Genomic DNA, 272,643 nt, shown 5'->3' with positions numbered 1-272,643 from the left:
GAATTCTGCTCACTACCAAGAAATCCTGGCAAAGAATGTTCGGCCATCAGTTCGAGACCTCAAGCTAAAGCGCACCTGGGTTCTGCAGCAAGACAACGATCCGAAGCACACCAGCAAGTCCACTTCTGAATGGCTAAAAAAGAACAAAATGAGGGTTTTGGAGTGGCCTAGTCAAAGTCCCGACCTGAACCCTATTGAGATGCTGTGGCATGACCTTAAAAAGGCTGTTCATGCCCGAAAACCATCCAATCTGGTTGATCTTAAACAATTTTGCACAGAAGAGTGGGCCAAAATCCCATCACAGCGATGTGAAAGACTCATCACTTCTTATCGCAAACGCTTGACTGCAGTTATTGCTGCAAAAGGCGGTTCAACCAGCTATTAGGTTTAGGGGGGCAATTACTTATTCTCATGGGCCTATGTAGGTTCAGATGTTTTTTTTCCCTTAATAAATGACATTGGCACTGAAAACTGCATTTTGTGTTTACTTGTGTTTTATCTTTGTATAATATTCAGGTTTGCTTGATCTGAAATGGATGAGCGTGACAAACGTGCAAGAAATGTCAGAAATTGGTCAGGGGGCAAATACTTTTGCACAGCACTGTAAATTATAAGCCTGTCATCTTAGCTTGTATCGCATGCAAAATACTGGAATCCATCATTAGGGATAATTTGGAATGGTGTTCTAAATGATAGCCAACACAGTTTTCACAGAGGGAGGTCATGCTTAACAAACCTCCTGGACTTCTTTGAGGAAGCTACAGCATGTCTGGACTCAAACCAAGCTTATGATATTATCTATTTGGACTTTCAAAAGGCATTTGACAAAGTTCCGCACGAGAGACTCATATTGAAAATGAAATCTGCGGGAATTACAGGAGCTATCACTGAGTGGGTTCGAAGTTGGTTGTCTAATAGAAAGTAGACTGTAACTGTGGGAGGAATTGTATCAGAGCAGGGTCCTGTACGAAGTGGAGTCCCGCAGGGATCGGTGTTGGGGCCTTTGCTATTTCTTACATACATAAATGATCTCGATGCAGAGGTTAGTAGTAAAATAGTAAAATTTGCAGATGACACAAAACTAGGGGGTCTAGCCAACAGTATAGAATCAACTAAGGTAATACAGGAAGACCTAAACAGCATCCAAAAGTGGCACATACCTGGCAGATGACAGTCAATTTAGATAAATGATCTAAATTGATCTAAAAAGTCTTGCATGTGGGAAATAAGAACCTTAGACAAGACTACTTCATGGGTGGAAAAAAACTAGAATGTGCTCAATTTGAAAAGGACTTGGGAGTAATGGTTGACCCAAGCTTAACAGGATCTAGGCAGTGTGCTGTAGCAGTAAAAAAGGCCAACAGGATGCTGGGATATATAGCCAAAAGTATTGAGTATAAATCTAAAGAGGTTATATTGAAATTATACAATGCCTTAGTCAGACCGCACCAGTTCTGGGCACCGCACTATAAAAAAGATATCGAAGCTCTAGAAAAGGTTCAAAGAAGGGCAACTAAATTAGTTCCTGGCATGAAATATAAAAGCTACGAGGAAAGACTCAAGTTACTTACCTATTTAGACTAAGCGAGAGGACGCTTAGGGGTGATTTAATTGAGGTATTTAAATTTATAAAAGGAATCAATAAGGTTAACTATAATAGATTCTTTAGGGTGAGTTCAGTCTGTAAAACAAGAGGACATAAATGGAAACTAGTTAAGAGTAAGTTCCGCACTGATATAAGGAAATATTATTTTACACAAAGAGTTATCAATACATGGAATAGGTTGCCAGGTCATGTAGTTGAGGCAGAGACCCTTGCTGTGTTCAAGTCTAGACTTGATGCAGTTTTGGATACTCTTTAATTAAGAAATGGCGAGCTTAGTTGGGCCGAATGGCCTGTTCTTGTCATCATATGTTCTTATGTTCTTATGTTCCATTATGAAGTAATATTGTGTTTAATGATGATTATGCTAAAAACTAGTGGAGAAAAATCAGTGATACTGCTTTTACAGATTCAAAAACGGGGGACAAATGAAGGCAGACATTTTTAGTAGTATCCTTCTTGTTCAAGAAGATATTGGGAACACTCAGAAATGATCTGCAAAATCTTAATGTTTCTGACCTCACTTTAATGATCATTTTCTACGTGTTTCTTCAGCACTTGTTGAAAAACTAGCAACGTGGCGTGTGGCGTCTTCAATTTGATTGTGGTACTTGTAAGCATTACCTTGCAATGTGGCTAATTTTTGGGTGTATTACTTTGAGTTACTTTGGACAAGATCATGTGCTCATTAGCATGAAACTAAAACTGAAAGTGTAATTATATACTTATGTGTGACAATATATAAAAAAACTTAAAATACAATATATAAAAATCCCAAATAGCCTCCAAATAAATACTTATCAACTACAAATACTGGTGCGCAAAACTGTTAGGGGAACAATTTTAACTTTGTTGCATTATGGAGTCAACCTATAGTGTAACAATAATATTGCAATAGTAATAATAATAATATGCAAGACATTTTATTGTAATAGTAACATTTAACAGAGAAGCATTTTTAAAGATGGACTGGATAACTAGTGATTGTAAATAATTTTAATGTAACATTATAAAAATGTCATAATGTTAATTGTTTTACTATTAATGTACTCTAACTATGATGTACCTAACTTAGCTAACTTAGCTAGCTAAATTAGGGTAATTGTCTTAGACACTGGAGGGAAAATAATAAAATCTCTCAAGGGTTCATCCTCAACTTCTGTCATCATCATCATGACCCCATGTTCTCGAGAAAATCCTAAACAGTGAATCTGTTGTCAACTTCACTGATTGTCAACTTCACTGATCCTCTGCTATAGTGCCAAACGTAAAGTTGGCACTATAGCAGAGGTCTCAACAGTTCATTGGATGAGCTGAGTTTTGCCATTAATTGGATGCATGAGTGAAGCTGGGATGGAGCTTGCAGGTGATCTAGCATGGACATCTTGAGAGCAACATTCAGGTCAGCACACTTTTTCATCTACCCAGCAGGTGTGGCATATCAACAATGGTAACTTCTGTGTCAGTGAAGTCCGATTATCTAACTTTGATTACAAACTTGTTCACACTCCCTGTGATGCATTCAGAAGCACTGGATCGGTACAAACCTGATGGGAGAGTTTCCACCATATTCCATACAACAGGCTAATGCTTTTAAATTAATGAGGGGTGGATAATGGGAGAAGGGAGGGCTCAGGTTGAAAAGCAAACCTGGAAGTGAGAGAGTGCTTACCTTTGAGGAATTTTACTAGTGGCTGGACAGAAAAACCAATAAGAAGATAAGCTAAATCAAACATATCATACTGTAGTAAGTAGGTATTTCTTCTAAAATTCATGAAAGGCTCAGAAGAGGCTCAATGAGGTGAGGGTGAAGGTAAAAGAATTATTTATTTAATGCTACTACTTGTTTCTTGCTTCCTTCTGAAGAAATGACTTAAAATTGGACAAGTAAAGAGGTGTGTCATTAGCCTGAGAAAGTACACACAGAGGCCTTTCCTGATGAGAGGGTTAAGGTAATATCAATGTCCCCGCTGACCCATAAAGACAATATATTCACAAAACACCTCATATACCTTGAGTTGTACAATTTTGTTGTAAAATCTGGCCATAATAGATTTCCCAGACAACATAGCAAATTCCCCCCCAGGAAACACCTAAAAAAAGAAGCATAACACCACAACACAAGAGATTCATTCTCAGAATCAGAATCGGAGGTTATTGGCCAAGCATGTTTCTACACATACAAGGTATTTGACTCCGGTTCAAGTGTCTTTCGTAGTGTTTTCACACACCATCAAAGTGACAACAATACCAAACAACAGTAGTGTATGTACACATACATGGAGTAGGATGGAATGAATGAGGTATAAAGGAGCTGCAACTGCACAATGAGCATGAAATGTGTAAGTGAATTGTGAAAAGTGAATGTAACTACATGAATGCAGGCCATGGATATGTACAGCTATTGGGTATACAACTACTGCATTATGGACACGCAGTAGCAAAGATATGGTTGTCTTCAACTGGTTTAACAGTTCAAGAGTGTGTGGTGTGTGGGAGGAAACTATTCCTGTTTCTGTCAGTACTTTGGCCCCCTAGCTGTTGTTTTTGTGTTCTCCCTGTCTGTCAGTGTTGTCTATCATTTTCTCCTATTTGGTATGAAATTTCATAAATTCTCCTGTACCCTGCATTATCTGATCCTCTATAATGTAAAATCCTTTACTTTTTTGCTCTCAAGATGATTACTTTATCAGAAATAATTTTACCATTTTCTTTGCTATAATTTGTAAGTTGGCCTAACAAAACATTATGCGATAGCTACAGCATGAGATGGTCACACTTTAAACGAAGTGTTGCTTATGAAGGCTTTATGAAGCATACGTAAAGCCTTCATAAACACGACATAATGCCTTCATAAGCCATACACTAGCAAATGTCATACATCATGAAGAGAGACATAACACTTTCTTATGCAACACATTATACCAAATGTGACATAACCAAGAATGTCACTTGGCTAAAGGCTAAATGTTGTAAAGGGTGACATAGAACATGCTTATTTATGATGCTAGGCTAACTGTGGCATAACACATGATCTCACTTCAAGGGAAATTGGTCCCTGTGACTCATGCTATTATGGTGATAAAGATCTCTCATATTAAAAATGTGCCATACAACTCTGATAGCTAAATAAATTAGTGATGCAAATGCACTTTAAATACTATCACTTACTCTTAGCTCTGCATCTTCTCACAATGTATCCTTTTGTTTAACATCTTATGGCTTTCTACTGCAAAACCAAAGTTATGACTGATTTTGAACTTCCCTTCAAAAAAACAAACCGTAAACAGTACATTAGTGACAGCAAACAGTACATTAATATGCTACTGCCTAATGTTTTAGGTATTACTTTACCTGCAAAGTGACATCCTTTTCAATGTCATTGTCCTAATGCTGAGGTATTGCTTTATAAATCAGTCATGGATGCTTCATGTTGGATTCTCCTGTATGTCCTTTAAAGTGAAACCTTTTTCAACATTTATAAAGCTATGGTGTTGCTTTATAATCCACACACAGATGCTTAATGTAGGATTCTACTGTATGTACTTTAAAGTGAAACCTTTTTCAGCATCTACAAAGCTAAGATCTTGCTTTACAAATCATTTATAAAAGCTTAATGAAATATTTTACTGCATGTCCTTTAAAGTGACACCCCTTTCAACATTCATAAAACAAAGGTATAGATTTGTAAAAGGTTGTCAGACACCTAGATACCACTGTCTTTACAACAACAAAACATCAATAATTGCTTCAGAAGCTACATCCCTGTCAACTTCGGCAACCCCTTGTCGCTCTCCAAGAAAAGCCACCTCATGTAAGAAGTAGTTTGACTGTACTCTCAGAGAAATAATGTTTCAAGTACAGATAAACCGCTCCTCTTCTCATATTGCTTTTAAGTGATTGTTGTAGCTAAGATAAATGTATAGAAAAACAGCCTAATTCTACATCAAACTGAACTCCAATCTAATTTTTTAGAGAACGTAGGGTTTGAAGAATAGTGGTGATTATTTAGTGCTCATTATATTGGTAGACTGATTAGTTTGGTAGAATTAGTATGCACAGTGTATAATGTGACTGTGTAGTTTTTAGGCCGCTCACGGAGTTGTGACCTGTGGCCTACTTTCCAAGAGATGCTGCTATGTTGAACTAATCATGCACACAAGGCACACTGAAAGTGTGTACGTGGCACAAGGCCGTCCCAACGGTGAGGCCTATGATTTCGAGCACTCATATAGCTGTAGAAATCACTCATGTAGCTGTAGTTCAGTATTAGGTTAGTCATGACATGTTTAACCATTTGGGATGATCAGCACAACCAAGGTACCTCAGTTCCTAGAAGCTTCTTTTATAATAAAGGTTTTGTTCTTAGGTGATATAGGGGTTCTCTACCCGGCTGAACTTTCTCCCACTCTGCCTCCCTTGTCAGTGTCTGTGACAAAGAGGAGTTGGGTCAGAGTGTACTCCTTATCAATCTAGAGATACCTTCAGAAGCAATGTTTTTCCAATTAGGCGCCAGACTCTAGGCGATGCAAGGACAGTTATAATCAACCACTCTGGACAGCTCAGGGATGGTATAAGATGTTCTTTGTTCTTTGTTTAGTACAGAAGCAACGCAACAACAACGTGGCACGGACCAGAGTCGTGTACATATATCTAGGTGTGGGTGCGAGAATTACCTAGCCGCACTAGAGACAGACTGAGCGTGAGGACGAGTGTGCAAGGCTTAAGACTCTAAGTGAGACTTAGTGCGTGTAGTACCTGAAGCCGACCTTCATGTATGAAGTCTTGCTGTATTGAAGACCATCAATAAAACCTGTTTCTACCTCATCTTCGACCACGCTCCAGACTGAAGTTCTTTGTGTAACAGTTTATTAGTTAGCCTGCGAGAACATCAATTCACCAAGAGCCAACAACTTGGTGCCGTGACTCGGATCCACGAGGAAAAGGAGAGATCCTGCCAGAAAGTGAAGAGAAGACACTTGCGCGCTTTCAACATCTGTTGATCTTCTCTAACAATTGGTGAGCCCCTTTCCTTACCTTGCTGGGTTCCAGAAAGAACCGAGACATTTACAGAGTACATGTAACACTATAAGTAAAGGCTAACAGTTAGACAAAGAACTGTGAAGATACGTGCCTACAATGAGAGAGCTGTAATCATTGTATGTTTGATGTGTACACGAGGGTGAAAGAAAATTTGCAAACTGCAAAGTGTGTGGTGCACCTTGACTGCAGAGAAAAAGAGTCTGTAGTGACCGGTTAAATGCATAGCTCCTTTGGGAGAGCGCTATAGCGGATATCCTACGAGTAAGGGTACACTGGTGGAAAATTGGCATTTGTATGTGTACGCTTGAATTCGTGGATGCACGTGCCTTGTCACGGAAGATCGCGATAGTCCTACAGTTTGAAATAGATCTGTAGAAGCCCGTCAGGGAACGGAAGAGCTGTCTAGACGTTGATGTGTTTTATTTGTTTTATGTGTTTTTGTACTGTCGACAGTGAGCGAGTGAGTGTGTGTGTATATATCTTGTGGTTTACGGTGTTTGGATAAAGAGCTCTATTCAAACAACCGACGGAGTGAAACTCTCCGGGAGGAGGAGAGTAGTGTGTAAAAGACATCTGAGTTTTCCTAGTGAGAGAACTAGCACTGGTGTGACAACAGCCTGAGATTAATGATAATGGCGGGTGCTCAGGGAAACTCTGAACCTGGTGCTGACAAAACGGAGCAGATTCCTACTACTGAGAAGGGTGGGAGAGCTGCGCCCGATGTTGATTTTGAGACAATGGTGGCAATGAGTACGGCGTATTTGCGGTCCACTTTTAAATTGGAACAAGTTGAAAAAGAGATTGAGCAAAAGTATGGGATTGAGCTTGAATCTGGTGGGGTGTGGCCAATTGATGATGTTAAGAAAGCTTGGGGAAAGTCGCAACGTGTGCCTGAAAAAGAAAGAGTGCCATTAACTTTGGTGGTGTTGGGTCAATTGCGGAAAAGATACGAAAAGCAAGTAATTTCGGAGTCTGAGAGGCAATTGAGTCACGAGAAAGAAAATGTCAGGGCGTTGGCTGAGGAGATAAGAGAAAAGAATGTGAAATGCAAGAGGCTAGAAGAGGAGCTGTCGGAGCTCAGAGGCAGACTGAGAGAAAATGGGAAGGAGCAGGAGCCCTACTGCAGGGGCGGAGCTACAGTTGAAAGGGGAGCTCACGCCTGCCCCACTGCTCCTCCCTACAGTGTCTACCCGTATGCGGAAATGGAGGAAGCAGTTCAGTTTGAAAGACGATATGCATTCAGAGCAATGGCAATGGGCGCCTCTAGTGATGATGACGAGGAAAGCACGGTTGTTGCAGATGATTCTGAGCCCAACAGTGAAAGGCGCTTAAGGCCCCTAGTGGTGAAAAGGCACGGGGATCAGATGATCTACGCTCACAAAGCATGCAAGCCAGAAGAAATTGATAAGTGGTCCAAAGGCCTGCAGCATCCACGCAAGGCAGGGATGGAGACTTGGACAACAATTGAGCGTTTGCGTCACATCTATCGCCTGCATCCCAGTGATGGCCTTCAGTTACTGTGTACAGTGCTTAACACTGCTGAAATCGCTAGAGTGACTCATGAAGTTGAAACAGCATTGGGAGATGATAGACAGAATTTGGGTAATGCCTGGGAAGCAATTCGTCTGTGGATCCAACGAGCTACAAGAGCAACAACAGATTGGGGAAAAATTGCTGCCTGCATCCAGAAAGCCGGAGAAGCAATTGATGACTACTCAGACCGGTTTTCCAAGCTGTTCCTGAGACATTCTGGAATAGAAGGCCTCAATGAACGGAACATCGGAGGGAATGCGAATGGCCCACTGAAGGCAACATTCATGCAAGGCCTGTTACCTGAAGTGCGGAAGGCGGTCAAGTTGAGCACGCCTGGATGGGAAGATAACCGCACAACATTTGAAGACCTGGTGACAGCAGCAAGAAGAGTGGAAACAGATCTTGAATGCAAGATCCGCAATGTGGCTGCACAGAAGCAGAAGAATCAGAAGGGCAAGACAGGAGCCTGCAGGAAGTGTGGGAAGTACGGACATTGGGCTAGAGAATGCCGCACGGGAAACCGAAAAGGCAACGGTCCACAACGTAAGGATGCTGAAGACAACTTGGTTCGGGAATTCAAGAACCTGAGTGAAGAGAAGCAGAGGGAACTCTTGGAGTTGTTTCTGGGACACGAGTAGTCCCCTCCATGCAACCCCTCGCAGCGGCAATTGAACAACGGAACGACGGACCTTACGTATGTGCGCCAATGAATTGACGAATTGGAATTGATTTCTTATTGCACTGAATTGACTGAAGCAGTTCGAACAGCTGCCCAGCAGGTGGTGGAGGCGTGGAAACAGCCACCTGACGGGGGACATTCTTTAGTACCTGGTCAATGGGTCATGGTTCACAAGCCCCAAAGGTTACCATTGGAAGCGAAATGGGAGGGACCCTATCAGGTGTTATTGGTGACAGATGCTGCAGTCAAGGTGCAGGGGAAGCAGAAATGGATTCATGCAAGTCATTGTAAATTAGCTGAGCCCCCAAAAGAATAGGGAGAGTACAACAGCAGCGCTATGGGAAGAGTCGGAGGGTAGAACTGGAGGCAGTATGTTCCAGGGGTTACCTAAAGACGAAGAAAACATGAAATGACATGTTTCATGCTGTTTCATGTTAATACTTCTCATTGTGTTACGACCCTGCTGGAGGGCCAGACGGGGGAAAGTAGTGGAATTACTGGAATTGACAGTTAGTTAGGACGCTTAAAATGTCATTACGGCTATGATGTGTTGGTCGTTTTCCTGTGTGTTTGTGTGTTTGTGTATCTTTCAGGGTTCTGAGTCCTGGGCAGTCAGAGGTTACAGGAGCTGGCCTGGATCAACCTGTGGATCGAGTGACCCTCCTCCTGAGCTGCGACATCGCCTCGTTTGTCATCGAGAGTGCCTGAGGGACGACGACAGAATCTTTGGGAACATCGTTCAAGATCATCTATGAACTGATATATTGACATTCTGTGTGATAACATCTATGATGAATATGTGGTTTGTTGTGGTGTTTGTGTTGTTTTTGAAAGTTCAAGCACATTATGACAGTCATCATGATACGCACAGGGATAACACATTTCTAGCCATGGCACACAGCTATGCTAGGGCAAAGGGACAAGATTCATGTTGGGTGTGTGGGTTATTGCCAACATCTTCTAACACATATCCATACGTATCAGTTCCATTCACATTAGCCGACTATGCTACAGCATATAATGACACACAAAGCCCCTTCTTTGAGGGAAACGTGACCTTCTATACACGACCAATTCCATCAAGCCCCCCAGAGCGAGTGAAATTGAGTTATGCGCCTGAGGGTATGTTATGTTGGGAAAACAATGGTACGGGTATGTTTTTGGGACGAAGTTCATGTAACTATAGTCTTTCTACTTTAAGACCATGGGAAGCGATGCATTGGCATGGACATTTTGCTGTAATATCCTTGTTCGTTTTAATGCCAAATTTAGGAGCTGAAGACAAAGCCGCTCCAAATGGGACAATGTATGTTTGTGGGAAGCATGCTTATTCATATTTGCCTGCTGAATGGTCAGGATCGTGCTATACGGCATATGTAGTACCAGCTATGCGTATGGTTAACATCAAGCATAGAGGTAAGAGGGACGTGTTCCACAGCACAGAAACTGTTGCTACCCCAACTCAACGTTTCTTTGCTTCATTAGTTCCAACTTATGGTATTACTGTCGCATTAGATGAGATTAGGCAGATGGCTTTTGCCTTAGACAAAATTGCTAATGATACAGCAGGAGCATTGACACTGATAAATCAGGAGCTACATTCAGTGCGTCAAATGACGTTGCAAAACCGCATAGCCTTAGACATTATTCTGGCAGATAAAGGCGGAACATGTGCAGTTTTGAAACAAGAATGTTGCACGTATGTACCAGATGCGTTTGTTAATGTCACCACATATGTACAAGACATTTACGAGCAAGTGGCCCACTTAAAAGCATCTCAGAAGTGGAGCTGGGAGACATGGTTAGGATCTTGGGCGGGAGAATTGTTACCCCAGATCATTCAGATTGTGACACCTTTTATTGTTTTGATTTTGGGCATATGTTTGTTTTTTAAGGGTGTAACCTGCTTGGTCAGCAGAGCTATGACACCTGCACGTGTGGCCCAGATGACAACGACGTTGAACTTGACTGAGACTTCGTTTTTCTATTAGCTTTCCTTTCCTTTTATTAATGCTAGAAACGCAAGATGCCTATGCTCTTGAGAGTATAAGATTCGCTTCGCTTATATATATAATCACTTTATCTATCACATATAATCACTTTCCTTTTTTGTGATCATTGATGAGTTTGGGAATGATCAGACGGGGGACTGAAGAATAGTGGTGATTATTTAGTGCTCATTATATTGGTAGACTGATTAGTTTGGTAGAATTAGTATGCACAGTGTATAATGTGACTGTGTAGTTTTTAGGCCGCTCACGGAGTTGTGACCTGTGGCCTACTTTCCAAGAGATGCTGCTATGTTGAACTAATCATGCACACAAGGCACACTGAAAGTGTGTACGTGGCACAAGGCCGTCCCAACGGTGAGGCCTATGATTTCGAGCACTCATATAGCTGTAGAAATCACTCATGTAGCTGTAGTTCAGTATTAGGTTAGTCATGACATGTTTAACCATTTGGGATGATCAGCACAACCAAGGTACCTCAGTTCCTAGAAGCTTCTTTTATAATAAAGGTTTTGTTCTTAGGTGATATAGGGGTTCTCTACCCGGCTGAACTTTCTCCCACTCTGCCTCCCTTGTCAGTGTCTGTGACAAAGAGGAGTTGGGTCAGAGTGTACTCCTTATCAATCTAGAGATACCTTCAGAAGCAATGTTTTTCCAATTAGGCGCCAGACTCTAGGCGATGCAAGGACAGTTATAATCAACCACTCTGGACAGCTCAGGGATGGTATAAGATGTTCTTTGTTCTTTGTTTAGTACAGAAGCAACGCAACAACAACGTGGCACGGACCAGAGTCGTGTACATATATCTAGGTGTGGGTGCGAGAATTACCTAGCCGCACTAGAGACAGACTGAGCGTGAGGACGAGTGTGCAAGGCTTAAGACTCTAAGTGAGACTTAGTGCGTGTAGTACCTGAAGCCGACCTTCATGTATGAAGTCTTGCTGTATTGAAGACCATCAATAAAACCTGTTTCTACCTCATCTTCGACCACGCTCCAGACTGAAGTTCTTTGTGTAACAGTTTATTAGTTAGCCTGCGAGAACATCAATTCACCAAGAGCCAACAGGTTAGAGGCAGATGCCAAAATGTGAAGGTAAAAAAGTGAACAGAGGAATGGAATTCTTGAAACATTTGAAGAAATGTTGTCTATTTAATAAATTGTTCTGCATTAAAGCACCCATTGCCTGTCTAGAAATACTTCAACTGAAAAACCAACTAAAGACTGAACAACTTAGAAATTCCATGTTGGAGCAGCGTGTCAAGGGTCTGCAGGTGATTTCCTGGTGATTAATGTACTGGAAAAGAAAGTTTACCTGAATACTTAGTAGTCTCAGAAATGAGACTGTCATACTATATCATGGCATAAGCATGCATATGTACATATGCAAATTCATACATGGTATGTGTGCAGTGAGCACTGTGACCACCCTTTAAGGCACAGTGGTGACAGGGAGAAACCTCAAAGTTAAACCCCCGCAACTTCCAAGACAAAAAGTTTGATGACGTTCCATTTTATGTCAATAATTGTGATTGCAAATATTTCTGTCAGTTATCAATAATCATTAAAAATGTCTAACTAAAAACAATTAACAGCTCATCACAATTTAGGGGTTGCATTTATGGTTGGAACAAAAACCAGCTTATACAGTGGGTCCTCAGGCCCAAGATTGAGCACTCTTGCTCTAGCCCAAGCCCATTTTATCTTTGACATGTTTAATGAATTGGGCATTGTCCTATTAGCCCAGCTTAATTTTGTTGACACATTTTAAGCAATTAAATATATAAAAAGTATATAAATTACAGTTGCTTTTTTACCTTTTAATTTCATTAGCCAGGATTCTTATTTGAAACTATTTAATTCTGTTTTCATAATGGTTTTATTTTGATTACAAATACTGATGACTGGTGTGTTTATTTATAATAAATATAACATGAGTAATGCTTTTGGAAATATTATGGAGAATGAATAGTATACTGATCTGGACTTTATGCATGCAATAGGCTGAATCTCACTGTAAGTGTTAAGTTTTGGGCAAAAGTTGTATATAGTTTTATGATTGATGATCAATATCAAAGTTATTTTTGATAAGCTGGGGCATTAAAATTTCCATGCTGCACATGCTCAAGTAGTGTTTGAACCTAAGATGTTTTCAGAATGGCTAAGGCTTAAATTTCAGACCTAATCAAAATACTAATTAGTTTGCCATATTCCTAATCAGAAAATCACACATCATGCTTCACCCAGAAGCATTTTCTCAAACAGAAACGTAACATCCACGTAACACCATGTTAGAATATAGTTAGACCCAGCAGCACTAGAGGTAGAACATTTCATTAATTCTTAGTCAGTGTATAACTACAATGCTAAACAACGCCATGTTAGAATATAGTTAGACCCAGCAGTACTGGAAGTAGAACTTTTCATTAATGCTTAGTCAGTGTATACCTACAATGCTAAAAATCTTACATTTATGTTTTTTAAGCACATCTGACAAACCATTTGGATGATGGGTCCTCCATGAGTGACTCTGTGGACAGCAACTCAAGCACATCCAGTGACTCCTCTGAAGAACATTCCAGAAAGAAGGGGAAGAAAAGTAAGACAAAGAAAAGAGGGAAGAAAAGGCATTTGTCTGACAGCCCCCAGTACAAAAGAGGTAAATATGTACAAAAAAAACTATAAAGAGGCTTTACTATAATTACATAGACATTAATATTGGCTTCTTCGTTGCCATATCATTTCATTTTTCCTGTAAAATAAATTTTTCAGCAGTTCCTTGCTTAATATTTTTAAAGTAAATCCTCTGTCTGAGTCTTCAGCCTTTTACACATACTGTTTTTTCTTTCATTGGGAACTATTCATACAGATGTACAGATGCCTAATATAAACCCCTTGATTCCAATGTTCTGATTTGAGTAAAGTTAAGAATGTGTATGTCAAGTAGGATTATTGGCCAGTACATTTATAGTATTCTTTACCTTTAATTTTATTAGCCTCTTTTGTATCTGTTTTTCTCTTCATTGTGTTATACTTTTTGGTGTGATTACAAAATATCTATTAGGTAATTTTTTTTCCCTAGTGACAACCATTGATGGGATTGTTGGATGCTACCAGAGAGCCCTGAAGATCTTCCAAAAAGGCGGCACAATGCACAGGACCTTCAAAAAAGTTGGTGTGGACCGTAATACAATAGCTCGCACAGCACCAATGGTGGAGCTTACGATAGCTGCTACACAGGTTTTTGCATCTGTTCCAACATGGCAGGAGGGGACAGAGAAGTTCTCAGATTTCATTAAAAGATGCAGGAGTGCAATAACTGAGGAGATAGCATCTCAAATCAAGGAGATGAAAAAGAGAGATAAACTTATTCCTATAGTTTACAAATAGGATACTTGTGTTTGTTCCAAAGAAACAGGTTAAAGTTATATGTTACAGGTATTAGTTCAGTTATTTGTTACAGAAAAAGTACAAATCTCTTAATTTGTGTTCTTTTAAAATTTTTATATCTCTGAAATGTTAAAAAAAATACTGGCATGTTTGGTCAGTCAAAAAGTATCATGAGGGTGTGATTGGGCGACTGATGCATGACTTAAAGAAATGTACTGCATAGAACAATATTAACAGTGAAGTTGTGTATTTTGTTATGCAAAGTATCCTCGACTTTGTTTTTCTCAGAAAAAGGACCTAAAGCACTTGATTTGTGTTCTTAAAGTTGTACTTTTAAAATCCCTTTATTTGTGAAATGTTAAAAGAAAATTCACCTGGAAAAAAATGGATTGAAATTGAAATAAAAGGACATTGTTAAAACATTTGACTTGATTTATTGAAGATATATGTAATACATAGTAACACAGACCATGAAGCAATTATTGATGTTTTGTTGTTGTAAAGACAGTGGTATTAGGTGTCTGACAACCTTTTACAAATCTATACCTTTGTTTTATGAATGTTGAAAGGGGTGTCACTTTAAAGGACATGCAGTAAAATATTTCATTAAGCTTTTATAAATGATTTGTAAAGCAAGATCTTAGCTTTGTAGATGCTGAAAAAGGTTTCACTTTAAAGTACATACAGTAAAATTCTACATTAAGCATCTATGGATGGATTATAAAGCAACACCTTAGCTTTATAAATGTTGAAAAAGGTTTCACTTTAAAGGACATACAGGAGAATCCAACATGAAGCATCCATGACTGATTTATAAAGCAATACCTCAGCATTAGGACAATGACATTGAAAAGGATGTCACTTTGCAGGTAAAGTAATACCTAAAACATTAGGCAGTAGCATATTAATGTACTGTTTGCTGTCACTAATGTACTGTTTACGGTTTGTTTTTTTGAAGGGAAGTTCAAAATCAGTCATAACTTTGGTTTTGCAGTAGAAAGCCATAAGATGTTAAACAAAAGGATACATTGTGAGAAGATGCAGAGCTAAGAGTAAGTGATAGTATTTAAAGTGCATTTGCATTGTTCCGCCTTTGGGAAGACCGTGGTCTCCCCTCTTTTCCCCTGTTACGGTCTGACCCTAGACCGGGCCGTAACAGATTTGGGGGCTCGTCCGCTTTTTTTTATTTTCCCGCGCTTGTTCTTGCGGTGGGGGGGGGGGGGGGGGGGGTGTAGGTGCTTGTATTTGTTGGACTGTGGCTTACAGTTGGCTTGTGGTGATGGCCTCAAGATTTAACTTTGAGCAGTTTGTTCTTTGCCCTTCCCTGGAACAATTCGAGCTGTGCTGAAAAGAGGATTTGCTCCTAGTAGCGGACTTCTTTGATGTTTCGGTGCCTCGTACTGCGAGGAAGCAGGAGATTAAGGCCGCGTTGTACGCGGAGCTGGTGTTGCAGCAGATCCTCCCTGAGGGAGATGAGGTCTCGGGTGTTGCTTCTCAGGCCCGGACGCTACAGGCTGCGGCAACAGCTGAAGCCGAAGCGCACGCCCGCATAGATCCCGATGATCCGCACTCGCCTCGGGGTGATCAAATGCTTGCGCTGCGCATGAAGGAACTCGAATTGGAGTTGTGTAGGCAGGAGTACCAGAACCGGCTTCTGCAACTTCGGGCATTTGAGCTTGAAACTGACCGGGAAATCAAGCTTAAAGAGCTAGAGTTAGCTATCGAGGACAGACCTCGTCCCGCTCCTACTCCTTTCAAAGACTGGCACATCCCCATCGGCGGCTGGCTCTGCAGTGTCTGCACCTTCTCCGATACTTACCTCTCCCGCTGCACCTGTGCCCATCCGCACCTCCTGTGCCTGTGTCCGGTGGTGCTTCTATTGACTCCCCTGATTTTGACGTGACTAAACACATTCGACTGGTACCTCTGTTCCGGGAAAGTGAGGTGGATACCTACTTTCTCGGTGTTTGAACGAATCGCCACAACTTTACGTTGGCCAAAGGATGTTTGGTCTTTACTCCTTCAGAGTAAACTCATTGGGAAAGCGCAGGAAGTGTGTTCCGCTTTGTCTCTGGAGCAAAGCTTAGAGTACAATGTTGTGAAAGCTACTGTATTACGAGCTTACGAACTAGTCCCAGAAGCGTATCGGCAAAAATTTAGGAACACTGCTAAGGCTGCTAATCAAACATTTGTTGAATTTGCTCGTGTGAAAACTACCTTGTTTGATAAGTGGTGCTCTGCCAGCAAAGTGTCAAATTTCGAGCAGTTGAAAGAATTATTGTTGTTAGAAGAGTTTAAAAGTTGCCTTCCCGAAAAGATCGTCCTCTACCTAAATGAGCAAAAGGTCTCTTCGCTATCTGAAGGAGCTGTAATGGCGGATGAGTTTGTGCTCACGCATAAGGGTACGTTCTCGTCTCTGAGGCGAGAGGCTATGGAACGTAATATCAGTTCAAAATCATCACCTAGCGTACCCAAGTCTTCCAAGTCCCCTGATCCCTCTGGGGAAACCCGTGAATGTTTTTATTGCCATGAAGTTGGACATCTCATTGCTGTTTGCCCAGCTTTGAAACGTAAAACTCAGCTACAGAAAGCACAAGGCCCTGCGAAGAGTGTAGGTCTTATTCACACTCTGTCTCTCCCTGTCAACAGCAGGTTAGTTATGTCATCTGTTGATCCCTCATTTGAACCGTTTCTTTTAGATGGGGTTGTTTCGCTTTCCGATACAGACACTGTACGTTGCCCTGTGCGCATCCTTAGAGATACTGGAGCAGCCCAGTCCCTCATTTTGGCAAGTGCTTTGCCATTTTCGGAGAGATCGTCCTGTGGATCGGACGTGCTCGTGCAAGGCATCGAGCTAGGGATTGTGAGGATCCCTTTGCACACTGTTTACCTACAGTCAGATGTCGTATCTGGGTTCGTGAAGGTCGCCGTGTGTCTAAAGTTGCCGGTTAAAGGAGTCGCCTTCATCCTTGGTAACGACTTAGCGAAACATGGGTCTAAATGTACTGTGGATCCTCCTGTAACTAACGGTGTGTCTGAGATGGAGTCACCTGTTACAGATGACACTGAACCTCTTCCGCCTTTGGGAAGAGCGCAACTCTCTGCTGCCCAGCGAGCCGACGCGTCTCTGTCCCACTGTTTCGCTGCGGTCGTAAGCAAGGCGGACTTGTCACTACATCCTGTAGCTTATTTCTTTGATGGTGAGGTACTCATGCGAAAATGGACACCGCCTGGGTCCGCACATGAGTGGACTTCTGTGTTTCAGGTAGTCGTTCCAAGGTCCTCCAGAAGTCACGTTCTGGCGGTAGCTCACGACCACGAACAGTCTGGACACCTTGGAGTGAAGAAAACATATCATCGTATTTTGAAACATTTCTTTTGGCCAGCTCTGAAATCTGACGTTACTAGTTATTGCTGTTCCTGCCACTCCTGTCAAATTTCGGGAAAGCCCAACCAGGTCATTCCCCCTGCTCCGCTAAGGCCAATTCCTGTGATGGGTGAACCGTTCGAGAGGATCATTATTGATTGTGTTGGACCGCTGCCCAGGACTAGGGCAGGAAATGTGTATCTTTTAACTTTGATGTGCGCGGCCACCAGGTATCCTGAGGCCATACCTCTGCGCACCCTTAAAGCAAAAACTGTAATTAAAGCCCTAGTGAAATTCTGTTCGACATTTGGATTGCCAAAATTTATTCAGACAGATCAGGGATCAAATTTCACTTCCAAACTCTTCGCCAATGTGATTAAACAATTACACATTAAACACCAGGTTTCTAGTGCTTACCACCCAGAATCCCAGGGCGCCTTGGAAAGGTTCCATCAAACCTTGAAGACAATGCTGCGTACATGCTGCCTCGCTGAGGGAAAAGAATGGGATGAAGCAGTTCCCCTTCTTCTGTTTGCCATTCGCGACACAGTGCAAGAATTCCTTGGATTTAGTCCAGCCGAATTAGTGTTCAGTCACACGGTTCGTGGTCCACTGAAGGTTCTGCAAGAGCAGTGGTTATCCTCTGATCAGGTGCAGTCTGGTCCTAGAAATGTGCTGGATTACGTATCCACCTTCCGTGAGCGGTTACACACAATGTGCGACTTAGCCAGACGCTCTCTAGCTTCCTCTCAGTTTCGTATGAAAACTCGCTTTGACCGAAAGTCGGTTCAGCGCTCATTCCAAGTTGGGGATGAGGTGTTGGTGTTGCTGCCCATACCAGGTTCTGCTCTCCAAGCAAAGTTTTCTGGCCCCTACGTAGTCGTGTCAAAAATCAGTGACACTGACTACGTGATTAAGACGCCTGACCGAAAGAGAAAGACTCGTGTGTGCCATGTAAACATGCTCAAGCCTTATGTGTCTCGTTCCAGGCTTGAGGTTTCTACCTCGCCCGCGCCTATTGTTACAGTTGCTGCTTTAACGGAGGTAGTGTCCCCATCAGAATATTCGCCCGAGACTGACGGACTCCTTCAAGGTAGCGCCAGCGTCCCGTGTGCAAGATTGCCAAACTCCGAAACCCTCCAAGCGCTTCCCTCGAAGATATCCCATTTGTCAGAGTCTGCGCAGGTGGATATCAGGCAGCTTGTTGAGAAGTACCCGTCGTTGTTCTCTGATACCCCTTCTCAAACCAATGTCCTGAAGCATGACATTGATGTTTGTAGTCATAGCCCTGTAAAGCAAAATGCATATCGCATTAATCTGGCTAAGCGGGCAATTATGAAGAGTGAAGCCGCTTACCTGCTTGACAACGGGTTGGCTGTCCCGAGCTCGAGTCCTTGGTGTTCCCCCTGTATACTTGTCCCTAAACCCGATGGAACGCACCGGTTTTGCACGGATTACCGAAAGGTAAATGCGTTAACCAAGCCAGACTCATTTCCTCTTCCGAGAATGGAAGACTGTATAGACCGCATAGGACATGCAAAATTTGTTACCAAGCTTGACCTATTGAAAGGCTACTGGCAAGTGCCTCTCACTGATCGTGCCTCCGAGATCTCAGCCTTTGCCACCCCAGACCATTTTCTGCAATATAAGGTCATGGCGTTCGGGTTGCGAAACGCACCTGCTACATTCCAGCGGCTAATGACCAAAGTTCTCGCCAATCTCGAAAACTGCGAAGCGTATCTCGATGACGTGGTTGTGTATTCCCCTGACTGGGATAGTCACCTCCACACCTTAGACTATGTGTTTTCCCGCCTCCAAGATGCTTCGCTTACCTTAAACTTGGCTAAATGCGACTTTGGGCATGCAACTGTTACGTATTTGGGTAAGCAGGTTGGCCAAGGTACAGTTCGCCCCTTGGATGCAAAAATCCAAGCTATTAGTTCCTTCCCAACCCCCAAGTGTAAACGGGAGCTCAGACACTTTCTGGGGATGACCGGCTACTACCGGAGTTTCTGTAGGAATTTCTCCAATGTAGTCTCACCCCTGACGAACCTGCTTCGAGACTCTCAGAGTTTTGTCTGGACCCCTAAGTGTCAGTGTGCTTTTGAGGCTGTAAAAAGTCTTCTGTGTAGTGCCCCGGTGTTGTCAGCCCCTAACTTTGTGAAGCCGTTCAAATTGGAAATCGATGCTAGCGCTATTGGAGCTGGTGCTGTGTTGCTCCAGGAGGATGGGCATGGTCACAAATAAGGTGCCGATAATGTGGTGGCCGACGCGCTCTCACGCTCTGTGTCCTAGATTACCGTCCAGACAGGAGTGCCGATGGTTTTTGTCTTAAGGGGTGGGGTGTTACGACCATGGTCGTTACTGTTTGTGTTTGTTCGTTTTCCCCGATATATGTGTTTTGCTCCGGCTGCGTGCGTGCGTCGTTTTACGTTTTCCCCAGGTCCGTCTCATCCCTTCCCCGAGGTGTGTCCTTCGCTGGGTGTCTCCTCCCCTCGCCCGTGATTGGAGCCTTCCATCATTTCCTGGCCGGCCCGCTCCCTTCAAAGAGGCTCAGTCTGCGCAAGGGAACAGACCACTTGTTTCTGCATTGTGTTATTATTGATTGTTCATCGTTGTGCGTATGTTTAGGTCCTTGTCCTTAGGTTTCTGTGAGTATTGTTTTTGGTCTTCGTGACACTGTGGTTGGGTGTGGGAAGTAGGGAGTCGATGCCATTTTCTTTTCCATCTCTTTTTCATGTTGGTTTCGTTAGGAAGGGAGATAGGGAAGTTTTACTGTATCTTTTGTTTTGAGATTTATTTTGTTAGGTCAGTTAGTTTCCCTCTCTCGTTAGTTAGATTGTGTTTTGTTTGTTATTTTGGCTTGTCGACTCCTGAGTTTGTGTTCCCGGTTACCCACTTGATTTATGTTACATGTTTTATCTGTCTTTAACTGTTAGTGTAATAAATTCTGTTACACTTTCCCCAGTGTTCGCGACCGTGGTCTCCCCTCTTTTCCCCTGTTATGGTCTGACCCTAGACCGGGCCGTAACAGCATCACTAATTTCTTTAGCTACCAGAGTTGCATGGCACATTTTTAATATGAGAGATCTTTATCACCATAATAGCATGAGTCACAGGGACCAATTTCCCTTGACACCAAGTGAGATCATGTGTTATGCCACAGTTAGCCTAGCATCATAAATAAGCATGTTCTATGTCACCCTTTACAACATTTAGCCTTTAGCCAAGTGACATTCTTGGTTATGTCACATTTGGTATAATGTGTTGCATAAGAAAGTGTTATGTCTCTCTTCATGATGTATGACATTTGCTTGTGTATGGTTTATGAAGGCATTATGTCGTGTTTATGAAGGCTTTACGTATGCTTCATAAAGCCTTCATAAGCAACACTTCGTTTAAAGTGTGACCCATGAGATTAATTAACAAGGATGGCAATATGAATAATTAAGTGGCAAATAATCCTAAAGCTTTCTCTTAAAAGTGTCACATTATAGCTTTCTTGTGTTACAAAATTCAAAATACAAAACGGAGCTAAATTTAGTTAAATCGATTTAAATTACTGAGAATAAACTTTTAGGTTAGGTTGAGTGCAATGAACAATAACGTTTATAACACAAACCTCACAAAAGCTGTGATGTGTCATGAGCAGGGGTGAGTCATCAGGGCCAGCATGGCCTTCTCTGCTGGCCCTATAAAAAATAAAATCAAGTGTGTGTAAAATGTCTTTCTTGAATATTTAGTTATCAGTTTCATTAGTGTAATGCCCACAAAATTGCTTCTGGTTAGTTTTGGTGAGGTTGAACTGGAATATCCTACATCAAAAAAGTCACAAACACTTCACAGTGATTTCAGCTCGCTGGGGCCAGAACTACAGATACTGCTAACCCTTTGTTGAAAGACCACACATCTGATTTATAACAAACATTAGTTACAGAATCATCAGCCAATCAAATTTTGATGTTCAATGACAGGACGCCCTCTGGGCCCAGCAACATGCCCAGTGCTACCCCCAATTTTCGACATGAATTTATATATTTTTTTATATATATATATTTTTTTATATTTTACATATTTGGATTTGTAGCCAATGGGCATATTCTTTCACATTTTCCCATGGCTCCAGGGTATTCTAGAAGACCCGCTCATTCGCTCAGACAAGAGACCTAGCTCAGTGCTAACTAGTGATTGATAGCCGACGTCAAAAAAGGCAACAGCAGGAGATGATATTGTTGCGGATTTTTTATCAGTACCCTTTTCAAGACTGTTCAATGAAAAGATGGACATTGTTTAAAAAGGCCGCCCAACCTACAAAAGCAGGCTATGTTCATCATTTTCAGGTTAGCGACTAGGAACAATACACTTGGCTTACAGGCTGCGTTTGACACAAGAGGCTCTACTGCTGGGAGTGCTTGTTGTTTGGAACCAGCAAGGGTGTGTGGAATTGGAAAGGCTACGGGAATCTTAGCTGTTTAACTGCTGCACAAAAACACCACAACACAGCAGGTCAGCTTAACCCTTTCGCACATGTCTACGTTACATGGTTCGTTATGTTTTCTTTAGCGTTATTAAGCTTCTTGTAGTTTTCACCGCCCCATTTGCTATATTTTTAATGTTAAATCACTGTTTCCTCAAAGCTAAAATTAGCTGGAATTTTTTCCAATCTCGTGTTCCAATCGCAAATTATATTTTGCCTAAAGCACAAAAATGGGCAGGGACGCCCCGTATTTTTCGTTAGTGTTTCTTTTTTTTTGTTGTTGCTTTTTTGGGAGGTACAGAAGGCCCGGTTCACCACTGGTCATGAGCATTTAATATAATTTAAATCGATAAATGTCATCCTTGTTAATTAAACAATCTCATGTTGTAGCTTTCGCAAGCACACAACCTACAGACAATCTGCGCTGTTTCGCAAGCATAATCATTTACTCCGTTTACGCGATTGGTGTCAATTATTTTGTGAATTATTCGTTTTGTTGTTAATCAAGGAGGATAAAGGAGAACAGGTTGAAAGTAACGATAGATTTAAAGGTAATGTTTCAGCCTCCCGTTTCCAGCTCACCATCTCCCACTGTACACTATATCAGAATATATCACTGATATTACCAAAAAAGTTCAAGACTTATTGTTTCCAATCAAAAAATGCATTCAAAACTACTTTCTGCACATTTCTGCTTCTTTGTTAAGCTATACAAGTGCTATCTCTTGCTAAAAAATTAATGTTTACACCTATGCAGTGTAGGGGGAAGTCTTCTTCACACAGGCAATGCCAATTATGTAGGGACAATGCCTACGATTAGAGGGGAGTACCGCTTACGTGTAAGGAATATCCTTACATGAGGTACCAATTATGTTGGTGATAATTAAATTAAACGCATGGAGGCGCCATACAGAATATTGTCAGGCTTTCAGGTAGAAGGACCCAGGCGCAGATCGGGATGACAAACCAGACGTTTATTGAGGAAAATCCAAAAAATCGTAGTATCAAAATCCAAAACACTAGGCAAGGGTCAAAATCCAACAAAACAGGCAGAAGTCAAAAAAACAGGGCGAGCTAAAGACAAACAGACGGGAACAAAACAGACTGGAACACTGTGACAAACTGGCTGAGAAACAGAGCAGATAGAGGGGTAAAAATACACAAACTGATGATGAGATGACAGGGAACAGGTGTGTGGGATGGGCTTCAGGTGGTGGGTGTGGCAGCAGGGCAGATAGACGGGACAGGAGGTGGGGCAATGGGCTGAAAACAAAACAAATGCACATGTGTGCAAAAAAACCCCCCAAACAAATGACACACCCACACTGACAGACAGGAAGACAAGAACAACACAAGCAGGACCTCACATGGAAGGATTGACAAATATGGCGTCTACCATAGTGGTTAAAATAAAATATCAATCTGTCTTGTATATCAGTCTCAAAAAATATACTAAACTATTAATTTGGAACTTCAATTAATAATTAAATTAATAATCATAATAGAAATTACCACATCAATAGTTAATCAAATCACAAGATTAGAGATGAAAGCATTTAGAATTATGATCAGCAGATGTTGGCGATATTTATTCCAAATGTAACATTACAACACACAACCTTGGAAAAATAAGGCATTTATTGAAATATGAAATCAAAGTAGTAATGCAGTACATTTATATACAATATGAGTGAGGCACTTGAATGTATTTACATTTGTATGTAGGTATGAGTGTATGTCTTGCGCAAGTGTGTGAGCGTGCACATGTGCTGCGCGTGCTTGCTGAACACACGTGTTCAAAGAGAACAAAGGAAAGTGCAGAAACATTAACTTAGCTAGACTGCTAGATATGCGCAGGATGTTAATACAACAATGAGATGATTATAGACTCAAGGATGACTAAATATCCACCGTCATACGATGCTAGCATGCTACAATACGCTGCTAGCATGCTATAATACACTAGCTGGCTAAGTCGCTAAGACAGTGATATTACGAATGAATTCCTGAGAACAATGTAATCGTTTCTAAAGTGCAGAACCATTAACCTAGCTAGCTTGTTAGATGCGCGCAGAATGTTAATACAACAATGAGATCATTGTAGAGACAAACATGACAACATATTCACCATCATACGCTGCTAGCATGCTACAATATGCTAGCTGGCTAAGTCGGTGATATAACGGAATTACAAGGTGTAATGAGAAAAAAAGTAATCGTGCGTAAAGTGCAGAAACATTAACTTAGCTCGCTTGCTAGATGCGCGCAGAATGTTAATACAACAATGAGCTGATTACAGACACAAGGATGACAACATATTCACCGTCATACGATGCTAGCATGCTACAATACGCAGCTAGCATGCTACAATACGCTAGCTGGCTACAACGTATAGCCGGTGATTTTACGAAATGCAAGGAGAATTGAGAACGATGTAATCGTTTCTAAAGTGCAGAATCATTAACTTAGCTAGCTTGTAACATGCGCGCAGAATGTTAATACAACAATGAGATGATTATGGATACAAGGGTGACACCATATTTACCATCCTACGATGCTAGAATGCTACAATAAGCTTGCTGGCTGAGTCGCTAAGACGGTGATGAAATAACGTTGCATCTGTAAATGAAAACGTAGTTGACCAGCAAGTTTGTAAGTAGTTAGCTAGCGTGTGTTAATATTTTTTAGAAGAATGATAATACAGTAATTGTTCATTTCAACTTTCTGTAAAGATAACAATAATAAGAAAAATGCAATCGTTTACACATTAGTTAGCTACAAGGCGGCGCAATGAGTCGCTAAGCCGGTGATATTACGAATTGCGAAGTGTATTGAGGACAGGAATGTAATCGTTTGTAAAGTACATTGGCGTTAACGTAAGTACTTAGCTCATTTGAAGACCAAACTTGAGATTGGTAGCATAAAAACCCTAAATTTTATAAGGTTCCTGTATGCCTGCTTGCACCGCCATCTTGTTGTTGCCAGTCTTGTATAAGTTTCATTACAAAACACCCATTGGCGCCTCTCATGGAAGACCGCAGTACTGCAAGTCCTGCCATAGACTCCCATTATATTTTGAGATCATATTTTATAGAATTTTTTATAGAGAGGGGCTTCGCCCCCCACATCTGCAAACTTTATGACAGAATTGCATGCACATATGCCACAAACCTACCAAGTTTGGTGTGAATAGCTGTTACCGATTAGGAGTTATAGGCGTGGGAAAAATGTGTTTTCATCGTTGTCAGGGTCAAGTAGGGTTTAGACCCAGGTAACGTCCAAATTATAGCAGATATCCACAAACCCCGTGCAATTTGATTAATAGACCCTTTGGGCTACATCCAGGACCAGTTTTCACATTCCCAAGACTTACGGCCTAGGAGGCTTATCGCTTAGAAAAACCCCCTAAAAAAAGGGTTTTTTTTGTAAATATCGGGGTGAGGGGGCCTTCGGCCCCCTCCAAAAGTTTCCATGCACAAGTTCATATAATAACAGACAAGACTACCAAATTTGTTGTAAATCATACTTTTATTTCAATACGTTTGGCCTGCCAGAAAAACAGGAAGAAAAAACAAAAAAAAAACTAAAAAAAAAAAAAAAAACAGAACGAAAACAATATGCTTCCCAGCCCTGTGGGCTTGGAAGCATAAAAAACAGAACGAAAACAATATGTTTCCCAGCCCTGTGGGCTTGGAAGCATAAAAAAAAAAAAAAAAAAACAGAACGAAAATAATATGCTTCCCAGCCCTGTGGGCTTGGAAGCATAAAAAAACAGAACGAAAACAATATGCTTCCCAGCCCACATAAAAAAAAACTAGAGGTCGCAAGCCACCTCAAATGCTTCCAAGCCCCAAAGCTGTAAAAAAGATATATAACAATTAATTCAATTCAATTCAATTAATTTTTATTTGTATCACACTTTTTACAACAGAAGTTGTCACAACGCAGATTTACATTGTTCCCAGGCCTGAGACCCCCTGAGAGAAAGCCTAAGGCAACAGTGGCAAGGAGAAACTCCCTATCAGGAAGAAACGTTGAGCAATTAAACTGACAAGAATTATCATCTTAATACTTAAACAGTCTCTTCATTGTGTACAGTGTTTTTTTCTACACAGCATGATTCCATAATTACATTAACACCTTCAGTGCTTTCAACACAAATTAAACAGCACAATTCAATGACATACAGTAGTTTAATCACAGCTATGTTCTGTTTTACACTTACACAAATTTAAACAATCTGTAATAATCTGTAATAATAATAATCTTATTGCAATAGCAAGTTACCTGCAGATTCTATATAAGGAGGACTGTTGTTACATGACACGCAGACTACTGTCTTCCAATACATTTTACCATATTAAATGAGGTACGCTTTGTTTTAAAGTTTGACAAGTAGAATCTATGTACACAAGTATTTAAAATATTAGCAAGCCAGCTATCAACCTAGCACCGCTTTCATATATTACAGTACACTACAGAACACATGCCGGTTCGACTGAATACTCAAACAAATGTAAATATTCTGCAATAATAATCACCTTGTTGCAATACCAAGTTAAGTTCAGATTCTACAAAAGGAAGACTGTTGTTACATGACACACAGACTACTTCCTTCCAATACATTTTACCATATTAAATAAGGTAAGCTTTGTTTTAAAGTTTGACAAGTAGAATCTATGTACACAAGTATTTAAAATATTAGCAAGCCAGCTAGCAACCTAGCACCGCTTTCATATATTAAACTACACTACAGAAGACATGCCGGTTAGACTGAATACTTACACAAATGTAAATATTCTGTAATAATAATCATCTTGTTGCAATAGCAAGTTACGTGCAGATTCTACATAAGGAGGACTGTTGTTACATGACACACAGACTACTTCCTTCCAAAACATTTTACCATGTTAAATGAGTTACGCTTTGTTTGACGTTTAAGAAACAGAATTTATGTACACAAGTATGTAAAAATATTAGCAAGCCACATAGCAACCTAGCACCGCTTTCATATATTAAACTACGCTACAAAAGGCAAGCCGGTTAGACTGAAAGCAAAAAGAATGGAACAAACTGCTTACCATATCACGAATATCAGGTTATACAGACTCTTAACTGCACAAGGCGCTGCTTTGGTAATGCATGCGCTCCTTTCTTTATATACGTTCTTCCATAACAAGCGTGCTTAGGTTTTAGAAAAGTAATTCACATTACAAGCAAACCAGGTAATGCATGCACTTCTTTCTTCAAATACGTTCTTACATAACAAGCGCGCATCAGTTTTACAAAACGAATTCAACAAAGTATTCACAACACTGGCAACGCAGCTATGAAACATTTTCATTTCAGTGAATAACATATCGCTTTTTCCAACGATAAACAGAGTTTAACACAAGATGTTTTGTATTAGATGAGAATGGAGAAAAGAACTGGTAGACAATGTTCTTCGGCTACAAAAGTTAAGGTGAAACGTGGTACAGAAAGAAACTTTTGTTTGATATGAGAATCAAGCATTTTGAGAATGGAGTAGGTGTGATTTTACTGATTGTAAAAAAAAAAAGTGTAAAAATAAACAATTTGTGTTGTGTATATTTTGCCTCAAAATATAGAATTGTGTACGGCGTGCATGCCTCAGGACATAAACGGAAAACTCAAAACATTTATAAATTGCAAAACAATATGGGTTGGATTCAGGAGTGTTCTCGATCTGATCCTGCTGTTGTGAGATATGCTAGGTTTTCACGTACACGGTCCCCAGAATTGTACTTTCAAAGCATATTACAGTCGTTTTTACCTCACAGATTTAGAGAACAGTTGAAACCTGCACCATTTGAATTCTATGAGAGTTTCTACATGTGTGGAATGGTCAAGTGTCCACATCTTAAGTATGTGAAAGATATTGTAGATGAGAACAGATTACTTTTTGAAAAAAATGCAGTGACAATTGAAAGAGCTGAGGAACTGTTACAGGACTATGGTGTCTTGGAGGATGCTTGGGCACAAATTTGCCCTGAAACAGAAAGGGAAAGATTGGAGTGTAAAGAAGAAAGACAAGCTTTATTTAATGATGATGTTCAGGACATCAATGATATTCCAGATTTACACAATGAGAGAGACAAAAAAATGGACATTGACTCAGGACAGATTAATGTCACTTCTACAGCAGAAAGTGTGGAAATGCTTCGCTTGCTAAACACACAGCAGTCTAGAATATTTTATAAAATTAGGAAGTGGTGTTTGGACAAAGTCCAAGGTAAAGAACCACAGCCCTTTCACGTGTTTGTTACCGGTGGTGCGGGTACTGGTAAGAGTCACCTTATCAAGTGTATATATTATGAGGCAAATAAAATATTGTCTCGATGTCAGCCCAATCCGGATGACATATCTGTATTATTAACAGCTCCAACAAAAGTAGCAGCTTTTAATATAGGTGCAGTTACTATTCACAGCACATTTTGTATCAACACAAATGTAAAATTGCCCTATCAACCTCTTGGCGAGGATAAAATTAATGAATTACAAGTCATGTTTGGCAATTTACATTTACTAATTATTCATGAAATTTCAATGATTGATAAAAAAATGTTCAGCTATATACACGGTAGACTTCGACAAATTAAACAAACAAAAGATTGCTCTCCGTTTGGGAATGTGTCAGTAATTGCTGTTGGTGATTTTTACCAGTTGCCACCTGTAAAAGGTCAAGCACTGTTTGTACCAGAAGGGTCAATAGATTTATGGAATGATTACTTTTCTGTTGTGTCGCTGGATGAAATTATGCGACAAAAAGAAGATAAATCATTTGCCGAACTTTTGAATAGGCTAAGAATAAGAAAAAAATCTGACATACTAAGTGAATGTGATCGCCATACATTGAGTACTTGTGAAACAGGTGATGATAATAATGGTATACATATATATGTGACTCAAGCTGAAGTTAATGAATTTAATTTAAGAAAACTTCATTCAGTCTGTGGCAATACTGTGACTATACTTGCTCAAGATTTTACAAAAGATGGAAGGACAGGCCAATTAATTAAACGTAAACAGCCTCATGTGCATGTCTATAATTCTGCTTTGCCTTCACAGCTAATATTAGGCATAGGAGCTAGAGTAATGCTCACCAAAAACCTTGATGTCACTGATGGTTTAGTAAATGGAGTATTTGGAATAGTAACACACATTGCAGCAGACAACGATAGTAATTTACCAAGTGTTATTTACATTTTGTTTGACAACAGAACAATTGGACAGAAATTACGCAGCAGTAAAAAATTACATGTAGCGTTACCAGAGTTTAGTACTCCAATTGAACCACAAGAAGACAGGGTTGCACTTAATAAAGGCATTAGGAGGCAGTTTCCATTACGATTAGCATGGGCATGCACAGTCCATAAAGTGCAAGGTGTTACCGTTGATGAAGCTTTAGTTTCATTAGCGAGAATATTTTCAGCAGGTCAAGCATATGTTGCTTTGAGTAGAGTCACATCATTAACAGGTTTGATAATTGAGGACTTTGATGAAAAGAAAATTTACTGTAATGTTAAAGTTCATAATGCTCTTTTAAAAATGCCAAAGTTCCTTCCAACAGACACGTGTCAATCACCAGTGAATGTAAGTATAGTTCTTCATAATATTCCAGGCATGAGATCACATTTTCTAGACATTTCATCTGATGATAGGTTGATGACTGCTGACATTATCTGTTTAACAGAAACTTGGCTTACTGGTAATGAACATAATGATGAATTTAAGATAATGATTTTTTCTGTCAAGTAAGCCAAGAACACACAGCTATACATCAGCCTCTCTGAAAAGCCAACAACATGGAGGAGTTTCAATGTACTGTAGAAACTCCATAGAATATACGCTTGTTGACTTAGGCATGTACAATCTGGAATACATTGCTGCTGACATCTCAAAAATTAATTTTATGCTTGTTGTTATTTACAGACCGTCATCTTACCCTTTAACATTGTTCAAAATACATCTACAAATTTTTTTAGATGATTTACAATCTCTTAAAAGTGATATCCTTGTGGTAGGTGATTTTAATGAAAATATTTTAGCCAGTGGTCATTCAATAAAAGACCTCATGGCAATAAATGGTTTCAAGCAGCATGTTCAAGAGCCAACAACAGATGCAGGAACTCTCACAGATCATGTTTATAGTAAAACACAAAAAGAAGTCAGTGTAACTGTTATGTCAACATATTTTAGCTTTCATGAGGCCATTTCCATCTTAATTTAACATTTTGTTTAAAATAAATTCTCATAATGAGCCATTCATTATAATGAATTGTTGATAATGAATTTAGGGCTGCAAATCTCCTTCATGCGAGTAACATGTGGGGTGTTTGTTTCCGAAAGGAACATTCAGGAACTAATACTCATATTTTTCCCAGTCAAAAGACCAGTACCTTGACGTGGTGAGTGGGCTTTCAACTAAATCTGGTCTTTAGTAATAGTGTAGACATTATGTAAATATATGTTTGCATGTATGCATGATAATACTGTATATCTAATGTCAGGGTTTCCTAGTCTGACACAGTTTTCCAGATTCTGCTACACGAACTATTCCTTGCATGTTATGTTTTGCAAGTAACAAAATAAGCACTAGTCATGAAAGTCTTCACATTGTGCTGTTACTTATGGAAATATTCTTAAACTACTTCTAATACCACTTCTTAGCATTCTGCTGTTCATACTTCCTAACATTACATGATAAAATTATGGTCATCAAAACCTAATGACTAATGCCTAATCAAATGTTGTGTTTGAATCAATTAACCTGTTTTTAACCATTTTTACATTTATTTCCAGAGCTTGCTAAACGTACAAACAGAATAGTCGATTGCCTACAGCCTCCACATCATTCCACTCATTATTAGTGTGATCCTGTTTTGGCTTGCAATAAATCACGTTGTTTAAAAAATGTTTGTACATTTTTGGGGAATTGTTAAATAGATGTATCCATGTTAAATGAGGTACACTTTGTTTTAAAGTTTAAGAAGTAGAGTCTATGTACACAAGTATTTAAAAATATTAGCAAGCCAGCTAGCAACCTGGCACCGCTTTCATATATTAAACTACACTACAGAAGACATGCCGGTTCGACTGAATACTTACACAAATGTAAATATTCTGTAATAATAATCATCTTGTTGCAATACCAAGTTAAGTTCAACAAAAGGAGGACTGTTGTTACATGACACAAAGATTACTTCCTTCCAATGCATTTTACCATATTAAATAAGGTAAGCTTTGTTTTAAAGTTTGACAAGTAGAATCTATGTACACAAGTATGTAAAATATTAGCAAGCCAGCTAGCAACCTAGCACCGCTTTCATATATTAAAAGTACACTACACAAGGCAAGCCGGTTAGACTGAATAAAGCAAAAAGAGTGCAACAACCTGCTTACCATATCATGAATATTAGGTTATGTAGACTCTAAACTCTGAACAAGTCGATGCTTTGATAATGCATATTACGAATTGCAACGTGTATTGAGGACAGGAATGTAATCGTTTGTAAAGTGCACTGACGTTAACTTCAGTACTTACCTCATTTGAAGACCAAATTTGAGATTCGTAGCATAGTAAGCCTAAATTGTATGAGATGCCTGTGTGGTTGCTTGCTCCGCCATCTTGTTCTTTCCAGTCTTGTACGAGTTTCTTCTCAAAACGCATATTGGCGCCTCTCCTGGAAGACTGCAGTACTGCAAGTCCTGCCATAGACTCCCATTATATTTCGAGATCATATTTTATAGAATTTTTTTATAGAGGAGGGCTTCGCCCCCCGTATCTGCAAACACATAGACAATACACATATGCCACAAACCTACCAAGTTTGGTGTGAATAGCTCTTACCGTTTTGGAGTTATAGCCATGGGAAAAATCTGTTTCATTATAGCAGATATCCATAATCCCTGTGCAATTTGATTAATAGACCCTTTGGGCTACATCCAGGACCAGATTGAAAAAAAAGTTGCAATTGACAAAAAAATATTGTCCAAGATTAGAAATGCTTAAACATTCAGTTGGCATGCATGTTAAGACATTTCACCTGTTCTTCTTGATTTATAGAGTCAGTGGTTTGGGTGTGTTTTGGGAGGAGGCAAACAAAGGATTCGGTGAAATACAGTGGGGATGGTAGATAGTACCATGATATGTTGCCCTTCTGCTTATTTACCTAAGTTCATGTCACGGACTTGCACTCCGTTACAGAGATATTTAGACTATAAGCCAAATTTTTAGAGATAAGAGCTGCGCCCTCCCTCGAGGGGTGTATGCCATCTCTTTTTAAAAGACCAGGCCTCCCCCAAAAGGTGTGCCAATTGTCTATAAAGCCTATGTTATTGAGGGACACCACTCAGACAGCCAACAATTTAGTGACGATAATCTGCTGTAGATCTCGTCACCGCGTTGCATAGGGATGGGACCGATTTAATTAACAACTTAGTTATTTATGATTGTCTCATACGGACATCGTTAGCGCCGACATGAATAATAATTTTCGAGAATTTACTTTTACCTTTACCTTTAGCCAGCACTTTCAGATTTGCTTTGATGTCGGATGCTCTGGCCCCGGGAATGCAATTAACTATGGTCGCTGGAGTCTCTACGTTCACGTTTCGCAAAATGCAATCACTAATTATCAGGGCTCTTTTAACAGGTTTCTTAGTTAGTGTGTTACTGAGGGGGGAGAACCTGTTTGAAACGTGAAATGTGAACCTTTTGTAAGAAAATCTGCTCTGTTCCTGCTTGTTACTGACTCTGCCTGTCCCCGATTACTCTTTTGCCTGCCGTTTTGGATGTTCTCTGTTTTCCACTGGATTTTTTGGCTTCTGACTCGGACTGTTTTTCTCACTTTTTGCTTGTGTTTTTTTTTTTTTTTGTACTACCTGTATTGTCTGCGCTTGGGTCCTTTTCCCACAAACCCTGACAGTATGAATGAAGTGTGACTTTGGTTTGTCAAATGTAGGAATAATAACTGATTTCTGACTCCTGTTTCTAAAATAAAATAATGTGGAACATAGAACAGCTACAGTGTTCCCTACAGCTTAAGAACAAGAAGCCAGGCAGACTGTATCATCATAAATGCCCTCCCTACCCTTTGAGTATCCAGGTTTTTAATTTTCTGGTATCCTTTTTACATAACTGAGCCTAACACTGAATTAAGGAAAAAAGACCATAACAAACACATACATCAGACAAAATGAAGAAGGGGAAGTAACTAAAAAGTATACTGATACAAGGAAGGGCATCACTTCATTTTAAAAATTAATGGAATTGTTGCACATTTCCTTTTTTATACATTTACTACTTTTTTTAAAGATCATACAACAGCAATGCTGTAACCTTGATTGATGCTGTCTGAATGTTTATGTGTAAATATGTGTGTGATTAAGACTGCTTTGTTGTTTATATACAGTACATCAGATCAAGATATAGACAACATTTTCTCTGGTGGAAATATTTTATCCTTCAACTTTTCATGTCATTTATACAATTACACTTCATCCATAAAATAAAGTCAGTGTTTTTAAACAGGTCATTGTTTCAGTTCAAACCATAATCCAACAATCATCACTGAGTAAAGAACAAAGCATAAAGAAATGGCCAGTTGAAAAATCTAAGATAATGCAAATTTATCTAATGAATATATCTGAGAAAAAAAGACAAACAGAACTTGATAATAAGAGGGGTTCTGTTTTACATGCTGTCCCATTATTCTGCAGTCATAGCGGTACTGTAGATATGTCTTCATCTTCCAAGAAATGTGATTACAGAGTTCAACTGTTTGATCAAATGAAAGTTAATATTTGACATGAAATAAATATCTCATGTATTGTGATTCTTGGAAGGGGTCAAATACAGTAATTAAGATGTGAGATTATAAATATAATGAAATGCACATAATATCTACAATGAATGTTGCCTAGTGATTTGGTATAACTTAGAACTGGGATTTGCACTCCTCTGGGCTCAAGTGTTCTTGAAATACAGTACTGTCCAGAAAGTTACAGTATGCAGTACAGACAAAATGCAATATAAATGGAACAGGACACCACAAAGTAATGTATAATGTAATGTAACAGAATAGAGCACAAGCTGTCAGCTCAACAGTATTAAATCATACAAATGTTTTTTTTTTTATTATTAAAGACAGAATTTGTTAAAAGTTAAAAATTTAGTAACAGATTAATAGACAACAGTCCAATTTCCAATGACAAGTTCAGAGTCCTTCTATTGACAATTCACTGAAAACATTATGAAGCGACAAATTTCTCTGTAGAAATGGTGAGACACTGTGCCTTCATTTCCATGTGTCTCTGCCTCCCTCTTCCCACCCCCATGTTTCCATCTCCCTCTCAGCCTCTTCTGATTTATTCGAACACCTCACCCCTTTGTGTCTCCATCACACTCCCTCAAATTCAATGTCTCTCTTTTGCTTCCTTCTCCAGCTTTTCACCACACACAGTTTTTAAATCATTTTAAGGGGTACTTCCAGTCATAAACCATGAACATTATTGTATCTAGCTATGTAACAGTTAATGGATAAATAATATTACAATAATCAGAAGAAAGGAAAGGAGGATTAAGTTAGGTAAAGATCTGGTTGTACCATTAGGTAAAACTGGTTATATTACATTACATTATATGCATTTAGTAGATGCTGTTATCCAGAGTGACTTCCAGCACAATAGAGCATAAGTGTATCCATTCAAGCTGAATGAGCAACAGTATCAGACCAGGCTGACAGCATACAAAGACCAATGAGTGTGAGCATAACACCATTCAAGCCCTATGTCAAGTTAACTTGACTAGGCAACAGAAGCCAAGTACAGTAAAACAGAATCCAAAATACATCACAATACTACATGTAAAATAAACACCAATCCTAGAGGTAGCAGTGTTAGGAGGTGGGGATTGAGGTGGAACTGAGATGCAGTCTGAAGAGGTGGGTCTTCAGGTTGTGATGGAAGATGGTTAGGGATTGGTCAACACAAACTGGGCAACAATAGTCACTGAAATACTCAATATTCCAGACTTCCCTGGATGACTTCAGTTGACAAACTCATGCAGTTCATGCTTGTATTTTACATCCAATCAAACATTTCTTAGTCTGTGACACTTTTCTGCAAGCACGGGAATACCCTGGTACTACCAGGGTATTTTGAGTCGGGAGAGAAACAGCAGAAGAAATGAATGGCAGTGCAATCATGAAAGAGTTCAACTGGGCTAGGACAGCGACAAGGAATTTCACAGGTTTACAGAGGGGGATTGTAAGGGGCTTGGTGATTTAAATGAAGAGGATGACATTGAATGGTCTGACAGGAGTCAGGAGTCCCACACACCAACCGACCCGTCTAGTTGGCAGGGGAAAAGGAGGCAGGTCACGAAGAGTGGCACAAAGTGATGTTGATTACCTCAGGAAAGAATCTTTGTTAACATTGAGAGTGGTGTTTTCAAATTACTAGTCAATTTGGAGCATTTTTGACCCCTTAGATTTTTTCATTTCATTGTTTTTCCCTGTCTTCCTTCATTTAATTGTCAAAGACACAAACTAATGTGCTATCACATCTTCTGCCATGTTCTCCTGTCTGAGTGATTGGAGACCCACAGGTTGGCAAGAAATATATATATTTCTTGGGCTTCAGATATCAATGGGCTTGGTAGACAAGCCAAAAATTCCAGATTACCACATCAGAAATGCTAACTCAGTTGGCTGGACCCCAAGATTCCCATAATAATGCATAGAAAGCTCTATGAAATGTTGAGCTTGTGCTTGCATTTCAGGGAAACCTAAGTATGTGGAGACGACTAATCCAGTCTAATGACGCTGTTCTTAAAAACTGTCCCCTGCTTGATAAAGTTCTCAAAGACCTGTAAACTGAGTACTATCCCCACTGTGGCCTCTCAGTTCTTGAGTCCATAATATCTTTACGTGGGTGAGTTTTTTGTTTAAGACAGTTTGTCTCCAATAAGAGAAACAAATTCAAAATAAAAAATCCCGTCCTTACAGATGCCTCTACCAACTACTCATACATGTGATATTGATACAAATAATATTAAACATTCTACCTGTAAAAGATTTATTTAATCTATTTGTCTCAGATGTATCACATACACACTCATACATCACATACACACTCACACTCATTACGAGGAAAGACTCAGGTTACTTAACCTATTTAGACTTAGCGAGAGGAGACTTAGGGGTGATCTAATAGAGGTTCTTAAATTTTTAAAAGGACTCAGTAAGGTTAACTATATTACATTTTTTAGGGTGAGTTCAGTCTGTAGAACAAGGGGACATAAATGGAAACTAGTGAAGAGTAAGTTCTGCACTGATATAAGGGAGAACTATTTTACACAAAGAGTTATCAATACATGGAATAGGTTGCCAGCTCACGTAGCTGAGGCAGAGACCCTTGCTGTGTTCAAGTCCAGACTAGATGCAGTTTTGGATTTTCTTTAATTGTAATGGTGAGCTTAGTTGGGCCGAATGGCCTGTTCTCATCAATTATTTAATTGAAACTGAGGATTGTCTCAATTTTTGGTCACACTCAGTCAATGAAGTCAACAAACTTGATGGCATCTTCAGCTTCGTCAGTCACTACAGCGAATTACATCCTCTGATGGTTCTTCGAAATCCGCTTCGTGATCACTTTCACAAACCATACTTTTGTCCAAGTCCGGAATGCTTTCTTCGTCATTGCTGTCCTCACCTTCCGAGTAAGACAGGACAAGGTGCATCTGATCCCCCTCAAGAACTAATGAATGCTCAGCATTGTGTTACGACACCACAAAAGAAGAAAGCAATCGAAACTCCCACAACAGAAGAAGAAAGTATCGAAACTCACACCACAGAAGAAGAAAGCTGTCAACATTCCCACCATAGAAGGCCATTCCTTCTGGTTTCAGTCATAAATCCAGTATTGTTTAAATTACATTTTTTTATCAAAATGGCTTTGTGTTGCAAATTGACACCACAGCGAATGTGAGAGGGTGATCTTGAACTGCATGACTGTATTAAAAGACGGAAGCATATGATATGCCAGCGCTTGTTTTAATAATGCAACATAATAGGAAATTGACGACGTTTTCTCCCCTGTCCATTCTCGGAGGACCAACTTGCCTTGATATTTATTGTTTTTTTCATATTTACAGATCACTTTCAGTTTCAAAAAGAAGGGGGATGATAGATAAGCACTTTAGGAATTTGAATCCACCACTATCTCATTTTTCACGAAAAAAGGTTTTTTGACCATTTTTGTGGTCTCCTGTAAAGTTGATGCGGCCGCGATGTGGAGGGTTTACTCGCGTCGGGTCACATATGTTCTTATGTTCATATTGCAAGATAATTAAATAGATCAACAGTGTAAAAGATTTATTCTTTTGATACAAACTCTTACATCTTTGAAGTTTTATGTCATCAGCACCAGGAGACTCCTGGTAAAATGCATTACTTAAGAGCAAGATGACAAATGTGTTTGGTACTACTACGGTTCAAAACTTTATTCCAAAATAATGGCAGTTTCCTCTTCTGTCCTCCCTTTCCTCCTCTCTTTCGCATGAATGACTTCGCTGGCTTGCTGCTGTATTTAGCACTATTTATTTGCTCTGTATCATGGATGGGTTTGAAATTCAGCAAGCAAATTTAGTGGTTTACTGTGGGTTAACTAGCTATACCTGCTTGCTGTCCATTTTGTGTTTAATAATCATCAGTTGTTTTAAACATAACAGACAATGACCCAAAATGTATCAAGTAGTACAGCAAAGAAATTATCTAGCCAAATAATGATTAGCTAGCCATTATATTATATGTGCAGTTGCCAAGCAAGCATAATCTGCTTTGCTAATTAGCTAGCAAACTTTCAAGTAATCAGCAGTATTAATAATAATAACTAGCTAGGCAGGGCCCAGCATTCACAGGGACTGTTTTTCTCTAGGTGCTATTCAAAACATTTTTAAATTATACTGCAAGCTAAATATAATGAAGTACCCACTATCTTCACCACCTGACACCAAAACAATTCATTCTGGGGGATTTACCAAGATTTATCTCCTTATCCACAATTTAAAAAAAAATCCCAGCATTTGTTGGGTGGCAGGTGTTAATTTCCCACCATGTTCGAGGTTACAGGAAGAAACTGTGGAGGTGAAGCTGAAATTTGAGAGACATATTGGTGACTGTTGTTTTTGTGCAACTGTTTGGAGCGTATAAATCTCTTTTCTTGTCAGAGACCAGTAGAGAGCCGTGTTAGGGCTTTTAGTGATTTTGGTCATTTTTTGGTCAAGTTTTTGCCAGGACTTCAGTAGATAGTGACTGTTTGAGCCCTGTGATGACCATAAGTGCCAGGTCTTTTAGTGTAGCTATTTATATTTGTTGGCACTCATGAGCCTGCTTTTTGGAGTCACGTTTCCTCCTTAGTACCTGAAGCCGAGAGTTGGACTATTGCTTCTGTGCCATCATTTTAATAAAATTTAGCTAAACTTCAAAACCACTGATGTGGCTTTTTTGGCTGCAGAGACCAGAAGACCAAGCTGACCCCAGAAGAAATCCCAAGAGTTGATGAGTAAATTCAGCTTGGCTCTCCTGGCTAGGAGGTCTGCGTCTGCCATATTTGGGTTTGTCTGTTTAATTTCATACACTCACACAAAACACAATTAGGTTCGGCTAGTTATTTCCCCTTTTACACCCATTTAGCATCATTTGTTTTTGAGCTGGGGTAGCTGGTCATAACAGGTTGCCTTCGGCTCTGAGTGACAAAAAACACATTCATTTCCCTTGCATAACAAAGATTTACTGCATATATCTCATACACATTCATTGGCAAATGCTTGTTGTTGATATATTGCATCTTTACAGTGCAGACTTTTAAATAGCAGGCTTTTGAAATCACACAACTATTGCTGGCTTGAAAAACAATGTACTCACATTGTTGTCATCAAAGCTGCCTTACTTGTGGGGGTCAGTATTGAAAGCTAAACTTTAGTCTTAACTAGTTAGCTTGATCGCATGCTATCCAGAATTTTAACGAATTACCTTTCTAGCTTTGTAGGATAACTTCTATCAAATTCAACACTTTTTTATGATCTACTATTTAAACATTGCTAGCTTGCCAGCTTGCTAATGTGTAATTAGCAATAAGTTAAAGTCATTAGCTACCTGACTAGTTAGCCAGCTACGGGGGCATCACTTACACAAATTGTAATTACAGTTAAAGGTGTCCTGCTGACCAACACAATATAATTCAGAAGATTAATATTATGCGATTAATATTGTGATGTCCAACTGTTAAATTCAGCAGGTTGTTCGTTAACTTGTAGTTTTTCATATAGAGCATTCCAGACCACAGGACATAAATTAGGCACAAGGATGCTATGAAAACTATGTCATTTACCACTGGAGGTACCCTTGAAGTACTTCACTTCTCTCCCTCAGCCCTCATCTTTGCCATGTGTTCCTCTCACCACAAAGTAATATGGGACAGTCTTGGTCCTCCTCTCTAGCCCACTGTGGCCCTCAGAATGAAGTGACACAGGTCATCTCATCTGCAAGCTCCTCCTCGTCACGACTCCTGATTGGCTCCTCATCGCTGTACAGGGGCCCCATGTCGGGATGGTTCAGGAAACTCCCCCCACCCCCTCCACGGTTCAGCAGGTCACTGGCCGCACTTTCCATCTCATCAATGGTCATGTGACAGGCATCAGCGATCTCTCTCTTGGCAAAGGCCACAAATTTGGGATCCTTAGCATAGAGCCCCAATCCCTCTGAAATCAGGACCTGTGGAGGGGGGGAGGAGACCATAGCATGAGTAATCTGCCACCTATGCCCCCCCCCCCCCACACACAATTATTGAAACTACCAGTACACAGAGTCTGTGTGACATGCAGCTTCACCATGTCATCAATATTTCCATAATGTATACAGTACAGCCTTGAAAACCCAAACATGTTGGGACCATGGTGGGTCTCTGGCATCTCTGAAATGTTCATAACTCTGAATGACACCAAAAACACATCCATTTCCCTTGCATAACAAAGATTTACTGTTTATAATCTCACACATGTGCAACAGCGAGTTTGCAGACCAGCTTACTTATAAAACAGCCACATGAAAACAGAACATTCAGTAATTTTAACAGCCTCAAAGAACATTTGAAATGCAAAATTCAGCCGATCGCTAAAACACAAAAAATAGGCTTCGAAAACCTTTGAAAACCCAACTCGCAAAAATGGGATGCCTGTGTATATGCGTCCAATTGTGGAACTGCAATAGACTGAAATACAGAACACCTGTTCAAAATTAAAACTTACTGCACAAACCAACAGTTGTCTGTCCCCATATCTTCATCCAAATGTAGCCTAACATCAGTAGACCTACTAAATTAGGCTAAAATTGTCTTTAACAGAGATGGTTTTTAAACCTTAGTAGCCACATAGTGCTAGCCTTAAAATCTCCCTGTGTCTGGGTTTGCTGTTGCATACAAAAGCTTTACCTGTACCATAACAACTGGGCTGATTATAAGGATAGCTACCCTTGGCTCTTACCTCCTACCTCAGCTTTTCACACAGTGCAAAAGATTTGAACTTGATTTTATCATTGTCCTTTTCAATATCAGAAATGGTAGCTTTCCCTGTGTTACACTCTACTACTATGGTGCTAAGTCATATCCCTCTCTCCAGTTTTGTTATCATTTCAAATTTTGTTTTCAATGACACTGTAACTTGTTTAAATTTAGTTATCACTTTGAATCATCGTTGATTGCATAATTCTGGTTTCATACCCGTTCGGTTGACTGAGGTGTTTGTAATTCTGTAGTTTGGAGATTTGAGTCTCTTCTGCATTACATTACTAATGTTCCCCTGTTGTGTGCTATGACAGTAATGTTTCCATGCCATGCATCTTTAAAAGCAGACTTTCTTACCGCCTCCACCAGGCTGTCGGCACTGCCCCTCTTGTCGCTGTAATGGGGGCGGAGCTGGGTGGGTACTCTTAGGGTGGTATATGCCCGATAGGGTTGGGGGGCATCAGTCCCTCCAGTTCCTGTGTACCAGCCTGGCTGGGAGGATGCTGAGAGGCTGCCACCACTCATCTTCTTCTCCCCCCAAATGCCCAAACCTCCACCCACTGTCCCCTCCTCCTCCACCAGAATGAGAGGGGCATAAAGCAAATGGCCACGTCGAGGACAAGGGTTTGCCCAGGAAGCACAGGAACTGCTGCTACTCCGCCGTGAGTCATAACTGCTATATGTCTGCAATACAGAGAAAGGAAGGGAGGGAGAGGGTTACAGTTACTTGATACACTACCATTTGTCATATGTGCAGGGTATTAACTTATCACTTGTAAAGTGTGCTGGCATGTTGTCTTAAATGCAGGGTATTAGTGTTTTATAACATGTGCAGTGTGTTGTCTACTGCAATGGTTCTTAAACTTCAGTGAATGCTTGCACTCCCCATAGCACCCCCTTCAACTTTGCAACTTTCTAACATAAGGTGAAATCTTGATATACACCATACATGCATAATCTTTGATCAAAAACAACCTGCATGGATTCAGTGAGGCCTTCAATGTAATAGGTACATTCCCGCCTGGAGAAATGGTCATTGCATATATTTTTATTTCCTGCCTATTGCGTTCCCAAACACAGATGGTTAATGAGCAAGGTAAAATATTTTTAAAAATACTGCTACACATCTCATCTCCACCACTGGTCTTGGAATGTTGCTAAAGTATAATATTTCTATATTGCATTTTTGTTTCACACATAGGTATAGCAAACACTATAAACACTTTTATAAATTTCTGAATAGGAGTAATTTCATTATAAAAATGTATAAACCAGAACACAAAAGATGCAATTTACTTTTTGAAATCCAAACAGGAAGATTCCAGGTGCAACAAGTAAAGGGTAGCAGCCAAAAGATGTATTAGCAAATGTACTCAACAACAGAAAAGCAACAATTGGAGGCATAAAGCAATTAGAAGGCATCCTCGTAACTGCCTTTCGGGTCCTGTTGCCTGCTGCTTTCCCGATCTTCCTCCAAAAGGGCCTTCTTCCTGTCTGTGCCTTAACTTATTTAGTTAACTGTTATCACTTGTGTGTATTTAGTCTAGTCATGTGTTTTGTGTTCTTTATAAGCCCTGCCTGTTCCTTTGTTCAGTGCTCAGTCTTGAGCTACCTTGCTGTATGTGCTTTTCTGTGCCCCAAGTTTGCTTGTTTCTAGTCACTAGTAAAGATTCTTTGTCTTTTAAAACCTGTGGTTTTTGCATCTCTGCAATGATCTTTTGGTCTCTGCATTTTGATTCCTCCTGCTTAACTGTTACATATGTTACTTGGAATAATCAATGATAAAGGTATGTGTAATTCTAAATCATTCTAGTAAAACATATTCCCTTTGTTAAACATGTTACACCTACATTTTACATGTAACAGGAAAGCCCATTTCTAAGAGCGCTCCACCAGTTTCCTTGTATTTGGTTGGGCTTCATATTCAAAAGTCAAACATCTCTGAGCATAAGACACTTTGCAGGTATTGTTTTTTTTACAAAGCAGGTTAAGCTGCATTAAATGTACTGAGCTTGATATTTATGCTGCTTGGATATCTGCTGCTACTAATCCTTACCATGGCATTCTTCTTAATATTTGGCAACTGATTTGATAGAAGCAGTGTCAATGTGGTCACAAGTTTTTTTCACTGTATTGGACTCTATCAGGTTCTTTGTAAAAAAGTCAATGATCTATCTTTTTAAGTAAAGGGCAACATTAGGCTAGTATCCTATGTTGACTGATCTTCTGCAATACTGATTATGCATTTCAAACAGCCATTGCTGCTGGCACCATTATTAGGCCAATCATAATCCAAAATGTTCATTTTTAAGATGTAGAACATGTGTAGAGAGTGTAGTACATTTTTATTACTTTCAGCTCTAGAGTCAGAAGAACACAACCCCACTGGAAAAACTGCGCTACTGTCTTATGCAACGCCCTCGTTTCTACATGTTTGGATGGATGCAGTACACAGTATATAGTGAGCAAGCAAGCTAGATACAGGAAGGGTAGTGCTTCTAGCATACTGGTAATCTACTGGTGGTTTGTGTTAGTTTGTAGAAGATATTACAAAGGTAGCTACCTAGATCATGACTCAACAAAGGAACCCCCCCCCCCCACCTCACTGGTCTATTATGCAGGGTGTTACCTGTGTGCGGGCTCGACATGGGGGCGAGTTCTGATGGTACGTGCCAGGAATGGGGAGGTCATCACTGCTGCCCTGACGTTGCAGACACTGAATATTAAAGGCAGGCTTACGCCCTGAAATAGTATGACCCACAGAGACACAAATGAGACTGATGCTCCACAGCTATGGAACTACTTGATCAGAGGCATTGTAAAATTTTACATGGGTAAATTTCATATCATTTATTCATATAGGTAGATTTACCATATAGGTAAATCATGCTTAACAAAGAATTCTAAGGGGCTCAGTGGTTAAAACCAACGGCTTGAGTGCATGTGGAGCTCGACAGCCCAGATTTGATATCAGCTGTAGCAACAGCTGATGTGGCTGGGAGTCCACAGCAGCGGAATAAGCTAGCCTTGTTCTACCAGGGAAAAGGGTGGGTAGGTCAGATAGTGTGTGGTCATCTCATTGCACCCACAAATTGCTTGGATGACGTCAGAAGAGTAGTGCCAATCCTCTTATGAGAGCCCACTCCACTGTAGTGCGCTATGTCACTCAACTATGTGTGAGTGTATTGGAGGATTGCATCTGTCTCACCTCAGTACTCCTGCCCAAATGAGATTGCTGTGTTGAAACAAGGCTAGTATACAATTGGCTGTTACAGAATATGGTTGCATGAAAGGGGAAAAAGTATAAAAAATAAAAGCATTCTTGCAGTAATCTCATGCAACTACAATTTGACTAAAGTCATGCAATATACAATTGAATACCTTAAGAACCTTAAGTAATCATTACATTACATGCTTTTAGCAAACCCTCTTATCCAGAGCGACTTCCAGCACAAAAGAACAGGGTGTTGCTCTATTCCACCATTGAAGGATCAGTACAGACAGGGAACGTGACTGAAAAGAGCAACCCTGTCAGGTCGGGACAGTCTGTTGCCCTATAGATGCAGATTGCAACGATCTTGAGGGAATGTAGGGTTTGAAGAGTGGTCATAGGTATGAGGGGGCTGTCCCATTCACTGTCCTGTATGCCAGCACCAAGGTTTTGAACTTGATGGGAGTGATAACAGGAAGCCAGTGAAGTGAGATGAGGAGGGGAGTAACTTGACTATGTTTAGGGAGATTATAGACAAGTCATGCAGCAGCAATACAGAATCCATATTCTGTGTTGAAATACACCCTCACAATCCAACAAACAGGACATTCACATGCATTCACACAAATCCAAAGGAGAAAAAGCTTCTGTGTTACCAGTGGGTGTAGCTGGAAGGAGGCGTCGCCGAGCCATCCGTCGACCTTCACCATAACCATTGCCATAGTGATTACCATAGAGAGAATGGCCAGGGGACTGTGACTGATACATGTTGTCACGGTGTCCATGGTACAATGGGGGGCTGTCTGGATACAAATGTCTGAGAAAGAGGGTGGGGGTGCAAGGGAGGGAAAAAGACAGAAATTCAAGATTTGTTCAAGATGTAGAAATTCTGCAGAAATGGTGTAGGGGGAAACGATCACATAATTAAGTTAAAACTGGTGTGCAATAAACTAGACAAAATAAATTTTTAAAAAGGTGCAAACAGAGCAGAATGAATGAATGTCTAATTCCAACATTGTTCAATATCTGTCTCTCAATGACAGAAATGCTTGTCCTTCACTACGCAGACCACCTGGTCCTGCTCACTCCCACTGGACAAGGGCTATGGTATAACCTGGCTCGAGAAATACTGCCAGCACGGTGCTGGTTTTGTCCTATATTCCTATGGAGGTGATTAAAACTTTCCTTCAAGCGAGGAGGGGAATCCACAATAAGTGGTAATGGACGATGGTCCCCAGTTTCTTTCAACTGCCATTGTAGAATAGGGCCACATGTTTCTGTCTTTGTCTGTGTCTTTGTCTTTGCGCACCACCCCCACCTCTCACAGGCACTTTGTTTACAACCCAGTTGAAACCTGCCCAAACCGGTCCTGCTGGTCCCCTTATCAGCAGGACCCCCACAGGTAACCCGAGGCACAGGCGCACCCCCTAGGACAGCCCCCAGGTCACCATTTGCCCTGTCCGTATCCTTTGGCCACCATTGAGAACCTCAACAGGGCCAAGGATACGGGACAATATAAAGTAGCGGTGACCTCCCTCACCTCAGTACCAGACCAATACCTGAGAGGTGAAGAACTGGGGAGACCAAGGCCTTGGGGACCAAGCATTGCATTGTTATTGTGTGCGTCTGTGCCAAAGTAAGTAGTATGCCTAAGTTCAACTGGTTGTAATACAATTGCCTGTAGAGAGAGAAGGGTGTGTGTGCATGTTAATTAAGATAGTGTTTGTCCTTGATGTATAAATGTTTCCATAGCCATACCCATTAATGCAGTCAAAGCCTGTAAGTCCCATACAATGTTATCATAGTGCAATGTACTTTGCAACACTGCTTGAATGCCTGTTTGTATAACGTGCATAAAGGTTAAATGTATGTTTATAATTGCTGTTATAGCACTATTATGTGGCATTGTATATTGCACATTCGCGATGTAACCATCAGTCCTGATTTATTCTTCCTGCTTATTCCTTGCAGGAAACCACACACACCCACATCCACCCATTCCAAAATCCCCAATAAACAACTGAACTCAGAACCTGACTCCTGTGTCCTGACCAACACCCCACTGTGACAGCAATTTAGCCTGAACCTAGTTACGGGTGAAACTGCCCCCTCAGTTTCAGCCATTGCCGAATTCCTCACAGAGAGTGGAATAAGGCATCTGCGTGTTTACTCTCCCCAGTGTAAGGGGTTGGTGGAACGCTGGAACAGTGCTTAAAGAGTATATTCTATATAACTGTGGAACACATTTGAAATGATAGAAACAGACAGTGACTGACTTTCTGCAGAACTATGACACAACAGGTGTTTCCCCATCTGAACTGCTGCACCATGGGAGAATGCAAACCAAAGTGGATATATTTTCCTTGTGGGAGCTCAAGTGACAAATGCCTTAATGTAAGAGAAACTGTGTAGCACAAACAAAATACGGCAAAATTTATGGAAGCAAAAGTTTTCATATTCAACACAGGAGACTGGGTCAGAGTCAAAAGACCTGATCATATTCAGAAACAGACTCCAAAATTCATTTCACCCATGTCCTTCCAAAAGAAAATTTGTATTTTGCTAATTTCAGTTAAACATTCTCATTGTGCTTGCACACATATGTGTATATCTTTGCCTTAACCTTATTGCAGTGTGGCTTGTGAAAACTTACTGCTGTGTCAAACTTACAGTATACTGCAGGTAGTGAAGGTTTCTGTGTTATAATTAAGTTTTCATTCCTGGTTACAGGTAATTCAATTTTCAGGTTGCGGAGAATGTTGTATTTGTGCCTCACCTGTCATGGATGGATACCAAATATATAAAGAGGCACTCTGGTGCCATTTTAGTTAAGTTTGAAGGAAGCAATTGCAGTTGTATAACTTCCATGTTCTCCTGATACATTGTGCCACTATTAAATGTTCCAATCCTACTTTATTTTCACCATAAGTACGAATACCGCACATACTTTACAGAGATGGATGGTAAAACACAGCTAATGTTAACTCTCTGTGTCTGATGATGACACATAAGACATGTAAGATATTTTCCCTTTTGATTTGAGTTGTGCAGTTGCTGAGACCTTTTCAATTGAGACACCATAGAAAAAGACAGGGCCAAACATGGTATGAATGAATCCATTTGAGAAAGGTCTCGTCCTCCTTGGAAAGATAACGACGCATGTAAAAATGAGTGAGATGACCCAGCGCTCTAAGAAACTGGTGCAGACTAAACAAAAGTATCAGATAACCTTATACTACACTGTGTCAGGGATATGGCTGCTCCTTCCCGGGATGGCTACAAGATGGCCTCATAACCTCCTAATGCCTTTCATCTGTGTTAATTAGTTATTGGTTTCACCTGTTTTCTGTTATTTAACTCCTGCCCTTTGCCCATATATTTGCTCTGTGTGTGTGTTTGCTTTGTGTGTGTGAACTCTTATATTTAGCCTGTTTTGTTTCTCCAGTGAAAAATAACTATTTTCTTTGACTCAAACCTCTGAGTGATGCTGACTGATGTCTGCATATGGATTCTGTCTTGCTCCTTAGCTAGCTTCCTAGCTAAGCTAACATGAATTACTCAGTAACAATTTGAAAAGCCTTATTCAGCAAGTTGGCCAACAGTTAGCATAACTATCAGTAATTAATTCTAGGATATAGCTAGCCATATGGTAGGCAGTTATGTTAGCCATTAAAGGATATGGCAGTTGTAAATTATAGCCTATCCATGTTCCTGGTCAACCAGCTAATATTAAGTTAAAGACAAAAAGTTACCTACATTAAATTAGCTACTTTTTATCAATGCTAACCAGTGTTTTATTAATGTTGGCTAATTACTACTTGGTTACTAGCTGACTAACTAATGTTACTTGATTAGCTAGCTAATGTCACTGAGAGCTGAACTTGAGGTGTGAAAAAAGATCCAATCTGGCTGTGACTGTGAGGCGTGGCACCTATGTACAGCGACAACATGTGAGAAGAGAGCACAGAGAAGGCCAGACAGTTTGCCTAATTTACTACAGATGTTGCTTATCTGAAGATAGTGTTAAACAGCTATGGGTAAAAGTAAAATCAATTATAATACTTTGCCAAGTGTGGTACCATGGCATTACTAGGATTCTCAGATATATGCATGGTTGGCACTAGGCCTAACATTAGTCTCTGAATGTAACATGTTAGCATATCAGGCAGCCAAGTTGTTACCAAATGTTAACTACAGTTACTATTTACAACTGTTAAAGCAAATGTTAGGGCGTTGGTGTTATTTGATGGCACTAGCTAACTTAGCTAGCTCATGTTACAAGTTACATTAGTCTTGTGGCTATAATGCCAACTTCTTTTTCTGTGTGAGGCCAACCAATCTCGCAGCAGATGTGATACGCAGAGAAAGTCAAGTGTGGGAGCAGCTAGATAGCTCAATGCATAATGACTTTGTTGTTGTGATATGACTTTAAAAAGTCTAAGGACAGTGTGTCAGGCGGTTGTTGTGACTATCAATCTTCACACACTGGAATGGGCATTTCAAACCCACTGGACCCATTCCTTCAAAGTGCTGAATACAGAGAATGAAGATGACAATGACTATCAGGGCATGACAGATGAAGTGATTTCTTGTATCTGCAGGGAGCATCCTGAAATTGCAGAGAAAACCAGTTTCCTGGGACCTCCAATTTGAGGAAAAAAACTTTCAGAAAGTACAATGAAAGTAGGCAGCATAAAGAGCGCACAGCACATGATCAAACTGCAGCCATGAAAACATGGCAATTTTGAGATATCCTCATAATGTCCCAAAATCAACAAAGATGCAATCCTTGTTTAGCATTGCCTATGCATGTGCAAAAAACCAAGCCTTTCCCTAATTATGAACTGTTATGCAGTGTTCAGGAAAAGAATGGACTTGATTTGGGAGCTATCTACTTGATTAGAATAGCAGGTACTTGGCTTTGTTGAATCATTGCTCAATTGCAATTGCAAATAGTCTTGAAAGAAGAGGTGAAACAGGCTAGATATGTTTGTGTTTTAGCTGACTCATCCACTGATAAGTCTGTTGTTGAGGAAGAATCAATTTTTAAGATTTGTTGTCAATAATATCCCTGTTACCAATCAGTCTGGAGGATCTTAAGAGTGCTGATGCTCTCTGTATCCTACAACTTATTAACTCTATCTTTGAAAGTGTCAACCTCCCCCTTGAAAAATTGTCAGACAGAAGCCAAGCACTATATCTGGTCAGCTGTAACTCCATGATAATGATGAGTTTAAAGGCTGGTGTAACCACAAGGATGAAAAAAAGCAATGCCATGAATCATACCTATTCATTATGTAAACCACAATTTAGAACTAGGCATTTTAGATACAGTGGAAGAGTGCAGGTAACTTATGGAGTTTGTACTATTTCTTACGAGTAGTGGGACCTTAAAAAGGAGACAGGGCTTAAAAAGTATGCTTCTTGACAGATTTAGGAAAGATGGGTTTGCTCCAAATTAAGAGCAATGGCAGCACTCAGAACTCATTTTTGACAACTCTTGTTCATTTGGAACATAGGAGTAACAGTACAAATGTGGAGGAAGCTGCCAGGGCAAAGACAAGTCCACAGCATAAACTAGATTTGTACATTTTCTTTGCATGTTATTTCGTAATTGAAATAACAAAGGGGTTGATAATACTTCATAAGCAAAATTACCTCCTACCAGAAATAATAGTAAATCCTCATCTCCTCAAGGAGTCTTTATTGTTTTGGCTGAGAATGATGGCATAGCCATTGACTCATTTAATGCATGTTTCAACAGAGAAATAAAGGTATACACTGATACCATGGCAACTGTGTGAAATTGCCAGTTTAGTATGCTAACTACACAGAAAATCTTCATTCTAACCTTTAAGAAACTTGTAAATTGTTCATGTGAGTAGCTTGAGGAAAGGTTTGATTGTTCTAACAATGCCCCTGTATCATATTTCCACATTTTAATTCAAAGAAATGGCCATATGAGATAGAAGTGCTAAGACGATATGGGAAAGAAGATATAGGACTCAATTGTGAGAGTGTAAACTTACGAAAAGCCATGTCAAAGACCATAGATTCTCTCCATTGATAATTTTATATACAGCGTTTCTTAAAAAAATACAGACAATGGCATACTCAAGATAACCAAGATCCTCCTCTGTCTAAGTTCAAGCAATGCTGAAAGGGGTGAAGGGGGTAAAAATAACTGAGAGAAGAAAATGTCAGTTGATTGAAATATGTACTGATGCTCCAGATTTGGAAGATTTTGATCCAGATCCCTACATTGACCACTGGCTCATATCAGCCAAGGGGTCAAGGCACCTGAAAACAGTGGCGGATTTAGGTGTGAGTGACATGGGCAGCCGCCCAGGGCGGCATCTTGCCGGGGGCGGCATGGGGCGCCCGCACAAAAAAAAGTCGGAATGGTGACATTTGCACGATCGGTTTTCTATCGCTCATTTACATGTCACGTCAATGATATCATGTCACCGTGTGGGTCAATTAACCTTTTCAGAGTGGGCTCCCTGATTCTAGTTTGTGAGCTAGGCAGGCTACTGGGGAGGGGGGCGGGGCAGAGCCAGCCCTGACCAGTTTTCAATTCAATTCAATTCATTTTTATTTGTATAGCGCTTTTTACAACACAAGTTGTCACAAAGCAGCTTTACATTGTTCCCAGGCCTGAGACCCCCTGAGAGCAAGCCTAAGGCAACAGTGGCAAGGAAAAACTGCCTATCAGGAAGAAACCTTGAGCAGAACCGGGCTCATAGGGGGGGCCCATCTGCTTCTGGCCAGCACTGGGCAGATAGAGTTACAGACAAGTTATGCAATGTACTTTAAGACATTTATGATTGACAGACAATAACAGCAGAGTTTTTATAAGAATGTCTCCTAGGATGTCCGGTTCTTGGAACGCAGTTGGCTTTGATGGGCAGGGCAGCGAGGTAGCAGGACTGGAAAACGGGATGAGACGCTTGGGCTGGGCTACAGCTCCGGACAGGAGCCCGGAGCAGGGATAGGAAGCAAACAGAAAACAGTGGTTAGTGGATGATAAGAATGTCAGGGATGTAGAACAGAGAGGCAGGAGAGGAGGGGCAGAGAAAAAGGTGTGCAATAAGGAAAGACCCCGGCAGGCTAACATTATGGCAGCATACCTAGGGGATGGGAGGCAAGGGACCGGCATAGTCATGAAGGCGACCCTAAGACAGTCAACACCAGATCACGGCAAAGGGTCCATGAAAGCAATGACCACTTAGTCCACCAGAGACTCTATGATCCACGCCAGCACCAGGCCATGTCCCTCAGCTGAAGGATTTACTATATAGGTATGTTTTGAGCCTAGACTTAAAGGTGGAGAGAGAGTCTGTTCCCCGAATCACGGAGAGTAAGCTGTTCCACAGGAGAGGGGCTTGATAGGAAAAGGCTCTACCGCCTACAGTAGTTTTGCCCACTCTTGGAATGGTGAGAAGCCCGGCATTTTGGGAGCGAAGGGCTCTCTGCGGAAGATATGGGTGAAGAAGGTCCTTAAGATAGGGGGGGGCAAGCGCATTTAAAGCCTTAAATGTGAGTAAGAGTATTTTAAAAATGATCCGGTATTTAATAGGTAGCCAATGGAGAGAAGCCAGAACTGGGTGATGTGCTCAAAGCGTTTAGTTTTACTTAAGATTCGAGCAGCTGCATTTTGCACCAGCTGAAGGGGTTTTAATGAGATGTTTGCACATCCTGACAAGAGGGCATTACAGTAGTCTAATCTGGATGTTACAAAGGCGTGGATTAGTTTTTCAGCGTCGTTAATTGATACGATTTTCCTGATTTTAGCAATATTTCTCAGATGGAAGAAGGCAGTCCTAGAGGTGTTAGTTATGTGAGTTTCAAAGGAGAGCTCGGGATCAATAACAACACCAAGGTCTTTGATGGCTGCACTTGGGGCAAGGGAGACACCATCAAGGTCCAGTGTAAAATGAGTGAGTTTGCTTCTGATTGAATTTTGGCCTATGACCAATATTTCGGTTTTGTCCGGGTTAAGGAGGAGAAAGTTTCGGGCCATCCAATTCTTTACATCTGTTAGGCAGGCCTCCATGTTTGAAATATTCAGAGGGACATCGGGTTTGACTGATATGTATAACTGAGTGTCATCCGCGTAACAGTGGAAAGTAATGTCATGTTTACGGATGATATCGCCAAGAGGTAACATGTATAATGAGAAGAGCAGAGGTCCAAGCACAGATCCTTGAGGTATACCATATCTTACTCTGGAACGAGCGGAGGATTCGTTGTTAATGGAGACAAACTGATATCGTTCTGATAGATAAGACCTAAACCAAGATAGGGCCTGTCCACTTATGCCAACCAGGTTTTCGAGGCGGTCAAGGAGGATACAATGATCGATGGTATCAAAGGCTGCACTTAGGTCTAGCAGCACAAGAAGAGAGAAACAGCCATTGTCACAGGAGAGTAGAAGGTCGTTGAGCACTTTCAGGAGAGCGGTTTCCGTACTGTGGTGAGGCCTAAATCCGGACTGGAAAACTTCCAAAATGTTGTTAGAGTGTAAAAAGGCACAGAGTTGCTTTTTCCAGAATTTTTGAGAGGAATGGAAGGCTCGAGATGGGCCTATAGTTTGACAGGTCATTGGGATCAAGATTAGGCTTTTTCAGAATAGGCTTGATAACTGCTACTTTGAAGGGCTGAGGTACGTGTCCAGACATAAGAGAGGCGTTGATAAGATTTAATAGCGGTGTGCCAATTGCAGGCAGTAGCTGTTTTAGGAAGCCAGTTGGTATGGGGTCAGGTTGGCTGGTAGAGTTATTAGATGAATTGATAAAAGAAGAAAAGTCGCTAAATTCAATGGGTATAAAAGAGTCAAAGCGCGAGGCGGGCCTAATAGACATGCCTACATAATCTGGAACGGGACTGGCCAGGGGGGAGCCAGAAGTTGATGAGAATTTTTGTATTGTGTCTCTCATCTTTAAGATTTTACTATCAAACAAGTTCATGAAGTCATTGCTACTATAAATTGCTGGTATGGTAGGGTTAACTGATGCAGGACTCTTGGTTAATGTGGCGATAGTGCTAAACAGGTACCTAGGATTGTCCTTGTTTCTCTCAATAAGAGTAGAGAAATATTTGGATCTGGTAGCTGTGAGGGCATGCTTGTAAGTTAGGAGACTTTCCTTCCACGCCAGGAGAAAAACCTGTAATTTGGTGGAGCACCATTTTCTTTCGAGTTTTTGCATAGCTTGTTTGAGAGCACAAGTATGGCCGTTATACCAAGGTGCTAGCTTCTTGTCTGTGATATTCTTCCTTTTGAGGGGAGCAACGGCATCCAGAGTTTTACGCAAAGTAGAGTCGATACTGTCCGCGAGTATATTAATTTTAGTTGAGCTAGGGTTTGAACATAAACTAGAGGAGATGTCGTTGTGCAGGTAGTATGATCTAGGGAACTCGTTGATAAAGGCATTTGCTGTAAGAGAGCAAAACGTGCGCCTGGAAGAAAATCTAGGCTCCGAGTATGTGAAGCACGTTAGTGGTAAATTGAAAGAGATGAGATAGTGGTCAGATAACACAGGATTGTGTGGCATAATTTCCACCTGGTTAATGTCTGCTCCATATGTGAGGACCAAATCAAGAGTATGGTTGCGGTAATGTGTGGGTTTGTCCACAGCTTGATAGAGTCCAATGGGTTCGATGATGGACAAAAATGCTGTTCTGAACGGGTCATGTTCATTATCCATATGCACATTAAAGTCGCCTACTATTACAGCTTTTTTCTGTATTGACAACCAGGTCAGATAAAAAATTGGCAAATTCCGATAAGAAAACACTGTAAGGGCCAGGTGGCCTGTAAACTATTACAAGGGTAAATAGCTGAAATGCAGTCTTGTCAGGATGTGCAAAGCTAAGTACTAATAGTTCAAATGAATGGAAGTTGTAGCCAGGTTTAAGGGTGGCCCAGAGTTTGGAGCTGTGTACAGCAGCAGCGCCGCCACCTCTACCAGTAGGTCGAGGGACCTGGTGATTACAGTAACTGGGAGGAGTTTATTCGTTGACAGCAACAAAGTCATTAGGTTTAAGCCATGTTTCAGTCAGGCATAAGATATCAAACTGGTGATCAGTAATCAATTCGTTTATTAATAAAGCTTTAGGTTGTAGCGATCTGATATTTATTAACCCAATCTTAAGGACCATTTGTCTACAGGTAGTACTTTCAGGTTTGTCAGACTCAATTTTTATCAAATTATCAGCACAAATACTGGATGTTTTTAAGAAGTTTGGGACGGAGGGTCGTGGAACAGACACTGTCTCTATGGGATTTTTAAGTGGTGGTTCCAGGGAAAAAGCAGACATCTGTGTAGGACAGAAAGTCTGCTGCCTGGCCTTGGCCCTGATAAGTCAAGGTTTAGAGGAATTCAGACTATGATCCATGTTTCTAGAGATGATAGCTGCACCCTCCCTCGAGGGGTGGATGCCATCTCGTTTTAAAAGACCAGGCCTCCCCCAAAACTTGTGCCAATTATCTATAAAACCCACGTTGTTAGAGGGGCACCACTCAGACAACCAACGATTAAGTGACGTTAATCTGCTAGAGATCTCGTCACCGCGCCGCATGGGGATGGGGCCAGAGAAAATTACTGAATCCGACATTTGTTTAGCGATCCTGCACACCGATTTAATAGTTAACTTTTGTTACTTCCGATTGTCTCATGCGAACATCGTTAGCGCCGACGTGAATAACAATTTTTGAGTATTTTGCTTTACTTTTACCTTTAGCTTTAGCCAGCACTTTCAAATTGGCTTCAATGTCGGAAGCTCTGGCTCCAGGAATGCAATTGACTATGGTCGTTGGTGTCTCCACGTTCACGTTTCTAAGAATAGAATCGCCAATAATCAGGGCTCTTTTAACAGGCTTCTCAGCAGGTGTGTTACTGAAGGGGGAGAACCTGTTGGTTGGTGGTGCACCGGGGGCTTGCGCTTGCGTCTATTTTCCCGAACCGTAACCCACTCGCCTTGCTGCAAAGGCTCTGCCGGGGTTGAACTAGGGGAAAGGCTAATTGACGCATCCGGTACTGAAAAGGATTCGATAAACTTTTTGCTTGCTTTAATCTCGTATAAGGTGCGGATGCGTGCTTCTAATTCTGCTACCTTCTCCGTCAACCCTAGGTGTGCCCTAGGCAAGATTTTAGCTGGTGCCCCTTGCATCACAGCCAATTCCACCACCACGGTTAATTGAGGTTTTAAACTATTCTTTATGGTCAGAACATGACAAACACTTGCCAAACAGCAGAACATTTCAGAACAAATCTGGGTTAGAACAATTATAATGATAAAATGTTTTTTCAACATCAAAATATGCATGAGTAAGATTAAGTAAGATCCTTTTTTAGTCCTTTTTCCTCAACAAAATCAATATCTTAATAGAAAAGTGCTGCGGTGTGATACAGCACACCTGTAAGATGGCACAGACTGCAAAGTTTAAAAGTGTTTTAAAGGATAATGTCAATAAATAGACAAAGAAATCTTAATTCTGGTCAGCATGCCAAACCCTTTGTACAGAGGGGCTGAAACATTTTTTAAGTGTTTTAGCTGACAATGTAAACAAAATAAACAGACAAAAGAAAAATCTCAACTGTGGTCAGTATCTTCTGTACAAGTTTTAAACAAGCAAAGCCATTACCCTACACGTTACGGGCAAGAAAGAGAAGTCTGTCTACAGTCTCAGGTTTTAAAGCTGCCCTCTGACAGCTCATAAGCTTCTTGAATCCCTCATTTTCGTTGACACAAAGACATTGCATTTGTGATGTCTTTGTGTCTTTTCGTTTTTTTGTCGTAAGGCACGTGCTGGAAAATGCTGATATGCTGCTCTTTTTTTGTCGAATTGTAAATAGCCAAAATATCTCCACACTACTGAAGCTGAGTGACCTTTCTTGTCGACAATGTCTTCGTCCTTCGAGCTGGTCGTGGGCACTGCTTTTTCTTCGGTGTTGCTCATTTTGCTTATTTTACTTATTTCGCTCCAACTACAAGCCTGTCAGCCACTGTGTCTGTAAACAATACTTTGTGCTGGCCTGAATACCTCTCACCTTGCAACCTAACCTGCGCAATGCATACCTCTATTCCTGCGACATGGTTGGCAGTTTGTGATTCATTTCTGTGCATGCTATCTAAGCATGCAAATCAATTATACCGAACATTTATCGAACATTTGTTAGATTTCTTTCGAGTAAAATTATATCACAATAATTATTATCATTTTATTGCCCAGCCCTACTTACAACTATTAATTACAAAAGGAGATGAAAAAGGAAAAGCATTTTAATTGACTATCACAAGCAGGGCTAACGTTGGCTAACTAGACTAAGATGTCAATAAAAATGTATGCCTGATTTCTTGAGGCAGACAGTAGATGGTTCATGCAGCACACTTAAAAGAAAAAGTGTATTTCTCAAAATTATGTCGTAGATTATTTCCCAAACACCTGAAGAGTCTTTCCAACTTTCCCTATTGAAGTTAAGGTGGAAGTAACTGACATTAACTCTAGCTATTTATTAAATTAGCGAACGTTACTATTGTCCAAAGTAAGCCAGCTACACTCTGCTCCAACGATAACTACTATACAATAGATAAACTATTCATTCATCACATTGCCTCTGTCTGCTTCCCGTTTTTCCTCTTCTTGTTTTATTTTTCTTCCCTGAGCACCAGAGGGCTTTGGTCTTTTTGACGTGATATATTTGAATTAGGCTACTGATGTTAATCCTACCACATTTCAAGGTCAGTGTCACTTCGTGATGAGCAGTTCGTGAACGAACGAATCCTTTTGAACAAATCTTTGAGGTGTACTGAATCCCTAGTCAAAAAGATTCGTTCCTTCCTCTTTGCAAACATGCGTGCTGACTAGCTGGCATATCAGCTATAACTCTCCCTCCAGTGGATATTAGATATGCGGTCTGTCCATGAAGCAGCCTATCACAAAACAGCAGTACGCTCATGACAACAACTAGCCAATGGCTGAAATGCTAAAACTCTTGAAGCACCTCCCACTGGCCATCTCGGCACAGCTGACGATGTGGGACAATGCAAAAGATCCGGTGACTACGAAGACTCTAAACTCCACCTACTGACCTGAGGAACTGTTGACAAGTTCCTCAGTTCACCTGTTCGTTCGGACTCCAAAGATTCACTGACTGTGAAAACCTGGTGACTATGTGTTGCCAGAATCGCTAGTTCTCAGTATAGCAGGCTTGGGCTGCATCCGCCATTGACTGTGATGATGCAAAAGGAATCAGAGCACTTCTGTGACATTATTATAGGAATTAAAAACAATATTAAATATTATTTTGCTCATCTATCTGCAATATTATTTTATATTTTTATTTTTAGCAGTAGCATATTTTAGGTGTGCACAATGTATCGCAGTTCTTGTTTATCACAACTGCAATTTTACGCAGGCTATGATGTATTTAATGTCGACATCACATTTCCTTTTAACGTGAATTATTAAAGTCCTTATTAATAAATACTGACAAATCAACATAATAGGCTACAAAAGCCTATGCATCACATTTGTAGCGTACTATGTCTACATTAACAACAAATAAAAATACGACATCACTGACTATGCCTACAAGTATATTAAAATGTTTGGGCTTGGTTAATTCAAAACTTGTAAAACAAAGTTTTTCTCTTCGGATATAAGCGTGGCTCTTTTTTCCTCAGTGCTTTTTTAGTTTTAGCAAATGACATGTACTTTGGCTATTTTACGCGTTAAAATGAGGGGTTCTATTAACTCCCTAAAGACGAAGTATACTTTGCGGTTGCATGATTGTTTGAATAGCATGGTGCAGTTTCACGTAATGAATATTACGATTTAATTATGATTAATTTCATTGACATTTGGTTTCACACGTGCTGTTTTGCTGCAGAGCAGGCTAATAATGGACATGATGTTTGGAACAATGTAGAGTAACTTTTAAAATGCAATAAAACTATTTACAGATTCATGTATGCCGCCCAATCGGATATGAAAATGAATGAATCAGTGAGTCAAAGATTCGAAACATTTTACTGAACTGAACGAAAGGAACCGAATCACTAAAAAGAATCGTTTTGAACACCAGTAGTGTCACTCATAGTTGCGATAACTCGCCCATCCCCCCGCAATCAGGTAAGTCTAAGGAGACCCACAAAATAGGCTATGTAGTTGTGTTGTTGTGGGCTTTTTTAGTAATATTTCAAAATAATAGTATTAAAATAGCATTAGTAAAAAATAGTAAAAGTTAAAATTTTAGATTTTTTTCTTCCCTCATTTGGGGCGCCCCTAGCATTCACCTATACCGCCTATGGCACGGGCCGGCTCTTGGGCGGGGGTAGGTTGACCTCAGGTCTTCCCACTGGAAGCCCGAGGTAGGGGGAGCGGGGGAATAGCACACCTCTAACTTTATACAGTACTATTGCAATTAGTAAAATTAGTCACGCTGCGAAATGCTACCAAATAAACCACAATTCATTCATAATACTGTGAATATATAGTTTCACAGACATATTATTGCATTTTTTTCTGGTTTGTGTGAAATCGTTACTGTAAGAATAATATAAAACCAGCCTGTACACCACCAAGGTGAATTGGTTTAGTCTTGACTCTTGGTTGACAGTTTTGGGGGATGGGTAATGTATTGATGCTCGAGTGCTAAATCAACACAAATGGATAAGAAAAGATCTAAGCCATCAGGTGCCCAGTTTAGGAAAAAGAGGAAAGAAGAAGAGGAGAAACGGGCAAAAGATAAAGGTATGTAGCTATGTCATCTCTTTATGAGTACAATATTACACATGTAATGAAATAGGCTAGTGTAACACTTATGTTTGTTAGCCTATGTTGCTATGTTGCTTGCTATACTGTTACACATAGGGTGACAATATTCTGTTTTCTGTCCAACTAGCTTACATAACATTGGATATAATTTCACACCGTTTCATCATGATAATGTGTGTAGCCTGCAGCAAAACGATTACAACCTAACTGGCACATTATTGATTTGGTTAACTTTCATTGAGATGACATCATAAAGGTTTTCTGTGATTGTATTGACTAGGTCCTGAGCTCAGTAAGGGGAATTTCCAATGCTGTAGGCTAACTTAAAAGACGTTTGTATTATGCTGATATTTTGTATCTTCTGTTGAGTCGTTTGGGGTGTCTTATGCCTAGAATTAGCTAAGGAGGATGTATGAAAGTTTGATAAATTGTGCATGTATATTTAGCAATAGGGTAATAGTGTAATAATTTGATTCTCTTTTTTATCTGTATTTATATATGTGGCGTAAAGCCTTAGGTAGCGGGTCACAGGTAGCCAAGCCGTTACGTCACTTCCTGAGATCTGGTTAACTAGTGTTGTTGCCGACAGGCTAGGGGCACTTTGCCTTTCGCTCAACTGGCAACGATGCTGGCCTTAAGGGGTTGGCAGTGAGCAGTGAGAACCCAGGTTCAAAACTTGCTCGTTCGCTGACTCACGTAACATCTATTTAAAACACACAACGCAGTCTAGACCCTTTACATATACTACAACTTGTTTCTACGCTATATGGACAAAAGTATTCAGAGGCCTGACTGTTACACCAACAGGGACTGTAATGACATTGTATTCAAATACATATACTTTAATATGGAGTTGGTCCCCCTTTTGCAGCTATAACAGCTTCCACTCGTCTTGGAAGGCCTCCGGACGGCGCTTCAGGTCAATCAAGTCCCACACCACCAGACTAACCAATAGCTTCTTCCCCTGGGCCATACGGACTGCTAACAAACACTGACACCCCCCCCCCCCAACCCTCTACCTCAATACAACTGTGCAATTCCACTGTGCACTTTAAGTAGTTTTTAAAAGGCCATATTATTGCACAAGTTTTTCTTTATTTCTTTTTATTTACAATGTGTCTTCTTTTTGAATTTGTATTTTATTGTATTTATTGTATATTTTGTATATTTTTTTCTATGTGGTGTGCCTTATTTGTATTGTGTTTATATAAATGTTCCACAGTGCGCTGTTGTTGCAGACCACCCACAATTTCGTTGTACCCCCACTGTGCAATGACAATAAAGTCTATTCTCATTCTGATTCTGAACCACCCAATAACGCTCTAGCAACCAAATCATATACCTTAGCAACCATCTAGCAACGCCCTTGTAACCATCCAGCCACAACCTAGAAACCGCTTAGCAACATCATAGCAACCACCTAGCAACCAACGAGCAGCACACTAGCAACCACTTAGCCACTTCCTAGCGATCGTCTCATGTACGTTACCATGTTTTCGCTGCCGGGTTGCAAGCCCACTCTGCATTTTCTTCAGGAACTGCACTTTTCTATTTGTGTTGTTCCAAATGCCTGAATAAAAATTAGTTAGTGCAGAATGGTGCTTTTTTTTGGTGGGGCGGGGGTGGCGCTGAAGGGGGGGGTTCGCCCAGGGCGCCATGCAAGCTAGAACTGCATGTACTTGACATGTATCTTCCCAAGCCAAGCCTGTGGCATTCAATCCAGATTTAATTGTCGAGTTTTTAGTAACTGACAGTGAAGAATTTTAGGATTTGAATAAATGCTATGTGGACTATTTGAAAACAAGTCATTAAAAGACTGGTGAAAGTGTGTTTTCTTTTGATTTCAGATTCATTCAGGGTACACCTCGACAGTCATTGTAGTTCATTTGAAATTGACTCATAATCATGAATTCACCTTGACTCGCATACATAAATGAGCTACCATATAAATCCAAGATTTGCCTACACCTACGAACAAACAGCCGGCTGCTGCTAACTTCTGCTATAAATATACTATCTAGCTAGCTAGAAGCATTGCTTAAATTGCGATTTTACCCATCATAAATTGCCTATGTTCACTGCCAAACTAGGATTACATGTTCCAATCCTAGCAACTTTTTTTCTTTTTGATAAGATCAGGGATTTCTGTTATGATGAAGCAAAAGACATTACATGCCCTGCACCATATCCTGTACCAAAAACAAAGCAGGCCCTCAAGCAAGGGTGTAGGTTTGGCTTGAAAGTTGGTAGGGACAACTGGGTGGGGTGGAATGTGTAGGAGGGAGGTAAACCAGAAGGTATAATATGGTTCATTTTGTAAACAAACTACAGTAGAGATCTGACGGGGACAACAATTAAAGCAATACATCATAGGGTCTTGGTTCTATTCTAAATGCTACTGAATATGTTATATTCTGAATGGTGTTATTACATAGGATCTAATCTATCAGATTTACTTACTTGGAGAGATCAATAATAGTGTAAAAGGAGGCATTAATGTTGGTGTGCTTCAAACATTTTCCTATCTTTGCAAGAACATTTTAAACAACTTTCTTTACTCATATCTTGAAAAAAAATATCACAGAATAAAATTTTGTAAATGTGTCGTGGAAAAAAATATTATATAAGCAACACCTTCCTGATAATGACTTCCGCTTGCTGTAAAATGCCATCATGTGTTCAAAGGTTACCTTATCTCTACCTTAATCAAAGGTAGATGGGATCAGGCATTTTAAGGGGGTGTTTAGGAAAGCACTCACAGAGGACAGAGTTGAGGGTGTCAAAAAGGATGGGTTTACTGAACAATATATGCATAAAAATATATACAAAAAAGGAAACCAGAGACTCTCTGTGCTGCTCTATGATGCTGCTGCCACCCTCAGTGGACTGTGTTTCTATGCTTGTGGCATAATGATAAAATTATATAAAGTCTTCATTGGCCCTTCATTAATTAGGCCATCTAAAGTATATTTTTATTAGCTAATCATGTTTAATAACATTACTATACAGCTGGGAATCTCCTACTCACAGACTGGCGTTTGGTGAAAAACCAATGTGAACCAACGAAAAATGTGATGTCCATTTTTCTTTTCATTTTTGTCGTATTTAGTCAAAGCTCAGACATGACTGATAAACACACATACACACGTGGACACAAAAAATTATTGTCAGGGAAGTACATTAACTTTACATTCCTGTTTTATCAAACAACCTTTACCTACTTTTTCATATTTGCTCACAAAAATAGGCTGGTGAATTAATGTTAGCTAGCTATCTTAACATTATCCTCTGCACATCCTGAACAGAACTTGACCAACAAAAACGTTTTCCATTTAGCTAGCGTTCACACGTAGCATCTTTTTTTGATGAAAAATGCTGGCCAGAGCATTTTTCAAGTAAAAAATAACACCGGCAGCGTTTTTTTCCAAAAAGCAGTTGAGTACAACAGTAGCATGTACAGTAGCATGTTGTTAGCGATCTAGCTGGCTATACATTGTTGCAGAGCTGATGTTAGGTAACAGGCTAGTTTTGCTAACAACAAGCAGTAAACACAAACACTTTACAGAAACTCCTATGATCCGTCCAATTTGACTCCAAACGGCATCTTTATGATGAATGTTATGATACTGTTTAACTGTCATGTTGTGCAGTTCACTGTGCTCAGAAACTAGCACAATTAACTTCTCCACCGCTACCTTCTGCATCTCCGCCTGTGATTGGTCAGCTGTCAAAAAAGCGCTTGACGTAGGGCGTTTTTTTCTGAGAAGTTGAACTTTTTTCAATTGAAAAATACCCTGAGCTGCAGAAAAAAACACCCTGAGCTGCAGAAAAAAATGCTGGCGACAGCGTTAAAAAAACGCTCAGGACATTTTTGAAAACACAGTCTACTCCATAGGATTATTATGTAAAATAGATGCTGACAGCTTCAAAAAAGACGCTACGTGTGAACACAGCCTAAGTCACTGTATAATATTATACGATACAAACAAGCATGAAATTGGTTTATTTAAGGGAGACCATCATACGAACTGGGATTAAAGTTTAAAAAAAAACACTAATGGAGTAGCTTGCTAAGTTAACTAGCTACCTAGATAGCAAGCTTATGCCCATATAGACATTCCTATAGCTTACTCATGATGAGAACGAAAGCAGTCTGTTATGTTTTTTTTCTAACCTTTTTACAGTCAGCGAGAAGACTTTCTCTTAGATTATAACCAAACTACGTACTCTTCATCCATCATCTGTCTCCCTCAACAGCTAGTACACTGACTGACGAGGTGTTGAGCCTACCATCCATACCAAAATCTATGCCTATGCCCTCAGGATGTAAACCCTACCTACACTAATGAGCCAAAACATTATGACCACTCACAGGTGAACTGAATAAAGTTGATCATCTCCAAAAAAGGGCACATGTCAAGGTCTGGGTAGATTAGATGGTAAGCAAACAATCAGTTCTCGTAGTCAATGTGTTGGATGCAGGAGAAATGGGCAGGAGTAAACCTGAGCAACCTTGACAAGGGCCAAATTGTTATGGCCAGATGACTGGGTCAGAGCATCTCTGAAACGGCAAGGCTTGTGAGGTACTCCCGGTCAGTAGTGGTGAGTACCTACCGACAGTGGTCTGAAGAGGGACAAACCACAAACCGGCGACAGGGTGTTGGGCACCCAAGGCTCATCGATGCGCGAGGGCAACAAGGGCTATCCCATCTGGTACGAACCGACAGAAGGTCTACTGTGGCACAAGTCACGGAAAATTTTAATGATGGTTATGGGAGGAATGTGTCACAACACACAGTGCATCACACCTCTCTGCGTATGGGGCTGCGTAGCCACAGACCGGTCGGAGTGCCCGTGATGACGCCTGTTCACTGTCGAACACTACCTACAATGGGCACGCGAGCATCGGAACTGGACCTTGGAGCAGTGGAAGAAGGTCGTCTGGTGCAATGAGTCCCATTTTCTTTTAGATCACGTGGAGTGGATGTCCATGTACATGTGCGCCATTTACCGGGGGAACTGATGGTACCAAGATGCACTGTGGGAAGACGACAGGCCAGTGGAGGGAGTGTGATGCTCTGGGCAATGTTCTGCTGGGAAACCCTGGGTCTAGCCATTCATGTGGACGTCAATTTGACACTCCACCTACCTAAACATTGTTGCAGACCAGGTACACCCCTTCATGGCAATGATATTCCCTGGTGGCAGTGGCCTCTTTCAGCAGGATAATGCGCCCTGCCACACTGCACATATTGTTCGGGAATGGTTTGAGGAACATGAAGTGTTCAATGTGATGCCCTGGCCTCCAAATTCTCCAGATCTCAATCCGAATGAGCATCTGTGGGATGTCCTGGACCGACAAGTCCAATCCACGGCGCAACTTACAGGACTTGAAGGATCTGCTGCTAATGTTTTGGTGCCAGATACCACAGGACACCTTCAGGGGTCTTGTGGAGTCCATGCCTCGGCGGGTTGGCACTGTTTTGGCGGAGGATCAACAGCATATTAGGCAGGTGGTTTTATTGTTTTGGCTCATCAGTGTATATCAGAGGTGTAATGATGTAGAAGACATGGCATGCCATGCATCAAAAACAACCCAGGATGGTTGGTTTACTAGTTTTAGTTTGGAATCAATCAAGTATATTCTCCTTAAAAGCCTTCATGTTTCAGCCCACAGCACAGATTTCTCTGTACAGTGCTTTAGGACTTAATGGGAGTGAACAAGGGCTAGTAGCAGCTGGGCTGTTGACAGTTTTTGAATGATTAAAACTTCTCATTGTTATGATACAGTATGGAATTAAATATTGTAAATGGTTGGAAATAAGTAGATAATAGCTTAGCTTAGCTTCTTAAGTTATTTTCAGAGAATGACCCAGATAGCTTTTGGGAATCTCAGAAAGCAAGCTGTACCTAAAACTCAGGATTTGAGCACAACTACTTTTCCACATCACATTATTAAAATGGATTTTAAACAGTTTAAACAGATACATTTAAAACTGCATTTGACATGGAAAAGGTAGTCCATTATGTCAGATTGCAGTTTGTGTACTTTGGTATAACTGCTATTCATCTTAATACACGGCTGCCAAGGGGTTTTGATGGTCAAGTGGTAAAAGTTGAAGGCCATTTTCTCAAAGCTTGTTTGAGAAGAGTTTGCATGTTTGGATGTAGGGATTAATGAAACTATTTGTCATTTGTCAATTATCATATTGATTTTACTGGATTTTTTTGTACTGAACTGAACAAAATGATTAGGTTCAGTAAAAAGAGTGAAAATGCCCATCGCTACACTTTTGAAGAAATTTAATCTAGATCCAAAAAAATCTTAGTAACTACAGACATGTAACAGCTCTCTTTCTTAGTAAAAAATCTGGAGAAATGGCTGAACAGCTTGCAAACTTTCTAAATTCCCGTATTATCTTGGAGTAGATGATTAGGTTCAGTAAAAAGAGTGAAAATGCCCATCGCTATACTTTTGAAGAAATTTAATCTAGATCCGAAAAAATCTTAGTAACTACAGACATGTAACAGCTCCCTTTCTTAGTAAAAAATCTGGAGAAACGGCTGAATAGCTTGCAAACTTTCTAAATTCCAGTATTATCTTGGAGTAGAAAAAAGTCAAAAGCTTGGATCTTTATCTAAAGACTTTAAATGCTCAAAATTTGTTTGTTAGACCAATGTAAATAGTGAAGTTGATGTTTATGTTTAAATGAAATAATTTATTTTTAAAGAGTATTTTTTGCCTGCTTTGAGGAATCGAAAATATAAAATAGTTTGTGATTATGTGTAACACTTTTTTGGTCACTGCATAATTCTGTTTGTGGTATTTCATAGTTTTGATTACTCTAAAATGTGGAAAATAGTAAAAATGAAGTATATATTTTTTTGTGTCAGCAGTCTCTGAACTGCCTTTTCCCATGGTTATGGAATAATTCATTTTCCCAATTTGCTTCCTAGTTTTTTTTTTTTGAGTTTAGAGGAAATGTACCATACTCAGCATATGTTCTGGAGTTTGTAACCTTTTCAATTACAAATATGTGTTATAACAAATAAACAAATTTCACTGATTGCTGATCTAAGTGGACATTCTAAGTCCTTACATGTTAACAGAGTTATGTTCATTAGGAGGACCAATGCTGAGTCTTGCCTTAGAAGTGAGCATTAAAATCTTAAACTCAATTCTGTAAGCAAAAGGTAGCTATTGCAAAGCCACCAAAATCCAGCTCCACTTCAAACTGTCCATGTCCTGACACATTTGAAACAGAAGGAATTAGAGTCAACCTTCATTAATGTCTTTTTTTAAGTGATCAGGTTATGACCTAATCCCTGCGGCCAGTAATGTATGTATGACCATTCACATATGGTCCTCTGTATTTTAGGTATAATATCATAGAATTTAAGTTGTATTTTGTGCAGTGAATAATCTACTTGAATCTTTCTACCAGTTTCTGTCTCTGTTTCTTCATCTGTACCCAGTTCTCTTTCTCTGCCCATGTCTTGCTGTCTGTAGTTGTTATTTTCTATCTCTCAATCTATGTACCTGTCACGTAACGCTGTGCCATCAGTCTCCTCCTCCCTGCTGTAGTAGCTGTCCTCTCCTCTGTCCATGCTGTCTTCTTGCTTGTGAGAAAGAGGGGGATAGCCTTCAATGGAGTCTCTCCTGAGGTGAGAAAACCAGCAGACGGACAGATAGACTAGATAAATAAGACAAATTAAGTAGAAAAGATGAGAAACAGAATAAGAGGGAACAAAATTAAGGACTGATGGAGAGGGCAAACATGTAGAGAGAAGTCTAATTAATGAGGAGGGTGAGAGATGTTGACCTGCATGCAGGTCTAACTGAGTAAAGGCTTACCTGAAGTATTTATCATAATAGCGGACTCTGCTGTAAAATACAGATGAAACAACTGCTCGCAAGTTATCAGCATAATGCATCCTGCTGCTTCTAGTTAGAATTTTAATAAGATAAATTATAACATTTGCATTTACGTTTATTCATTTGGCAGATGCTTCTACAATGACTTGTGACAAGTGAGGCAGAGTACAACACAAGAAAATTGCCATTTAAGGAGTTAACAATATTAGAAGCTCTGCATAACCAATATTCAATAGTTGGCCAGACAAGGTACAAGATAGCTAGTAGAGATACAAATGCATGAAACCATGGATTTGAAAGGTTTTTTTTTTTCTTTTAAAGGAAAACAAAGTTTAAGACATAAGAAATTGCTTTAGGGGGTAGTGTTTCAGGTGTTCAGGTGAGTTGTGTCTTGAAATATTTTAAATATTTGTAACAATAGATTTCAGCTAAATATATCTTAGGGATAAAGACTCTCTCACATTACATTGCATTACATCAAATGCATTTAGTAGATGCTCTTATCCAGAGTGGCTTCCACCACAAGAACATAAATGTATTCATTCAGATTTAAACAAGCAAGTGTCAGACCAGGCTAACAACATTCCCAGACCAGTGAATGTGAGCTTAACACTATTCAAGCCCTACCACAAGTTAACTTGTGCAATCTGACAGAAGCCAAGTATACTACAATACAACAGTCCCTACAACACAGAATCAAAATACATCACAATACTACACATAAAATGCTAGAGGTAGTAGGTGTTAGGGGGTGGGGACTGAAGTGGGATCGAGATGCAGTCTGAAGGGGTGGGTCTTCAGTCTGCATCTTACCCCAGCCTTTTATTTCTCATTGTACCACTGTGGAAGCTATATAGCAGAAAATTATACTTTATACATCTTTACACATGTGAAATAGCTTCATTCATTTGTATCAGTTTGATTACGCTGCCTCTTACCATAATATTTCACATGAAACAGATCTAACTGGATTTTGGTGTCTATTGTCATACCATTGTTCATTATTATGAGCAGTAATTAGGTAAAGAAAAGTAAAATTACATGTGTCTATGTAAATGTAGGCTGTGGGTTTGTCTGCTATATCCATAGCAGCTCCAGTATTTGTAATTATGTTTTCACTGCTTATTTATGTCCTGCTCTGACTTGCCTGTTAGAGACAGCCTGGGGTGGCAGGTCCTTAAATCCTTTCTTGTTTGGGGGATGACGATGGGGGGGGGTGATGGTGAGAGGAAAGCCTGTCTTCTTCAGGCCCTCCAGAGCCCTCAGGCTCCCTCACACCCCCTCCATTGGCTGTTTTGGGCAGGCTGACAGACTTGTGAGACACCCCCCCATTGGACAAGCCCTCCGCTGGAGCCAGCCCTGGAGTGCTGGGGGAGGATGGAACCACAGAGCCATGTCTCTCTTTAGAGATGATGTCATTGGGACTTGCAAACACACCATTTTTCTGTATAGAGAAAGAGATAGCAAGGGAAATAGTGCTCAGCTGTTCTATTATTGGAAATAATATAGGAGTCAGGATTCAGTGTTTCAGAATCCAGTTTTAGTGTTTTAATGAGGGTGAGTGCAAACACACACACACAACATGGGAACACTTGTTGATTGTAATACTCACAACGGTCAGGTGTGATGGTAAGGTAAGCGTTTTATCTTCAGACGATAACAAATAAAGGTCAGTGGAAATATGTAGGACACTAAGGTAGAGGAGTTCCATTCTTTTTTATTATGTCCCAGGCCTCTCTTCCTATTGTCCTTACAGGAAGTGGATGCTAAGAACGGACAGGGGCAAGTGGGCAAATGATGACTTGGGGGGCTGTGCTAGGGGGTGTTTCTTGATGTAAGTTACCTGGGCAGCAGGGTAAGACTGCAAATTTAGACCAGTTTGCAATCCTTGTGACTTCTTTTGGAAAGCAGCCCCAAAAGCATTGTTCAATTTTTACCCCCAAAAATTAAACAACTCAAAGGGGCTTACTGTACACGTTCTGTCCTACTGTTCTACTATACATGTAGTTTCTGGACTGTGTCATCAGGGATAGAAAGGATTCCCATCATTTCCTTGTTTGATATCGGCCAAAGCAATCCAAACCGATGTAATAAAAGGATATCTTGCATAGTCAAAGACAGGAAGGGGGTAGGTCTGCCATCTTTAGAAATGTTAACATCTTTCACATCTATACTGGTGTCACTGAACTAACTTCTATTGTATGCAGAATCCAATACTTCTGCCAGATCTCTTTCTAAGTGAAAGCCAATCATTCCACTGTGAATAATGGAGCTGCGAGAGAATGTAACTGTAGGCCCTGTTCACACCTGGCATTAACATGCGTCTTGGGTGATCTGATCACAAGTGAACAGCTCTAAGAACGTCTGTTCACACCTGGCATTAAAATGTGTCTCCCCATGCGTCTCGAGTGACCAACTTGTGATCAGATCTCGCTTCCCCGCTCTATATGCAAATAAACACGAACATCATTTCCGTTTGCAAATGTCAGTTTATGCATCATTTGAAGGTCTTTTTGAACGAATCTCGTTATGACCGTCACTATGAAATAATGTGTTGTATCTGTAAATGAAAACCTAGTTGACTAGCAAGCTAGATTCCATTCATCACTGAAATTAAATACCCTTAACTCAGCTACAGCTGATCTTTTGTTAATTTCTGTTTATTTTTGGAAAAAGCAGAAACGCTAGATTAGAACATTTTGAACTTCACCGTATTTGTCTGGCACCTTGCCAGTATGATTGAATTAATTTGGCTAAGCAAGATATTATGTTTCCAAAGTTTCTTATGTTATTCACTGCAATGAAAAAGTTTCATAATGTAGTTTAATATCAAACGGCTGGTTTGCTAGTATTGTGAATACATTTATGAATTACTTGTCTTAAACTGAAGCGCGCTTGTTATGGAAGAAGGGACATTCTAAAGTGCTTAACGTGAAAAGGCTTAATGTTCCAAAACAGCGATCACCAAATTTCTCTTGGACATCTCTTGTCATAAACAGTTCCAGCTGTCAAAAAATCAAAACCGAAAGCAAAAAAAAAAAAAACAAAACCCTATGAGTATGGACGTTATCTTACATTAAGCATTCTCCTCTTTTAAGCTCCATTGGCACCCATTATAGGAAGAAGCATAATGTGGCTTAATGTTCCAAAATAGCATCCAATGATCACTAAATTTCTCTCTGAGTTGTCAGCTTGAGGTAGCTTGCGAACTCTAGTTGCCTGTTGTCACACTTTAAAACCCTTTTGCACGTAACATTTTTCATGCTATGTAGCACGCATGTTAGGCTACGTTACATGGTTCGTTATGTTTTCATTAGCATTATTAAACTTCTCATAGTTTTCAGTTAGCATTAGCTATATTTTTTAACATTAAATCGCTGTTTCCTCAAAGCTAAAATTAGCTACGTATGCACCAGGTCTGCATTTTATGTATTTATATATTTATTGTGCATTTTATTGTGTATTGTACATTTTTATGTATTTATTGTGTATTTTATTGTGTACTTGTATTTTTATTATGTATTGTGTATGTATGTAGTAGCTCGGGGGGTCATTTCATCTTCTATGTTTTCTCTCTTTTATGTTGTATAATGCTCATGTAAAGCATTTTGTGACCTATGTCTGTGAAAAACGCTATACAAATAAATTTTACTTACTTACTTACTTTTACTAGAATTTTTCCAATCTCGTGTTCTAATCACACCAGTTTTAGCATATGCGCTAAACAGCTAATCACACCAGTGTGAAAGCCGTTGGTGTGCGAATGAGTACGTGCTTACTCTGAGGAAGCCAGTTTAGTAGGCAGACCTTCAATGTGGCCCAGGACACATTCGCATTCACACTGCTAAAAGAATGTGGCCATATGCAGCCCAGACCACCTCCAAATGTGGTCTGATCAATCGGATCTCAATGCGTCCTCAATGTACTTGGCGATGTCCACTTGTGATCGGATCACCCAAGGCGCATGTTAATGCCAGGTGTGAACAGGGCTGTAGTCACATAACAAAGGATAATGGATGCATAACAGTGATAAGCAGAGGGGACAGAAGTTGGCAATGTGAAATCAGGGAGTTACATAACACAGACCTTGAAATGAGCTATGTCTTCTTCTTGCTCCTCCTCCAGTAACTCCTCTTCCTCCTCCTCTTCTAGGTCACAGGACATGGCCAGTCTCATCTCTGGCCCCAGGTCCTGTAGGGTCCGCAGCCCTGCCTGACACAGATACACGCAAAGAGAAAGGGAGGCACAGTATATATGCTGCCTACTACACACATACAGTACATACACAGTCTATAGGGAGAGGTATAATTCATTGACCTTCAGATCTATAGCTCCATGTGGCAGTACAAACTCCACACCCTTTGGAAGAGGGAAAACAGGACAACTCACATTATTACAGCTCATTAACTCACAGAGCAAACCTCCTTTAAGCTCATTGTGTTACATCACTTTCTACATTTCCACAGCATACATAACTCTTATACAAAGTGCTATACAGAAGTTTACAAAGTTTCCTGGAAAGGACAGAATAAAAAAGGAATCATCAGTGTTTCGGCTGCTGCTTCCCACAATGAGCAACAGCAGGACTGAGCCAGAAATGGATTCAGCAGAGATAAACCAGTGGAGAGGCATGAACAATACTTGCAAGGGATCCTCAAAAATCTGCAGTCCCTCTCTTCGGCTCTTCAAATTTGTCAGGCACAGGTGGCTCCACCTGCTTCCCCACCTGAATTGCCACCTTTGGTTCAAAGTTCCACTGCTCCAGCCCAGCAGAAAACTATGTTTGACAACCCCAGAATGGCATGATGGCACTCCAGGCAAGTGTTGGGGTTTTTTAATCCAGTGCTCACTAGGCTTTGAACTGCAAGCCTCTCTGTTCCCGTCTGACTGCTCAAAGGTGGCATATATTATATCATTACTCCACGGTAAGGTTCCCACAGCCACAGCCATTTGGGGCAGAGGATGCATGCTTGTTCAGATATTCTGTTATTCACGGAGGAAATAAGGCGAGTTTTTGAAAACCCTGTTAGTGGTCATGAGCTCCGGATCTACCAGGGCTCCTCTAGTTTCACACGCTCACCACACAGAACCAGTGGAATCTGGAGGCCTTTTCACCACAGAGGAGATTAAAATTGAGCTGGCTTCCAGGGGGGTAAGCAAACAACCTGGAGTCGCTCATCAACATAACCATCCATGTGGATAATTTCCATCAGGAGAGAAGGAGAGAGTGACAAGGGTTATCATCCACCATCTCGGACCCAGATGTCAGCTCCAGTCACAGACTACCTGACTGCTCTTACCCGACCACTCTAAAGGGGTGCTGCCTTTACTGTGGGATTTCCGGACATTTCCACATTTCCTGCCCAGAGCTTCAGGGAAAAGCCAGGTCTCGTCCAGGGACGGAAGACCTGTGATGAGGCGAACCTTTTTTTCCCAAGCACGCTACTCCTGGGGTCCTGCTAGCCACACACATTTCATGGGGAAAAGGGGAGCACAGCCTGAATGCTTTCGTGGATTCCAGAGCAGCAGGTAATTTCTTGGACCTCATGGTTTCCAGATGTCTTAACATTCCCCTGGCTGACCTCAACAAATGGCTCCTTATAACCAGGGTTGGGAGGGATACTTTTAATATGTATTCCACTACAGATTTAAGAATACTTGCCCTAAAATGTAATTTGTAACATAATCTCTTAGATTACTCAAGGTAAGTAATGTAATCTAAATACTTTGGATCACTTTCTGAACACTAGCTACGTTTACATGCACACATTTTTTTTTCCATTCAGAATGAAATCATTCCACTTGATGAATCCGAACGTACTGTTTACATGAAAGCGATTGGATAGTTTGTGTGCTTACATTTCACAGTTTTACAATCGGAATAGATACTCTAGCTAGCCAACTAACGTTAGTTGTAGAGTGGACTGGTGGCTACACTATACCTACTACTTCGGCTTGCTTTATAGGATGTTGAATAGAAACAGCAACCTCCGACTGTAACCTGAAAAGTAGCCGGCAAATTGAACACAAAAATTTAGCCTACAACCGTAATCCAAATGTATGAGTACTGTGTGTGAGGTGGGAGGGACAGGCTACCAGGGATGTTTTCCTCGGAGACAGAAAAGGTTAGTAAATACGTTTACTAACTCGTGTTTTCGTGTTATGTACAGTTTTTGAATTAACATTTACAATTCTGAAGAAACTGCAATGAAATGCCCATAGACTTAACATGGGGGTGCCAAAATGTTAGCCTGCATCCCATCTCCTCGTAACCCCAGCCCTATATCTTCCCTGCGTGTCTCTGTCTTGTTGCTAGTTCGTTTCAGTGTTTTTCACCTGTCTCGTCCCCGTAAGTTTTCCTGATTGTTTGCGGCATTGCCGATCCTGCCTGTTTCCCGACCACGATTTCTGCCTGCCGTTTGGACCTGATCGCTACTACTCACCTGCCAGTTTCCTGACCCTGTCCGCCCCGACTCCCAATTCTGGATTTGCCACCGGACTGGTTCTCTGTGTTTCGAACCCTGCCTGTCTCTGGAATTACGAACTGCCTGTCGATTTCAATAAAACGCCTGGAACCGGAATATCCTGTGGTCCGCGTGTGTGTCCCGCTCACCGGCATAACATCTCGGCTCATTAATGTATCTCTACTTTTATAAAACAGCACACCAGAAGTACAAAGCCTCTTCGAGCAGTGTTTAATTTGAGCATTAGATTTGGTGCTTTCAGTGAACTGCATCGATTAGTACTAATCCAGGATCAATACTGTGGTAACAGAGACAATCCTTCTACCTGCAGAGCAGAAGAGTTGTTGACATCTGGCTCCCCCAGTCCACATTTCTCTTTTCTCTTGCGGAACTTCCTGAAATAGTCCTGGATCAGGAAGGTGGCGTAGAATTTACCTACAGTCACCTCCTCCTCTTTGAGAGGGGGAAGAAAATGAAAATGAACACAGAGATGAGACTCATATTAGAGAATTCTTCCTCATAATTTGTATTACAGCCACATTCTTTAATTGTAATTCTACTTTATTGCTGCCCTTTTCTTTTTTGTTTTCACATCAAATTATCAGTTGTTCTATCTTTAATTTCAATGTTGTAAGATTTGGCAGTAAACACAGAAATGTAGTACATACATGGCTCAACAGAAAAGGCACTAGCTTTGAATGCAGTCTGAGCCCAATCACTCTGTTCCACCCCTGCAGGATCCAGATCATTGCCATCAAATAACGCTAACAGATTGGAACCAAATTGTCTTTGTTCTGCAGGGGAAGGGGGTGGGAAGGTAAGCCAGTATGTCCTTGTCTCACTGCAATTTGACAGATGCCTGCAAGTTGATCAGATGACGTCAGTGGAGCAGCACCTGTCCTACAGTAAGTGGCCATTTTGGTGCTTGAAATTAAAGGTGTATGTGTACCTTTCAGGACAAGTGTGTACACGTACTTGAGGGAGTGTGTGTGTGTGTGTGTGTGTGTGTGGGTGTGTACACATTTCAGGAAGAGTGAGTGTACCCTTGAAATATGTATGGGTACGTCTGACGAAGAGAGAGTGTAGGTCTAACAGAACAAGACATGCTATTAGCTCCTTGAGCTCCTGGAAGACCAAGGTCTCCAGCCCAGGAAACTAATTATCTAGTGACCAGAACTGAACAGAACTTGTGTTCAAAATCCAAAAATGCAAAGTGCAATATATCCATCTATGCATCACTGGGGATTACATTTTGTCTCAGCTGACAACAGACTTATTCCTTTAAATAAAATCTGTCTAGTTGTTTAAATTAAAAAGATATTGCTGAAAATTTTGCACTTCATACATGTTTTGTACCCTTTTAACCCTTTTAAATAGATTGAATTCCCTTTCATCAAATTATTAATGGTCAGATATGGGGAAATAGAAGTGCATTTTTCCTCTAATTAGGATTTTAGGTGCCAGTACACATGGTAGAGATGCATGGAATGTTTTTCTAGCCACAAAACAAAAGTTAATGTGGTTGCTGAGATGGAGGACTGCGTTACCTTGCCAGAGTTACTCCAGTAAGAGGCATTCACTTTTTACTGAGGACCATTTTATTCAGTTCAGCACAAAGTGAGTCCGTCAAGTCCACACAACCACAAACTGAAAGAACTGATGAACTACTGAACAAATGAACTGCAGGTACCAAACAAATAAATATGCAATGTACTTATTTGTTTAGAGCTTGGTTCAGGTTCTATATATTCTATGATATGGTGCCTGTGTAGTAGCCTGCCCCAATGTAACTTTTACTGAAAGATTAATTCATTCATGAACTGCACACTATTTCATAAAGTTACACAGCTGCCTGACCAAAGGTTATGAAGCTTTTACATTAGCAACATATTTTAAATTCACTTGTTCACATGACAAAGTGTGTCGTGCATTTAATTAATAAAACATATACAGTATCTATATATATATATATATATATGGATAGATAGATAGAGTGACATGTGTATATGTGAGATGGTGAGAGATACAGTATGTGTGTGTGTGAGTGTGAACAAATGTGTGTGTGTGAACATTTCAGACAAAAGTGCTGTCCAGCCTACATGACCAACATTGACCCACAGCTGCACAGCTGAAAGCCTCACCCTCATGTGGTGGAATGACTTCATCCAGAATTTTGGGTTTCATGCGTTTCCAGATTTTCTTGATGATGACCCTAAGGTCCTCATTCTCCTGCTCTGGGTTTCCTGGGGGGGAACAGTGACAGGATGTGTTCTGTGTCATCTTAAGTGCATTTGAGGAGATTCAGGAGCTCTATCTTGACCCATCTGTGAAAGACCAATGGTCTCTGTAAAAGACCTACTGCGTTAGACAGAACAACTGAGTGACACCTACCATCTCTGAAAGACCAACCATCTGTGTGAGACTGACCTTCTGTTTTAATCTTCAGAGCAGTTCTAACCAGTGCAAACAGCGTGGCATTAAAGGTCACTGTGCCATCAGAGTTCAAAGGCATGTTCATTGCCACCAGCCTCTGTCATACATGGATTGATGAGGAAAAGGAAGACACAGCAAGCAGTCAGTACATTCACAGCAAGCAGTCAGTACGTTCAGGGTGAAAGTGACACTCCAGTGCAGTGAGCTACACAGTGATTATCCTGTATGATCATACCTTGCAAGCAACACGGTGAGGACACAGTTTGCCAAAACCCAATGGAGGCTGAATTCTGCGCAGCAATGCCACCACATCCAAGTGCTTAATGCGACCCCTAAAAGAAAACCACACAACCCTGAACACAATGATGCTGTACACACCGCTACACATGCAAGCCTAAAATTCAACTCTGCACACTGCTACACAACCACTCACATTATTAAGTAACTACACAACAATTACAACTCAACTAAAACTGCAAGTCATCCAAACATACTGCTATAAAAGCTCAAAAGCTCAAAAAAAAATTAAAAAACGTATCTCAAAATATGATTGATTAAATTACCATTAATACAGTATAAATACCGGGTATCTCTCGGTCTAGTTCAGTACATGCAACCACAATCATGAGGAAGACTGCTGACGTGACAGTTGTCCAGAAGACGATCATTGACACCCTCCACAAGGAGGGTAAGCGACAGAAGGTCATCGCTGAAAGGGCTGGCTGTTCGCAAAGTGCTGTATCGAAGCATAAGCATGGGAACTTGCAAGACCAAATCATAGTATCGCTGTTGTTACCGACAATGCACGCAACATAGAGGTGGCAGCAAGAGCCGGGCTATCACCATCAAGTGTTTTCCGTACAGACACACTGAATCTAGCCACCCAGATGGGATTAAAGATAACCTGCGTCAGTTGTTTGCTCGGGCGAATGAGACGGGTGGTGGCCTTCTTTCACCGAAGTGCCACAGCAACAACTGTGCTCACTAAGCAAAAGATGCTTGAGATTGCACAACATAAGGTAATTATGGACATTGCCACACGCTGGAATAGCTGTATGGAAATGCTTGAACGCTATCTCAAGCAACAAGCAGCTGTAACTGCTGCCCTGGTAAGCACAGAGATGCACAAAAATGCTCATCAGCTTGATACTTTGGATAGCTCTGACATCAGTGATGCCAAGGACATAGTGAAGCTTCTGAAACCTATAAAAACAGCTACCACTTTGCTGTCTGATGAAAAGAGTGCCACACTGTCACTTGCTGTACCCTTGAAATACATGATTGAGCAGAGCATAGTACCCAACCAAGATGACTCCAACACTGTGGCTGACATGAAGAGAGTCACACTCCAAAATCTCTCTCTGGCTGTCAGTATCTTAGCTCATTAACTTGTGTCTAAATTTGAGCATTGTGTGCTGAGGTGCAATTTTCATAATTTCATATTAATGTAATACAGTCAGACCCATTCAATTTAATATCATTTTATGTTTGAAGACTATTTTTTGTCTAGCTTTCAAAGAATTCCTCTTAGGTTCAAGGTGTCATCACATTAATGGAACAAAAAGACAACAATAGTTCAGCATTGTTAATGCATCAAAAATAAATCCATTGTTTTCATTCCAGTGTCAGTTCAATTGATTTTCTTAAAAATATTGTGGAGGAATCAAATTGAACCGTGAGCTGAGTGTACCGTTACATCCCTAACTGCTATATAACCACACAACCTTAAAACACAATGACATACACCTGTACAAATTGATATACCTCTCCATGTTATGCATCCTGGCAGAGAGACAGAAAAAGAGAAAGACAGCAGGAGACAGAGCCAGATACAGAGGCTAAAAGAGGGAGGGAGAGAGAAAGAGAGAAATGTCCTTACTTGGCCTCAGGATCATATTCAGACCAGATCCGTTTAAACTCATCCAGGTGATGGGGGCCAAGAATGGACCAATCCCGTGTCAGGTAGTCAAAATTGTCCATGATGACCGCAACAAACAAATTAATAATCTGAAAAAGACAATCAGGGTGTTAGAGGAACAGGGAAGTGGTCCCAAGATCATCCTCACAAAGATATGTGTACGATATGTAGAATGTGTGTACTGTGCTTACAGCAGCTATGTGTATGTATGTAGAACGTTTATATGTAATGAACGTAAGATGGGTATACAGTTTGGGTACTGTAGACATGTGTAAAGAAAATTGATATAGTGTTTATACAGATTGTGTAACATATATGTAGAATGTGAGTAGAGGGTAACAGGAATGTGGACGTGTGTGCAGTGTGCATACAATATGTGTCAGGCATGTGTACACTGTGCTTAGTGTGTGTAGAAGGTACCATGAAAAAGTAGTGTACTGAGAAGCTGAGGAGGTACTGTGTGTAATGTGTGTAGAGTAGGTGTACAACTTTTGTTCAGTGTGTGTTAGTAGTGTGTGCAGAGAATACCAGAAAAGCACAGAGCATGAAGAAACTGATGAAGTAAACGATGGCAAAGTTGCTCCCACATGAGTACTCCTCTCCTGGCTCATAGTCAGACTCCGGGTCACACAGTTTCCCTGGCAGGCTGGCCAGCATGATCTCCTGCCATGCCTCCCCTGTAGCACATCTGCACACAATCTTGTTACTTAGCAAGCGCTTTTTGTTTTTTTGCTTTTTTTGTTGTCCACTGGAAGATTGTGGGAGCTGTAATTTGTGGAGAGAATATTACCTGAACAACAGCAGTACCGCCTGTGGGAAGGTCTGAAAGTTGTTGTTTCTGTTGATTTGGGTGTGGTCCCGCATGGCTATTTTCCCAAAAGTCTACAGCAGGGTGTAAGAGAAATAATAATTAATACAGCTTCAAGCAGCAATTTTCTATACTTCAGGCACCACAGGTGCATATGCATTAGGGGTGAATTAGTATACTGTTATGAATTATATACCACAACATTAAATTATGAAATAGCAATATTATACATAAAATGTTATACTGTGATATACACTCAGTGACCACTTAATTAGGTACACCCCTCTAATAGTGGGTAGGAGCCCCTTTGCCCCCACAATGGCCTGAATTCTTCATGGCATGGAATCAACAAGGTGCTGGAAACATTCCTTAGAGATTCTGCTCCATGCTGACATGATAGCATCACGCAGTTGCTGCAGATTTGTCGGCTGCACATTCATGCTGCGAATGTCCCATTCCACCACATCCCAAAGGTGGATTGAGATCTGGTGACTGTGGAGGCCATGGGAGTACACTGAACTCATGGTCATGTTCCTGGAACCAGTTTAAAATGACGTGTGCTTTGTGGCATGGCACATTATCCTGGTGGAAGTAGCCATTAGAAGATGGGTAGACCGTGGTCATAAAAGGATGCACATGGTCAGCAACAATACTCAGGTAAGCTCTGGCATTTAAATGATGCTCAATTAGTATTAAGGTGCCTAATGTGTGCCAAGAAAATGTTCCCCACACCATTACACCACCACCTCCAGCCTGAACCGTTGACACAAGGCAGGATGAATCCATGGATTCATGTTGTTTATGCCAAATTCTGACCCTACCATGTTGCAGCAGAAATTGAGATTCGTGAGACCAGGCGATGTTTTTCCAATCGTCTACCATCCAGTTTTGGTGAGCCTGTGTCCACTGTAGCCTCAGTTTCCTGTTCTTAGCTGACAGGAGTGGTACCCGGAAGGGTCCTCTGTTGCTGTAGCCCATCCACCTCAATTTTTGATGTGTCGTATTTTCAGAAATGCTTTTCTGCATAGCACTGTTGTAACATGTGATTATTTGGGTTAGGGGTGGGCGGTATAAACGATATAGAAAGTACACTAGTATGAATTTGCACTACGGTATGAATTTTGACTATACTGTGCTAACCAGTAGAGCCCTCACAGATCTAGGTGTAACTTCATCAGAAAGGCACGATACTAAGCTTTATCTACATACACAAATCTTTGCTGACCTGACAGAGATTAATCTTTTCTGAAGCATTAAAATGTTGTCTGGGACACCATGAGCCCGGTGGCTGTATAGGCTACAGGACACCGTGAGCTTGCGCTACTGTCAGACGCGCACCCATTCTCTCTCGCTCACACACACACACATAATGCAATAGCCTAACCTCCCAAAATGTAGCCTACATACAACGACGTGACAAAACCCTTCAAAACCCCATGTCTCACTGTAATGGCTACCCACTAAAAGTCTATCTGCATGTTATTTTCTTTTAATAATAATGTGTTATTCTCTTTCCATTACTATTGAATTATGCTATACATTGTGTGTGCTATGAGCTGATTATTATGATATTGTGTAATGAAGATGGATAAGACATCCTCACAGGCCAAGTGCTAGGGATGAGGGGAAATTACTGTGAACATGCAGGTGAACACAGTGTTCGGGTTCACGATTCTTAGCAGCTGGAATAAACTTTCCTTGTGGATTATTCTCAGTCAGAAGATGTGAGTGGTTGCAAAAGGATTGCTTTTTTCTCGTTTGTCGAAATGGTGAGATTGCAGGTTGCTCCTTTTTGAACTGTGACTTCTCGCTCTGTCTTCGTCACAAACTTTGACTTTGATTGCAATCTTGATTAACTTGATTCGTATTTGAACTATTTCTATTGCTCGCTGGACATTAAGACTCTCGTACTTTGGGGGTTTGGGGGGTTTATAAATGTATATTTTGGTGTTAATCTAACGTTGGCTTGTGTGTAGACTAAAGTTGAATGTGCGCGCGTCCGCCGAGATGTGATTAATTGATTAGCCTACTTAAATACACCGTGGGGCTATATTATCATCTCAGATTGTTTCAATAGGCTATATATACACTATATGGACAAAAGTAATCAGACGCCTGACCATTACACCAACAGGGACTGTAATGACATTGCATTCAAATACATATTTAAGGTAATACAGGAAGACCTAAACAGCATCCAAAAGTGGGCAGATACTTGGCAGATGACTTTCAATTTACATAAATGTAAAGTCTTGCATGTAGGAAATAAGAACCTTAGACAAGACTACTTCATGGGTGGAAAAAAACTAGAATGTGCTCAATTTGAAAAGGACTTGGGAGTAATGGTTGACCCAAGCTTAACAGGATCTAGGCAGTGTGCTGTAGCAGTAAAAAAGGCCAACAGGATGCTGGGATATATAGCCAAAAGTATTGAGTATAAATCTAAAGAGGTTATATTGAAATTATACACTGCCTTAGTCAGACCGCACCTGGAATACTGTGTGCAGTTCTGGGCACCGCACTATAAAAAAGATACCGAAGCTCTAGAAAAGGTTCAAAGAAGGGCAACTAAATTAGTTCCTGGCATGAAATATAAATGCTATGAGGAAAGACTCAAGTCACTTAACCTATTTAGACTAAGCGAGAGGACGCTTAGAGGTGATTTAATTGAGGTATTTAAATTTATAAAAGGAATCAATAAGGTTAACTATAATAGATTCTTTAGGGTGAGTTCAGTCTGTAAAACAAGAGGACATAAATGCAAACTAGTTAAGAGTACGTTCCGCACTGATATAAGGAAATATTATTTTACACAAAGAGTTATCAATACATGGAATAGGTTGCCAGGTCATGTAGTTGAGGCAGAGACCCTTGCTGTGTTCAAGTCTAGACTTGATGCAGTTTTGGATACTCTTTAATTAAGAAATGGCGAGCTTAGTTGGGCCGAATGGCCTGTTCTCGTCATCATATGTTCTTATATACTTTAATATGGAGTTGGTCCCCCTTTTGCAGCTATAACAGCTTCCACTCTTCTTGGAAGGCTTTCCACAAGATTTTGGAGTGTTTCTGTGGGAATTTGTGCCCATTCATTCTGTAGAGCATTTATGAGGTCAGGCACTGATGTTGGACAAGAAGGACTGTCCTCAGGCAGGTAATGTTCTCCCAGCATCCGCCAAACCCAGACTCGCCCATCTGACTGCCAAACAGAGAAGCATGATTTGTTACTCCACAGAATACGTTCCACTCCAATACCACTCCATCTGACGCTTGGCATTGGACTTGGTGATGTGAGGCTTGCATGCAGCTGCTCGGCCATGGAAACCCATTCCATGAAGCTCCCACCACACAGTTTTTGTGCTTACATTAATGCAGTGGAAGTTCGGAACTCTTCAGCTATGGAATCAGCAGAGCGTTGGCGACTTTTACGCACCATGCGCCTTAGCAGTCGTTGACCCCGTTCTGTGATTTTACGTGGTCTTCCGCTTCGTGGCGGAGTTGCTGTTGTTCCTAAACGCTTCCACTTTCTAATAATATCACTTACAGTTGACCGTGGAATATCCAGCAGGGATGAAATTTCACAAATCGTCTTATTGCAAAGGTGGCATCCTATCAAAGTACCATGCTTGAAGTCACTGAGCTCTTCAGAATGACCCATTTTGTATCATGAATGTTTGCAAATGGAGACTGCATGGCTAGGTGCTTGATTTTATACACCTGTGGCAACAGGTCTGATTGAAACACCTGAATTCAATAATTAACAGGTGTGGCCAAATACTTTTGTCCATATAGTGTATGTAGTTTACACTAGGGGTGCCACCTGTCCCGGTTTTGCTGGGATTGTCCTTTTTTTTGAGCAACTGTCCCGGAAAATAAATAATCTTCAAATAAAATAAATCTTTCAAATAAAACCTCATTTGGTTTCCTTCTACTGCTATTCTGTTTTCTTCCTGGTTATGTTTATATATCCAATCCTGTGCCCGTAAAAGGGTGAAAACGGGTAAAACACAACGACAATTGGTCATATCTATACTTTTATTTGATTGGTAGCGGAAATGCGAAAGCTTACCTTATTGCCTAGCAACTGCCCGGGCTGTTGGTCTGCCGCGCGCATCCACATCCATGACCCCACCGTGAGTTCAGTTGCTAGCTGGAGGTAACGTTTTTTTTTTAAAACTTTCTATTTATTTTGTTGGTTTTGTGAAATGAGGGGAGAGACGGACGAGGAGGATAACAAAACAGCACCACCAACGAGCCACCAGCATAAAAGAAAAAACGATTTCCAACGTACAACTCAGACTGGTCGAAAAGAGAAAACTTTTCTGAATGGGTAAGGCCCACCCAAGGAGACCCGTTCTCCGCCACCTGTGTTTTGTGTCCAGCCAAAAATTCTAAATTTAAATCTAGTCATTTTAACTTTTATGACAAAAAAGGTTCCCCAGAGGAAGGCAGGATAGCAATAGCGGAGCTTAGCAGTGTATACCATGGAATGCTTCACAGCCACAGTTACTTATCTACGGATTGTAGCAATAAAGTAAGTGCGAAAAAGAGGTGAGAAATATCAGTGTTAGGTTGCCCAATTCATTAAGTTAAATAGTTGTTTCTATTATAATACATCTAATCATGTTTTCATTTCTAAAGGGAGTATACCTTTGTGCATATGATTAGATTTTATTGTAGATTATAATTAGACAGTATATATTTACATGTTAAAGTAAAAAATCTATTTAATGTAGAAAGGGACAGCAGCAAAGGAGTCCAGAGTGAGTGCAACTGCGTCAGGGAGTGCGTCTGCGTCAGGACAAATATAGGTAAGAGAGGCAACAGGGAGTCCTACAACTGTTAACATAAATGCACTCTGTCACTGGATTACAGACCAGGGAGATCATGTCAGTGAGCAGGTACAAAGCAGAGCTCTCTTCAGAGCAAGTGGACATGAGAACAGAAAACACTGGAACAGTATGGCCAGTGGTGTAACAACTTCACACCGGGCCCGGGTTCGACACTATGCCAACGGGCCCTATACCATCATCATTTACCGTGTCAATATCTCTCATCTGTTACTTTATGCACGTCCCAAATCTGTTGTTTTCGTTGCCATATTACTCTTCTGATGCGTGCTCCCCGCAGCCATAGTTAACACACACGTAATATAATGGAACTATTGTCTACACTGTTTTTAGGAAGCACAGGGATACTGACTAATACACGTGCAACACACCTTGAGGGTTATAACATCCTTAAATAAGCCTAACATAGTTTTTGATACAAGTGCAAATTACAGCAAATTATGATAGAACAAAAATGATAGCCTATTATTTCCAATAATAATATTAAAAAGAAGGCCCTGAAAACTAATCCAACAATAGCAGTTTAAAAGTAATTGGGTTAATTACAACAGCATGTGCAAACTCATTCAATTTTACTGCAATGAAATAAAAGGAGTATTTTAAATGCAATATAACCCATCCTATAACATGCCTGATTCACTATTTGAGTGGCTTTCTACGAGCCTTGTGTTGAGCAAAATCTTCAACAATTTCTGCAATGTCCAAATCCCTGGCTCTGACATTTTCGATGGACAGCCTCTCCTGCCCCATGTGTTACGCAGGTGACTGGGACACACACGCGGACCACAGGATTTTCCGGTTCCAGGCGTTTATTGAAATCGGTAGGCAATTCGTAAGACCAGAGACAGGCAGGGTTCGAAACACAGAGAAGCAGTCCGGGGGCAAATCCAGGATCGGGAGTTGGGGCAGACAGGGTCAGGAACCAGGCAGGTGAGTCGTAAGCGATCGAGTCCAAGCGGCAGGCAGAAATCGTAGTCAGGAATCAGGCAGGATCGGCAATGCAGCAAAGGAGGAAAACTACGGCAGGGACAAGACAGGTAGAAAACACTGAAACAAACTAGCAACAAGACAGGGACACACAGGGACGATATAGGGCTGGGGTGATGAGGAGATGGGATGCAGGTGAGCAGGCAGGCAGGTGAAGGCAATGAGGAAATCAGGTGGGCGGGGACCAGGCGGGGAGCGGGGCGGGGCTGGAACACAAAGAAAACAAAAGCCCTGACACCATGCTGCTCCTTAGGTAGGTCTTGATGAGTTTGAGTTTTGAAAAAGATTGCTCAGCTGTTGCCACGGTCACAAGTAGTGTGAGGAACAACAGAAGAGCAGTACACACCTCACCGAATGTGGATGTCACGCATTAATTAACCACAATCAGCATTTTGGCCAGTTCTAGAACTAATGACTGCTTAGAAATCTCTGTTTTAAAGCAAGACCTGAATGACAGGAGTTGTGCCGGAAATGTTGGTGCAATGTCCCTGCTATAGTGGTCAGACAGACATTTAGCCTTTTTAAAGAGCCCATCATCCCCTAGGAGTTGTAAGGTCTCAAACAGATGAGAGGTTGTCCGCATACTTGTAAATCTTTGGGAGAGCTGGCAGATTATGATATCAAGATTGGCATTGAAAATGTTCACTCTGAAATACGTTTCTGCATTGGATAAACAGACATCTTCCGATAGCTCGTCAAAGTGACACTTCACCCTCTTTACTCTCACATTTTCAAAACTGGTGTGAGGCCCCCATTTGTTTGCGAGCATCTACACTGTAGTCTTGGCCTGATCAAAAGCACCCCGGTAGTCAGACAAGATCTGTATAGTATTCTTCCTCAACCCATCAGCTCCATCGTGTTCATCCTTTTTGTCACTCGTCAGCACTATTTTTGTCAGTGCTTTCATTACATCCAGATACCTGTTATGTTTGGCACTGAGGGATTCATATCTGGAAGACCAGCAAGTACGGCATAATCGCTTCAGAGTCACGTCTGGGTGAGCGGAGCGGTCTGTCCTAATCATGTCAGTGAGCATGGCCCACCTTTTAATGCTGTGCCCAAAGAATGTATAGACGTGCTCTATGGTGTTATAAAAGCGTTCCATCTCTGGAATGTTTTTTACAGCATCGTTTAGCACCAAGTTCAAGTTGTGAACAGGCTCCTTCTCCCTAATCCTGGCCTGCACTCCCGAATAAATCCCACTCATGTTGGCCGCTCCGTCATAGCCCTGTCCACAACATTTCACCATGTTAAGGCAATTTCTGGTAATGCTGTCAAGAACTTTATTTGCCAATTCGCTTGCAGATGTATCTGCCATCTCCAAAAAACCCAAAAAAAGACTCAATTACCTTTATATCGATGGCTTTGTCCATTGCATCTCTTACTATTGTCACATATCTGTACACTTGGCTAAGTTGGTCATGCTTGGCCAGATCTTGTGTAGTGTCCATTATGACAGAAAAAACGGCGCTTCATTTATATCAGCTGTGATGTCCTGTTGAACTCGCTGCAACAAAATGTAAATTAGCTCGTTCTGGATGGCAGGGCTGAGGTATTTAACCGAGCCCTCAGGTCGTCTAATCAAATCTTGCAGCATTGGATCATAGCGTGCCAGCAGCTATGTAGCGAGAATGTAGCCAGTAGTGAGAATATATCTTTTTACAGAAGTGTCCAAGACATTTTCATCAAAATGCCCCCTGTCTGTGGGGTAAGACTGTCTTCCTGCTCCTGCCCTGTCCTGCTCCTGTTCTGTATCACTGGCTGTCTCCGTCACCTCATTCTGGTCCTGACCACTGTCTTCTTCGGTCTGGCCACCTGCACTGACTCCATCTGAACTGCCGGCTTCTGACTCTATTTCCGACTGATAGGGCCTGCAACCAACCAAGATTTTGGCCAGCTGATGATGAAAACCATTAGGCAAAACCATGACTGAAGTGTTCACTATTTGTAGGAATACTGGAGGGACATTGTTATACGATATAATCAATCACAATGTAAAGCGTAATTCAGTATTGATCTCACCGTGAAAGAAATACAAATTGTCAGAAAACGTGATTGTAACATGTGTCATGATTGTGGGCCCTCTTGGCACGGGCCCCTCATCCCCCCGCCCCGAGTGCGATTGCACTCTCTGCACTCCCTATAATTACGCCAGTGAGTATGGCCAGGACCTGGATTCATACTTAAAAAAATGATTCCTGCCATGTTAGTGCACAAATCAATTCCTATAAAATGAGGCTATCTAGCTAGCTAAGTTAGCTGTGGCCCTAGCTAAGTGCTATGAACAAATTAGGGGTTTCATTTGACCCAGCACCAAGTGCTGTAGACTAGCTAACACTGGTAGCCTGATGTTCACATTTTTATGTTTATCTTTAATAATCTTTAATTATTCACAATAGAACAGACATAGCTGAAGACAACACTTTAAAAAAGTTAAGTTTATCTCATTTTTATTTGCCAGGTGGTGATGTAATGTTAAAGTAATGAATCATTTAGCAGACTAATTTCCTTAGCATACTTTGTGAATACAGTTTATAGTGAATTCTGGCTGTCCTCTTTGATGAGACTGAATGAATGGTTGTTGGTTTGATTCCCCACTGGGGCACTGCTGCTGTAGCCTTGGGCCAGGTACTTAACCCAGAATTGTCTCAGTAAATATACAGCTGCTTAAATGGATAACATGCAAAAATTGTAACCTATGTAAAGTGCCCCGGGTAAGAGCATCTGCTAAATGCCAGTAATGTGATGAGGTTTTATTCATTTATTTATTTCTTTATTTCTTTTTGGCAAGACTATGAAGTGAATGGTGAGACTAGCAGGAAACTACAAAAGGTAAGACTCAACAAGGTTGGCATCCAGCTGCTAGAAGTTCCCTTGCTGGGAAAACAAACTTCTTTAAGGACTGCAGAATCTGAGAACAACATTAACTCAGTTTGTATAATCACATACAACATGACACGTCCAGAGTGAAGGACACTGAGAGCTTCATTGACTTTTATGACTGCCAGTCCATAATGGACATGGATAAACACCTACCTTAGTGTTTCCCAGTTCTTGTTCTGGGGGCCTCTTGTGTATGCTGGTTTTCATTCCAGTTGAACTCTCAATTAATTAGGTTTTATTGAGCTGTTAGTTGAAAACTGCCCCTTGCTTGGGAAAAGAGTTGTCCATGAAAAGCAGTTTGACTGAAAACCAGCATACACAGGGAGCCACAGGAGTAGGACTGGGAAACACTGACCAACCTGATGACAGTAGCAACGACCCAGCAAAGAGGAAAGAGAAAGACTATTCCACTGATATGGATAATCTCACAGTTACCATGTTGATGGTAGTATGGTGGTATCAATATATAAAATCCCGATGTCCTTGGTAAGCTACACCGATGGATAAAAGACTTGATCTAGTCTTGAATTTACCCACAGTCAGTATGATATGCTTTGAAAAGAACAAGAAACTCTCCAAACCTCAGTGAAAATGCAAACCACTACAGTGGGAAACCATACTGGACATTCAAATCAGAAGTGTGACTCATTGTCTCTGGCATTCCCTAAAGTGCATCCCATAACCCAGAAACCATGTTAAAAGACTTTATGAAGTCTACACTCAAACTAAAAAACAAACTGATGTTCATCAGGGTTCACTGTTTTGCACACAGAAGCATGGAATTTACCTGGCCTATCATAGAGAATTTCCAACATTACCAACATAAAGAACTGATTAAAAGCAAGGAGAGGGAACTAAGACACCAAGCTTGGTTTAAATGACCAGTTTCCCTGGGAAATAAGTGAGTGGTGCAGGGTTCTATACCCCATCTTAAAGCAGCAAAGGGAAGAGGCCAAGTGTGCTTCTCCTGTGGTGGATAATCTGCTCTTTTGAAACTTCCCACACTAAGGCCAGCAAATGGCAAAAGCAAATTTATACCTCTCTGCAAGGATGATAGCCGCTTAACCCTAAGTGCTCATTTGAGTGTGTTCTCACTCTCACAGACTCACACACACACATGCATACCTCTTTCCCATTTTTTCCTCTCTCTCTCTTTCTCTTTGCTTATACATGATTCTTTAGTTAGGTTCAGTGTTTCTATCGTCTATTATCTATCAGTCTATTGTCAAGTTTACTAACGATACAGTGGTTCTGGGCCTCCTCTCCAACAACGATGAGGCCGCCTATCTGGAGGAGGTGAAGAAGCTGGTAACCTGGTGTCAGGTGAACTGTCTCTATCTGAAGTTCAGCAAAACCAAAGAACTGGTTGTGGACTTCAGAAGGGGACAGCAGCAATCTTACACCCCACTGTCGATTGGCGGGACCCAAGTGGAGAGAGTGAGTAGCTTCAAGTACCTCGGGGCTCATACCACTGAGGACCTGACCTGGACTATTCACATCCAGGCTCAGGTAAAAAAAAAAAAAGGCAGACAAAGGAAATTCAGGGTCCCCCCAGCGATTCTAAAAACTTTCTATGCCAGAGCTATAGAAAGCTTACTGACGCAGGGCATCTGAGTGTGGTATGCAAACTGTTCTGCACAGGACCGCAAAGCCCTGCAGAGAGTGGTGCGCTTAGCTGAGCGCATTTCCGGGACTGCCCTCCCCTCCCTGCAGAACATCTACACCAGGCGATGCAGTACCAGAGCCGTCAAAATTATTATGGACTCCACCCATCCCAGTAACTGCCTGCTTAGCTTGCTAAAATCCGGCAAGCACTTCCGAAATCTGATGGCCAAAACTGAGAGGCTCAGAAGGAACTTCTTCCCCCAGGCCATCAGACTCCTCAACACAGACATGCCCGCCACACTAATCTTAAACTCACACTCTGGACTTTAACGATGGGATACTTTCTAGTTTTTATTTTTATTATTCTTACTGTACATATTTTTACTTCCTAGTTTTTATTCTGTCTGTACACATTTTTCTCCTTTGATCTACTTTTTATCTAATTTATTTTATCTCTGCTACTTTGCACAGTCAAGGGAGTTAGACCAATTGCACATTTCACTGCAAGTTGTATACTGTTTATAACTGTGCATATAACAAATAAAGTTCTTGAATCTTGTTTATCTATTTATGTTTGATGTTTCTGTGTGTGTGTACATGAACATTTATGTCAATATCAGGCAAGGGAAACTGTAATTTGGCTGTAATTTAACAACTCTGGATAACCTGGGAAATATTTGGGAAGTATTGTTTGGAACTCTCCTGTCATGGCTCCTATTGTGGTAGTTAAACAGTGATATTGGTGCTATCAACAATATCCATTTACATCTGTGATAAATATAGGCCCAGACTTTAAAGTTTGTTGGCTGCCAAAAAAACCCCCAATGTAGCAGGCAGTACCTGGTAGGGCACTAGGACCCAGCGGATACCACTTCCAGTGTCATGCTCCTTTTTGTTGAGTATTTTGCATGCCATAGTCATTGCATTCAAAAACAGTCAAAACAACTTTGGAGAGTGAAGCCGCGATTGTTCGTGTGTTGCTCATGTGCAAAGTGTCCAATGTGATATTTGGAAGTTTCAAACTGTTTCCAAGTTTGTGTACGACTCCTCTTGTGCCTCAACGTGCAGAATTCTAAACAACAGCCTTTTTTAAAGTTACATTGCTGGAGTGGCCTAAAGTCAACAGGGTGGTGACATTACACAAATTCCCACCTCTAGTTAAGGAGCCCGTGACCCAGCCACTGTTTTTCCCAGAGTAGTTTAATTATTGTTTTTCTTGTATTTCACTTTATTTTATTTGTATTCCTCTGTGATATTGTATACTGTGTATATGGTGTGTACTGTTGGGTGCTGTCAGGAGGGGCGATCTAATTTATTTTCCTGCCACCTCTTGTTTTGTGAAGTTTGTCTTCCTTTTCTTACATAATTCATACTGTGCAATAATAGGCCATGGGCATTGTGCAATAGGTGGTATCAAGGGAACTGTTTGCTGTGATTAGGGTGTAGTACTTGAATGTTATCCTTTTATCACAGTGTATTTATTGGTGTGGGGTTTATCTTGAAGTGTGCTATTAGCCTTAGTACGGACTATTGTCTAAATAGCCTTATAGCCTCCTTATAGTCTTTTTTTAACATCTGTTTATTGGTATTTTAGTTAACAAACAAACAATAAGCACAATATATAAATTATATAAAATATTACAAAAACAATACAGAATTTGCATACACAGACACACATAAAAACAACAGTGCAGCACAGAATGCAGTATAAATAGCAACTAAGGTACAAAGCTGCTTTAGATGGTGATTATTGATATCTTACATTAGGTATAGCCCATTTATAGTAGCAAAGAGTTAAGAGGATCTTTATTGCCTAGCCTCTACATAGTCAATGAAGGGTTGCCAAGTCTTATGGAATGTTTCAAAGGAACCAGGTAAGTTGAATCAGAGTTTTTCCCATTTAAGGTGCTGCATAACATCTTTGATGAACATAGTGTAAGTGGGAGGCTGTGCCTGTTTCCAGCTCAGTAGAATGAGCTGGAATGTGCTAAAAGGGTTATGAACCTTGCCACAGTGGAAGTGTGTCCCTAAGAGGACTGTCCTCTAAGAGGACTGTCCTCTCCCGGTACCCCAAATACAGCCAACACTGGGTCAGGTTCTACTATGTGTCCCAGGATATCAGACAGAGTTTTAAATATAGAGCTCCAAAAATTGGATAATTTTGGGCATAACCAGGGCATGTGCCCCAATGAGGCAGGAAATACCCCACAACGGTCACACAGAGGATCTATATTAGGATACATTTTAGAAAGCTTGACCTTTGAAAGATGAACACGACGCAACACCCTAAACTGTATAAGACCACGCCTGATACATATAGGGTGCACACCCTCCTGCGCCTCTAACCATTGCTCCTCCATTAAGCCAATGCCCAAGTCCTCCTCCCAAGCAGATTTCAGAAAATCTAGGGATATAGCTAATTGATTAAACATATGGTTATAGATATATGATATTACCCCTCTAGACAAAGGATCAACAGCAAACAAAGATTCCATCTGGGTGCTATTAGGTGCACTAGGAAAGGTAGTTGTATCTAAAATAGTTGTGAATTTGTAGAAATCGAAACAAATGGGTTTGAGGCAGATTGAATTTACTGCGCAACAATTCAAAAGAGGGACATGTGCCATTAATATAAAGATCCTTCATTTTTATAATGCCATTACGCGTCCATAATTGAAAGGAGCTATCTAATAGAGAGGTATGGAAATGGTGGTTTCCACACAGAGGGGCAAGGAGAGAATTCACATGCCATCCAAAATGCTGTCTTATTTTAGTCCAGATTCTAAGGGACTGTTTTACAACAGGAATAGTGTTAGCTAGGGGTGCAACGAATAATTGACATAGGTGACTAAAATCGATGACCAAATTAGTTGCCAACAAATTTAATTGTCGATTAGTTGGTGACGTCATCGCATGTTTTTCGTGCTGACTCGGAATGCTTAGACATGTAGCCTAAGCTACGTTGCTTTACTGGAGTGAACAATAGAGATGGCAACACCTTCATGACCAAAGACCTTAACCCTTTCGCACATAACATATTTTTTATGCTCTGTAGCGCGCATGTTATGTTACATAGTTGTTATGTTTTCATTAGCGTTATTAAGCTTCTCATAGATTCAACGGCCTGACCCCAGAAGGAGAGAGCTTGCACATTACAGGTCCAGTAATAATACTAAAAATTAGGCAGTCTCATACCTCTGATCTGTTTTGGCCTTTGTAAAAGGTCCTTTCTAATTCTAGGGGGTTTCTTGTTCCAAATAAAATGGGTGATTTCTCTGTCTAGTTGTCTAAAAATGACTTTTTTATATATTATATATTATATATTATATATTATACAATATATATTATATACACATGATGGTGGCACGTGCACAATGCAAGGCTCAGCGTCTCCCTAGAATCTGCAAATTAGCAGTAGTTTTCCTGCTCGTTTCAGGTCGGTTCGTACAGGACAGCCTTACTTTAACAGCGTACACCTGACAGGAACTTTTGGACATCGGCCTACGCCACACCAACAGCTGTATCACCAATCTTCGACTCATCCCCGAGATCTCCAAAACACTGGAGGCTACGCAATCTGCCCGGCCGGGCGAAAGTGCTTGCAGACGGTGATGAGACCGTAAACAAAGGCGAGGGAAGCGAGGAGGACTAAGGGCTAAGCTAAAGCTAACACCACACCGGCTCCCTTTACCCAGCATTTTCCTCACTAATGTGCGGTCACTGGTGAACAAGATGGTTACGACTCCGCATCAACAACAGTAAGAGACTTATGGATTGTAACATCATGATTCTTACAGAAACTTGGCTAAACAGCTGCATACCCGACAACGCTATTGAGCTAGCTGGATCCTATATCCTCCGGGCAGATAGAACGGCAGATGACTCTGGTAAAACCAGAGGCGGAGGACTGTGCATTTATGTAAACAACGCCTGGTGTACAAACTCTGTCATCACCAAGAGACACTGCTCGGCTAACCTGGAATTTTTTATGGTTAAGTGTAGACCTTTTTCTTTTTATCTGCCAAGGGAGTTTACTTCCACAATAATAATCGCTACTTATATCCCCCCGGGGCTTGCTATGAAAGAACTACATGCAGCTATTAGCAAACAACAGACTGTGCATCCGGAGGCTGCTTTTATTGTTGCAGGTGATTTTAATCACTCCAAATTGAAGGCAGTGCTGCCTAAATTCTACCAGCATGTTTACTGCCACACCAGAGGAAACAAAACTTTGGACCATGTTTACACAAACATAGCTGGAGCATACAAAGCTACCCCCTCCCCCACCTAGGACAGTCAGACCACCTTTCTTTGTTTATCACCCCCAAGTACTCACCACTCATCCAACGTGTGAAGCCATTAGTGAGGACCATCAAAGTGTGGCCTGAAGGGACAGACTCTGTACTACAGGAAAGGTTCTAACACATGGACTGGAGTATGTTTGCCTCCCAGGCTACCTGTGACTCTCACATGGACATTGACATCTACACCTCCTCTGTGCTGGATTATATTAATACCACCATTGACAGCGTCACTACCCAGAAACAGATCACCACATACCCAAATCAGAAGCCGTGGATGAACAAGGAGGTCCGGCTCCTGCTGAAGGCCCACAATGCCGTCTTCAGATCAGGCGATGCTCAAGCCTACAGTTTATCCAGGGCCAACCTGAGGAGGGGCATCAAGAAGGCCAAGCACTGCTACAAGGTAAGGGTCAAAGAACACCTCACCAACTCTGACCCCCAACGTATGTGGCAGGGCTTCCAGGCCATCAGTGACTACAAGCCCAGCAACGCCACCCCGACAACCACTGATGTCTCCTTCCTCAACGAGCTAAATGACTTCTATGCTCGCTTCGACTGGGATAACCAGGACACAGCTTCTAAGATCTCCCTGCAGACCACCAGCCCCTCACACTCACCACCACAGAAGTCTATGCAGCATTGAGCTGGATCAACGCATGCAAGGCTGCTGGACCTGACGGCATCCCTGGACGCGTGCTCAGGACATATGCTGGACAGCTGGCTGGGGTTTTTACGGACATTTTCAACCTGTCCCTCAACCAGGCAGCTGTGCCAACATGCTTCAAGGCCACCTCCATTGTGCCAGTGCCTAAACAGTCCACCCCAACGTGCCTGAATGCCTACCGCCCTGTAGCGCTCACGCCCATAGTTATGAAGTGCTTCGAGCGACTGTTCCTGGCACACCTAAAGACCTGTCTCCCATCCACACTGGACCCCCACCAATATGCCTACCACAAGAATCGGAGCACGGAGGATGCTGTCTCCACAGCATTGCACTCTGTCCTCACGCATCTGGAGAATAACAACTCATATGCAAGTATGCTGTTCGTGGACTTTAGCTCAGCATTCAACACCATCATCCCATCCAGGTTAACCACCAAACTTCAAGCTCTAGGCATGAATACATCTCTCTGCAACTGGATCTTGGACTTCCTGACCAATAGACCTCAGCATGTTAAGTCAGACAACACTTGCTCCTCCACCATCACACTGAACACCGGCGTACCACAGGGCTGTGTGCTGAGCCCGTTCCTCTACTCCCTCTTCACCCACGACTGCAAGCCTGTGCATGGTTCCAAGTCCATCATCAAGTTTGCAGAAGACACCACGGTGATCGGCATTATCAGTGACAACGATGAGACTGCCTACAGGGAGGAGGTAAAGCACCTGGCAGCATGGTGTGCTGACAATAACCTGCTCCTTAACACAAAAAAGACAAAGGAGCTCATTGTGGACTTCAGGAGGAAGAAAGGAGGCACGCTTGACCCCATCCACATTAACGGGATGGCTGTCGAACGTGTCTCTAGCTTCAAGTTCCTGGGGATCCACATTTCAGAGGACCTGTCTTGGACCACCAACAACTCCAGCCTGGTCAAGAAGGCTCACCAGTGCCTCTTCTTCCTGAGGACACTGAAGAAAAACCATCTCTCTTCAGCAGTTCTGGTGAACTTTTATCGCTGCGCCATTGAGAGCATCCTGACCAGCAGTATCACACTCTGGTATGGGAACTGTTTTGTTTCAGACCGCAAGGCTCTGCAGCTGGTGGTGAAGACTGCCCAACGCATCACAGGGTCTCCGCTTTCGGCCATTGAGGACGTACAGTGGATACGCTGTCTATGTCGAGCCCGAAGCATCATCAAGGACTCCTCTCACCCAGCTCATAAACTGTTTGTCCTCCTGCCTTCTGGGAGGCGCTTCAGGAGCCACCAGTCCAAGATCAGCAGGTTCAGGAACAGCTTTTTCCCCACAGCTATCTCCTTACTGAATTCTGCTGCCCGCTGACTTCCCTACACTACTATGCACATCTCATTGCCCCTCACATCCTTATCCCCCTGGCCAGGACTGATTGTAATACATTTACTACCTGCACTACTAGAAGGTTATCTGCACTTATAGTAATACTATAACTTGACACAGTGGCTTACTATAGCTTATACTGCACTATTCTTTGACCCATTCAGAGCTACTGCACATACCATCAGTCTGTTATTTGTAATCTGTAATCCAGAGCCATTTAATATATTATACAACTGTAAATATCATATCATATATTATATACACTGTATATATCACTGTATATATCTATCTGTAAATTTGTCCATAACTACTGACCTCAAAATGTACATATCACATTGCATATATCCATCTGCCTTGTAAACATGTGTAATGACAATAAAGTTGAATCTAATCTAATCTAATCTTATTAATAACAATGGGGATGCATTGAAAAAGAAATAAAAATTCAGAGAGAATATTCATTTTTACAGCATTAACTCTCCCTGCCAGGGATCAAGGGAGACGGGACCACAGACCAAAATCATGGTACATTCAAATAGAGGTTTGAGATTCAACCTAAACAAGTCATGGATAGACCTAGTCACGACCACGCCCAGGTATCTGAAGGACCTTGAATGGAAATTGGGAGTATGATAGACTCTGGGCAACTTTGTTGATGGGGAACAGTTCACTCTTAGATAAGTTAAACTTGTACCCAGAAATCCTTCCAAACATCCTCAGCACAGACATAATATTTGGAATTGATTCAACAGGATTCCTGACATGCAATGATTCAACAGGATTCCTGACATACAAAAGTAGGTCGTCTGCATATAAAGAGACCTTGTGTTCCTTCCCTCCTCTAAATACCCCCTGATAGTCACAGAGTGAGTGTAGGGAAATCGCTAAGGGCTCAATGAAAAGCGCAAATAGCAGAGGAGAGAGGGGACACCCTTGTCTTGTGCCCTGCTGTAGAGGGAAATATTTTGACCTAAAGGCATTAGTCGGAATGGAAGCCGAGGGCAAGACGTAAAGGAAACCGACCCATGAAATGAATTTCCCATCAAACCCAAACCTCTCCAAGGCAGAAAAAAGAAAATCCCACTCAACCCAGTCAAACGTTTTTTCAGCATCTAATGAAATGAGCACCTCTGGGCATCGGGGGTTTGGACTAGGAGAGTAAATAATATTGAAAAGTCCACAAAGGTTTGAAAATTAATCTATTCTTAATGAAGCCAGTTTGATCTTGCGAAATAATCGTGGGAAGGACATTTTCTAGACAGGTGGCTTATGTTTTAGCTAATGATTTTGCGTCTACATCCAAAAGGCTGAGGGGTCTAAAGGAGCCCGGGTCAAGTGGGTCCTTATCCCTCTTAAGCAAAAGTAAGATGCCAGCTCGGTAAAAAGATGGGGGAAGTGTATTGGCATTAAATGATTTGTTAAAAACATCAAGCAGTAGAGGGGAAATCAACACTGAAAAAGCTTTATAGAACTCCCAACTAAAACTGTTGGGTCCTTCTGGAGCTTTATAACTTTGTATGCTCTTTACACAATGGTTCAATTCCTCAACAGACAGGGGTTCTTCAAGTTGTGCTTTATCTTCTGCAGATATCATTGGGATATTCAATCCACTAAAAAAAGTCATCTGTTAAAGTGATGTCACCCTCTGACTAGTTGCTTCTGTGGCCAGACAGAAGCAACTTGAACTCCTTGAACGAGGGGTGGCTAGGGTCAGCCAGGATTGACTGGGCCTTCTTCAAAGTCCTGCCCTTGTACAGATTAGTCAACTCATTCAGGGTCTAGCAGCTGATTGTCTGATTTGTAAAGCCAAAAGCCTCCCAGCTTTCTCACCATGTTCATAAGACGGGCTTGTAATAACAGCCGTGTTGTTTCATTTGTCAATAAAAGGTCAAATTCTGTTTGAAGTGCTAGTGCTTTCTTTGTACAGGTCAGGACATACAGAATAACGATGGTCTAAGTCTAAGATCTGATCAGTACATAAGAACATAAGAACATGTTCTTGTGTACTGGTCCTTCCGGCCCAACTAAGCTTACCATTTATTAATTATCCAAAACTGCATCAAGTCTAGACTTGAACACAGCAAGGGTCTCTGCCTCAACTACATGACCTGGCAACCTATCCCATGTATTGATAACTCTTTGTGTAAAATAATATTTCCTTATATCAGTGCGGAACTTACTCTTAACTAGTTTCCATTTATGTCCCCTTGTTTTACAGACTGAATTCACCCTAAAAATCTATTACAGTTAACCTTATTGAGTCCTTTTATAAATTTAAAAACCTCAAGTAAATCACCTCTAAGCCTCCTCTCACTTAGTCTAAATAGGTTAAGTAACTTGAGTCTTTCCTCGTAGCTTTTATATTTCATTCCAGGAACTAATTTAGTTGCCCTTCTTTGAACCTTTTCAAGAACTTCGATATCTTTTTATAATGCGGTGCCCAGAACTGCACACAGTATTCCAAGTGAGGTCTGACTAAGGCATTGTATAATTTCAATATAACCTCTTTAGATTTATACTCAATACTTTTGGCTATATATCCCAGCATTCTGCTGGCCTTTTTTACTGCTACAGCACACCGCTTAGATCCTGTTAAGCTTGGGTCAACTATTACTCCCAAGTCTTTTTCAAATTGAGCACATTCTAGTTTTTTTCCACCCATGAAGTAGTCTTGTCTAAGGTTCTTATTTTGCACATGCAAGACTTTACATTTATCTAAATTGAATGTCATCTGCCAGGTATGTGCCCACTTTTGGATGCTGTTTAGGTCTTCCTGTATTACCTTAGTTGATTCTATACTGTTGGCTAGACCCCCTAGTTTTGTATCAAGTAATGCAGTCTAAAATCTACTCGCAGTCTATTAGCAGCAGCACTGTAGGAAATTATTTGGCCACCAAGGTAGGCTTTTAGAGCTTCCCACAAAGTGCTCTTTGATACTTCTCCTGTGTTATTTGTTGTCAGAAAGAATTCAATCTGGGATGTTATAAAGTCTGTGAAGGATTTGTCTGCCAATAAAAGATTATTAAAGCGCCATGTTCTAGGCATATTTTTGTTCGAAAATGCCAGCTGCATTAAGTGTGGAGTATGGTCTGAAATGAGTATGGCTTTGTAATCAAACTGCCTAAATGAAGGGAGAAGTTTACAGTCAATAAGAAAATAATCAATTCAACTATATGAATGCTGAACGGGGAGAAAAATGAATAACTACGCGATGATGGATATTTGAATAGTCAGGGGTCAATGATTTTATAGGTGTTAAGGACAGATGTAATTAGTTTAGCAGATTTTGTCAGTGATTGGGTTATATTAGATGACCTATCTAGTTTGGGGTCTAGGACACAGTTAAAGTCCCCACCCATAATTAGGTTATGAGTATTCAAATCAGGAAGGGATGCAAAAAATGTTGAAAAGAATCACTCATCATCAGTTAGGCACATTAGCTAAAGTTAGAGGAATGTTATGCCCAGTAACCACCACAAACCTACCAAGTGGATCAGAAGTAACGTGGGATTACGTGCGATAAAAGAAATGTTCTTATTTATTAAAATTGCAGTTCCCTGAGATTTAAAATGAAAATTTGAATGGAACAATTGGCCAACCCACCCCTTTCGTAACCGAAAATTATCTTGGCTTCTCAAGTGTGTCTCCTGTAGAAACGCAATTTCAGCATTGAGCTTTTTTAAATGAGTCAAGACTCTTCTCTGCTTCACAGCATTATTAAGGCCCTTCGTATTCCAGCTAATATATTGCACTAGGCTTTCCCCTTTAGCACAGAAAGATGCCATAGCTACCTAGTCCTGTTACTATCATATTAATTGTATTGACATCAAAAATGATTTTAACAAGCAGCTTTGTAAAGAAATGAATAACGCACAGATAACAAAACAGAACAAAAAATATCACCCCACCCTCCACTGCCTTTCCCCAACTGAAAAGCATGAAAATCCCACATTAGCGCAATTCCAAACATTGTGTAGTCACTACACCAGCTAAGCTACTTCTGAACTTCTGTATAGCTGCAGCTCCCTTTTAGAACTAAAAGAGTGAAACACATTTTAAATGCATGTATACATATCTGCACAAACATAACCTTTCAAACGTACTATAACATAACAGAGGAAGAAATTGGACTGAGATGCAAAAGCTTGGGTTTTCCTCGTTATCCTCAGGTATCAATAGTGGGCTTCATTAGATTGAAACAATAAACAGAAAAAAAAATAAAATAAAAATAATAAGTCCAAAAACACAGAAAGTAAATATTATATCAAATATCATAGATCAGGTCTATATCAAAAAGTTCTGTGATGAAGGTTTATATTTGAGGCATGAGCTAGAGCAGCGTTTCTCAAAGTATGGGCTGTGGACCATGACGAGTAAACTGCCGGTCTGCAGATCCCTGCTGTTGCGGCAGTCAAATTATGCTCGGTGCTTCTGTCACTCGCCAGTTCCCCGCCCCCTTGACTGAACTCCTTGCTTCGAAAATAGTAACATTTTATTCAAGATTCAAGAATGTTAAGCGTTCCCGCCTGTGAGAACTTGCACCCTTTGTTCTCTCACTTTGTTCTCTCTCAATCACACGCTTCTTGAGCTGTCATTTAGTCATGGCATGTTCCAAGCGAGCAAGTCTAGATTCCTGTTTTAGGAAACAACCAGCATCCAACGATGCTAATATAAACAAAGAACCAGAGACAAAACATCGCCCATTTACTCGTAATTACGACTCATAAATTTGGTTTCATTTCCAGCGATAGCTCCCCCCCAAAGCCAGTCATTTGCCAAACCATGCTAAGCAACGAGGCTATGAAACCATTGAAATTATGCTGGCATTTAGAGACAAAACATGCACATCTCAAAGACAAATCGGAGTATTTCTTTAAAAGGAAAAGGGATGAATTGGCTAATCAAACTAAAGTACTTAAAAACAATTTGCCGGAAAATGAGAAACTTGCAAAAGCGTCACACCACATTTCAAAATGCTAGGCTCCATTCATTATGTCCTCGCTAGTCAGTGCTTGCTCTGAGGTGTTGGGTCCAGCTGCTGCTGCAAAGGTGAGGGAAATCCCTCTGTCAAATAACAGTCTGCTGTAGGATTACGGACATAGCAGCTGACATTGAAATGCGAATCTTAGAGAGAGCAAAAACATCAAACTGGTTTGCTATCCAATTAGATGAGAGCACTGATATTTCCAATGCAGTATGCCTCTGGTGTGCATCAGATATACTTATGAAGTCCGGTTCCACGGGGATTTCTTGTGTTGCAAAGAGCTGCCTCTAAGCACAACTGCACAACTGATAACATGCTCTGAGTGGCCTTGTCATCATGTCTTCCTCGTTTCAGCACATTTTAAGCCCATTGTGGGTCCAGGTTTCTTGACTCAGTTTTCTTCATGTAGTCCCCCCTCTCTGATACTGTATGTGTTGGGAACGTTTATTTAAAAAAAAAAAGTTTATAGGTTATTGGGGCATTGTTAGTTTTGGCAGTGGTTTATGTTCAGCCAAAGCACTTCTGTTGTAGGTTTCTTGATAATATTGTTGTTAATAATGTTCTATGGGCACATAGGCCTCTAATAATTATCATGATAGACATAATAATAATATCTATATATCTATCTATCCTTACTGCACAGGGGCGTGGGGGGGAGCCGGCGTATGGGGCCTTGTAACCCCAAAGTCTGACATGACTGGGCCCCAGGACATAAAATGCTTCCAAAAAAGAATAAATAAAAGTCTGGTCGTAACTTAAAATGAATCATCAAAGAGAATGTCAACGGGGATGGATTAAAAACGTTAGCTTAGCCAACGTTAGCCATATTAGTTATACTGTATGTAACATTAGCAGGTAGTCTGATCATTAAACTAGCCATCTCAAATTGGACCAATATAATGTTATGTTACTCACACGACTATCAAACTATGGCTGTGGGGCAATCTTTGTGTGGTAAAACTCAGCAGCTGATTCTGGAGTGTTGAATTTGTGCCTGACGCCATTGAAGTTCACAGAGAGGACAGCAGGGAAGAATAGACTGTACTTCATCTTGGCCTCACGCAGTTTAGCTTTCACTGGATTGAAGGCAGCTCAAAGTTTGCCAACCTCGGCAGGGAGATCCAGGAAGATGTGAACGGGCAAGTCTCAGAGAGAGGGCTGTCCTTTGCCCTTGGATATACCCAAAATTCGCTCCTTTTTGGCACAGTAGTGTAGCCGTACTAAAATGGGATGAGGGTGCTCACCTTTCTTCGGTTTGGAGACCAGAGATCTATGGGCACGATCAATGATCACAGGAGATGTAAAGTTCTCAGGAACCAATACCTCCGGAAAGAACTCTGACAAAAAACAAGTGAGGTTAGCTCCTTCAGCTCTCTCCAGGACTCCGATGATTATTAAATTTTGTCGTCGACTCCTGGACTCGAGGTCAGTACATTTCTCTTGTAGTCGTTTTCGCGTGACTGTGATTTATTCTGGCGGTCCAGTTGTACAATCTGCTCAAGTGCATCGTTGAGGGTCTGTGCCATGGTAGTCTGCTCCTCAGTCACTTCTTTATGATCTTGGCGAAGTTTTCCAATTTTCTTCTCCAAATCATGGCGTAGCTTTTGAGTGTTGGATATTGTCTCCGTCTGTAGAGCTTCTATGTGTCTGCTCAAATCTTGATGGAGGGTGGTAATATCGGCTTTAAAATCTTCCAGGGAGGCTTTGCGGGATAGCTGTAGCTCCCATCTTAATATGTGTAGAGTGAGCGGTGTCTCCTCTGCCATCTTGTAACTTTTTGCCACTGAGTTATTCGCGCACTATTTTACTTTTCAATGTTCACTCTCTTATGGAATACGGCTCTATGCTGTGCTGTCTCATTCAATACTGAGTACAGTTTTGAAGTAGTTAATCAAATCAGGATTAAAAAACTATTAAGTGTTGATATTAAAGAAAAATATTCGGGAGCTGTGGGACTTTGGTCTACTCCACTGCAAGCTGCACCCAGAAGTCAGCCTCCTGTCATTTTAATACGACGATCAGCTTTTACTAATTTCTTGACTTGTCAGGGCTCCGCCCCCCTAGCTGTGGTGTTTTTGTTTCTCCCTGTCCATGTGCTTTTTGTTTTTCCTTGTGTTCCAGCCCCGCCCCGCTCCCCGCCTGGTCCCCGCCCACCTGATTGCCCCATTACCTTCACCTGCCCGCCTGCTCACCTGCATCCCATCTCCTCATCAGCCCAGCCCTATTTCTACCCTGCTTGTTCCTGTCTTGTTTGCCAGTTCGTTGCAGTGTGTTTCGTACCTGTTTCGTTCCCGCAGTTTTTTGAATGTCTGATTTCTCCGTGCTTGACTCTGCCTGCCCTTCGTCTTTGTTTTCTGCCTGCCGTTTTGTCCCGTTGCCTGATCGTTTGCCTGCCCGGTTCCTGACCCTGCCTGCTTCTGTTACCGACCCTGCTTTTGTCCACGGACTGCCTACCGGTTTTCGACCCTGCCTTCTTTTGTTGCGCAACTTGTCTACCGTCATTAATAAACCCGCCTGGAACCTGAAACTCTCTTGGTCTGCAACTGAGTCCTTGCCTGAGCCCTTACAGGACTCCCCTACCCCACAGCCCTCTAAATGTTAAAAACATGACATACAACCCAGGTTAATACTTGCTTTAATAAAGCCTTGTATGATTTTGTTCACCAGCAACCACCTGTATTCTTTCAGCTTGTGCGGGGCCAATTGCCATCAGGGTTCTTCCCTCCCTTCATTAGGGAAGTGGCGTAGTCCACTACTAGGAGATCTTTTGAAGTTAAGCATAGTGAGGGTGGCGCTCGCGCCTCCAGCAGGCCACACCAAAATACCTGATCACCTCAAAAGGATGAAGGCAGATATTTACTTATTACAAGAGACACATCTCAGTGACTCTTGAGTGCCTAAAATAGAAAAGCAAATGGATTAATCAAAATTTCCCTTCATGTTACAGCTATAAAAAGAGGAGTATCTATATGAATTAATAAAAACATTCCATATCATAATAAAATAACCATATCATATCTACAGGGATGCTATATCATCAGTGGAATGACTGGAAATGATAAACTAATCATAGCAAATATTTATGGACCAAATAATTTTCACCCCATTTTTCAAAACTAATGGACTTCACTGAATCTACCATCATCAGGTAACATCAACACAGCTATTATCCAAACCTTGACTGATGAAATACTGGAAATAATCACAGACACTGGCACTCTTAAGACATTTTGAAACAATTCATGATTGACCTAGATCTTGGCGATAGTTGGCGATTTAAAAAACCACAACAGTAGAGAATACTCATTAAACTCTACTCGTCACAGGTCCTTCTCTTGAATTGACTACTTTTTGGCAAGTAACTACATCATATACAAAATATTTGATCCAGAAATTCATCCTATAATGAAGTCAGCCCATGCCACATTACCTGCAACCTAACTAAATGATACTGAACCACTAGGTGGTGGTTCAAGTCATTACTCCTGAAAGATAAATAATTCAACACATTTTTCATCAGAGAGTGGGCATCCTTTATTTAACTGAATGACTCTCCAGAAATATATCCTACATTGCTCTGGGAAACAACAAGGGCTGAACTGAGAGGGAGAATTATCTCATACTCCTCTTGCAAGAAAAAGAAAGACTGTTCAACAGTAGTCTTGAATAAAAATACAGAGAGCGAAACATTCAGCTATACAACCCTCTGAGGAAATGAGATACATCACACAAAACATCAACTTGACAATCATATGTAAAAACCACAATTTCCTCACACAAAGAATTAGATATGATTGTATTTTGAATACAACGATAAAACTGGAAAATTTCTTGAAAATCAATTAAAAAGGAACAAGCCATCAAGGACTCACAGGGTAACATCGCAGCCATCAACATCAGCGGTTAAGGAGCGGGACTCATGACCAAAAGGTTGCTGGTTTGATTCCCTGCTGGGGCACTGCTGTTGTACCCTTGGGCAAAGTAATTAATCCCCAATTGCCTCAGTAAATATCCAGCTGTATAAATGGATAACATTGTAACTGATGTAAGTCGCTCTGAGTAAGAGCGTCTGCTAAATGCAAATAATGTAATGAATGTCTATCATATCCAAGAAGACTTGAGGCTGTAATTGCTGCCAAAGGTGCTTCAACTAAGTAACAAGTTAAGGGTCTGCATACTTATGTCAATGTGATATTTCAGTTTTTTATTTTTTAATAAATCTGCAAAAGTTTCTAGAATCCTGTTTTTTTTGTCTTTGTCATTATGGGGTATTGAGTCTAGATTGATGAGGGGAAAAATGAATTTAAATGATTTTAGAATAAGGCTGCAACATAACAAAACATGAAGGGGTCTGAATACTTTCTGAATGCACTGTTAATGCAATCACGGCATCACTATATGCCAAAAATAGCATCTAAAAAAGCCAACTGGAACTTTTTATTTGCTGCTTTGAAGAGGTTTGTTTTCAGAGAGTCACTCATTAGTAGGTTCAAATCCTGTACAACCCAACCCACAGCATCCATAATCACTAAGGGCCTTACTTCACAATGCTTTACATTGCACTGTGGCACAAGTCAACGATGTTCACTCTCTCCAGCATTATTCACAATATTCATAGAACCCACTGCTGCTGCCATCTGCCAAAACAAATAATATCAGCACAATACAGACCAAAGATGTATACCATAAAATAAGTGTATATGCAGATGTTATTCTCTGATATCTGCAAAACCCAATAACATCCTACTAGAAATTTTTTAACTAATAAACACATTCTCAAAACTGTCAGACTACGCAGTCAACTGGACTAAATCCAGTCTTAACACTCAGTGGGGAGGACTGGAGTACTGTGACTCAGAAACATTGAGTACCTAGGTATTTATATTTCCACTAATCCATCAGAGTCATTCCACCTTAACTTCACTCCTGAAAACTATTGAAGACAATCTCAAACATTGGCAAAACCCACCCATCTCTAATAACTCACTGGACAGCAACAGTCACAATCAGCATGCGAAATAGGGGGGGTCTCAGGGGGTCCAAGGCCCCTTGATTGACACCTGAGACCCCCTGAAAGTCTCAACAGCAAAATTTTGGGGAGTCTCTGGAAAAAATCTTTAAAAAAATTGTCAAATTTTGTCAAATGTCACTAAAAATGTCTTTTAACCCTTAAAGCCTGACAGACGCAGCCTGCGTCCAAATTCACAATCCCTCCTTCTCGGTTGAATTGCTCATGTGTTCATTGCTCAAGTATTCATCACTAACAGTGCTAGTTGCTTATCTATGCGACAAAGTGTTGGTGAGAAAAATAATTTTGAATTTACATCAAATTTAATCATAGTTACAATCTGCATACAGCTCTGCATTCTCCACGCCCATTACTCTTGTTTGAATTACTCATGAACTCATCATTGCATAGATATGGACATATCACAAGAAAGAGCGGAACTGGAGCTTTGTAATGATGCTAGTCACATATTTGTACATACTGAAGAAATCACTTTATGAAGACAAATCAAACTTCTGCAAAGTAATATCTTTACTAATTTCTTCACCCATTTTCACACTCCTGCTTCTCAGTTGAATAAGTCACGAAGTCCCTATCCCTTACCGCATATCAAAATAAACAGCACAACTTACCCTTTCCGATGATATTAGTTGTTTCTCTGTGTGACAAACAGTAAATTTCTGCATTGTCTCCAACATAGGGCTGACATTACATAGCATGGATCCATAAGTTTTGTATGTTTGTCTGACGTTACCCAAGTTGCAAGATGAAACACAATCTACACACACAATCCACACGCTACATACAATTATTACTTATTTATTTACTATCCACACCACCCCCCCCCCCCCCTGAAAAAACCTCCTGTATTTTGATACCTAAATGTTGGCAGGTATGGCAACATTTAGGTATCAAACCACCAGGTATTTCGCACACTGGTCACAATGAATATACTACCCAAGATAAGCAACATATTCTCAACGACCCCCTTCCAACCAACATCCAACTGTTCCAAAATTCTAATAGAAAACTAAAAACTGAACACAATTACACTGGCTACACTACAAAAAACAAAAAGATCTCGGAGGGCCTAGCAGCCACAAATTTTACATAATATTATATGGCAAACCACCTTCAGTGCATAGTACAATGGCTACTTGACAATCATCAACAAAACCCATGGCTATGACCCATGAGACAGAACAAACAGAATACAGTTGTATTCAACCTCAGGGAGGCTGGATTGTAACATTACTATTATTACATTAGTATTATTACCACTACTACTACCATTAAGACACAAATAGATCATTATAATATTTCCCATATACACAAACTGAGAACCAATGGCACAGTATGAGAGAAATACCCACCTGCATGCCAATGACAGCATAAATGAAGAAGATCATAGCAATGAGGAGGGCAACATATGGTAGGGCCTGAGACAGAAAGACAGGGGGAAACAGACAGAGAGGAGAAGATTTCTGTGATAAATAGACTGTCTCTCAGAACTGATCTTATGTATACAGCAGTATAGGGTCTGATGAACAGTTTTAAACTGTATGTTGCTGGGATATACAAAGGTCTTTCAGTCCAAAGACTGAAACAATCCTTTACACTCATTTAAACAATTCATCATACCAGACAGGTATCAACTTGTATTTATCAAGAATCTGACAATTATGCTGAAGAGTTGCTGCTAAAAGTTCTTTTAGAAGTAAAGAAGTCCTACCTCAGACTAAACAACAGGAGGGGGGTTTATTGAAGTTTATATATGAAGTTTCCTACTCCTACTCTCAGCCAGGAGTTAGACCATTTCCTATGAGAAAGTCTCAGTTGATTTTTACAACACGTGAAGTACCAGAAAGGAACAGTAATGATAACAACTGGTTGAGAAAATGCCCAATAAATGCAGTATTAAAAGAAGCAGTGTTGACATAACACTGCAATTTTTCAACATAATCAAACATTTCAAAAATGCCAGCAAATTAGCATGGATGGTTTCAATTCATAGTCAACTTGAGAGCAAAAAAAAAGAATTTTTTAAAATTGCTTTTGTTAATAACCACAATGACCAAATGTTTGTCAAGGCTATATTGTTTTATGTCTTCATGACAGTTAATATTGCCTTAATTACCAATTGCCTCCAAGGATAATGAGTTAGGAAATCCCACAAGGCCATGCTAATGCGAGTCACTAGGTTTCAGACATAGAGAAGTGGACAAGTTATTATGTAACTGCATTTTCAGGACTGTGGCCAGATTTATTCATGGAGAACATGAAATCTCCTCTTCCAGCTATGCAATTCCCATTTCCACAACCCTACACATGATCTTGTGTGTAGATGTCATAACAGATGTGAGATATTGTTATGAATTTCATGCACTGCCATATTGCTATAAGTATGGGGCTCTTAGGAGTGTTTCTCAGACACTTGATGGATTCAGGCCCTGGTATCATGAACACTGACCTGGAGAGATTTTACAAATGTCCATAGCAGCGTTCGAATGCCCTCCCCTTTGCTAAGCAACTTAACCAATCGCATCACTCGAAATAAGCGGAAGAAAGTGATGGATACTCGAGAACTGTCCTCAGAACTCTGCAAGAGAAGGTGCAAGACAGAGAGAGAGGGACGGAAAAATAGAAGAAGGGAAAAGCAAAAAATGGAAAAGTTGGACTAAATGTAAAAAAGAGTGTCTCCTTTATATAAACATGGTTAGTTGTGTTGTTGAAGGAATGGGATTAGAATCACAAATATACTTGTGGAATATCTGTGTTTACCTCTCATATGCAATCTAAAAGAGAATTCATATGATGAAGATAATGGTGAAGATGAGAAGGGGATGAAGCATGAGCAGATTAAAGGAGACAGAATATCCTCAAGTAGCTTTTATACACAAGTAAACACATAAGTATTGTTGCGTAAAATATGAAAATAACTCTGATAATTATTTGACAAAACATTCTGCATAGCAGTAATATTAAAAGCAGTTGATGAGGTATCACACTTACACTAAATTCTGTGACCACAATGTCCACCACACTGCCCACCACGATTAGAGCATCGAAGGAGTTCCAGGCATCAATAAAATAATGCTATGGTATGAGGTGCAAAGGATTTCATCACACAGAGGGAATAAATGAGAGCGAGAGAAGAGAAGTTTATATTATGTTAAAACAGTTGGATGGTGATAAAGTCAATAATAAATGTCATTTATATGAAAATATGTATAGTATGTATATGTCTTCTAAACAAGGAGAAAGGCAGGAAAAGATCAATATCTACAAAAATGAACTGAAAGCAGCCTGTGGTCTAACTTTAAACAATACTGATTTGATAAAATGAAAATTATGGTGTTCTAGAGGAAATCCCAGTGTCATTTAAATATGTACTGCGTACATGTACTGTGGGAGACACAGCAATGCACAATGACAGAATGACACCAGTATCAATCACTTGATTTTATCATCTCAACATCATCATCAGAAAAAGAGGGAAAGAGAAACAGAGAGGGTGTGGGGGTCAGATGGAACCTTACCCTGGGCCTGAGGGCCAGAATTTTTAGGATCATTTCAATGGTGAAAAGTCCTGTGAAGACCATGTTCAGGATATCCATGGTGTAGTTGAAAGGTTTGGACTGTTCATAGTGCTGAGACACAAAGAAACACTTATGTTCATATGACAGATACATATGTTTCCTCATCCTGACTCTAAAGCATAACTCAGTCTCTGTTTTCCACAGGGTATACATGTGGGGTGATACTGTAATTGTTTGCTCTCTGAATACCTGCACAGCAAGTGTCACGGTGTTCAGCAGGATCAGAACAAACATAATGTACTCAAAGGCTGTGGAGTTCACTATGGACCAGAACTTGTACTGGACTGGATTTTTAGGGATGTAAAGCTTCAGAGGCTGGGCTTTGAGGGCATACTCTACACACTGCCTCTGTGACAGAGAAGGAGAAGGAGAGAAAGAAATGGAGACATATGAATTAATACACTTGTAATACTTAATACTTCTTGTTTGCAAACAGCTACTATACCAGTCATGATCTGGCAAAAAAATATCCTGTTCCTATCCAATATAACATATATTCTTTCAAACAAACACCCACGAGTTCTGTTGATGTTCATTGTTTGGGTCATAAAATTTTTGATTAGCTTTCACATTGTTAAAAAACCGAATAAATCTTTCAATGTCAAGTAGGACAGAAAATAGTGATATTATGTGGACAGCAATACATTTTGCTCTGCTTCAGTCTCATAGCTTAGTTTTTAGGCTGTTCTTTACAGCAGTCTTGCACTCTGTCAGAACTTACCTGGTTCTTGTCCAGCTCACAGTTTTTGTATTCCTGCTCCCCTTGTTCACGGAAGGTGATGATGACAAATCCCACAAAGATGTTCATCATGAAGAAAGCAATGATGATGATGTAGACGATGAAGAAGATGGAGATCTCCACACGGTAATTATAGATGGGACCTTGGTTCTCACCATTAGCATCAATGGCCTTATACAGAAGTCTAAGAGAGTGACATAAGGAAAAAGAAGGTGAAAGAGAATGAGAGTCACTCAGAAACAAATCTTCATTATTTACATAAACAAACTGGCAACAGCGTAGGACTTGTTTGCTGCCCTTGGACTCCCTTTGTAAAGTACTACAATTAATCACAATTTTTACAATTATGATTTTACATGATAATTGCTATTATTATCATGTCTAAGTATTACTTACATTTGTGGTTTAATGTAATGAATACAACTTGTTAATTTCAGCTCACTTCTTACTTTATGTATCCAATTAGAGTTTAACCAATTATGGATCCATTTTATAAAGCAATATGGCACTCAAACATGTGATACATCATGAATATTGACACAGCTAGGGGCTTGATATCTTAAGAAAGGGAAGGAAAAAAAACTTGTTCAACCATGTTATATTTCTATTTTTTATAAACATTATTTCATTTCATTTTGTGGTAATCCATGTCAAAGTCTATTTCAAGAAATGTATCATATCCTGTTTCCCATTTGTGCCATCCAGCACAGACTCTTATTAAGAGTGACTCCCAAAGTTACAAAGTTGAGCACAAAGTACAATAAAATGACACAAAATGTTAAACAAATGAGCGCCAATGCCGAAACTAGAGGTGCTGGCCCAACATGCAACAGAATATACGTGACAAAAGGAGTGTTCTATTGCCAACACAATGCCAACATGTAACCTGAAATGAAATTTCCATGTGAAATAGATGGGGAAGATGCACATTGTTAATCAACTTACAGTAAATGCCCTGCCCGGTAAATGAGCAGATCAGAAAACAGCTGAAAGAGGGGAGGCATAAAATACTAGATTTTTAGCACTTAAATCCACTTCGCTAGTGTCAGGAGTTTCTTGTGCTGTACTCCCTGGGACAGCAAGGGGGCTTGGGCATGCGGCAGGGCTAATTCAATGGTTGAATTATGGGTTGTTTGATGGGGTTGTTCTGTGCCTGGTGCGTGCTCCGCACCTGTTGCCTATCTGGTTAAGGGATGCTAGGGCTATTTAGGTAGATGAGTGGTAGCAGCACAGCAGAGACGCTGATGGAGGGTGAGTACACAGGGATTTTAGAGTGGGAATTACGGTTTAATTTATTTTTCATTAAACGTGCTGGCACGGCAGAATTTAAGTTGGTTGTTTTCGGTTTATCTTTTTTGCATTTGGTTTGGGTGCCAAGAGTCACGACCCGGGGTGGATTTTGGAGTTTTATTTAATTTTTTTCCTTTTTCCTTTGGTGTGTGTGGACGAGATGTTGTCTGTGTACATTTTGGGCGGCTCTAGGAAAAGCGGCGACCAGAAAAGCTAACGCGGCGAGTCCCTGAGGGAGGAAGGAAACAACCAACAGTTTCAGGATGCAGCCGGGACTGAGAGCCCCCACCCTGTGAAAGTGCGTTCCGGGGAGGTGGATCCCCTGGTTGTGAGGAAGAGTGATCCTGCGGAGCCGGCGCAAGTTGCTAGCAGGGAGAAGATGTGGATCACCGCTGGAGCCGCCAGCCTGTCCATGAGAGCGACGTGGAGGACTTCATCTTGAGTTTTTTAAATTTTATTTTGGGATGTAGGTGAGGGCTGGCATGGTGGCACGGGCCGAGCTACGTCTCCCCTTATATTTCCGTTTTGTTCCGTGTGCCTCTTGTGTGGTGTGTGAATGTGGAGCCTCCCCCACGGTGGTGGGACTCCCCCTGGCAGAGAAAGGAGCGTTCCTCTCTCTCCCCATGCCCGGGCCGCAGGGGTGCCAGATCACGGAGTGTTTTGCAGTGGGGCATGAATGCAAAAGGATATTGTGGTGTGTGTGGGGTTGTGTACCTGCTCATCTGGGTCCTGGGAGGACGGGAGTGGGTAGCAGGCCAGGAATAGGAGATCAGCCGCGGGTGGGAAACGTCTCTATGTTATGAATTTGCGTGTAAATTTTTTTTCTTTAATTGGTGAAATAAAGAGTGTTGTGTTCCTACTCACCTTGTCCTGGGGTCCTGTGGATCCCTAGGAGGGAACAAACCGGTTGGGGCGGGGTTGGGCATTCTATCCACTCTCGACTGTTCATTAATATCTCTTTTTGCCCTTTAAGCCATTGAGGCCTGGACAAATGACCCACTGTCATTAAAATAAGTTAAAATTCCACCACAGATGTGCCATCTAAATTTTAAGTTTGGAAATGTTTCTACTGTCATGAAGGTCTGCAAAGTATATGTAATTCTAGGACCATACATCTGGGACCATCATAGGCATCTGCCACTCCCAAAAAATTTGCAAAGCAGCTCATCAGCAAAGAGCTAGTAAAATTAACAAGTGTGTTAGACTTCCTCAGAGAGGGCACCAATTATGTAGGGGACATCGCTATGCCCACAGGGGCACCCATCACTTGGCAAGGATACTTGACATTCCTCAATGAATATAAAATTTATAAAATGAGGTCTTTTAAGCCTGTTAGAGCAGTGTTTCTCAACCCTCTCCTGGAGGATCCGCTGCCCTACATGTTTTAAATCTCTCCCTGCTCCAACACAGCTGATTCAAATGATCAACTCGTTATGAACTCCTGAAGCTGCTTAATAACAAACCGATCATTTGAATCAGCTGTGTTGGAGCAGGGAGAGATCTAAAACATGCAGGGCAGGGGGTCCTCCAGGAGAGGGTTGAGAAACACTGTGTTAGAGCCCAGTTTGTCAATACAAAATACACAGGAGGCAACGATATAATTAATCAAACAAGTTTACTGCCACAATGCAGACAAACGCTGCCAAAATAAACTTGAATATCTAAACAAGTAGACAACGAGAAATTAATTAATAAATGAAGAAAAGGTAATTGCCAGACAAGACAACACAAAAAGGGTCATTTAAAGATAACTCTATGTGTATGCGTCAGATTGGGCTTTCAGCAGCTGAGTCGAACCACAGGAGATTATGAAGTGATAACTGTAGCTTGACGTGCTCTGGCAACACATTAATTAAAGGTTTGTCTAACCATACAAGTTACCTTATCTTGATAGGCTTAGCTTAACTATTTGTAAGTCAATCTACCCAATCTCATAATGGTAATTGCAACAGGGAAAAATTATCATTGTACAAATCATGGATGTGTGTAAACACATCTCGTAGAAGATCAAATCAGCTAAGCTACTCACGATGCCAGTATTAAAAAATAATACTTATCAAGTTATTGAGGACGGCCAGTCCATTAGACTTGAGGGAATAGAAGCTCATTTGCTGTAGGCCTATTGGGAAGGCCACTGGAGGCTTCTGGGTTTGTTGCCGAAGACAGAGATGCAAAGGGGAGATATGTTACCTGACCATTGCTGGGGAAACAAACACAGGTCCAGGTCCGTCAATGGAGGACCGCTTCTTCTGGCTTCCCTGCCAGACATACAGTTAGGTCCATAAGTATTTGTATGGTGACACAATTTTCACGATTTTGGCTCTGTACGCCACCACAATGGATTTGAAATGAACTAAAGTGAACTGAACTGAAGTCTGGAACTCATGGAAATCACCAAAATCTGGGTTTTCTCCTTAGTAATGCTTTGCCTTTTAATTGTGTCACCATCCAAATACTTATGGACCTAACTGTACATCATCAACGTGGGAGATGTTGAAGAGACGCAGTCATCTTTGCATCCCTAATAGCTGTCTTCGCTGACAGTCTCCAACTTCATGTTGGATGGCACTCACGCATAAGGAAAAGTGCTACATATTACCCGCAGCTAGGTCTTCTGGTGTCCTCGCCAGATACAAAAGTTGTTGATACGAGAATGATGAAGAGACACGTGAAAAAGACCTGAGAATCTCCAGTAAACTCATTATATTACATTACATTATTGGCATTTAGCAGACCAGAGTCCAGAGTTACAGTACAGTTACAGTGTTTTTTAATGTTATCCATTTATACAGCTGGATATTTACTGAGGCAATTGTGGGTTAAGTACATTGCCCAAGGGTACATTAGCAGTGCCCCAGCAGGGAATTGAACCAGGAACATTTTAGTTACAATTCTGGCTCCTTAACCTGTGTGCCTGGCGGCACCACCCCCCATGGAGGAAACTGTCCTGTCCTCCCTGAGCCTGCCTCCACCCCCCGGGGGCCAGAAGAACTGCTGCCCACTGACCAGGCCTGGGTAGAGAGCTGCGCAGACTTGGCTGAGCCCAGCACACAGGACATCATTGTGCCAACTCCTTCAGCTCCACAAACACCCGGAGAGGGAGATTTACAGACTGCAATACCTCACCCCACCTTCCGGCAGCTGTGCGAGAAACTCAAGAAAAAGTACAGAGACTTTGTCAGCCCTTTTGCCAGAATGAGAGCCTTTATGGACAGAAAGCAGGGCCACCACAAAAACCCCAGTGACTTCTTTGATGACCTAAAGAGCATGTACAAAGAAAAAAAGGAAATCCCCAAAGCACATGAAGTCCTGGTGGTTCAAGCCGGCAAAGAAAATCTGAACTCACAAGAGCTGCTGCCCACTGACCAGGCCAGGGTAGAGAGCTGCGTAGGCTTGGCTGAGCCTGGCACACAGGACATCATTGTCCCAACTCCGTCAGCTCCACAAGCACTAGGAGAGGGAGATTTACGGACTGTAGCACCTAACTTCAGTGTTACAGGGGAGTTGAAGAGAGGGGGTTCAGAGAAATTCAGGCTGGAAGGCTGCACAGGCCTAACGACTGAGAGGGACACAGTGTTATTTCCCAAAGGCACTACCCCCAACAGGGCCAATCTCTGGGAGCGGCGAAGCATGGCTAAAATAGAGAAGGGGCTCCTGAGAGAGCCTCATTCACCTCTCAGAGCAATAAATACCCCTTTTCCACCAACGCGAACTAGATGCTAGTACTGGGCTGGTGCTAGTGCCAGTTCGGAGTTGCTTCAACTTGCAAACCTTCTAAAAACACCATAGAACTACATCATTACATCACTGTATACGCTTCCTGCTAGCGACAAGCTAGCAGTGGTGGCTGGTGAGCTGGAAACAGGAGAAGCCCAAACACTGCCTTTAAATCTATCATTACTTTCAACCTGTTCCCCTTTATCCTCCTTGATTAACAATTAAAACAAATAATTCACAGAATAATCAACACCAATTGTTATGGGAGAGTAAATCATTATGCTTGCGAAACACCGCAGATTGTCTGTAGTTTGTATGCTTGCGAAAGCTTCAATGTGACATTGTTTAATTAATAAGGATGGCATTTATCGAGTTAAATTACGTTAAATGCTCATGACACATCACAGCTTTTGTGAGGTCTGTGTTCTAAACATTAGTGTTCATTGCACTCAACCTAACCTAAAGTTTATTCTCAGTAATTTAAATCGATTTAACTAGCTCCGTTAGCTCTGTTCTGTAATTTAAATTTAGACACAAGAAAGCTATAATGTGACACATTTAAGAGAAAGCTTTGGGATTAGTTGCCACTTAATTGTTCAAATTGTTAATCAAACAATCTCATGCTGTAGCTTTTGCAATAGCACACAAATTTCAGACAATCTGGGGTGTTTCCCAAGCATAGTGTTTCGCTAGCTTGCAGCCGCCACTGCAACCTTGCGGGAACAAACAACAACAACAAAAACAGTGCTTTAAAAAACAAACTTGTCCACTACACCTTTTACAATGTTTGCCTTTTGCGAAGCCAAATATAGTGACTGTTATGTTTGCCATTGCCATGGCAATGCAATGTTCTCTGGTTTACGTATGACGTTGCACGCAATGTCAGTCATGTTAGTTAGTTGTGTTAGTGATTAAATGGAGGACACTCCAACTTGAACTCTCTGTGCCTGAGTCGTTCTTAACATAACATTTGGCGACGAGGATGGCTGACTACTCTCTGCCACCACCTCCTCCTTTCCTTGCTCTACCTGGGGAACCACCCGTGCCGTGGTTGCAGTGGTTTGCTGCCTTCGAAACCTATCTTCTAGCTGCAGGCTTGGACAATGTTACGGACGGGAGAAAACGTGCGCTGCTGCTGCACTGTCTCGGAACAGAGGGTCAGCGAGTCTTCGGAACTTTCGCGAAATCCACCAAATACAACGAGGCTGTGAAACAGCTCAGAGACCACTTCGCGGCCCCGCAGAGTGCCCTTCTCCGTCACGTAATGTTCTGGCGCAGACACCAACGGTCTGGTGAGTCTGTCTCCCAATATGTGGCTGATCTACAAGGCTTAGCTAGTTTGTGCAAGTTTAAGTCACTGCAAGACGAAATGATACTTGACCAACTCATTTTACACACGAACTGTGATAAAATTAGAGACAAACTGCTTTTGGAGAATGACGACTTGACACTGGCTCAGGCGGTGAAAATAGCGATACAAGTTGAATCTGCTCTGTCCGCCCCATCACTGTCAGCAACAGCAGATGAATTACAGCCCCAAACTTCTTCTGCCAAGCAAACTGCCAGTTCAGATTGTGTGCAAGTAGCTTCACAACCACGCGAGCGCCCCAGACAGCCATGTGGTAACTGTGGTTCTCTCTCACACAATTCTAGAGCACAAGCTTGTCCTGCACGGGGGAAGACCTGCGCCAACTGTGGGAAGCTTAACCATTTTCACAAAGTTTGTAGATCTGCCCCAACCAGAGTCAATCAGCAACATCCACTTGCCCCCGCAACAATTATCCACAATGTCCGTTCAGGTGTTTCATTTAAAACCTGTTCACTTATGGTTGATGGTGTCACACTGCCCCTCCTTGACACAGGAGCCACTGTATCACTTTTGAACTGGTCAACCTGGAAAAGGTTCTTCTCTCATAAGCCATTGGATCCAGCCTCCACCACGCTGCATGGCTATGGGAATTCTAAAATCGACATTGTCGGTTCTGTCAGACTTCCAGTGTGCTATGGGGACAAGACCCTGCCACTATTCACATTCCACGTATCCCGCCATGGTGCCAACTTACTTGGTCTAGACCTTTTCAGTGGCCTCGGATTCACTCTGCTCGACACAACAGGCTCAGAGATTCACACTGTCGCCTCCACATGGCAGGAACAATGGCCTGGCCTGTTCGATGGGTTGGGCTGTCTCACTGCTTTTGCTCACCAACCCATGGTAGACCGTAACGTCACACCACTGATGCAGCCACTCCGTCGCTCCCCGCTAGCCCTACACGATGACATCACAGCTGAGCTGCAGCGTCTGCTAGATGAGGACATAATTGAGCAGGTGAATGCCTCACCATGGATATCTAATTTAGTCGTGGCAAAGAAAAAGAGTGGGGGCCTGCGCATCTGTGTAGACCTGAGGTCCGTGAACAGGGCCATAATACCCGACTGCTACCCCTTGCCAACAACTGAGGAGCTCACTGCCCAGTTTTATGGGTCTACAGTCTTTTCCAAACTGGACCTGCGCCAGGGCTACCTCCAGGTGCCTTTACACCCAGATAGCCGCAACCTGACTGCGTTCATTACGCATAAAGGGGTTTTTCGCTACAAACGCATGGCTTTTGGCCTTAGTTCAGCTCCAAGCTGTTTTCAGAAAATAATGGCCTCCATCCTGGCTGGGATTTCAGGCGTGGCTGTATTTTTGGATGACATAGTAGTCCATGGCTCCACCACCGCGGTGCATGATGAACGGCTCCAGAGAGTTTTCGCAGCATTATCTAAACACCACCTCACACTTAACGGAGAAAAGTGTGTCTTCGGGGCCTCGACTATCGAGTATGTGGGGTTCCACCTCTCTGCTGAGGGCATAAGCCCGCTCCTCTCTAACACAGAGGCCATCCAGCAAGTCCCAGAGCCCACGTCACCAGCTCAGATTGCTTCTTTCCTGGGAATGACGGCGTACTATCTCAGGTTTGTGCCGCAGTACTCCGAGACGACTGCACCGCTGCACAGACTATTGAAACACAATGAGCCCTGGGTCTGGACAACAGCTTGTTCTGATGCCGTGCAACGCCTGAAGATGCAGCTCACAACACCACCGGTCCTGGCACATTTCGACCTAGCCAGCCCCACTCTGGTCACATGCGACGCCTCAGCCATATCCATTGGTGCTGTGCTGTCCCAGGTCCAGGGAGGTACAGAAAGGCCTGTCGCTTTCGCCTCCCAAGCCCTCACCCCTACAGAACAACGCTACTCTGTGGGGGAATGAGAAGCGCTGGCGTGCCTCTGGGCCTGTGAGCGCTGGCACATGTATTTGTATGGCCGCAAATTCACACTGAGGACTGATCATCAGGCACTCACTGCCCTTCTGGCCACATCAGGCACTGGCCACAGGCCACTACAGTTGCACCGTTGGGCTGACCGCTTACTGCAATACAACTACCGCCTGCAGTTTACGCCCGGACGTGACAACGTGGTAGCAGACCTGCTGTCCCGGTCAGTCCCCGCTCCGCCCACATCTCAGGTCTTAATCCCTGGCTGCGAGCAAGCAGAAAATGACATCATACAGCTGCTCCATACACCACTCCAGGAAACTGTGTCGCTGCGTGAGCTGCAGGATGCCTCAGCAGCCGACCCTGTCCTTTCCTCAGTATCAACATACATCAGGCAAGGCTGGCCAAAAACGGTGCCGGATGAGCTAACACCCTACTTCAGGATCCGGGAGCAGCTTGCATGCTGGAATGACACCTGTGTTGCCAGGGGGCTCTGTACTGTGGTCCCAAGTTCCCTGCGTGCGCGTGTCCTTGCTATGGCGCACGAGGGCCACTTGGGCATAGTCAGGCTCAAACAACAATGTCGGGACACAGTGTGGTGGCCTGGGATCGACAGGGACATTGAGACCCTGGTCAAGGACTGCATCGCCTGTCCCCTCAGTGGCAAGACCAGGGCCCCAGCCCTGCCGCCACCCATGCAACCTTTGACCTGGCCGTCCAAACCCTGGGAGCATCTACAGCTCGATGTCTGTGGTGAGCTGCATGGCGTGCCACACCATCAGCGTTTTCTGGTTGTGATCTACGACCTTCACTCTAAGTGGCCAGAGGTGACACCAGCCGGCTCAGTGACAGCCAAAGTCCTGATTGACATTCTGGACTCTTTATTTGCCCATTGGGGTTTGCCCAAGAAAATCACCACTGATAATGGGCCTCAAATGGTTTCATGTGAACTGACCTCCTACCTGAAAGAGAAAGGGATTCACCATATCCGCACAGCTTTCTATAACCCCTCTGCCAACGGGGGGGTGGAACGGCTGAATCAGTCTCTGAAGAACGGAATCAGGGCTCACCTTGCTCAAGGGTGCACATTCAGCGCCAGCCTACTGCAGACATTTTTACATTATCGTGCCACCCCACACGCCACGACTGGAGTCTCTCCCGCTTCCCTCATGCTGGGACGAGAGCTCCAGTTGCCTCTGGATAGACTTCGCCCTGCCCTGGCCCAGACTCCAGCTCACCCGATCCAAGAAAAGGTGGATGCACGTCAGAACCAGATGAAGACTCGGTTTGACGGGAGATGGCGAGCTCGGTCTCCTACCATCGCAGTCCACGACTGGGTCAGGATTCGCCGACCACTACGCGAGAATAAATTGCAGTCTTTCTGGTCACATCCTGTCCAGGTCAGCCAACGACTCGGCTCGGCTACTTACAGGCTTACAGATGGCACCCGCTGGCATTCCAGCCGCCTGCGCAGGGTCCAGGCTCCTGTTGGGCTTAGTGAAAGTATGGCCCCTGTAACAGCCACATCAGCCCCAGAGGATGGCCCCTGGACAGATCCCAGCACAAACCCGGATGGCCCCACACCTCCAGTCCAGCCTGGAGCCATAGCCCCTGAACTCACGACCCCTGAGCCTGCCACTGAACCAGAGGGTCGTCCAGCTCGGGCGTATGCACGGCCTGGATGCTTCGATGACTTTGAGGCAGTCTTTCACACTTAGTTTCCTGTGAGGGGGGGGGGGGGGGGGGAACTGTTATGTTTGCCATTGCCATAGCAATGCAGTGTTCTCTGGTTTACGTGTGACGTTGCACGCAATGTCAGTCATGTTAGTTAGTTGTGTTAGTGATTAAATGGAGGACACTCCAACTTGAACTCTCTGTGCCCGAGTCGTTCTTAACATAACAGTGACATCGGTAGGTGAGTCAATGGCAATGTTAGAAAGTAACATTAGCTACTGTTACCAAGGTTACGGTAGCTGGTTAGCAAGCATAGCTACTAATTTCTCACATCAATGATATGAACGTCGAACGTAACATGTGTGAGAGATGTGAGAAATCAGTAGCTATGCTTGCTTGGGTAATGTTAGCTGACCAACAGCTAGCTAGCTATCAATGTTACGTTCATAACATTGATGTGAGAAATTAGTAGCTCGCTAAACAGCTAAGAAATACATAGCTGGCTGTCAACAAGGCGAAACATTTGAAAACATTCTTCTTTTTAGGCAGACTAGACACTACATTAGCTGTTTTTTTTAATGGCGGTCATTAAGTTTTAGTTGGACTTTAGTTGGTCACAATAATCCCGTCCCCAGCCCCTGACATAGCAGTTCTTTGTTCTAGACCAGCAAAGTGTTGATGCCACTCTCGAAACAGTTTTCCTGGCTGAGAGCTGGTTCTTTGGCTGTCGAAACGTGAAGAATTGGTTTGAGATTAGGCACCGGCTCCAAACCAGCCCTCAAACTGCCTTTGGGGAAAAGGGGCAAAAGGGATCCTGCTCCAAACAGCCATGGGAACAGACCCCCAGCTGTTTTACAATGCCTTCAGCTCCCCGCTCAGCAACCGGGCAAGGTAAACACTGCCCAGCTCCTATCACACTTCACTCCCCACCCCCCAATTCACACACCTGGAGATTGTTTGCACTCCTGTTATCTCCCAGGTCACGGGGACAATCTCAGTCATGACCCATGAAGTGGTGGGGCAGCATGACTGGAGCCATATAACGATGGGGATCATAAGTGTGTCTGGCCACGGAACAGGAAAATACACAACAGACTAAAATTGCCAACACTGGGACACTAAGCGCGTGGTTAATAGGGGTCAACATGCGGAAAAAGCCACAGGACAGGTTGCTGGCTGCCCCCCAGGTCTGTTGATGTCTGCTTCTGGACCTCCAAGGCCAAGGCCTGCCAGTGATCACACTGGGGCCTTGGAGGGCCATTCCTTCCCCCTGCTCCTCATCACCAAACACCTTTACCATTCTAGACTATGTCCTTTCAAATCCTCTGCCCTGAGTACAATCCCCCTCACAGACTGTTGCAGATACCATGGACATGTCTGCCCAAGGAATGTCGAAATTATTCCTGGACTGGCAACTTGGAACTGGGGGGCCAGTTCAGAAAGTTCCCCTTTCTGGAAATGATGACCCCAGGTACACGCAGTGTAATCCTTGAGGATTTTCCCCCAAGCAGGACGTGGTGTCCTGCGGAGTAGGGTGCATGACACCCCCTCCTCTGAAGTAAATATCTATCTACCAACAGTTCTCTCCTGCCATACCCTGACAGACACCCAAACAGCACAAGATCACTGGATCCAGGGCTCGCAACTGGGAGCAGCCATGCAGGACTTTAGAAGTCCCACTCGACTGAAGGAGCTGAAAGGGCCCACAACAGGAAATTCGGCGCTACCCACTCGGCGACTGAGATCATGACAGCAACTTGCCATGACCTGGTTGTCAACTTTTTCTGTCAGAGGAGACAGACGGTGTTTCTCAAAGTCAAGGAAGGATCCTTAACGACTGCATTTCAAGGATGCTACATTATCGAATCCCGCCGAAGGACTGTTACGATGTCGAGGATCCTTCGAATTCTACCAAGGACTGAGTCCTTTGTTCAGACAATTTTCAAGGATGCATAGCGTGTATCCTCAGTGTCCTTAAAGCACCCATAATCCTATGTGCACGTACAAGAGTCTGTGGCGTGGAATTGAAGGTGGGACCTTTTCAATTACGCACATCTGCACACTCGCTAGACTGTTCCTTTATCTGTTCTCCGAATGCTAGGAAGGAGTCTTGCCTAGCCTCTGAAGGATGTGACTTGTAAGGACCCGTCCTACCAAGGAAGTGTCCTTGACTTTGAGAAACAGCTAGAATCCCTGCACGCGGTGCAAACAGGGTGGGAACACTGTTGGGCATAGGTGGATGTTAGGCTGTTAAGTAACTGCAATGGAAATTGAAAAAATGCCAGTCCAGAGGAATTGACACTAGGAAGCATAGACTGTCATGTACCAGAACTGCAACAGTACAGAACCACAGAGGTGTCCTGGGGAGAATTTGTTTGGTTACATCTGCCAAGCAGCAGATGACATGCGTTGGACTTGAACAGACAGCATGGTCAGAATATGGTGTAAGAAGGAACACTTTATAACCTTTTTCTTGTTGATCTTGTTTCAATCCCACCTTCCTTAATGCTCTACATTTTGTGTATTTGTGCCTCCCCCATGAATGCATGTTCTGTTCTGAATTTTTTTGTGCGAGTGTTGCCCCCGGCAAGATGCTGCCCTGGGTGGCTGCCGATGTTGCCTATATATAAATCCGCCACTGAAAACAGACCTTATTTCAACACCCAAATAGGATATTTTAATAGAGACAAGAATACTAATGAGAGAATCACTCTTGTCACCTGAAAATTGAGTAACATTAGGAGAGATTTGGAATAATTGAATTTAAAGCCAGATATTAGCCCAAAATCTTCAACAATCTTAAAAGCAGTAGGTAAGGGGTATTCCATGCCAGACATATATAGAAGGGTATCATCAGCATATAGTGAGATTGAAAGGTAAAAGGAATCTGTTCTTATAGGAGAGACCAGTGAGCTTTGGCATACACATTGGCTAAAAGGCTCAAGTGTAAGTCAAAAATTAAAGGCAAAAGTGGGCATCCTTGCTTTACTCTCCATTCCATTTCATCCAGGTTTGAAAGAAATCTACCTGTGCATTCCCTGGTAGACAGGCCAGCCTATAAATCCTGGATCATTTTAATAAAATGCTCACCAAAGTTGAATTTTTTCAGGACTCACTACAAATACTGCCAATCCAAACAGTCAGACACTTTTAACAGTCAAGCCATGTCGACAAATTGCAGCCCATTTGGCGAGTTTAATTTTTTCCTTGTCTGCATTGATGTGTAAAACAAGACAACCCTTGATAAATCCTGCTTGATCCACATTGAGCAAATCCACAATCACAGTTTCTAGAAAAACAGTGATGACTTTTGCATATAGTTGTAGCCAGGTGGTAAATAAAATATGTTCCCCAAAGGATAGGCTACAAAGCAAGGGCTGTTTTAGTTTGGAAAACATGTTAAAAAGTTGTTAGAAAAGAATTTAAGTTCACTTATTCAAAGAAATGTTTTATTGTGAAAGCAGTGCACAAAGTAATGCTAGCGAGTTAATGGGAGAAGTCCAAAACTACCAGTTACAACTTTTGTCCACTAGATCAGGGGTTCTCAAACTTTTTGGGGCCAGGGACCCCTTACAGGGGAGAAAATTTTCCAAGCACCTCATCAAAATCGTGACACAGATCTTTCAACTCTTTTGTTTTGCCCTAATATTCCGGCTGCTTTGTAATCAGATGTCGCTTTAGCTTGGCTGGCTTCATGGCTTTGTTTGCTAGCACCTGAAGACGCATGATGCATTCTGGTCTCCCGTTACCGTTCTCAATAAAGCCAAACTCGATATAACTGTTGTCATATTTTTTCAGTTTTAGTTAGTCTGGGCTTAGCATCACTTGACGATGTCGACTGACTCAAATATTTGTCCATTAGTGATGCACGGGTCGGCCCATAACCAGCGGGTCCTGTGGGTTGACCCACAGGTCGGGCGGGTTCAGGTAAGCTTACTAGAAAATATAACGGGTTCTCTTTCTTTAGTAGCCTAGACCCAGACGCTATTAGGCTAAGATACAATAGGCTAGACTATTCCTTGCAATCAATGTATTATGCTAACATTTGGGCAAACAGCCCAAAAACAAAATAGTGTAACACTGCTCACTTTGCTATAGCCTATGGTGGCTTGTGAAAAACCTTGTTGTCTACATGAGAGTCTGTCCTTTTTGAAACATGCACTAAATAAGAAAACGTTATCTCTTAGGCCAGGGGCACACCAGTTGCGTCGCATGTGCATGACGGCTATGTTGCTGAACTGCTGCAGCTCACATTCGTGTGTTTGTCCACACTGCCAGCGTTGTTGCTGCGGCGCTGCTACTGCCAGCCCTATCTTTCTACATTGAGTTTGCCGTTGATAATGGCCATCATGTTTGATTTAATTTCATTATAAATTTGATTTCGACATTCGACAAGTTCGACATTTTTTTTCCACTTACAAATTGGAAAGTAGGCTCCTCTGTTATTTAATTGAAAAATATTTTGTAAAACAGCATGTTGATCATGAAGAAAATAGACTGCCTCAGACAACTTCTTATTATCTATTTATTTTTTATATGTCACTTGCCACTATATCTAGACCATATACCAGAGAACGAGGCAACTTGGAGCTTTTCACCATCTTCTTTGCTTGACTATATAGTACACATGTAGCCTCCACTTTCCCCTAGGCTACATGTGTACTATATAGTCAAGGAAAGAAGATGATCCATTTGCTCAGCGCTCATTCTGAAATACTTCAGGTGTTTGTCCTTATCAAGACGCAGTTCAGCAGCAAGATGGTGAAAAGTTCCAAGTTGCCTCCTTCTCTGGTTTATTGGGTGAACCCAAATTCTTCACCGGTTTCTCCTCTGGAACATTCGGAGCAAAAGATAAAGCGCAATGGCTTTCCTTCTGTCTATAACTCGCGCTAAAAACCAATGAAAAATTGAATTAACCACGTTAATATTATTTAGGAAATGCGAATAGACATATGCATATTCTAATTGTAGAGGAAGCCGGCAGCAAAATACATTATAGCACAGCACATAATATGATGGCACCTCTTTAAAATACATGTAGTATATACAAATTACTATTTAAATTTACATTTACATTTATTCATTTGGCAGACACTCTTATCCAAAACAACTTACAAGTGAGTTAGAATACAATGCAACTGATTTCATATCAATATAATTTTTATTGATTCGTTGTGAATGTACTTTGGAAAAGAGGATTTTAATATCTTTTTCTTCTGTCCAGATCTGATTATATATTACTTCTTCATTTTTGTTTTTTACATTACATGCATTTAGCAGACACTCTTCCAGAGTTACCTCCGGCATAAGAGAACAGAAGTGTGTCCATCCAAGTTATATTCTCAATGGTGTCAGACACTCTCAAACCAGCAGGTGCATGCACAACACCATTCAAATATCAAGTTAACTTGTGCTAACCTGAAACTAGACAGCCTAGAGCAGCGTTTCCCAAACCTCTCCTGGAGGACCCCTTTTCCTGCATGTTTTAGATCTCTCCCTGCTCCAACACAGCTGATTCAAATGATCAACTCATTATGAACTCCTGAAGCTGCTTTGTAACAAACTGATCATTTAAATGTGTTGGAGCAGGGAGAGATCTAAAACATGCAGAACAAGGGGTGCTCCAGGGGAGGTTTGGGAAACGCTGGCCTAGAGAACTATGTGAAGTTGTTAAGTAAATACACTATCATATATCACAATAAATCACAATTGTTTTATCACAGTATTATGTTGTGAATGTATGCATTTTTGTTGTACCTTTTTACTTGTTCTGTGTATAGGCTATCATGCTATACACTGTGTTAAAGAGGACACCAAAGGAGACCTCAAATGTATTTACAATAATGAGTAAATTCCATCACACAAGTAGGGTTGGTCTGATTCCTTGAATCCTTGATATTGGGGAGGGCGCTCACTCCCCATGAGAAACATATACATACACACATGATAGGAAAAAGCACCAACTCACGCAGGCCAGCCTTCAAATGTAGACACAGTGAAGAGTGCCATCATGCCCATCAGCACGTTGTCAAAGTTGAAGTCGCTGTTCTGCCAAATTCTCTCCCTCACCATAGGGTGGGTCACATCTCCGTCTTTGTAGACAACAAAAGTCCCCCTGTAACACACAAACATACATAGGCATCAGCAAGAGCACAGACCATACAGACTGAGATGTACCAACCGATCAAGAGAGGAGGATTCTGGTTCAAGATAATGTGGAAGAATAGAAAATATGCCACTTTCTTCTTGGTTTCACATTATACATGATCACAAGGGAATGAAATGACTCTTCAGAAGTAATGGAAACTTACTAAAGTGACATTAGTAACATTCCAGATAATTGTCTTTTTATCAGATCTTATATTTGCTCCCTAATTACAACAAATTTTGCTTTATGCAGCCTCTGAAATGCTTTTGAATCTGATTTTTACCCCATCCATCTAGACTTTTCAAAAGTAGTTTGTTTTAAAAACATAAAAAATCCAAAAATGTATGTACTAAAGCAGTGGTTCTGAAATTTTTCCATACAGTAGATCACTTAACTAGCAGAAAATATTTCTAACCCCCTGGTGAGAAGGTGAGAAGGACTGTGAGAGCAGTGATAGGAACTGAGAGCAGTGAACCCCAGGAAAGCTGCTGGACCTGACGGCATTCCCGGGGACTGTGGTCAAGGCATGCGCAGACCAGCTGGCAGGGATCCTCACCAAGCTATTCAACCTCTCCCTGACGCATGCCACCGTCCCTTCATGTCTGAAGGCCGCCACCATCATCCCCATTCCTAAAAAACCTGCCATAGACAGCCTCAGTGACTACAGACCCATAGCCCTCACGTCTGTAGTCATGAAGTGTTTTGTGCGGCTAGTCTCTCAGCACATCAGAGACTGCCTCCCTCCTTCCTTCGACCCCCACCAGTTTGCTTATAGAGCGAACCGATCTACGGAGGACGCCATCGCCATAACACTTCACAGAGCGCTGAGTCATCTGGAGCTGGAGGAGCTATGTGAGGATGCTCTTCGTGGACCACAGCTCAGAGTTTAACACAATCATCCCGGACATATTAGTTACCAAACTGTTCAAACTGCAGATCCCCCTCCCCACCTGCACCTGGATCAAACATTTTCTCACAAACCGCCCACAATCTGTCAGACTTGGCCCCCACCTCCTCCACGCTCACACTCAGCACTGGTTCTCCTCAGGGCTACGTGCTGAGCCCCCTACTGTACGCCCTGTACACTTATGACTGCACTCCGTCCCACCCAAGCAACACCATCATTAAGTTTGCGGACGACACCACCGTGGTTGGGCTCATCTCCGATGGGGATGAGATGGCATACAGGGCTGAGATAGAGAAACTGTCTGTGTGGTGCTCAGAAAATAACCTGTCACTGAATGTCCTTAAAACAAAACAACTTATCATGGACTTCAGGAAACACAGACAAGTCCACGCCCCTCTCCTCATAAACAGAGAACGTGTGGAAACTGTCACCACCTTCAGGTTTCTGGGCACCCACATCTCTGCAGATCTCTCCTGGACATCCAACACCAAGGCCTTAGTGAAGAAGGCTCAGCAGCGGCTGCACTTCCTGCGTGTCCTCAGGAAGAACAACCTGGACAAGAAGCTGCTGCTGGCCTTCTATCACTCCTCTGTGGAGAGCATATTATCATACTCTCTGGGGGTGTGGTACGCAGGCTCCACAGCTGAGGACAGGAAGGCTGTGTGGAGGGCCCAAAAAATTATCAGCTGCCCTCTGCCCTCCCTGGATGACATATCCAGATCCCGCTGCCTCAGTAAAATTAAGGCCATCACAGGAGACCCCTTACATCCCGCCTATCACCTGTTTGACCTGTTGCCCTCTGGACGGCGCTTCAGGTCAATCAAGTCCCACACCACCAGACTAACCAATAGCTTCTTCCCCTGGGCCATACGGACTGCTAACAAACACTGACACCCCCCCCCCAACCCTCTACCTCAATACAACTGTGCAATTCCACTGTGCACTTTAAGTAGTTTTTAAAAGGCCATATTAATGCACAAGTTTTTCTTTATATTTCTTTTTATTTACAATGTGTCTTCTTTTTAAATTTGTATTTTATTGTACATTTTGTATATATTTTTTTCTATGTGGTGTGCCTTATTTGTATTGTGTTTACATAAATGTTCCACAGTGCACTGTTGCAGACCACCCACAATTTCGTTGTACCCCCACCGTGCAATGACAATGTCTATTCTGATTCTGATTCTGATTCTTCTAAAACACTGGGGAATGAATGAAATGAATGAATAAATGAATAAATATACTTGCCTACTTCACAGTGCTTGGCAGACTCTACTTGAAATGATTAATGTTATGAAATTATTTACTTTAAAAAGCAGTTATACAATTCTCCCTGCACTCACCCCATCCTCTCCCAGTAACCATTCTTAATGGGTTGAATGGTGTTGCTTTTGATGATGCGTGAGTGAGCAGGTGCCAGGCTCCAAACTGAGGAGCATATCTCTCATACCTGCATTCACATTGAGCTCACTTTCTAAGGCATGAAGCTTGGCTGACATGCAATTCACGTTGGCCTTATCTAACAAATTTTATACAATATATCTCTGAGATTCTGGATATTGGAAAAATTTGCAGGTTTTTGTGAAGACTGATATTATAGATATCTATAATTCATTCATGAGTATAATACAAGTCAAAATTCTAAGTCAACATACTCATAATGGAATTTTCACTAGGCATTATTCCAATTTAAGATACCTATAATGAAATTATGACTAATAATAATACTTTGTAAGATACAGTATCTCTAATTCAGTTATGACCAGTCATATATTCAGATTAAGATCTCTAATTCTATTATAACTAGATATATTGGAGGAACTTTTATGATTTACTTCTATGAAACGTCTATGGAAGTTAAGATTTACTACAATTAATTCATGACTAATCATAATTTAAGGTCTAATTATTTTTAAATAATTTAAACGCAATTATAGGTATCTGAAATACAATGACTAGACCGAAATATATTATTGATATCTCAAAGCATAATTTCTACTATTCAGAATATCATATTGACAAGTCATGGGTGGAATTTTCACTTTTCATCATTAAATTTTTGATATCTCAAATGAAATTGTGACTGGCTCAATTATGATAAGTAAGAATGAAAGATTGATAGAGTACTGCCTCTGAGTCTAGGAGGACAATAAATATCAACAGTTTATGACGTCAATATAGACACAAACATCAAAGAGCAAGGGATACAGTCCTCTCCTGCTCCAGCACACTGGAGAGACAGGCCAGTGATGCAGCCCTACCCTGCCTACAGATAAGGACAAGCCCCATGCAACTTCCTGTTGTGTCCACCTGACGAGGGACCCTGACAAAGACTGAATTTAACAGTTAAATCTCAGAGATGCTCAACATCTTTAACAACTTTTCTTTATCTTTAACACCTATTCATCGGATCACATACACTATATTTTGAAAATATTGTGTTTGTTACTAAATATTTATTATGAAATGTGTTGTCTAATTACTCAATAAGTTAACTCTACAAATTTAATGTCCTCACCATTCAAATCAATTCCTCATTTTAATACATTTTTAAATTATTGGGAGAAATTCTTAAAATGGTGCCCTGATTATTCATAATTGAGTAGCCATACCCACTACACCACCTTTTTCCAAGTGAGAATGTAGGTAGGTAGCTAGGGAGGTAGGTGATGTAAACTAGCCAACATTAACTACCTTGAAGCAAAGTAGTTTACTGCCATGTGGCTACCCAGGGAGATAGGCACGTGTGCCAGCGACTGTAGATAGTTATTACTTTGATTTCATTGTTTCAGTTTGCCTAGTTGATGTCCCCTTGTGGATGGCTAATCATCAGCTGTGACTGCAACTCTGGCCAAGACTAAGCTTCTGTATATCACAGCTAAGTATTCTCCTTTCCAGGATCTGATCATTACCCTGGAAGATACCCACAGCTCCCCAGACTGCCAAGAGCCTTGGGGTGACACTTGACACTGGATTAATGTACATTAACCACATAACAACAGTAAATAGAACCTGCAGAATATTCCAATACAATATCAGAAGAATTTACTTACTTACCACCACCTCTGCCTAACTTTGCCTGTCTTGGAGTACTGTAACTCCCTGCTCACTGCCCTCCCTGTATGTGCAACCAAACCCCTGCAGCTCATTCACAATGCTGCTGCTTGGTTGGTCCACAATGTCCTCAAATTCTTCCAGGTTTCACCCATCCTTATCTCTTTTTACTGGCTACCAGTGAGGACTCAAAGCTAGTGTTTGTCTACCAGACAGTCCAAGGTTCAGCTCGCACCTTATGTTCAGTACATCATTAGACCCAGCTAGGCCACTGTGCTTGACCTCTTCAGGATGCCTGGTTTTCCCCACCTTTCACAGTTACACATCATGGTTGCATCCTTTCTCCATCTTGGCCCCTGTGTGGTGGCGTGAGCTTTCTGTTGCTGTCAGAACAGCTGAACCATTAGCCACACTCTCCATCTCTTCAAACTGTACTTCATTTTCCCTAAACATGATGTTGTTCTCCTTTTATGAATTTTTTTTGTATTGCAGTTTTGTTGTTTGTTGTTTTTGTACTTTTTCCTCATAGTAATGGAGATATTGTGTTTTGCTTGATGTGTTGAATCGTACATTTCATGCTGTTTTTTTAAATGCACTTTGGAAGTGCACATTGGAAATCACTCTGGATAAGAGCATCTGCTAAATGACAAAATGTAAATGAAAGTGTAAATGTTTCAGATAAACATACACTCAGTGGCCAGTTTATTAGATACACCAAACTTTTCATGAAAATGGATTCACTTCTCCATGGCTTGTTATATAAAGCAGGCAGTCAGGTACTGAGGGATCCAGTTACTGCTTGACTGAATGTTAGAATGGGCAAAATGAGTAACCTAAGCAACTCTGAGCCTGGTATGATTCTCAGGTGCACCGGTTCCAGGATCACAGAAATGGCTGCCTACCTGGGTTTTTCACTCACGGTAGTGTCTAGGGTTTACAGAGAATGGTGTTACAAATGAAAAACATCCAACCAGTGGCAGTCCTGTGGGTGATATCAGCTCGGTGATGAGAGGGGTCAAAGGAGAACTGCAAGAATCTTACGAGTTAAAGGCAAGCCACAAACACGTAAATAACACCACAGTACAACAGTGATGTGCAGAACAGTATCTCAGAATGCACAACCCGTTGGTACTTGTCACAGATGAGCTCCAACAACAGATAACCTCACTGGGTTCCACTCCTGTCAGTTGAAACCAAGAAGGTGCAGGTCCAGTGGGCGCAAGATCACTAAAACTAGACAATTGTGAAGTGGAAAAATATCACCTGGTCTGATGAAACCCGGTTCGTGGTTGCTTCATGTTGATGGCAGAGTCAAGATTTAAGTTCATGGACCCATCCTGCCTTCAACAGTGTCAATGATACAGGCTGGTGACAGTGGTCTAATGCTGTGGGGAATGTTTTCCTGGAATATGTTAGCCTCCTTCATACCAACTGAGCAATGTCTGAAGGCCACAACATATCTGAACATTATTGCTGACCTGCTGCATCCCTTCATGGCTACAGCTTACCCCCCACCACATGGATACTTCTAGTAGAATAATGTATCATGTCACAAAGCATGTATTGTCTCAGGATGGTTCCAAGAAGGTACAGTGAGTTCACTTTTCTTGAGTGGCCTGCACAGTGCCCAGATCTCAACCTAGACCTCTCATCTTTGAGATGAGATGTTATGGGATGGTCGCAGCATGAATGCACCATCCAATCTGCAGCAACTGCATCATGCCATGGCATCAACATGTACCTACATCCCTATGGAACATTTCCAACACATTGTGGAATCCATGCCCAAAGAATTCAGTCTGTTCTGGAGGCAAAAGGGGGTCCAACCTAGTATTAGATGGGTGTATCTAATAAACTGGCCACTGAGCGTATATTGCTGATGATTTCTGATGTGTAACTGATGCCCAATTGCTGTCATTAGTAGATTTAGAACAAATGTTATAGTGCCAGAGTTAATGTTACAGTGCTCTCCACAAGATTTGGGGCAGTCAAGATAAATGTATTTTTTTACTTCCTATAATATTACTTGTATGGTTTATTGAAATCATTTGAATTTGAATAACTCAAAAATGAATGTGAGGGACAGGTTAAAAAGTATTTTCTGCCATCAAAGCTTGGCAAAGCATCTCCAGTTAATGTAGGCTACAGAGTTGCAAAGCTGATGCTTTGTGTGTGCTGGCTTTACTTTTTCATCGTAACGGCAAGGTGGGGAGGTGGGGGAGGTGCAGAATGACTCACTTGCATTGCTCTGGGGTATGTTTTGCTTCATCAGTGCAGCGGTAAAATTTACCCTGAAACACAGACAAATTGCTCATGTACATGGCCAGTTTGATGATGACATTACTGTAGTAAATCTTTGCATGATATTTGCATGATCTGTACTTTGTTTATAGTCAGAGTAAAACTTTTACATTTACAATTTGACCATCAACAGAAGATATTTGCTACACTCACATACTTGCTGTCCCTATATGAATATGAACCATAAAGTTCATGCTTCAGAGTAGTAGAATGTAAGATCGAGGCATACATTAAAACACATGAATCATTAATATTCTACAGATCTCTACAGAATTCCTTTGCTGAGACTGTAATGAGTATGTAGTGCAATCTCTCTGTCTGGAATGTAATCAGCCTGTAATGTAATCAGACTTATGAAAAATAGTACCTTGAAGAGCTGCACTCCAATGCAGGCGAACATGAACTGCAGTAGCGTTGTGACAATCATGATGTTTCCAATGGTCCTGATGGCCACAAAGACACACTGCACCACGTGCTATAAACAGGCACACACAGATGTTTGACACTATTGTTACAATATGCAATAAACACAAGACTCACAAATGACCACACAGACAGTACCTTGAGGCCCTTGGCTCTGTTAATGGCTCGAAGAGGTCTGAGCACCCGCAGAACCCTGAGAATCTTCACTACAGAGATTGCACTTGAACTAAGAAAGCAGGAGAGAAAGGAAATGAGAGCAGGAGATACAGAGAGCAAGAGACGAAACAGAGAGGTAAAGAGCAAGATACAGAGGTAAAGAAAAACAAATATATTAATGGAGTGAGGGGAGAAAAAGCGGTAGTTAGATGTCAAAAGGAATGTTATTAGATTAGATTAGATTAGATTCAACTTTATTGTTACAGTATAAGATCACTGCTATGGACATTTTTTTGTACAGATGGCAGTGATCTTATACTGTACATACATATAACTGTAATATATCCTCTGCATTTGCTGCTTACTGCACTTCTGGTTAGATGCTAACTGCATTTCATTGCCTTGTACTTGTTACATGTGTAATGACAATAAATGTTATACGTCTAATTTTAATTTACCTGGTATTTTTATATAGCACTAAGAAATGAGTCATATCATTTAAACATATTAAGCACTTTATCTAGCTGATGGGGAGGATAAAGCAGGAATTTTTCTACCTTTAAACTGTCTTTTTATTGCTATTACTAATGCAACTGTTCCTATTAATGAAACACTCTGCAATACACAGCTATAGCCATATGGGCCCTATTTTTGCTGTTTGTTCAGATTATCTGTTACAGTGGTACTGGAGTTAAGGGTTCATGTGTGTTATATAGTGGTAATAGGATGTACTGCAAATGTTTTTGTCATTCAGCGATAGTGGACTCTACTGCTTATGTGACAGGATTGTTTAGGATAAAGTATAAATGTTACAGTAGTACTACAGTAGTAGTAGACCATATTTGTGTTCATCTGAAGTGGATATGATTTCACTCACTGCAGAAAGAAGGACACCAGTGACACACTAACAACCAACAAGTCCAAAAGGTTGAACCAGTTCCTGCAGAAAGAGCCCTTGTGTAAAAAAGCACCATGTACAGTCATCTAGGGGGGAAATAAAGAGAAGGAGAGGGTTTACACATGGACTGCTATACAATATCACAGATGTTGTCCATTTGTGCAAAATAACAGTTAATTCGAAAGTTTCATCTTATTAATGTTCTGATGTTTTTTGAAATGCCCCATATACTACCACAGCTGACTGAAATAGACCAAATGTCATGAACCTGTGTACCTTCAGTAAGATTTCCACGGTGAATATGGATGTAAAGGCATAGTCAGCATAGCCCAGGACCTGTGGGGAGAAAGCACTGAATATTATTCCATCTGTCTGTCCCTCAGGAGAAAAATCAGGATTGCTATAATTGCCACCTGTGATATTGTAATTTAACATTCTGGACAACATTAACTGTAGAGGACAATTCTATTTGTGGAGGAACACAAAACAGAACATTTCCTATGTCATGTAACAGCAATCTCACTTCCATACAAGAGGACATGCATTCTTAAAAAATGTACAGTACAGTGCTTCAGTTCTTTTCAAGTCCATTCTAAGAATAAGAAAAAACTTTCATTTAAAATTGGTGCCAATAATTCATGAAAGCTGTTACAATTTTATGATAAAAATGGAACAATTTACCTGCCACTTTTTTAGAATTTTTTAGAGCTGTATTGCGTTTAACATTGTTTTGCTTAGCACTGCAGCTAATTTTGTATTTGTTATGATTTATTTTTTGTTAAGCTGTAAATCAGATGTTTGTTTTACCTTGGTTAATTTCCAGGGTACATTTCACTGCTAATTAGCCAGTAGTTTTCTTTCCCCCTCTTGACTGGCCTCTTATCCTTCATTATCTGAGCAAGGTATATATTGAGTGGGTCTTAAGTTGTACAAGGACTTTTTGTACAAAGATAAGGGAGTCCATCTACAGAAGCCACCTGATAAGGATTTACCATTTGTTAGATTAACAACCATTACACTAACATGTAGCCTAGAAGGTCCTGTTGTATTGGAATAGTACACTCCTGTTGGGTATATTGTGTTGTTAAGTGTTGTGCCAGTTGTGCATGTGTGATCTCAGATTCCCATTGACTTGAGAATATGCCCAGAGAGTTTAGAGTTTGAAGAGAATGACTAACTGACTATGTCCATCTTGTAATTTTTGTCCAACACAGATAGTGTTCAAGGTCTTTGGAGGACAATGAATTAATAAGGGGACACAAGTTGGACTGGTCAGAAACAAACTGCCTGTCAATTACATCACTGATGCAAAGAAAAAATACCATTCCCTAATTAAAAGTGGTGAAAACACAGTGACATCAGCAACACACACTTGGCAAACATAGTTATTCTAATGTGGGTTCATTTTTATGCTGCCCATAGCCAAATATAAGTGGATTATTCATTTTTAACAGACACAATAAATATATATTTATGTAATCAAATCTGCAGGACACTCAGATGTTACATTTGCTCAGATTTGTTACACTTAAGTTGGTAACAATCTATATTGCTTTGTGTTTGCATATGCATCTACACATTTATTTTTCAGTAAATATCATAGAGACATTCATAAGTTTTCATGAACAAGACATGGCTTGCCAAGTGAAGCACACTTTGTTTTTTTAATCTGATCGTTTGTCCCAAAATCTTTCAAAATTCCAAAACAGATCCCTCACTGTCAGAGAACAGATATCTTACTACCACAGAACAGGACAAATCTATTGATCTGTATAAGAATCAGACTGCAATGAACATATATTACTCAATTTATGTATGCCAAAGTGCTCTTGATAAACCTCTGAAAACTTGTAAGATCTGGTGAGGATTTGATCTGCTGTTAATGGTCCCCTGATCCCCTGATCCCACTGGCTATTAATCAAGAAAAGGCTTAGGTTAGACTTACATTGTTCCTAAAGGAGTGTGCTCTGATTGGATCCTCTGCAGCTAATGAGATACTGCTGAGGATGATGAAGACCAAAATGAGGTTGGTGAAGATGTGGTGATGAATCAGGGTGTGGCACCCAACTCTGAACCTGAAAGAGAGAGAAACAGAGGGAGTGGAGAAAAGGGAGAGTGACAGAAAAAGTAAAAGAAAGGAAGGAGAGAAAGACATGGGGGATGTGAGTTCTGTAGTATGGTATGGTATATACTGAATTATAAATGTGTTGAAAGTACACAACATAGTACAAGGAATCATTTTACAGTGTGAGTGATAAAGAATTAAAGTGTTTGTATTGCTTTTATTACTTACGGGTTTGTCTTGCTGAGACAGAAGAAGGCACTACCCTCAGGAATAGGAACGACTTTTTCTTTGGGTGGGGCAAAGTCAGCTACATTAATATTCAGCTGGTTCCCCCCTTCCTCTGAGAAAGAGAGAGAGCCCAATAATAACACAGTCAGTCTTCCAATAACAGTCAGTTTTCCCCAAGGACCTTCCATAATCAAACCATAACAGTACCAGTACAAATAATGTCAATGGATATAGTTGTCTATGTAAAATTGGTGGTGACCCACAACATACGCATACACTCTCCCCATGAGCTCTCCTCTAAATAAAATCCCTCTCTCCCTCTGAGTTAGCCAACTGTCTAGTTAATATTTTCTGTTTACTATGTTCAGGACACTTCTGCCAGGACACGTTTAACTACAAAAATATAGCAGTGGTATGGACAAAGCTCAACAGTTTGTTATTGTTTGCCATAATAGGCATGAATTGTTTCCTAGGAGTGAAATCTCTTCCTGCCTGAATTATTCTGGAAAAGAGAGCTGGAGCTGTTCCGGAGGTTTCAGCAGAGCTTAATCAAGTACGCCACATGTAATCCACAATAATACATATATTTCACCCATGGCCTGTATTTATGGAATTAGTCAAACAAAACAATTACATCCTGTTGTAGAATTTAAGAGCTGTTACGTGGCACCAGCTGATATTACATGTTACATTACTATACTGGAATGGTCTTTTTAGCACTTTGATGATCTTGATTAAAAATGCACTATAACAAACTAAATTTGATTGATTTATGCACTGAAGGTTTGTTTGCACTATCATGTGTCACTGTTATGTATGCAATGATTTAATAAATCCAAGAAACTTGATGTGCTTCTAATAATTATTTTAGAATATACTGTGAAACCCAATTATTTAATGAAGCTCAATTATGTAATGGGGGTGGGGGGTGAGGGTATGGTGGAGTAGTGTCAGGGCTCCGCCCCCTTAAGCCGCGGTGTTTTTGTTTTCCCTGTCCGTGTGCTTTTGTTTCCCTTGTGTTCCTGCCCCGCCCGGCTCCCCGCCGGGTCCCCGCCCACCTTATTCCCTCATTGCCTGCACCTGCCTGCCTGCTCACCTGCTTCCCATCTCCTCGTTACCCCAGCCCTATATCTTCCCCTCGTTTCTCTGTCTCGTTGCTAGTTCGTTACAGTAAGTTTCTTCCTGTCTCGTCCCCGCTTTAGTAAACCTGCTCTCTGATTGCTGTTTGCCGAAACCTGCCTGTCTCCCGACTTCGTCCTTCGCCCGCCGACTTCATCCTGTTTGACTTTCTTCGCCCGCCTGGTTACCGACTCTGCCCGCCCCGACTTCCGATCCTGGATCTGCCCCCGGACTGCTTCCCTGTGCTTCTGAACCTTGCCTGTCCCTGTACGACGAACTGCCTGCTGATTGTAATTAAACGCTTGGCTACGTTCACCCGGTGGTCCGCGCTTGTGTCCCGATCCCCGTGCCTGACAGAACGAACTAGCCAGATGGACCCAGCGGACCTACCTCAGCTGAGGACGGCCCTGGAGCTCCAGGGTGCTCTACTGGGCGGACACCAGAACCAGCTGGATTCCATCGGCCGGTCCCTGGAGGGCTTCGCCACCAGCCTCGCTGAGGTCTCTGCGCGGCTGCAACAACTGCAGCTCGGCCAGGAGAGCCGACCTTTTCCGCCAGCGGCTGTCTACCCACCGGTTCCGCCAGCGCCTCCCGGCCGGGAGCCTCGGCTGCCACCCCCCGAGTCGTACGCGGGGGACCCGGGAACCTGTCGCTCATTTCTCTCACAGTGTTCCCTGATATTCGAGCTGCAACCCTCCACGTTCCCCACCGACCGGGCGAGGATCGCCTACGTCATTACCTTGCTGACCGGCCGAGCGAGGGAGTGGGGTACTGCTGTCTGGGACGCCGGCGCTCCCTTCTGCAACTCATATGCCGGATTCGCCGATGAGATGAGAAGGGTGTTTGACCGTTCCAGGCAGGGCCGCGAAGCAGCAAGAGAGATGCTGCAGATTCGCCAGGGTCGTCGCTCGGTGTCGGACTACGCGATCGACTTCCGCACCCTGGCCGCCACCAGCGGGTGGAACGCGGAAGCCCAGTTCGACGCCTTCCTCCACGGTCTAGCGGAGTCCATCAAGGACGAGCTGGCTACTCGGGAGCTGCCGGCCAGCTTCGAGGCCTTGGTGGACCTGGCCATCCGCGTGGACCAGCGCCTTTCGCAGAGACGCAGGGAGAGAGCGTCCAGCAGCCTGCCCGGTCCCGTCCGTGAACAACCCCTCCCGATGCCGGCCAGAAGCCCTGCACCACCATCCCCGGGAACCTCCGAACCGATGCAGGTCGACCGCACCCGCCTGTCTCCCGCGGAACGACAACGGCGACTCAGCACCCAGTCCTGCCTATACTGCGGGCAGCCTGGCCATTTTGTGGCGAACTGCCCGGCCAAGGGCCAGCGGTCACCCGCAGTGGGGGGATTGCAGGTGAGTGTAACCCCCCTGCGTCATTCCCCCCAGACCCTTCCTCTATTTTCAGCCACCCTGTTCGTCGGAGGTCAGAGCCACGCTGTCTCCGTCCTGATTGACTCCGGGGCGGATGGCAGCTTTATCGATGCCAACCTGGCAACCCAGCTGCGCCTGCCCCGCGTCCCCCTGCACTCGCCGTTGGAAGCCCACGCGATCACCGGGGCCCCCCTGGTTCGCGTGACCCACGCCACTCCCCCGGTCAACTTCCTCGTCTCGGGCAACCACCGCGAGGAGATTGTCCTCAACGTCATCCGCTCCCCGCAAGCCGCCGTGGTCCTGGGTCGCCCCTGGTTGGCGCGGCACAACCCCCACATCGACTGGGAGGGCAACCGAATCCTGGGCTGGAGCCCCTTTTGCCACTCCCACTGCCTTCGGGATGCTGTTACCCCTGTGACGTCGATCGCTTCCGCTCCCGAGGACTTCCCGGACCTGTCGGCGCTGCCGCCCGAATACATGGACCTGAAACTTGTGTTCAGCAAGTCCCGCGCCACCTCGTTGCCTCCTCACCGCCCGTATGATTGCGCCATCGACCTGCTGCCCGGCTCATCCCCCCCTCGGGGGCGACTGTTTTCTTTATCGCCACCGGAGACCGAGGCCATGAATAAATACATCCGGGAGTCTCTCGCGGCCGGTCTCATTCGCCCCTCCTCCTCTCCTGCGGGGGCCGGATTCTTCTTCGTAGGGAAGAAGGACGGCTCCCTCCGTCCCTGCATCGATTACCGGGGCCTCAACGCCATCACCATCAAGAACCGCTACCCCCTGCCTCTTCTGTCGTCCGCCTTCGAGTCGCTACAGGGCGCTACCGTTTTCACGAGACTCGACCTCCGTAATGCCTACCACCTGGTCAGGATCCGCGAGGGGGACGAGTGGAAGACGGCGTTCAACACCCCTTCGGGGCACTATGAATATCTGGTCATGCCGTTCGGTCTGACGAATTCCCCAGCCGTGTTCCAGTCCCTGGTGAACGACGTCCTCCGAGATATGCTCAACCAGTTCGTGTTCGTGTACCTCGATGACATCCTGATCTTCTCTCGCTCCCTGCCTGAGCATGTACAGCACGTCCGCCGCGTTCTGCAGCGCCTGCTCGAAAACCACTTGTACGTGAAAGCGGAGAAGTGTGCCTTCCATCAGCGCACTACTTCCTTCCTGGGTTTCGTGATCACGGCAGGAAGTATCCGCATGGACCGGCAGAAGGTCCGCGCAGTCGAGGAGTGGCCTCGCCCCACCTCCCGCAGGGAGCTGCAGCGATTCCTGGGTTTCGCTAATTTCTACCGTCGCTTCATCCGCAACTACGGCACGGTAGCGGCTCCCCTCACCGCCCTGACATCTGTCAACAGAGCGTTCACCTGGGCTCCGGCTGCCGAGGAGGCATTCCGCGACTTGAGGGCTCGTTTCACCTCGGCGCCTGTCCTTACCCAGCCCGATCCTGCTCGTCAGTACGTGGTGGAGGTGGATGCTTCGGACGTGGGAGTGGGGGCGGTCCTATCTCAGCGATCGTCCGCCGACAACAAGCTCCACCCCTGCGCCTACTTCTCTCACCGCCTTACGCCCACCGAGCGAAACTACGACATCGGCGACCGGGAACTATTGGCCATCAAACTGGCGCTCGAGGAGTGGAGGCACTGGCTGGAGGGGGCGAGCGTTCCATTTTTGGTGTGGACAGATCACAAGAATCTCGAGTACGTTCGATCAGCCAAACGCCTCAATCCCCGACAAGCCCGCTGGTCTCTCTTTTTCTCCCGTTTTAATTTCACCCTGTCGTATCGACCAGGCTCTAAGAACGGTAAACCCGACGCCCTCTCGCGCCAGCACGCCCCTTCCGAGGACTCCCAGGAACCCAGCACAGTCCTGCCAGCCCGATGCGTTGTCGCAGCGGCGCTGTGGGACGTCGAGACCGCCGTCCGCACCGCCCTCCAGAACGAACCGGGTCCCAGCTCCTGTCCCCCTAACCGCCTTTTTGTTCCCCAGTCTGTCCGTTCACAGGTCCTGCAGTGGGGACATTCATCTAGGCTCGCGGGCCACCCCGGAGCCCGGCGCACAGCGGCGTTCATTGGCCAGCGGTTTTGGTGGCCCACTATGACGGAGGACATCCGGAAGTTCACCGCCGCCTGCTCGGTCTGCGCCCAGAGCAAGACCTCCACCCGACCCCCCGCCGGTCTGCTGCAACCCCTGCCTGTTCCCAGACGGCCCTGGTCCCACATCGCCCTGGACTTCGTTACCGGCCTGCCACCATCTGACGGTAACACCGCCATCCTCACCATCGTAGACCGGTTTTCTAAAGCCGTGCATTTTGTCCCCCTACCCAAACTGCCCTCCGCCAGGGAGACCGCTCAGCTACTCATCAACCAGGTATTCCGGCTGCACGGTCTACCCTCCGACGTGGTGTCCGACCGGGGACCCCAGTTTACATCCAACTTTTGGAGGGCGTTCTGCAGGTTACTGGGGGCCACCGTCAGTCTGTCTTCTGGTTTTCACCCTCAGTCCAACGGCCAGACCGAGCGGGCTAACCAGCAGCTGGAGACGGTACTACGGTGTCTGACGTCTCGGGAGCCGTCGGCGTGGAGCCAGCACCTCCCCTGGGTTGAATACGCCGTCAACTCCCTTCCCTCTGCTTCCACGGGGCTGTCGCCCTTCCAGTGCTGTGTGGGCTATCAACCTCCCCTATTCCCGGCCCAGGAGGAGGAGGTGGGGGTCCCCTCGGCAACGGCGTTTGTGCAGCGCTGCCGCCGCACCTGGAGACGCGCGCGCACCACACTGCTCCGCTCCTCGGCTCGGGCTAAGCGGTTTGCTGACCGCCACCGATCCAAGGCACCCCGCTATCGCCAGGGTCAGCGGGTGTGGCTCTCCACTCGGGACCTTCCCCTCAAGGTGGACTCCCGCAAGCTGGCTTCCCGCTTCATCGGTCCTTTTCCCATCGCCAAGGTGATCAGCCCCACGGCGGTCCGGCTTAAGCTCCCGCTCTCTCTTCGCCGTGTCCACCCCACCTTCCACGTCTCCAAGGTTAAGCCCGTCGTCCGCAGCCCTCTCTGCCCTGCTCCCCGGGCTCCTCCGCCGCCCCGCCTGATCGACGGAGCGATGGCTCACACCGTGCGCCGCCTGCTTAAGGTTCGGCGTCGGGGGCGCGGTCGGCAATATCTGGTGGACTGGGAGGGTTACGGCCCCGAGGAGAGGAGCTGGGTTCCTGCTAGGGACATCCTGGACCCGTCCCTGATCCGGGACTTCCACCGCCGACACCCTGGCGAACCCGCCGTGACGCCCGGTGGCGTCCGTAGGGGGGGGGGTACTGTCAGGGCTCCGCCCCCTTAAGCCGCGGTGTTTTTGTTTTCCCTGTCCGTGTGCTTTTGTTTCCCTTGTGTTCCTGCCCCGCCCGGCTCCCCGCCGGGTCCCCGCCCACCTTATTCCCTCATTGCCTGCACCTGCCTGCCTGCTCACCTGCTTCCCATCTCCTCGTTACCCCAGCCCTATATCTTCCCCTCGTTTCTCTGTCTCGTTGCTAGTTCGTTACAGTAAGTTTCTTCCTGTCTCGTCCCCGCTTTAGTAAACCTGCTCTCTGATTGCTGTTTGCCGAAACCTGCCTGTCTCCCGACTTCGTCCTTCGCCCGCCGACTTCATCCTGTTTGACTTTCTTCGCCCGCCTGGTTACCGACTCTGCCCGCCCCGACTTCCGATCCTGGATCTGCCCCCGGACTGCTTCCCCGTGCTTCTGAACCTTGCCTGTCCCTGTACGACGAACTGCCTGCTGATTGTAATTAAACGCTTGGCTACGTTCACCCGGTGGTCCGCGCTTGTGTCCCGATCCCCGTGCCTGACAGAGTAGATGTGAAATGATTTCATGAAATTACCTTTGTAGCCTCTTGAAAAGATACTTATTGTAAAGCATGTGACTGGAAAACACACTATCAAGATGCTAATTAAAATTTCATTTTAAATTACTTTTGACTTATTTTAGCAGGATGGCAACATTTGTATTTGGCAACTGCAGCTCCCATTCTAAGCTTGCACAGATTTCAGTCAGAGGACGACGTTTCATACACAGTTTAGTGCAGGAAGAACTGCAGGGATTTGATCAACCAGTAGGGGGTCGCTAATGTGCGATGGAGCAGGCTAAACCCCTACCTACCCTCCCTTATCCCTATATGCCTTGATCGAACAAAGCCAATATGTTTCACTGCTATGGATTCCTGGACATTGTCAGCTGGCATGGAATGTGGGTTGCAGTACTCAACCTTGTGCTTATGACAGCAAGAGCTTTTACTGGTTGAACCACTTGAGAGCCCCACACAACAATAAATGATATCAAATAACATCTTATACTTATGTGATTACATAAACAACCCTTGTTGTCATTGGAACTAGTTTATTTATTCTGGCTTGCTTCTGATGATGTGAATGGCCATTGTAGAGGCAGTTCAGAAGTCCACACTAAATCCTTTAAGCCTTCATTGTGAGAAAAGACATGCTACCAGAGTTGTTGTTGTGTAGTCATTGAAATGAGGTGGCTCATATCAGCCCTCAAATAATTCTACAGCAAAGGAGAAATTGATGGTCACTTCAAACAAAGAAAGTGTAGTAATATCATCCTAGATATCATATCAACCATTCCTAAAACAACAAGAAAGTCTAAAGTAGGCTAACCTCTCCACCAAGTGGGAGCGGGGTGTGCTGAACTGCAACATTTAACCACAGAAAAACCAATAACATTTTCTGCAAGGCTTGAGCTTATTCAGCAAAGAGAACCAGCTTTTTGGCTAAAGTATCCTAATGTGTTGACAAGGGACAAATGGTCATGGGTGTTGCAATATGAGCTTCACCTTTTTATGCCAAGCAAAAGAGCATGTCCAAAAACTCAATTTTCATTTAATCTGATCACAAGACATGCTTCCTATTGTTGTTCAGATGTAGATTATAAAATATAACATGCCGTATTTTTGTACTTTGCCTTCAAAATGTGTATGTTCATTGCAACCCATTGATGCATGCCATGCAGATTCATGCAAGTGACTGATGCTTTTTGACACTTGCCCTGATGAACTCAATTAATTTTGAAGATATCCAATTCTTGCCTTTGGATTTGCAACTGCCTCCCAAATCACTTTCCTTACTGCCTGTGGTGGCAAGATACACTTGTGTCCTCTTTTTGGCAGGTTTGCCACTTTACTTGCTTTAACTTTCATAATAGTGGACATTACAGTGCTAATAGGTAGATTGTGAATTATGTTATGGGCATCTCTGAACTCATGGAGGTCAATGAACATTTTCCTGCAGGGCTCTGACCTAAGACACGATCATGCTGGCCAAATTACAATACATTGCAGGCATTTAGCAGATGCTCTTATCCAGAGCAACTTACATCAGTTACACTTTTTTTTACAATGTCATCCATTTATACAGCTGGATATTTACTGAGGCAATTGTGTGTTAAGTACCTTGACCAAAGGTACAGCAGCAGTGGCCCAGTGGGGAATTGAAGCGGCAACCTTTCAGGTCCAAGTCCTGCTACTTAACCACTATGCTACACCACCCAAGTGTTAACTGGGGGACTTGATCCTTGGTTTCCATAAAGATTACAGCTTTTTAATGCAGCGTGTTATTCATTTATATACCAGGGAAACAGAAAGCCTATTTATTGAATTATTTATCTATTTAATTTCAGAATCCTCTATTCCAAGTGATTTCCAAAAAGCAGAATGTTGGTATAGATTTGTTTTATTGGATTTTACTTAAACAATATTTAAAAGTGTAAATAAATGACCACATCATAATTAGCTATATGAATAAAGTGACCACCTTAATTTCTGGAATAAATGTATTATAAAAAAGATAAAACATTTCTCTTTTTTTCCAAGCAGAAATTGGGGGTGTGAGTATGCAGGGCTCTGGACTTATATATATAGTCCTTGCTTTGTGCACTGGGGCACAGTCATGTTGGAATAGAAAAGGGCCTTCCCCAAACTGTTGCCACAAAGTTGGCATAGCATTGTCCAAAATGTCTTGATATGCTGAAGCGTTAAGGTTGCCCCTCACTGGAGATAAGGGGCCTAGCCCAAACCCTGAAAAACAGGTGTAACCAAATACTTTTGTCCATATAGTGTATCTCAATTCAACCATTTCTTCACTGATTTGATTGTCACAAGACATTCAAAAAGTGATGTGATTGTGAAAAAGTGATTGTGATTCTTTCTTATGTCTTTCTTGTGCTACTGTCTTCCTCTTCCCTGAAAATTGCTGATATTATTAGTGTCCATTGCTGTTAGAATGCCACTATACCACAGCACAAGGGCAAATGCATTTTTAGGCAATTTAGTTATGTCCTGATTGGCCAGTATATGGCCATACTTGTGTCAACCAATTCAAACCAATTCATTCAGCATTGTTCTTCTGGCCACTCACAGCTTGTGCTACCCTCTGTGCCCTCTGGCCATTGCACACCTCATTACAGACTTGTATTTAGGCTATTCAAATCAGGTCTACTGACCTTACATAACACATATATTATAAAATTTAGCTACATTCTATTTACAGTTGTGAACAAAGGACATGTTTGGGATAAAACAACTGGTAATATAGTTTCAGTTTAGTTGAGACAATGAAATCTGACCTCAAAAACAAAACAAAAAAAACTTTGGGGCACAGATGTTCTGAAGGTGAGACCACCCTTGAGGGGAGGGCATAGCCCTATTTGGACTGTATACAAATGAGGCAATGTGATACTTCTCTGCTGTTGGTAAACATCCTCTGCACTTGCTATCTTAATATCATGCCTTCTCCCAGGCAAAATTACATCACCCCTCAGTTGCTCCAATTTTCCATCACCGTTCTATATTTGATCCTGCATTCTACATTCTGATTTTGATATAAGGATGATCATGTAGTCCTGGCAACCCTGGGTGAGCTAGGCAGTGGGAGCTCTGCCCATGGGATGGGTTTCTTCCTACCTTTCTGACCACTCCTACAAGATAACATAGCATGATGATGTCTCTAAGCCTCACTGCCTCATCACTGAAGTCAGCCCCTGAAAAAATCTGTTCTTTGTCCTCTCCTCTTCTCCCTCCACACCACATAATCTCTGGGAAGAGTCATTTCTTCCCATGGCGTCTCCTATTACTTCTATGTGATGATACATGACTCTTCCTTCCATTTCCACACACTGACAAGAATATTGCCTCATGCACCAATTGGATGATCAGCAAAAATCTTAAACTCAATCTCTCCATTTAACTTCTCTACATTCCTAAAAAAGTCATCACCACTTTGTGAGCTCTCCTTCTCCCTCACCAACAAGACTGTGTTATCATCCTAAAGTCCCAGAGTGGTGCTATACAGTATCTTGTCCTTCTCCAACAATCTAGCAGGAGTGACACAGAGATTCAGAATCATGCACAGCTCTTGGTAAAAGTTTTGGTACTCTCCAGACTGAACTAATTCTCCTAACTTTCTAACTGTCCTTTGGCTGGCCTCCTCGCAAGTATCATCAGACCAATCCAGGTGATCCAAAATGTAACTGCTAATCTGATCTGCAACATGCCAAAATAATCTAATGAACCACCACTCCTCACTTCCCTACACTGGCTATCTGTTATGCCTCAGATTTAAATTCAGAACTTCTAGGCTCTAAGTCCAAGCTGTAACAATAACTGACCCCCCCCCACCCCCCCTTTGCATCCCTCATTACACCCTACTCTCCTGCCCGGCCACCACTGGACACTTAGTAGTCCCCTGCTGGAAGGTTCGTATGTCATCCCTCTACCCTTTACCCCAAGTGGAGGAATGACCCCCTCACACAATGTCAGAACTGCAGAATCACCATCCATTTTCCAATGCAGACTGAACACCTACCACTGTTAACAGTAACATGAGTTAATAGCTGTAAAACTTAAGCCTAAAAGAAAAAAGCCTGATGTCACATCAAGCTTTTGCTGGGGCATAAGCTCAATTCATGTAATCATAAGCTCAGTAATCATACTGTGATAATACAGATCTGTAGCTTTTAAGGGTGCATGGTTTAAGCTTGATGTCATACAATAAGAGTATAAGGTTATATATACTTATACTAGGTTATATGGCGATTCCTCTCATGAATTCCCCACACAAAATAACAAATTAAAATACCTAGTTAACATAATAATAAATCACAAGTTGACATAATAAATCACAAGGTCAATAAAACACTAATTTCAGTGGTTTCTTGTCAGCCTGTCTTCATCTGTCAGCAAACCCCTTTTACACTGTCATTCAAGTTTCTGGTATAGCTTTTGGTTTGCTATGACTACCTATGTAACATGAGCTTCAGCATCAGTATACACCCCTATATCTACCTTCATTAACAAATATTTAAACTGTTAGTAAAATGGGAGGGTCATGTCCTGTGGGGATCAGCAGATCAAGAGCCAGTGTGTTTAATTATTATTGCATGTATTATTTTTTCTAGTATTAGTGTATTACACATTGGTAATGACTAATATTGGGGGAAATAAGGACACACTCTTAAGATATAGTAGTACGCTGTTACTGTGTAGTGTGGTGGATGAATCTTAAAATCCTCAAATCTCCCGTGTGGCAAAAGAACTCAACAGAATTACAGATTGAATCACCTACATTTCACTTTAATTGCATGAGAATCTATGTTCTGTACATGACTGTTGTACAAAAAACAGGCAAGACAATCACTGACAAATAAAAATGTTAATTCTGTGTATAAAATGATGATTTACATGTATGAATATTTTTGACACTAAATTTATTCCCCATATAAAATGTTTCCTCTAATGCACTGGTCATTTGGACACGTATGTGTCTTGCATGTGTTTAGCCATTATGAGTTAAAGGTATGTAAGTATTGTTTGTGCCTTGCATATAAAGTTTCAAGCTAATGTTGTACATATTGCAGTCCTTCCTTTAAACCACTTCAGGAGCATTTCAAATGTTATTCCTATGATATAGATCAACAGTGACACTGGGCCATAACTGTGCTGTAGCCATTTTTTTCCCCTTTATGCAGCTGTCTTTGCAATCCTCAAGTGGATATACTAGGCTTGTCTCACTGTGATCATACCAGTGCTCATGCAGGAGTACTGGGGCATAGTGAGTGCAATCCTTCAATACACTCATATGCCATCAACAGCAATATTTCACACTACAGATCAATGTCTTATAGTGAGCTAGGAGTCCATCTGAGGAAAGGCACAGCTTCACTGATGTCACCTGAGCAACCTGCAGGCATCTGATGATTCACAGGGGGCCTAAGAGCAGTATAACAAGCAACCTCTGCCGACCTACCCAATCCTATGCCCGATGGAACAAAGCCAATTTTAATCCTGGTCATTTGCGATAACAAGAATGGACTTAGTCTGGGCCATAGAACTCATCTTGTGCTCAAAGTGATTGCTTTAACCACTGAGTTACTCGGGAGCTGCTGGAGTCTCTTTTTTACTGTATGTCACTTTATTGAAGTATTGGAATATCATGATTTATTCACATTAGTGACAGAAATACTGGACAAACAAATTAGAAGTAATCAGAATATTACAGTTTTACATGAATGGTCTATAGGCAAAACTCCCTGTATGCTGGTGATGCCACATCCCTCTCTGGCATCCTGTCTGGATACCTGCCCTAAAGGTCTGGATGAATTCTCTGTTTTGTCTGGTTTGGAACTAAATAATGATAGATGTAATATAATTAGTGACAGCCCAATTGATTTTATTGGAATTCACTTTCCAACACACACCAAAGACATTGCGCAAGACAACCAGGATGGTAATTTAACAAAACTGATAAAACATTCACTTTTAGTGTACCGACCTCCCTCCTCACCCTCCTCTGGCTCTTCTTCTTCCTCATATTCATCCATATCAACCTGCAGAGAGAGTACAAGCTGGATGAATGTGGAAGGAAGTTTCTCCAGTAATACCGCACAGTGGGAGTAAATATAGAAGGGAGGAATCCCACGAATGCAACAGAGCAACAGGCAGAATCACACAGCGGCCTGAGTACAGAGTACTCCAGAAGCATGTCAGATGAAACAAGGAGAGAAGTCTACCTTAATCTCTTCACTCTCCTCCTCTTTCTTGTCTCTATAAAAGTAAACAATAAAAATTTCACTTGTCTGAGTTTGTTAGAATTTGTATGTCTTCAAATCTTTCCCATGTCTTTTTTGCTGTCACTGTTTTACACCCTATATCTGTTCTCAATCTTTCTTACTCTTTCTTTTTGTCATCGCCATCTCCTCCAGCCAAGTTATCCACAGCAATAGCCAAGAAGACATTGAGCAGGATATCTGATATAGTCAAGGAACATAAAAAGCAAAGAGAGACCACAGGGGACACATATGGTACGTTTCTACCAAGCAGTACAGTACAGTTCGGTTCGTTACGTAACGGTTTGGTACGGTAAACCCTGGTACGGCTTGTGTCTCCACTGCCAACCGTACCCTACTTAATAGGCGGGGCGTATGCTGGATGGCGATTGCTGCGTCAGCTAGGTAAGTAGCGTGACATCATAAAAGCACGTGAAGAACGCAACACAGCAGAGACGGTTGATGAACTTTTGTGTTTGTATTAGGGCTGTCAACATTAACGCTCGGTCGTGATTAATCTGGATATTTACCTGGCTGAATTACTGAAAGGTGTGGCAAACGCAGATGTGCTGAACGGCAAATTTCGTTTTAACCCTTTGGCATGTAACTTATTTGTTATGGAATGTAGCGCGCGTGTTACCTTATATGGTTCGTTATGTTTTCATTTGCGTTATTAAGTTTGTTATAGATTTCAGTTAGCATTTGCTATGTTTTTAGAGTTAAATCACTGTTCCCTCAAAGCCAAAATTAGCTAGAAATTCTCCAATCTAGTGTTCTAATCGCACCGGTTTAGGCATATGCACTAAACTGCTAATCACATCGGTGTGACCGTACACACAAAAGGGTTAAAACGAAATTTGCCGGTCAGCTCATCTGCGTTTGCCACGCCTTTCAGTAATTCATTCAGTCAATTCATTCATTGGAATTACGGAAGGGTTGCGGTCAAACTTGATAATATGATTAATTTGCGTTAAAACATTAACTCGTTAAAGTTTCCAGATTAATCGTGCACGAGCGTTAATGCGTTAACGTTGACAGCCCTAGTTTGTATTCACGTTGTCGCATAGAGGTAACGACTCTCTGTCGACCAATCAACGGACGGCAGTGGGTGTAGCTCCATCCTTTACAAACCATACCACCGTGCTTGGTACCCCAACAGAAGGGTACCAAAAACAAGTACGGTACAGTACGCTTATTTTGGTACGGTTCGCAACTTTTGATGATGGAAACACAAATAATTGCATACCGTACTGTACCAAACTGTACTGTACTGCTTGGTGGAAACGCACCAATAGAAGATGATGGGGAATGCATGAAGGGGAAAGAAAGAGGGACATAGGTGCACAGCTCCAGACATAATGCATCAGAGGTCAACTGAAAGGATACAGTTTCCACAGATGAACAGAATGACAAAGTAAATACAGACAATCATCCCAGGGAAGTAGGGGCCTCCATATGCCATGATTCCATCATACATCACCACATTCCAGTCCTCACCAGTCAGGATCTATGGGGAGGAGAAGAGAAAGCTCAGCTTTTACCTGCAATGCAGTACCATGAGCCCACAGCCACCGACAGATGCCAATATTATACAACCTTTTTCTGATTCTCAGAGTGAACAGTACATATTGATAAAAAAAAAGATACACATACAGTTTATACTACAGAGAGAAAGAAACATGTGATGTTCAAAGCAAGGACAGAACAAAAAGGCAGAGCAGGGGTCACCTGTACAAGCTAAGTGTAGCTAATTTAACAAGCCCTACAACCCGAAAGACAAATTACAGCCATATGAGCTTATCTCATTGTTCTGTCTATAACTTCGTCAATTTTCCATGAAGAAACTTACCCTTTATTTTACAATGTAAAGGAAGTGCAGCACTTTCAATGTGCATCATTATCAATAAACATAGAATTAACATAACATAAAGCTGGCTGTGCTATACTGGTGCATGCAACAAACAACAAAAAATATGTTGGATACAAAGTCTTTGTCTCCTACTATTGACAGCTGCAGTGTATTCAGATACATGTCTCTCTCAGCTCTGCTGACCACATAAACAAAAATCAAATTTGATGATTGCTGAAAGCATTTTTTCTTTTTTTTTTTTATTTGAATATTACATGTACACAATATAATATTACAAGACATGAAGCGACAGCAACAGAGCAAACATAAGTCAAACAAACAACAATAACCACATCAAAAGTCAAAAATCAAAAAAAAAAAAAATTAAGAAACATCTAAGACAAAACAGTATTACAAAAGGGTAGAACAGACAAAATTACTCAACCCTCTAGCCACCCCCCACTCTCCCTCCCTCCTCTAGCCCCCCAGCCCCCCAAGGAGGACAACTTTTTGTTCTGTCTTCTCCGTTATTATACAATATATTTCATTATTCTTTAACTTATTTGTTTAAATATATTACCAATTCCATCCTTCAGCCTCCCTAACTTTATCCCACCTTTTGGCATAAACTAAAGCTCCTTTTCCATGTGCCATAAGACATTCGGTTCTACAATAATAGTTGACAAAGTTCTTGAATCTCTCAATTCTTAGAGTCTCCACTGATGTCAACCCAAAAATAAATACTTTTCCCAGCAATATAATTACGTTGTGTACTGTGTGAGAGTGTTTTGATATATCGCCCAGTATCACTGTAAACAAGTTTAATTGAAAACAAACATTCTGCATTGATAACCATTCCTGAACCCTTTTCCAAAATAAGGTCACAATCGGACAATACCAAAACAAATGTTCTACAGATTCCACCTCTTCTTGGCAGAATTGGCATACGGGGGATGGGTCAATTCCCCAGATATTTAACATCTTTTTCGTTGCCAAGAACTTATATATTAGTTTGTATTGGAAATATCTTATTTTGAATCTAGTGTTGTTTTATAAAGGATATTGAAGATCTGATTCCATGGTATTGGTGTATCTAACATTTTTTCCCAGCTATCTAAAATCTTGTATGGTATGGCAACTAAGTTATTTGTTCTTCAGTAAAATTTGTAGATATCTTTATCTTTGTTTTTTTTAGCCAAGTTGCCATTTTCATATGTGGCCTACAGACTAACTGGTATCCAGTACCATTTCTAATTTTCCTTTTCCACGTTTGTGGTAAAGATCCGATAAGTTGATTGTATTGCTGTAATGTGCAAACAGTTCCATAAATATGAATTAGTTGTGTATATGACATGAGTTTACCTTCATCAACTATATCCTTTAAAAAATTATGCCTTTGTCAAACATGTGTTTCCAAAAAATCATTGTTCTATCCATCATAATGTGGGAGTTCAGCCAGATGACTTGTTGTGTATTTTCTGGTGGATGAAATTGGTATTGTAACCAACTTTGTAGAGCTTCTTTCAAAAAAGTGGAGACATTAGAGAATATGTAATTAATTACTGAATTACTTAATCTACTGGAAAACCATTGTGAGTTGAAATAGAATTTAGGAATAAGGGAGGCTTTACGTGAGAGATTCAATGCTTTTAAATTTAGTAATTTTAAACCACCAGATATGTAGTCATTATAGAGCTATGTCCGCTTAATTATCTTGTTTGTCGTTCCATATAAATTGGAACACCTTTTGTTCATATGTTTTGTCATTGTCATCCTGGAAGAGACCACTCCCATCAGGATAGAAATGTTTCATCATAGGATGAACTCAGAACAGCTTTGTATTGATTTGCAGTGACCCTTCCCTCCAAGGGGACAAGTGGACCCAAACCATGCCAGCAAAATGCCCCCCACAGCACAACAGAGCCACCGGACCCCCTCACTGTAGGGGTCAAGCATTCAGGCCTGTACCGTTCTCTTGGTGTACGCCACACATGCACTTGTCAAGAATATGGTGAAGGATGACTCATCTGACCATAACATTTTTTCCATATCTCTGTAGACCAGTGCCTATGGTTTTTGCACCACTGAACTCTCAAATGTGCATTCATCTTTATAATGAGGGGTTTATGCACTGCAACCCTACTATAATATTCCTCTCTATGTAATTGTCGACAGGCTGTTCTTGCTGACACAGTCTGATCACACCCTACATTGACATTCTCAGTCACCTGAGGAAGAGTTTCTCTTCTGTTTTTCCTTACATATCGCACTAACGCACAAGCATCACAGTCATTGAATGTGTGCTGTTGACAACAATTTCTTAACGTATTTACTGATGTCTTTCCCATAGATCTAAATACAGATGTCCCTTTAGTCCCTGTTCCTAAGGAAACACTAGCCAGTTGAGCAGTCTTTGTGACTGAAGCTCCTGCCATCCGTGCCCCAACAATGAACCCTCTTTCAAAGACACTTATTTCTTTTCCTCTTGCCATCGTGATCCAAAATTGAGATCAATTGGGCCTGCTCAGCATTTTCATACATCCCACAGAACACACATGATTGGATGTTAATTGCTTAATTGTACCATGCAGTACACCTGTGTGGAAGCATCTGCATTCGTTATGTTTCTCCACTCACTTATTCAGGGTTTTCCTTTAATTTGTCACTTGTCTGTATATAGAAAATTATTGTTTTGTATTGCGTTTATATCATTATTTATATCAATATTTATTTATTTTTGTGATCTATTGTTTCTTTGTATTGTTGATTTAGTTTATATCAGTATTTTCGTAAACAGTCATTTATTGTTTGCAGTTATGTTATATATAGTATGTTAAAAATAAAAGACAACACTTTTACTTAACTTTAAATATTCTCACCATATATTTTGTGTGGCACTCAATTAATTCTATTTCATATTAGAAAGCAAGCAATGGAATGTCCCTCTGACAGGGTTTTTATATGTATACAATCCAGACAATCTATATTATCAGGCTCTGCAGAGATATCTAAGCTGACACACTTGCTTTTGGAGAGGCATTCAAGTAATTCAATTGTTTTTTTCAACAACTGAGAATTATTTTACCTCTTATAAAAGGGAATATCAAATTCCTCATGTCATGGTCATTTTCCTTTAGACAAATTATTTCCGAACAAAATTATATATAGCATGTGTTGATAGCTATTAGAGATCTCAAGTAATGTGCCTGAAACTGAGGGGAGTCAAAAATGTACATAAATAGGGTAGGTGCATGGGGTTAATATGAAAAGTTAACAAAACTGCCTGTCCCTAAACACCACACAGACAGAATACTTAGAAATCTATACAGAATACTTTAGAAAGACCTTCTGATTACTTTAGAACAGACAAACACAGTAACACCCAGTCTCTCTGGAACCAGTCTGATAGAATGTGTGAGTGACTTCATGGAGGGGAATACATACAAACACAAGCACGTACACACACTGGTAAAATGTAGTTTGCATTCACCCATGGGACGTGATGTCTGACATCTAAATGACCTTGGAGTGGAAAGTAAAGGTGTGTTTTGTAACCTGGAAGCAGGTGAGTAGGGCTTGTGGGAAGGTGTCGAAGGTGCTGCGCTTGGTCTGTGTCTCGTCAAAGTTGAACTTCCCGCCAAAGAGCTGCATCCCCAGCAGGGCAAAGATGATGAGGAACAGGAAGAGGAGGAGCAGCAGGGAGGCAATGGACTTCATTGAATTCAGCAGTGAGGCCACAAGGTTGGAAAGAGCTGTCCAGTGACTATGAAGGGTGCACAAAGAGTCAGAGGTCAGCCAAGGAGGTAAAAAAGAGCTAATTGTTAGCTATACATTTAGCTAATTATACATACATTTAGCAGCTAATATATTGATGCAGCAATCCAATTATCAGTGTGTACTATCAGCACATCTAGATTATCAGTGGATCAGTGCAGCATCTGCTTTGACTCGATTCCTGTGATCAAACTGCTTTTAAAGGTTCACAGGCTACATGGCAAACCACTGATACCCACTTTACTATAGCCATCAAATCCAGAGCAAATTAAAGCAGCAATGAAGCCACAATGTGATGCTGAAATGGAGGCAGGTACCGTGTGACTTTGAATATCCTCAGAAGGCGCACGCAGCGCAGCACAGAGATGCCCAGGGGGGGCATGATCTCCAGCTCCACCAGGATGGTCTCCATGATCCCCCCACAAACCACAAAGCAGTCAAAGCGGTTGAAAAATGCCACAAAGTACACCTGCAGGCCGAGACTGTACATCTTCAGCAACATCTCCACAGTGAAGAGAGACAGCAGTACTTTGTTGGCAATATCTGGGGGACAGAGAGTTTGAGCGAAGGAGAAACAGGTTGGGGAAAAAAAGTTGAGAAATATAGAAGGGGAAGGAGGCGGGAAAGAGACTGATAGCTGCAGACACACAGTTTTTGGCAGTGCTTAGATCTACACAAAGACAGAAAGCAGTGCAGGTACCTACCCTGGACCTGCGTGAGCCACTCAGGTTGGTTGTAGTGCTCAGAGGCACTGGTGACAGTGTTAAGGAAAACCAGGAGTAACACCAGCCAGTAGAAGGTGACAGACTTCACTGCCACACGACAGTTCCTGCGGCAGGCACGATTCCAGCGACGCATTGTCCGGCTGGGCAGACAATACAGCATTAGCATCAGCATGCCGTAATGGCACCATATCCACACAATCATCATCTATCTACATATCTACACAACTGTGCTGCCACATGTGAACAGGAAACTGCATCAGAACACTAAGAAGAAACCTCACAATCTTAATTAATCTTAATTAATCACAATTTTAATTAAAATGAATCTATTAAATAGCAATACATTATGACATCTACATGCACTTCCTCACCACAGTGGATTTTTCATTATCCGAGTGCTGAGAGCATTGATGAAAGAAAGAGATTTAAGTCATTTAAGTGACATAATCGCATTCCAACCTTATACAAGTTGTCTGAGTGTTTGATGTAGATAGTGTGTGGTTAGTGATTAGGGAGGGGGTGATGCACAGTGTAAGAGGTAGCAGGTGGATAGTGTTTAGGGTGAGGTTGATGTACAGTGTAAGACGTACTATTCGGGTAGTGTGCAGGGTGGGATTGGCGTACAGTACTGGAGGTAGTGTGTGGGTAGTGTTTAGGGTGGGATTGGTGTGCAGTGTTAGAGGTAATGTGTAGGTAGCTGTAGCATAGCGAGCGGGGGAGCAGAGGGTGCAGCTGCCCCGAGCCCACGGTTCTTCCAGTTACAAAGGGGCCCACCTCGGGCCCAATCTGCCTGACTGAACATGCATTTTTGTTGTTTAGTTAGTTTGTGTGTCTTGATTGCCGCAAAAAAATTAAAAGTCAGACTGAGGGCGTAATGGTTTCGACCAAACCCTAGCTAAGTTTCTCGCCGCAATATTTATTTTGAACGAGCAGAGACACAATAGAGGTACAGAAAACTTTATTCGCTGTCCAGTATCCTTGTGTAAATGTACGAACAGGAAAATTATGCCCTCTGTTCGAGTCCTAAAGTATAGGAACTAGGTGATCACCGGCTGTCTTATTTCCCATCGCCATCATTGCTGACAGAGCAGCAATATTTAGCTATCTTGCATGAGCAGAGACACAACAGAGTTACAGAAAACTTTATTCGCTGTCCAGTATCCTTGTGTAAGTGTACAAACAAAAAAATTATGCCCTCTGTTTGAGTTCCAAAGTAGGAACTAGGCAATCACCAGCTGTCTTGTTTTTATTCCCATGCCATCACTGCTGATGGAGCCACAGTATATAAAAATGGTCTCATGCAATGAGGTGTGCTGAAATAGCACATAAGTTTCCCCTTGGATCTGTCTTGTATCTCCATACAGCCTATAAGAGGCTGTATAACGGCCCACCACAGGTCCTCGCCCCCTCTGCAATGAGCCATCAGCTCCGCCCCTGGTGGGTAGTGTTTAGGGTGGGAGTGGTATGAGTGTAAGAAATGTTGAAGGACATTGTGTGTCAGCTGTGTAACAGGCGGTATACAAGGTGGAGGTGGTCTGTAGTGTGTTACCAGCAGACTGTGCAGCAGTCATTGTGCTCTTCATCAATATTCTCTGTATTTTCAGATGCTGTCTCACTGGCAGGCAGACTTGCTATGTTAGCAAGAGACAGAGAGAGAAGGCTTTCATCCCCTTCACTGTTCTCAAATAACCAAATTTTTGAGACACGTTTACATGGGAAAGGAGGCACAAACATAAACAAATTTTCATTCTCTTTCACAGACACACAACTGTGGAACAGGTGCATATGAACTACAATAACTATGATGTTGGAGAAAGTACTTGATCAGAAACAGGTCATGAATATAAAGTCAAGAATATCTGAGACTTAGACTCAAATATACAAAGCAACTGCAAATCACATGCTTGGAGTTTTGAACACAATGTTATACACAGTTTGGAGAACTTTTGAGTAACATCCTTGTCTGAGTTTTTTTCTGAGTAAAAATGAATATAAGACCTATAATGCATAATAAAACAGGAGATTCTGTAGTGGATAATTTTGGCGATATAATTCTGAATAGTAAGCTTATGATCAAACAGACAAAAAAGACAGTGAGGCAGAGATAGACAGCACAATACCATGAGTTTCATTGGAATGACTGAACCAGCCAAATTTTCCTCTCTTCTTGTCAGCCAGGTCCCCCAGAGTGAGACCTGCAGAGACATCAGCATCAAGGCAGAGGGAAGGTAGAGAAAGTAGAGGTAGAGTGCCAGTGTCAGAGTGAGGGGAGAAAGTCTCTCAGATTAGTGTGGTACAGTGGCTCATGACTGAAAAGGTCCCCGTTTGACTGCTTTGCTATTGTACTCTTGGACAAGGTAAGTCTGTCGAATACTCCACTCTTCAGTAATTTAAACAGGAGTGTACTTTGTAAGCTGCTCTCAATGAGAGTATCTGCTAAGCAAATGCAATTTCAATCAGACCAAGGGGAGAGAGGAGTGCCAAATCAGAGGGAGGGGAAGAAGCAGCAAGCTATTGTGAAGGGGGCAGAGTCAGAGGGAGTGGCCCAAATGAGAGAAAATGAATGAATCAGAGCAAGAGCACTGTGAAGGAGGGGAGAGAGCAGCACTGAGTCAAAAGAGAATGACTACAGACTTTTTTGATTCTATGTCTATTGTATGTATCCATCCCTCTCACAGTCCTGAAGGACGTGGGATGCTTAGCTCACGTCTGCTGCCATCCTCGTCGTCCTCGTCCATATCTTCAGCCTGTGTAATCCACTCCATATATCCACACAGGTCTTCCTCCATCTGCTGCTTCTCACGCAGCTTCTGAAAATCCCCACGAGCCTTCGCCTTCTCTCTCTCCTTGGAGAACTCTCTGCAGAAAAACAAAATGTCATGAGCACACACAAACACTCAGGTACACGCATGCACATTCACACAGACTTTGTGTCACTCTCTCTCTCTCTCTCTCTCTCTCTCTCTCTCTAACACACACACACACACGCACACAAAATAAACGTACAGTGCGTATAACTCACCCACTCAGCACACCCAACACCAGATTGAGCACAAAAAAGGAGCCGAAGATGACCAGACTGACAAAGTAAACCCAAGGTAACTCAAACCCTATAGCATCATTCATCTACAGAAAGCAAGAAAGAAAAACAATTGTGTGAGAAACAGAGATATTACACATTAGAGTGAATAATAAACAGTGTCATTACCCAGTACAGTGAATACCACATAGTGACATTGCCCAGTTGGACAAGTAAGAAACATCAGCATTCCCCAGTGAATGGGAAATCATGACATTTACAAGTGAAATGAAGGAGAGACACAGTGACATTACCCAGTATAGCACATCGGTCCAGCCCTCCATGGTAATGCACTGGAAGACGGTCAACATGGCGAAGAAGAAGTTATCAAAGTTGGTGATGCCACCATTGGGCCCCTCCCACTTGCCCCTGCACTCAGACCCATTCACCAGACACTGGCGTCCATGACCCGCAAATGCACATGGCACAGGATCATCCTCAACATTGATGTCTGAAAGAGTTAGACAGGATAATTAAAGAGCTCAGCTGCAAAAGTCCTCATTTGTATTATTCATTTTCACTGTTATTGCAATAGAAATGCTAAATTATCTGAGACCCAATATGAAAATCTTGAGTCACTTGGGTGGTCCTTTGTAAAACGCTTTTTGAAAATCCAGTCATATGGTATCATAAACCAGGACTGCATCAACATATTTAGATGTATTCTTAAAATGTCCACCAAGAACCAGGCCTCGTCCAACAAAATTATGAACTTCATTTGAGATTCCCTACTGGTCACACTGCCCATATGCTGGCCACACCCCTTATGTCTTGATACATTGCTTGAATAATATTGCTTGATACAGCAATCAAATTGACAAGAGGGAACATCTAACCTACTTTTACCTATATCAGTAATTCTTACATGACCTCATGGTGCAACGGTAGCATGCCTGACTCCAGATCAGAAGGCTGCATATTCAAATCACGTCAGGGTCAAAAGTTTGCATTTTCAAGATGGCGGTGGTGCGTGTACAACATGACGCTCAGTGTCTCTCCAGGTTTCGCAAATTAGCTATTATATATCTAGTATTTTTCAGTTTGGTTATTTGAAACAAACTTGTGAACACCTCATACAGCCAACAATCACTCCTCGATATAAAACTTTGATGCACAGACATTGCAATGGACACAGTATTCGACTGTCATGAGCTACCACCTGAGATAGCCAGGATACCGCGACCGAGTGAACATGCCAGTCCAACAGGAAGTGCCTGATGCAGGCGTCGAGACCGCAAACAAGGACAAGGTAAGCGAGGAGCATTGCGAGCTAGGCTAAAGCTCAACCCTCACTGACCAGCGCTACCTAGCATCTTCCTCCCCAATGTATGGTCTCTGGCGAGCAAGATTGACAAACTTTGACTCTGGATAACACAGAAATTGCTTACGGACTGCAACATTTTGATTTTCATGAAGTTTTCATGAAAATGAGTAGAAAAGCACTATATAAATGCAGTCCATTTACACCATTTACAAATATCTACAGGGTGGACAGATCAGCTGTGGACTCCAGCAAAAACAAAGGGGGGGTGTATGCTTCTTTGTAAACAAAGCCTGGCATACAGACACAGTTGTTGTTAAGACCCACTGCTCTGCAAATCTGGAATATCTTCTTATTAAGTGCAGGCCTTTCTATCTGCCCTGTGAATTCACGTGCACCATAATTGCTGTATATGTACCCCCTGACGCTAATGCTAAGCTAGCCATGGAAGATCTCCACGCAGCGATTAGTAAGCTCCAAACAAAACATCCTGACAGAGCCTTTATTATAGCTGGCGACTTTAACAACGACAACTTGAAGACTTTACTCCGGAAATTCCATCAAAATGACTCGGTCCACCAGATTAGACAATGGCTGTGTCCAGATACGAAGTCACCTGCCTTAGAAGGCAGCATTTGAAGGGAGCGTTTTCACAATTTTGCACACTTGCCCTTCGTAGGCATGTCCCAAACCGAAGTCATCATAAAATGCTAAAATAAGGTGCCTTATTTCGGTTAAATTTGAAGACAACATCCGTTGTATCCTTTGCCAGGTAGGGTATGCCATAAGTCTTTGCGATTGCCTCAGGCTTCTCAACTTCGGTTAAATTAATGGCGGCTGAAAACACCACAGTGCAGTAGTAGCAGAGGAGCTCATTATAAATGTCCGTATACAGTGAACTCAATAATTTGTTGCGGTTATATCTAAAAAATACATTGGAATTATTTAATACACTGGAATAATGTTCGTAATGTTTTTAAGCCTCAGTGAGCTTTCCGTGAACTAACTAGCTATCTTGCTGGTAATCACATTACTTTCCAATAAAACAAGCTAGCTATCTACCTAACGTAGCAGTAGTTTGGTTGTCCATCGAACAAAGGTGAAGTCTTTTACAGCTACTGAAATACTTAACATGATAGTCAGATGAAATTGAAAAATGTAACTGATCTAGTGGCTAGTTATTTAGTTAGATGAACGTTAAACTAATTTTCTCTCCAGGGACGCGAACAATCTATGACGTCATCCTGCCTTCAAAGTGTGTCCCGATTTCGTTGCCTTTTGAGGTTCCTTTTCCGTTAGAAGTGAGCTCCCTCATAAGGTAGCATCCTGAGGATGCAGGCAGCAGGCAGCTGACTTAATATTGGGACACAGCCAATACCCTGGATCATGTTTACACCAATGTTACAGAAGCTTACAAAGCCAATCCCCTCCCCCACCTTGGACAATCTGATCACCTATCTCTGTTTCTGCTACACCCCCATCATCAAAAGTGTGAAACCCACAGTGAAGACTGTTAAAGTGTGGCAGAAGGGGGCAGACTCCTCACACAGACTGGAATGCACTTGCATCCCAGGGCACCATGGACTCACACACTGACATTGAAACCTACACAAACTCCATCCTGGACTACATTAACAGTTGTGTCAACTCAGTCACCACCAAAAAAACAATCACAATATTCCCCAGTCGGAAACCTTGGATGAACAGAGGGGTCCAACTCCTACTCAGAGTGCGTTATACTGCTTGGAGGTCTGGAGACTGGGAAGCCTACTGCTCATCCAGGGCCAACCTGAGGAGGGGGAATCAAGCACTCCAAATACAGATATAAACTAAGGATTGAAGAAAATTTTAACAACTCTGATCCCTGTCGCATGTGGCAGGGTATCCAGGCCCCCGTGGACTACAAAGCAACCATCACCCCACCCACCCACACACACCCCAAATAATAAATTGGTAACAAGAGGTGCTCACCTGAATTAGTTTCAGCCAAACAGTCAAGCTCAGATTGAATATCTTATTAGTAGAGAGGAAACAATGCTTGTAAATCAGTCAGAACAGCACTGTAATAGAGGAGGTTCTGGGCAGTTGGGGGCGGGGGTAGAGGGCAGGAGAGGCACACATGGTACCCTGAAATTTCTCTGTTTAAATGCTAGAAGCATAAAAAATTAAATTCTCGATCTGGAAACCGTTATGAGTAATAGTAACTGGCTTGGTCCAGGGGATGGGGATGAGTACAACGTAGAGGGATACAAGCTACTAAGAAAAGATAGAATCAATAGAAGAGGAGGAGGCGTAGCTCTCTATGTAAAGGATAATCTTAATACTCAGGAAATACCAGGAATGGAGCCCCTTGGTGTTAGTGAAGACTTATGGATTAAGATATTGGGGGAAAATGAAAAAGGCGTGAATGTTGGAGTATGCTATAGGCCACCAGCCTCAGATAGCAATGTCAGTAGTACTCTCTTTGATAACATTAAACTTGCATGTCAGGAGGGTGAGACAATAGTAATGGGGGACTTCAATTACCCTTCAATTAATTGGGAAGCTGTGTCAGGTCAAGGTAAATGTGAGGAAGAGTTTTTGGATGTTGTAAATGACTGTTTTTTGATACAGTCTGTTACTCAGCCCACGAGAGAGAACACAATCCTAGATCTGGTTCTGTGTAATAATCCTGATAGAATCGGCAGTATTGAGGTAGGGGAACCACTCGGTACAAGTGACCATAGTTCAATTACATTTGAAGTTTTTTGGCAAGTCAAGTCTGCATTCTCCAATGCTAGAGTATTCAACTTTAGGCAAGCTGACTTTATTAAGATGCGTGATTATACAAGGAATATAAACTGGGTACCTCTTCTAGGTGGTAAAACTGTCAAAGAAATGTGGTGTATATTTAAAACGATTATTCTGGATGTACAGCGTAAATTCATTCCGCAAGTGAGAAAAGGAAAACTGAAAAAGAAGCATCCACAGTGGATGAATAAGTCACTGCGGAACAGTTTAAAACAAAAAAGGAAATTATTTAGAAAATATAAGTTGGAGAGCTCAGATAGAAATAAGATTGAATACAGTAATATGCGAGCTCAAGTTAAGAAAAAATAAGGGAAGCCAAAAGATGTTATGAAAGACAAATTGCACTAGATGCAAAGAGCAACTCTAAACGTTTTTTTCAATATTATGGTCAAAAAAGGATAGTTAAGGATGAAATAAGAGGTATAAAAAATAAGGATGGGGTTATGGTTTACGATAACAAAGCTATTGCTGATACACTAAACAGTTACTTTGTGGGGAGTTTCACTAGTGTTTTTGCATATGCCTTCAGGTGCAGTCAGTTCTCAGAGACTTATAGAGGAAATTGATTTAAATGATGCAGAAGTACTAGATAAACTTCAAAAACTTAAAACAAATAAGGCAGCAGGCCCTGATGGAATATATCCAAAAGTTCACAGAGAACTAGCAGAGGTGGTTTACAAGCCTCTGACAGTTATTTTTAAGCAATCCCTTAAAACTGGAGAAATACCAGATGACTGGAAACATGGCAGTGTAGTACCTATCTACAAGAAAGAAGACCGGACTGAACCAGGAAATTACAGGCCTGTCAGCTTAACTTGTATCGCATGCAAAATACTGGAATCCATCATTAGGGATAATTTGCAATTATCCCTGGAACGAAATGGTGTTCTAAATGATAGCCAACATGGTTTTCGCAGAGGGAGGTCATGCTTAACAAACCTCCTGGACTTCTTTGAGGAAGCTACAGCATGTCTGGACTCAAACCAGGCTTATGATATTATCTATTTGGACTTTCAAAAGGCATTTGACAAAGTTCCGCACGAGAGACTCATATTGAAAATGACATCTGCGGGAATTACAGGAGCCATCACCGAGTGGGTTCGAAGTTGGCTGTCTAATAGAAAGCAGACTGTAACTGTGGGAGGAATTGTATCGGAGCAGGGTCCTGTACGAAGTGGAGTCCCGCAGGGATCGGTGTTGGGGCCTTTGCTATTTCTTATATACATAAATGATCTTGATGCAGAGGTTAGAAGTAAAATAGTAAAATTTGCAGATGACACAAAACTAGGGGGTCTAGCCAACAGTATAGAATCAACTAAGGTAATACAGGAAGACCTAAACAGCATCCAAAAGTGGGCACATACCTGGCAGATGACTTTCAATTTAGATAAATGTAAAATCTTGCATGTAGGAAATAAGAACCTTAGACAAGACTACTTCATGGGTGGAAAAAAACTAGAATGCGCTCAATTTGAAAAGGACTTGGGAGTAATGGTTGACCCAAGCTTAACAGGATCTAGGCAGTGTGCTGTAGCAGTAAAAAAGGCCAACAGGATGCTGGGATATATAGCCAAAAGTATTGAGTATAAATCTAAAGAGGTTATATTGAAATTATACAATGCCTTAGTCAGACCGCACCTGGAATACTGTGTGCAGTTCTGGGCACCGCACTATAAAAAAGATACTGAAGCTTTAGAAAAGGTTCAAAGAAGGGCAACTAAATTAGTTCCTGGCATGAAATATAAATGCTATGAGGAAAGACTCAAGTCACTTAACCTATTTAGATTAAGCGAGAGGAGGCTTAGGGGTGATTTAATTGAGGTATTTAAATTTATAAAAGGAATCAATAAGGTTAACTATAATAAATTCTTTAGGGTGAGTTCAGTCTGTAAAACAAGAGGACATAAATAGAAACTAGTTAAGAGTAAGTTCCGCACTGATGTAAGGAAATATTATTTTACACAAAGAGTTATCAATACATGGAATAGGTTGCCAGGTCATGTAGTTGAGGCAGAGACCCTTGCTGTGTTCAAGTCTAGACTTGATGCAGTTTTGGATACTCTTTAATTAAGAAATGGCGAGCTTAGTTGGGCCGAATGGCCTGTTCTCGTCATCATATGTTCTTATGTTCTTATGTTCTTATGAATATTTTATTGTACTTATCATTATAATATAAATGTGTCCAAACTTTCGGTTATTCTCTTTGGGCTAATAACACAGCTATAAAATAATAATATCCAATTGTCTCAAAACTTTTTCACAAAGGAACTAACTCTCTACTCTTATTCTAGAGCAGGTTTCTCAGCCCTCTCCTGGAGTACCCCCTGCCCTGCAGATCTCTCCCTGCTCCAACACAGCTGATTCAAATAATCAGTTTGTTATTAAGAAGCTTCAGGAGTTCATAACGAGTTGATCATTTGAATCATGTGCCGATTCACAGGCGCTTTAATTGTCAAGTGGCCCCTCTTCAGCATTATATCTAGGTAGGTGACCGCTTTCTAGATATGCATTTGTTCTCACTCCCTTTCTCTCTCTGGAAACTTGGTTTCCGTGTTAGTGGCGTGTGCAGTTTGGCTGGTTGGTTGTGATTTGTTTTCGAACAATGTTAAGGTATGTGCTTTTACCGTTTCTTTCTTGTACAGTATGTTTATAGCATGAGTCACTGGTGTTACATCTGCCCCGCTTCCTTGCTTTGTAGCATAATTGGCTTGCGTCTTTGTTGTGGATATGGAGTAGCATTGTTCCGCTTTGAGTCTCTGCTTAAGCCAGTTTCGCTTTCATTCAAGGTAGGCTGGTTCATTTTTTATTTTGTCAATGTTGTTCAGTTCCCCTTTTGCTTTTAGCTAATATAGCTTTCTCCCTCTCAGTATCTGGGCCGCTGTCAGTGATCGAGCCGTGGCCTTGGCAGCTCTCACCCCTCTGCTCCCTGGCATTCATAGCCCTGGTTGTGTGTTTTTAAATAGAATTGTTAATTAAATTTTATACACTATTTGTGAAATCACCCCTCTGGTCTTTGTTTCAAACCTGTGTGGTCCTTTTGGGTTTAAAGTGGTTGAATTTAAATTCCTTGGGGTGAAATTCCCCTAGGTGGCGTAGTTGACACTACAAACCCCTAGAAAGGACTTGATGCTTGCTTAATGAGGCTGACAAAAGGGGTTGGTCAGCAGAGCAGTCTGACAGTGAGGTGTGTGCATGAGTCAAAAGTGATACACAGCACAAAGGGGGTGGATCAGTTTTCATGTATTGGTTGGCAGTGATACTGTCCAATTTAAATGGAATTTCAAATTTGTCAGCCTAAGCAGTTACAAGAGTTTTGCACATGGGTTTCATAAGGCCTGAAAAATGCAAGACATTCAAATGAAAATATTGGAGGAAGGGAGGAGAGAGAATACTATTGCTTGGTTTTTTTTCCAATGGTGGCAGACAGTGTTTTCCCTGTTTGTCAAGATGGGTGACTAGACAACATGAAATGGTTGCCAAAACCTCTTGATTGGTGCAATCTGGTTGCCAAGGGCAACTGTTAATGTCAATGATCAGTCCTTGGGCTCTCAAACATAGCCAAGATCATTTTCCCACAAGGGCTGAAAATGGCTTGAAACCACAAATTCCCTTATGGTTTGCACAGCTATTCCCATTTCAGCCTATAAGCACCTAACTGACTAACTAACATGACCCAACTAACTAACTAACATGCATACTGCATTGCCAACATTTTAACCATTTTACTAAGCAACTCTTCCTGGACCTGTTGAGTGTACCACTCAGACAGAGATGCCACATTTACAGTTCAAACTACACTAAGTGGCTTGGCACAAAAAGAAACAGAATAAAAATAAAATAAAGTAAACCATGGGTTTGGCTACCCAGCCAGCTGGCCAACTGGAAAAGAATCACTAGTTGCATAAATGCAGCACAAAAATAGTTGTAACAATGTGTAGGATGAGGATCAAGATAAAGTAGCTCAATATTATTTGATCTACATGTTTTATCTTATCTGCTGTGCTGATTGGTGGTTAGCTAGATACATAGTTTGCTTGCTAATATCCACTACTAATACTTCTCTAATCTATATATGAATTAAAATCATTTGATTACCTGACTGCCTAAATAATTACTGTGCTGAAAATAAAAGTGGAAAAAAATTCTCAGCATGCCTTCCTGTGGAAAGTATGTGAAAACTAAAAGGACAAAAACATAAATAAAAAAACATAAAAATTAACATAAATAAAAATAAATTAAATTTAATTAAGTTAGAACTTCTGAAGTAACTCAGTCATAAACCAGTATCCTCAGACATTATTCCATCTTCCCTTCCCGTCAATATTTCAAAACAGTACACATTCTGGATATAGTCTATGTTTGTCGGTTGTTCTAGTAAAATATTGTATCTCATCAGTGCAATAAGATGGGCAAATTATACACATGACAGATAGGTTTCCTCTAATTATCAATATTAAATAATCAATTGGTACTGTTTAAGTGTAAATATTCAAATACCCAATGTCACTATTTCTCACTTATTGTGTTGCGGAATTTTTCAGACTAATTCCATTTTTTATGTGTATGCATATTCAGGGACCTGTGCCAATGTAGTAACAGGTTTTGTGCATCCTGCCGATGAAAAGCTCTAGACCGATGATGGCGTAGATGATGATAACAAACAAAACCAGCAGGGCGATGTGGAGCAGGGGCACCATTGCCTTCATAATGGAGTTCAGCACAATTTGGAGACCTGGAGAGGTACCACACTACTGTTACACACATACATACTCGTACAGTGTTACAGTGTTCATGTTAAAAATAGTTGAAAACACACAAGCAAACACAAATACTTTTACAGTATAAATACATGCTGTTACAGTGTACAGTGTACAGTTATGTTATAACACACACACATGATATTGCAGTACACATTCAGAAAACACACATACTTCTACCCCTACACACAGTAGCAGTGAACATGGTGGGAATACACACAGCAGAAAAGTATACTGTATAATGTAGGCAACAGAAGAGAGACGCACTAGGAACTCCTGAGACCAGCCGCAGCGGCCGCAGAACTCGGAATGCTCTGAGAGCCTTCACATCCAGCCCACCCGGCTTGCCTGCCATGTGATGAGCTTCACCTGGCTTGTGAGTCATTGTCTCCAGGACCACGCTGAACAGTCTGCAATACACACACATACATACATAGACCAGCTTGCTACATTTGGACCAATTAGTGCATTAACTGTTTGCTTTCCCTAGGGTGTGTTTGTTATCTGTTACAATCTCATATATGGGATCGCACATGGGATCTTTTACTTCTTTCTAAAAACTGTATTTTACTAATACAGGATGATCTTTAAATTCTCTGAGATTAATGTTATAAGATCTTAAGAAGGAAAACCAAGTTTGTGTCAACAAAATTAAGAACGATGCACAGGGACTGAGTTTCTACAAAAAGGGAACAAGAGATTTCCTTCTTTCCCATTTAAGAGTAGCTGTCAAATAACATTGGGATAATCTGTGAAATAGGTAGGAGGAGGGCAAGAGAGAGGGGGGCAAAGGAAGGAGAGGAAGTAGCCTTTCAAGCCCTTTGGAAGGTATGGTGTAGAGGTGGAAAACTGTAAGAACACTGATGAAGAAAGGAGTGAGAAGGAAAAAGAAAGACAGTTGGCAGAAAAAGAAGGGGGTTAGCTGTATGATGTAAATTGATACTAATGATATTAATCATGGCGAAGGAGGGCTGTGTGTACCCCACAATTACGATGACAAAGTCCAGGAGATTCCAGCCATTGCGGATGTAGGAGCTGGGGTGCATGACTAATCCATATGCCAGGATCTTCAGAAAGGTCTCAACAGTGAAGATGATCAGAAATACGTATTCCACTTGCTCCTACACAAATACAGATAGAAAGCACCATCAACTGATCAGTCTATGCATCCCTCCATCTATATCTACATGACATACACATGGTGACTGCATCTTCAGAACATCTTTTGGACTTATATCTACAATAACTGTCAGAATTTTATGAAAAAAAAGCCAGGGTTATATTTTCTCACAGACAGCAGTAGAGGAAAGTCACAGGACAGTTTAATATGGAATTTCAGAGGATTACCAATATGTCACCATTTCCAACAGATGGACACACACATACAGACACACACATACACACAGATACCTATACTCACACAGAAACATGTACATGCACACTCACAGACTTACACAAACAAATATATTCAAATTCAAAATCTGTGGGATTAAATGTCTGCTTCAATCCATTTGCTAATTGCTATTGCTTAGAAAAAAGCAGGGGACAACTTCATGGACCTGGATTAAAAATTGAATTATTATGCAATATGAACAGTATAGAATTGGCATGACAAGACAATAGTGTACTAAGCGAATGTAACACAGTTTGGACACCACAAGTGAACCACCAGAATGATTAAAAACATTAAAATATCTGAATTATAGAAGTAAATTTGCATTATTTGGCAATTACATAAAATTTAAATTTGGTTACTCAAAAGCTTGTAATGGAGAGAATTAAAATGAGGGTGGGAAGAAAAGAAAATGACACAGAGAGGGGGGAGGTGAAGGATGGAGAAAGATGGAGTGATGGGTTGAGGGTAAGCTGCTTATCTAATCCGAGAGCATTTAGAGCAGCTAAACAAACAGACAATCTCCCAAACCCTGATTTTCTATAGCCTGTCTCTCTTTCTCTCTGCCCCACTCTCATCTTTTTGTCTGCCTCTCACACTCTCTCTCTTACTCTAAAATGTTTCTTCATTCTCCTCTACTTTCCACATTTTTCAGGTCTATACAGACTAGTGTCAGTATGAGGACAGTGTTGACAGTAAAATCAGATGAATCTGATCTTGTCTTTTATACACTACCACGCTTTAACCCACTGACTATCATAAACTGATCCTGTGAGCATGGTCAAAGGCTTTATTGTTGGAACCAGACAAAAAGACTCAACTGAGCTGCACTGAGGTCTTGCCCCAAAGAAGTCTGTGTGATCAAATTCCTGGGAAAAAATTGGATCAATACAGGCAACTTGTTGAGGGAACCTGCAGAAAATTTTATTTAAAGGGGCAATAGGGTTTTGGAAAGGTTTTGGAAAAATATTTTACATTTACATTTGAAATGAAATTGTAGCTGTCATGAAATGAAGATAATGAAAACCCTTGTGAAGCTTCAGTGATCAGCAATGACACCTTCTCTACAAACTGATTATGAATTACTGAAGGTAGACAAAAGATAAATGAAAATGAGATAACTGACTCATCAGGTCATCATATTTGGGGACCATGGAGACAGGGGTTATACATTTGTGTACCATTATGGTAACACTACAGTGAAGGTAATATGCTTTGTGATGGCCGCAGTGCGAGACGCACATGGAAGCGAACACTGTTCAGCACGTTCAACACGTTGTTCAGGAACATTTATTTGATCATTGTTGCTGGGTCAGTGCACAGGCCTAGTAAACATGAATGGTTAAATAGGAATTGTTTCAATTTTACTGGTAAAGGGAATGTTTGTTACCTGTATTGAGTGATATTGTTGCAGGTGAGTCCAGCATCAAAGAAGTGCCGTCAGAAAACAAAACAAATTTATTTGGTTCCTAGGGGGAGGGCCGAGCAAACCAACTGTTCTTGGCCACGGGGACCATGGAAGCGGCTATGGCCAAGCTGTGTTCTTTAAAATGTGCTCTCTTCTTTTATGAATATGTTAATAATATCAGTCAAAGTATATGTTTCATTCCAGGACATGTCTTGTGGATGTTTGTGTTATTTGTTATATTTGGACGCCCCCCCCCCCCTTGTGTGTTTTATGGTGCTGGACACCTTGATAAATTCGATAATGGAGATCAGTGTTGTTCAGAGTCGGCTGTGATGTGTATTGTCCTGGGTTGTGCTCTGCTGATATTGCCCTCTGTGCAGTCTTTTTAGAGGCAGAAGCAGATATGGTTAAAAATTGACTTTTTGTCCCTTTTCATTGAGTTCTTGTGGCCATGACCACCTTCATAGGGGGACGGCACTGCTCAGCACGGGTCCGTCACATGTTTCAAACGTAGAAGTAAATGTTAATGTAGAATAAATTACAGGAACTCATTCCTTAAATCCAAGCAAATCAATTAGATTAAAATTTATAATTTAACATGTTTAAATTTATGTTTAAAGGTATGCTGCCATAATGTTAGCCTGCCGGGGTCTTTCCTTGTTGCACACCTTTTTCTCTGCCCCTCCTCTCCTGCCTCTCTGTTCTACATCCCTGCCATTCTTATCATCCACTAACCACTGTTTTCTGTTTGCTTCCTATTCCCTGCTCCGGGCTCCTGTCCGGAGCTGTAGCCCAAGCGTCTCATCTCGTTTTCCAGTCCTGCTACCTCGCTGCCCTGCCCATCAAAGCCAACTGCATTCCAAGACCCGGACATCCTAGGAGACATTCTTATAATCACTCTACTGTTAACTGCTATTGTTTGTCAATCACAAATGTACATTGCATAATTTTGTGTCTAACTCTATCTGCCCAGTGCCGGCCAGAAGCAGATGGGCCCCCCCATGAGCCCGGTTCTGCTCAAGGTTTCTTCCTGATAGGGAGTTTTTCCTTGCCACTGTTGCCTTGTTGGCTTGCTCTCAGGGGGTCTCAGGCCTGGGAACAATGTAAAGCTGCTTTGTGACAACTTGTGTTGTAAAAAGCGCTATACAAATAAAAATGAATTGAATTGAATTGAATGTTACCTCTTCAACTAAATATAAATCTTTCCTTGACATATTGTGGGCTTAGCCCAGCCCAGAAATCTTTAGATTTTCACCTGATAATTGCACCATTTTCAAGCTATTTCACAGTAAAATGAATATAAGATGTGAGACACTGCGCTCTACCAAAAGGTTCCGGTCAGGTGCGTAGGCTGGCTTTCACAACATGAAATCAAAATGAGTACAATCTGAGTTGTCATTCTACTTTGTTATTATGTAAAGGTGTGCCTTGGGAATACTTGTTTTCATAAATGGTGTGCCTTGTGACATAGCTAGCTAGCTAAAGAGCCGTCTTCTTCACCAACCTGAGCTTGTAGATGAGGCAATGGCACTCTCACAGCCTGACTCATCTGCTGCTACAGCAACAGGAGATAACTCTTCCTCCACCTCCTCTAGCCTCGCCTGTGCCTCATTGCCTTCATCCTTTTTCTTTTTGAAAAAGCTTTTTATATCCATAGCCTTCAAGTCTTGCCTTGAGTGAATTAGCTAGCTAGATATGACCAGATGCCAACAATGACAACAATGTCAGTGCTCTCTTTCTCTCTCTGTCTCTCTCATGCTCACACAAAATGCGTGCGTGCCAAATAGTGTGAAGTAGATCTGCTGCTTGAATGACACACAGAGAACCTAAAACATACTTCTGTTTTTGCTCAACAATATCATATTATTTTCGAGGGCTTTAATGCATGATCGGAATGACATGAATAGATCCCAGGCTATTTTTTTATTATTCATATTTTTGTAAAAAAAATGGTTGGTCCACCAAAAACCATGGTCCACATGGTTTGGGGTGACTGATTGAACCTTTTGGCATAATTTAGACGAGCTTCGATGTTCCTTTTTGTAAGAAAGGGTTTCCGTCTTGCCACCCTACCCCATCGCCCAGATATGTGCAGAATACCAGAGATGGTATTCTGCACGGTACCTGCCAGAAATTCCTGTAGCTCCTTCAGTGTTGCTGTTGGCCTCTTGGTGAAAAACTTATCAGGGAGGCTCCCTGATAAGTTTTCTCCTCGTCCTCTCATCAACTTTGGCACCACAGAGGCATTGCAAAGATCAGGACGACCCTCCACCATTTTCTCCACTTATTGATGATGGTTTTGACAGTGCTCCATGGTACATCCGGTGCCTTCGATATTCTGTTATATCCCTCTCCTGATTGGTACTTTTCAACAATTAGCCCTCACAGTTTCTTTGGCAACTCTTTGCGGACCATGGCTCTCCCAGTAGGATGCAACTCCAAACATTCAAGCAAATCCTATAGCAACAGCTGACTTTAATCTGGGTTTAATCAGAATCACTTTCATTGATGGCAGGTGTATGCTATTTACCTACAGGCATGACATTTACATTTCTGTTATTTCTGTCTTTACATTTCAAAAACCTGCAATTTCATAAGGGCGTGTAGACTTTTTATATCCACTGTACTTGTTAACCTTCCTACCTGTTGTGAGCTGACATGCAAGGCAAAATCATTAATGATCGATCCAGGGAATTTGATCATTTTTATTTGTTCAATCTGTGTAAATTATATAGCCATAGTATAATTATTACTATTATAATTTTCATTTTAAATTATTAATAATCTTGGTTGTGAGATCAGCTAGCTAGTTATCGTTCATGCACATCAAAAATGGTCATGACGGTTATCTGTGCTTTTAAGACTAAAAAGTAATTTAAAATTTAATAAACAGGGAGACCAGATAATATCAAGTAAAAGAAGAAAAGGAAGAAAGTTTAAAGGGTCCAAGTTTGGGCATTTATTATGTGGCCATATCCAAATTCTCTATATTTAAATTAGGTTAGATAGCCCATAAGCAAATGTTTGTAATCACTCAGGCCTCGGATTCATTGTGATCATTTCTGTCGGATACCCTAAAAAGGCTTGATGATAGCACACCAGGTATTTCAGGTATATATTCAGAGTTACCCTTATATACTCATGAGTTATATTTGTAAATATAATTCCTGAATATATACATTTAGAGCTATATTTATATATTCAGGAACTGTATTTATATATTTAGAATTACATTTATATATTTCCTGTTTGGCCCCTCATAAAATATATATATATTGTTCAAGAGGCTCTATGAGAGGAGATGCATGTTGCCCTTTTTGGGAGTTTCATGCTTGATCATGCACACTTGTGCTGTTCAGCTAATCAGCACACTGGGAAGAGGCAAGTGAAGGCAGCAGGTTTGGAGGAGAGTGGAATGAGCAACAAGAAAGTTACCTCTGTGTAAAAGTTGTGTTTAGTTCTGGGACTGTTTAGTTATTTTTTACTGGAACTCGGTTTATGGTGTGCATAGCTAAAGACAAGTAAGTACACATTTTCTTTGTGTTTAGATTTGAAGGCGATGCAGTAATGTGGAATTTAGACAAAAAAATTCCACATGTAATTTGTTTGCCATCGAGCAATGTAATGCTGCAACCATTTCCTGAGTGTTTCAGTTTTATAATTGTTGTATAATCTGCCAATTCATACACGCAGTATAAAGGTTTTAGTTAAATGTAATTTTGCCACGCTAGTTATGCGTAAATTGCTATGTAGTTATCAATGGTGATGCTAGGTAAATGATGAATAATCGCACTGACAATGTTATGCTGTGCTGGATGTATGCATGGCCAGGGTAATATGTTTGTGTATCGTTACATTAGTTGAACTACACATTATAAGAGGAGTGGTAAACCTACTTTGTTATCTTAGTTTATAGCGAATGATGTGATGTTACACACAGTATATTTATGGGAGGGAACAGACTCTCTCTCCACCTTTAAGTCTAAGCTCAAAACATATCTATATAGTAAATCCTTCAGCTGAGGGACATGGCCTGGTGCTGGCGTGGATCATAGAGTCTCTGGTGGACTAAGTGGTCATTGCTTTCATGGACTCTGTGCCGTGATCTTGTGTTGACTGTCTTAGGGTCACCCTCATGACTATGCCGGTCCCTTGCCTCCCATCCCCTAGGTATGCTGCCATAATGTTAGCCTGCCTGGGTTTTTTCCTTGTTGCACACTAGCACCTTTTTCACTGCCCCTCCTCTCCTGCCTCTCTGTTCTACATCCCTGCCATTCTTATCATCCACTAACCACTCTTTTCTGTTTGCTTCCTATCCCCGCTCCGGGCTCCTGTCCGGAGCTGTAGCCCAAGCGTCTCATCCCGTTTTCCAGTCCTGCTACCTCGCTGCCCTGCCCATCAAAGCCAACTGCGTTCCAAGAACCGGACATCCTAGGAGACATTCTTATAATTGCTCTGCTGTTAACTACTATTGTCTATCAATCATAAATGTCTTAAATTACATTGTATAACTTGTCTTTAACTCTATCTGCCCAGTGCTGGCCAGAAGCAGATGGGCTCCCCCTCTGAGCCCGGTTCTGCTCAAGGTTTCTTCCTGATAGGGAGTTTTTCCTTGCCACTGTTGCCTTAGGCTTGCTCTCAGGGGGTCTCAGGCCTAGGAACAATGTAAAGTTGCTTTGTGACAACTTGTGTTGTAAAAAGCACTATACAAATAAAATTGAATTGAATTGAAAATGAATGTTAGAGGTGATAAGGATATGATGAATACTAGCAATTGTTCTCACTGCTGATATAATAGGATGTTGCCTATTGTACCTCCCTGTTTCCCTTTAGACCACACACAACATTACCATCTACCATTAAAAGTGCTAAAAGGGAAGCCCTGCCTCCTCCCCTGTTTTGACTGACCCTGGTATTTAACCACAAACAAGATGATCTGGGGTGATCTTACAACCACCAAAATCTCTCGCAGTTACACACTTCAGACAACAGAGGACAACAATCGCCATTTTGTATGCAAGAGGGCCTACACTGGCATCCTATCTTTTTTTGCAACCCATCAGAGCGTGCAACCAGCAGGTAGTGTGCATGCATAGGCATGCAAATATGGTACAGCTGACAGTACCAAATGCCCGCCCATAATTTTTTGCTTCCTCTGACGGTAGAGACGGTCTTTAGAAATGTAGGTAAGTTTTTGGAAATGTAGCTCACTCACTCAATTGCTATTTTTAAACAATAGTTTGTTAGATACCTAGTTAATACTTTACTATCTATCTAGCTATCTAATGTTTCTCTGTCGTATGTCTACACATTTGACATATTATGCGATATTTACATTTATGTGACCGTGTGGTCACACTGGTTGCATTTTCTGATGAGTGTCTACACTATCGAAATAAGCTACCAGTCATTTTATGATGGTATAATTCTCCTAAGGTCATTTTAGACTATTTTTGTCATTTTAGATATTTTTAATATGATAAGTAGAATATCAGGTTGGTAGCAAGATCCATTTGTTGCCTACTAAAAATGGTACGCAACCTAGAGTAGGCTACCTGCGGTAGTATTTCAAGTTAGGGTAGCGAAGATCGATGGCTGCAAGTAGGACGTTTCAACAAGGTAGGACAAAATGACAGAACACCCAAAATTATTTCTGAAAATCAAATCAGAGTTATGAAATGGTCCTATCACTAATGTGCTTCCTATCACTAACGTTACTGTTTCTATAACACGTCAAAATCATGTGAACGTTGCTGCCTTCTGGTATCATTTTTTGACAAGGTAGCAATAATTTATAGACTACGCTATAAATTCCTGCAACCGGTAGCAAAATCTGATCATTTTAATAAATTGTTCATTCATTAAATAAATTATTCATTTATTTGTTGTATTTGACACTTTTGTTGTATTTCTGATCTTTATGAGAATTTCTGTTGTTACTTTGATCTCTTTGTGTGTTGTCTAGTAGACAACTTTAATCAAATGAGAATTTATTTTGTATTTTGCATGGCTAAAAATTAAATATCAATTCTGAAAATTCATACTTTGTCACTGAACTGTTATTAGGCTCTGTCGAGTCGTGGTGATATTGAATCGTGAACCTCATATTGTATATCATATACCATGTATATATGTATGTATGTATGTATATATATATATATATATATATATATATATATATATATATATATATATATATATATATATGTATATATATACTGCAAAAATCTCAACACTCTTGTAGGAGAGCCTTTCCCACACACATAATCTTTCTCCCACAAAAACAAAGCCAACTGTGTTCTGCCACTGCACAGTTTCAATCATTGTTGGCTAATGACATCACATTTGTGAGGTCTTTGGCTCAGTCTGCGCTCAGAATAAATATCTTTACTTTACCTACAAGCAAGCCCCTCCATACATGTTATGTTTAACACTTCTTAATATTTCTGTTGTATATTTGGCCTTGGAAGTCTATGTGGAGTTCATTAATATTTTCATTCAAAAGCCCCTAATCAACTGTTGGAGAAAGACACTGCACTATTTCATGGTATCTGGTAGCAATTGGTAAGTAATGCCTATGAAACTAATGAGTAATTACAAGGTAAGATTATTCAATTCAATTCATTTTTATTTGTATAGCGCTTTTTTACAACACAAGTTGTCACAAAGCAGCTTTACATTGTTCCCAGGCCTGAGACCCCCTGAGAGCAAGCCTAAGGCAACAGTGGCAAGGAAAAATTCCCTATCAGGAAGAAACCTTGAGCAGAACCAGGCTCATGGGGGGGGGGGCCCATCTGCTTCTGGCCGGCACTGGGCAGATAGAGTTACAGACAAGTTATGCAATGTACTTTAAGACATTTATAGGGAACACTTTAAGATTATCCCTGTTACTGGAAATCACTGTCTACATGAAATGACAAAAATCTTTTTCATTCTTACTAAGAATGAGTAATCTAGCATTCATCTTAAATAATTATGTGTAGCTCTACTATCTACAGGCAATTTATGTGCTATTCACTTGGGAAATACCATGGCAATTACTACATTATTTCACTTTTATCCATGTTCATCTGCAAAGTTACTATGACTCTTTCTTCCTAATTACTTGTCTTGGTATTTACTACAGAATTTCAGAGGCAAACTGTGGTAGCCAAGTAACCTAACCTCAAGCCCAAGTAACCTAACCTCAAGCCCAAGCCCAAGAGTCGTAAGACACTGATACTCAAGTTCAAATCCAGATGTGAAGAATGAAAACAATTAAAAATCTAATTTCACAGCTCCAACTGCAAAAGATGACGAAGTATAATGTGAGATTTTAAAAGACTGAATTGGACAGCACAGTCAGTATGAGTGTGGTATATGTGTATAACTACATGCAAATCATTTGTGCAAACATTGCAAAAGTCTCTAAGATTCAATTATGACAACATAACACTAGATAAAAATGCAAAGTTTTATTCAAAATTTTAACATATTACACTTTCTCTATTCTCAAGACATCTATTATTTAAAAGAAATAGCTACAATAAATTTTAAAAGATTTCCAAAAGATTTCTTTAATGTTACACCCTGAATCTTGTTTAGTTTGTTCAGTGTGTTTCCTTCTCTTGCAATAAGGTACTTTGCTGAGTTAAAATACTTCAAACCTAGATAACAAATAGTTTCATTATGCTGTAGGGCAGATGACAGTTCAACCGGGCACACAGACATAAAAAATCATGCAACCATTAAAAATGGTTGCTTCCTTCTTTAATTCTTCTATTTTTTTTAGCTTCAGCAGTAATCTTGAATGATGGTAGCTATTAACAAGAGCAATGACTCCATGGATAAATATATTGATAGGTTACACTTAAATAAAAAAATAAATAGAATTAAAAAACACAGAACATACAGTAGATTTTTTGTGCAGTAGTTTTTTTTGCAGTGACACTGAAAAATACTGACAGGCATCTCTTTAATCTGTGCCGACATTAAAATATTTGCAAAGGTATTAGTCACGAGAATAGAACCCCACATTGCTAAACTTGTTCATTATGACCAAACAGGTTTCATTAAAGGGCGGACGGCATCAGATAATTTGAGAAGGTTACTCCATATAATAATTGGATACCTCTCATGATTCCACTGCAGTATTCTCACTCGACGCAGAAAAGGCGTTCGATTGTCTTGAGTGGGAATACTTGTGGTAACTATTGGAACACTATGGATTTGGATCAACATTTATAGGGATGGTTAAAACCCTCTACTGTTCCCCCCACTGCCTCAGTATTGACTGGGTCTTGCAAATCCCCTCCTTTTGAACTTCAGCGAGGTACTAGACAGGGCTGTCCCCTTTCCCCCCTGCTCTTCGCTCTCTCCCTAGAACCACTTGCTCAGGCTGTTAGACAAAGCCAGTTTATTTCACCAATTACACTGTTAGGCACATCACAAAATATTTCGCTGTACACAGATGACATCTTGCTCTACTTATCTAATATTAATCAAACAGTTCCTCATGTTTTACAATTATTTGATAAATTTCATAGGCTTTCTGGCTACAAGATCAGTTGGTCCAAATCTGCACTGACGCTAATCAGGCAAAATAAAGGCAATGTCTCCCTACCCCCATTTATTCCATTGGTGAACTCTTTTGTTTATCTAGGTATTAAAATAAGTGGCTCTCTCCCAACTATCCTTCATGATAACTACACTGGTCTCATGCAAAACGTAACCACAGACCTTCAAAGATGGAGCTCTTTAAAGATTTCTATGCAGGCTAGAGTTACCATACTTAAAATGAATGTTCTACCACGCATCAATTACTTATTTTTTATGCTACCTATTCAGCCACCTCCAAAATATTTTGACAATGCAAATTCACAATTCTCTAAGTTCATCTGGGCTGGCAAACGGGCTAGGATCCGTCTGTCTACTCTACAACGGCCCAAAGAAAAGGGTGGATTGGCCGTCCCCAATTTAAAACTTTACTATATCAAATTTTAGTTGAGGGACACAGCATGGTGCTGGCATAGATCATAGAGTTTTTGGTGGACTAAGTGGTCATTGCTGTCACTACGTCATGGCCTGGTGACTCTGTTCAGCTGATCCGGCTGTGGTCTGGTGTTGACTGCCTTAGGGTAGCCCTCATGATTGTGCTGGCCCCTTGCCTCTCGTCCCCTAGGTATGCTGCCATAGCACTTATCTGCCGGGATTTTTCCTTATTACACACATACACCACTCTCCCCCCCCCCCCCCCCCCCCCCCCCATTCATCAAAATGTATAAACTATAAATAAACTATCATATATTGTTCGTCGGAAAAGTACAAACAAGCCATGTTGGATTTGAAGAAGGTGGAAGAAGGTTGCATGGTCAGATGAGTCCTGTTTTCTTTAAGATCATGTGGATGGCCATGTACATGTGCGCTGTTTACCTGGGGAACTGATGGCACCAGGATGCACTGTGGGAAAACGACAAGCTGGTGGAGGGAGTGTGATGCTCTGGGCAATGTTCTGCTGGGAAACCCTGGGTCCGGTCATTCATGTGGATGTCAATTTGACACGTGCCACCTACCTAAACATCGTTGCAGACCAGGTACACCCCTTCATGGCAAAGGTATTCCCTGATGGCAGTGGCCTCTTTCAGCAGGATAATATGCCCTGCCACACTACACACATTGTTCGGGAATGGTTTGGGGAACATGATGATGTGTTCAAGGTGTTGCCCTGGCCTCCAAATTCTCCAGATCTCAATCCAATTGAGCATCTGTGGGATGTGCTGGACCAACAAGTCTGATGCACGGTGGTTCCACCTCACAACTTACAGGACTTGAAGGATCTGCTGCTCATGTTTTGGTGCCAGATACCACAGGACACCTTCAGGGTGTCAGAGTCCATGCCTTGGTGGGTCAGCACTGTTTTGGCGGCACACGGAGAACCAACAGCATATTAGGCAGATGGTCATAATGTTTTGGCTCATCGGTGTATATTCACCATGCTTTTAGCATACTGGTAGTGTGTTCCATCACTGAAATGCATGTATGCAGTTGTAGTCAACCTTCCATTGCATCTGTGGGTTGACCAGCAGTATCATTAGCCAGTTTCAGAACATAAATGTGAGTAGAGGAGAACAGCAATGATAACAGTTGCTTAACCAAAACTTTTACTAATTTGCACTTCCTCCTGTGTACTTGGGTAATTCAACTGCATTTACTTTATTTATTTTGCTGGGATTTTCGTAATTTCAAATAATAACGATGTGTGGGTTTACTTTAGAACTTTGTAAACTTTGTTTGCCTAAACCAACATAACTGTGGGAAGTGCCGTATTCTGTGTTTTTTCATAGGTACAGAATCAAATACTTTGCAGCACGCAACCTCTGTCACTTACAATACAGAGACACAGTTATAATTTAAAAGTTAATGACAATATAGGCGTACTGATTAGATATTAGTTATTTACTATATTTTTTCCATTGCAAAACGAATCACGTTTTTATGGATTTCAACTGCAAAAGGTCATTTTGTTCATGTAGAAGTTTGATACTTGCACAGTTTTATCAGAATTGCAAAAAAGTAATCTTGTATGCGGGGCTGCGAATTCCTCCTCCACAACATCAGGAGGATTCGTCCGTTCCTGACAACATACGCGACGCAGCTCCTTATCCAGGCCACAGTTCTCCCTCGACTGGACTACTGCAAAGCTCTCTCCCAAATTCTCCCATGTTACTCCCCTGCTTAAATCCCTCCACTGGCTTCCTGTCGCTGCCAGGATCAGATTCAAGACCCTTACCCTCGTCTTCTCTGCAGTAAACAGGACAGCCCCTACCTACCTCCAAGAACTCATCCAGCCCTACACACCAGCCCGACCCCAACTGGACGCCTCGCTCCTTGCATGGTCAAGGCAGGAGGTGCTCGTTCTGCCAGACATCGGCGTTTCGCCTACATCGCTCCCCAGTGGTGGAACGAACTCCCTGTCCTGCTACGGACAGCTCCTTCACCCCATTCCTTCAGACGGGGCCTGAAGACGCACCTCTTCAGACTCTACCTGGACTGACCCAGCACACCCCCCCCCAATCAGTGCTGTCGTAAATTGCTGTGCTTTTTAAATTGTTTCTTGTTGCCGCCTTTACCCTGACGCTCATTGCGCCGTTTGAAGTTGTTGAAGTTTGTTGTTTGAAGGTATTAGTTGCCCTATACACTGTAGTTATACAAATCTGATAGTACTGTGTCCTCAAACAGACCTTGCTCTCAGCTGAGAACTGTCTCATTGTGGAACTGTACACATCCTGTCCCCGTACTGTCGCTATACTTACTATATGCACTTTTGTAAGTCGCTTTGGATAAAAGCGTCTGCTAAATAAATAAATGTAAATATAAAAGGCACACAGTTCTGATCTTTGATTTTCTTCCTGCCAGATTAGCTAGCTCCTAACAATAACTGCAGCCTACACGATGGCTGTCCCAATACTAAAGGTCTTTACACATACAACGCGATTTGTCGTTACGATTTTTTCACACTTTCGCATCATTTTTTCACGTCGCCCTGTATGTGTAAAGACCTTAAGTCAGCTGCCTGCTGCCTGCACCCTTAGAAGTGAGCTCCCTTATAAGGTAGCATCCTATCGGAAAAGGAATCTCAAAAGGCAACGATATCGGGACACACTGTGAAGGCAGGATCACGTCATAGATCGTTCGTGTCCCTGGAGAGAAAATTAGTTTAACGTTCGTCTAACTAAATGACTAGCCACTAGATCAGTCACTTTTTTCAATTTAATCAGATCATCATGTTAAGCATTTCAGTAGCTGTAAAACACTTCACCTTTGTTCGATGGACAACCAAACTACTAAAAAGCTTGTTCTATTGGAAAGTAATGTGATTACTAGCAAGATAGCTAGCTAGTTCACGGAAAGCTCACCGAGGTTTAAAAACATTACATACATTATTCCAGTGTATTAAATAATTACAATGTATTTTTTTAGATATAACCTCAACAAATTATTGAGTTCACTGCATATGGACATTTATATTGAGCTCCTCTGCTATCACCACATCTACCGCTGTGGTGTTTTCAGCCACCATTAATTTCATGGAAGTTGAGAAGCTTGAGGTAATTGCAAAGACTTATGGCATACCCTACCTGGCAAAGGATACATCGGATGCTGCCTTCAAATTTAACTGAAATAAGGCACCTTAGAAGGGCGTATTTTATAACGACTTCGGTTTGGGACATGCATACGAAGGGCAAGTGTGCAAAATTGTGAAAACAGTGAAAACGCTGCCTTCTAAGGCAGCTGACTTCGTATTGGGACACAGCCTATATGTACATGTATCTGTGTTTGTCACAGCTCAGGTGAGGACTCAGGAGCGGACCACGTAAGTTTCAGGTTCCGTGCGACTTTATTTTAGGAAGATGACAGCGTAGCGAAAACGATAACAGGCAGGGTCAAAAACCAGGCAGGCAGTCCGAGGGCAATTCCGGGGAAGGCGATCGTGGAGTCAGGCAGAGTCAGAAACCAGGTAAGCAGGCAATCAGGCAAACAGGGCAAAAACAGCAGGCAGAGAACCAAGGTCGGGTGCAGACAGAATCGGAAACCGGAACAACGAACAGGCAGGAAAAACGGCGGGGACAAAACAGGAAAGAGACGCTGTAACGAACTAGCAATGAGACAAGAAACAAACGGGGAATATAAAGGGCTGGGGTGACGAGGAGATGGGATGCAGGTGGGCAGGCAGGTGAAGGTAATGAGGAAATCAGGTGGGCAGGGACCAGGCTGGGAGCGGGGCAGGGCTGGAACACAAGGAAAACAAAAGCACATGGAGAAAAAAAACAAAAAAACAACAGCTAAGGAGGCAGAGCACTGACAGTGTTGCTGAACATGATTTGGATGCTGGAGAGTGGGGTGTTCTGTGAAAAGGATACTGATATTTCTTCATAGCAAGCCTGACTGAATTATAACTTAGCTAGCTAGTAGGGCTGGGCGATATAGCCGTCACGATATATCGAATAGCTATTCTTAGGGCAATAACTGTCAGGGCTCCGCCCCCTTAAGCCGCGGTGTTTTTGTTTTTTCCCCCTTACCTGTGTTTTTGTTTCCCCTGTGTTACAGCCCCGCCCCGCTCCCTGCCTGGTCTACGCCCACCTTATCCCCTCATCACCGGCACCTGCCTGCCTGCTCACCTGCATCCCATTGCCTCGTTACCGCTGCCCTATATCTTCCCTGCGTGTCCCTGTCTCATTGCTAGTTAGTTTCAGTGAGTTCTTCCTGTCTCGTCCCCGCTTTAGTTACCTTGAGTCTGTTGCTGTTGCCGTTTCCTGCCTGTTTCCCGACTTCGTCTTCTGCCTGCCGACTTGGATCCGTCCGACACCATTCGCCCGCCTGGTTCCCGACTCTGCCCGCCCCGACTTCCGATCCTGGATCCACCCCCGGACTGCTTCCCCGTGTTTTTGAACCCTGCCTGTCCCTGTACTACGAACTGCCTGCTGATTGAAATTAAACGCTTGGTTCCGTTTACCCGGTGGTCCGCGTTTGTGTCCCGATCTCCGATCCTGACAATAATGGCCATCCCCGGGATTCGACATTAGGTTTCTTCCTGTACCGTTTTCCCTTTAGTCATACCTGATGCAGGAGCACACCTCCAAAGTTCAGTGAAATGCTTCTGGGGCAGAAAAATATCACTTGTATCCAAGGGTTAAATTGGACCAGGGCTGTCCAGGGCTCAGCCCCGGCACATAGACATACACTCTTCTATGTCATTAGGGGACGCTCAGCCGTGCACATCTTCAACAATGTATATATTTTTACACTTTTCTCGTTCTTAATAATTCAAAAATGACTAAAACACGTTTCCTGTAGCTGTAGAGAACACAAATGAGGTGATGTAAGAACTTGCAAACATCAGAACTTTCACGGGGTTTCCCTTTTTTCTGTCAATGGGTTTCCTTACTTTCGCACGTAACTTATTTTTTCTAGCGCACGTCTCACGTTACATGGTTTGCTATGTTTTCATTAGCATTATTAAGTGTCTCATAGTTTTCAGTTAGCATTTGCTATATTTTTTAATGCTAAATTGCTGTTTCCTCAAAATTGCTAAAATTAGCTAGAATTTTTCCAATCGCACCGGTTTTAGCATATGCGCTAAATGGTTAATCACACTGGTGTGACCATACGCGTGAAAGGGTTAAACGCTACCTAGCAGATCAGTGACCTCAGTCACTTGTCAGTCAGACAGCACAGATGGCAGTGATAGGTGGCTGGCAACGTAGGGAGAAAAATAGGTCAGAAAATGACACGTTTAATAAAAGAATGTAAATTGTTCCAATATTCTGCTTAATGTTTCGATTTTACTAAATGATAGTTTGACGTTAACGTTAAAAAAAAGTTTGTGGCAGGTGCCTCCAATCTTTGGTAGCTAGCTAACTGTTACATTAAGCAAGCATTTCTCAAACCTCTCCTGGTGGCCCACTGTCTTGCATATCTTCTATCTATCCTTGCTGCTTGATTAAATCAGGTGTGCTCAGCTAATCAAAAGTGCCACTGATGAGTTCAGTCAGGTAGGTAGAGCAAAGATAGGCAGAAGATACAGGACAGTAGGCCACCAGGAGTAGGACTGAGAAACACTGCATTAAGCTAGCTGGAAAGCTCTAGTTCGAGCTAAACTTTCAAGCAAGCTAGCACGTATTGAAATCTCTCAGCCTTGTCAGGACAATCGTGGTTTGAGCAGAATAGATCAACTTAAATTACACCATGGCTAGGTAATGCAGGTTAGTTTGACCATTTCCTAGCTGTAACATTAACGAATGAAAAGGAACTAAGCTTGCAATGTTTGTCTTGCCTCTCATAGGAACAAGGCTTCATTAAATTTTAGTTCATTAAGCTTTTTACACTCCTATTTTCACTTAGATAATAATGATCTGATGAACTAACTGGTTTTGCTGATACTTTTACAGTAAGATGTTGTGCCCAAAATTTTTAGAAAGTCATGGAATTTGATTGTGTTCTCTGTGATGGAATTAACTGTAATATTAGCCTACCATTTCCACTGTGTATTGATGTGGAAGTTAAAATTCTTCTATCTAGCTATTTGGGATAATGTGTCTTCCATGAGTGCACATGTAGTTGCTTTTCCATTTTTTCTCTTTTCTATCTATAGATTATGGATCGCAAGATTGCGAGGAAATGGTGATTGAAATTTTATGTGACTTTGAAAAGTCATGAAAAGGTTTGGAAATTTGAAAAGGTGTTGGCAGCCTGTGTATTAATTCTAGTTTAATGCAACTCTTAAAAAGACTGCTCTATTTATATTACTTTGTATTATTATTCTCTCCTTTAGTGGTAACACCAGTCCTATATTTGATACAGATACACAGGAGAGTGCACTTACAGAAAGATTTTATTGTCATCAGCTGTAGCTTTGCGCACTGCCAACAGTATCTAGAATGACTTTGATTAGCGTTTTAGTGTTCAGAGCAGAGGGTTGTCTCACCTTGCTATATTTTATTTACAGTTTGTCAAATGACATTCGGATTTTGTAGTCTATGCGCACACACACGTGCACCCATGGCAACCCTGAACCTACAGAGCCTCCCCACATAACAAATCCCAATTTAACCCCTGCTTGTATCTATGTTGGTTAACTTACCTATTAGCTTAGAAAAACACATAGCATATGTTTTCACTCTTTATCTTTGTAGCCATGTGTTTCTACCTACCACATGGAAGCAGCATAGTGCTGTTGCTGTGATATCAATATTGAATAGCTACGAGTTGTGGCAGCGGGTGAGCTGGAAACAGGGGAAGCCCGAACACTACCTGTAGATCTATCATTACTTTCATCCTGTTCTCCTTTATCCTCTTTGATTAACCATAAAACAAATAATTCAAATAATCAACACCAATCACGTAATTAGAATAAATGATTATGCTCACGAAACCCCGCAGATTGTCTGAAATTTGTGTGCTATTGCGAAAGCGGAAGCCAGGAGAACTATCAACATTCTGTGTATGTGCTGAAATTGAAAAAGGTTTTGGTCATATAAATTCACATTTTAGGAGTCATGAAACTTAATTGTATGCTTAAGGGCTGAGCAGTTCAAAGAAATATCTATGGAGCATTTAAATCACACAAAAACAGAAAGCATCACCCTCATTCATCCAACATCTTTAAACCTGGTGTCATTACAGCTAGAGAAACTTCCCAAAATACAACAGAACAAAACAACTGAGAACATGCATTGTGAAGGCATTAGTCTACAGATATCCATGCTCAGCCACATTCAGAGACAGATAACCCTGAAAGCTGGAATAAGTAGTTTTGCAAAAACTCTGAAGAAATATTGCAGAAGATCTATTGAAACTGAAAAAAAATTTCCATGCTCCTAATATGGCTCTTCTTCATAAGCTACTGTAAAACTTCCAATAAATGCTGAGGTGCATATTTGCTTTAATTACTTAACTTTACCAGCGTTTATTGGAGACTCGGCGATAATAAGAGCTCAGGCTTCTGCAAGTTATTGGTAGCTTTCTGCTCTTGGTGGAGCTGACCCACCGATGTTGCTGCCCTGCATCTGGGAGTACACCTTGGATGGTTCCCTGGTGAACAGGGCATTTATCCTTTTGGTCTCTGCTTTGTGGTTAGTCTCCTTAGTCTGGCAGCTAATGATGTGAGCCTTTACTTAGCAGTCTCCAGGGCCTCAGTTATGGACATCCCATTGTATTTCATGATCTGGCTTCTGTCCTTGATCCTCACACCAGTCTGTATTTGAGCCAGCTTACTCACCTCCTGTGCTTTTTTTATCTTGGCTTCCAGCCTCATCCTCCAAGGTGGGAGCTGCCTGTCGTTTGCCTTGCTGCCAAGCATCTCTAGGATCACTATTGCTGTATACCAAGTCATTGGTTTCAGTGATGGTGGTGGTTGAGATTGTACGTAGTGCTGCCTTGACATCTGTCAGCATGCTGCCAGGTAGGTGAGATAGGCGAGGTGGTCTTGTTCAGGGCTTGACAGTGTCTAGCTTATCCATGATCTTCCTTCTGATATCAGCAGCTACGGTATGTGGTTCAGGTTTGGGCAGGGTTGGCTTGGTGTCCCTAGCTGGGCATTTAGGTTGAGGATGATGTTGCTGCACAGGTGCGTTGGGGTGGTCATCACGTTTTGTCTTCAGCCCATCAATTTCCAGTTGTGAGAGTAGCTTCTTATTGACGATGTTGAAGCGCTGTGTTACCAGTTGTTTTGCAGTTAGCTTGGATGTTGACCTATACATCCATAGCTCCCACATGCGCTGCATATAGCCTCTTTCGTTGGGCTTGCTGTTGGAGTAGCACTCCATCAAGTCCAGGTTCTCTGCTCTTGTCCATGAGTGGTTTGTTCCAGCAGCCCACTTGTCACCAGTTTGCCCTGGTTTCCCAGCATTTGACGTGGACCTTCTTAAGCCAGGCAACATCCAAGCCGGCAACTCTCCTTGTTCTGGTAGCTGTCATTGTAGAGGTAGGAAGGTATAGCATTAGGGGTCTTGCCCAAGGACCCTTACTGGCGGTGTGGTTGCAACTGGGGTGCAAACCACGGTCTCCCAGGTGGTAAACAGCTATGTTGCCACTGTGCCACCCAGCTGCTATCTCAGCCTCCCAGTAGCTTGGATTACAGACACACGCCACTGTGCCCGGCTATATACAATATATAGTAGTGTGCATGGCCTCCTGGCTTCAGCTCGTACATGGAAGGAGGAGTCGGGGACAGGATATCCATTCGTTAAAGATCTCAGGCCCCACACTGGAAATCCAGCGTGCAGAGATTTTAGATCAGGCAATCAATTATTACTAGCGTATACCAGACTGGAATGCAATTCTATTAAAAGCTATCACTGATGTGTTTTTTCGGATGAAAATTTCTTCAACAAATAACCTATGTTACGCACCATCAATGCCACGATCATAAAACAACAGAAAACCAAGATATTTCAGACTGTAAATCACACGAAAGTAGTCTGGGACCCGAAAGTAAAACCTAAGGAGATTTTTGGTGGACACTTAAATATAAGGAGTATTGTGTCAAAGACGGAGCAACTCGAACCTTGATTATCTGTGTCTTTCTGAAACGTGGCTAACTCCAACAACTCCATGAGGTGTTTTTAGTATTCCAGGTTAGACAAGATCGTAAACACAACAAGGGTGGTGGTGTTATGATCTATGTTAAAGAAGGCATTCAATGTAAACAAATTGATTTGCCAAATGATATTTTGGAATGTGTTGGGATTACCATTACTCTCTCCCCTGAAATGTCCTTTAATGTAATTGTACTGTATCGACCACCAACTGAAAAGGATGTGTTCTTTGATAATTTATCTGATCTTCTCAAAAAATTTAATGGCAAAGAAGTGCTCTTAATGGGCGATTTCAATCTGAACTGGTTAGATAAAATACGTAATACGAAAGAGGTTAAGGGACATTGCCAGTAAATTTCACTTGACTGAGATGATAGAGAATCCAACGAGAATAACAAGATCCTCAAGAGCCTTGGTTTACTAATACTTTATGGCACTTAATGAAGAAAAGAGATACAGCCCTCAAAAAAATCTCTAAAATCAGGATTGGAAACTGACCGTTTGATATATATGTAAAAGCCTTAGAAATAAAGTTATGGGGCAACTTCAGAAGGCCAAAGCTAATTTCTGTCAGGGCTCCGCCCCCCTAGCTGTGGTGTTTTTGTTTCTCCCTGTCCATGTGCTTTTTGTTTTTCCTTGTGTTCCAGCCCCGCCCCGCTCCCCGCCTGGTCCCCGCCCACCTGATTGCCCCATTACCTTCACCTGCCCGCCTGCTCACCTGCATCCCATCTCCTCATCAGCCCAGCCCTATTTCTACCCTGCTTGTTCCTGTCTTGTTTGCCAGTTCGTTGCAGTGTGTTTCGTACCTGTTTCGTTCCCGCAGTTTTTTTGAATGCCTGATTTCTCCGTGCTTGACTCTGCCTGCCCTTCGTCTTCGTTTTTCTGCCTGCCATTTTGTCCCGTTGCCTGATCGTTTGCCTGCCCGGTTCCTGACCCTGCCTGCTTCTGTTACCGACCCTGCTTTTGTCCACGGACTGCCTTCTGGTTTTCGACCCTGCCTGCTTTTGTTGCGCAACTTGCCTGCCGTCATTAATAAACCCGCCTGGAACCTGAAGCTCTCTTGGTCTGCAACTGAGTCCTTGCCTGAGCCCTTACAATTTCTTTCTTGAAATAAGACGACAGGCAAAAGGGAACACAAATGTTATGGAAAGGTATTGATCAACTCACAGGAAAACAGCGCCCCAAGAGTGGACCTATAGAGCTTAGGTTAAATGGGATTATACAACATGACAGTTTAGCTGTTACAGATAGCTTTAATGAGTATTTTTATTAACTCCGTTCTGAAACTGGGTGGCAATTCTACAGAAACCCAATTTCCCATGGTTTTAACTAACGAAATTATACTGAATTTTAAATATACAGATGAGGAAAAAGTAAACAAAATCCTTTCATCATTATCGAATTCAAGAGCAAAAGATACTTGGACTTGATACTGTTTTTCTTTAAAAATACAAATATTTTAACCACCCCACCCTATCACTCATATTATAAACTGGTCACTGGATGAAAGTATATTCTCTAGCACCCTGACAGGCCCATCAGTATACTACTTCATCTAAATAGTAGGTAGGCAGTTAGGTAGTTAATAAATAGTAGGTAGTTCATCCAAATTAAGAAAACCTATTCCATCCCATGCAATTTGGGTTTAGAGCCATTCAAACCATTTAAACCATTCAACTGAAACTGCTTGTTGCTACTTCCTTGAAGTCATTAAGGCTAGCCTTGATAAAGGAGGGGTGGTGGGTGCTGTATTTCTTGACCTGCGTAAGGCTTTTGATAGATAAGAGTACTGAATGATTGACTAAGTTGTTTAAATTCAAACTTTCTGTTAATGCACTAAATTGGATTGTCTTAGTTACTTGACCGCTCACAGTGCGTCCGGATAAAGGATAAAACATCATTTCTAAGAGCTTGCGTTATGGGAGTGCCGCAAGGTTCCATCTTAGGGCCATTGTTGTTCAGTGCATACATCAATGATCTTCCATCTGTGTGTGATGGTGTAGAGACCCTGATGTATGCAGACGACACAGTTTTATACGCACATGGGAAAGACCCTGAACTGTTAGCGCCGGAGATCGGGACACAAACGCGGACCGCAGGATGTTCTGGTTCCAGGTGATTTATTGAAAGGGACAGGCAGTTCGTAAATGCAGAGACAGGCAGGGTTCGAAACACAGAGAAGCAATCCGGGGGCAAATCCAAAATCGGGAGTCAGGGAGAACAGGGTCAGGAATCAGGCAGGTGAGAGGCAGCGATCAGATCCAAACGGCAGGCAGGAATCGTGGTCAGGAAACAGGCAGGATCGGCAATGTAGCAACAACTCTCGAGAAACAAAACGCAGGGACGAGACAGGTGAAACACACTGAAACGAACTAGCAACAAGACAGAGACACGCAGGGAAGATATAGGGCTGAGGTAACGAGATGAAGGGAAGCAGGTGAGCAGGCAGGCAGGTGCAGGCAATGAGGAAATCAGGTGGGCGGGGACCAGGCGGGGAGCGGGGCGGAGTTGGAACACAAGGAAAACAAAAGCACAAGGACAGGGAAAACAAAAACACCGCGGCTTAAGGGGGCGGAGCCCTGACACTGAACAAGTTGCTGCCAAATTGTCATTAACAATGGAAAAAGTTGTAAAGTGGCTTAGTTATTCATGTCTCACTCTGAATATTGAGGAAACAGTGACCATGTATTTTTTGAACAAACAAAAACAAAGGGTTTTTCCAAATATTTATGTAAATGGACAAAAGATAAAAAATGTTGATGAGTTTAAATACGTAGGTGTTACTATAGATTCCACTGTTAGATTCAAAAGGCCTATTAAAAAGATGTGCCATGTATTGGAATATAATATAGCTATTATATATTATTATTAATTATATATTAGGAATTCTTTAACAGTTGAAGCCTGTAAGACATACTTGAATGCAATGATTTCTTCCTATTTTTATTATTGCATATCATGTTGGTCACAGGCAAACAAGACTGTCTTAAAACCTATTAGGACACTTCACAAACAAGCCCTTAAATTCCTGGACAGGAAGTCACAACAGTATCACCATTGTGATATACTTGTTAAATATAAAATGTTAAGCTTTGACAGCTCAATTTTGTATTCAGACGTCCGTTTAGTACATAAGATTATTCATAATGCTACTCCTCCGCCGTTGAAGAGCTTTGTTCAGCTCTGCTCTGAGCAAATGAGATCTATTGAAGCCAAAGCCATTAATGAATGGAATAAGCTCCCCGCCAATCTGAAAACCTGCACAGACTTCCATATTTTCTCCCATGAAGTTAAAAAATGGATTTTAAGTAATCAGTCTTGTCGGCATTAATTCGACATCCTGATGACCTGATATTATAACTTTGGATATATGTATGTAATATTTTGATATCTATATTCTGCCATGTGTTTATTCCTATGAAATGTGTTATTGTGTGTCTGTGTATGTGTGTATGTGTGTGTGTGTGTGTGTCTGCGTGTGCCTGTGTGGGTATGAATAGGATGTTGGCCTATTTGTAGTAGTGATGTTAGGTTTTGTTTTGTGTTTTATTGTTTCCTTCACCTGCCCAGGGACTGCAGATGGAAATTAGCTAGCAGCTAAATCTGGTACACAGCATCTTTCCTCTTTTTGAGGTTAATGTATTTTGTACATGGTCCCTGATATAAATAAATTTAATAAATAAATAAATAAATCCTAAAGACAGCTTGTTTTGTTCATTTATGTTTAATCTAAGTCGTGAACAGATGAACATGCAAATTGAATTCACTAAAACAACCTCATTTAGCCTAATTTTTTTTAAAAAATGTGTTATTTAATTTTTTAGCCACAAAAAATAAATAGGACTACTGTAAGCATTTCAACCCACTGATCGTTCGTTTTATAGTCACAAAAAATAAATATACTTTTTCCCAGTGTTTATTTGAGGCAGGCGTTTATTTCACTGAAAGGGTCGTGCATACCAGCGATTATAAGAGACCTGTGTTTATTGTAGACTCAGCTACTATTGGATGTTTTACAGTATTTCTCTCTGCCTGGAACAGCACTATAAGTAACATTTGTGAGAACCATAACCTCACTCTTGACTAGTCAACAACTGAAGAGCCTGGCACTACAGTATGCTCTTCTAACCCCTTGCTAAAAGAAATTGGAGATTATGGCCCCCTTGACTACTACCTTCAAATGCAAGTAATACTACACAGATATCTCCAAGCAATCAAATATGGACTAAATGAGAAGAACAAGCAAACATATCAATATATACTTGTACTGCAGCTGTAGCAGCATCTCAACCAAAATGATGTGCTTGACAGTTCTGTAGCTGGAAAACTACAGAACACAGAAAAATGTAGTGAGTGAGCCACACCAATACAGGTCATTTCATGATGGGCTTTTCTTTAAAAGTAATATTTTCCTATCAGAAGATAAATGAAGAATTAAAGTAAATCAGTGACTTCAAGATTTTTAATTCTTTTGTTAGATCTCAGAGGAAGCACAAACTTTGTGCTTTAAAGTTGATTTTGAGCAACTTACCTACCAGACCCTAATATATCTTTGTCATGAATTTATTTGGCAGTCTTGTGTAAAAGTGTAAATGTAAAATGTAAAGACCTACGGCTATGACAACATATTAGAATCTCTTTCTAGATCTTGTGACCTTGGAACAACAAAGGCTTTTCCTCCCACAATCACAGTATATCAAAGTCACAACCCAGTATGTAGTGATTGAAAACCTTGGCACTCACAGAACCCCATGATACTTTTGAGGGTATTGTACCAGTGGAACTTGCACACTGCAGAGGAGTGTTCATTTCAAAAAAGTAATTCGCTATTAACAGCATGAATCGAACCATTCTCCAGTTTCCACATATATGGGGAGACATACACTATATGGACAAAAGTATTTGGACGCCTAATCATTACACCATCAGGGACTGTAATGACATTGTATTCAAATACATATACTTTAATATGGAGTTGGTCCCCCTTTTGCAGCTATAACAGCTTCCACTCTTCTTGGAAGGCTTTCCACAAGATTTTGGAGTGTTTCTGTGGGAATTTGTGCCCATTCATTCTGTAGAGCATTTATGAGGTCAGGCACTGATGTTGGACGAGAAGGCCTGGCTTGCAATCTCTGTTCCAGTTCATCCCAAAGGTGCTTGATGGGGTTGAGGTCAGGGCTCTGTGCGGGCCAGTCAAGTTCTTCCACACCGAACTAATCAAACCATGTCTTTATAGTCCTTGCTTTGTGCACTGGGGCACAGTCATGTTGGAATAGAGAAGGGCCTTCCCCAAACTTGCCACAAAGTTGGAAGTATAGCATTGTCCAAAATGTCTTGGTATGCTGAAGCATTAAGATTGCCCTTCACTGGAGATAAGGGGCCTAGCCCAAACCCTGAAAAACAGGTGTGGCCAAATACTTTTGTCCATATAGTGTATATGGGGAGATACAATCGACCATATGTGGTGCCACATATGTAACTATAATCTTTAATGTTTGTGTGCTTTTGTTGTTGGGGGGGGGGGGGGTCTGAAAAGAACTCATATGACCATTGAAATATATGTCATCAGAACAAGGAGCAGAGGCCACAGCTCCCCTTGAGAATGTCAGACTAGTGATGGAGGCTATTGAAGTGCTTGAGAATTTGGGTAATGCAGCTTGTACATATGCCATGTCACTGTTTCTTAGTTACCCAAAGAACCTGAAGTCCACCTTTGAAGTGTTTCAAAAGATCATGATGGACTTAGGTGTAAGCAAGCTTTCAACAAATGCTCTGTTGAGGATAAAAGAAGACATGATACAACAGACAGCATATCCGGGGGTCGCCATTGAAGGTGTAGGGGACAGATTAGGATACAACCATAGATGACTGAGAAAAATGTGACACCATTTAGCATCTTTCATGGCACTGATTTTTACAATCGATGAGGAAAATTCAATGTTTTTGCAAAACATGTAAATAGATTTTGGTGGAATATTGCATTTCAAACTGTGTTATTGGATTACAAATATATGCTGTACTGGATTTACAGCATTTACTTTTGGACTAAAGTTTATTTCTAGGCTGTAGTGCTGACTAAATTTGTCACATGATATGAATTACACATACTATTCTTAAGGCAAGAAACAAAATACATGATTTTTGTGGCATTCCTATTTAAATGTATATTTTTTTAGATTTATATGCTACCATAGTGTTCCATTTCATTGTGAATTTACATGTTCTCTAATTAAGTTGCCAGTTAGAGCAACAGTTTTAACACTATAGTGTGCTGTATGTAATCACTATTTAACAGATTTATTGTGAAATAAATTTCACAAAAATATTTGTGTTCAGACCAGTGTTCCCTGTTTACTGTATGTCTGCTAAATTATCAACGACAGTCACTATCATTATCATTATTTTCAATATCGATACTCACCAGGTCATGGTTGGTGGCATTGGAGTCATCCTCAGGGAAGGGTTTGGACACGCCCAAAGCCACACAGTTGGCAAAAATAGCAAGCAGGATGAATATATCAAAGGGCCTTCAGTACACTGGTTATGGAAATGCACAGAAAACACTGAGAGACTACAGCATTGCCACATTCACCTAAAATCTGGTGTCATATGACTTCTGTTCAATAGCAGTTGTTGAATAGCCACAACCCTGCAGCTCCACTGGCTCTAGCTTTTTTATTGTTTTTGTTGTTAATTTCCCAAATCCTTAAGTGTTTTTCGCTGTGAGTACTACGAGTGTCTTACATTATACAACAATTAATGTAAAATCTACAATAACCTTTGTATTTACTTACTACAGTTTGTGGCATTTAACATTGGCTATAGGAGAGTTGTTATATGATCTATCATGAGTGTTATATTTTCGTTTTGGGAACTGTAATTCAATACAAAGCCGTTACAAATATCATACATTATTTATTGTATGATAAACAATGTCACATATTATATATACATTATTCATCTTTTTTATTTGTTTATACTGAGTACCATTAAAACATCATCAGTATATAAGCAAAATATGTTAGACTACACCAACGTTTTTAACACGTTGTTGTTACACTAAGGTCATTTTTACACTTTTACAATTAACCCAATGGCCTTAGTGGACAACACCAGGGGCAGCAGAGCCATGGAACTGTGGTCTATAGTAGAGAAATTGAATGTATAGAAAATATACAAATACTATTAATACATTATTCATTACCATAACATTGTAGGTGTCCACATCATCTCAAAGTCTTATAAAACAGCAGGACAATAACCTCATTCTGATCTTTTCTCTTTATCAACTCCTGGATCAACTGTAACCTTTCAGAAAATAGATTTTCTTCAGATTCTCTTCTCTCTGGAATAAATCCACTCCTTTGAACAGCACTAGTACTCCCATTTTGGAGAAAACATTGAATGTGTTCTGAATGGCACCCAACCCCAACAGTGCAGTTTCACTGCTGCTTCTGTCACTAAATGCTACTGTTGTGAAAACACATTATATTGCCTTGCCTTGTGCATATTAACGTATTAGGCATTAAGGTATACATAATCTACAAAGCTCTACTCCCTGAAACAAGCTGTATCCAAGAGGCCATAATATACTTAAAACAAAAATCAGTCCTGGCATACACTCTACAGTGGATATAAAAAGTCTACACACCCTTATGATATTGCAGGTTTTTGAAATGTAACGACAGAAATAACAACAATGTAAATGTCAGACTTTTTCCATCTGTAATGTGATCTTCCAACAAACAAAAATCCAGAGAAAAAACAAATACTTAATTAGGAACATTTTAAATAAAAAAAACTACAACACCCTGATTGCATAAGTCTGCACACCCAGCCCAACTAATACTTGCATTTATTACAGCAGCAAGTCTTTGTGAATAAGTCTCTATTAACTTTGCACATCTAGACTTTGGAATTTTATCCCACTCTTCTTTGTGAAACAGTTCAAGTTTCTTCAAATTACGAGGGGACCTCCTGCTCTCTTTAGGTCATTCCACAGGTTTTTGATGGGATTGAGGTCTGGGCTCTGACTGGGCGATTCAAAGACTTTGATTTTCCTTTTCTGAAGTCATGCCTTGGTCGACTTAAATGTGTGGTTTGGGTTATTGTCATGCTGGAATGTCAAATTCCTCTTCATCTTCAGCTTTCTGACAGAGGCCAGCAGGTTTTGTGCCAAAATATCTTGATATTTGGAGCTATTCATTATCCCATCTATCCTGACAAGAGTCCCTGACCCAGCTGAAGAGAAGCAGCCCCAAAGCATGATGCTACTAAACAAGTCGGCATGGTGTTCCTTGGATGATGAGCTTTATTGGCTTTGTGCCAAACATATCTTTTACAATTTAGGCCAAAAAGAATCATAGAACATTTTCCCACATGGTTTTGGGTGATTGAATGAATCTTTTGGCATAGTTTAGATGGGCTTGGATATTCCTTTTTGTAAGAAAGGGTTTCCATCTTGCCACCCTACCCCATAGACCAGACATGCGCAGAATACGAGAGATGGTGGTCACATGCAAGGAGTGACAAACCTGACAGAAATTCCTGTAGCTCCTTCAGTGTTGCTGTTGGCCTCTTTCTCCTCGTCCTCTCATCAACTTTGGAGAGTCATCCTGATCTTTGCAATGCCTCTGTGGTGCCACATTTTCTCCACTTACTGATGATTGTTTTGACAATGCTCCATGGTACATCTAGTGCCTTCGATATTCTTTTATATCCCTGATCGGTACTTTTCAACAATTAGCTCTCACAGTCTCTTTGGCAACTCTTCTGCATGGCTCTCCCAGTAGGATGCAACCCCAAACATTCAAGCAAATCCTACAGCAACAGTTGACTTTAATCTGGGTTTAATCAGAATCACTTTCATTGATGGCAGGTGTATGCTATTTACCTGCAGGGCATGATTTTGAATGTGACTTGTTCACTTCGAACATAACTAGAGCCCCCATTATGAAAGGGTGTGCAGACTTATGCAATCAGGGTATTGTAGTTATTTTTTATTTAAAATGTTCCTAATAATTAACTATTTGTTTTTTTTTCTCTGGATTTTTGTTTGTTGGAAGATCACATTACAGATGGAAAAAGTCTGACATTTACATTATTGTTATTTCTGTCTTTACATTTCAAAAACCTGCAATTTCATAAGGGTGTGTAGACTTTTTATATCCACTGTATACATGCCAGAAGCAAATTTAATAAACCCAACCAAAGCCATATCCACCATATAATGACTATGTGCTAACAACCACAACCACATCAGCAAGAGAGGATACTTCCACTCTACTATAGAGAGTGCTGCCCTGCGGATAGGGTTGTTGAGATGGAGGCAGAAGAGTGCTCGTGGAGCTCGCTGAACTGTAGCAGCACCCTGCACCTGCTTCTTGGCATGCTGGCCTTTCTTACGTTGTGTGCCAGTAGAGCTGGTGGTGGAGTTGAGTGTGTCTGTTCTGTTCATCTTCATCCCTCCATTTCCATTGATCTTCTCTGAGTCCTGCCAAGGCAGCGCTGTCTTCTCGTCTTCTCCTGTGTTATCTCCCTCACCCTCCTCCTCTTCTGCCTCCTCCTCTCCTCCACCCTCTGCCCCACTGGCATTGGAGAACACATCCAGCTCATTGCCTAAGGAACAGAGAGAACACATGCTGTAAATCTTCCCATGCAGATACACTCCAGGGAAACACCAATTCCAGAGCTATTAGACATTTTAAATATTTGTGATACTACCACGCAGCACCAACCTCTACAACCATTATGGAAACCTCGCTACCTGCTGCTCCTCACCTGTTGCTCGTTCCCCGCACTTCCTGTTGCTCGTCCCCGAACGCCAGACGCAAGACGCCGATCGGTTAGGACCCAACCAGGACCCAAACCCGGAGTACTCGCCGACACTACTTTTCGACACCCTCGCAAAAACTACGTAAGTAGCCACTAGTTACGTACGATGGCTTCTCGCAGCTCTGTTTCTCCAATCCTTAGCTCTCCTCCCTCTCGCTGTCTCCCCTGCTCTGTGTGTAACATGTTTAGTTTTTCCTTCTCCGCCATTACGACCAACTTCACCTGTGTTAAATGCGAGCTTAACGCTAGGTTGACGGAGAAGGTAGCAGAATTAGAAGCACGCATCCGCACCTTATACGAGATTAAAGCTAGTGAAAAGTTTATCGAATCCTTTTCAGTACCGGATGCGTCAATTAGCCTTTCCCCTAGTTCAACCCCGGCAGAGCCTTCGCAGCAAGGCGAGTGGGTTACGGTTCGGGAAAATAGACGCAAGCGCAAGCCCACGGTGCACCACCAACCCTCGGTTCACGTTTCCAACAGGTTCTCCCCCCTCAGTAACACACCTGCTGAGAAACCTGTTAAAAGAGCCCTGATTATTGGCGATTCTATTCTTAGAAACGTGAACGTAGAGACACCAACGACCATAGTCAATTGCATTCCTGGAGCCAGAGCTTCCGACATTGAAGCCAATTTGAAAGTGCTGGCTAAAGCTAAAGGTAAAAGTAAAGCGAAATACTCAAAAATTGTTATTCACGTTGGCGCTAACGATGTTCGCATGAAACAATCGGAAGTAACAAAGTTAACTATTAAGTCGGTGTGCAGGATTGCCAAACAAATGTCGGATTCAGTCATTTTCTCTGGCCCCATCCCCATGCGGTGCGGTGACGAGATCTATAGCAGATTAACGTCACTTAATCGTTGGTTGTCTGAATGGTGCCCCTCTAACAACGTGGGTTTTATAGATAATTGGCACAAGTTTTGGGGGAGGCCTGGTCTTTTAAAACGAGATGGCATCCACCCCTCGAGGGAGGGTGCAGCTATCATCTCTAGTAACACAGATTCCACTAAATTCCACTAAACCTTGACTTATCAGGGCCAAGGCCAGGCAGCAGACTTTCTGTCCTACACAGTTGTCTGCTTTTTCCCTGGAACCACCACTTAAAAATCCCATAGAGACAGTGTCTGTTCCACGACCCTCCGTCCCAAACTTCTTAAAAACATCCAGTAGGGGCATTTGTGCTGATAATTTGATAAAAATTAAGTCTGCCAAACCTGAAAGTACTACCTGTAGACAAATGGTCCTTAAGATTGGGTTAATTAATATCAGATCGCTACAACCTAAAGCTTTATTAATAAACAAATTGATTACTGACCACCAACTTGATATCTTATGCCTGACTGAAACATGGCTTAAACCTAATGACTTTGTTGCTCTCAACGAATCAACTCCTCCCAGTTATTGTAATCACCAGGTCCCTCGACCTACTGGTAGAGGTGGCGGCGTTGCTGCTTTACACAGCTCCAAACTCTGTGCCACCCTTAAACCTGGCTATAACTTCCATTCATTTGAACTATTAGTACTTAGCTTTGCACATCCTGACAAGACTGCATTTCAGCTATTTACCCTTGTTATAGTTTACAGGCCACCTGGCCCTTACAGTGTTTTCTTATCGGAATTTGCCAATTTTCTATCTGACCTGGTTGTCAATATAGAAAAAGCTGTAATAGTAGGCGACTTTAATGTCCATATGGATAATGAACATGACCCGTTCACAACAGCATTTTTGTCCATCATCGAATCCATTGGACTCTATCAAGCTGTGGACAAACCCACACATTACCGCAACCATACTCTTGATTTGGTCCTCACATATGGAGCAGACATTAACCAGGTGGAAATCATGCCACACAATCCTGTGTTATCCGACCACTATCTCATCTCTTTCAATTTACCACTAACGTGCTTCACATACTCGGAGCCTAGATTTTCTTCCAGGCGCACGTTTTGCTCTCTTACAGCAAATGCCTTTATCGACGAGCTCCCTACATCATACTACCTGCACAACGAAATCTCCTCTAGTTTATGTTCAAACCCCAGCTCAACTGAAATTAATCTACTCGCGGACAGAATCGACTCTACTTTGCGTAAAACTCTAGATGCCGTTGCTCCCCTCAAAAGGAAGAAAATCACAGACAAGAAGCTAGCACCTTGGTATAACGACCATACTCGTGCTCTCAAACAAGCCACACGAAAACTCGAAAGAAAATGGCGCTCCACCAAACTACAGGTTTTTCTCCTGGCGTGGAAGGAAAGTCTCCTAAATTACAAGCATGCCCTCACAGCTACCAGATCCAAATATTTCTCTACTCTTATTGAGAGAAACAAGGACAATCCTAGGTACCTGTTTAGCACTATCGCCAGATTAACCAAGAGTCCTGCATCAGTTAACCCTACCATACCAGCAATTTATAGTAGCAGTGACTTCATGAACTTCTTTGACAGTAAAATCTTAAAGAGACACAATACAAAAATTCTCATCAACTTCTGGTTCCTGCCTGGCCAGTCCCGTTCCAGATTCTGTAGACATGTCTATTAGGCCCGCCTCGCGCTTTGACTCTTTCATACCCATTGAATTTGGCGACTTTTCTTCTCTTCTCAATTCATCTAATAACTCTACCAGCCGACTTGACCCCATACCAACTGGCTTCCTAAAACAGCTACTGCCTGCAATTGGCACACCACTATTAAATCTTATCAATGCCTCTCTTATGTCTGGACACGTACCTCAGCCCTTCAAAGTAGCAGTTATCAAGCCTATTCTGAAAAAGCCTAATCTTGATCCCAATGACCTGTCAAACTATAGGCCCATCTCGAACCTTCCATTCCTCTCAAAAATTCTGGAAAAAGCGGTATCAAAGCAACTCTGTGCCTTTTTACACTCTAACAACATTTTGGAAGTTTTCCAGTCCGGATTTAGACCTCACCACAGTACGGAAACCGCTCTCCTGAAAGTGCTCAACGACCTTCTACTCTCCTGTGACAATGGCTGTATCTCTCTTCTTGTGCTACTAGACCTAAGTGCAGCCTTTGATACCATCGATCATTGTATCCTCCTTGACCGCCTCGAAAACCTGGTTGGCATAAGTGGACATGCCCTATCTTGGTTTAGATCTTATCTATCAGAACGATATCAGTTTGTCTCCATCAACAACGAATCCTCCGCTCGTTCCAGAGTAAAATATGGTATACCTCAAGGATCTGTGCTTGGACCTCTGCTCTTCTCGTTATACATGTTGCCTCTCGGCGATATCATCCGTAAACATGACATTAATTTCCACTGTTACGCAGATGACACTCAGTTATACATAACAGTCAAACCCGATGTCTCTCTGAATATTTCAAACATGGAGGCCTGCCTAACAGATGTAAAGAATTGGATGGCCCGAAACTTTCTCCTCCTCAATCCGGACAAAACCGAAATATTGGTCATAGGCCATAATTCAATCAGGAGCAAACTCACTCATTTTACATTGGACCTTGATGGTGTCTCCCTTGCCCCGAGTGCAGCCATCAAAGACCTTGGTGTTGTTATTGATCCCGAGCTCTCCTTTGAAACTCACATAACTAACACCTCTAGGACTGCCTTCTTCCATCTGAGAAATATTGCTAAAATCAGGAAAATCGTATCAATTAACGACGCTGAAAAACTAATCCATGCCTTTGTAACATCCAGATTAGACTACTGTAATGCCCTCTTGTCAGGATGTGCAAACGTCTCATTAAAACCCCTTCAACTGGTGCAAAATGCAGCTGCTCGAATCTTAACTAAAACTAAACGCTTTGAGCACATCACCCCAGTTCTGGCCTCTCTCCATTGGCTACCTATTAAATACCGGATCATTTTTAAAATACTCTTACTCACATTTAAGGCTTTAAATGGGCTTGCCCCCCCCTATCTTAAGGACCTTCTTCATCCATATCTTCCGCAGAGAGCCCTTCGCTCCCAAAATGCCGGCTTCTCACCATTCCAAGAGTGGGCAAAACTACTGTAGGCGGTAGAGCCTTTTCCTATCAAGCCCCTCTCCTGTGGAACAGTTTACCCTCTGAGATTCGGGGAACAGACTCTCTCTCCACCTTTAAGTCTAGGCTCAAAACATATCTATATAGTAAATCCTTCAGCTGAGGGACATGGCCTGGTGCTGGCGTGGATCATAGAGTCTCTGGTGGACTAAGTGGTCATTGCTTTCATGGACCCTGTGCCGTGATCTGGTGTTGACTGTCTTAGGGTCGCCCTCATGACTATGCCGGTCCCTTGCCTCCCGTCCCCTAGGTATGCTGCCATAATGTTAGCCTGCCGGGGTCTTTCCTTGTTGCACACCTTTTTCTCTGCCCCTCCTCTCCTGCCTCTCTGTTCTACATCCCTGCCATTCTTATCATCCACTAACCACTGTTTTCTGTTTGCTTCCTATTCCCTGCTCCCGGCTCCTGTCCGGAGCTGTAGCCCAAGCGTCTCATCTCGTTTTCCAGTCGTGCTACCTCGCTGCCCTGCCCATCAAAGCCAACTGCATTCCAAGACCCGGACATCCTAGGAGACATTCTTATAATCACTCTACTGTTAATTGCTATTGTTTGTCAATAACAAATGTACATTGCATAATTTTGTGTCTAACTCTATCTGCCCAGTGCTGGCCAGAAGCAGATGGGCCCCCCCCATGAGCCCGGTTCTGCTCAAGGTTTCTTCCTGATAGGGAGTTTTTCCTTGCCACTGTTGCCTTGTTGGCTTGCTCTCAGGGGGTCTCAGGCCTGGGAACAATGTAAAGCTGCTTTGTGACAACTTGTGTTGTAAAAAGCGCTATACAAATAAAAATGAATTGAATTGAATTGAATTGAAAGTGTTCGAAATATAATCATATAAGATTGCCTTCAAATTGTTTTAAAACCTCAAGATATCAATCAAATTTGCAAAAAAATTGGAAAAAATGTTTTTGCTTTGTCATTATGGGTTATGGTGTGTACACTGACAGCCAAAACAATAATATTCAATCCATTTCATATTAAGTCTTTGACACAACAAAGTGTGAAAAAGTGAAGGGGTCTGGAAAATATCCAAAGCCACTGTATATCCTCCAATTAGTGCCCATGTTACTGTGGTGTACTGACCACCATTGGCTAAGCGCAAGTGTGTCAACATCTATCACTTGCTTTTATCTCACGTCAGTGCTTCTGCACAAGTGCAGAGGTTGTCACAGTGAGATGAGACTAATGTAAAACTTTCCATTTCAAAGAATGAAAAAACATTTACAACCATTCTATTGTAAGGAAGACTTGCAGAGAGACATTTTTTAGTTCTTCCATTCATATTCTGATTTTCCACTTGAAAACAGTCCTCATGCACTATTTCAATAATTTTTACAGTCAGATACCAGGAAACACTGCATTTCTTATAAATGTTTTTGGGCGGCAGTGTAGCATAGTGGTTAAGGAGCAGGACTTATAACCGAAAGGTTGCCGGTTCGATCCCCGCTGGGACATTGCTGCTGTACCCTTGGGCAAGGTACTTCACCCACAGTTGCCTCAGTAAATATCCAGCTGTGTAAATGGATAACATTGTAAAGAACTGTAACTTATGTAAGTCATTTGGATAAAAGCGTCTGCCAAATGAGTAAATGTAAAATATTTTTAATATTTTATATAAAACAGTTTGAACAGAAGCATGAAATAACCTACACTTACTGTTCATGTACCATGGATAAGGAAAAAGATACATTTATCAGGGTAAGTAAAGACAGGCAATATGAGAGGTGAAGAAATGGACAGAGATATGAGACAGACATTAGTTCTACAGTATGGTGAGGAGAAGAGGATGAAAAAACTGATGTAGAGGACAGCTGTGACCTACTTCTGTGTGTGAGCAGTGAGAGCGAACAGGATTCTGGGGCAGGGTTTATGTGGTAGTACCTGCGCATCCATAAGCATAAACCAGCCAATGGTAGTAAGCCCAGCAGAGCAAGGATAACAGTCTGCCTCTCTCCTCCTCTTTCACACTCACATACACACACATTATAATTCTGTTATTATCATACAGCCTACCTCTCGAATGTGACCATCCTGAGTAAAATCATTGTAAGGGGATTAAACTGAAAACAGTAAGAGATCACCATGTGAAGGCAAAGGGGAAAGGGCACCCTGGCAGTGAAAAAGGGGAAAGACCACCCTGACAATGCAAAAGGGAAAGAGCATTCTGACAGTGCAGAAGGGGGGAAAAAATCACCCTTGCTGTGCAAAAGGGGAAAGATCACCCTGGCAATGCAAAAGGGAAAGAGCATTCTGACAGTGCAGAAGGAGGAAAATCACCCTGGCAGTGCAAAAGGGTAAGAGCACACTGACAGTGCAAAAGGGGAAAGATCACCCTAGCACTGCAATCATTTTCCTGCCAGAATCACAGCACATCCTAGTACACTGAATTCTTCCCATGTAAAATGATTTCTTGTCCACAAGAATCTGTGTTGTTACCATCTGTGATGGTAACACCACTGAATAATGCTTACAGACATCAATATTCTGTATTGACAGACTGACTATTTATTCCCCCTATCAGGAATACACTTATTTGATGTGAAACATCAGGTTACCAGGTTACTGCAAACACTTACTACAATAAATAATGCTGTGCTGGTAATTCTGCAAACAATGCACCATCACAGACCTCTTCCTTACCCTCATTTTATGGGGGATTATACCTTCCTTCCTTTACATCTATAATGAAATCCACTTACATTTTCAATTTATGCTGTGGATTATTACTGGGTCTGTGTGTGCATCTGCATGTGTATATTGTATTAGGACTGTCAGTTGGACACATATGGGTCTCTCAGATGACAGAGATCAGGGAGATGCACCTATCCTCCATTCAACGTTTGCTCTCCTGGTGTACTGAGGGACTTGTAGTTGACATGTCAGTGGTGTGGATGATTTCAATTGCTGTCCCAAGTACTCCTGCATGATGAGTAGATGATGAGCATGATGAGTAGCCTAAACATTGCTTTCAACAAAGATGTAAATTTTAGAAGTTCATTTGGATTTCATTTAGATTTCTGATTTAAGAATCAATATTGTATATGTTCTGGAATAAAATGAATTATTAGCAATATGACAATATGGTTTATGCCTTTCTTGTTGAAAATATATTATTTAAAGATCTAATATATCCAAAATATATCTTTTTTTCCCATTTAATCAGAGGATAGGAATACTACACACACAGCAAAATTACATGTCTCACTATATAGAAGACCACCTGAAGACCAAAGCTGTGCAATGCACATTCACTGGGTACTTTTATTGGCATACTGTAACATCCCAACTCAGGTTTTAAGATCTTCTATTATCTGGGTCTGACACAGTGCTACCAACTCCTCTCTGGTCTCAGATCAGTGCACAGCCAGAAAACACCTGGTAAACAAGTTCTTGCTATGAGCAGTGATCTGGACTGAGTAGTGTGTGGAGAGGACTAGAGAATGCAACCCTGGTGTGGGAATTTAGATTTAGAAGGCAGTGCAATCTGCAGGTCTAAGTGTTATACTGAACAGACTGAACAACATGCCCTCCTGATTCAATGTGCAGCTTTCTAAATCAGGGCTTATGGCATGAACTGATTTAAAAACAAAAATGGAGGAGTTTCAGGATGACTTAAATTGTGTATGGTAAATAATGCGAGTACTCACTCCAAAATTTAATTAATTTCATTAATTACCTTACATTAATTTAATTAATAATGCGTAGGCCTACATAATACCTAGTATGTAATAGCTGATGTATTTAACTCAACTCTTGTTGCTATGCATCAATTCCATTTCAAAAATAACCACCAAAGCATTCAATTATTATTTTTATTATTGTATTTTATATACAATATTGATGATATTTTAAATCTAGTATTTATAAATAGTATATATAATATTTTCTGATAATGATTTCAAAAGAAATCAGAAGTATCATTCAGTGGGGGGATCATCTGGGGAGGTATCCCAATTTCATCTCCAGTATTAATATGTAAAATATAATATTGAGTAGTATTGCAGCCAAATCACAAATCAATTAGTTTCCAACGGTCAAAATGCTTAATATTTTAAATGAGTGAAATTATACGTAATGATAAAGTGGGGAGATCAAATTAATTGTCATAATAAGAACAAGTCGAATTATATTTAAACGTCTAACATGTCTGATATGCTTTGAGTTTTTAAGATGAATTCTATTTATTATATGACGTGTGCTTTTATCTAAGTACACATTTCACTGAAAATATCACCCTTTGAAATAGGCCTATATATTTTCTGCTGCCCGAGATCCTGAAACCCCCCCCCCCCTCTCTCCCTCTCTCTCTCTCTCTCTCTCTCTCTCTCTCTCTCTCTCTCTCTCTCTCTCTCTCTCTCTCTCTCTCTCTCACACACACACACACACACACACACACACACACACACACACACACACACACACGCACAAAGACAATCTACCAAAACATCAAAATGAAAGGAACATCATAAATATGACCAATATTCTTACTTTTGTGGTTCTTGTCATACATGTCGAGTTCGACTGGCGATCCAGGTTCTGCTCACATCACGGTGAAAAAAACAGGACCCTCTTCTGCTTGGTTAGTTCAGCTATCTTAGTTTTATATGCAATATGAGTTTCCAGAATTTTACTTAGTTCCAGTGTAAAACGTATGTTTGATCTTCAGTTATATCCTCACACAACTCCTTTTGCGTTTCGATGTAGAGCCTCACAGTGAATACACTGAATACATTAAAAAAATAAATTTTCCAGTTTTTGTACCACGTATCATACCTCCATCTATTTTACAAGAAACGAAAACGTATACTTTGTGTAAAAATGTTTTATTTCTCTAAACGGTTTTAAATCTGTCTGAAATATGTTTCTCCCACGATTTCTCCCCCTTGCTGCCTCCGGATTTGAGCCATCAATTCGGGATTAGAGATAAATTGAATCCTTTAAAGGGGATGGTAACCTAGTAACTTATTAAAGGGAGGCGGTGGGGAGGAAGGGGGTTAAGGGAAACGTCGACAGAAAATTCTGGACAAGTGTAGCTTGACGCAGTTACTAGGCTATAAATAAATAAGGGATCTGTCGATTTGATCGTCCGTAATTTAAAGTAATTGTAAATATAAATGTGTTATTCCTATAGAATTTATTTACAGAACAGGCCCCTTGAGAGGTAATTCATACTTGGTCTCACACACAGCATCATAATCTCACACGTATACCACTATACTTTTACACAAACACTACTATACCCTCTTACGTGCACAATCATACTCTCTTTTATTTACTATCATACTCTCATACACACAGCACTGTTCTCTCTTGCACAGAGAACTATTGCTACGTATACACACATTATATGCTTGCATCTATGTAACAGAGGATAATAGTATATGTATGCAGGTATGATTGTATATGTAAATGAAGTTAATAGGGTATGTGAAATAAAGGTCTAATATATGTATGAGAGAATAATATTATATTTGGAACAGAATAATAGCATATGTAAGAGAAATAAATAGTAATTCTGAATGCAAATAATCATGTGTAAGAAACAAAATGATAGTGAATGTAAGACAGAATGATAGGATATGTGAATGAGAATAGTTGTTTGTGTGAGAGTTTGATTGAAACGGAAATAGTACTAAATTCTCAGTTCCTGATTGGTGATCTTTGATGAAGATAGAAGAAGCGGCCGCGGATGAAACAGGGGAAGCCCGAACACTGCCTTTAAATCTATCATTGCTTTCAACCTGTTCCCCTTTATCCCCCTTGATTAACAATAAAACAAATAATTCACAGAATACTCGACACCAATCGCGTAATTAGAATAAATGATTATGCTCACGAAACACCGCAGATTGTCTGTAGTTTGTGTGCTTGCGAAAGCTACAATGTGAGATTGTTTAATTAACAAGGATGGCATTTATCGATTTAAATTACGTTAAATGCTCATGACACATCACAGCTTTTGTGAGGTCTGTGTTCTAAACGTTATTGTTCATTCTACTCAACCTAACCTAAAAGTTTATTCTCAGTAATGTAAATCGAATTAATTAAATTTAGCTCCGTTTTGTAATTTGAATTTTGTAACACAAGAAAGCTATAATGTGAAACATTTAAGAGAAAGCTTTGGGATTACTTGCCACTTAATCATTCAAATTCCCATCCAGACAATCTGCAGTGTTTAGTGTTTAGCAGTGTAACAGACCGTATTTGATCTGTGATCCGTACGGACCCCCGTTGCGAAGACGAAGGCTGCGTCCGAAATCGCTCGCTCGTTCACGCACTCACTTTTCAGTCATACAATAAATTAATATTTTTCTGGATAGGCTATATTTTTATCTTTGCAAGTTTATTCGAACCTGTGTATGTATGTATCTGAAATCATTCCACACAGAGTTCCAAAAATGGGCTGGACAAAATTATTGGCACCTTTTCAAAATTGTAAGAAATAATTGAATTTCAAACATGTGATGCTCCTTTAATTTGTCTTTAAACTCACATGTGGCAAGTAACAGGTGCTGGCAATATAGAAATCACACTTGCAACCAGTTTAAATGGAGAAAAGTAGACTCAAACTTTGTGTTGAGTCTCATGGATGAAAGAAAGAAGAGCAAAGACTTGTCCGAAGATTTGAGAACCAAAATTATGGAAAAGCATGGACAATCTTAAGTCTCCAGAGATCTTAATGTTCCTGTGTCGACTGTGCACAATGTCATCAAGAAGTTTACAGCCTGTGGCACTGTAGTTAACCTCCCTGGACGTGGACAGAAGAGAAAAATTGATGAAAGATTGCAACCAAGGATTGTTCTAATGGTAGATAAAGAACCATGATCAACTTCCAAACAAATTCAAGCTGACCTGCAGACACAGGGTACAACAGTGTCAGCTCCATCACCATCTGAATGAAATGGGACGCTATCGTAGGAGACCCAGGAGGACCCCACTGCTGACACACAGACATAAAAAAACCAGACTGGAGTTTGCCAAATCTTACCTGATGAAGCCAAAACCCTTCTGGGAGAACGTCCTGTGGACAGATGAGACCAAAATAGAACTTTTGGTAAAGCACATCATTGTTCTGTTTACAGAAAACGAAATGAGGCCTTCAAACAAAAGAATACAGTCCCTACGGTCAAACATGGTGGAGGTTCACAGATATTTTGGGGTTGCTTTCCTGCTTCTGGCACCAGATGCCTTGACTGTGTGCATGGCATCATGAAATCTGAAGACTATCAAAGAACTTTGGAGCGCAATGTAGGGCTCAGTGTCAGAAAGCTGGGTCTCCATCAGAGGTCATGGGTTCTCCAGCAGGACAATGACCCAAAGCATACTTCAAAAAGCACCCAGAAATGGTTTAAGACAAGTGAAGTGGCCAGCAATGAGTTCAGATCTAAATCCCATAGAACACCTGTGGAGAGATCTCAAAACAGCAGCTGGGAGAAGGCACCCTTCAAATCTGAGAGACCTGGAGCAGTTGGCAAAAGAAGAGTGGTCCAAAATTCCAGTAGAGCGGTGTACTAAACTCATTCATGGTTACAGGAAGCGATTGATTTGTTATTTTTTCCAAAGGGTGTGCTACTGTCATGGCTCAGGCAAGGACTCAGGAGCGGACCATGTAGGTTTCAGGTTCCGTGCGACTTTATTTGAGGAAGATGACAGCGTAGCGAAAACGATAACAGGCAGGGTCAAAAACCAGGCAGGCAGTCCGAGGGCAATTCCGGGGAAGGCGATTGTGGAGTCAGGCAGAGTCAGGAACCAGGCAAGCAGGCAATCAGGCAAACAGGGCAAAAACAGCAGGCAGAGAACCAAGGTTGGGCACAGACAGAATCGGAAACCAGAAAAACGAACAGGCAGGAAAAAACAGCGGGGACAAAACAGGAAAGAGACGCTGTAATGAACTAGCAACGAGATATGAAACAAACGGGGAATATATAGGGCTGGGGTGACGAGGAGATGGGAAGCAGGTGAGCAAGCAGGCTGGTGAAGGTAATGAGGAAATCAGATGGGCAGGGACCAGGCTGGGAGCGGGGTGGGGCTAGAACACAAGGAAAACAAAAGCACATGGACAAGGAAAGCAAAAACACAACAGCTAAGGAGGTGGAGCACTGACAGTTCCCCCCGTCCCCCTCTACGGAAGCCCCCACGCGTCATCGCGGGTGTGCCAGGATGCCGGCGGTGGAAGTCCCTGATAAGGGCAGGATCCAGGATGTCCCTGGCAGGGACCCAACACCTCTCCTCGGGGCCGTAGCCCTCCCAGTCCACCAGGTACTGGACGCCCCGCCCCCGGCACCGAACTCCCAGCAGACAACGGACAGTGTACGCCTTGGTCCCGTCAATCAGGCGAGGAGGTGGAAGAGCCCGCGGAGCTGGGCAAAGGGGGCTACGGACGACAGGCTTGACCCTGGAGACGTGGAAGGTGGGGTGGATGTGGCAGAGAGAGAGCGGTAGCTTAAGGCGGACCGCCGCGGGACCGATCACTTTGGCAATAGGGAACGGCCCAATGAAGCGAGGAGTGAGCTTGCAGGAATCTGTCCTGAGGGGAAGATCCCTAGTGGAGAGCCACACCCGCTGACCCAGGCGATAGCGGGGGGCTTTGGAACGGCAGCAATCAGCGAGCCGCTTTACCTGAGCTGCGGAGTGAAGCAGGGCAAGCCGTGCACGTCTTCAGGTGCGGCGACATCGCTGGATGAAAGCAGCTGCCGAGGGGACACCAACCTCCTCCTCCTGGGCTGGGAACAGGGGGGGCTGGTAACCTAGACAGCACTGAAAAGGGGACAGTCCCGACGACGACGAGGGCAGGGAGTTGATGGCATATTCAACCCAGGGCAGTTGCTGGCTCCATGCCGATGGCTCTTGGGAGGTGAGACATCGCAGCACAGTCTCCAGTTGCTGGTTCACCTGCTCGGCCTGACCGTTGGACTGGGGGTGGAACCTGGACGACAAACTGACCGTGGCACCCAGCAGCCTGCAAAAAGCCCTCCAGAAGTGAGAGGTGAACTGGGGGCCCCGGTCAGACACCACGTCTGTGGGCAGCCCGTGCAGCCGGAACACGTGGTGTATAAGCAGTTGGGCGGTTTCTCTGGCAGAGGGGAGTTTGGGGAGTGGGACAAAGTGGACGGACTTGGAAAACCAATCAACGATGGTGAGGATGGTGGTGTTACCATCAGATGGGGGCAGACCGGTGACGAAATCCAGCGCGATGTGGGCCCAGGGTCGTCGGGGAACCGGCAGGGGTTGCAGCAGGCCAGCGGGTTGTTCCGGGCGCAGACCGAGCAGGCAGAAATGAAGCTGCGGACGTCCTCTTTAATGGTGGGCCACCAGAACCGCCGACTGATGAACATCGCCGTACGTCGGGCGCCAGGCTGGCAGGCAAGTCTGGACGAATGTCCCCATTGCAGGACCTGGGAACGGACAGAGCGAGGAACAAAGAGGCGATTAGGGGGACAGGAGCTAGGACCTGGTTCGGTCCGGAGAGCGGCGTGGACGATGGTTTTGACGTCCCATTGCGCCGCGGGGGCCACACATTGGGCAGGCAAAATGATGCTGGGTTCCTGGATCTCGTCTGCTGGCGTGAACTGGTGAGACAGGGCATCAGGTTTGCCATTCTTGGTTCCCGGTCGGTAGGACAGAGTGAAGTTGAACCGAGAAAACAGCAGGGACCAGCGGGCCTGTCGGGGGTTCAGACACTTAGCCGACCTGATGTATTCCAAGTTCTTATGATCGGTCCACACCAGGAACGGCGTCTTCACCCCCTCCAGCCAATGCCTCCACTCCTCCAGCGCAAGTTTAACAACGAGTAGTTCCCGGTCACCGATATCGTAATTACGCTCAGTGGGTGAGAGACAGTGGGAGAAGTAAGCACATGGGCGGAGCTTGTTGTCAGAAGCAGAGCGTTGTTACAGGACTGCCCCCACTCCCACGTCCGAGGCATCCACCTCCACGACGAACTGTCGGGCAGGATCGGGCTGGGTCAGAATGGGCGCTGAGGTGAAGCAGCCCCTCAGGTTGCGGAATGCCTCCTTGGCTCCTGGGGCCCCGGCAGGCGAGGAGGACGGGCGGATGATCCCAGCGGCTAGGGACTCCCGGATGTAGCGATCCATGGTCTTCCTCTCCGGCGGAGACAGGGAGTACAGGCGCCCCCTCGGGGTGAGGAGCCGGGCAGGAGATCAATCGCACAGTCGTAGGGGCGATGCGGAGGAAGCGAGGTGGCGCGGGACTTACTGAAGACCAGCTTCAAGTCCAGGTACTACGGCGGCACTGCTGACAGATCTGGGAATTCCTTGGATGCAGGGGCGTCCGGTGACACAGGAGTCAGAGCATTGCGAAGACAGTGGGAATGGCAGAACGGGCTCCAGCCCAGAATCCTGTTGCCCTGCCAGTCAATGTGAGGGTTGTGCCAAGCTAGCCAGGGATGTCCCAGGACCACGGAAGCTTGTGGGGTGTCTAGCACGTGCAAAACAATCTGCTCACGATGGTTGCCGGAGATGAGGAAGCTCACGGGGGGGTGGTGTGGGTGATGCGGACCAGAGGGGCCCCGGTGATGGCGTGGGCTTCTAGCGGCAAGTGCAGCGGGATAAGGGGCAGCTGCAATCGGGCCACCAAGCCGGCATCAATGAAACTCCCGTCGGCCCCTGAATCGATTAAAACTGAGACAGCATGGGGGGCACTCATGGGGCACTGATCCTCCTCTGACGCTCAGCCAGGGACAGGCGAATCAGGTGAGTGCGGTCAACTTGCATCGGCTCTGGGGAAACAGGCGGCAGTGTAGCAGGGCTATGCGTCACTGGCGTGGGCAGGGGCTCACGGGAGGGGCTCCGCGGTCCACTGGCTCCTCTCTCCCGGTGCCGCTGTGACAGGCGCTTGTCAACGCGGATGGCCAGATGCACCATGGCGTCAAAGCTGACCGGCAACTCCCGAGTGGCTAGCTCGTCCTTGATGGTCTCCGAAAGGCCTGGGTACTCTGTGTTCAAATGATCAGTTTGTTATTCAGCAGCTTCAGGAGTTCAAAACGAGTTGATCATTTGAATCAGCTGTGTTGGAGCAGGGAGAGATCTAAAACATGCAGGACAAGTGGCCCTCCAGGAGAGGTTTGGACACCCCTGTCTTAAAGTGACACACGCCAATCATATAAACAATCAAAATATAAGGGTGTTGCAATAAGCACTGTTACTTAGGAACACTATATTCAAATTACATGTAAGTACCTATTTTAATAAATGTGTATATTCTGATATCACTGAATATGAATTTCTGATATCACTGAATTTGCCAAGTAGGTTGCCCCTACAAGGATTTTTTTTGGTATGATGGTGCTCCATACAAATACAGCACTAAAGTACAATGAGTAATAAAAGCAACAAGTACTGAAAAACAAAGATAAAAAACAGTGCAAAAGCTGTACAATGTACAGCAATATTAAAAATATAAAACATATTAAGAGGTAGAAAATATCCTGATGATTGAAATATAAAATATAAGATGTGCAAGGTAGAATGGACAGATGAACGAACATTTTAAATAATGCAGACATAGTGTAGCAGATGTGCAAAAACGCGTTTGTATGTATACAGAGTCAGTGGTGGGGAGGAGGGGTGAGGGGCAGAGTCTGTGTCAGAAAGGGTCAGGGGGCTTGTTGAAGAGTTCAACCGCTTAAGGGAAGAAGCTGTTTTTGTGACATGTGGTTCTGGTCTTGATAGACCTGTCTCTTGCCGGAGGGTAGTGTTTTGAACAGTCTGTGTCCATGATGGGAGGGGTCGGCCAATCACCTTCTCTGCAGAGCGGATGATATGCTGCAGTCAGCTCTTGTCCTTGGCAGTGGCAGCAGTGTACCAGACGGTGATGGAGCAGGTGACGATGGACTTGATGATGGCCATCATTATCCTCGGCAGGTTGAACTTCTTCAGCTGCCTTAGGAAGTACATCCTCTGTTGGGCTTTTTTGATGAGGGAGCTAATGTTTAGCTCCCACTTGAGGTCCTGGGAGATGATGATGCCCAAAAAGCAGAAGGACTCCACAGTGTTGAATGGGGAGTCATGCAAAGTGATGGGGGAGCTGGGTTACTCCTGAAGTCCAGTACCATCTCCACTGTCTTTACAGCGTTGAGCTCCAGATTGTTCTGGCTACACCAGGTCACCAGATGATCAATTTCCCACCTGTAGATGGACTCATTCTCCCCAGAGATGAGTCCAATGAGGGTGGTGTTGTCCGCAAAATTCAGGAGTTTGACGGAATCGTGACTGGAGGTGCAGCTGTTAGTGTACAGGGAGAAGAGTAGGGGGGACAGGACACAGCCTTGAGGGGAACCGGTGCTTATGATCAGGGGGTCGGAGAGTTGTTTCCCCAGTTTTACACGCTGCTTCCTGTTAGACAGGAAGTCAGTGATCCACCTGCAGGTGGAGTTTGGCACTCCCAGCTGGGAGAGCTTGTCCTGGAGCAGAACTGGGATGATCGTACTGATGCAGAGCTGAAGTCTACAAACAGGATCCAGGAGAATCCAGGTGCTAGAGGATGAACTGAAGGGCCATGTTGACAGCATCATCTGCAGACCTGTTGGCTCTGTAGGCGAACTGCATTGGGTCCAGGAGAGGGTCAGTGATAGATTTGAGATGGGACAGTCCAAGGTGCTCAAATGACTTCATTATTAATTCAATTTTCAATTCAATTTCAATTTTATTTGTATAGCGATTTTTACAACACAAGTTGTCACAAAGCAGCTTTATATTGCTCCCAGGCCTGAGACCCCCTGAGAGCAAGCCTAAGGCAACAGTGGCAAAAAAACTCCCTAATTAAGGGTTCTTGGCATGCAGATAGCTTGATGGGCAGGGCAGCGAGGTAGCACGACTGGAAATTGGGATGTGACGCTAGAGCTACAGCTCCAGGCAGGAGCCCGGAGCATGGATAGGAAACAAATAGAAAACAGTGATTAATGGATGTTAAGTGTGGGAATGGAAACAAAAGGCATAAAGGCAAAGGGGGGAACAGAGGGGGGATGAGGGATGCATGTGCGTAATAAGGAAAAGTCCCGGCAGATAAGGACTATGGCAGCATATCTAGGGGACGAGAGGCAAGGGGCCAGCACAATCATGAGGGTGACCCTAAGGCAGTCAACACCAGACCACAGCCGGATCAGCTGAACACAGAGTACCCAGGCCGTGATGTAGTGACAGCAATGACCATTTAGTCTACCAGAGACTCTACAATCAATGTCAGCACCGTGCCGTGTCCCTCAACTAAAGGATTTGAAATAAAGATACGTTTTTAGCCTAGACTTAAAGGCGGAAAGAGAGTCTGCTCCCCGAACTTCAGAGGTCATTTATTACAGAGGTCATGGCAACGGGTCTGTAGTCGTTCAGTCCTGTGATCCTAGGCTTCTTGGGGATGGAAATGATGGTGGAGGTTTTGAAGTAGGCTGGCACATGCTGTGTCTCCAGTGAGGTGTTGAAAATGCCTGTGAGCACCGGAGACAGCTGGTCAGCACAATGCTTCAGTGTAGAGGGGGAGACAGAGTCCAGGGTCATTGTGGTGGTGGTGGTGGTGGTGGTGGGGGGGGGGGGGGGGGGCGTTCAATGTGAATGGATGTGTAGTGGCCGCAGCCTCCATTGTGGTGATGAGTGGTTGAGTGGTAGTGCCAGTGGGCTGGAGCTGATGGCTATGCGCACTGGGGGTGGTGTCAGGACTGTCCCTCTGTTGTTTCAACTTGAAGTTGTTCAGGTTGTTAGTAAGGGCTGGGTTGTTGATGGAGTGGAGGGGTCTGGGTTTGTAACTGGTGATTTGTTAGAGTCCTTTCCAGACAGAAGCAGAGTCATTGGTTGAATTGAATTGTTGTTTCAATTTCTCAGAATACAGGTGTTTGGCCTCCTTCACCGCCTCTTTAAACCCATCCCAGTCTCCACTCCTGAAAGCCTTCTCCAAACATAGCCGTCTGAGTTTAGCTGTGAACCAGGGTTTGTCATTGTTATAACTCACCCTGGTGCATGTTGGAATACAACAGTCTTCACAGAAGCAGATATATGACATCACAGCATCAGTTTGCAGACCTGAAAGTGTCTAGTGCAGCACAGGGCACGGCGTGATAAGCGTTGCTGATAGTTGTATAACAATGATCCAGATTGTTCTCCTCTCTGGTCAGACATTTAATAAACTGTTTGTATCTGGGGAGATCCTGACTTAAGTCACCTTTGTTAAAGTCGCCGAGGACAATAACCAGGGAGTCCGGGTTTGTCCACTCCACATCCAGTATCTGGTCGGTGAGCATCCACCGTGTGTCACGATGTTGGCTTGTGGTGGAATGTAAACACCGACCAGTATAAAAGAAATGAACTCACGGGGGGAGTAAAATGGTCTACAGTTTATGAAAAATGATTCTAAGTCAGGAGAACAGTAATGCCTAAATCTAGGCAACTATTATTGAATGATTATTTTACTTGTAATTTTTGTTGTATTCATTTATTTTTTTTATTTATGACACTTTTGTTGTATTTCTGATCTTTATGAGAATTTCCGTTGTTACTTTGATCTCTTTATGTGTTGTCTAGTAGAGAACGTTAATCAAATGAGAATTTATTTTGTATTTTGCATGCCTAAAAATTAAATATCAATTCTGAATATTCATATTTTGTCACTGAACTGTTATTCTGAACTGAACTGCTCTATCAAATTGTGGTGATATCGAATCACGAACATCATACCATATATCGAACCGAATCATGAGATACCTATATTGTCCCATCCCTAATTATTCATATTAGCCTCTGCGTTACATTACAGTTATATCAATATAAGGAGTACACTCAAGGTCTGTACAATTACTATGGGATACAGATGACAGCACATATAATTCATAATGTTTTGGGTTATAGTACTGATGGCAGACAAGTTGATCTGCACTACATCTCAACATTTTTCATTGTACTACAATAAGTCTATTTTCGAAAATCTGTCATTTTTTTCTCCTTTCTGTAGTCAGCAAGGACAGCTTCTTTGTATTACTGTAAAATCTAAGTATGGGTCTGCCCTAACATGTAAATCAGCAGTAAATCCGGGTGGCAGTGTAGCATAGTGGTTAAGGAGCAGGACTCGTAATGAAAAAAAAGGTTGCCGGTTCAATCCCCGCCGGGACACTGCTGCTGTACCCTTGGGCAAGGTACTTAACCCACAATTGCCTCAGTAAATATCCAGCTGTATAAATGGATAACATTGTAAAAGAACTGTAACCTATGTAAGTCGCTTTGGATAAAAGCGTCTGCCAGATGAATAAATGTAAATGTATTTTGCATTAGATCTGTGTAATCCCTGCACATTTCACTCCATGCTCAATCCATATTGTGTCCTCTCTTTATCTCTGACTTTCAAGGTGAGGAGGAAGAGAAAAACAGGTTGAGAGCAAAACTGAGCAAAAAAAGTGACATAATATAACACATATTTCAAAATCATTTGATGATACATTATAATTATTTTATACTTCCACAAGTTTTGCTTTTGCTATGCCTTCATTTCTTGGTAAAACAGTGGAATTATTTTTATGCAACACTAATTCTTTAAATGACAGAACAATTACTTTGGTTAATGCTTCTGAGTTTTATGTATACAGCCCAATAACTCTGTTCCTAAGTTAACCACACTCACAACCACATCATAATACAATTATATAATTAACATCTCTACCACAGCAAGGGAAGCCATCACTGAGGGGCAGTATCTTCGCCAACAATGGCTGCAACCCCTCTCAGCTTTTAGCACCACCCCTTTTTGAGCACACCTGTCATGGACTGCGCATAAAAAGCCTCTCTGTGTGGTGAGGAGAATTGAGAAAAGTTAACTACTTTTGCCTTCTTGTGAAAGATTTTTTTGCCTCATAGCTTCCCCCATTGAACCAGGAGGTTCCCGCTGGGGTGCAATGAAGCTACTGCGTTATAATGGAAAAGAGCCACCAGAGACTTACCTCATCCAAGTGTGACTGGCCTCTCAGTTTAACACGTGGTCAGCGGAACAGACGGTGGTCTGAGTCGCCCTCGCTTTGGAAGGCAAAGCTCTGCAAATTCTCACAGACCTCCAACCAGAGGAGAGATTCAGCTGGCCAGCCATTGAGAGGGCAATACAGCACCGTTTCGGCTGCTGTGTGTATGCTGATGATGCCAGAGACAAGCTTGTCAGTCCCCGAAGGAAAGAGGGAGAGAGTCTGGGTGCCTACACTGCAGATCTTCGCCTTTACGCCCGGCGTGGGTACCCAACCTTCGAGGCAGCGACGCAGGAAGAGCTTGCTCTCCAAACCTTTGTCCGGGTGCTCCAGCCAAAGCAACTCCGAGAACACATCTGTCTGCACGCACCGGGGACCTTGACGGCAGCCCTAATTGAGGCAGAGCAGGTCGAACATGTGCATGGGAGATCACCTTCCCAGCATGAGGCACCGAGTGCATCAGGCAGACTATGAGGGGAGAGACGAGGAAGAAGTGACCCACCAGCCACACCTCCACAACGACCATGGCAGGGAAACAGAAGAACAGCCGGGCAATCTGCGGAGCAGTGTTATCGATGTGGGGAGCCGGGCCACATTGCACACCACTGCCCAGCGCTGACTCCACAGAGCTCAGCATCCCAGCCACCATTAAACTAGAGTGGGGTGGCACAACGGGGAACTGCCACCAGCAAACAACCCTCCTTCCCTCACCAAGTCACAACTGTAGCTCAGCCAGCTGGCCCAGACACATGGGCTGTACCTGGACTGCAACCTTAATGGCACCCCGTGCAGAGCCCTGCTGGACATGGGGTCCACCATTTCTCTAGTCCATCCCAGAACCCTGCCTGGTACGGATGACCTGGGTTCTGAGGCCGTGGTGCTCCACACTGCCGGTGAGAAGGGGGTGCGACCACCTCCACATCGCTGCTGCTGGCCAGAAGATCCACCATGCTGCTGCCACCAGCTGGAGGGTCCACCATGCCACCGGCACCAACCAGAAGGTCTTCAACACCGCCGCCAGCGGCAAAGGGTGTCTCCACATCATCACTGTCGATCCAACCTCCAACCACCGTCAATGACCTATACCAGAGGAGTTGCAAGGGCCTCGAGGCAGACCAGAGACATCAGCTGCGGGAGCTACTGGAGCAGTTCGCCGACATCTTCGTGGCCAGGGACAAGGACTGTATGCCCATCAGCCTGGTACAGCATGACATTGACATCAGTGATGCATGTCCCATCCACCTCCGCCACCGTCATCTACCCTTCACCAAGCAGGCTGCAACGGAACAAAAGGTGAAGGAGATGGCGGAGGCAGGCATTATCGAGCCCTCCAGTAGCCCCTGGACAGCTCTAGCTGTCCTGGTCCAGAAGAAGGACGGCACCTGGCGGTTCTGTGTTGACTACCACCTCCTCAATGGAGTCACCCGCAAAGACTCCTATCATCTACCCTGCATTGACAATGCCCTCGACTACATCGCCGGGTCCCACTGGTTCAGCTCCCTCGACCTCCACAGTGGCTACTGGCAGGTGGATTTGACACTGAAGGTGTGCCCCAAGACCACCTTCTCCATTGGGCAGGGGTTGTGGCAGTTTAAGGTAATGCCTTTTGGCCTCTGCAACACCCCGGCCACCTTTGAGTGCCTGATGGAGAGGCGCTGCGTCGTCTACTTAGATGACCTCCTCGTCCACGCTCCGGACTTCAAGATTGCCCTGTCTTCCATGCCATCCGCCAAGCCGGTCTGCACCTTCACCCCAAGAAGTGTCAGCTGTTCCAGCGGAAGACGTCCTTCCTGGGTCATTTAGTCAGTGCTGCAGGGGTGTCCACCGACCCGGCGAAGGTGGACACAGTGAGGGACTGGTCTGTCCCCCACAATGTCAGAGAGCTGAGGAGCTTCCTGGGCCTGGCCTCCTACTACCGCTGGGATTTCACCACCATCGCCATCCCGCTACACTGGCTGACCCAGAAAGGCCAGGCATTCCAGTGGGGTGAGGACTGTGCCACAGCCTTCGCATGGCTCCGGTCAGCACTCATCGAGGCTCCTGTGCTGGCTGGCTCCTGTCCAGACCCCCGGCAACTGTTCATAGTGGACACTGACGCCAACAACGTGGGTCTCAGTGCAGTTCTGTCCCAGGAGGGGGAGCATGGTGAGCAGGTTGTCTCATACGCTGCTCCCTCAGCTGACCAGAGAGGAACTACTACGTCACCTGTTGAGAGCTGCTGGCCATCATCCTGGGGCTCCACCACTTCTGGCCATACCTCTACAAGAAGAGGTTCATCCTGTGCACCGACCATGCCTCCCTCACCTGGCTCCTCAACTGCCAGAGGGGCAGCTGGCCCAGTAGCTAGAGACTCTGCAGGACTACAACTTCGAGATCTGCCACCGGGCTGGTCGCCTCCACACAAATGCAGACGCTCTGTCCCAACACCCCTGTGAGAAGGAAGAGTGCCGGTACTGCCAGCACGTCGAGGACTGGGTGGGGGCAGGCCAACGACCAGCGTGGACAGCAGTATCAGTGGACCCAGAGACCAAGGCCCTCTACTCCCAGTGGTCCAGCCTCACCAGCTAAGGTGGCCTCCTCCATCACCGCTGGCAGGCCCCAGGATCTTCCAGCTCCTGGTGCCCCGCCAGCTGCACCCCAAGGTTCTCCAGCTCGTCCAGGGCTTGGTGGGGGCGTGCCACTTCGGGGTCACTAAGACCCTACACCGGCTGCGGTCCCAGTTCTACTGGCCGGGGTGTCGCCAAGACGTAGTGCTCTACGGCCATCGGTGTGACTCCTGCACTGCGCAGAAGGGACCAACCCGGTGCTCACACGCTCCCCTACAACAGTATCAGGTGGGGGCCCCGATGGAGCGGGGTATCACTGACTGAGGGAACCGCTACATCCTTGTGGCCATGGACTACTTCACCAAGTGGCCTGAGGCATATGCGGTTCTGGATCAGAGTGCCGCCACCACCGCCGAGCGCCTGGTCAGCGAGATGTTCTGCCTCTTTGGTGCTCCCGAGGAACTACACATCGACCAGGAGCGGAACTTTGGTGTTCGGTGAAGTCTGCTGGCAGCTGGGCATTAAGAAGACCCGGACCACGTTACTACGTCCCCAGAGCGACAGGCTGGTTGAGCATTTCAACTGCACCCTGGCCACCCGGCTGGCCATCCTGACCAACCGCGGGACTGGGACCTGTACATGCCCCTGGTCCTGTGGGCGTACTGAACGGCAGTTCAGGAGTCCACCAGATGCACCCCCACAGCCCTCATATTTGGACGTGAGCTCCGAACCCCCACGGACTTGGTGTTCAAACCACCCCCCAAGCCAGAGGTGGAGGGTGAGCCTGGCCTGGACTACCTCCACAACTTCTGGAAACGGCTCCGGGAGGTACACGAGCTGACCAGACAAGGCCCTCTCCAGTGCCGGGACTCGCCAGAAGAGGGCTTACAACTCACGCTGCAGGGGGGAGGACTTTGTCCCTGGGGCACAAGTGTTGGTGTACAGCCCTGAACAGAGGAAGGGTCTTTCCTCCAAGCTGATGAGCCAGTGAGTCGGACCTTGCACTGTGCTGGAGAAACTGTCAGACATTGTGTACAGGGTGTGGCTGGTCAGGTGGAATCGAGTAGTGGTGCTCCACCGTGACTGGCTTATACCCTACTGATCCTTGGCTCTGTCTGAGGGGGAGTCAGGGCTCAAGGGTTAGCCTCTGGCTCTCCTTGCATCGCCACCGAGGAACATCTGAAATGGGCTCAGCGACAGCGTTGGCTCCTCCAACACCTCCTGGACTTTGTCGTGGGCACATAGGTTGCTGGGGAGAGCTAGCCACCTAGGTGGAGGCTGTGTAGCGTGTTGGGGGTGGTGGGTGGAGTTTTCCCATCATGCCTTGTGGCAGTGGACTTTTTAGCTTTTTTTTTGGCAGTGGACTTTTTAGTGTACTTTTTAACCCACCATGAGTGTGACCTTATTCCCCTTTTATGTAGTTCCCCCCTACCCTGTCAATGTCTGTCTGTGTTTCCTGTGCGCTGTTACTCAAATAAGGCTGGTTAGTCAAATAGAGCAATAGCAGTGTCATCATTCCAAAATGAAACCCAGCTTGCCACAATATGTTTAGAAAATGCCAAATAAATGCACAGTGGTCGTGCTGTGACAATGCTGCATGGTTTATGAATATGATCTAATACTTAATAAAAATCAATGACTGCCAACAAATTATCACAGATTGTGTCTAGTTTCAACTAACTTGAAGCTAACAAATATAATTATTTGAAACTGTTTTTGTTAATAATTGCAATAATAAAATCTTTGTCAAGACTGTGTTTTATTTTTTCATTATGATTCATACTGCCTTATTTCCTGTGGTCCCTTGAGGTCTATAGGCTAGAAGCCCTGCAGTTTGCAGATATCGTGCCAAATTCTGCAAGCTGTTGTTATACGGCTTTCTTTTTCAGGACTGTTGCAGGTGTCCTATCATTTTTTGCAACGCATGAGAACGTGCAACCAGCAGGTAGTGCACATGCATAGGCATGAAAATACGGTACAGCTGACAGTACCAAATGCCCGCCCATAATTTTTTGCTTTCTCTGACGGTAGAGATGGTGTCCTATCATTTTTTGTGAACCATCAGAACATGCAACCAGCAGGTAGTGCGCATACATAGGCATGCAAATACGGTACAGCTGACGATACCAAATGCCCGCCCATAATTTTTTGCTCTCTTTTCTCTTTTTCCTCTGATGGTAGAGACGGTCTTTAGAAATGTAGTTAAGATTTTGGAAATGTAGCCCACTCACTCACTTGCTATTTTTAAACAATAGTTTGTTAGATAGCTAGTTACTATATATCTAACTATCTTTATCTAGCTAAATCTAGCTATGTGTCTCAGTCGTATGTCTACACATTTGACATATTATGCGATATTTACATTTATGTGGCACGCACAGGCTACCTTGTCAGATAGGTTAGCTGATGTACCTGTGCATATCTCATGACATGTTGCTAGTTACCTAACATTTTTGCACTTTGTCTTGCATTACTGCAATGCTAGATCAAAGCGAATGAGGTCAAGTTATGCCTAATGTTTTCAGCACTATATCTCACAGTTCATTATAGCTAAAACACTGGTTGCATTTTCTGATGAGTCTCTGCACTATCGAAATATGCTACCAGTCATTTTATGATGGTATAGTTTTCTTCTAAGGTCATTTTAGACAATTTTTGTCATTTTAGATATTTTAAATATGATAAGTATAATTAATGTTGGTAGCATTTTCTGACAAGATCCATTTGTTGCCTACTAAAAATGGTATGCAACCTATGGTAGGCTACCTGCGGTAGTATTTCAAGTTAGGGTAGCAAAGATCGATGGCTGCAGATAGGACATTTCAACAAGGTAGGACAAAACAACAGAAGAGAACACACAAAATTATTCATGAAAATCAAAGTTATGAAATTGTAACCAAGGTTTACAAAGAAACTCATAGATCCTTAAAATACTATGAATAATAATAACCACAAACCATTGATTACTTTATTGAATTATAATTTTATTTTAAAACATAAGTGAGAATTGATAAACCAGATAATATGCAATTCAAAGTATTCATTAGGAAATGATAAAGGAATTCCACTTAAATGTAATTAGATGTAAATATTTAATGTTAGAGCTCCCTCTACTGGGTGTAGTGGGCAGAAAAGTAAAAACGAAACTTAAGTAGGATTCGTCAGAACAGAGAACGGAGATGCTAGGGGAGGACGTATGGAGAAAACGCTCAAGCGGAAACATTGAAAAGAAATTCTCTGAGATCCACTTACTTGTTAAAAGTCAGTTTGAACGATAGATCTGAAGGACTGCACTTGCCGTGTGGAGAAACGTGAGTGAACAGAGTTAAATGTTGACAATTGCGGACATTATTATTTTCTTTGTTGAGAGCGCTAATACCGGAGTTTAGCCTGTTTGATTATCGACTAGCATTGAACCCGTTAAAGTATCTCTGTTTGATTTTGCTGAAAGACTATCGAAGATACTACTTTCCATTTGGCATTTATTACACGGACTGTGTTTGATTCGAACTGTTTGCCTTGTTGGATGTGGATAACACGTGTGACGACGAGAACAAGATGGCGAGCCACCCAAAGACAAGATGGATTCCACCACACAGTGGATCAGCCCGACTGGAAGCGTAACGTTATCTTTTCCTCCCTTTCCAGTTATATGAAAGTAAGACTTTTCAGTTTCCTTGGACAGTTGGGGAAGACTGTGTTTTGAAAGACTGAGATAGAGAACCGAACTTCCAGCGAACTGAAACTTTTGATTTTCAATTGAAAGACTGCATAGTGGATGTACGCATTTGAATTGCATTTCCGGTTGGATATGTCTTTGAACTGTTTGAGTTTGAACACGTATTGATGTGTGAATGTTGATTTGGTTTTGAAACTGATTTAACTGTGGGAATAATTTCAAATACTTAAACTAAACCAAGACCTTATTAGAGAATTTAGTTTAGGGTTAAACATTCAATTAGCCATCAAACAGGGAAAAGAAATAGGAAATTAACGACAAATACATTCAGTTTTCTTTAAATAGGAATTAAACTAGAAATGAATAGACACTAAATAGGAAGTAAATAGGTTTCAATCAGAGAGTTTATTAGAACTTAAGACATTAAAATTGAGGTGGGACTGAAAGATTTTGATTTATGATTTCTTCATTTGACATTTTTGAGTCTTGAACTTCAGAGCTTTGTAAATGTGTACATAATTCTTCTTTCACTTAAAATCTAAAACCATTTGAACTTTGTGTCCTTGTGTTTTACCGCCTCCTGAAAAAAACTTAGTACATCTTCTAATGGCCCATATCTAATGTACTGTCTATTGTGCAACGACCAGTTACACATACTAAGTAGACAAGTGTTACAGTTTGGCGAGCCAGCCAGGAGGAGTGCAGTATAAAACACTGATTAAACATACTAAAAGAAATATATCCGGTTGGCTAAAATTGATTCAGCCAAAATCCAGAACTGAAAAAATGGAAGTTATCCAGGAAAGGGGAGTTAAAATTCCTAATGCTGTTTTAATCAGCGGGATAACAGAAACAGATAAAGATGAAGAAATGCTTGACTTTCTAAAGAAGTATGGTTCAATTGCCAGGGTTATTCCACTAACAGACCCTAGTTCAGTGACAGGGAAATCTTTAATAGTTGAATATAATTCTGGGAGTGCTGTACATGACCTTCAACCCCTCTTACCTCACACTCAGCAATCCAGTAGTGACCCCCAAGCGGCATATAGTGTTGTAACTTTAGCCAGTATCTATACCCAGAAAGCTGGAAAGCATATAACTCAGACTTACCTGGATGAACTAAGAGCCATAGCAAAGAGTAGCGGAAAAGGCTACGAAGAAGTCCTGAAAGAGATGTTGACACAGATCAGTGAAACCATTACCACCGCAGAGAGCCTTGAGCCAGTCGCTGATGAAACAGGTGAAATTGAACCCGATGGCATCACAATCACAGCTCCTCTCGAGGGTGATGTCATTGTCCCTGCTGGAACACAGACACCTCAAATTGTTGTGCATGACCGTTCAGCACCCACAGTGCCAATAGGGGGAGTCCCAATAACCCTATCCCTCTCTAACAGTGATTTAGACCCTCCAGACATCCAGAGGGTAGTAGTAGAACACATTGTACGCAACAATGATATAATGGCTCATGGCCATTCGTCACTCAGACTCTGAACTTTCTCTGGTAGGATACCACGTCCGTCTAATGAGGTTGATTATGACACCTGGCGTGCAAGTGTAGAACTGCTTTTACAAGACCCAGCTGTGTCTGACCTGCAAAGAGTGCGGAAAATATGTGACAGTATATACCCACCCGCTTCTGATATTATTAAGTCAGTTAGCCCAGGATCTCCACCAGGGGATTACATCCGGTTATTGGATTCAGCTTTCTCCACCATGGAGGATGGCAATGAGTTATTTGCCAAGTTTATGAGCATTTTCCAGAACACTGGGGAAAAGCCATCAGCCTACCTACAGCGACTTCAAGTTGCGTTAACTCTCACCGTGAAACGTGGCGGAGTGCAACCCGCCGATGTGAATAAGCATCTCTTGAGGCAATTCTGCAGGGGATGCTGGGATGACGCTCTTATCACAGAACTGCAGCTGGAACAGAAAAAACAAAATCCACCGTTATTCACAGAGTTGCTGACACTCTTACGTACTAAAGAGAACAAAAATGACTCTAAAGCCACACGAATGAAACAGCACCTAGGTGCTAACAAGCAACATGCTACAATAAAATCCCAGATATCATGCTCCTGCAAGGAAGAAGAGGTTACCCAGCTTAGTTCAGTCACCGTCCAGTTGACAAAGCAAGTTGCCGAGCTCCAAAGTCAGCTTGCCACGCTGACTGACGGAAAGCAGACATCTAAAGCAAAGACCAGTTGTGTCAAATCGCAAAAAGAGAAGAACGGCACGAAAGCTGAAGCAGAACTTGAACTTAAAGCTACAAACAAGCAACACACTGTCAAGCCTAAACCATGGTACTGCTTTAGATGTGGCGAAGATGGACATATCGCAAAATCCTGCAGTAATAACTCCAATCCCACGTTAGTGGCTGAGAAGAAAAGACAATTACAGAAAAGACAGAGTGAATGGGAGTTCCACAATGCCCCTAATCCTTTAAACTAGAAGAAGTTCCTGTTGCGGGACGAACAGGGACTGGACATGGGAAAGAACGTCCCAAATGTCACAATCTAATGCAGCAAAAACAACCAAGATGCAGATCACACGAGACAAACCTGCCCAAAGGACTGATTGGCACAAAGTGTACAGCCCAGATAAGGATAGCTGGAAGGAAATACACCTGCTTACTAGATACGGGATCTCAGGTCACCACCATTCCTGAATCCTATTATGCCCAACATTTGTCAAAGCAGCCTATTCATTCTTTGAACAATTTATTGAATGTTGAGGGAGCTAACCGTCAAATTGTCCCATACATGGGATATGTGGAAGTTACCCTAACGTTCCCAAAAGACTTTGTAGAAGTAGAAATGGAAGTACCAACTTTAGCATTGATTGTTCCAGAACTTCCCTCCCATACGCAGCCCGATGTATTAGTTGGCATGAATACGTTAGATGCGCTGTACAAAGACTATTCCAAATTGCAGAATGTCCAGCATATCCCCTCTAAGTTTGGTTACCGAGATGTGATGAAGATCTTGCAGATCCGCCAGAAACAGTTTACAGAGGGAAACATTGGCCTTGCAAGGCTACCTAGCAAAGACCCTAAAGTAATTCCCGCTGGACAGAGTCTGGTGTTATGTGCGTCTGTCACCGTCAAAGCACTGAACACCGACAAATGGGCTATCCTCGAACACCCAACATCTCCGTTGCCTGGAGGATTGATTGTGAAAACATGCATGGTCACTATAGGGAGTAAACAACGTCCTTACTTACCTGTAGTGGTCACCAATACAGCAGACCATGATGTCGCAATCCCCCCAAGATGCATTGTAGCCGAGTTGAAGGCAGTGCAGTCTGTGTTTTCCAAAGAAACGTCTCTTAAGGCCCATTTATACCCTCCGGATCCGGACGAAATTTGTCTTTCCCTTCCAGACATTGCTCCCGGAGCTGGTGTTCATACCCTCCGTCCGTTTTCAGCGTTTTGTCAGTGTGTCCTCTAGGGGGCAGTGTTGAGTCGTAAATTACAGAGCCGTTGTCATGGCAGCCATTGCCTTGTCAATGCTTGTCAACGCTTCTGTCAGCTGCATCAGAGAGTTTCAAGGAAGATAACTTTATCTTTGGCTGCATACAGTGGTCAGCTGCTTACCGGCAACAGTAATGGCTTCAGTAGAGGAGGTTATCATACTGACAGTATTGAGAAATAGGAGAAAACGAAAGAATCAGAGGTCTGCGAGGCGGTGGCATGTAAGGCCACTGAATGAAGACTGATTTGTGAACGGTGAATTTTTCTCACTCGTGTTGCCGATGCGGGAACTGGATGAAGAAAGGCATTTCTCCTATTTCCGTATGTCCGCCGCAACTTTTGACTATTTGCTTCGCCAGTTAACACCAGAAATCACCCATGTAGGGTCACATAGAGCTCCCGTTTGTGAGGCAGAGCGCCTCTCCCTCACTCTCCGATTTCTGGCTGCTGGGATTAGTCAACAAGCCCTGGCGGCATGTTACAAATTGGGCGCCGCGACGGTGTCCAACATCATCAAGGAGGTGTGCCGGGCTCTCTGGGTAGTTTTGCAGGACCACGTCAGATTCCCACATGGAGAGCAATGGGAAGCCATCCGTGGAGATTTCTGGAGGTTATGGGATTACCCCAACTGCATTGGAGCCCTGGACGGGAAACATGTCCACGTGAAAGCCCCGGCAAACAGCGGCAGTAGTTTTTTTTAATTACAAGGGCTTTTTTAGTTTATTTTGATGGCTGCCTGTGATGCACATTATCGCTTCACTTTCATTGACATCGGAGCCTTCGGCAAGGAGAGTGATGCTGGGGTTTTCGCAAGAACAAAGTTTGGAGAGCAGCTAATCCAGGGACATCTCCCTCTGCCTCCACATGCTCCTCTGCCTGGAACAGATGTTCTCACACCTCCGGTTTTTGTGGCCGATGAAGCGTTTCCACAAACGCTAATGCGCCCATTCCCTGGTAAGTGAGTGGAGTAGCCTTTCTAATAAATCTTTAATTCATTTTTGACATTAAGATTTAATTATAATGGAGCCTTATTGCCTTTTACCCAAAGGCTCTGACTAGCTACATTGTTGCAACATGTGTTTATCCTCTGTAAATATAATTTCTAATAGCCTAATTATATTCTGTTAATAGGATCTCAGCAACTGTCTCTGGAGGAAAAGGTTTACAATTTTCGGCACTCGAGAGCCAGGAGAGTCATCGAAAACGCTTTTGGCATTCTTGCTGCCCGGTGGCGGATCCTCGGAAGGGCGATGGAGTGCTCAATTGAAACAGCAGAGTGCTCAATTGAAACAATCCCTCCCTGAACAACAGCGGTACATACCACCCGGAATGGTCGACACGGAAGGTGCTCCTGGAGAATGGAGACAGGTGATTCAGGGAGACACCAACCTCCTCCCCACCCGCCGCATCACAGCTGCAAGAGCCACGCAGGATGGCATGGTTGTTAGGGAGATTTTTAAGGAATATTTCCAAACAGACCAAGGAAGAATTGAGTGGCAGGACAGGCATGTCGGACGTGGCACACTTTTAAACTAGGTCCCTTTTTATTGTTAGTTTTTTACCTTGTTGTATATGTTTTATATGTGTATTGTGGCGGCTGGTGAGGAAAATTGTACATTGAACATTGTTTACATGTGGGGATTACCCCCATGGATTTCTTAGATGCAGTTTACTGTATTCTAGTGCATTTTGGAGTAACCTGTTTGACATGGAAAATGCAAAAGCATCAATTAAATAAGTTTTCAAATAAATACCGGCAGTCGGAAAATGGCAATTACAAAGTGATAATTTATTTTCCTAAAACAGTACAGTTAAGCTCCATAGGCACTGGGAACAGTGAAAAGTGCAAGGGCAAATATAACTAAAATATAATACAATGGTCAAATTCTTGAAAGAAGAGCACACACGCAGTTAAATACACAAGAACTCACCCACTACTCAGGCTTGCGCGCCCAGCGCGTATCCCAAGCCTCAGCAGCAGGGATGGTACAAAATTCACACACACAGTTAAATCCACAAGAACCTATTGCTTCATAACTCTTTGGTAAAAAAAAAACAGTAAAACAGTGAAACAGTAAAAACAGTAATAAAAACACTTTACATCTTACTGATAATTTACTGATAATTAAACATCAGCTGCTGGATCTCTTTCATCAGCTTCTTTGCTTCAGCTTGAGGAAGCTCTTGAAGCACGGTGTTTAGACTGTAAAGGTGCTGAAGACATTTTTATTTTGTTGCTCCTGTATTCGTAACTCCTCCAGCCTTGCCAGCAATGCAGCATCCACCTCGTCCATAGAATTTTTCCTCCTCTTTTTTGAAGATCCAGGGTGAGGACTCTGAGAGGGGGTACTTTCCACATGTGCTGATGTGGACACAGGCCCTGCAGGCGGGGAAACACCCTCATTGTCGTCGTCGTCCTCCTCCCTCTCTTCCTCTCCCTCCAGCTCCTCTCCCCCCGCTTGATCTTGAGTCTGTAAAGATACAAAATTGTTGTTATTATTATTATTATTAATATTATTATTATTAGGCTAATAATACAGATAATATAACCAATACTGATTCATATGTGACATGAATAACCAAAGTGAGTGACTATGGCACCTACAATGAACTCATTAACACTGATGGTTTTACAAAGCACAAATAAATGATCAAATAATTAAATACTAATAAATATAAAATAAACATAAATATAATACACTTACATCATAATTGGATGCAGTATTTCGGTGCCTCACATGCACCTTCAGCCAGGCTAGACACTGGAGGACAGGATGTTCGGGTCCTCCAGCGGCATCCCCACTCCTCTTTGCCGCTGCCTTGTTGTGCGCCCGAACGTAACGGTCACGGGCAAGGGTCCATTTGTAAACAACTGTTTTGACCGGGAGTCCCACAACTGCCGCTATTTCCTCCCAGCTGTTTTTACAACGCTGTTTGTCACGGTGACCCGGTACGGTGGAGTCGTACAGATGTACATAGCCCCTCACCAACTCGCAAAATCCTCTCCTCCAAATTAGCCGCCATTTTTAAATGTCCAGTGTTGACAGTTCACGTAGACCAAAGAAGGATGTGACGTAGACCCCACTCTTCTTCGTGGACTTTCGAAATTGTACACTTCTGACTCTCTACTGCCCCCACACATTTATGTGGTATTGCTCCGTTTCGCCCGGAGCTCACCGGATTGCTAAGCTCTTGACCAACGGACAAACTGACGGGTGAAACGACCTCCGGAACCGGATGAAAACGTCCGTTTCCGTTATTACCGGAGGGTATAAATGGGCCTTTACAGCCTCCAGTGATGCTGATAGCAAAGCCGCAGATCCAGAATTCAATTTCGGAGATTCCCCCATTTCTCCTGAATGGAAGGAAAGACTGACACAGAAATTGAGGAACATGCGTGATGTATTTTCCCAGCACCGCTTTTACTTTGTCAGTGCAACCAAAGTCTAACACAGAATTAATTTGATGGAGACATTCGATTGTGTATAGACTACCGCAAGTTAAATCTAAGAACAGTGAAAGATGCTTATGCTCTTCCGAACCTTGAGGACACTTTCATGGTTTTGACTGGATCGAAGTGGTTTTCTGTTCTTGACCTAAAATCTGGATATTACCAGATAGAGGTTGAAGAGGCTGATAAGCCAAAGACAGCCTTTGTGTGCCTGCTTGGATTCTATGAATTCAATCGGATACCACAGGGAGTGACTAATGCACAGAGCACTTTCCAACGCATCATGGAAAAATGCATGACAGGCCTAAATCTGAAGGAAGTCCTTGTCTTCTTGGATGACATCATTGTTTTCTCTAAAGACTTAGAAGAGCACGAGGAGCGATTGCTGAGAGTCCTGAATAGGCTGAGGGACTACGGCCTGAAACTAGCACCAGAGAAATGTGTCTTTGCGCAAACCTCTGTCAAATATCTAGGCCACATAGTATCTCATGAGGGAGTCGAAACTGATCCAGACAAGATAGCCACTGTTAAAACTTGGCCAGTTCCGACTAACCTGAAAGAACTGAAGTCTTTCCTCGGATTCATTGGCTATTACAGGCGGTTCATAAAAGATTTTTCTCACAAAGTTAAGCCACTCAATGAGTGAATCAAGATATCCAGCCCATAAACTCGAGTTCTTAGCCCTTAAATGGGCAGTTACCGAGAAATTCCATGATTATCTGTATGGAAGTTCTTTTACAGTAGTTACAGACAGTAATCCTTTAACATACGTGCTGTCCACTGCTAGACTAGATGCGACCAGTTACAGGTGGCTAGCCACCTTATCTACCTTTAACTTCAAACTACTGTATAGAGCAGGAAAACAGAACAACGATGCCGATGGCCTGTCAAGACGGCCGCATGGAGGGCTCACTGATGATCTCACGTCCCAGAAAGAGCGTGAACGTATACTGAAGTTCAGTGAAAATCATCTGTGTGATGAGGAAGTCACTCCTGATGTCGTTCAAGCCATTTGTGGAAGCCGCCTCATTCAGAGGTCTGTACCTGCTGCAGATGCGGCTACCGCGTTTGTTGGCTCTTTGACAATGGACATCAGTGCCGTACCAGACAATTATGTGGATGAGGATCAGTGTGGAGGATTGCCAGTGATTTCCCACCTGTCTCATTCTGACCTTGAGGAGTTACAGATGGCAGATCCCTGTATAGGAGAAGTAATTAGACAGATAAAGACTGGAGAGAAACCTTGCAGTTCGGTGAGAGATGCCATTCCAAATTTACCTCTTCTGCTTAGGGAACTGGACCGCTTAGTCTTGCAAGATGGAGTTCTTTATAGGAGGAGAATGACCGGAGGTCAGATTACTTAGCAGCTTGTTTTGCCAGAACAACTTCAAAGTGACGTACTGAAGAGTTTACATGAGCACAGACCGCACTCTTGAGCATGTTGGGGACACTGGAGAACAAAAGTAAGAGTCGTTGGCGAGAATTTGTGAAACCCCTTGTACACGCCTACAACTGCACAAAAAATGACACAACCGGGTTTAGCCCATATGAGCTCATGTTTGGCCGAGAACCAAGGCTGCCGGTAGACTTAGCTTTTCGACTACCCTTAAATGACAAAGAGCATGCATCACATTCACAATATGTACAGAACCTGAAATCCCATCTTGAAGAAAGCTTCAAAATTGCAGCTGACCACTCAAGGAAGATGGCAGGACAGAATAAAACCACATACGACAAACATGTGACTGCTTCACGATTGAGAGAAGGAGACCGGGTTTTAGTTAGGAACCTACGGTTACGCGGGAAACACAAAGTTGCTGACAAATGGGAGCAAACCATATATGTGGTTGTAAGCCAGGCCGGTGACCTCCCTGTTTATAAAGTGTGTCCAGAGAACCAATCAGGACCAGTGCGAACACTGCATAGAGATCTACGACTGCCTTGTAGTGTTCTTGCCCCTGAAGAAGTTGAACAAGATGAATCAGTTCCTGTCCGAACTCGTAGAACCCGTAGAAATCGCAAAGATGAGAACTCAGTAGAAGTGTCATCTGAGTCAGAAGATGACATGCCCTATTTCTTCAGACCTAGTGGTTTTGAAATTGAACCTGCTAAGGGGAGAGAACCATGTGCAGAACAAATTAAATGGAAGACCATGGAACCTAGAACTAGTATTGCTCAGCCAGACATGATTAGTCAACCCAGAGAAGAAGTTTTGGAACTCCAGGGAAACGAGAGTCACTTACCTGTGAACACTCCTGCGGCGGAAAGTAACTTACCTTGTACTCCTGAAGAAGTGTCCGCTGGAGAAAGTAACCCACCGGTTAGTCCAGAAGTTAAACCTGTGGAGGAAATATCGTCTGAAGATACACCCAATCAGAACACCCCAACTGACAACAGAATTTTAGAACCTACCTTAGTCTTGGATGAGAACCCAAGACAACAAGAGACCCAAGAACAGATTAGTACAGAGACTCAGGAACACATTGGCACTGATGCAACACGTAGTTGGACATGTGAACAAGAAGAGCCCATGTTAAGAAGGTCTTCTAGACACAGAGAACCACCTAGAATGCTGACTTACCCTGAATTTGGAAATCCATTAGTGACTATAGTAAAGTCCCTTTTCCAAGGTCTAAGTACAGCCATAGTAGAGTCACTTTCAGATTTTACCGACCCTGACCATCCTAGCCCCATAATGGTACAGCCCCATCAGAGGGGGAGGGTATAACCAAGGTTTACAAAGAAACTCATAGATCCTTAAAATACTATGAATAATAATAACCACAAACCATTGATTACTTTAATGAATTATACTTTTATTTTAAAACGTAAGTGAGAATTGATAAACCAGATAATATGCAATGCAAAGTATTCATTAGGAAATGATAAAGGAATTCCACTTAAATGTAATTAGATGTAAATATTTAATGTTAGAGCTCCCTCTACTGGGTGTAGTGGGCAGAAAAGTAAAAACGAAACTTAAGTAGGATTCGTCAGAACAGAGAACGGAGATGCTAGGGGAGGACGTATGGAGAAAACGCTCGAGCGGAAACATTGAAAAGAAATTCTCTGAGATCCACTTACTTGTTAAAAGTCAGTTTGAACAATAGATCTGAAGACTTATTTTCTTTGTTGAGAGCGCTAATACCGGAGTTTAGCCTGTTTGATTATCGACTAGCATTGAACCCGTTAAAGTATCTCTGTTTGATTTTGCTGAAAGACTATCGAAGATACTACTTTCCATTTGGCATTTATTACACGGACTGTGTTTGATTCGAACTGTTTGCCTTGTTGGATGTGGATAACACGTGTGACGACGAGAACAAGATGGCGAGCCACCCAAAGACAAGATGGATTCCACCACACAGTGGATCAGCCCGACTGGAAGCGTAACGTTATCTTTTCCTCCCTTTCCAGTTATATGAAAGTAAGACTTTTCAGTTTCCTTGGACAGTTGGGGAAGACTGTGTTTTGAAAGACTGAGATAGAGAACCGAACTTAGCGAACTGAAACTTTTGATTTTCAATTGAAAGACTGCATAGTGGATGTACGCATTTGAATTGCATTTCCGGTTGGATATGTCTTTGAACTGTTTGAGTTTGAACACGTATTGATGTGTGAATGTTGATTTGGTTTTGAAACTGATTTAACTGTGGGAATAATTTCAAATACTTAAACTAAACCAAGACCTTATTAGAGAATTTAGTTTAGGGTTAAACATTCAATTAGCCATCAAACAGGGAAAAGAAATAGGAAATTAACGACAAATACATTCAGTTTTCTTTAAATAGGAATTAAACTAGAAATGAATAGACACTAAATAGGAAGTAAATAGGTTTCAATCAGAGAGTTTATTAGAACTTAAGACATTAAAATTGAGGTGGGACTGAAAGATTTTGATTTATGATTTCTTCATTTGACATTTTTGAGTCTTGAACTTCAGAGCTTTGTAAATGTGTACATAATGTGCACTGTCGGTAGGTAGTCACCACTGCTGACTGCGAGCACCCCACAAGCCTTGCCATTTCAGAGATGCCCTGACCCAGTTTTTAATTTGGCCCTTGTCAATGTTGCTCAGGTCTTTACTCCTGTCCATTTCTCCTGCATCCGACACGTTGACTACAAGAACTGATTGTTCGCTTACCATGTAATCTACTCAGACCTTGACATGTGCCCTTGTTTGGAGATGATCGTTATTCGGTTCACTTGTGAGTGGTCATAATGTTTTGGCTCATAGGTGTATCTGTCGGGAGGTTGAGTGCCGCAATAGGGGAATTAATTGGGGAACCGTGGGTGCGTGTTTGAGCTGGGGTTGCTGAATGGTTGCCGCCGCCGAGCTGGTGGGATCCGCAGCTGTTCTGGATTGTCTTGATTAGTGGAATGCAGGTATAAAAGCACGACAATTCAGGCAGTCAGCGCAAACGGACGGCTCGGGAAGGAACGCTCTGCACCGCGGGTTTTACTGGGGAAGTTATCTTTTTGGTTTTGTTTGGTTTTTGTTTCATTTTCGGCCGTTTTTTTCTTTTGTTTCTAGAATATTTTAAAGTTTTGTTTCCGTTTTCTTTTGTGTTTTTTTGGGGGTTGGTTTGGGGAGAGATCCCGAGAGGGGATAGGTTCGGGAGTGAGGAGTGAGGGACGGCAGAGCGCTGCAGATCCAGACCGCTTCCAGGAGTGATGCCCAGGGCAGGCAAAGCAGTGGAAGCCGGTGGGAGAAGAGACGCGAGGCTGGAACGGCGGAACGGCAGCACCCCAGGCTGGGCAGGAGGCGAATCGGGGCGGTGCCCCTGTGCAGTAAGGGATGTGACTGGCGGTGTCGCCTTCTGTGTGTGTGCGTGCCCTTTTTGCAGTCTGCCCAGCCTAGCAGATTGGGTGATTCGTGCTGCTGTGCTCCTTTCCCCCAGTGCGATCATAATGCCTGCTCCGGAGCTGCGTGAGTGTGCGCACGGGGGTATAGTGTGGGGTGTTTAAAATTACTGTGCTGTGTGTGGGGAGGGAAATCTCGCTCTGGGTGCCGGGCCGTGTGGGGAGAGAGCGGGATGAGGGAAGGGCCACCGTAGAGAAGGGGGGGAGGAAGGATAGGAGAGGGGAGGTCAGCAGAGCGTGAGCCGTCCCTGTATGAATTGCCTTTTTTTTATTAATAAAGTTTTTGTACCTGTACTCCCGTGTCCTGGTCGTCTGTGGCGGGTGGATCTATTGGGAGAACCTTAGTGCCGGGGGCCAACGTTGGCGTTTGTGGCTCCTGACATATCTACCTTTATTTCGGAAGCCGAGAATGACCTTGCTTGCAATTACCGTGCTTGCAATTATTTATGCCGTTTTGTCAAGATCACAAGTTAATTTATCTCGTTATCTCGAGATAACAAAGCTCGTTTTCCCGAGATAACGAGTTAATTTTATCGTTATCATGAGAAAACAAAAGGTCGTTTCCTCTTATTACTTATAATGTTCATCAGACATCAGGAGTGCAGAAACTGAAGATGTCAGGAATACCCATTGATCAACCCATCAGACTGTACTTCAGTCAAGGTTTAACACAGGCAGAAATTGCATTGTGTCTTTCTCTTAGAGACAACATTCAGATCAGTCCTCGTCATTTAAGGAGAAGACCAGCCCAGCTGCAACTTCACAGATGAAGGCACTTCAGTGATCCTGCTGAGATCATTAACTTCATCAGTAACCAGAAGGGGACCAGGTCGTCTTCATGGTTATCAAATGATGCACGCGAGGTGCAGAATAGCTGGACTGTGTTACTTGAGACTTGAGTTTGAGGTTCAGTCATATCTTGACCCAGAGGGCGTACAGCAACGGAGAGGCTGCAACACTTCCGAGAGGATGACGCTGGCGTTTTCCATGGGCCTTGTGAGTTCCAAGGACGAAGTACAGCAAACCAAAGGATCAAAAGCTGGTGGGGGATCTACAGGAGACAGAACGTGAACTACTGGAGGGACGTGTTCCAGGAGTTCCAGGCAACTGGGGACTTCAGTGGGGATTTCATAGACAAGGGTCTCATTCAATTCTGTTTTCTTAAAATTATTCAGGTAAGTCCTACTCATCTTTAGGTGTTTGTTTTCTAACATATCTTACTATATCTCAGGGCTAGTGTTTCGTGTTGTTTTGAAAATGTATGTGACTGGTATAGGCTGTATATTGGATGATTTCTAACCGTTAAATCTGTCATACAGAAAGTAATAGTAATTATAACAAATCCTGATTAACAGATAGTAGATCTGTCTCTCTTATCAATTTAAATGTTGCAAATGATTAGAGGATCCTCAAACTAATTAAATGTTTGACTGTCCTCTTTTATAGCCTATTACTGAGCCCCTAAATGATCACTGTGGGAAAAATGTTGGGCGTGCCACTGTTGTTCCTCTGTGGCATGATGATGTGTAAAGCCAACACCTGTGTGGTCTCGCCCACTTCAATATAATATTAGGGATTCTGTCTTTGTGGGCTGTTCTTGATCAGCATAACCCATCCAACCACATAGACATGATGTTTTCATTGTGATTAATGTTAATGTACAGGTATTTTTATTTTTATTTATATTATTATTTTTTTACCTAGAGCTATCTTTATTCTAACATACATGGGTTATCCTTACATGTTTCCTTCGTCTGAGGAAGAGCCTTGTGCTCGAAACACAGCAGAAAATAAGTCCTTTAAAGGGGAGCTATTTGACGTGCGGATCTCTCTGTTCAACTCTGCAAGGTATTTTTGGATCCAGCACCCATCTTATTGTGTATAGGGATGTGCGTGTCTTTCTTATCGTTTCTTATCCGTACATGTTTGACACTGTATATACAGTATTTAACCCACAGAACTGATTTAACCCTGGTTAGCCTGAAGTGGAGCTGTCCAGGCCCCTGTGGTGCTGATTGTGTTAATGTTCACACGCAGCAGCTTATCCTTTCCCCCACATCCAACTACGATGACTACTTGGAGTCCTGGGCTGGATTATCCATACATGGCATCGGGCGAGTGCCCGGGGACACCAGTCAATTTGCCGTGCTGGGGGCACCAACATGAAAAAAATGACAAACGTAAACAGAAGGCATTTTTCGTTTTCGTGATCATAAACGGCAGATACAACATTGATAAAGCACTTGATTTAGCCCTAGCTTTTATGTATTACTATTCTTACTAATAACAATATGAATAATAATAAGAAAACGGATGAAAAACACCCTTTTGGGGGGAAGTGACCGCTGCTGTGTCTCTCAGCACCACGGAGGCAAGGAGAGAGAGACAGAGAGAGAGAGAGAGAGCAGGGGAGCGCTGTTTATTTCAGGAGGTAATAATAGTAGTACACTTTATTGCTGACATGTTCAAAAACCAGTTTAATAATCCACCCTCCTATGTGGAACACTGTCAGTATGGCGGTTTCGTAGCTGGTTTCATTTTCGCTCTCCATGTGTTCATGTTTACTGTTTTTCCCTGTGTTCCAGCCCTGCCCTGTTCTCCGCCCTGGCCCCGCCCTGTCTCCGCCTGATCACCTGCCTACCTGCACACCTGCATCTCGTCTCCTCATCAGACTCTCCCTATATAAACCTTGTGTTGCTGTGTTATCGTTGCTAGTTCGTCGCAGTTTTCCTGTCTCGTTACCAAGCCATTCTTTGTTCAGTTTAGCCTGCCCGTTTTCCGACCCTGCCTGCCCTTGTTTCTTCGAGTTTGTATTTTGCCCTTTGGATTTGTTTGCCTTTTGGGACTCAGTAGCTTTGATCAAATGCCCACGTAAAGTAACACTCATTTTCAATAGACGTCATCATAAGTATTGAAATGCTCATATTTTTTGTGTTGCAGAACGAGCTGGACACAGTTATGAGAATGTGGGACAACCATCGCATTCAACCAGGTGGAAATGGACACAATTTGTATCATGGAAAACCATTTCTGATGTATAATGTACCTGAGCTCTATCTTGCACAAGATTATTTGCATCCAGTAGAGTGTGACAGTGGATATCATTCTGCACGAGGACATCTGTCTGTGGAAAACAGATCTTCCCTGCGACCTTGACCTGTATGAGCTTTGTTTGCTGGTGATGGAGGAAAACAACACAGCACAGTGTCATAACGCTCCAGAGGCAATAAGACTTTACAAAGACCTGAGACCTTTGATAAGAGCACTCCTGCCAGAGCCTGATCAGTGATGTCGTTTGTAGCATATAGATTCATAAACAGAACTGCCATGTAAACTATTACGACAGGCACTGTCCATGGTTATAATAATGATGATGACGTCTCCAGCAATGAGGCCTCTTCAAAAGTTTACATTCCTCAAGTATCCTAGGCCTTTGCATCAGTTGAAGCTGTGTTGAAATATTTTTATTAAGATAATAATATATGATTGTAGTGTAATATGTCATTCATTTGCATAACACATTATCACGATTCATTTCTCTCATATGCTGAAGAGAAATTCCACAAAACAGCTAAAAAAAGACTGAAAATTACAAACAGTTAAATTCTTTAATTGTTGAAACCCATTTGTTTTATGTTACAAACATTGCAAACTCCAAAGCCAGCAGTTTCATTGAACTGATTCATGATGTTGGTGATCTAAATCAAATTAAGCAAAACAAATGCATGTGTCAAAATTGGCATAAAAAATGAAATGCATATATACATATATTTCAAGTAGCGCATGTGTGGTTAAAAAAAAATCTAGAGCTGGACACTGACAATGCTTTTGGCAATATTAACTCTTCCAGGTCTGAAGACTTGAATAGCATTCCAAATACTGAAATTCATGAACTCTGTTAATATTTAAATTTAACAACAGTAAACAATGAAAAACAGCAACCACACACAAACAGTTCGCCAGTTTTTACACACAACTTTGCCAAGAATACAGTGTCTCACTTCTATCTCTTGTAAGAACACCAAATGAATTGTCTTTCTTGGAATATTAACTCAAGTGTCACTTTTTCACACAGTACCTTCAGTTGTCATATGGTAATTTGAATTTCAAGAGAGATCATACATTGACAAAAAAAAAAAAACACTTCTACCTCCCTCTATGGTGCATGGGCCCTTCACTATGTCACATCATCCACTGGATTACGCACACTGGATAACAGAATAAAATAAGATTATTTTTCATTTGCTGTTTAAACAAACAAATCATTTTTAGAACATATCCATCACCCACACTCCACTCCTCAACACAGAGCAAAATTCTGATCCAAATTCTGCATAGTTGCTTTAGTTACATGCCAATTCCAAAGAACAAGTACAGGTGTGAGCCAAAGGTCACCTTGTGAACTCAGACATGTCTGTGAATGTGACTTTAATGGTCTTAGATGTGAACAAGTCAGACCCTATGCAGAACCTGAGGAACAGGCCAAGCTCCTTCTCATCTATTTCTCTTACAAATCTTAAGAGTTGATTGGAGGTGATTGTTTTGATATCTGACATACATTCAGTCCTTCAGTTCAGTCCTTCGCCATTCATGGATTCTCCAATACACCGAAGAATTGGCTGCCAACACTTTATGATAAATGCTAGCACCATATATATATATATATATATATATATATATATATATCGTATATATATATTTGCATAAAACAAATTCCAGAAATCAGTGAGACAGTCTCTGATGATCCCACTCCCAACTCCAGCTTCCACCTCGCCATGCTGAAGCACACGCCTGAATGAAATATTTGCATCCAGTGTGTTCCTGTCTGTAAATGCTTCAACGATGTCCATAACACAGTGTACGTGGCAGATCACAATGATCTGCTTCTCAACTATAGTCTCTGGATTTCCAAAGAAATCACTTTCCATTGTGCTCATAGAAGCCTGGTCAGAATCCACTATGGGAATAACATGTTCTTCCATCTCAGCTACCACTGCTGCCTCTGATTTTCATAGACTGTGTTTGCCCCACTTAATAGTTGGCTGTTACTAGTCACTGGCTGGGGTGAATCTGGATTCACTGTAGTCACCACAATTGTTAGCTGTTCAGCATTGACTTGCAGAGGTGAGTATATCAGTGTGTCAGCAAGTTCATCAAAAGGCATGTTTGTGTCATATCCAATGAAAAAAACTTCATCATCGGACAGATTTATTGATTGAGGCTGGCCTGATGTTTGAGAAGCAGGAGTAGCTTGGAGTGTTGAGGTAGTCAGGGGACTGCTACAAGTGTAAGACCTAGTGCTGGACAAAGGCCTTTTGACAGGACTGGAGGAGACCACTGATGAACTGAATGAATGTAGGCTGGATGAGGATGAGGATGTATGTGTAGCTGACTCGGGTGTGTTGAATGTGTCAGGTGAATCACTACAATCTTTTGGCTTTGTACAAAGGTATATTTTAAGGACCTCGTGATTAGTTTGCTCATACAAACTTCCAATTGTGACATTGGCCTCAAGAGGCTCATCAGAAGAGACAAAGCATGAACTCAAAGTCCTCCAATTTGCCTCTCTTTGATCTCCCGTGAGGAAAAAAAAAAAGTTTTCCCTTTTTCAAGAATGCTGGATAACATGTCACTTTTCCTTACCATTATCTCTCTTTTTCCACCTCCTGTAGGCCTTCTTTCTTGTTTGTATGTACAGTCTTGGTAGTTCAGCCAGCCAAGTTCAATTTTTCTTGTGACTGAGGCGGTGGATGGAAGTTTCATCTTCTGTCTTAGGCGATTTATTAACTTAATTTTTCTTTGCTCTGTATCCTCCATTTCATTTGAGGATAAATCCTTCCAGTTTTTGGCAAAGATGCGGTCTCCATATCGAGGAAAATAAGTTCCTCTTCTCCAAGGAGCCTTACAATGTCTTGATCTACCTTAAACACAAAGGCAGATGTCATTATTCACCTACTGGTAACTACACTCTCAGAAAAGAGGGTTCCAAAAGGGTTCTTCCCAGAGAGATTGTCTATATGTTTGCTATATTTTTACAAAATGATAAAGGAGACAAGTTCTTGAAGATATTGTAGTTTGTGCCAAGGATGGGGTAATGACAGTAGGCTTTGCATACTTTGCTCTGGTGATTGGGCTTGACATTCATTTTATCTTATGTGGAAAACTAATGTATAATGTAAAATAACTAATGTATTGGTGGCTCAGTGGGGCCAGTGGACCTAATGTGTTTGTATGTCTGTAATCCTACTTGTGTGTGTAATGGGCTACCCGAGTTGGAGGTGTTGTCCATTTAGCACCCCTGCTATTACATTTCAGCTAAAAAAAACTCCCTAGATCAGCTTAAAAGTCTTCACCGGTGTAACTACAGGTCATTACCCATTCACAACATCTGCCATGTTTAGATCATTTTCCTGAATTGTTTTATTTATTCAACGTCAAACATGCTTACATTTCCACCATATTATTATTATAATATTATATTTTTATTGTATATATTTTTATTAAAATTTACCTGGGAAAATGTGGCGAGGTTAACATAAACACTGTCAGAATTGAACAGGCTCTCATACTGATGAGTTTGGAGTACAGCAATTTAAAGGAGCTATTTTTCCAGTGATAACACTACTGTGCTTAACACCTCCTTACAGCTTTGTTGTGATTGTTAGCTTGTGTGGCAGAACCTAAATATAATCCGACAGTTTTACAAAGGTAATGTTAAATATCATTGCTTACCTTTTCTGTACCTTTTCAACATGACAACATTAATTGGACATGGAAGTAAGCCAATTTTCTCCAGAAGCCTTAATTGTGCATAACTATGCTCATAAGGTTTGCTAAAAATAGGAACAGTCTAAAATAATGGTGAAATGTCAAGATTATGCCAGCATAGTCCTTCAAGAGAGTTGATGGTTTTATCTGATTTAAGCAGATTAACGTGGTTGGTGAGCTGGATCTATCTTGCAACCAGCTTGTCAGCTACACAAAACCATCCCAAGGGTGACAAATTTCCTGCCTTAAGATGGTCATCATCAAACCCCAGGTATGACTACCATTAGCTGGTTTAACCTGGACACCAGCTGGTCCACCACTTCAACCAGCTTGAAACCAACTAAGATCATAAAACCTCTTAAAAAAAACAGCTTAGACCAGTTTAACAGCAAGGGTGTGTCCTACCTTTGCTATTACCATTACCCTAAAAGCTGTTAGCTTCATGTCTTGTGTGTGCAATATAGTTATTAATTCCAATCAATCATTTTTTGGCCATCTTGTGCAAGTAAATATTATGCCACTATCAATGTACAAATGGATCATATTTATGATTCTACAGACTTACAACTACCAAATTGGACCAAAATAGCTACCTGTTGTTAAATTGTCACTTTTTGTTGGCAACAGCAAGCTATGCCTCTGGATATTGACTTAGATCATGTAGGTATACTTTACCTTGTCCTCGGCCATTTTTGTTCTGCTCGGGAACACCCCTTTCTCTCAAGGCCAAGAGAAACTGTTCCATGTTGATCTGGCAGGATTCAACACACAGTTAGTGTAGTCATACTTGTTAGCAGCTGTAACAAAGTTGTTCAACTCTTGACTGCTGGCATACCCTTCATTAACTGAAATTATAAAAGGGTCGTCTAGTTCTGATCCAGTTTTCGGATTCATTAATAGGGAAAGTAGCCCATTTTCAGAGGTAAAAGCAATGGGCCTACTCTGTAGGTTACATAAATTCATCTTTTAGGAAACCTGTAATTTAATTACTAAGTACCTGACTGACCTTTCTATTGTTTGGACTACCAGGCTGAGAGGTCATATTTTCTTGGATGTCTAACACTATGTATTCTTTATTTTCAAGCCATATCCATACATGGATATACTATGTCTATTTGACAACACAAATGAGAATGCTTGAATGAGTCATCCATTTCATGTGAACAATAACACAAAACCTCAGGATATTAAAATCAATAAACATGAAATGAGTGACTTTTCTCTCCCCCTTCTGGAATTGTGAGTAATTACAAAAACACTGTCGACACTGTCGATGCCTGCATACAGGTGATCTCTTTTGTTAGTATCAGAGATTCTGCCATGTAGTCTGACTTCTGCCTACAGGACAGTGTAGTTAGAGAGATGTGCCACTGCTGAGTGCATATCTCTTCAAACTTCTTCCATGAGTGCTCTTTTGTGACAGCAATTTTGTAATACCTATTATCAGTGCACTATTATAGTGCATAATAACATCATCAAAAAAGCTATAATGTGAAACATTTAAGAGAAAGCTTTGGGATTACTTGCCATACAATAACTAGCCATATTGTAAATACCCTCATAGCAAATCTCTAGGGAAAACATATGCGACAAATGGCAAAAGTTCTTATGGTTTGCTCCGAAATTCCCAAACCCACCCCACAGAGCAGTGTGTGTATGTCATGGTCCACTCTCATGAATTTAAACAGAATGGTGGCATCAGTGTTTCTCAGCGAACACCAATAGAGTACCGAGGTGGGTACGTCATCTCTGGTTCTTCGCTGGTGTCGGAAGTAAATTCCCTATGGAAAATTACAATGGGCTTCGCATACTATCCATCTTTACGCAAATTCGGATTCATTTCAGGAGCTGGGAATTTCTTGAATTAACCTGTTCGGTGTGAGGATAAATTTGGACTCATCAAATGTTTCGATATTTTCTGAAAATGTTAAGATTTAAGACTTGTAGTTCGTCTTGTAGTCCACTTTTCGAACGAAATATCCAATAGAGCAATGCGGGAGGAACGTCTGGACAAATCAGATACCACCATCTCATCCGGGCATTCTGGGATCTTCGGTTTAGAAAACCGTTGGCTCTGAACCCAGCTAGGTTTGTTAGTGGAAGACACAGTAGCAAATATGGCAGCAGTTGGTAGTTAGCTAGCTAAGAAACAACCGTAATCATTATAAAATGGTTCAGTGCTTTGTCCCGAACTGCAGACACCGTACATGTGTGAACGACTGCAAATTTCTCAGGTTTCCAAAATGCCCCACGGCATAGTTTTACGTTATGGAAACCGTGAAGGTTATCTCTGTAAGCACACCATCAGAGAGACGTGTATCAAATGTAGCTTGAACTAAACGTGCATTTTCACTCGATGGCTGATGATTTGGTAACGTGACGTTGCCAGCTAGCTGGTTAGCTATGCTACCTAACGTTACACTGGCATACACTCACTGACACCCTGTAGGTCTTATCCTTTTATGCTTGCCCTGACCAAACCGGTGATATGCCCCTCAAAACAACTGAATTCCTCCATATGCCCTGATTTATAATGGTTTTCGCCCCGCTGAAAACCTCGGGTCTCATCCTTAACGAAAAGGAGAATATGGCTAAGCGACACCATTGCTGCTAACGATGAGCTTGCTATTGCTGATAGCGATGACTGCTGAAGACGATCTTGCAGATTAACTGCTATAGCGATAGCTGATCGCGATGATTAGCTCATTTTTGCCTGTTACGCTACATATCAATCTACTCTGTGGTGGAAAATTTTTGATAAAGTGTATACCCTATATGTAAATTATGAGTATTGCCACTTTCACCCGCCCCCCAGAGAAAAGCGGAGCTTGACGTGGTACGATTAAACTTGTTACATGGTGGAAATAAGTTATTGCCAGCAAACATCATAAGCATTGCCAACAGATGTTAGCTTTTGATTTTAACCACAGCTATTGACATATTAACTGAAGTTATTGATATATTACATTAGCTATTTACTTTATCTTTACTGTACATGTGGAGGTCTGGAAGTGTATAAGGAAACCAGACAATCTAATATGTTAGCCTTAAATAATATGTATTCTATAATACTTTGTATAGTGGAAAATGTTGTTTGCATTAAGCACTACTACTGAAAAGTAATATGATGTGATTCTATGCCTAAATAATGCTGGGGGTTACCCTAGGTCATAAACATTGCATGTAGGCCATTGTAAGACACCGCTAGGGGGGTAATCTTGGGGTTATTACAGGACAGTGGGTGACCTCGGAGAAGGAACACTGGCTTCAGCATTGGCCCTCCCTGGAAGTCACCCCAGAACCTTCGTGCACTATGTTGCTGTTCTATAGTCATGCCAACTTCTGTTGGTTCATGGTCTACGCTTATTGTATCTTTTTTGCCTTCACTTCTCCTATTGGTTCATAATCTACGCTTATTGTATCTTTTTTCTCTGACTCATAGTCATGCCACCTTTGCTTATTGTATCTTCTCCCCCTGACATGCCCTTACAGCATGTCAGCCTGTTTTTGCCCCTTTAACATATGCATCCCATTTTAGTTTTATATTTTTTTTTATGAGTTATACAGCTAGAAAATAACAGCTGATTGCCTGCATTGGCCTAGCTGACATCTACTGACAAATGCTTGCAAACTGTATGTGGATTTACTGCAATTTGTCATAGTTGCCCATCATAGTAGTGCTGAGCTAATGGCCCCCCTTTGCAGGGTTTAGTTCTTCTGGCCCATCTCCTGGGCCGTGTCCAGACGGGGCCTAGTTCTTACATTAACCCTTTGTTTTAAGGCCTAACCTTGTAGCTTATGGCACATAGATATCTGTGTGCCTTTTTTTACAGTCTGCAGCACCGCTGTCTGGCTAACTGAGTTATTTGACCCTTAAATAAATACAAATAATGGTGATATTCCAGGCATATATATGCTTAAAAATAAAATGAACTCTGTATTAAAATGGAAAATGGGATGATCTTGAAGGAGGAGCCTGGGAGGAGCTGGAAGTTGTGGTCTGGGATGGGAGGAGTGAGAAAAGGCATAAAGGATGGATGTAGGCTGAAGGGAAGGGAGAAGTGATTGAGGAAGTGATTGGGGAGTGTTTGTGAATGTATACACACCGCATATACACCTGTTGCTCCGCGGACCAACCCGGTTTACTGTATGTGATTGATCACCATATGCAATAAACCAAACAACCATGATTACATCAGACTCTGTGAGGACTTATTATTTTCTGGAAGGCATTAAAATGTGGAGGAAGACCCTCGGTCCATTTGGCCCAGACCAGGGGGATATCCACCACAACTCCTTAGCAGCTCATGTAGGCCTACAGTATGCGTACAGGCCCGTGTTGTAATGGTAACAAGTTGGGAGAAAGAGGAAGCTTTGCCAGAAAACAACTAACCATAAAATTAAAGATATCCAAAGCCTCCTGTTTCAGGGCTAATCGCTAGCCAGCTAGGTAACATGTCGGCAGAAGTTAACTTGATGAAATATGTGGGTGTCGTAACTTACATCATCAATCTTTAGCAGCTTTCAGCTGCTAGGAAATAAATCTTTCACCTCTTCAGCGGGTGTGGGTGTGATCCATTTTCATTTGAGTATACATGACATCCCGCTAAATTAGCTACGCCATAAATTTGTTGATAAAAATCCGGGGTCACAGTCAACAGGGTTCTATAGGCTATGTGGAGATGCTGTGGAGGTTATATGTACAGTAGGATGGGCTTGCAAGTCTCATGGCAAACCGGATGGCCTTAATAATGTCTATAACAGTTACCTCTGCCATTATAATAGGCTTTATTTGAGCAGCTGCTGGCTGAAGCAGAGAGATCAGAGTTGGTCAGCCTCTCATCTCTGTCTACTGTAAAACAATATTGTTTGCTCTAATGACGTAACTGCAGCAAACAAAACTACACATTTATGCCTTGACTTACTGTTCAGTAATGACCTCCCCGACAGTCACGACAGCGATTTGAACGCTGGCTTCTGTAGTACCAGAGACTGATTTTCGAGTTATCCCGGAAAACACAAAAGTCGTTTTCCCGTGATAAATTCTCGTTATGACGAGAAAACGAGCTTTGTTATCTCGAGATAACGGCATAAAAAAAATAATTGCAAGCACGGTCGTTCTCGGCTTCAGTACTTTATAATAAAATACTATAATGATAAATTATATTTAATTATAATTTAATTATTATAATAATTTATATTATATCTCATTAATTATATTATAAATTATAATATATGTACGAAGATGTGAATATTTATAATATATTATCACACCTTCGTACGCTGCACGTCAAGTTCTGCTCTGTTATACAGTCGTTGTTGTTGTTTTGCTATAAACACCTCCTTTTTCAGGACGAAAATATTCGGGGCTAGGCTTAAAATATTAAGGGCTACAGCCCCGAATGGTTGGACCTAACAACGCCACTGTCGATAAGGCCGTTATTTTAAGAGCTACAGGACTATAATGAAATATCGTGTCAATAGGCACGTTTTGCTGTCAGATAAATATGGTTTTTGCTTGCCACCTAGTGGTACAATTAAGTTTTTTGTTGTCTGGACTTTGTACTTCTAAAGCTACAATCGGGAGGAGCAGTTTTGGTTTCCAGTCTTGAGATGAGTTCATGTGAACGCAAAGTCATGCACTTCGGTATTATACTGTTCACTTACACGTTACATAGAAAGATTATTCTCGTAACTGCAGTTATGGGAAACTACTCAGCTGGCTTGCTAGCTATGTTATGCGGAGCAGAATTTGATGAGAGTACCTGAAACACGACTTTTGAGCTATTCGTAAGTATAAAGCTCTCATGTCACATTGTAGCAAGCTAGGTAAATGACGTGATGATTGTTTTCAATAAACAGGTGTGCCCTTTCAATACTGAAAGCAAGTAGCACTACTGCTACTAAGGTAGTTGCTTTGCATTACTGTTGAGAACCGCAGAGATTGTAACTTGTAACTTAAGTTCATAACCGTCTTTTCAAAAAAAAAAAAAGTATGCTAAATATGCTAATACTGTATGTGCATACATTTATTAACTACAAAGAATGACAGTTTTAATGTAACAGCGAACATTAATCTTCACGTTGGTTTTCGAGTATGAAGCAACTACAAAAGTGTGGTCGTGCATTTAGAACTGACAGCCCCCCTGCATGCTAATACAAATTACTTTTATAGCATTAGTCTTAACTTACATTAGGTTATAGCTAATCGTAGTTCTTGGCGATGGGGGGCAGGGGTGTTACTATGCCTACAACATGACTGGAAGTAGTGCCGAGTGTTTACCGAAAGGTGCCTTCGATAATGGAATGTGTAATTGATAACACTAATTTCAAATATTTAAACACTTTTTTGTTTGTACAGAGTTAATTTGCGAGAAATCAGCACACAATGAATGTTTATTATCCCAGTCTCACTTGAACTAGCTGCACTCAAATCTCCGTGAAGTTGGCAGCTTTTGCTGGCAACAATTAGCTTCCTGTTTTTCCCCTCCAAAATAAAAGAACGATAGCCTATGTTACGTTCGAGAGATCAATTTTTATTCTAAACATTACTAATAACCTCACTTTAAACCGGTTGCAGTGGACAACAAATGTTGAAAGGTTTTGTCCATCCATAAATATAATGTTTCAAGCATTTAATATCACGTGTGAAAGAGTGATGTTAAATGCCGCAAAAAATTCTAACTCTTGAGTACTCATATTGTTCCTGGCTTCATGTTCTTAACGTGGACCCTGATATGAGACCTGAGGTCTGCAGCTGATCAGTTCTCATCAACTGGATGATGGACTGAACTCGTGCAATGACAATTTGAATCAGCAAGTTAGAAAAAAAAAAAAAACTTAATGTTGACCCCTGAATATGCATTGCTCTTACAAACTGTATAATACACTTCAATGAAAACTAGCATAAGCATACAAATTACATTTAAGTCTGGGAGCGGGTGTGACACTGTGGTGAGATGTTCATATTTTCCCAAAATAAGACTGTTTTGAACAACAACCACATATTGATACTTGTGCTATCATTTGACTGTTTCTTAATGTTTTGGCACTAAAGTTAAAATCCATAATTCACTGTATCCACTACAACTCCATAAAGTACAATGCCAAGTACTGCAGAGGAAGCTGTTCCTAGGAGAAGTAGTAGAAAAGTGTTTATGCATATGTAATGAAATCATTATTTTAACATCAAATGCTATGTGCTTATTTTTACTTACACACATCACACATTGTTAAACTTGACTATCTTTAAATATTTTTTGTAGCTGTGAAGCAGAGCTGAAGTGAAGGGCTTGTATGAGTCCTGTGTAAAAGCATTAGGTAGCGGGTAGCAGGTAGCCGAGCGGTTGCAGCGGCTACATCACTCCCCCGAGACCTGGTTAAGTAGCATTGTTGCCAACAGGCTAAGGGCAATTTGCCTTTAGCTCAACTGGCAACGACGCTGGCAGCGAGCAGTGAGAACCTCAGTTCAAAACTTGCTCGCTCACCGACCCACATAACATCTAATACACAACGCAGCAAGATACCACCCGTTACAGCTGCAAACGTCTCTATCAAAATGTTGACTTTAATACTAAATTACATGCTTTCGCTTTTTTCATTCTTTTATCTAAATTTCACCTGCAGTATCAACAGTAGGTCCATTAGCTGTGCAATGTGATGCTGATTCCTTTATATTTTGTTTGCAATTGTTGAAGTAAAGAGTCATAAACCTTTAATTTGTCCTCGTCTGTGGTGATTGTTGGGGCTGGAGATCTATTGAGGTCATGGTTGCAGGTTGGCATGCTTTGTTCCTTTAGGAGGTCTATGGTGGCAACCCGTGACATATCTCCATCATTCTTTGAATGTAATAGAGGTGTGTTGGCCAACAGAGTGTACATTTGCATTGTCAACAGCTCAAATGACTTGCATTTTTCCTGATAGACATATTTCTGAGCCATAATCTGTATGACTGATTTTACCTGATGTTTCCAACTACCAGAATATTAAAAAGAGAGATGGGGACACAGGGTTTCCCCAAATTCTCATATAGATTGTTCAGTCACGTCAGATTCTTACATACCAATATGTATGTGCTGTATGCATCATATCTGCACAGTGAAACCTATGCAGCTTATTGGGCTTCAGTACAAGCCTAGAAACACTCTGTCAGACAAAGTTTTCATTTCCTTGCTGTTCTGGTTAGGAGACATATTGCTAAGTGCAGTGAACCTTCCTTTCATCCATACACTTTTTCTTGCTTTTGTTTTTCTATACAGACCAATACGTATATCATTTATAATTGGTTTGTCACATATACTATGGTTTGTGAAACCACAATTACAGATGATATACTGTACCTCCACTTTCCCTACTTGCATTTATTAACACTTGCACAACTTTCTGCCAATGATTAAATTTAACATAATAATCGACTAACAGAGTAGCACAATGGATGCCTATCTGACCCCTTTGATGTAGAAACAGCAGTGAGGTAGGAATGACCTCTGTCATCAATACTACTCCTTTTGGTAATAGAATGGAGAATGTGAAGAGCCACCAAACAACAAAGCCTGGGGTTACAATGGAATCTGTGGTCTCAGCTAGATGACCAGAACTTTGCTGATGACAGCGTCTTGCAATGATGCACACACATCAACAAATGTAAACCAAAGCAACCAGGCTAAGGACAGCATCAGCATGGGATGACCAATGGCAACACCAGCAACTCTCTGAATGTACAAACATTAGAGGAAGTAGACACCCTCATCTACCAAGGAGGTCTGATTGGAAAGGACTGAGGCACAGACAAGGAAGAGAGGTGAGAGAAACATTCCAAACACTAAGGCCAATCTGGAAAGCCAAAGAGATATCACAGGGAAACAGACTTAGCTTTTTCAAAACATCAGAGCTTTACCCCTTTACAGAGCAGACACCTGGACAAGGCCAGCCAATAACTGCAATCATTCAGTGCCTGTGGAACATCTTGGCGATACATTAGCCATATGTTTGAGTGATGTAGTTATAATGAAATATTTGGACTGTATTCAGATGATTAAAAATAAATTGTAATTTCTTTGAATGTTTTTGTTTGGATGCAAGGTTTTTTTTTACATAATGTCCTGATAAAACTGGACGTAAAAATGGAGTTTTTCAAGTCCTTTGTCTTTTGTATATGGAATTAGTGGTTTTGAATTTTGTGTCAATTTTGAAAAGCAGTTTAAAAAAAACTTACAAGCAATAAAATAGAAAAAAGGAAATTAGGATGCAAGTGTATAAGATGTACAGGTACATGTATAATATGAGGTATGCTATGTAAGCCTGTAGGAAATGTTAAATATCCTGAAATATTTTAAAAAGTTATCATCTGAAGTTTCATTCAGACATTTAAGTCCATGGTATAGTGACATAACAATTTTAATACATAATTAATGAATCATCCTGTGTGCCTTCCTATCATAACTGCAACTTATTTAAATCATTTATTGGCATAGTTTTCTTTAAAATGGGAAGGTTATGTCGAGTACATCAGCAAGTATAGTTAACTCACACATACACATGTAGCCTATATGGTATATATATTGTGGCACTGGAGCTCCAGTTGCTCTCAAAGTTCTTCCCTTGGTTAGAATTGTTAGGAGAAAGTTTTGTGGAACGGCATGGAATTTGATCCGGAGACACGCAATGTGTATTCGGATACAAACGCTGAAGACAAGCGATGTGTATTCGAATACAAAGCTCCGCCAAACAGCGCCTCTTGTGAACCCTATGGAGCCAATTAGGTTACAGGACTCAGGAAATACCCAATTAGAGAGGGAGCCATTTAGCTCCACAAAACCAATCAGAAACAGCACCCCCGCTGATCATCATAACTCATATGTAAATGTGCTTGCTATTAACTGTATAAAAATGAACTAAATGCTATACCTGTCAAACTTTTGCTCAATGCTGATGTTCCCACGGCCGGTTGTGCAAATAAACCTTCCTGTCTTTTGCTACGAACATCGAATCTGGTTCTTTGTCGTAACGAAACACATTTTGGTGTTCCGGAATCTTACTAACAGAATGGATTCAAGCTCGTATACCTAATGGGTGAAACCAGTCGCAAACAAGGACATCAGCAACTGTAGTGGCTTGCTGGTCCTTACTGTTCAACAGCTTTTGACATACCTTGCCAATAACAGCCACTGTGCACAAGCTGTAATGTCTGATCCACCCCCTGGCGACTATGATCATCGTGGACACTGATCAGGACCTTTTTTTGCAACAGTGAGGCAGCAACACTTGGAATACTTCCCCATCATATCTGTCTGGGTACAACCAGGCAAAACAGTGATTTCACTGAATGGCTCTCCAGGGCACCTCAGTATCAGACACAACCCTTTCAAGGTACTGTCTTGGCAGTACATCTGCATTGCCATTGCTATGCCCAGGACAGTATTTGATGTTAAAGTCGAAGGAAGCTAGTTGACAGGCCCACCACTGCTCTACTGCTCCTAACGTTGCCATTTGGAGGTGACTGAGTGGGTTGTTGTCAAGTGTACACAGTTAATTCACTTCTCAGCAGATATTCCCATAACTATCTACTTGAGGGCGAAAAACTAAAGTTTGAAGGAGCTTTAATTATCCATATTTCTTTCTGTGGGCTTGAGACCTCTAGGCAATGGGTCAGAGCTTACCTTCATACTTCCATGGCTTGGATCAATCTCAAGAGCAAACAGTTTCTTGATAACCGCATAGGCTAAGAAAGGGGCTATGATCAACACATTTCAGTGCCTGAAAAATGCCTTCTCACACTTGTCATTCCAGGCTGAAAGACAATGGCATGGAAGAAGTGCCTAACTGCACAACCACATGATGTAATGGAGATGCCAATTTAGCAAAGCCTTGAATAAACTTCTAATAATAGCTGGAAAACCCAAGAAAGGGTTTGGGCTGACAGGATGGTTCTGTTGTCATACTGCGGCCTTGTCCAGGTCAGTGGATATGCTTGGCTGAGAAACAACATGTCCAAGGTATTTCACTTGTCTTTGAAAAAAAACTGGCATTTGGAGAGTTTTACCTTTAACCCTTGCTCCCGCCTCTCCAAATGTTTGTGCACTGTGGATGAAAACACTATGATGTCATCCAGATTTAGCAGCACAAACTGGTACAGTTGATAATCAAACATGCATTCCATGAGCAGTTGGAATGTGCCAGGCATACTGCACAACCCAAATGAATCCTATTGAACTCAAACAACCTGAAAGAGGTGCAGAATGCAGTTTTGGCTCAATCTTTCTCTGCAGTGGTACCTGACTGTACCCACTAGCCAGGTCCAAAGTAGAGAACCACCGTGGTCCAGAGAGGGCATTCAATGATTCCGCTATTCATGGGAGTGGATTAGAATCCCTCTGCGTTTTGGCATTAAGCTGCTGATAATTTACACACATCCTAATACTTCCATCCTTCTTTGCCAACAGAATGGTAGATGAATAGAGACTTCTACTTTCCCTAATTACCTGGCTGTCCAACAGCTGTTTAATGTGGGCCCCAGCTTCATACTGGGATGGAGGGATGCACTAGTATGGTTGGCATACAGCCTTGTCCATCAGAGGGATTCCATGTGTAAATAGATTTGTACACCCGACATCACCTCTACAAAAAAGTGCTTGATACGTAATGCCTGCACAACCACCGCTTCCTCCTCAGTTAAGCCCTCAAAATCAAGGAGCTCTAGTTCCCCTGATACCCCTGACTCATTGTAGTAGAGTAGGCATGAACACAAACAGTACTGACTTTTCCTGGGATGATTCTACCTGTTGGACATTACTGTTCACTACCTCCACTGCTTGTACTGTACCTACAATTGTTCAGGGTTTTAGCAACAGATCTGATGCACTAACATTGGTGACTGGGGCAAAGATCGTGCCCCCTTCTGCAAGAACTAAGGCTGAGGAGACTATCCCGCCATCAGACAAAACATTGGCATAAGGCCCAAGCAGCTCAAGGAGGAATTTAACCTGCCCACCAAAAGGCACTCAGAGGCAAGTGAAAGGAACCATGGTCATGATTGACACCCACACCTTGGTCCCAGGGTGACAATATATCAAGAAAAGAAATTATAGCAGCTAACTTAATGCAGTGGAGCTCTCCATTGGAATGGGTCATGTTATTTGAACCTTCAGTTTTTTATTGATAGTTAGAGATTCATAGTTACACAAATATATATTGCAGTAGATACTGCAATATAATTCATACCATACAATCAAAGCGTAAGGTTTAGCAGTTACTGCTGATGTGGGGGTGGCATTGCTTATATTTGGCTTGGTCCAATAAAAGGATCACACCTGGCCCCAGACAGAGATTGCTGAACCCTCAACTTGAGTAAATACGTGATCAATGAAATTCACTGAACTGAGTTTCCTTCAGTTCTGGTGTAGTGCTTTAACTGAGTATTCTTCTCTTACTAACCACATAATCATTGTACCTTTGCCCTTCAGTATAACATACTTCTGCAACACTGGATTCTCTGCTTTAACCCAGCTAAAGAAATTGGACATTGAACATGACTTCCAGATTGCACTGTCTTCAGTGATCCTAGACTTTGATAAATTCAGAAAAAAGAAGCAACACCAGGTTTCTCATTAGGAAGAAATTAAGTTCAACAAAGTATGTGTAGGCTATGTTTCTTAACTATATAATTGCAGAATTGTGTCAGAACTGCCCCTATTTATCATTATGATCAGTCCTATTAATGGATCAATTTGCTTTTCAAAACTTTAAGGGTATGAGATCAGGAGAATTTAATTTAATTGTTTAATAGAGTAACCAACCCCTGATTTGTACAATGATCCTGCAGCGTGCATAGATCTACACAATTTGATGTACCTGCCTAGCTACTTAGCTCTATTTCAGCTATCTAACAGCAAATGTTTTTGTTGTGGGCCAGATCAAAATGTTTGTAAAGAAAGCGGTTAACATAGTTGTGGGTGGGCACTGTTTCCAGTCTAGACCAGAAACCAACAAACCAGTTAGATAAGACCTGTCAAACAACTAAGCAAGTAACTAAAAGTTATACAGTTATACAGGGAAGTTATAAAGTGATAGTACTCAAAACTGATAAATGTGTAACAATAGTGTTTACAGTCACATTGCGCAATTTTGGAAAGGGATAGGGTGAGGGTTTTTACAATTCCCAAGCCTGCGTCACCAGCCAAATGATCGGATCATTTTTACCACTTCACTGCTACATTTAAGAAAGGCTAAAGGTTTTTTTCCCTGTTTCCTTCAGGAAAAGACAAACATCTCCATCAACAGGACTGGATATGAGCCTGAAGAGGGGAAGACCCTGCTTCTCAAGGCCTTGACCATTTTTTTTTTTTTTTAAAGTAACAGTTATCACTAACAAGCCAACATCAGCTAGCTAAAGTATCCAAGCTGTCAAAACTGCCAAATACACACTTAGGTAGCTTGCTAATATTTACAGTATGGTCACTTATTACCAAATTATTAGAGAACATTTTCAGTATCTGGGGCAGACAAGGTGTTCTGCTCCAAGTGGAAATTTTACCAAAAACTTTTACAGTGGTGAGCACAATGTCTGTAGTGACAGTCTCAATGGTGAAGATCACTCCAAAAGGCAGTAACGTTAAAATGTCACCATTTGCAGGGATTTATGTGAGAGCGGTGTTAAAACCGGTCAGAACTCAGGCAGGGACTCAAGCGCAGACAGAGAAGATGGATGCAAACAGGTTTATAGATCCAATGGGGAAATCCAGAAATCGAAGTCAGGACAGGCAGAGTCAAAAACCAAGCAGACACGGCGACCAAAACCACAGGGCAAAAACAAGGAACGAAGTCAGGGAAAACCAGGCAAAGAAACAGGACCGGCAGGAAACACGAAGAAACAACGGCGAGTAGCGACGCGACGAACTGAGACGAACTGGCAACGAGACACGACACGAGCAGGACTAAATAGGGCAAGGCTGATGAGGAGACGGGATGCAGGTGCGCAGGCAGGCAGGTCAGGTAATCAGGTGGGCGGTGACAGGGCGGAGCTGAAACACAGGGAAAAACAAAAGCACATGGACAGGGAAAAGAAAACAACCGGCTAAGACGCCGCAGTCCTGACAAAACCCTAATTTTTTGAGCTTTTGTTTGAGTTGTTCTGGCGTCCTATTGAAACCTGCCTTGGCTAGCTTCGCTGACAGATGGTGGAAAACCTTTCTGTTGCAGCATGTTCCATCTAGTTTGTCTTGAATGGACTTTTCCGACCACAAACTCGGAAACAATTCCGTTTCCACCTGCAACCAGTTTGATCTTTTTAAGTCTTTTCCGAACATATTGTTGTTTTAACGTAGCTAGCTTGCTAGGTACCTTTAACATCTGAATGTTGCCGGTTTCGGTTAGTAGTCCTTATAACGTAAACATAAAGTATGCGCATACTGTAATGACATGACAAAGAAGTCGTGTGATTGGACAACAATGCAAAGTCCATTGTTTACTTTAGCCCTGTTTCGCACTGGCAGCTTTTAGCCCCGTGTTTAGTCGATTTTCAGGGAATAACCCCGCAAACTCGGGGCTAACCCTGCTCCAGCAAGCCCTAGGCTAAAGTCAGGGTTAGCCCACTTTCGAATGTGCCAGGATTGTGCCAGTGTGAAAGCTTTCTTATCCTCGGGCTAACAGCTCCCTTAGCTTCGGGCTAAGAAGGTTCTAAGAATGCTTTAGCCCTGGGCTCAGTGCAGTGTGAAAAGCTTTAAGAATCCCCCAATCTCCAACCCCATCTGAGTTTCAAGCTAACAGTATACCCGATGGCCCATTAAAAATAAAGAAGGAGGTAATGGAGGTTTTTCTCAGGAACCTGCAGCAACCAGCCTGAAAACATGAGGAATGTCTGAATGAAACATTACGTTGTTGATATTTATATTTCGAAATAAATAACATGTTTATTTGTATTGATTTTTATTTTTTCTGATATTTATTTCACAAATGATTACTAGTTTTTTCTATGAATTGTTTTTTTCCAATAAAAGATTGATCCATTTCAGTATATGTGTTACGCATATTCAGTGTGAGATGACTCCACTGGTGACATATTTTTAATAGGTGGATTCTGAAAGAATGAATGAACAAATATTTGTGGGTCGGCTGATTTTTTTTTACTTAAGTTCATGTCAACTGCCAACTGAAGAACACAATACAAACGACAGTGTAACAGTATCAACATTGTATCAGAGTCATAAAAGTATTAAAATCTCTCACAGAATACAACAGATATTTCTATTTAAAATCCATAGGCTAATGGATTACAATAAAGACGAAATACAGTTCTATATGACAATAGGCTATTGGAAAATTATCAATTCTATACAAAGGTAAATTTATTATTCTGTAACATTAGATTATCTACAATTTGTACAAGTCATTGCAAGTGTGAAACAGTCACTGTATTCCCATTTATTCTCAGTCACACCCCAACTAGGCTTCATTATCTCAGGCATGCTCTCTGTTCATGTGTGACGTCTCACAGCCAGTGAGCTGCCCGGTTGCCTTGGCAACGATAAACTAAAGCGGCTAGTCAGCCGTTCGATCTCTGGCTAAACTGTTAACATTCTATTACAGTTACGGGAAACATAAATAATCAAACTACACAGCATATAACATAAAAACAGTGTTATTGGATTATTGTCATTGAATTGGTATCCGTGGAGCCAGGCAAACGTTACATCTGACTCACTCCTACTCGTTTTGATCCCAGGTTTGACAACGTAAATGGCAAGCTAGTGGCTAGCAAGCTACCATACGCATATCGGTAACATTTTAACGATTCTGCTATAGACTGTAATAACAACAAGCTACATGACAGTAACAGTTTCACTACCCAGACGACGTACGTTAATAATACAATGTACGAGTAGTTATGGTGATATCGACCCACCTGAAAGAATGAATGAACAAATACTTGTGGGTCGGCTGATTTTTTACTTCAGTTCAGTCAACTGCCAAGTGAAGAACACAGTGCGTTCCCACAGTTTAAATACACACAGGTGGTCTCGTACGTTCTACACTCAAACAGAGCAGTTAAAATACAGTACAGGAAAAAAAAATGAAATGGGGTGGTGTCTATAGACATTCAAGATTACCTGTATACCTGCAGGACCACACACGTATGGCTTATGTTTATTAAACATATGAAATATTACATGACGTGAAATATCCTGTATCTCACATATGCAAGGGTCTTCGTCAAATTATTTCTTAACAGCATTGGAAATGCTGGAAAAAAATATTTTAAAGAACACTGAGAATGAAATCATTTCGGTTAATGCTCTCTTGTTCTTCTCATCAGGATCCATCAGAGATCTGTCCTGTTTACGGGTCTTCTTGATCAACCATGTTGTTGGGGGTATATATGTGGTGAGGGACCCAACATTGGGTGGTGGTTAAACTACAATGAGTGCACCATCTAAAGCTCCCAGGCAATGAGGAAAATTCCAGCATTATGCAGTTTTTTTGGCTACACCCTCCTATTCCTCAACTGGGGGTGGCACTCTCAGAGTGTCTGAAGGCTTTCAAACAGGGACTTTGGAGTCCCGATCACTACCCTGGAGATACTGTGGTGAATGACCCTGAAGATGAGCTCCAGGCAGGGGTATGTATGTCCTGTGGCTAGGTACCTCAGTTTGATCGCAAGTCTTTCCTTGGGAGATATCCCTTCACACAACTGCGTATCCTGCTTGCGGATTCTGGATTCTATTAAATTTAGTAGGTAACTAAATGTAGCCCTGTCCATGCAGAGCCAGCATTTGTAGCCTGAAGGATTTTCATCTGCTAGTTTATGTAGTAACTGGCTGTGGCACCCTCTTCTTCTCTTCTGTAACCACCTTCTGGACCATGTTTCCCCTCTTTTTCTGTCCGACAACAATTCGTAAAATTTTGTACACCAAAATCACAGTACATGATCATACGGTCTGATGAATATGAATCTACACTTTATACACTTTAACAAGAAAAGCCTTGCTGACCAAAGCTGTGATAGCATATGTGGTAGTCTCCATCTTCACTGAAAGCATCTCCATGATGATGATCTGAACATTAGTTTTCAGTTACTCGTTGCCAAATCTGACTGCTCTAGTTGCACATATCTATTTAGTTGCAACAACTGCCAGTATCGCTCTAAAAATTGCCAGTGTATCATAGCCTTTAAATACAATTTAATTCAGCAAGCAGTAGCAGCTTTTTGCTTAAAAGTTAGTGAAATGACGACCGCTTTCTTCCGGACATTACCGTTTTTCAGATGCACCTTACGATTAATAGATTAAAATTTCTCTTACAAAAATTGCTGTTGGTAGAATCCACCATCTTTTAAACACAGCAGCGGCAAATATTGTGAAGCCTATAATAAAACGATGCCCTTCTATACTAGTTAGTTGCATTTTCCGAGAAAATAATAGTCTGCCTTGAATGCTCTGCAGTTTAAAACAATAGCCTATCAACCCTATTGTGTTGGTTTAAAAATAATAGAATGTTCATAAATCGTTTGAAACAACGCAACGCGCTTTGGGTATAAAGCCAATGCACTGGTCGTTTTTCAGCGTGACATTTTCAGTAAAGCTAGTTTTGAACCCATAGAAACGGAAACTTTGCGAAACAGACACATCAATACAACTATTGTCTACAGATCGTAAAACACTCAAAACTGTAAGTAACTAGCTACACGACTAACTTGTTACGGTTCACTCAATGCTAACTCTAGCCCCGAGTAGCCTACAGCATAACCGATTGGTAGAGAATTTCTTTCAAAAGTGGCGCTGTTCCCAGTGGCATTATGGTAAGCCTAACGTTTGGAAAGCTAAAAGTTTTTAACATAGTTCGCTTAAGTACGTATGTTGTCCTAGTGTGTTGCTAGCTACCTAGACTAGCTATATTTTTAACCGTGAATAGTCATGTAGCGAGATTGGACACCGACCAGTAGTGTTGTTTCTCCGTTGCTGTAAGGAGGACTTAGATGACAGTTATGATGGCCCAAGCTACATCTATTAAAGTTAACAGCAGTAAACGCTAATACGTGGACATTTATAGGGTAGCAAAGATTTGCATATGGTAAGATCTACGTTTCCTTACGCACCATTTAATGTTACCCAAATACCGTAAGTAGCTAGCTAGCTAACGCTACCTGTCAACCTCGTTGCAGCTGCTTACTGATACTGACAGCTTATTATGTATGACGGCACATAAATGCAAATATAAGTAAAGCATTGTTTAAAACGATGTTTAACTTACCTTGTAGGTGGATTAAGGCCACCGGAAGCTGGAAGCAAAGGTAACCAATTAACTAATGCTGGCTATTTTAGATAACATTAGCTGGGTGTCAGTTAAACATTTAAATTCTACGTTGGTTATGAAGGTAGCTAGCTAGTTAACAGTATTTTCACACAATGAATACGCATCGTACTTGGAATGTAAAGGCACTTAAAATAAAAATGTGGTCTGCAGCAAAGCATAATACAAAGAACACATTTCTCCACAGAGAAATGCGTGCATTTTGATGAAGTTACTTAGTCAAATTAATGTCTCCAACTGGCAAAGCACTAAACGCATAATATTTTTGTGTTTTCCCACTCATGTAGGCTAATAGTTATGACATGGCCTAAATATCCACTATCCTCTTGTTAATGTTGTCATCTGCTACCCTATATGAACTTGAACTGAGGCATATTTTAAAGATGAGATTTGAATTTGAGGAAACTCTAGGAAGGAGGAAACTGTCTTGAGATGCTTGAATATTCCAATTTTTATTTTCTAAAGTGCTATTCGTCCAAAAAGTATAACCCAAAGTTTGGACGCACTAATATTGCAATAAAAATCACAGCTTAACTTGACCATCTAGCTGAAACAAATTCAGGTGAAACTGAGGCAACCAAACACTGATGACTGGCAACAACAGTAAAGAGGGTCTACTTCCGCTGAACCTACTGTTTCATTAACACTGCACTAATTTTTTTAAACTCATCTACACCATACCCTCATGCACGTGTTGCTGCTGTTTGAATTTGTTCAGTACTAATATGAAGTTACATAAAGCTAACCTACAGTATGTGAATCTAGAACACACACTGCCATAAATTTATCATACATTTTATGTGCTGTAAAACTGCAATAAAAACATTAACAACGAATAATATTATTACTTAAAACGTTTCCAAATATTAATTTACATTACATTTCTTCCAAATTGTAACTTCCACACATCTGGGTTAGGCTGTAGGCTGGCCAGAGCATTTTTCAGGTAGAAAAAAGTTTGTTCCAAAAAGCAGTTGAGAGCGTCTTTTGTTGCCATAACAACAGCTACTGCAACATCTAGCGATCTAGATGGATATACATTGTTGCAGAGCTAACGTTAGCTAACAAGCTAATTTTGCTAACGACAAGCAGTAAACACAAACACCACAAACTCGTAGGATCCGTCCAATTTGACTCCAAACTCCAAGCTGTCATGGTGTACAGTTCACTGTGTCAGAAACTAGCACAATTAACTTCTCCACCGCTACCTTCTCCATTTTTGGTCGCTGTTATGGGAAACGACAGGTCTCACTACTCCGCTTGTGATTGGTAAGCTGTCCAAAAAGCGCTTGACGTAGGGCGTTTTTCTGAGAAGTTGAACTTTTTTCAACTGAAAAAAAAACGCCGGCGACGGCGTAAAAAAAAAAAAAAAACACAAATGACGTCTTTTAAAACACGGTCCACTCCATAGGATTATTATGTAAAACAGACGCTGACAGCTTCAAAAAAGACGCTATGTGTGAACACATATTGTTACTAAGAAAAACACATTAAGAAAAACACCACCCACAAATGATTGATGGGCCAATCATTTCTACTGTTGATAAATGGCTCAGCTGGTAAGACGTTTGACTGAAATGACATTTGCTTCTACTAATAGGTGTTCAGGACTGCTTTCAGTAACTTTCTACAAATCCATGCACATGTTGTGAACGATGTTTCTTTTAAAATATGCTCTTCAATATGAAAAAAAATCTACGAGCATATTCTCTATGCCTGAAGCTCAAAGCTTGTTTCATTCCATAAAAAGAAAACAAAACCAATATAGTTATATGGTCATTTGTTTCATTTAGAACTAATTGATCAAGTCAAACATTTAGGCTATAAGTGTGTCACTGTCAGTGCCTCTGATCACTGTCACGCTTATTATACAGTACGGTTTGTTTTAGTTATTTGTAGGGAACACAGAATACAGTGAAAACCAAGTTTTATTTCACTTTGCTTTGGGAAGATTGGCTGGAGCCAATAGGTTTGCAAATTGCGTAAAATAGTTACCTCTTGTTGTACTAACCAGGTTAAAACTCATTGTAGGTGTGCTTTCTTTGCAGCTTGTAGCATTGTTGCTGTTAGCATTGTTATTTTAAGGTGAAATCACTGTCAGGTCAGAAATATCTGAAATTAATCAACAAAAAACTATATTTGAATTCCAGCTTAATGCTGGGTTAAATAATGGGAAATTCATGAAATTACCCCTTAGGGGTAAACTTTCCTTAACCCTGGGCTAAGAGTTGACCCTGGTAGGCTTTTCATACTGCACTTAGCCCAGGGCTAAAAGCATAGAACCTTCTTAGCCCCAGGCTAAGAAAGCTTTCACACTGGAACAATCCTGGCACATTCCAAAGTGGGATAACCCCGACTTTAGCCTAGGGCTCGCTGGCCCTGCTCCGGAGCAGGGTTAGCCCCGAGTTTGCGGGGTTATCCCCTGAAAATCGACTAAACACGGGGCTAAAAGGTGCCAGTGTGAAATGGGGCTAAAGTAAACAATGGACCATGCGTCACGTTTTTGTTGTCCAAACACACGATTTCCTTCTTCACATCATTACAGTACGCACATGCTTTATGTTAACGTTATAACTACTACTAACCAAAATCGGCAACATTCAGATGTTAAAAGTAGCCTACTTAGTGTAACGGGGTTAATCAGTTCACATATTAAATGTTAAGTCCTGCATAAATAGGTTCAGTGACTTTTATTTTGTATTCGTTATGTGCTGGAATGTGCTAGGAAATGTATTGTGAGTAATCTGCAGCAGGAAGAGAGACTGCTGCGGGTAGGTCAGGCAAAAAGCGGGTCCACAATAAAAGTCAGCCTATTAAAATCATATTATCATCATATGGCATGTTCTGTATATTGTTTGCTAGAAGTAATATGCATAAACTGCACTAGAAATTGCGTTTTTGCGACCATTTAACTTAAATTGTACCTTTTATTTACTTTTGTTTTGTCAATTGACTGCGAAGCACGCTTTCATGGTGAAAATTTTAATATGATATAATTACATACAGTACATTTAACAATACATTTATATTTACATACAATACATTTAAATGTATTTCAGTTAGGAGGACCAGATTGTCTTATGCCCTTCCCAAACATTGTGATTGCTGACCCTTTATGCAGCTAAATAAACTACATCATCCTGTGAGTCCTGTGTGCTGACGGAAAGCAGACCCGGGTTGAGACAGAGTATTCTACACAACGCAAGTTGAGCAAGTTTACTGGGTAGTTAGTGCAAGCTAGCTAACTTAAAACAACAATAATACGTCCGGAAAAGACTTAAAAAGATCAAATTGGTCGGAGGCAGAAACGGCATTGCTCCTGAGATTGTGGCCAGAAAAGTCAGTTAAAGACAAAGTGAGATATGAGTGAGATATGTTATCTGCAGATTTCAGATTTTCATGAGTTTGTTTTACTTTTCAATCCAACAAAACAGAAACATTATCTCCCAGGGCGGCATAAGATTTAATGAACAAGGATAAAGTTGAATAGCAAAGTAATTGCATATACATCATTAGTCATCATTATTCGAAACTTTTCTTGCTATATCATGAAATATTTTGTGGACATTTTCTTAGTTTATACATGTATTTTGAAAGTTTTTTTGAATAAGTCCATGTATTTGCAACATCTTGATTTAAAGTTGCTACAACTTTTCTTAATTTTGAACTAAGTTTAAGCTTTTTCAATACTGTAAGAAAAATATTCTGTGTCAGATATTTATTTCTCATTTCTGAATTTTGAAGTTGAAACTTTATTTTGGATACTGAATGAGTGTCACACCTTAGTGTCTGGACATAGTGTCACACTAATGGACAGAGGAAAAAAAAAACAATTTCATGCTTCCACAGCTTTTAATTTGCATAATAATTGATGTGTTTGTACAGCTTGTACAATTGATGTGTTTGTAAAATCATAGTCAAAAAACACAGGAAAGATAGTAGTCCCTCGTGCCAGTTGGTGGTGAGCACTTCGTTGAGACTGCCTTGATGTTGGGAGTGGTACCGGGTTAACACGCAGGGGTTTTCAAGTGGGCACCCTCCTTCCTCTGTGTTTCATTGATTAGCCCACTACATCTCCAGAGGGCTCAACGATGACTTGTGGTGTCCCAGTGTCATCCCCATTGTCTTGATATCTTGGGGACTAGGACAGGTCTTTCCACTTGATCCACTCAACGAAAAACCATCAGAGCTGCATCAGAAGCAGCAGAAAGAAGTAGTCAATTGAAAACCACCAGAGCTGCATCAGAAGCAGCAGAAAGAAGCAATGTTTTCTGCTGCTTCTGATGCAGCTCTGATGGTTTTTCATTGAGTCTGACTGTGAATCCCTTGCTCCTTCAGCAGTTTGATGGTGGATGTGGCTGTCAAGCATCTGTAGCCCACTTCTATAGAACAGACTATGGTTTTCCAGCCCCGTTGTTGTGCTTCCACTGCCAGATCTGCAGAGCGTAGCTTCTTGCGCTCGTGTGCTTTATCTACTGAGCCCTCCCATGGGACTGTGAGTTCGACAATGTAGACTATCTGCAGCAACGTGGACCAGAGCACCAAGTCTGGCCTAAGGTTAGTGGTACCAATTTCTGGTGGGAAGGTGAGTTGCTTATGGACAACCACCAGCATCTTGCAGTTACGGGCCATGTTCAGCTGTCCTGTTTCTAGTTTAGGAGGGATATTTGTTAGTCTTTTCTCTCCCTCCCGGATGAATGCCATTGGTCTCAGTGTGCTGGTTGTTCTTGGGGGCAAGGAGTTGGTTGACATGCGCTTGGTCTCAATGGCTGTTGCCAGACTCTTCAAGGCTTGGTTTTGGTGCCCCGTGTCCCTGCCTTGAGTGAGGCTGTTTTTGCAGCTTGTCAGGATGTGCTTGAGGGTTGCTGGAGCTGGGCAGAGGGCTCAGGTTGGATCTTTCCCAAACCATTTATGGAGGTTTTTTGGTGAGGGACGCACATCATACAGTATGTAGCTCTGATGATAAAGCTGAGCCTGCTTGCTTCCATCTCCCAAATGTCCTTCCAGCTGATTTTTTTTCACTCAATGCATTCCCACCACATCCATTGCCCCTGTTTAGCCAGGGAGACAGCCTTTTGCACTTCTATTTGTCTCTTCTTGGCAACGCACTTCCTCAACCACCATCATCCTTCTCTCTGGGGTTATGACCTTGAGCCAGATGGGTCTGCTTTTCGCCAGACCAAAGCTGCCCCTTTCATGCTGGACCTGCCCTATGATGTCTCTTTGCCTTAGGGCTAACATTGCTTGCTGCACCACGTCAGATGGGGTCCACTTCTGCCCAGTTGCTAAGGTTGGTGCAGCATTGCTGATGGTCCTATCACAGGAGTCATGGACTCCTTTGCCATAAAGGCTGAAATTTTAGTAGCATTTTTGGTTCTAAACTAACACAGCTGTGACATGAACAGATACATTAGTCCCATTACTAAGTCAGCTGCCTGCTGCCTGCATCCTTAGATGTGAGCTCCCTTATAGATTACCGAGGTGGCTACGTCATACCGGTGTCGGAAGTGAAATTCCCCATGCATTTTAATCATAGACATTTTTTAAAACGCACTTTTAAAGTACTTCTAGTGAATTATGGCTTATAGTGCTGACGGCACTATCTTCCTCACCTGGGTGAGTGGTAGTAGTTGAATGGATTGGCGCCATGGGGAACCTCACAGTATGATCTGAACATGTGTTCCAATTGTGGCAACACTGTGCGCTGATGTTATGTGCCCATTTGTCCCAAAAAGGATTACTACTTCTATCACCACGATTATCCGCCCCACTCCTTGTTTCACATCTACTCATCAAGTAATCGCAGGCTCCTTGTAACTGTTTCATTTCAGCATTTGCTTTTTCCAAAGATCTCTCCAAACACTGATTATGGGCTTTGCACCGGGTTAGTTCATGCCTCATCTCTAACTTTTCCTTGGTTGTTAGTGTTGCTGTGGCTTCGTAACTTTCCAACGTCCCCTTATATCCACCTAGCTGTTCCTCGTACCTTTCAATCTGATAATGCAAAGTCTGATTCTCAAGTTCTAATGCATCCTTTCTCCTTTTGGTCACTTTGTACAACGCAAGAACGGCTTGAAGGGCAATAGCAATTTTACATTCCTTTTTCCTAGGCATTTTCGGGTATGTTTCGAATTGGTTCAATGCCCACCCATAAGGGTCTTCCATATTTTCGATTCCGTTTAGTACTTCACATTTCCCATGCTTGACAATGTAATGTAGCATCAATTTCTCCATTACTAGCTAAAACTTATGCCTAGAACAAAAGTTATGACCTGTGCCAAACCGTCTAACAGCTAGCTAATAGTTAGCTAATAACCCACGTTGATTCGCCAAACGAGATCACTTACTGTTGCTAAAATAACAATAAAAAAACACATACAGCCAACTGTTCCAGCACTCTGTACACAGTCGCTCAAATAATGCTATTCATTGTTCCAGTGCATCGGACACAATGAAATAGCCTAGTTTGGCCAGCTCCGTTAGGCCACTCAATGCCCCACTGCTTCGGCCATAAACCAATGTGCTTCAGACACAACCACACTACTTCGGGCTCACAACGACACTGTAAGTTTCAGTTGAGTTAGAAACTTGACAATTCTGAAACAACTCTACCACCACAGTACTTCGGGCTGATTCAGTTACTTTAGAATCTTTGTAGAATTGTAAGGAATTAGCCTGCAACTCCTCCTGCTCGTATTTAAATAAAGATGAAAACCAACAATTGTCCCCGTCCTTAAAACTCCTTTCTAGGTTTTTTTATACGAGGGAATTGCCTGAAGGAAACTTAGCAGTAGGTTAGTATTGTACTCACCTTCCCCGTTTTTTTTTTCCAGAAAAATCCCACGTTGGGTGGCTCACCAGTTGTAAGGAAAAACAAGGCGCAATTCCAATCTTCGCAGAAAAGACTTCTTTATTTACAGGAACGGCAGTTGTCAGAAATACGTGAAAACGCACTCTGGGTTCAGTGGAGTCAATCTGAACCCTGAGCACTCAGCGAAAGCATTCTTAATACTGATACAGAGCTTTGATCAGGATCGACAATAATTAGCATACAGGTGGTGAAATACAGGAGGTCTGATAATTACATTATCTTCCCTAGCAAGAACAGTTCTCAATCACCCATCACCGGTTTCTTTGGAAGTATCAATTGCTGCAATGGCCAGCTGCGGCCAAAGTGAGAATTGAAGTCTGTGAGCAGAACTGTGGTTACAATAAGGCCATCGAGACAAATGAATACAGGTATTTGCATACCTTAAGTGAGAGGATCTGTGCTATCTTATACTGCACTGAGTGAGCTGGTTTAGGGAACTGGACAAAAATCTTACAATGTTGTTAGCGATCTAGCTGGCTATACATTGTTGCAGAGCTAACTTTAGGTAACAGGCTAGTTTTGCTAACAACAAGCAGTAGACACAAACACTTTCCAGAAACTCCTATGGTCCGTCCAATTTGACTCCAGACGGCATCTTTATGATGAATGTTATGATACCATTTAACTGTCATGTTGTGCAGTTCACTGTGCTCAGAAAGTAGCACAGTTAACTTCTCCACCGCTACCTTCTCCATGTCTGCTTGTGATTGGTCAGCTGTCAAAAAAGCACTTGACGTAAGGCGTTTTTTTTTTCTGAGAAGATGAAATTTTTTCAGCTTAAAAAAACGGCCTGGGCTGCAGAAAAAGACACCGGCAACGGCGTCAAAAAAATGCTCAGGACGTTTTTGAAAACACAGTCTACTCCATAGGATTATTATGTAAAACAGCCGCTAACAGCTTCAGAAAAGACGCTACATGTGAACACAGCTTTAGTGTGAATGCGATGCGAAACTATTGTTATCCGATATTTTTATTCTTCTTCTTATTCCACCAAATTTTGTCCCACTTCTCCTGCCACAGTTTTCGAGATATTGACCCCAAACCAACTGTAACCCATCCGGTCTGACCCCGATTGGTGTGCTTGTATACAGCTAAGCCGTATCCGCACTTGTTCTCCAGTTTTTGTCGTTTTTTCATCCCTTTTTCCCATAGACTCCCATTCATTTTCAAAATCACCCCCCTTCACACTTCATGGCCTTCCCACTCGCTCACTTTTCACCCCATAGCCACCATACCTCACATGTTGCCTCAGGACAAATCACCCAGCACTCATGCAAGACCGTCTTGATCCACACTCATCTTTTTGTCATTTTTTTCATCAGTGTTTTTACTCATTGATTCATCTCTCCATCCTGCCATAGACTTCAGTTCATTTTTCAAAGCCCTATCACACGGTCACACTTAGGCCATCAGCAACCGCTCAGTCACCTTTGGCCTGACAGCCACCGCACCACGTACGCTGCCTCAGGTCAAATCCATACTGACCTGCACTTATCTTTTTTGTCGTTCACTCATCCCTCCATCTTCCCGTTGACTTCAATTCATTTTTCAGTCTTACCACTCGGTAGGCTTACCTTTTGGCCTACGCTCATAGTACCTCATATGCTGGCTCAGGTCATGCCACCCAACACTCATTGAAAGCCATACTGACCCGCACTCATCCTTTACTCGTTTATTCATCCTTCCATCCTGCCATTGACTTCAATTCATTTTTCAAAGTGCTATCACGCAGTCACACTTAGGCAATCAGCAAACGTACCTCATATGCTGCCTCAGGTCAAATCACCCAACACTCACTGAAAGCCATACTGACCCTGCACTCGTCTTTTAGTCATTTATTCATCCTTCCATCCTCCCATTCACCTCAGTTCATTTTTCAATGACATTGAAACCTGTAGTGACCCGCACTTATTTTTTTGTTGTTCACTCATCCCTCCATCCTCCCATTCACCTCAGTTCATTTTTAAGGTCTAACCACTCGGTCACCTTTCGGCCTGACAGCCACCGCACCACATATGCTGGCTAAGGTCATGCCACCCAACACTCACTGAAAACCATACTGACCCCTACTCGTCTTTTTGTCCTTCACTCATCCTTCCATTCTCCCATTGACTTCATTTCATTTTTCAAAGTCTTACCGTGCGGTCACCTTTCGGCCTACGGTCACAGTACCTCATATGCTGCTTCAGGTCATGCCACCCAACAGTCTATAGCTACGTTTACATGAAGGGTTTTTTTTTTTAATCGGAATGAATTTATTCCAATCATTCAATCCAAACCTATCATTTACATGACCGTTAAAAAATGATCAGATAGATACGTGTGTTTATATTAGGGCTGTCAACGTTAATGCGTAAATGCTCGTCACGATTAATTGCGAAACTTTAATGCGTTAATGTTTTAACGCAAATTAATCATATTATCAAGTTTGACCGCAACTCCCTTCCATAATTCTAGCGCGGATATTTACCTGGCTGAATTAGGCTACTGAAAGGCGTGGCAAATGCAGATGTGCTGAACGGCAAATTTCGTTTTAACCCTACCGGTGTGATTAGCCGTTTAGCACATATGCTAAAAAAAAAAAAGTCGCGCTTGTTGTCCCGTGTGCATAGGCTATTCGCTTCAAAAATGGACCTTACACAGTTGTTGGCTAGTGTCTTCGTGTTTTTGTTCTTTACTTTGCTGAAACTCCAACAGGAGAGAAGTTTTCTCTTCGTTCAAACACTAAACAGAAGAAGGAGAGCAGCACACCTACGGCGTCATGTCATGTGTCGGTCAATATTTCTACCCCCTCCTCCACCTCACACAAGATGGATGTGGATGAGTGCACATCAAGGACTAGTGGGACAAAGTTGTCCTCCTTCAATTTACGGATCTGCAGCCGGTTGCACCAGCAGAGGGTAAGGTTGATCGTAAGTTCGGGTGTAAAGTCAATCTTAACCGTGCGTTCGGAGTAGCTAGTTTCAACCTAGCGCCGCACTGAATTTCGGTTGCACCACGATCACTTAAGATGCAACTTAACTAGTAGTGCGTAAAGCGATCCTTAATCAAAATATTATCGCATTTAATGACGTTACTATTGTTTGAAGCCATTAAACGGCACCATACAATATATACAGGAAATACGGCATTTTCGACATTTGCTGTGCACAGTAGCCTGCATGTGTCATTGTGCTGATTCAGTTGTTCCAGCCTTCCGAGACAGAATGTCAAGTTTTTAATAATTACCATAGACAATTTTTCCTATTTTAACCTTTCATACAAGCCTGTTGATAGCTGTCTGGCTGCCCTACATGTAGCCTACATGTGTATTTATTTTGTACCAATGTGGTGGTTTGTGGAGTGCGCTTTCTCTTGATGTGCTGAAGGTTGTCTAGCAACAAATTTTAACTGAATTAACGGAATAACTTTCGCTTAACAACTAACAAAAGAGCCAACCGAAGTTAAAAACGAAGAAACAATAAGAGGTAAGTTAACGTTATAACAATAATAACTAGCAACTAGTTTGCTAGCATTAGCGTATGCTTCGCTTTTCATTCAATGTATAACGGACCATGGTATTATTATATATTTCAGGCTTGACTATGTCTGGTGAGTGTAGACCAAGAAAAAGTAATTTCACTCATGACGAAATTGTTATTTTACTAGCCAAACACAAGGAGCATAAGTGCCTGTTGGAGTTCAAATTTAATGTTCAACGTTTTTTACGGCAAACGTTGCACTTGCTTAGTGTTAGGTGTAAGTTTTAACATATAACTTAAGTCTACGTTGAACGTATGTGATTTGGTACAACGGTATAACTTTTAGGTGTTCGTAAACTCGAACGTAGTGCCGATTTAGGTTTGAACTAGGTAAAGATCGAACTTATGCTCTGCTGGTGCAACCTGCTGCTGGAATGGAAGGAATAAATTCACATGACCTGCCGGTCAGGCTTATATGTCACCGGGGGAGGTTACTGTTAGGGCACCTATTCCACTTACAGTACGAGTCGCCATCGTATTATATAAACTGGGCAGCTGTGCAGAATACAGTCATTTCCAATAAATTTGGTGTACACAACAGTATGGTTAAAATTTTGTTTACATGTTTTGCAAAAGTATAGTTAAAGGACCAATTACTGAGCTAATCAGAGTTCCAAATGAAGAGGAGGCAGCAGAGATTGCCACTAGGTTTGAGGCCCCGTATCACATTCCTAACATAATGGGAATTTTTGATGGGATGCACATTCCCATCCTTCCTCCTTCAGATGGCTACAAAGACTTCATTAACCAGAAAGGCTGGCCATCCTACGTGCTACAGGCCGCTGTGGACCTAAATTTTGGTGGGATATTTCTTAAAACTCTATCTACCCGTATGATTGGTTAATTTAATTTAACTAGCTAAATATTTTCACATATCACTAAATCAATCACTATTATCATCACTATTATGGAGGAAACATTGAATACTTTCCATGGAGTGTCTGAAATGTTTAGTCCTGAAACTTATGAAAACCAATGAAAATTAAAAATAATAAAAAGCCTTTGTTTCCAGCTTCTGGAGCATCAGTTGCAAAATGCCTGGAAGTGCACACAATGGTAGCATTCTGCGCCACTCTGACCTCTTTCAGAGAGTCCACCTGCTGCCTAAGATGAGGCTTCTAAAAGCACTATTGATTACTTTAAATGGGATGCATGACTGCAGGACTTGCCCTATAAAGTTGTTGCTGTGGTGGCAATTACAATGCACACTAATGCTAGGCTTCCACACAACGAAACACCTCCCGAATTTTGCCCAGCGAATTTTCCCTCTGGGGGCGTGGTCACGAAAACAGTAAGCATAGTTGGCCATTAGCAAGTGTAGTTGTGGTGCAGTGATGTAGCCAGCAAGCCAGCTAGCTAGCTATTGTAGCAAGCGATTCAGCTAGCTTGTGAAGTCAACCAGTCAACTGTGATGAAATGGCATAGACATTGCGTTGTGTATGCTTTCCACCAGTTACCTCCCGTTTTTTGCCGTTCATGTTCTGAATACAATAAGGTCACCCAGGCATCGTAAATCATATAAATACTTTCATGCCAACGTTAGCCTGGCTATCCTAGCAATTCTGCGTAGTGTATATGTGGTGTCCGAAAACGTTAGCAGTTAGCCTGTCACCTAGCTTAGAGTGTTTACATGAAGATCTACAGGGGTCTACTTGTCTCAGCTAAGTTAATGTAACATAAAAACAACAACCCGTGTTGCTGTAGACACAAAGTAGACACAAATGGTTGCCCATACATCTTTTAATCATATATATGTTTTCATGCTACACATAGCCTTTAGCCTCTGCCATCTTGGTCAGACTTTTTTTGTTACTCCTGCCTCTCTTTATAACGTCACGTACCAAACACATCACACGCTGAACTGATTGGTTCTCACGTGGTTTCATTTGCATAAGGTTGGGATTTCACCATTTTAATTTTGCTTGCCTCAGCGAATTCGCCCCAATTTCACCCAACCAGAGGGAATTTTGCCCCCATACAACCTGAATGAGAGTGAAGCGAAATTTGCTGCAGTGGAAGCATACCCTTAGTCTCTCCCTCTTGGAGACTCTTGGAATTTTTTGTTTGAATTGGTACTAACAAGCCTATAACCTGCCTGTACTTTACCTTGGCATAAAGAAATATTTTTTACTCCTTCCTTTCATTCTCCATTTTACGGTGTAAAGAAAATCAAGGGAGAGGACATCAGGCTCTTTATAGTTGGTGATCCTGCCTATCCCCTCCTGGACTGGTTGATAAAAGGGTACATGAGCTCCCCACGGATGACTCAAGAACAGGAATCTTTTAGTGTGCACCTCAGTTCACTCCGGGTTGGGGTAGAGAACACCTTTGCTATGCTAAAATCAAGGTGGCGAGTACTACTAAAGAGGAGTGATTTTCACTTCACCTTTGCACCAACTGT

The 272,643-nt window shown here is 42.0% G+C and overlaps 2 protein-coding genes across 2 annotated transcripts; both read right to left on the bottom strand.

Annotated features, from left to right (window-relative positions):
- Positions 1 to 38,065: 38,065 nt before the first annotated feature.
- On the bottom strand, positions 38,066 to 66,558 carry LOC118780465 (voltage-dependent L-type calcium channel subunit alpha-1F-like). The gene is made up of 6 exons (XM_036532958.1): positions 66,533 to 66,558; positions 66,218 to 66,337; positions 44,552 to 44,712; positions 43,314 to 43,426; positions 41,042 to 41,368; positions 38,066 to 39,897 (listed from the first exon to the last, which is right to left on the bottom strand). Exons 2-6 carry the CDS (start codon positions 66,283 to 66,285, stop codon positions 39,637 to 39,639), a joined length of 930 nt encoding a protein of 309 aa, XP_036388851.1. The 5' UTR covers positions 66,286 to 66,337; positions 66,533 to 66,558; the 3' UTR covers positions 38,066 to 39,636.
- A 752-nt stretch (positions 66,559 to 67,310) lies between these two features.
- Positions 67,311 to 205,539, bottom strand: LOC118780466 (voltage-dependent L-type calcium channel subunit alpha-1D-like). The gene is made up of 42 exons (XM_036532959.1): positions 205,308 to 205,539; positions 196,243 to 196,585; positions 193,389 to 193,494; positions 167,074 to 167,213; positions 166,360 to 166,502; positions 165,915 to 166,067; positions 157,539 to 157,735; positions 157,228 to 157,331; positions 156,913 to 157,064; positions 156,326 to 156,400; positions 155,755 to 155,836; positions 154,577 to 154,603; positions 154,185 to 154,345; positions 153,798 to 154,023; positions 153,262 to 153,469; positions 149,244 to 149,364; positions 147,983 to 148,058; positions 147,822 to 147,855; positions 147,584 to 147,638; positions 135,267 to 135,378; positions 134,919 to 135,048; positions 133,250 to 133,309; positions 132,953 to 133,059; positions 132,058 to 132,145; positions 131,864 to 131,971; positions 131,434 to 131,486; positions 125,055 to 125,201; positions 109,131 to 109,332; positions 108,599 to 108,757; positions 108,350 to 108,460; positions 107,823 to 107,906; positions 107,281 to 107,409; positions 106,184 to 106,249; positions 78,159 to 78,250; positions 77,897 to 78,056; positions 77,330 to 77,457; positions 75,686 to 75,782; positions 75,445 to 75,547; positions 75,159 to 75,260; positions 73,343 to 73,470; positions 70,640 to 70,765; positions 67,311 to 67,997 (listed from the first exon to the last, which is right to left on the bottom strand). Exons 1-42 carry the CDS (start codon positions 205,327 to 205,329, stop codon positions 67,731 to 67,733), a joined length of 5,184 nt encoding a protein of 1,727 aa, XP_036388852.1. The 5' UTR covers positions 205,330 to 205,539; the 3' UTR covers positions 67,311 to 67,730.
- Positions 205,540 to 272,643: the final 67,104 nt, after the last annotated feature.

Source organism: Megalops cyprinoides, chromosome 7 (assembly GCF_013368585.1).
Source record: "Megalops cyprinoides isolate fMegCyp1 chromosome 7, fMegCyp1.pri, whole genome shotgun sequence".
Classification (NCBI taxonomy): domain Eukaryota; kingdom Metazoa; phylum Chordata; class Actinopteri; order Elopiformes; family Megalopidae; genus Megalops; species Megalops cyprinoides.
This window is presented reverse-complemented; position numbering and strand designations above follow the sequence as displayed.

Coding starts and splice junctions, on each gene's coding strand:
- LOC118780465 (XM_036532958.1), bottom strand. CDS start 66,285: ATGGACAGAGGAGAGGACAGCTACTACAGCAGGGAGGAGGAGACTGAT. Junction 41,369..43,313: donor CATGTCGAGCCCGCACACAG/GTAACACCCTGC, acceptor TCTGTATTGCAG/ACATATAGCAGTTATGACTC. Junction 39,898..41,041: donor CCGACAGCCTGGTGGAGGCG/GTAAGAAAGTCT, acceptor CCCCCTCCACAG/GTCCTGATTTCAGAGGGATT.
- LOC118780466 (XM_036532959.1), bottom strand. CDS start 205,329: ATGTATGACAAGAACCACAAAA. Junction 167,214..193,388: donor ATGCCACCAACCATGACCTG/GTGAGTATCGAT, acceptor GTATTTGTGTAG/GAGCAAGTGGAATACGTATT. Junction 73,471..75,158: donor AGTCATTCCACCACATGAGG/GTGAGGCTTTCA, acceptor CCCCTCTCAAAG/AGGAGGAGGTGACTGTAGGT.